The sequence below is a fragment of the Prionailurus bengalensis genome, chromosome A1 (genome assembly GCF_016509475.1).
Source record: "Prionailurus bengalensis isolate Pbe53 chromosome A1, Fcat_Pben_1.1_paternal_pri, whole genome shotgun sequence".
NCBI lineage: Eukaryota > Metazoa > Chordata > Mammalia > Carnivora > Felidae > Prionailurus > Prionailurus bengalensis.
In genome coordinates this window covers 93922824-94211181 of record NC_057343.1, presented here as the reverse complement: position 1 = coordinate 94211181, position 288358 = coordinate 93922824, and positions in this window count along the sequence as shown.

Sequence of the window (288358 nt, the reverse complement as noted above, 5' to 3'; positions counted from 1 at the left end):
TTTTTTTCAATGTTTGTTTATTTTTGAGAGAGAGAGAGTACGTGTGCGCACACAATCGGGGGAGGGACAGAGAGAGAAGGAGACTGAGAATCCAAAGCAGATGGTGTCAGTGCAAAGCCACATGTGGGGCTCGAACCCAGGAACCATGAGATCATGACCTGAGCCAAAGTTGGACGCTCAACTGACTGAGCCACCCAGGCGCCCATGGGCAGCTTCTTGTTTAAACTCACTCTTGAGAGTGATCACGTCCTGCCTCGTCCTTGTATGTACTGGTTATAAAAGGATGGGTCCCATATTCACACCCCTGGCTTGGACCTCTGCCTGAGCCTTAGACACGTAAGTTGTTGACTTACTCACTATCTTGCTTGGCTGTCTAATCAGCATCTCACAAAAAAATGACTACACTCACAGATAGAGGCTTCCAGTTACGGAATGAGTAAGCCACAGGGATAAAAGGCACATAGAGAATATATAGTCCGTGATATTGCTGTGTTGTATGGTGATAGAGGTGGGTACAACTGGTGGTGAGCACAACATAATGTATAGATCTTATAGGATCACTGTGTCAGACACCTGAAAGTAATGTAACGTTGTGTGTCAACGCAAATGAAAAAAATATATAAGAAAAAAAAATGTGCATAAAATGAAACACAATCCCAAACCTATCTTCCACATTTTGGCGAATGCCTCCACCGTTTACTCAGGAGGTCGGTCTCATATTGACTGAGGAGTCATTGTTGGATGTCTCTTTTTGCCCGTCCTACACATCAGTCCATTGCCAAGTGCTGTCAAGCCAACCTTCAAAATATATTCCGCCCCCCAACCACCCTAGGTCCAGACCATTGCTACTGCTGTCTGGGCATCTGTCACTGCTCCCCAGCTGGGTCCCTGTTCCTCCCTTGTCCCTGACAGACAGTTCTCTCTCATCCTTTGCTCAGAAGCCCCTGCTGGCTTCCTGCTGTGTTTAGACCATAATTCCGAGTCTTATCATGACTTTTAGGGCAACATGTCAGTGGTTCTCCAAGTGTGTTCCTGGGCTGTCAGTGTCAGCTGGAACTTGGTAGAAAGGTGCATTTTTAGACCCCACCGGTTGAAGCAGAGCTCTGGAGAGGGGCGGTCCTCACATGCCCCCTGGGTGATGGTGTGGCGGGCTCCGTGGGTCTACGTGGCCTGGCCCGGGGCTGGTCCTCTGCCCCCTTGCTTATCACCTTTCTTGCTAGCCCGGCTTCTCCTGGGACATGACGATTGGAATCTTCAGAGCTTTGGCCATTGTGGGTCCTCTGCCTCCACCCTCTTTCCCCAGCCGTGCGGATGGCTCCCTCCTTGCTGTGTAGGGCGCTGTGCAGAGGGCCTACCTGGCCACCCTTGCCGGAATCACTCACTCTTTCCCCTCTCCTTAGCCCTGCTCTGCCCAGTTGCTGGCTTTGCACAGGGGTTTGAGTCCTCAGAACACCCGTTTCCTCTTTAACGAAATAGAGCCAGTTACACCCACATTCCAACTGGAGGTAAATTGAGGATTATATGCGCATAAGTCTCCTTCCATGGTGCCTCACCATGGTGGGTGCTAAAGAATGTTCATTTTTGGGGCACCTGGGGGGCTCAGGTCATGATTTCATGGTTGACAAGTTCAAGCCCCGCATCAGGCTCTGTGGTGATAGCTCAGATGCTGGAGCCTGCGATTCTGTGTCTCCTTATCTTTTTGCCCTTACCCCACTTACAATCTGTCTGTCACTAAATAAACATTAAAAAAATTAAAATATTAAGGAAAAGGTGTATTCCTGGGACACCTGGAATGGTTGTGGTTCAGTCAGTTAAGCGTCCGACTTAGGCTCAGGTCATGATGTCATGGTTGGTGATTTCGAGCCCCACATCAGGCTCTCTGCTATCAGAGCAAAGCCCTGTTCAGATCCTCTGTCCCCCTCTCTCTCTGCCCCTCCCCAACTCATGCTCTCTCTCTCTCCCCCTCTGTCTCAAAAATCAATAAATATTTAAAAAAGGGTGTGGTCCTAGAATTCTAGGGAGGCCCCAGAGGCTGACAGGGTGACTAGGGGGAGGTCTGTTAAGACCCCGTGTGTCTGTTGGTGATAAGTCTCCCCAGGTGGACGTTAACCCCAGCCGGCAAGGCCTACTTCAGCAATCAGCTTACTCTGGAGTCTAGAGTTTTCTTCCCAGCTATATGCCTGTCAGATGTGAGTGTTGGTACCCAAGAGGAATGCTTACCGGCACCGCTAGAATGGCTAGAAATGTGTATTTGCCCTTGTGTGAGTCTCTCCTTCTCTGGTCTCGATCTTCTTGCCCTTGGGGCCTGACCCTAAGTTGGGAAAGGTGATAGTTAGCACTGGTTATACCGATAGCCTTGCTACTCTTGGCACAAGAAACCAAAGGCCTTGGGCATCTCAACGAATTAAATTGCAAAGGTTCCATTTCAGTGCAGGAAACTAGGGAAATTATCACCCCTGGAATCTTTCTAGGGTCCCTCCAACGACAGCCTTTACTGGGAATCTGCTTCTGTGTGGTTGTCAGTCTCTGAGGAGTACGAGAGCTTGCTTTCCTTCGTTCTGTGTGAAATCGTGCATTCTGTTGTTTTTATTTCTACTTCGAAAATTTAATTTAATTTAAATTTTGTTAACTGAAGAATCATTACCATACAGTGTTGCGTTAGGTTGAGGTGTATGACAGAGTGGCCTGCTATTTATACCCATTACAAAATGGTCGCCACAGTGTGTCTGGTTACCATCGGTGACCAGTGTTGTTTTTATCGAAAAAATGATCTCCCGTTTTATTTTGTGATTCTTTCCAAGCTTGTCAAAACCAACCAACCAACCAACCAACCTACAGAGTTTTCAAAACATTACCTTTATTAAAAATAAAGTTCTGGGTGGCTCCGTCGGTTAAGCATCCAACTCTTGATTTCGGTTCAGTCATGATCTCACGGTTGGTGGGACTGAGCCCCGCATGGGGCTCTGTGCTGAGCATGGAACCTGCTTGGGTTTTCTCTCCCTCTCTCTATCTCTCTCTGTCCCTCTCCCCTGTTCTCTCTCTCTCTAAAAGAAAAGAATTTAAAAAAATAAGTAAAGCTCTTATGGAATGATTTCCCTGTAATTTGTTTTCTCTAGATAGCTTGCCAGGATTTTGTTACCTTTGCGAAGTCCTGGGTCACAGAGTCTTACACTGTCCTGTAGTTGAAATATGCAACCTCAGCCCCAACATGACACTCCCTTTTCCTTATTTTGCTCAGTGTCAAACCATGGAAATAAGCCCCCACTTTTCCTGGATTTTTCCACAATTTCTAGCTATGCCACTGCTGTTGATACATTCTGAGTGATTTTTAACCAGTAAAACATTTACGTTTTTCTCTTCAATCAGTACAGTGTTCCAAGTATCTGCTGAGAGCTGACAACCTCTTTCAGGGCAACTATGTTGGTGAAGCTTTTGAATAAAGATTAATCACCATCTGTCTCCTGTTTTTTATTAAGGATATTAACCCTTCTGTATATGTTACAAGTGTTTTTTTTTTTTTTCCAGTTGATTGTTTAGCTTTTGACTTTTTAGGGTATGTTTTGTCCCCCAAATATTGTATTATTATTATTTTTACTTTTTAAAAAATATTTATTTATTTTTGAAGGAGAGAGGGAGAGAACATGAGCAGGGGAGGGGTCGAGAGAGAGGGAGACACAAAATCCGAAGCAGGCTCCAGGCTCCGAGCTGTCAGCACAGAGCCTGACGCAGGGCTCGAATCCACGAACTGTGAAATCATGACCTGAAGTTGGCTGCTTAACTGACTGAGTCACACAGGTGTCCCTATATTTTTTATGTAATAAATCTTTTCATCCTTTTCAGTTATAGTCTGGCCTATGACATATGCTCATCTGTTTTCTCCCAGTCACGAAGAGGAAATTTCCAATGACAGAGGTCACCTGAGGTCATTCCTTTGGCTTGGGCACCTGTAATGGCTTTGGGGAAAAAGCCTGGCAGCATGCAGGGTGGTAGTGATCGTGTCACTGACTTGGGATTTGTGATTGCTGAGAAATTAGCAACACTGTGCACATAAAACATCCGGGGTAAATGTCAGCCCTCGGCACTTGGACACTCTTGTTTTCCCTCCTTGAAAGACATTCTCTCAGCCCCAGAAAAGCAATGATCATATTTTATAAACATACACTCTCACTTGCTTGCAGTTGTGATCAGAATCAACAATTGTCTTCAAGTTAACATTGTAATACAGGTGTCTTTCCATATTCCCATATCCTTATTTTCATTGGTCACATATTATTCTAATTAGTTGACTGTATCAGAATTTCCTTTGAATTTTTTTTTTTTGGTCTTAGCCTGGGTTTCCCCTAAAAGTAGACCTTAGTCAAAAATTTTGGGGTAAGAAGTTGATTTGGGGGTAGCATGGGGTCAGATCATGCATCCTTTTGCTCTGGAAAATCATTTGTTGTCGACTTTATTTCAAAGCCTTTATTGTAAAGCTGTTGTAGCTTTGAGCGATAGCTTCCCCATTTCTTTCTTTAAAGAAATCTTTTTTAATTGTTTATTTCTAAGAGAGAGAAAGCACAAGTGGGGCAAGGGCAGAGAGAAAGGGAGACAGAGGATCCAAAGTGGGCTCTGTGCTGACAGCACAGCAGAGAACCTGATTCGGGCCTTGAACTCAAAAACTGTGAGATCATGACCTGAGGCAAAGTTGGGCACTTAACCGACTGAGTGACCCGGGCTCCTCAGCTTTCCCATTTCCAGGGCTTGTGATGTGTTTGAACTGCCTGGACCCCCATGTGTGGCCATTCACTGGCTTCTGCTTGGAATGCTCTGTAAACCACCGTTCAAAAGGTGTCTCCTCTGGAAAGTTTGCCCTGGTGCTTTGGGTAGAATTAAGTTTCTATAAGACTCGGCAGCCACCAATACTAGAGCGGTTATCTGTTTTTTGTTTTTGTTACTGTTTTTTTTTTAAATTAAAAAAAATTTAATGTTTATTCATTTTTGAGAGACAGAGAGAGACTGAGCATGAGCGGGGGAGGGGCAGAGAGAGAGGGAGACACAGAATCTGAAACAGGCTCCAGGCTCTGAGCTGTCAGCACAGAGCCCAGCACGGGGCTTGAACCCATGAACTGCGAGATCATGACCTGAGCCGAAGTCGAATGCTCACCCTACCAAGCCTCCTGGTACCCCTCTGTTTCCTGTTTTTATTTAGACAGACGAACACTCATGGGGTCGTTGCTGTAAGGCACCATCCAGGGGTGTCCTCATACTACACCTTAGATTCTTATATTCCAATTCTTGATATGCTTCTTGTCTCCGTTCCGCTCTAAACTCTTCCAGGCCAAACTTTATTCTGTTCTTCATTTTCAGTTCTGTACATATCCTGTCATTTGACAACTTTTGAGTGAAATCAACAGATGCCCTGGACCAACCAGCTAGAACCTGTGAGTTTATTGATAGAAGGAAAACCACTTTGCCTTGTCACATAAGGTCCATGGCAACTAATGGTTGACCGTTCAGTCCTCCCTGATGTAATGGCCAAATGCTATTTCAATTAAAATTTTTTTTATTGTGGTAAAACATCTAAAATATAAAATTAATCTTTAAAAACTTTTTTTTAAATGTTTATTTATTTTTTGAGAGACAGAGACAGAGCATAAGCAGGGGAGGGGCAGAGAGACAGGGAGTCACAGAATCCAAAGCAGGCTCCAGGCTCTGAGCTGTCAGCATAGAGCCTGATGTGAGGCTCAAACCCATGAACTATGAGATCATGACCTGAGCTGAAGTCAGACGCTTAACTGACTGAGCCACCCAGGCACCCCTAAAATTAATCTTTTTTAACCATTTTTAAGTGTACAGTTCAGCGGCATTAAGTACATTTGCACTCTTGGACAATGGTCACCTCTGTCCATCTCCAGAAATTTTTCAGGTTTCCAAAATGAAACTCCTCATCTATTTTATTTTTTTTAAATCCCCCCCCGACTCCTTGTCTATTTTAATTTAAAAAGTATTTATCAGAGTAACATGTGCACATAATTTAAGAATAATATAGTACAATAAGTCATATATATATATATATATATATATATATATATATATATATATATATTTTTTTTTTTTTAAGTTTATTTTTTTTGAAGAGCTCCTGGGTGGCTCAGTCTGTTAAGTATCCAACTTCGGCTCAGGTTATCATACGGTTCAGGAGATCGAGCTCAGTGTCGGGCTCTGTGCTCACCATGTGGACTCTCCCTGGGGTTCTCTGTCCCTCTTTCTGCCCCTTACCTGTGCACACTCGTGAGATCACCACCTGAGCTGAGATGAAGAGTCAGGCACTTCACCGACTGAGCCACCCAGGTGACCCAGTACTGCAAATGTTCTAAAGAAAAAGCTCAGTTTCCCATTCCTTCCCCATCTCCTTGTCTCAACCTACAGGCAGTTACATTCTCTTTTCGTAGTTGCTTTTGATAATTATCTCCATATTTACAAATACTGAGTTTTTCCTGCTATTTTGATTTTACTTTACTTTTTACATTTGTTTAAACTGAAGTAGAGTTGACACACATGTACTGCTATTTTTATTTATTTATTTTGTTTTCCTTCGAAGTTTTTGTTAACTAACCAGAATTAAAATACATAATGTGGTATTAGTTTCAGGGGTACCGCCATTTTTAAATGTATCAGGTTAACATTGTCTACAGACTTCCATAACTTTAGTGGAAGCTCTGGCTTTTTTCTCTCTACCACCTTTATTCTCAGTCCTTCCTACAGCGATTCTTTGAGTTTTGGTTCAATCAGTAATAATCGTGATGTCATTGTGGTTCAGTCAAAAACTAGGGTTTATACCATTTGAGCTCATAGTGACGTAAAAACCTTGCATTCAGGGTTCAGGTGGAAGAGAAAGACTGAGTCACTCTGAAGTTTTTTATTTAATTTTTTTTTGGGGGGTGTCTAGAGCCCCATCAGGGCTTTCTGATCCACTTGGTGTCCCAGAATTTTGAGATGCTAAGGCTTGATTTCTCTAGAGACAAACCCTCTGTATGCAGTGTGGGCGGGGTGGGGAAGCCAGGGTTGGGTGAGGACTGTAGTCCCCTGGCTCCGTGGGCTTGGCTCCCAACTGCTCACAACCCGTTCCTTTGTCTCTAGTCTTTGCTATCCCCCTGCCTTTGATTCTAGATGCTTCTCGACACATGGGCTCTGCAGAGTGAATTCCTGTGCTTCCCACAGCGTGGCTGTCTCTGGGCAGTTAGGTGGAAATGCCAGTGTGTGTAACATCTATGGTCCTCGATCATCCACACATGTGCTAATATCCCTTGTCTGTCACTGTTTCCTTTCCCTTTGTCCTATGGATGATAGCCTTTTAATTTGGTCTCTATGGTTCTGGTTGAGTGTAGGGAGGGAAAGGAAGCGTGTACGTGTGGTCAATCTGTCACAACTCACTTGAGATTCACATGCTCCTTAAATAGAGAAAAGGCCCCAACATTTAAAATTCAGTTAAAACCCATCGGGCATTTCTGCAAATTTGTGGCAAGTGGGAGCACTGGGGAGTGGGAAGGATGGGTCAGTCTTTCCTTCTTACTCTCTTTCCTCAAGATGTGGAGAAAATTAGGGTACAGAATGAAAGCTTGAAAAAGAAACTCATTTTTGGAAGGACCCACTGTTCATATGATGTTCATGATGTCTCGAGGGTGTGGGTGTGATGGTGAGAACACACTGAAATCCGATTTGCATGATATGTTTTTGATGTGTTTGATAGATTTAGAAACTTATTATTTTATACCACTTGGGTAAGGTTATTTTCATGTTTTAGAAAATCTTCCCATTTGAAGATCAAAGTTAGGATATAGTGTCGACTCTGGCATAGTATTGGCATGCTTTCGAGTTGGGGCTCGCAAGTTCACGTTCCTGGGATGAACCCGGGGGACAGTGGAGACTGCCCCACCACTGTGGACTCATGCATTTTTTTTAATGTTTGTTTATTCATTTTGAGAGAGAGTGTGTGATTTGGGGAAGGGTGGAGAGAAAGAATCCCAAGCAGCCTCCACATAGTGCAGAGCCCCGTATGGGGCTGGATGCCATGAACTGTGAGATCAAGACCTGGGCTTAAATCAAGAGGTAGGTGCTTAACAGGTGCCCCAGGATCAGGCATTCTTAATGCCATCTGCTGTAGACTCTGAATCCTGAAACTCCTCCTGGCCCGTCTTTAGAAGCCTCCCCTTGAACTTCAAACCTGCCCCTGCTCTCTGCTGCTTTGCTTTTTATGCACCGTTTCTCAATGGAAGGAAATTTGCTCCTGGGCACCGATGAGGTGGCCAGAGACCATTCACTTGCTCCAAATGTTTGTTCAGGGAGACACAGACATCGACAACAGCTGGGGGGGGTGGGTGAGAACCACCTCTGACTGTTCAGCTTTGCCCTGTTTGTCCAGTGGATCCAGGCTTTGGAAGGTCCGAGGGCACTGGTGTTTAGTGGAGGACAGCTGTCTTGTTTCAGTCCCTCTTTTTCCTGCGTCCTTGCTCCTGGATTCTTGCTCCTGCTTCTTGCCAGTAGGTGGCATGCTAGGCCTGGCAAAAACCAACAAGAACTGTGTTGTGAGCAGCTGGTTTGATCTTGCAGGGCCGGTTTTCCCCAGATGGGCGGTGCTGCGAAGAAATTCCCTGAAGGCAGCCCAAGGAGGATTGCCAGTAGGGATCCCCTCAGGCTGGACAGAGGGTCATCTTGTCTTCACTGTGTTTTAGAGTGTGTTTGCAGCTCTCTTCTCTCTCCCCCTTCCTCCCTACACACGCCTCAATCTTTAATATGAAAACCCCATTAGCTCCCACTTTCTGATCGTTGCTGGCATCCAGGTCAAGGGATGACGGTGTAACCGACAAAGGTCCTCTGAGGAGTTGATGAAACTCAGGTTAGAGGCAAGGCTTTGGGATAAAGCAGACCAGGATTGGGGCCGGAGGCAGAGAGTGGAATCGGTTCACCAAGTCAAAGCTGGGCCTCTGTCAAGGATGGCAGAGGGGAATGTGGCGGTGTGGGCTCACAAACTGTCCATGACTGCACAGGAGTGGCTGTGTCTGGGGGTGTCCTTGATACCTGTGAACCCTGGGCCTGCCAGTCAGCCTCTTGCCAGGCGTGTGGAGTGAGACTGTAAGAAGTTACGTACTGGGGTGAGGGAGCGATGGGTTCGAATTCAGCTCTGATAGCTCCTTGCACCGTGAGTCGGGACATGTTACACACCTTCCCTGAGCCTTTGACTTGTCCTCTTCCAGATGTGTTGATAATAGTCAAGGGGTGTTGTCCACGTCAGATGCAAAATTCTTCTTCCTGCCTCTGGGATCGAAGAGGTGCTTTGTAAACGGTATCTTGTGGTGTAATGAGTCATTTATGAAAGCATAATGCCAAGGAAAAAATAAAAGGCATGTCATAAATAAAATATTTGGTCACAAAGGGGAAGAAATCTGGGAAAATAGTGCTCAGTGCACCTGTCCTGCCCCGGGAGGGTGAGTTCCATCTTCCTGAAGGCAGTACGGTACTTCTGTGTGATGGGTGGGGAAGTTCTGTGCCTTAAAGATGGCAGTAAAAACACTGTTGAGCTCACATGGAGCTACATCCCTTGGTTCACTCTTAATTTGTGTCTTATTTCTAATTACATAGTGACGATACAATGTTTTTTGGTCCACACCTAGGTAGCCTCATTTAGGAAGGAAAAAGGAGTATATCCAGAGCATTTGCAAGTATACTTTTAAATACAATGAAGCTGTGGTACATAGATAAAATGGAGTATTACTCGGTGATCAAAAAGAATGAAGTCTTGCCATTTGCAACTACGTGGATGGAACCGGAGGGTATTATGCTAAGCGAAATTAGTCAGAGAAAGACAGATATCCTATGATTTCACTCAGATGTGGGATTTAAGAAACACACAGATGATCACAGGGGAAGAGAAGGAAAAATAAGATACAAACAGAGAGGGAGACAACCCATAAGAGAGTCTTAAATACAGAGAACAGACTGAGGGTGGGTGGAGGGAGGTGGGTGGGGGATGGGCTAGATGGGTGATGGGCATCAAGGAGGGCAATTTTTGGGATGAGCAGTGGGTGTCGTATGTAAGAGGCAAGTCCCTGGGCTCTACTCCTGAAGCCAAGACCACACTGCATGTTAACTTACTTGGATCTAATTAAAATAAATATAATGAAGCCACATAGTGGAGAGAAGACACCAGAAACAGGGACAATACTCCCTTCCTCCCTCCAGGCTTTCCTTCCACTTCCTCTCTTTTGGGGTGAACAGCATCACCCCTGAGACCCCACACCAGCCTAAGCTGTGGAAAGATTTGGATACCTCAGTGGATGGAATTTCTTCTGTGTGCAAGTGTGCTGAGCGTCACAGGCAGCTCTTAACTCATGGACGTGGGGTAGGGACTTTCTGGTTTTGAAATCTCACATTTTAATTTTCTTGTGCTCCAACTTGTGCTCTTTATTGGAAAGCTGATAATAACAGGGGCACCTGGATGGCTCAGTTGGTTAAGTGTCCGACTCTTGTTTTCGGCTCAGGTCATGATCTCACGGTTTGTGAGTTCGAGATCTGCATCGGGCTCTGTGCTGACAGAGTGGAGTCTGCTTGGGATTGTCTCTCTCCCTCTTTCTCTGCTCCTCCCCACACTTGCCCCACCCCCCGCCTCAAAATAAATAAATAAACATTTTAAAAACAGAAAAAAAAAGCTGATAATAATGGTCAACCTGTAAGCTTATATATTTGGGGGCACCTGTGGACTTCTATTTCCAAATCTTGTGCCAAGGCTCTGCTGATGATGACAGGAAGGCACAAATGAGTTGGAAGTGAGCTGGAGGTGAAGACTCCCACCCCCTGTGCCCATCAGTTACACCCCACAGAGGTCAACTCCACCCCACAGCTGCAGGGTCCTGTTGAATCCAGACAACGAAGGTGTGTGGTTTGATCATAAGGAGCCATAAGGATGAAAGCATAGGAGGTGAACCCAGGTCTCCCTGATAAGTCACTGTGCAAACCACCATTCCATTGTAGAATGTTCTCTATTTGTGCAAAGTTCGGCACCCTCTGCTAGAATACATTTTTACATTAATAATTTGCTTGCATTTATCCGTTCATTCATTGAACAGTTTTATTTACTTTTGAAAGAGTATATGAGCAGAGGAGGGGCAGAGAGAGGGGGACAGACAGAGGATCCCAAGCAGGCTTGAAGACAGCAGAGAGCCTGATGCGGGGCTTGAATTCACAAACTGTTAGATCATGACCTGAGCCGAAGTTGGACGCTCAACCAAACCAGGCGCCCCTCCGATTTGCTTTTACAATGTGGTTTTATTGAACCAGCTCTGTGAAAATGTCACTGTCTATTTATGGTCTGAAAAGAAGGCAATTGCTGATTTGATGTAAGAGGAGCTTGAAGAGGATTTATGAGACTGGCATTTGTTTTGTTCTTTGGATCAAAAACTTAGATGGCAAATTTCAGATAGGCCAGAACATTCTGAGGTAGCCACCTACCTAGCTTGGCTGTCTAGTCCCCTGAAGTCATAGAGGAACTTGATCTGAATGAAAGGATGGTTCTTAAGTTTTCTATCCCTAAACATCTTTTTTCAAGTTAAAAAAATTGTTTTAAAGTAAGCTCTATGCCCAGCATGGGGCTCGGACTCACTACCTGGAGATCACATGCTCTACGAACTGAGCCAGCCAGGTGCCTCAATAAACGTCTGTTTTATGGCTCTCTTTGCCACCAGGACCTCAGTGGCAAGCTGTATTTGTGAAATCATTTTTCATTTCCTTTTTCATTAAATCTTCAAATATGCTTGTCTATTATGCAAGTTATGGTGAAGCATCTTTGTGGCTACTACCTCGTTCAGTGCATCCTGTATTCTCCTAGTTTCCCCCTCTCCTCCCCTCCCTTTCCTTCCTTCCTCCCTCCCTCCCTCCCTCCCTCCCTTCCTTCCTAATAACCTTCCTTCCTCCCTCCCTCCCTCCCTTCCTAATAACCTGTGTTATCTATCAGTGAATACCCTAGTTACTAAAAACCAACACTTGGGATGTATGACCACAGGATAAGATAGCAGAAATTGAGATTTTCCTGGAAATTCGTACTACACCTGATCTTGTTAACCAACTTTGTAATTTTCATGACAACACCGAGGTTTATAACATCTAAATAGGAAGTCTTATAATCAATTTATTGTCAAAATAACAATAATTATTGCTAGTTTTATTGAGAATGTACTAAGTCCAGACACTGGGCTAGGCCCTTCACATGCATTACATCTTGTGTGCCTTAACAGTACTGTGAAGTAAATAACAGCCCAATTTATCTAAAGAGGAACCCGAGTCTTTAGTCCCACCACTAGGGAGGGGCAGAAGCAGAACCTAGTTCTGTCTGTCTGTGGAGATCATGCTGTTAGCCACTCCATGGTGTTGGTCCTCCGTCAATGGAATCTGAGAAAAATCTCAAGTTGTGATGGGGTACTTGGTTTCCTTCTGGGCTGATTTCTTTCTAGGCAGACGAAGGAGGAAAAGTGCATTTATAATAGATATTCTTTTCAATTTTTGGACCTGCTTTCTCCTCACAACTCCATCACGATCTGCAGAAACACGGTAGTGGGGACAACAGAAGCCTGTTGATGGGAAGTTGGGTTGTGGCAACCAATGTGATCTTCTTTGTGTGGCTGTTAGATTTTCCATCTGCTAATATTTGAGAAGAAAAATACTTCTCCGTAGAAACCTCTGGGAAGCGTCTTGGTATTATTTGGTTTGGCTTCAAGTGTTCTCCTCCTGATGATATTTGAGAAAGAAAATACTTTCCCTGAAAACTTCTAGGAAGCACCTGAATTTTATTTTCTTTTCTTTCTTTCTTTCTTTCTTTCTTTCTTTCTTTCTTTCTTTCTTTCTTTCTAGATCTGGCTTCATATGTTTCTCCTTTTTAAAATCATTTTTGAAATGTTGATTTATTTTTATTTATTAATTTTTTTTAACGCTTATTTTTTGAGAGACAAAGACAGAGTGTGAACAAGGGAGGGGCAGAGAGAGAGGGAGACACAGAATCTGAAGCAGGCTCCAGGCTCTGAGCTGTCAACATAGAACCTGACACAGGGCTTGAACTCACAATTGGCCAGATCATGACCTGAGCTAAAGTCAGATGCTCAACCGACTAAGCGACCCAGGCGCCCCCATTGTTGATTTATTTTTGAGAGAGTACGTGTGCACGCTCTAGAGTCAGAGAGAGGTGGGGGAGAGAGAGTCCCAAGCAGGCTCTGTGCTGACAGCCCAGAGCCCATTGTGTGGGCTCTATTTGACCAACTCGGAGACAATGACCTGAGCTGAAATCAAGAGTCAGATGTTTGATTGAGCAACCCAGGTGCCCCCATATGTTAGCAATAACTAACTAGCAGTAACTCTTTGTGAATTCTCCACTAATACCCTATGCATGATCTATATAGACAGATAGATCTCAGTCTATCACTCTATGTTTCTGTCATTCTTTCATTCTATCTACTTACTGACATACCGACCTTTGACAGAAGTCCTTCCTCACTGGAAATGTATTAACTCTCTGCTCCTGGGTGGGACTGACGTGATCTGGTTTCCCTTGACAGAATTTATTTGCTACTCAGAAAGGAGGGTCAGAAAAGCCATACTGAACCCTGGATGATGCTAAACAGTCATGAAATTACTCTTACGTGGATTACAATGGTTTCTTAATTTCCGTTATAGTCCTTCTTTGCCACCCATCTGTGTTTGTGAGGTAGGGAATGAAGTTGGGTCGTATTGCTGCCTGAAGAATTGAATTGTGGTTGTCATCTTTTCATGGCCCAATTTATTCTCCTTCTTCATAAACATCTGCTCTGTTCTAAGGAACACTCCGTCCTTTGTGTGTGAGAATGGCAGATCGAAGTGTCAGAGAGGAACTGGTGGGAGGGGAAAGAAGAGGGAGTAGATGTCATTGAAGAACAATAGAGAAATGAATTCTCTCTTTTTTTTTTTAAGTGGGGGAGGGGAAGAGAGACGGACAGAGACACAGAATCCGAGACAGGCTTCAGGCTCTGAGCTGTCAGCACAGAGCCCAACAGGGGTTCAGACCCACGAACTGTGAGATCATGACCTGAGCCGGTCAGATGCTTAACTGACTGAGCCACCCAGGTGCCCCAAATTATTATTATTATTATTTTTAATGTTTATTCATTTTGAGACAGCAAGCAAGGGAGGTGCAGACAGAGAGGGAGAGAGAGAATCCCGAGCAGGCTCTGCACTGTCAGAGCCCAACACAGGGCTCAATCTCACAAACAGATCATTATCTGAGCCAAAATCAAGAGTTGGACACTTAACCAACTGAGCCACCAGGTGCCCTGAGAAATGAATTCTTACTTCTTACAACACATCCCTTCTTTGCTCCCTGAGCCTGCTGGGCTTATTTATTTAGACAAGGAAGTGGAAGAGTTTCCAATGACTTTGACCTTCTGATGGCCACGTGTACTTTTTAACCAAATGGATGAAGTAATTATTGGTTCAGGGGGCTATCTGGGTTTTGGAAGAATGAATTTGTCTCATGGTACCTAAAAAGCCAGTCTGCCTAGCACCATTTCCAGCCAGACAGAACTGGAGAAAAGACCAGACTCTAGCTGTAGAGTAGGTTTATTTTATTTTATTTTTTATTTGTTTTTGTTGTTTTCCTTATTGTTTTTTTTTTAATTTTTTAAAAATGTTTTTATTTTTACTTTTGAGACAGAGACAGAGCATGAGCAGGGAAGGGGCAGAGAGAGGGGGGGACACAGAATTTGAAGCAGGCTCCAGGCTCTGAGCTGTCAGCACAGAGCCTGACGCGGGGCTTGAATTCACGGAGTGTGAGATCATGACCTGAGCTGAAGTCAGACACTTAACCGACTGAGCCACCCAGGTGTCCCTCCTTACTATTTTTTGTTTGTGGATCCCAGTTATTAAATTTAGGGACAGATGATAGATCTAGTGTATGGCATTAAAATCACATGACAAATTTCACTACCAGGCAGAACAAGAGCCAAGAGTCCAGTGATTGGGATGGAGTGGGAAGACTTAGCTACTCTTCTCTACCAGCATCAAGAGTTCATTTCTGTTGTGGAAAAATGACCCAGAGTCCTTTTTAGAGCCTCTGCATGGTTATTTCCATTAAGGGTGTTATAGGTTTTCTGATCAGCTCCACACCTACAATAAGGCTTTCAACCTGAGAGAAACAGAGAGAGGCTAGGAAGCAACAAGGTGTTTCCAAGATGGTGACTTTTGGGAATCAAATGCATCATTGATTGTTTAAGAACATCCCAGTGGTATCTTGGGAAGACAATGTTCTGTCCTTGGAGTCCAAAGATGCTTTTCACCCACCTCGAGCACAATCTGTACTTGGCTTTCTAGTCAGGTTGATGGTTTAGTGGCGATCTACCCACACTCTCTGCCTTGGGTCCGGCAGGTCTCAAGGACAGGTCTGTGTGCAGGGTAATAGGTACAGCATGCCCTCACAGAGCAGCCTGAACACCACTGGCCTTGGTCTTCAAGTAGGCTTCGCAGTTCAGGCAACTTTTATAGTAATTGAATCACCAACTTAAAACATCTTTGGACCTTATCTGTGAGTGAAGAAGGAAATAACATGAAATTTCTGCATTTGAAGAGTCTAGGAAAATTGATGGACGTATCCAAACATCAGATTCACACAGAATTTATGGTGTCAAATCTAGGTTAACAAATAATTTCTTAATGAAATTCTCATCATCCAAGGCCTGTGAACTGCTTTTGTAAAATTTTTATTTTATTTTTTTATGAGTTGCTTTTGAAGGACAAGAATATAAATAGAGTAAAAAAAATTGCATCTCTATGATGTCACATCATCTGGAGGGAAGTGAAACAGCTCCAATGGACAGAGAATTTTCAGTGTGTCTCAGGACAGACATTGAACGTCTTACCTTTGCGATTTTCTTATCTTTCGTAGCTGGCCAACTCCTAGTTCATTGTTCTTCAGGGAATGCAGACAGTGATGTTGACTAGCGTCCACTCCATCTTTAAAAAAATTTTTTTTAAATGTTTATTCATCTTAGTGAGCGAGTAAGGGGCAAAGAAAGAGGCAGACACAGAATCCGAAGCAGGCTCCAGGCTATGAGCTGTCAGCATAGAGCCCGACGCGGGGCTCGAACCCACGAACGGTGAGGTCATGAACTGAGCCGAAATCAAACGCTTAACCCAGGTGCCCCAAGAGTCAATTTTATCTTAATATGTTTTTATATGTCTTTTTCTTGGGGGAAGGGCAGGTTCAAAAGGGAGATAGGAGGTGGATCAGATTATCAGTAGAAGGTTTTTATTTTTTAATTAAAAAAAATTTAAAGGATATGTATATATGCATATATGCATATATATGTATATATACATATATGCATATATATGTATATATGTATATATACATACATACATATATATACATATATATATGTATATATATATATATAAATGTTTATTTTTGAGAGGGAGAGGCAGAGAGAGAGAGAAAGGGAGAGAGAGAATCCCAGCAGGCTCTGTGCTGTCAGTGCAGAGCCCGACATGGGGCTCGAACTCACGAACTGTGAGATCGTGACCTGATCCGAAATCAAGAGTTGGATGCCTAACCCACTGAGCCACCCAGGCTCCTGTTTTTAAATTTTAAAAGAAAACAAGACAATATGTGACTTTACTGGGAAAATGCAGAAACCATTCTATGAGTATATGCAGGTCTATCCCTTGGCTTTGCTCTAAGTTGGGATCCCTGGAGAGTGACTTTCCTTTCTGGAAATTTGGAGGCCCTGGGTGGAATAGCCAAGCTTTAGAAATACACAGAGGGGCGCCTGGGTGGCTCAGTTGGTTAAGCATCCAACTTTGGCTCAGGTCATGATCTCACCGTTTGTGAGTTCGAGTCCCTCCTTGGGCTCTGTGCTGATGGCTCAGAGCCTGGAGCCTGCTTTGGATTCTCTGTCTCCCTCTCTGTCTGCCCCTCCCCAATCATGCTCTGTCTCTCTCTCCCTCAAAAATAAACGTTAAAAAAATTTTAATAGAAATACACAGATTCCAGGTGCATCAAGGCTTAAAGCTTGAGGGGATCGCAGAGACAAAGTGACTTACTTAGGGTCCTACAACTAACTAGTAAGTCCAAGCAAGCTGCTTTAGCGACATATCTTCTTGATCTTGAGGGAGACTGCCCCACATGGTTAAGGAATCAGCACGATGGTCAACAAGAAAACTTTTAGAAGTCTGCTATGTGATGAGTACTTGCTGGGCACCAAGAATTTAGAGAAGAATTCAGCATGGTCTCTGATGGTGAGGGAGGTTCAAGTTAGTGTAGAGAGGAAATAATAATAATAAAAAAATAAACACAAGTGTCAGAAGATACAGGAAGAAGAAATGTTGGTGCCCAGCAGACAGTAAGTCCTTATTGAATGAATGAATGACTGAATGAATTTAGGTTATCAGAGAGGTGTGTTAGCTCCCCTGGGAAGAAAGCCTTCATATGGGAGGCTTTAAAGGAAAAGTAGGAGTTGGCTAAATGGAGAATGAAGGAAACCCATCCAGGAATATCAATACATCTGTGAAATCTGACCTTTCAGCATAAAGTAGAGGAAAATCCAGGCCATTTCCCTTAAGGGGCACTTACTCACGGGGCGACTTAGAACCACTTACCGCTTGGAAATAGATTTTTAGCTATAACCCCAGAGTGGATGCTGCTGCTTGCTCGGGGGGAAAATTCCAAAGTCAGGTTTACAGCAGGCAAATTTGGAAACCAGGAATAGAAAATGTTTCAGCAGTGGTGCCCAGGCAAGGCCAGTGCTAATTAAAAAGCCGAGCGATGTTAAGACTCCACAGTAAAAATACTAATGAACCTGGCTCATACTTGCAGAGCATTGACTCTGTGCCGATGCTGAGATCCCTACTTTTCCACATCGTGCTTAAAACAACCCTAAGATTTGGCTCCCATTCTTACCCTGTTTTATTGGGGGTGGAGTCGAGATTCGCAGAGTTTAAATTCCTTGCCCAAGGACACACAGTACTGGTAGCAGGACTTGAACTCATCCCAGGTTGGCCTGTTTCCAAAGCACAGGCTAGCCAGTAGGAACAGAGGGCCTGGATAGTGTCCCCTTCCCCAAGGTGGGCTGGGACTAAGACCTTTCTCAATGATGTGCTCAGAGGATTCACTTCCTTTTCCTCATTTCAGGACTGAAGTTCCTACAAGAGCACAGTCTTTAAAAATACAGCCAGGTCTTAAGTGACCTTATTCTTTTACCCTTATTGGAATTCCAAAGACGCCTTCTCTATTAGCGCATTTATGAGCATGCTTGATGTTTCGCAGGACGTTCTCTTCTGCTGTGCTGGCGGTTTTATTCAAAATCATCTGGCTTTTGAAAGTAATTGCTAAGTGGTTCGTTTTAATGGAATCCTTGTTCTCCTCTCAAATTTCCCATTGTATTTTCTCTTCTCTTCTCTTCTCTTCTCTTCTCTTCTCTTCTCTTCTCTTCTCTTCTCTTCTCTTCTCTTCTCTTCTCTTCTCTTCTCTTCTCTTCTCTTCTCTTCTCTTCTCTTCTCTTCTCTTCTCTTCTCTTCTCTTCTCTTCTCTTCTCTTCTCTTCTCTTCTCTTCTCTTCGACCTGGAACCACCAAGCATTCATTTGAGCTTGGAAATAGCTTGCAAAATTGTCAGGCCATTGTGTGTCTGGTGTCAGAGAGGCCATCTTGAGAAGGGCCCGGGCTATTGCTGTGATTCTCAGAACCCACAGGGAGCCTGGGTGGCTAAGTCGGTTGAGTGTCTGACTCTTGATTTCGGCTCAGGTTAGGATCTCTCGGTTTGTGAGTTTGAGCCCCACGTCGGGCTTTGTGCTGATGGCATGGAGCCTGCTTGGGATTCTTCCTCTCCCTCTCTCTCTCTGCCCCTCTCCTGTTCTCTCTCTCTTTCAAAATAAATACATAAACTTAAAAAAATTAAAAAAGACCCATAAGCCTTAACAAAATGCCCAGGCTCCTGGAGACTCAGATTCAGTAAACATTGACAGAGGCCCAGAAATCTGTATTTTTAAACCACATGCCCCAGTGACTCAGGGTTTAGGCAAGTGTGGACCCCCTGTAGGGTGGGAAGGTCATAGGGGACACATCTCACCGTGTTTCTCTCTACGATCTTTAGGAACTCAGGTGAGGCACTTCTGTTTTCCTAACTATCCCTGACTTTTCTGAAAATGCTGCCATTTTCTGGGCCCCATCCCATCTAGAAACCTGACTCTAAGTTTCTGCTGTAGCCACAAGCATTTCAGTGACCAACCTCATGAGCAGTGTTGAGGCAGACATATCCAGGCCTGAGGTCTTGTTTGTTCCTTGTTCACTTCTTCACCAAGCGTCTTGTTGAGCCCTTCCTAAGTCGGGGCCTCTGCTGCCCCCCGTGTGTCTCCCTCGGCTGTTCCAGGCCCCCTCTGTGCTATCAACCCTCAGCTTCTACCAGCAGCTCTGATGCTGTGTGGTGGCGGCCGCAGTCCTGGCCTCCTGCGGTCTGTCCCATGTTACTTCCATCGCCTTTGTGGGCTTAGCGGACATCCATCCTGTAGTGGAGGGTGTTAAGTGTCCTTGTAGAGGGATTCTCGTTTCTTCCTTCAGAGGGTCACAACTTCTGCCCTGCCCCCATGGTCGCTACACGGTGTGGATGTGACCCCTGGACACTGGCCCCATCCTCAGAGTCTTGTTTTCTGCTCCACTAAAGGGTCTGGGGGTTACTTGGCACAGGCAGAGCGGGTCTTGGGGGTTTTGTGTCCTTCCCTGCCCTGTTTATCCTCACGAGCCACAGCAGGTGGGAATTGTAAACTCACCCGGGGCTCTGGTGACATGAATCCAGCTTAAGTGCAGTATTGTTTTTTTATTATTTTGAGAGAGAGAGAGAGAGAGTGAGTGAGCTCGAGCACAAGCAGGGGAGGGACAGAGAGGGAGAGAGAGAATTACAAGCAGGCTCCAGTGCAGAGCCCGAAGCTGGGCTCAAACCCATGAACTGTGAGATCATGACTTGAGCCGAAATCCGGAGTTGGGCATGTAACCGACGGAGCCACCCAGACGCTCCAGCTGCCCAATTTCTCTTAGCACCCCCAACCTGTGGTACCATGTTTATCTTCACCGGTTCCCCCAGAATCCCACTCTCCAGTGTGATTCTGCGTTGTCAGGAGAGTGAATTAGTGATCCCAGCAGAGCCCTTGAAAACGGAGCTGTGTGGATTTTCCTGGACTAACTCTGCTGCATGGCTTGTGTAACCCCTTGCTGTGGATAAACAAAGGCTCAGTTAGGGGAGCCTGGGTGGCTCAGTCGGTCGAGCGCCCGACTCTTGATCTCCACTCAGGTCATGATCCCCTACTTGTGAGACTGAGCCTGTATTGGGCTCCTTGCTGACTGTGGCGCCTGCTTAAGATTCTCTCTCTCTCTTTCTCTCTCTCTACTTCTGCCCTCTTGCACTCTTTTTTTCTCAAAAACAAAAAAGGCTTGACTAAAACAGCTAAAACTTGAGTACATGAGTTGCCAAGGGGCCCGATGAGTCCCCCAGCAGGATGACCCTTCATTTGAAGACCTGCTGAGTGCGTGTCTCATCGTGGACACACCTCATGAAACTCAGGATGAGTTAGGAATATTTGTTCTCTCTCTTTATGAGCTTTTTTGTTTTTATGATGGAAAAACAACTTTGGTTCAAAATAAAAGTTAAGCCCTACAAACCTAAACCAAAGCTCTCCTCCCTTTTTATTTTTAATTTTTTTAAATGTTTGTTTATTTTTGAGAGAGCGAGAGAAAGCACGAGCAGGGACGGGGCAGGTAGAGAGAGAGGGAGACACAGAATCCGAAGCAGGCTCCAGGCTCTGAGCTGTCAACAGAGAGCCTGATGAGGGGCTCGAACCCATGAGCCACGAGATCATGACCTGAACTAAAGTCGGACACTTAACCGACTATGCCACCCGGGGTCTCCTCTCCTGTCTTTCTTTTGAGCAGTGAACAAGCCTCTGCTCTTCTCTTATTTTTTAAAAATGTTTTATTTATTTTTGAGAGAGTGCAAGTGGAGGAGGGACAGAGAGAGGGGGACAGAGGATCCAAAGCAGGCTCAGTGCTGACAGCAGGGACCCTGATGTGGGGCTTGAACTCAGGAACCAAGAGACCAAGACCTGAGCTGAAGTTGGATGCTCAACCGTCTGATCCACCCAAGCACCCCATGCCTTTCTTCTATTTCTGTTTGTGTTTTCACTTCTGATGGATTCCACAAAGCCATATCTACATAGGGTTTTTGTTTTGTCTCCTTTCCACGCACCTCTTGAGGAGGTATAGTATCTTTCAAAGTAGACTCTGTTGGTGACCTTGACGTTCACCTCTGGTGGTCCCGGTCCAGCTGCGTGTGCTGGTGGGATTCCAGCAGGAGAATGACCGCCCTGCCCGTCTGAGGTCTGCTTGGTGCAGCCCTGCTGGTGGGGGCGGAATCCTGGGACCTGACAAGGGGCTCCCTGGGTTACATTTTGCCTCGTTGGGTTCATTACCGTCACTGTCCCTGAATCGCAGTGTGAGGATTTTAAACGTCTAAAGTGAACGGATAATACTGCCTTTCATGTGCTGACTCTCAAGGCCTGCTCCTTTTCCAGATCGCCTTTCATCCCTGAAGGGCTGCAGGAGGCTGTCTGCCCTTGAACTTCCTTCCTCCTTGCAGACGTCATTCACTATAAAGACAGAGTCCTTCGCATTCATTTTGGTTATTGTTGGCAAAGCTGCTGCATTTTTTTTTTTTTTTAAGTGTTAATGCTGGATGCTGCTCGTGACCTTTTAAAAAAATCAGGTGTTCAGAGGTCTCTTGATAAGTGCTGTTCTGATCTGGTTTTACCAGCCACGTAGAAGACTGTTTGGGGAGCATTTGTGTTACTTACTCTAGGAAAGGCGGGGGAGGGGGGGCATGATCCACAGCCTCTCCCCATGGCCCCCTAATTGCTGCCCCTGGAAAATGGTTGTCTGTGACCAGACTACTACTTGTTATGCTAGACTACTCTGCCCTTGCTGATTACGATCTGCACTTGGATGTGCCACGAGTTTTGCTCTGTATCAGTTCGTAAGAAAATACAGTCTTGGGTAATAGGAGAAATTGGACGTTGCAGCTACTCAGAGGGCCTGGGTGGAGAGACTAGGTTTCAGGCAGGCCTGCTAGAGATAGGCGGGCCATGCATCCTAGAAATAGGGGGTCCTATTAGGAGGTGGTGACTGGGAAGGTGCTTGGTGGTCTGTGACTCTGTGAGACTAGGCTTCAATTGGCCTCTGAAGCGCCCCCTTCCCACCACCTTCACTTGACTTTGTGCTCTTTCTTCTAGTTCCACCAAAGTGCAGTTGTGTTTCTGCCTCAGGACCTTTGTGTGTGATCCCTTCAGTACTCCTTTACCTCCTTCTCTACCGCCCCCCTTCTCACAGCCTTCCCAGGAGTGCCTTCCTCAATTGTACTGTAGGTCAGCTCTTCTCTTACCCGCCTTCCTGGCTCTCTGTGCTTTTTCGCTCTTGGCTTTTACAGTCAGGTTAACAGTTACGTGTTGATTAGTTTGGTTATTCATTTTTGTCTTTAATGCCATCAGGGCAAAGCCTGTCAGTTGCACCTACTACTGCAGACAGCAGGGTGCTTGGTGCACAGGAAGTGTTCAGCAAGGATGTGTTGAATTTGAACAGACCAACAGGAGGAAAGAATGGTCCCCTCTGTGGTCATGGTGTCCTTGGCGGTCATGTTCTTCTGATGGTAAAGAACCTTGTGCTGTTTCATGGCATGAGTGGCTGCCTGCTTGAGCCAACCATGAGCTGGCCTGGCTTGTTGTGGCATGTTTGAGGATGGTGGGCTAAACGGCAGAAGGTGATGTTGTAGAGGGAAAATACACTGACGTAAAAATATTTTAAGATGTGATTACAGAGATCTCCATAAAGTCCTTGTGAAACTGGTTAATTTAACCATTTCACAGGTGGCTCAGTCGGTTAAGCGTCTGACATCAGCTCAGGTTGTGATCTCACGGTTCATGGGTTTGAGCCCCGTGTCAGGCTCTGTGCTGACAGCTCAGAGCCTGGAGCTTGCTTTGGGTTCTGTGTCTCCCTCTCACTCTGCTTCTTCCCTGCTCATGCTCTGTCTCTCTCTCTCAAAAATAAATTAACATTAAAAAAAAAGTTCCACAGATGAGGAGTACCTGGGTGGCTCAGTCTGTTAAGTGTCTGGCTTTTGATTTCAGCTCGGGTCAAGCCCTACATCAGGCTCTGTGCTGACAATGCAGAGCCTGCTAGGGATTCTTTCTCTCCTCCTCTCTCTACCCCTCACTGGCTCAAGCTCACACTCTCTCTTAAAATAAATAAATAAACTTAAAAAGGAAGTTTTGCAGATAAGTTGATGATCAGAAAAATAAGCTCAAGGGGTAAGAATGCCTGTTTTTCAAATTTCAAATGAGATCATTTCAAAAGGGAGTGCTTTGCTCCCATGTCCTTTTTATCCAGTGTGTTGGTAAAGATCAGCAGCCTGAACCTGGAGGGGCTGAACCCCAGGACCCTATGTCATCGAGCCCCACATACCCTACCTCTTCTGTGGGTTGAGTGCTGGACCTTTTTTTTCTTTTTAAAGTTTACTTATTTATTTTGAGAGAGAGAGAGAGAGAGAGAGAGAGAGAGAGAGAGAATGAATGAATGGGGGAGTAGAGAGAGAAGGAGAGAGAAAGAATCCCAAGCAGGCTCCACACTACCAGCACAGAGCCCAGTGCAGGGCTCAAACTCACAAACTGAGATCATGACCTGAGCCTAAATCAAGAGTCAGATGCTTAACTGACTGAGCCACCCAGGCGCCCCTAGTGCTGAACGTTTGAAAATCTTCCTCCTAAGTATCCAGGAGGACAGATCTTTCCTGGGCTGTGCCCCCCAGCATCAGACCCTGAGACAGGGGTCTGTGGGCAAGAGATTTATTGGGAACATGATCCCAGGAGAAGCCAGTGAGGAGGTGGACAGGGAAGGGGAAAGAGGCAAGAATGATGTTTCTGGCAAAGTGTCATTCTCAACTTGATCTCACCAAGTAACTCAGTTTGTCCCCACCCAACACAAGTGAGCTGGGCTTTCAGACTCCTGTATCTGTCACCTATCAGCTAAGGGATCTCCTTGACACTTCTGGCTGCACAGGTGTGAATGTCAGAGGCCAAAGAACAAAGGGACCAGAGGACAGGTGCTTAGAAAAGTAAAAGGAATCTGGGGATCTGGGAGGAACACTGGAAGTGTCCATTATAAGATTGTAACCAAAATAGGTAAGAATTTATGGTAAAATATTACAGACCCACCTGAAACATGTTTTCTCATTAAATTACCTCTCATATATATCTATTTTTATTTTGAGAGAGAGAGAGTGCACGCATGCATGCATTGGGGGAGGGGGCAGAGAGAGAGAATCCCAAGCAGACTCCACACTGTCAGCACAGAGCCTGACATGGGGCTTGAACTCACAAACCTGTGAGATCATGACCTGAGCCGCAGTCAAGAGCCGGACGCTCAACCGACTGAGCCACCCAGGCACCCCTAAATTATTTCTCATAATAGCTACTACTTATTTAATAACATTTTGTGCCGGGTGTTGTGTAAATGCTTTATACATATTATCTCATTTCTTTTTTTTTTTTAATTAAAAAAAATTTTTTTTATTTACTCTTTTTTGAGAGAGAGAGCATGAGCAAGCATGAGCGGAGGAGTGGCAGAGAGAGAGGGAGACACAGAATCCGAAGCAGGCTCCAGGCTCTGAGCTGTCAGCACAGAGCCAGATGCGGGGCTTGAACTCACGGACCACGAGATCATAACCTGAGCTAAAGTTGGTTGCTTAACTGACTGAGCCACCCAGGTGCCCCTAATTCTTTAAAAAATTTTTTTTTAATATTTATTTATTTTGAGAGAGAGAGTGTGAGCTGGGGAGGAGCAGAGAAAGGGAGAGACACAGAATCCGAAGCAGGCTCTGAGCTGTCAGCACAGAGCCGGACGCGGGGCTCGAACTCACGGATCGTGAGATCATGACCTGAGCCGAAGTCGGACTCTCAACCAACTGAGCCACCCAGGCGCCCCCTCATTTAATTCTTATGATGCCCCTATAATAATATTATTATAATTACTCTACTTTTTTTGGATGAGGAAACTGGTTTGGAAGAATTTACACCGCTCACCCAGATATCACAGACAGAGGTAGTAGAAGCAATCTTCAGACCCAGGCCTATGTGACTTTACGCTTCACGCTTTAAAGCAACACCTTACAGCAGTCATTACTTTCAGAAGGAAATTCAGAAGGACACGAATAATCCTAAGTGAACCTACAGAGGCTCAGCTTGAACACAGTATCTTAGTCCTTCAGTGGCTTTACTTGATCCTAAGGCTGCCTTTTCAGAATATTGTGGCCCCAACATGTAGCCACCTCCAGGGTGTGTGGGGGCGTCATGTATAAGGACAAGAGGAGAAAGAAAGGTGACTTAACAACAGGGACAGTTGTGCTTACCCTGATCTTAATGTTCTCCCAGAATCTAATATTTCTCTGCATACCAGAAAGAAAGAACCAGAATCCGTCTCCTTATTTATCAAGAGGAAAACTGAGGCTGAGGAAGGTGTAGTCCCTGGATCTTCAGAGACTGAGAAGAACAGTTGATGGGACAGTGGGGTCTTGTCCCTGGACTGGGGACCTCCTTGATAAAGAATTCATGGGAGAGAAAGTGGAAGTCACATACTCCGTGTTGGCAGATGTAAGCAAAACCAGATGCCATTGATATCCTCATGGAACCCATTGTCTCATTTGAGGGAGGAACATTAATCAAGCAATCACCAAAATACATGTAAGTTTGCATCTCTGGAAGGCACTGGAAGGAGGGTACATGGTGTTCTGAGAATCTGTAACAGGGTAGTCAGGGAAGACTTCTCTGAGGAAGTGATGGATGACTAGATATTTTCTAAGTGAAGAGAAAAGCAGGGAACTCCAGAGAGGAAAGGCATATGCAAAGGCCCTGCGGTAGGAGGGTGAACGGACAGAGTAAAGGGACATGACAGCATGAAAGGAGGCAGGTGTGCTTAGAATGAGCAGGAGCCTGATTTCACTCGAGGCTGGAGAGGGAGGCAAGGGCCAGGCCATGTCCTGCCTCGTAGGCCATGTTCAACAGGGAGGTGGTGGCTGGATGGGATTTGCTTTTCAAAAGGTTACTGTGGTTGTACTGGAGTGTGTGTGTGTGTGTGTGTATGTGTGTGTGTGTACGTATGTGTACGTGCGCGCATGCCCAGAATCCCAGGAAAAAGAAGTGGGAGTAGAATGAATGCAGGTAGAGCCATTAAGAGCACCCTCCAATTGTCCAGAGGACAGGTGGCTGGGACTAGCATACGAATGGAATTGTGGGTGGTAGTGGAGAAGAGGGACAGAAGAATGGATCCAAGAGCCATTTGGGAAGTGAAGTCAGGAGGGCTTAGTGTGGATTTAGTATAGCAGTTGAAGAAAAAAACAGGTGTCAAGGAGAATTCTTAGATGTTTGGCCTGAGCAGCTGAGTGGGTGGTAGGACCATTTGTAGGGACTGGAAATACGGGAAAAGGACTGGGATGGTGGGGACAGATCATGAGGCAGGTCTTAGACATGTTGAGTTTGAGGTGCCTTTGAGATATCTAGGAGAAGATGTTGAATAGATGCTTGCAGGTAGGGTTATAGATGAAGCAATGAAGGAGTTTAAGTTGCTAAGGTCTTAACTGAATTATATCCCTATCAATGGAAAATCCAACACAAGATTTCAGATCTCCCAATTCTTCCTGCAGTGCTCATTCCCTGACCGATGCTTGTTTCTCTTAAATAATTTCTTTTTTTTTTTAAGGTTTATTTATTTTTGAGAGTGAGAGAGAATGAGCATGGGAGGGGGAAAGAGAGAGAGGGACATAAGATCTGAAGGGCTGACAGCAGGGAGCCCGGTGCTGGGCTCGAACTCACGAACCCTGAGATCATGACCTGAGCTGAAGTCAGATGCTTTACCGACTGAGCCACCCAGGTGCCCCTCTCTTAAATGATTTCTAAGGATGAAGGATAGTGTGCACATTCCCCTGGGATTCTGGGCATTCAGTTCAAATCAGTCTGCTACAAATGCCACATTTATTTAAAGTTGTTTGGAAAACTCAGCTGATTTCTTATTCTACTGTATAACATTTGTTGTTTCTGTAGTATAGTAACGCTATTAAAAATCTTTACCTTGGAGTAGAATTGCTAATGCAGGAAGGTGCTAGGAGTGTATCTGGGGTGATGGAACCATGTGTCCAGCTCCTGTGCCTGGGCACATCCCATTCGAGTGGCATGGCAATCTGCTTGTCACAGGACAGGGGAAACAGTTTGTGGAATGACTCGGGAATGAGAGAGATTATAGGTTCACTTGTGAACACGTTGCTGTGATGTGCATTTGGCCCTAATGTGCAGCAAAAGAAATACACCAATGGGTCCGTGACCATGGGATCCAGGGTTATCATGTGCAACACCCTCGTCTTAACAAACCATGCCAACCTAGAAGCTGCAGCCAGAGAGAAAACAGCATGGTCTTTCAAGGACACAGCTGTGGCTCTAGCTTCTTGATAATACCCTGTGCGGATGGGCCTCATGTATTCTACATCAACAACCGACACATGGTGTTAAGTCTCAAGAAGGTAGAATATATGAGTCTGGAAATCAAAGGGGCACAAGTGGAAGGTTGCCTCTCTTGCTATTATTCCCAGTGGAATTTGTTTCTCATTTCTGTGACTCTGAGTTGCATGGGTTTAGAAGTCCTGGTTCCTAGAAGCTCATGTTTCCACTAGGAAACACAAGAAGAATCTCTAGGAGGGTCCAAGCTATGATTGTCTTCCCCTTAGTTACATCAGGCTCCTTGTGCTATGAGAGCACGAGGCAAGGAGAGAAGCCACCATCCTGGCAGGGACAGGTGCCTCTGATTATCAGGAGGAGGTAGAGCTGAGATGTACTCATTTCCTCAGCTACCTGGGAAGTCCATGGCCCTGGCTAAAAGCTAATGCCTTCTTGGAAATTGCCCTGGGCTGAAGAGAGCTGCCTCACTCAAGACTACGCCCTTATGTCCCTGAGGCAGCCTCCAGCCAATGGCTGGTGGGTCCGCGGATACAGTGTCTGAGCCTCCTTGCCCCAATTTGGAATAGATTTGAAAGATCATCCCAGTTGCTGTGGGATTGACTCAGCCTTTTGTTGTGGTTGCATCACCATTCAGTCTGTCCTTGTCCAGCCCTGCTGCCATGACTCCTTCGGTGGTGGTGGTCTCGAAGAGTGCCCCCAATACACCAGCCACATGGAAATCTCCATCTCAGATATGTTTCCCAGGGAAGCCGAGCTCAGCAGCATGGCTCAGAGATGTGTCCGATAAATAGCTGAAAATAGAGGCTGGCATTTAGAAGGGAGATCGGTGCTGAAGATATAGACTTGGGCACCGTCCATCTAAAGACAATAGTGAAACCACGGTTGGATAGGATGGCTCCGGGAGACTGATGGATTCTGATAAAGAGGAGGACATCTGTTGTATTAGAAGCAATAGTAGTATGTAGATATATAAATGTTACTGTTGATATTTAGTAAGAGGTCTTTTTTTTTTTTTTTTTACGTTTTTAATGTTTGTTTTTCAGAGAGAGAAAGAGAGAGAGAGAGAGATTGAGAGAGAGAGAGAGAGAGAGAGAGAGAGAAAACGTGAGCAGGGTCGGGGCAGAGAGAGAGGGAGACACAGAATTTAAGAAGGGCCCCATCCAGATTCTGAGCTGTCAGCACAGAGTCCGACCTGGGGCTTGAACTCACACCCTGCAAGATCATGACCTGAGCCGAAATTGGATGCTTAACTCGCTGAGCCACCCGGGTGCCCCTTATTTATTTTAGGGAGAGAGAAAATCCCAAGCAGGCTCTGCACTCTCAGTGCAGAACCCAATGTGGGGCTCAAACTCACAAACCGTGAGATCATGACCAGAGCCAGTGGGGTAATTTTCATACAACATCACACTCCAGTTATGTTCCTGCCCAGATGATTTCAGGAGGCTTTCCTCAAGTTGTTTATTTTCATGCTTGTTCCCTTTTCTGGTATATTTGGAGGGGTGGGGATACTACGTGCTTCTGATCATTCATATTTCCCTGCTACATTCTTTCTCCCAATTCCTCTAATTCTGGAGGCTTTTTCTCTGCTTGACTCTCTTCTTTTTTTTGTTACACAGGTGGTTTGGGCCTGTATAAATGAAGTCTGTCTGCCTGAATGTTGGCAGTGGCTTAATGTTGGAATGAAAGTGGTAACTTCTGGGACACACAGGGGTCAGGTTTCCAAGGGCAGTACCAAGGGCCATCATTGGAGCACACGCGAGCAAAGAGGAATCTCCGTGGCCATAAATTAGAACGCTTGCCCAACGCTGCAATCTAAAATTTGCTACCTCTAATGCTTTAAATAGCTCTCTCTCTCTTTGGCTTGAATATTTACTTGAAGGTCTGTAACAGTGCTCTTTGAGAACAGATCAATGCTATTATTCAAGTTGTATTTATCTTTTAGGTGAGTGAAACTTCCCATTGGCCATAATCAGATTGGATATTTTATAAATGTGAAGAGCTCATCCTTTTAGGCGGATACAAGGAAGAAATCCTTGTAGAGAAGGTGCAGGAACAAAATGATCTTATGTGTGACTTATAATTTTTTTTAATGTTTTTATTTATTTTTGAGACAGAGCATGCACAGAGGAGGGGCGGATAGAGGGGGAGACACAGAATCTGAAGTGGGCTCCAGGCTCTGAGCTGTCAGCACAGAGCCCAACGCAGGGCTTGAACCCACGGAGTGTGAGATCATGACCTGAGCTAAGTCGGACACTTAACTGACTGAACCACGCAGATGCCCCTCTTATGTATGACTTTAAAAAAAACTGTCAGAAAGATATAAAAGAATACATCCCTTTAAACCAAAAATTAAGACTGCCTAACATGGGGATGGGTCTCCTCATTTTGTTTGATTGCCTGTGAATTTTACATTTGAGGTGCTCAAATAATATTCTTCTAACAGCTTGAGCTTTTTTTTAAGTTGTGCAAAAAAGTAAAAATCTGCTCAGATATTTAAAGGAAAGGGTTCCCTCCCCCTACCCCGTTCCCTTCCTCTCCCCGCCCTCCTTGTTTTTCATGTTTGGTGAAGTAAGGAAAAGCTTAAATTTCAATCTTGGTAGAATCTAGTTTTTCCCAAGAATGGGTTTTTGGTGATTAAGATGATAACGGATGTGTACTAATTTCGAACCAGTAGGAAGACCCTGAGAGGAATTTTTCTGAAAGTTGGGTGAATTTGTAGCATTTCTACCACACTCTTTATTCTGAGTTTTTTTTGACCCCGAGTTACATTTTTATTAGATGTCCAGCTGGGGTTCGTGTATGGAGTGGTCTTTACTGGCTAGGCTCACCCTGAAGTGTCATTTGTTGTCAGACGTCACAAGGGTTCTTTCTCAAGCATGGTGTGTACCCAACAAAGGCAAAGGGAGAGGAAAACGCTGCTCTTTGTAGTTCTTCAGAGAATCGGGCTGATGGCAGCTCCGCCATCTTGGAGATTGAGCTGCTGGAACAGTCATAGGTTGCTGTATCTAGAAGGGCAGAGTTGAGTGTCATGCAAGATGTTTTTAAGAGCGGGGCTTGGAAGTGTCTTACTTTACATTTGCAAACATGCTTTTTGCTAGAACCCAGTCCTATTGCCCTAACCAACTCTAAGGGTTTCTGGGAAGTGTGGTCTTCCTGTGTGCACCAGAGTCTGTGAATCCATGGAAGTGTCCCTGCTCAGTCCCGTGATCTTTTTTGCAGTAGATCATACGGCACCTCAAAGGGAGATGAACAGGACACAGATCCAGTCACCTCACCTAGCTCAAAGTCTGGGATCTCCAGGTGGTGGAGTGGTAGTTCAAGTGGGCTCCCTCTTGGTCCTGTGAACCAAAGAAAGAAGATATTTGCCTCCCTTCCCCATATATAATTATGGAGCTACTTTATACTCCCATTTGGAAGGGGAAAGCACGGTAGACCTATAGCAATCACTGGTTCATGGCACTTAGGAAATCCCTCTAGGCAGATGTGGTGACGACCACCCCTCACTTTGGGGATGAGATAGACTTTAATTAGACCCTGCTATTCTTGGGATAATGCGTGCCTCTGGATGCATCTTGGCTGTCCTTACCTGATGGAGCCTTTTGAGCAGGTGAGTAATGTCATTGGGGCTGCACTTTGGGAATTGCATTTGGGTCCAAGAAACATGTTAGGAAATTGTTGCAGAAATTTGAACGTTACAGGGGCACCTGGGTGGCTCAGTTGATTGAGCATCCGACTTCATCTCAGGTCATGATATGGTTCGTGAGTTCGAACCCCTCATCAGACTCTGTGCTGACAGCTCAGAGCCTGGAGCCTGCTTCGGATTCTGTGTCTCCCTCTCTCTCTGCCCCTCATCCACTTGTGCATGTGTTCTCTCTCAAAAATAAACATTAAAAAAAATTTTAAAAAGACACTCAAAAGTTGGAGAATTAGCCTCTGAACCAGTGGGGGTGAGTCAGAATGGGAGAAAGTGATGAATGTTACAGACATGTAAAAAGCCACATTCCAAGGTCTTGCTAACTGGCTGGATACAGTTGAAGAAGGAGAGGAAAGGAGATCTGACTCAAAGGACTTGTTCCTGGGTGACCAGGTCAGTGGTGGTGATACAGGGAAATCAAGAGTCAGTCCTGACTTGGAGGAAGATGACTTTGGTTTTGCCCATCTTGCCTGATCTCACAGAGGAAATGAGCCCATATCCTCACTTCATTAATGGACAGGAGCCTCCTGGTTATCAATTTTAGTGAAAAACATTTTAAGGTTTAAGAAACTTTAAATAGGGGAACCTGGGTGGCTCAGTTGGTCAAGCCTCTGACTCTTGATTTTGGCTTGGGTCATGAGCTCGTGGTTTGTGGGACTGAGCCCTGTGCCTCCAGTTTGGAGCCTGCTTGGGATTCTCTGTCTCTTACTCTCACTCTATGCCCTTCCCTCGCTGGTGCTATCTCTTTCTCTCTTTCTCAAAATAAATAAATTAAAAATATTTTTAAGTAATCTCTGCACCCAACGTAGGGATTGAACTTAAAACCCTGAGATCAAGAGTTGCCTGCTCTATGGACTGAGCCAGCCAGCCAGCCAACCAGCCACCTCAGGGTAACCAGGTTTTAACTCCAGAAGTACACACGGCAAGTTACAGCCTTTTAGGGTCTGGAAGGCAGCATCTGTCCCCCTTTATCTTCTTTCTTTGAGCCAAACAACTTTTGTCTCCAGGCATTGTTTTTGTATGACTTAATCTGTAGGACTCTATAGACTGCTGCTTGAGGTGTCTGCGTGGGCTCACTCTTGCTGTCTAGGGGATGATGCCTCTGTAGTTGCCCCCTCTTTCATGTATGGTACAAATGATGAATGTCTCTAGCAGGTGCTGTTGGCAGCCCATCAGGTAGCCAGTCCCTTTCTTCTTGCTAACAGACCCTGTATCTGTTCAGGCCTCCAGCCCACCTTCCCATGTCCCCATGCTTCAGCCCTGAGGGTGGGTCCTAGCTGGTCTCTGAAAGCACTGGGAATCCCAGTCCCCCTGCGAGGGGCTGCTTTAGGTGTGGGATTGTAATCCAGGTCTGATTAATGAGATGTGAGGGGCGATTCCTTGAGGAGAGGAGCTTCTGGGACATGTGAGGGGCGATTCCTTGAGGAGAGGAGCTTCTGGGACATGTTTCCTTACTCCTAAGTAGGAGACACTGGAAGAAGTGACAACTTTCTGCCTGTGGACCTTACTGTGTCTGGATGGGAGCCTCCAGCTCTCAAGTCATCTGGAGGGTAAAGCCAACACATGGCAAAAAACAAAGCCAGGTCAGTCCTAGGAATTGGAAGGCCAGGTTTCTAAAATTCTTCTTATTTTTTTAAAGTAGGATTCATACCCTGTGAAGAGCTTGAACTCACAACCCTGAGGTCAAGACCTAAGCTGAGATCTGAAGTTGGATGCCTAGGGACACCTGGGTGACTCAGTCGGTTAAGCATCGGTCTTTAGCCTAGGTCATGATCTTATGGTTTGAGAGTTTGAGCCCCACTTCGAACTCTGTGCTGACAGCTCAGGGCCTGGAGCCTGTTTCAGATTCTGTGTCTCCCTCTCTCTCTGCCCCTCCCCCACTTACACTCTGTTTCTCTCTCTCTCTCATTAATAAATAAACATTTTAAAATATTTTCAAAGTTGGACACCCAGCCGACTGAGCTGCTGTACCCCACTGAACTTCTGGGTTTTAAAGTGAACCTATTTTTTGGGTGCCTGGGTGACTCAGTTGTTTAAGTGTCCAGGTCTTGATTTGGCTCAGGTCATGATCTCATGTTTTGTGAGATCGAGGCCCGTGCTGGGTTCCACACTGAGTGTGCATTCTGCTTGGGATTCTCTTTCTGTCCCTCTCTCTCTGCCCCTCCCCTTCTCACAATCCTTCTCAAAATAAATGAATAAACATTAAAAAAATAATCAAGTGAATACATTTCATTGTCATCTGTGGTAGTTTCTGTTCGAGTTTCCAAGTTACCAGCAGCTGAAGGCATCCTAACTGATAGGGGGAACTCTTTCCACGTGAGGCCCTTGGAAGAGAACACAGAACCAGAATGGTGGAAATCCCACCTCTGATATTTCATACAGTGTGCTTCTAAAAATGGGACTTCACTCTGAGATACCTTGTTTCCTTTCTTTTTTTCATAACCCCAGCACACATTTGGCACATACTGTTCTCGTGGACAACTAAGACCTTGAGGATCTTTTTCTCCACAAATTTCTTTCTGTGTGGTGATAAGATTCCTGAAAACCCTTTTTCCGTATGATGCTGTCATGCCAGGGACATGGTTGGAAGGAGCCAGACTTCCTGATCTGGTCAGAAAATCTTCTGGGGGCGCCTGGCTGGCTCAGTCAGAAGAGGGCAAGACTATTGATCTTGGGATCATGAGTTTGAGCCCCATGTTGGGTGTAGATATTACTTAAATAAATAAACTTAGAATAAACTGGAAGAGAACCTACTTTATGGCATTCTGCCTACAAGTCCACCAATGGAGATACAGTTCATGGATACTTGCAGAAGTTCCTCCAGCTAAATATGCACCTGTGGAGATGGCCCAGTGGCTGCCTCACACGTTACTTCTGGACATAGTAGCTCTCCATTCAGCCAACTGTGAACTTGTCAGAGAACCCCAAGTCTTTATCCTCACCCTACCTCCTTTCTCAACATATCCTGCACAGATTCCAGCCGTCTGACTCTTCCTAGGGTCCACCTCTACTTACGTTCCCAAACACACTGATGTGTGAGCATTTTCCTCTTTCCCATAAACTCTGTCGGTCTGAGCTCACTTGAGAGGTACATCCTTTTCTTTATTTTAATTAAAAATTTTAGAAATGTTTGTTGATTTTTGAGAGACAGAGGGGGAGTGGGGAAGGGGCAGAGAGAGAGGAAAAGACACAGAATCTGAAGAGGCTCCAGGCTCTGAGCCGTCAGTGCAGAGTCCGATGCAGGGCTCGAAATCACAAGCCGTGAGATCATGACCTGAGCCGAAGTCAGACGCTCAACCGACTGAGCCACCTGGGCGCCCCGGCAAGTCCTTTTCTAATCCGCTGGCGTCCCCTCTGAAACAAGCTTAGGTTCATCCAGGCTCAGGAGGGTAAATTCATTACCTGCACTGGTTTCTCCTTGCAGGCAGGTGTCCTGGGACTCTGACAGGAGGCTGCCAGTCACATCTGCTTGTGTGTGAAGTCAGTGAAGGGGGAACAAAAAAATGCCAGGTCCTTGACCCTTCGCCTTTCTTAGTACGTTGTCAGCTGTCAAAGACAGAAATGTCACCCCCTTCATCCCCTCCCTTCTCCCGAAGCAGGAATTGGCTTTGATGGTTTTGGAGGAAATTCAAACAATCACTTATTTGGGTGCTTGCTGTTAGGTAACCTCAGATGGCAGAGAGGACCATGGCAGAACCTTCCCGCAGAATCCTTCAGCTAAAGCGCTGGGGAAATCCAGTAGCTCCTGGGCTTGCGGCCAATTCTTACAAACCCGATCAGTCATCCCTTGTGCTTCAGAGCCGGTGTCCCCTCTGTGAGAGACAAAAAGGCCCCAGAATGTGAGAAGTGTCTGCAGGCACGGTGCACGTTCCCTGTGTCGTGTCACCGTGCAGTGGCTGTGGCTTGATGAGCAGAGAGACTTCTCATAGGGAAGCTATTTGGTGGAGTCGCTTTAGCGGTTGTCAAGAATCATTTCTGACTTTGCATATAGTGAATGTCAGGGCAGCTTCTGGCTGAGCCAAGCAGTACAGGGATGTAGGTGTCCTTCCGGGTGCTACCCCAGATAGTATAATGATAAAGCACTGAGAGGAAGAGGTGTGGAGCATGCAGAAGTCACTGGTCTCTGCTGGTGGCTTTGTGAAAACCGTACTTTTTAGTATGTTTTATCAGGAGGATCCCTTGAGTCTATGCATTTGGCCTTCTAGAAGAGTCCCAGCTAGCTCTTTCACATAAATTACATCCCATGTTATTTTATCTTCCCGCTAGGTAGCCAGAGTGTCGAGTTTGTTACTTGTTTGTTAGGAGCGATGGAGAAATTGGAACTATCTGATGGGATCCAAGAATGCCCATCATCAGTTACTGCTCCCTATTTAGGTTTGGAGAGAAATAGAATACACAAGGAGGCAATGATCTGTACATCAGGAGCAAAGGTAATTATAAGCAAAGGTAATAATAAGGTAGACCTTGCTGCCTTACTGTTGGCTCCAGTTCTGAACCCAAACCTTGGCTTCTGGGAAGCTGGATAAGACCACCTGGAGTTTGTTTTCAAAGCTAGTGAGCGTTTTTGGTTTTATCTCCTGGAACTCACACCTTAGTCTTCAATTTCACTACCAGAAGAAGGCCATCCAACACACACATTACCTGTCCATCTGGCATAGGGTGGAATTAGTGGAGGTGGCCTGATGACCCCAGCTCCTCTCTGGAGGGCTGGGTTGAGGTACTTTACAGGAAGCTTGAAAGTGTGCTTAGAACACCTGCAAAACTGAGGCATGGAGAGGAAAACTGAGTTTTGGGGGAAGATTTCTAGAAAAATCTAGAAACTTGTAAGCATATAGTTTTATTTTGAAAAAAAAAATTAAGTTTATTTTGAAAGAGAGAGAGAGCACAAGCAGGGGAGAGGCAGAGAGAGAGAGAGAAAGAGAATCCCAAGCAGGCTCTACACTGTTAGCACAGAGCCCAATGTGGGGCTCAAACTCATGAACCATGGGATTATGACCTGAGCCCAAATCAAGACCTGGATGCTTAACTGACTGAACCTGAAGTGCCCCCTCTTTCCTCTGTCTTCAAAACTAGCAGTATAGCATCTTCTGACGCCCCTCTCCGACTCTAAACCCCGTCTCCCTCTTACAAGCAACTTACAATTGGATGGACTCACCCAGATAATCCAGAATCATATCCCCATCTCAAATTCTTAATCTAATCACTTGTACAAAGTTCCTTATGCCATACAAGGTACATATATTCTAGAGATAAGGATGTGGACGTCTTTGGAGGGGGGAGATTATTTGGCCAGCCACAGTTCTTTGGTAAGTTACAATAGTTAAGGACAGAACAAAGTGGGGACAGTCAGAGGGAAAGGAAACAAAGGGATGAGAGGCAGAAGAGAACTCCCTTGTGCCTTTTTGTGGCTTTAGTCACCTTTTCTATTGGCGATTCCTCAACTCATCTTTTATTTATTATTTACTTATTTATTTTATATATATATATAGAGTGCAAGTGGGATAGAGGGGCAGTGGGAGAGAGAGAATCCCAAGCAGGCTCCACACTCCACTTGGAGCCCGATGTGGTGCTTGATCCCACAACCTTGTGATAACGACCTGAGCCAAAATCAAGAGTTTGATCCTCAAGTGACTGAGCCACCCAGGCTCCATCAACTCATCTTTAAACAGACCTTGCTACTCAGTTCCCGAGTGAGATTTCTAGTTGTCCACCGGATGCCTGTGCTCTGTTCCACAAAGTTTAAGTTCAGCCCAGACAAAAATGAACTTATTCTTCTTCCCTACCTCCCAAGTCCTCCTTGCTGTTCTCTTGTCTCCATGAATTACACTCATCCCCCTTTATCTATGGTGGGTACATTCAAAGATCTTCAGGGGATGCCAGAAACTGTGGATGGCACTGGACACTGTGTATACTATGTTTTTTCCCTGCACAAACATACCTTTCTAATTCTAATTTGTAAATCAGGCATCATAAGTTTTTTTTTTAAGATACACACATTCCTTTTTGTTTTATCATTTTTTAATGATTTTACTTAAATTCCAGTTAACATTCAATGTAATAGTAGTTTCTTGTGTACAAAATAGTGATTCAACACTTCCATGCAACATGAGGTACTCATCATGACATGTAGGCACCATAAGTTATTAACAGTAAATAATAGAGCAATTATAGCAATGTACTGTAATGAAACTTGTGTGAACTGTGCCTTCTCTCTCAAAATATCTTTTTAAATTTTTTATTTTTGAGAGAGAATGCATGCAAGTGGGGGGAGGGGCAACAGGGGAGGAGGACAGGGAATCTGAAGTGGGCTCTGTGCTGACAGCAGACTGTGAGATCATGACTTGGGCTGAAGTAGGATACTTAACTGACTGAGCCACCCAGGTGCCCCTCAAAATACCTTTTTAAAAAAATATTTAGTCTCTACACCCAATGGGGGACTCGAACTCATGACCCTGAGATGAAAGGTTGCATGCTTTTCCAGGCAGGTGCCCCTTTCTCAAAATATCTTATGTACTGTACTCATCCTGTTTAAAAAATGTTTATTCATTTATTTACTTAGAGTGCTTGAGTACAAACAAGGGAGGGGAAGAGAGAGAATCCCAAGCAGGCTCCAAGCTAAGCATGCAGACTTGGGACTCAAACTCACTAACCATGAGATCATGACCTGAGCTTAAAATCAAGAGTCAGCCACTTAAACGACTGAGCGACCTAGGTGCCCCCTCATCCTTCTTCTGATAAGCAGAGATGATGCAGCACCTACCTCCTGAGGTAAAGTGAGGTGAATGACATAGGGGTTGTAACAAAGCCTTAGGCTGCTACCTTCCCACAATGGGTTCATGTGCTTTTGAACTGTGGCTGACCTCGGGGAACTAAAAATTGCAGAAAGGGAGCCTGTGAATGATGGGGGCTGCTGTCCCTACGGTCCATCTGGGTGCCCAGGTTGCTTCACTGGAATCACCGTCTACCTTTGTCACTTCACACATCAAATTACTAAATTCTGTTAAGTTCTATTTTCCACTCCTAAAGTTTATAGTGATAGCCTGTAAGTAACCCTGCTCCAGATGTCTTTCTCTACTACTAGCCATACGAATATAGAGCTTTTTCTCAAAAACAAATCTTCCTCTCATGATTGTGGTTATTCAGTAACCCCTACCTGATTAAGAAATAAGAATCTCATGTTCTACGGACCGAACACATCCCCCTGAAAAGATCCCGAGGGGATCATTGAAACCCTAGGCTCAGCATCCAGGGCCCTCCCTGACCTGCCTCAACCTCCTTTCCTGCCATTCCCTCACTGTCCAGGGGTGATTCATGTTTTGGAGACAAAGATGTGTGAGTTCCAGTTCTGGCTCAGCCCCTTGAGAGCTGAATAATCATGGTCCAGTGTCTTAACCCAAATCTCTATCCATTACCATGTATGTAAAGTAAGTTCAGTGATTGTGCTTACATCGAAAAGAGCTGAGAGAGTGAATTGAGATAATGTATATGAAGATAATAGCAGGATGCTTGGCAAATGCTAAGGTCTCCATGAACACACACTCGTTACATGGATTTTTACATTCCTCGTCTTGGTGCACCATAATTACTTACATATTCCTCTCTCTCCTATGTATGACTCTATACTTCTTGACATCATTCAGTTCAGAATCCCCATCTCTCAGCCTGGCACAGAGTAAGGTATTTCATAAGTGTTTGAGTGTTGGTGAAAGCCTTGATTGGTAAAGCTCATTTTGTAAATCAGGTTTTTAACATAAAAACAACTACAAAAATATTTGAAGGTAATCAGTTGTGCATGTTATATTTTGTTAAGAGTGCTTTAGCTTTGAGGCGCCTGGGTGGCTCAGTCGGTTGAGTGTCTGACTCTTGATTTCGGCCTCAGGTCATGATCTCATGGTTGGTGAGATTGACCCCCAAGTCAGGCTCTGTACTGACAGCGTGGAGCCTGCTTGGGATTCTCTCTCTCTGCCCCTCCCCTGCTCACGTGCTCTTTTTCTCTCTCAAAATAAATACATAAGCATTAAAAAAAAAAGTGCTTTGGCTTTTATGTAAGTGACCCCTCTAACTTGCCTTCCTACAAGATAGTAGTGCCTCATTTAATTTTCTAAAGATGGGAGGATGACTTCAGAGAATAAAAAGCACAATTTTTGTCGTTTGAGGAGTGTCCTGCTGAAAGATTTTTAAAAGTCAGATATCATTTTTGCAACATGAGCGCAAACGTCTTCACCTCTCAGGATTTACCTTTATGTCCAGAGCAATTAAACTGAAAACCAGCAGTATCTGGAAACTGGAGCCTGCCTTATGCTCTAGGAAATCAGCAATCAAGATTTTATTTCACGTTTGAGAGAGAATTGGTCTTATCTTGCCTCTGCTTTTTAAGAATGACCGTGTCAGATGAATTTACTTAATGGAGTAATTTTGTTTGATGACAGTGGTAGGTATCAAAAGCCTGTGTCTCTTATTCTAGTCATTTGTTTTCTTGCTTATTTTCATGGAAATTGTCCTTAAAATAGAAGTACACATGTCCTTATACCCTTACCATGCATTTCAGGACTTACGTACTTTAAAATTATTACCCAGAAGTAGGTTTCATGGACTAGCTACACAGTATGTTATTTGACTAGCAATTATTAAAATTTGTGGGTCTTTTGGGGCACTTGGGTGGCTCAATCGCTTAAGCATCTGACTCTTGATTTCAGTTCAGGTCATGATTTCATGGTTTGTGGGATTGAGCCCCACATCGGGCTCTGTGTTGACAGCATGGAACCTGCTTAGGATTCTCTCTCCCTCTCTCTCTGCCCTTCCCCTATTTGCTCTCTATCTCTCTCTCAAAAATAAATGAAAAATAAACTGAAATAAATCTGTGTGTGTGTGTGTGTGTTTTGGGTTAGAATTGCCAGTCTTTTCTAGGTGCCTGGCATTATGTGTTCAGTGTCCTCACACATTCTTCTTGGGTCATTTGCTCATACCTTACGCATCAGCTCCTTGGGGTATCTAGCTGGATAACATAATTGAGCTGGGAAGAAATTCAGGTTGCTCTTTGTTGCTCGGCTGCAGTCATTTGCAGGGGATATTTTATGCAAACGGTTGCCTTTATGTAACACAGGTAGTTTGGCCTTGGCTGCGTATAACCAGAGTTCTGGATTCCATCAGGTAGAGGGAGGTGAGCTGCCCTGGCCCCCTTCCCTGCTAGACTCACTATTGTCCAGCATAGAAGTTTGGGTTAGGGATGCAGAGAACAGGGCAGAGGTGGTGGAGAGGAGACTGGGTGTTAGAGGAGAATGTCCATCCCCCGATTCTTCTGTGGCAGGTGTCGCAGTGCAGACTCAGTCTTCCGTGCTCATCGTGAAACCCTAAATATCCTGGACATCTGTACCGGGGAAAATGAAAGTTCCTTACAATACATCCCTCCCCCAAGAGTTTCCAGGTGAACTTGTTTGGTGAAGGAGCCACCCCCCCCCCCCCCCCCGCCACCACCCAACGTTTGGTTTTCTTTGCCAGTCCCCACAAGGGCTCCAGGACTGTGGTATGCAAAATACTAGTGGATGCACAAGAGATGATTTTAGATAGTATGGGGGTGAACACATTTTCTTTTAATGTTCCGTATATTTTGGGTAAACATACCTACTGAATTTAGGATTTCATGGTTATTATCACTTTTAACTTACACTCATTCGTATAAAAATATTGGTTGATTTAAAAGCATTTTTAAATGTTTATTTATTTTTGAAAGAGCATGAGCAGAGGAGGGGCAGAGAGGGAGGGAGATACAGAATCTGAAGCAGGTTCCAGGCTCTGAGCTATCAGCACAGAGCCTGACAGAGCTGGGTGCGGGATTCCAACCCACAAACTGTGAGATCGTGACCTGAGCTGAAGTCAGAGGCTTAAATGACTGAGCCACCCAGGTGCCCCTGAAAAATATTGGTTGATTTTTAAGAAACAAGTAGGTACTAGCACAAGTCGGATAGAATATGGCAATGATTTTGAAGGTTGTATTCTTTTTTTTGTTTAAAATTTTTAAACATTTATTCATTTTTGAGAGACAGAGACCGAGCGTAGTTGGGGGAGGGGCAGAGAGAGAGGGAGACAGAATCTGAAGCAGGCTTCAGGCTCCGAGCTGTCAGCACAGAGCCCGATGCGGAACTTGAACCCACAGATCGTGAGATCATGACCCGAGCTGAAGTCAGTTGCTTAACCGACTAAGCCACCCAGGTGCCCCTAGTAGTATTTTTTTTTTAAGTTTACTTATTTTGAGAGAGAGAATGAGTGAGGGAGAGGCAGAGAGAGAGGGGGACAGAGGATCCAAAGTGGGCCCTGTGCTGACAGCAGTGAGCCTAATGTGGGGCCCGAACTGAAGAACTGTGAGATCATGACCTGCGCCCAAGTCGGATGCTTAACCTACTGAGCCACCCAGGCGTCCCTCATAGTAGTATACTATAATAATCATTAATGGTATCATTCTGTAATTTGTCTTGACCTAACTGTACCGGGCATGTGTCTGTGTCAGAACATACTCATTTTGGTTGTTTTAATGGGTGTATACAATTCCGTTCATAGAAGCACCAAAAGGCACTTATCGAGCAGTGTGTGATGATCATGTGATTATGGCCAATGTTCTGTCTTCATAATCAGTGCTGCCGGGTGTATGTGAACATGTGTATGTGCATGTATTTTGTGCATTCATACAAGTGTTTCTACAGGAGTAATTCCTCGAAATGAGAATGATGAAGGTTCTAAACATTTATTCTTGTTTTGGATCGTGTTGGTTTCCCTCCAAAGTGCTCTAGGATTTACGTTCCTACCGTTAGTGCCTGAGAGTGCCTGTTTCTCTACCCTTGACTGACACCAGTCTTCTTAATCCTTGTCAGATTCCAATCCTTGGACTGCTTCCGTGGGCAATTCTCTTTCTTTTGTGAATTGCTGGTTTATATCCAATGCCCATTTTGCTTTTAGGTAGTTCACGTTTTCTTCAATGTCCCTCAGTAGACTTTTGTTATTTTCTTCATAAAAGCTCCATTGTATTACTAGAATTAGCTCCAGAGAAATTTAAATGTCCCTGAGCTCACAATAGATTATTATAATTCAGGTGTTCTATAGAAACCAGATGGTTCTCACTGGATGAATTTATCTTGACGGGGTTATCATATTTCAGGAGATTTGTTCTAGGAATTTCTGCAGTTTTTGAAGGCAGAATCATGATCTGATCAATGTATGAAAAGGTGTCTGTTCTTAGAACTTCTCTACCCAAATTTGGCTTGCAAAAGACTACTGAATAAACCAGACCATCAAATAAAAAAGCCTACCATAAGAAATAACAAGTACTAATAAATAAATAGTAAGATATAAATGCAAGCAAACACTTATCAAGCACCTACTGTATATTAGACACTTTGTATCTTATGTAGAAGATACAAAGGTGGCTAAGAAGTGGCTCTACTTTTTCTAATTTTTAATTTAATTAAATTCAAGTTAGTTCACATACAATGTAGTATTGGTTTCTGGAGTAGAACCCAGTGATTCATCTCTTCTATATGACACCCAGTGCTCATCCCAACAAGTGCCCTCCTTAATGTCCATCGTCCATTTTGCCTATCTCCAACCCCCTCCCCACCAACAACCCTCAGTCTGTTCTCTGTATTTAAAAGTCTCTTAAAGGGACACCTGGGTGGTTCAGTCAGTTGTGCGTCCGACTTCAGAGCAGGTTGTGATCTCACAGTTTATGAGTTTGAGCCCCTCGTCAGGCTCTGTGCTGACAGCTCAGAGCCTGGAGCCTGCTTCAGATTCTGTGTCTCCCTCTCTCTCTGCCCCTCCCCTGCTTGAGCTCTGTCTCTCTCATACATAAATAAACATTAAAAAAAATTTTAAAACAGAGTCGCTTATGGTTTGCCTCCCTCTCCGTTTTTCTTATTTTTCCTTCCCTTCTTCTACATTCATCTGTTGTGTTTCTTAAATTCCACATATGAGTGAAATTATATGATGTTTGTCTTTCTCTGACTGACTTATTTCTCTTAGCATAATATCCTCTAGTTTCATCCACGTTGTTACAAATGGCAAGAATTCATTCTTTTTGATTACTGAGTAATATACCTGTGTGTGTATGTGTGTGTGTGTGTGTGTGTGTGTGTGTGTGTGTACATCACATCTTCTGTAACCATTCATTAGTCGATGGACACCACTTGGGCTCTTTCCATACTTTGGCTATTGTTGATAGTGCTGCCATAAACATTGGGGTGCACATGCCCATTTGAGTCAGCATTATTGTATCCTTTGGATAAATACCTAGTAGTGCAATTGCTGGGTCGTAGGGTAGCTCTATTTTTAATTTTCTGAGGAACCTTCATACTGTTTTCCAGAGCAGCTGCACCAGTTTGCATTCCCACCAGCAGTGCAAGAGGGTTCCTGTTTTTCCCCATCCTCGCCAGCATCTGTTGTTTCTTGTGTTGTTAATTTTGAAGTGGCTGTACTTTCAAAGAGCTAATACTCCTGAAGGAACAAAGAGACACACATTTATACGTGTAATTGCAGTGAAATACTGTAGGTGTCAGGATATCATATGCTGGGCAGATTGGGGAGTTCTTTGTATGCGTGACAATGTGAAAGGATGGTTGCCAGGAAGGCTTTGGAGAAGAGTGTCTGAGGTGGAGTCCTGGAAACTGAGGCGGGAAGAAAACTCCTTGCCCAAGGCAGGGCTATGTGAAGGCCCCCTGTGAGGTTCCAGGGGGCCTCAAGGGCTTCTGTACGACTAGGGAATGGGTGGGTTCATTGGGGACAAGCTGCGGTCAGACTGTGCAGGATCTTTTATGCTATCAAAGAGTTGGAAATCTTTCCTGCAGCAATGTGGAGCCAGTGGAGGCGTTAAGCAGGGGGCTGGTGTGGGGGATGTTTGGGTTTTGAGGGGGTGCTCTGATTTCAGATGGAGCATGCGTGTTGCATGGATGGAATGTTGCATGGATGAGATGTGGTGGTTTGGGGGCGAAGGAGGGGGCAGAGAGCAGAGTCTTTGGCTGGCTGGGTGATAGTGGTATTAACCTGCCTAGGGAAGTGAGAAAGAGGGCAGATTTGGGGGAAAAGATAGGTCTGCCTTACTGATTGAATGTGGGGTGTCCATGGGAAGCCATGGTGGAGAGACCCAGCAGTTGGCTGTGTGTGCATGACTCAAATGTACTCATGCATTTGGTGAATATTGATTAAGTGTCGTGTGCCTTATATCTTAGATTAAATGAGGTTCTCCCCAAACCCCTGAGCCACTATAGATGATTCTTTTGTCACTTCTAACCATCCCTTAAGTAATGAATATCCTTTCTGTGTTTCATTTCTCCAAAGTTTATTCTCAACTTTGTGTGATCACCTTGCTGTTTCCATGAACCGACCCCATACAGTTACAGAGAGACAGAAGAGTAAACTTATTTGTTAAACTACATGTATTTACTTCAGAATTTTTTCTTCCTTTAAAAATTGTTTATTTATTTATTTTGACAGAGAGAGAGAGCACACATGAATGAGGGTGAGGCAGAGAGAGGGAGAGAGAATCCCAAGCAAGTTCCCTGTTATCAGCACAGAGCCTGACACGGGGCTCAATCTCATGACTGTGAGATCATGACCTGAACCCAAATCAAGAGTTGGATGCTTAACCGACCGAGCCACCCAGGTGCCCCAGAATTTTCATTTGTTTCAAATATATCCTCTAGAATAAATGCACATTGTTCAGTTCAAGGCTTGTATCCCAGACTATTATAAATTATATTTCCAGAGTTCATCTGTGTTGTTAAGATGTATTACAAAAAACAGATATTTACCTAAACACCTAAGGAAGACTCATGGGTTATTTTTATTATAAATTGTAACATTAATGCTGATGACAGCTACCATTTATTGTGTACCTTTTACATAACTGGTCTATCGGGGACATTCTGTTTGACTTACATGCATACATTACGTATGTATATACCTTCTGGGATATGTATTGTTATTTGCGCTTTATGGAGGAAATTCTGCCTCTTCATTCCTTTCCAGAAACTCTTCCATGAGATTTTTTTGTGGGCTTATCTTTATCTGGGCGTCTTTTGTGACTGATGATTCCAAGGTCATTCATCTCTCCATTTACACCTCCTCTGACCAGTTTCACCGGGTACCTGGCTTCCCTCACTGTCTGTGTCCCGATGATTCTCATCTCCACATGTTCTGCCTGGATCTCTGTTCTGAGCTCCAGACGAGTTAGTCCAGTGCCCACCAGTCCCCTGCACTTGGCCGTGTCGTTGGCACCTCAAATTGGTCACATCTGGCATTACACTCATTGTCTTTCCAAGGTGTGCCCAGGCTCCCAGAGTCCCTCTTTTAGAAAGCTCATTGCTGTGTGTGCCAGCAACCGGAAGTTATTCTTCCCTTCTTTCTTGCTCCTCACATTCGACCTGTCTCCAGGCTCTGTTGGTTCTGGTCCCTAACTCTCTCTCATGCACACTCTCTCTTCTGTTTCTCCTCTGCCAGGGCCTAACATTTATGTAATATTTTATACATTTTTAATGTTTATTTATTTTTGAGAGAGAGGGAGACAGAGCATGAGCAGGGGAGGGACAGAGAGAGAGAGAGAGAGAGAGAGAGAGAGAGAGAGAGAATCTGAAGCAGGCTCCAGGCTCTGAGCTGTCAGCCCAGAGAGCCCGACGCAGGGCTTGAACTCACGAGCTGCGAGATTATGACCTGAGCTGAAGTCAGAGGCTTAACCAACTGAGCCACCCAGGTGCCCACATTTACATAATTAAAAAAAAATTTTTTTAATGTTTACTTATTTTTAAGAGAGAGAGACAGAGCGGGAGCAGGGGAGGGGCAGAGAGAGAGAGGGAGACACAGAATCTGAAGCAGGCTCCAGGCTCTGAGATGTCAGCACAGAGCCCAATGCGGGGCTTGAACTCATGAACTGTGAGATCATGACCTGAGCCGAAGTCGGACGCTTAACCGACTGAGCCACCCAAGCACCCCACATTTATATAATTTTAAAAATATGCTTATTTATTTTTGAGATAAAGAAAGAGTGCGAGAGGGACAGAGAGAGAGGAAGACAAAGGATCTGAAGTGGGCTCTGCACTGACAGCAGGAAGTCCAGTGAGGGGATTGAATTTACAAACTGTGAGGTAGTGACCTGAGTCAAAGTTGGAAACTTAACTGACTGAGCCACCCAGCTGCCCCTGGGGCTCCTAACATTTATGACCGCCACTATGGTGACGGCTTCCAAAGTGACCTGTTTGGCTAGGTCTCTTTCCTCCGATTCTTTCTCTACAGACCTTGTGAGATTAAGCCTTCTAAACACAAAACTGAGATTCTGCCCTCTCCTCTTGCACTCAGTAGCTGCCCATGAATATCACGATGCCCTCTGGATGCTTGCGGGGAATAGGTAAGGTCTTGTTTCCACTTCATTTTCTGCCAGGCTCTTTCCTACCCGCCACTTTTCAACCACATCCTGCGTTTCCTTGTCCTGTTGTGTGCTCTCTCGTCCTTGGGGTCTCCGTACATGCTGCCCTCTATGCCAGGAACATTCGTCCATCCCCGATTGCTGATGAGCCCACGCTTATCCCTTTGCACTCAGGCCGGGCAGTACATCTGCTAGGAAGCCTCTCCCTCTTTATGGAGCACAGGTATTCCTCTGTCCTCCCAGGGCTTTCTCTGCTCCTCACCATCAGGTACCCACTGCACTCTTGAAATGATCATCTGTCCTGCCATGGTCTGAACTCCACAAAAGCAGGGAGGGCATCGATCCTGGCGTAGAGTAGGTGCTCAGTAAAGGTACTCATGAAGGAGTGTGTGAATCCAAAGCTCAGGTTAAACAAAAATTTTTAACGTTTATTTATTTATTTTGAGAGAGAGAGAGGTAGGGAGTGAACAGGGGAGAGGCAGAGAGAGAGGGAGACAGAATCCCAAGCAGGCCCCGCACTGTCAGCGCGGAGCCTGATATGGGGCTTGAACTCATGGACTGCGAGATCATGACTGGAGCTGAAATCAAAGGTTGGGTGCTCAACTGGTTGAGCCACCCAGGCGCCCCTCTAATATAGCTCGGGTGAAAACCAGGTCAGCCTGCCTTTGGAGTCCATAATCTTGGTACTGCGTGCTTACTTAGGATCTTCTGCTTTACAGTCTTGCTCTGGACACAGTAACAGCAGGGTGTGGATGGGGTGGGGTGGGAGTGGCATCACTATGTAGTGTTACCTTTGAGAATGAAGCAAGGCACTCTTGCCCCAATCTGAGAATGATGTTGTGTTCTACTTGCACAACAGGTGAAGAACTCACTGGATAGAGTCCTAGCCCCGGGTGCAAATCTTCCAGGGGAACCACCTCTGGATCTCCTGTCTGGGCTTGCCGGTGGCATGGGTGTGGAGCCATTTAAATACTTTCAACGCAATTATGGGAGGGCTTGGAATATCAAAGTCAATACCAGAAGCCCATTTCAAAAAGTAAAAGGGAATAATGCTTATTAGAAATTGAAAGTCACGTGAGCAGCCCTGGAAATGGACAGGGAGTTAGTGGTGCAGCTGTATTTTGAACCAGTTAAAAGCTAGAAATAGAAAGCAGAGGAAGAGCTGCTAAGAGACTATATCAGAATAATCCAAGCCTGCATTCCCGCAAGCACGGGACTCAGGTTTCAAAGGGGTGAGTAGCTGTTTCTGACTTGAGTACCCTGAATGATGCTCAGCTTCTGACATGTGCCTCGTTCTGGGAAGAACTGGCCCCAACCCATGATTACGGCCCTTCTCTACCGCCTTCAGGGACCCTTCAAAGTATTTGCTTTTTTCTTGCTCTCTTCTCTCTCCTCCAAGCCCCATGCACTCTATATGGAGAGCTTCTAGGCACCGGTACTTATTTATCTTCCCTGGCCATGCGAAGTGCTTCTGCATGTTCGTTAGCAGAGCTGGCTCTCGACAAATTCATTCAGTGACTGATAAGCCGTTTATAGGCAGGCACTCTTTTACTCATCTTTGTATCCTCAGTGCCTCACCTGATATTAAATGAAACTGAAGCAAAAGGTTAATCTACTGAGCTGGATTTAAAACAAAAGATTAAACGGACAAGCTGAAATGGAACATGTAATTATTGCGGTTGTAGTATTTGAATTTGTGCACATAGGCAAGCCCTAAAGATTCTTGAAGTAAGCCCAAGCATGGGGAGACACAAATTACATAATAAACAGTTTGGAGTTCTTGAAGGTGGTGTCTAAACATTGTCCCGGAATATAGGGAAATCAATGAGAGGCAACAAGTACATGAGTAAGCGTTAAGTGAATTAAGCAGATAGTGTTTATTCCAAGTTCAGAAGTGAGATCCTTCTGGAGTGCATTTAAGGAAAAGAAATTAAGTTGGGTCAGGAAGCTGGGGTAAGATTAGAATAATGAAGGTTGGGGGCAGAAAGGTATCTGAGATTAGGACCAAGAACAAATATTTTGTGCATCGTCATGACCTTAAACAATAGCCCAAGACCATAGCTAGAAACAGGCCAAGCAGTCTTTGAAAGGCTAGAGGGAAAAAAATAGAGAAAATGTAGTCAAATGTGGTAGATTTTATCTTTTTTAATTTTCCAAATACAGAACATGTTTGTTTGGATTTCTTTCCAATGTAATGTATCATATGTTCCTGGGTCTCTCCGTTTTCTCTGTTTGGTGGTCGACTTTTTGTAAGAGTCTTAAGTGTGTCAATACAGGTGACATGGGGCGCCTGGGTGGTTCAGCCGGTTAAGCATCCAACTTTGGCTCAGGTCATGATCTCGTGGTTAGTGTTTTTTTTTTTTTTTAAAGTTTGTTTATTTTGAGAGAGTGAGCAAGCAGGGGAGGGACAGAGAGAGGGAGAGAGAGAGAGAGGGCACGCGCATCCCAAGCAGGCTCCACGCTGTCGGCACAGAGCCTGATGAAGGGCTTGAACTCACTAACCGTGAGATCATGACCTGAGCTGAAACCAAGAGTTGGATGTTCACCTGACTGAGCCACCCAGGTATCCCAAATTTGGTATATTTTAAAAGAAGATTTAGTTTTCTGAATCAGCGTAAGGATTCAGATATTCCTCTGATGTTGGAATGAAGATTTATGCTGGCTTGTTCCAGGAGTAGCTTCCCAGGAAGGCAGTTCCCTCCTTCAGGGAGAGGCAGGACACCATGTCCCTGGTGACGTTGTGAAGAACTCTACTAGAGGCCAGATGTCTACCCACCGGGGACTGGGAATATGGGTTTGCCTTACCTCCTATTACTGAGAAACTAGTGTTAAAAACATCTAAGAGGGTACTTTACTTTGGCCGTGTCTTCTTGCCTTCTTCCTGTTTCAGTGGAACAAGTTATTTGCTTCTGTCACTCATCAGCCCGTTGACTGTGGTTCTGGATCTCATCGCTGCTCACCTCCATGGCCTTTGCTGCTTCTGGTGTCTTTCTAGTGGTCTGCCAGCTTGTTGCCCAATTTCTCTGCTTCCCTGCCATGCTGAACTTCTCAGAAGAAATGTCCACTTTGTGTTCTCATCATTCTTTCCCATCTTGATACATTTCCAACCTGTCTCCCACCCCATTACACCGTGTTGAGCTCTTTGCAACATACAATACCTCTCCTGCCTTCTTGTAGTATCTTTGTGTCTGTTACCTTCTTTTAAAAAAATTTTTTTTAAGTTTTATTTTATTTATTTTGAGACAGTGAGTGAGTGTGTGCAAGCAGGGGAAGGAGAGAGGGAGGGAGAGAGGGAGGGAGGGAGGGAGAGAGGGAGGGAGGGAGGGAGGGAGGGAGGGAGGGAGGGAGGGAGGGAGAGAGAAAATGAATCCCAAGCAGGCTCCACACTGTTAGCACAGAGGCTAACATGGGGCTCAAACCCATGAACTGTGAGATTGTGACTTGAGCCTAAATCAAGAGTCAGATGCTTAACTGACTGAGCCATCCAGGCAACCCTGTGTCTATTCTTAACCAATTATCCCAAATTAGTGGTTTGAATGAACATACATTTATTATCTCACAGTTGATGAGGGTCAGGTATCTAGGAGTTGGGTTTCTCATGAGGGCAGGGCTGCTGTCATCTGAGGGCTTGACTGGGGCAGGAGAATTCACTTCTGAGATGCCATACTCACATGATTGTGGACTGGAGGACTCAGATTTTTGCCACCTGGGAATCCCCATAGTACTGCATGGCTAAACTCAAGACATGGCAGCTAGCTTCTCTTGGAGTGAGTGACAGAGAGATAGAGAGAGGGACAGATCGAGAGAGAGAGAGAGAGAGAGAGAGAGAGAGAAGGAATGACTAAGACAGGAGCTGAAATGTCTTTTTATCACCTAGTCTCCCATGTCACATGTCCTTACTTCTGCTTTATTTTATTCATTAGAAGTGAGTCATTAAGTCCAGCCCATGCTTAAGGGTAAGGAAATTAAGCTCACCTGAAGAGAAGAATTTTGAAGAATTTGTAAACATATTTTTAAAACCTTTTGATTCTTATCTCTTGATTTTGCCAGGGTCCCTCTTTTTAAATTTCACCCCCCCCTCACTTTATTGGCTGCTCTTCTGTGATGCTAGACCACCCCCTTTCTGTCCTCATATAATGTGAAAAGCTTATCAAGACTCCATCCTGGGCTTTTCTCCCCTTCTGTCTTTCCCATCTCCCCTTGTGCTCTTTCCTTCTAGACACTTCAAATACTGTCAATTTAACAGTATTACCAAGTTTCTATCTTCAGTGCTGGCTTCTTGTTAGGTATTTAGATTTATATTTCTGTTCTTTTCACCTTCATAGTTGGAAAGATTTTTACATTTCTCAATGTTAACTCTTGGTCTTCAAAACCTGCTTCTCCTTTACTTTTTCCCCATCTCTATAAATAAAACAGCTCAAGCTGCTGTTGTTGAAGCCAGAAATGTGAGTGCCATTTTTTTTTTTTTTTTTTTTTTTTTTTTTTTTTTTTTTTTTTTTTTTTTTTTTTTTGCCCCCTTGCCTTACCACTTCCATTCTGGACCTTTTTATTGAATTATGTCTCCTATTTGTCCTCTTGCTCCTCCCCTCATCTTCCTCAAGCAAAAAAGGACATTTAAAAAATATCTCGTGAACCAAACAAAATGGTTTTTACATTTCTTTTTTAGTTTTTATTTTGTGTGTTTCACTCCACACATTATTTTAAAAATAAAAAAATTTTTAAAAATGTCAGCTCTGTACCCATCATGGGGCTTGAACTTCTGACCCTGAGATCAAGAGTTACATGCTTTACAACTGACCCAGTCAGGTGCTCCTAACTTTATAAATTACTTTTGTCATAGTTTAAACGTGTAATCCTAAGTTCTACATTCTCTCCTTTTGGTTTAAAAAAAAGATAGAATTTGTTGTCTCACATGATTAAAAACACCAAGGTAAATGTGTGGCCTTGGGGCTCTAGGATGAGTCTCTCTCCACCTCTTATCTCTGTGTTTCTCCTGTTAATTTCAATCTTTGGCAGGCTCTTTCCAAGTGAGAGTGGCATTCAGAAGCTTTTATTTTGATGTAGTCCCAATAGTGGTTTTTTTTTAATTTTTAATTTTTAATTTTTTTTTGCTTCTGTTCACTTGCCTGAGGGGACATATATAGAAAAGTGTTTCTACAGCCGATGGTTAAAACAAATCACTGGCTATGTTTTCTTCTAGAAGTTTTATGGTTTCGGTGTCACATTTGGGTCTTAAATCCACTTTGAGTTTATTTTTGTATATGGTGCAGAAAAGTGGTCCAGTTTCATTCTTATGCATGAAGCTGTCCAGTTTTTCCGGCACCATTTGTTGAAGAGACTGTCTTTTTTCCATGGTATATTCTTGCCTACTTCATCATGGATTAATTGACCATATAAGCTTGGGTTTATTTTTGGGTTCTCTATTCTGTTCCATTGATTTGTCTATTTTTTTTAAGTTTATTTATCTTGAAAGAGAGAAAGAGTGGGAGAGGGGCAGAGAGCGAGCCCGGGAGAGAATCCAAAGCAGTCTCCATGCTGTCAGTGTGTAGTCTGACATGTGGCTTGATCTCACTAGCTGTGAGATCATGACCTGAGTCCAAATCAAGAGTCAGGTGCTTAACTGACTGAGCTACCCAGGCTCAATGACTATTTTTTAAAATTCATGTTCTGTGTGTCTGTTTTTGTACCAGTATCATACTGTTTTGATACAGCTTTGTTGTATATCTTGAAATCTGGGATTGTGATACCTCCAGCTTTGTTTTTTTCTCAAGACTGCTTTGGCTATTTGGGGGTCTTTTGTGGTTCCATGCAAATTTTACTATTACTTGTTCTAGTTCTGTGAAAAATGTTGTTGGTATTTTAATAGAGATTGCATTCAATGTGTAGATTACTTTGGGTAGTATGGACATTTTAACAGTATTGGTTCTTACAATCTATGAGCATGGATATCTTTGTGTCATTTTTAATTTCTTTCATTAATGTTTTATAGGTTTTAGAATATAGGTCTTTCACCTCTTTTGTTTAGTTTATTCCTAGGTATTTTGTTATTTTGGATGTAATTGTAAGTGGCATAGTTTTCATTTTTTAAAAAAAGTTTATTTACTTAGTGTGTGCACATGTGCACGCAAGGGGCAGAGAGAGAGGGAGAGAGAGAATCCCAAGCAGGTTCCGCAGTGATAGTGCAGAGCCCAACTCTGGGCTCCAACTCATGAACTGTGAGATCATGACCTGAACTGAAATCAAGAGTTGGATACTTAACTGATCAGCCACCCCCACCCTGTAAATGGGATCGTTTTCTTGACTTCTCTCTCTGCTACATCATTATTAGTGTATAGAAATGCAACAGATTTCTGTACATTAATTTTGTGTACTGTGACTTTACTGAACTCACTTAACAGCCCTGATTGTTTTTTTGGTGAAGTTGTTAGGGTTTTCTATATATAGTATCATGTCATATGCAAATAGTGGCAGATTTACTTCTTCCTTCCCAATTTGGACCCCTTTTATTTTTTTTCATGTGTGAGTGCTGTGGCTAGGACTTCTAGTACTGTGTTGAATGGAAGTGATGAGAGCAGACATCCTTGTCATATTCTTGATCTTAGAGGAAAAGCTCTCAGTTTTCCACCATTGAGTATGATGTTAGCTGTGGCTTTTTCATATGTGATATTTATTTTGTTGAGGTACGTTCCCTCTAAACCTACTTTTTGAGGTTTGTTTTTTTTTTTTTACCATTAATGAATGTTGTGCTTTGCCATATACTTTTTTTTTTTGCATCTATTGAAATGATCATATGGTTTTTATCCTTTCTTTTGTTAGTGTCATGTATCAAAATGATTAATTTGTGAATGTTGAACTACTCTTGCATCCCTGGAATAATTTCCACTTCATCAAGGTGAATGATGTTTTTAATTTTTTGTTGGATTAGGTTTACTAACGTTTTGTTGAGGATATTTGCATCAATGTTCATCAGAGTAGTTTTCTTTGTGTAGTGTCTTTATCTGGTTTTAGTATGAGGGTAATGCTGACCTTATAGAATTTATTTTGAAGTTTTTCTTCCTCTGCTATTTTTTGTAATAGTTTGAGAAGAATAGGAGTTAACTCCTCCTTAAATGTTTGGTAGAATTCATCTATGAAGCCATCTGGTCCTGGACTTCTGTTGGAGTTTCTTTTTGTTTTTTTATTACTGATTCAATTTCATTGGTAGTAATTGGTCTGTTCAATTTTTTTTTTTCTTCTTGATTCACTTTTGGAAGATTATATGTTTCTAGGAATTTATCTATTTCCTGTAGGTTGTCCAATTTGTTGGTATGTAATTTTTCATAATATTCTTTTACAATCCTTTGCATTTTTGTTGTGTCTGTGTTATTTCTCCTCCTTAACTTCTGATTTTATTTATTTGAGTTTTCTCTTTTTTTGAGGTGTCTGGCTAAAGGGTTATCAGTTTTGTTGATCTTTTCAAAGAACTAGCTCCTGGTTTTACTGATATTTCTATTGTCATTTTAGTCTATTTCATTTGTTCCTACTTTTATCTTTATTATTTCCTTCCTCTTATTGGCTTCAGTCTTTGTTTTTTTATTTTTCTAGCTCCTTTAAACATAAGATTAACTTGTTTATTTGAGATTTTTCTTGTTTCTTGAGGTAGGCCTGTATTGCTATACACTTGCATCTTAGACCAGCTTTTGCTACATCTCAGATTTGGGACTGCTGTGTGTTCGTTTTCATTTGTCTCCAGTTGCTTTTTATTTTCTCTTTGATTTCTTGGTTGACCCATTCATTGTTGGGTACCATGCTATTTAGCATTCGTGTAGTTGTGTTTTTTCCATATTATTTTCTTGTGGTTGATTTCTCGTTTCATGCTGTTGTGGTTGGAAAAGATGCATGATAGAATACCAGTTTTTTTGAATTTATTGAGACTTATTCTGTGGCCAAACTTGTGACCTATTCTGGAGACTGTCCTGTATACACTTGAAAAGAATGTGTATTCCACTGTTTTTGATGGAATGTTGTAAGTATATGTGTTAGGTCCATCTGGTCTAATGTGTCATTCAAAGCCACTCTTTCCTTTTTGATTTTTTGGTGTACTTTTAAAAATCCTTGGGATCCTTATGTATAGACTCTGATGTGGAGGATACCCATGAGGTAGTAGTACTGAATTATTTGTCCTAAAAATACTTTACATTTCAGACATTGGACTTCTAGAGACCCACTTTATCTACTTTTCCCTAAGGTACAAGGCATCACTAAAGGATTACTTTCTTAAATGCATGTAAGAAAAATTATTCCTTTAATTTTCAATATATCACAGATCATACCAGCTCCCCTAATATCAAATTTAATTTTTTTCTGCTTCAGTATCATCTCTTAAACTCTTATCAGTAAAAATAATCATGTTCATGTCATTCTTATATTAGCCTTTAATCTATTCAAGGAAATTACTAAGTTTCCCTTGAGTCTTTTTTTTTTTTCTAGGTTAAATAAGCCCTGTTTCTTTACATTTTCCTCATGGGGAATACTTCCTAATCATTTTCATTGTTCTTTCTTGGGCCCCCTCCAAATACTCAGTATCAGACTTCAGTTGCTGAGCCCAAAACTGGTCAATTAATTAAAGCTTGACCAGTGCTGAGTGGGAAGGGAGGCTGATCCATGGTTATTTCTTACATGGCTAATTATAGATCCTGTGTTATCATGAAGGACTTATTCCCAGTGAGGAATAATCTAGTTCCAAGCATCCACAAAATTTCATTTATTTCTTTATAACCTTAAAAACACCTCCACTAGATCAACTCAACAACTGAACATTAAAACAATGACTGTTTCCTATAGAAAGTCTGAGATTTTGCCAGTGAAAGTGAGCATATTTTTCAAGGTTGATTTCCTGGTTCATCCTTGAAGCATTGCATTGCTTTAGCTGAATTTTTATATATATCTGGGATGCTTAGGTGTGTCTTTATTTTGGCGCCTGTGTGCTCCAGGGTATGGTTTTGTTACTATGCCTGTTTCTCCAGGCATCACCCTCATCTGAGTAATGCATCAGGCTATGAGGAGACTTGAAGAGCAGTTTCTCTCAATCTCTCTCTCTCTCTCTCCCTGTTTCCGTCCCTGTCTCCCTCCCTCCCTCCCTCCCTCCCTCCCTCCCTCCCTCCCTCCCTTCCTTCCTTCCTTCCTTCCTTCCTTCCTTCCTTCCTTCCTTCCTTCCTTCCTTCCTTCCTTCCATATTTCTCTCCTAAAAACTTGGGGATTTCCTTGAATATGGGGGTATTGGACAACTGGAGAATAGAACATTCTATATCACCCTTTCCTCGGAAGAGAGGTCTGAAAAGAGAGGGCTGAAGAAAGAGGGTTAATTCTGTTCCCTCTATGCTCAGCATATTCTCCACAGAGCATTAGTCACTTCAGCTCCTCAAGGGCACTGAGAACTGGACACAAATATAATTCCATTGGCCTTCACTAACTGATGCATTCTTTATATTGATGACTTTTAAACATAAAACCACTTGTTCATCAGAGTAGTATGCAAACACTGGTCACTAGATTTATTGCAGAAGAACCCCTGACTCTGTCAGCTCAGGTTCAAAACTGGTAAACACCCCTATGTCGAGCAATGGCACCGTCCTCTGTCTCCTCCAAGCGTTAAATTCCTTGCTGTAAACTATGCTCTGAGTTACTGCTGTTTTAGCATCTTTGTATTTCTGGAACTCCATGTCTGACACTGCTGGTGAGATTATCCACAAACAGCTGGTAAAGAACAGCTGCTTCATAATTTGAATGACTTTCTTTTTTTTGATGAGCTAAAGTTCCTCATTGCAGATAAAAGCATCGTTATTGATCTTTGGAATAATTCTTTTAGCAGAAGCTCATTGTTGTTGAGGGAGAAGTGGGTGACAGTAGGTATGTTTTATGATAGAATTTATTCATCCCTTTTTATTAAAAAATAGATGATTTTTTGGAGCAGTTTTAGGTTCACAGAAAATTGGTGGGAAGGTACAGACCTGTCCCACATACCCCCTGTTCCCACACATGCTGCAGCCTCCCACACTGTCAGCCCTCTGTACCACAGTGGTACATGAATTGTAATTGATAACCCTGCATTGACACATCATTACCACTCAAAGTCCATAGTTTACATTACAGTTTGATCTCAATGTTGTACATGATATGGGTTTTGACAAATGCATAATGACACGTATCTGCCATTATAGTATCACACAGAGTTTATTCACTGCCTTAAACATATTCTGTGTTCTGCCCACTTATCCGTCTTCCCTAACCCATGGTTTTTTTTGTACTGTCTCCGTAGTTTTACCTTTTCCAGAATACCATATACTTGGAATCCCGTCGCCTTTTCAGATTGACTTCTTTCACTTAGCAATGTGGATTAAAGTGTCCTCCGTGTATTTTCATGGCTTGATAGCTCGTGTGTATCCATTTACCCACTGGAGGATATCTTTGTTGCTTTCAAGCTTTGGAAATTATGAATAAAGCTGTGGTCAACATCTGCGTGCAGGCTTTTAGGTGGAGGTTTTCAAGTCCTTAGGGTAAATCCCAAGGCACATGACTACTGGACTGCTTCATCCATTTGTAAATCTCACATTCTCCCCTAGCAAAGAGCTAGCATATGTTGAAGTCCTCCTTAAGTGTCAGAATTTTCAGTAGATTTTGTCATTTCATCCTCAGTATTACTTTGCAACATAAGTTTATTTATTTTGAGAGAGAGCTAGAGCGTGTGAGCATGCGTATGAGTTAGGGAGGGGCAGAGAGAGAGGGAGAAAGAGAATGCTAACAGTGCAGAGCCAGATGTGGGGTTCCATCCTACAAACCCTGAGATCATGACCCGAGCTGAAGAGTTGGACGCCTAATCAACTGAGCCACCTAGGCGCCCCCACAACATGATTTTTTAATATGAGAAGAGACTGATACATAGGGAAGTTGAATAATTTGCTTAAGGAGTCATTTGAACAAATGGACGATTTTTTTTAAGTTTTTTTTTTTGTGTGTGTGTGTGTGTGTTTATGTACTTTTGAGAAAGAGAGAGAAAGAGTGAGACTGAGCGCGAGCAGGGTAGAGGCAGAGAGAGACACAGACACAGAATATGATGCAGGCTCCAGGCTCTGAGCTGTCAGTACAGAGCCTGACATGGGGCTTGAACTCGTGAACCACGAGATTATGACCTGAGGAGAAGTTGGACGCTTATTCGACTGAGCCACCCAGGCGCCCCAAACGGATGATTTAAGCAGAGAAACTTCTAGTCTCATTTAACCAGAGAAACTTCTAGTCTCAGTGTTCTTCAGTTTCCTCTGAAAGAAGTTAGAGCTGGAAGGGACCTTAGAGAGGTTTGCTCTGGCAGGCATACCACTAACCTTTGTGGGGCCTAGGGCAAGAAAAGACATGAAGACCCACACATAGCAATTGTCTAAATGTTTAAAGACAATAGATGAGGCCAACACACTGTAAGAAAGATGTTCTGTCCTCCTACCTGGACAAGACCACCTTCACAACAATCTAAAGGTCCCAGTTTGAATCTGGAATTTTCCAACTTCCCAGAGTTCAATACCAGAATGTGGCAGCATGGGGGAAACTACCATGGTACCTCCACACCCCTACCCTGTCTCTTCCCTCAGTCGTGCACAGCAAGGGGCCTTGCAAATTCTTTTTGCACCGTCTGCCAACAGCTGTCCCTTGGCAGTTGGATGTACATGATGGGGTGTGTCCTTCTGTTGGGAGGGTGGACCCAGAGAAGAGGTCTATACTGACCTTTGAGATAGGATTATTGCATTTGGGCAGAGTATTTGAGGGTCTCAGGAGTCGAAGGCAAGTGCCAAGTATCATCTTCAGGTAGATGGATTACCTTGACCCCATGGTCTCCCCACCTCACTGGAAGTGGGAGAAGAGAGCATTTGGCCAAACACATTGAGAACTGGGCCCAGAGCAAGGTCCGTCTTGCCCCAGTCTAAGGATGGAAGTGGATTTAGGAGCCCTGGTTCATAAATAAGTAAACAGGCCGGAGAGGTGGTGAATTTCTCCAGGACATGTGGCTAATTAGTGGCTACACTGAGATATCCTGATTCCCAGAGCTTTTCATAAGGTTGGCCTCATCTGGCCCTTTTCATAAAGGTTGTTCTTTATGTGTATTTATATAAACTCACCCCAGGAATTAAATCACAATGTTTTTCACCAAAGAGCTAAAAAACCCACCAAAAGGGATTCTTTCTACTCACACGACCGGTGCTCTTGAATGAACAACCGACCATTTAGGTGACATCGCGAAGCTATCAATACCTCCAGGAGATTTCTGAAAGCTAATTAGCAACTTGTGAGGGGTATCAATCACACCACAGTTCCCACATAATTTCCGAATCACTTCCTATAGAGGTCAGCTTTTATTGATGTGCTTGTATGAGTCAACTGGCTCACCAAGAAACCACAATTAGAAATGTGATCAACATAAATGGGGCTTGGAACAACTGGCAGATGTTTTCAGTGATTTGCATATAAATTAGGCACCAGCTTTAGAAATCCAGCTTATTAAGGGTTGAGATTCTTTCATACATTTTCCCTTTTGTTGGAATGTGGTGAAAGAAGCCTTCTGTTGATTAAAATGTCATAAGTGTCTTCTAGAATTTAGGGTTTTACTCTGCATATTTAATTCCTGACATCATTTGCTCGCACATTTATAAATATCTGTATAGATACCTTAACATTGGAATAGCACTTGATTTCTTATAATGGGTGTTGGATATGCCTTTTGCTTTGATTCTTATGAATGCCCTCTAGAATAAGTTGGGCACAGATGTTATCACAGCAGTAGTTTCCAGATGGAGACACGGAGGTGTTAAGAGGTGCTCACCCCTGGAACAGGAGTTTGACTCCAAATCCCATACATTTCCCATTATACCCTGAGCCTCTCTTAGGCCCCACAGTGGCTTTGATTTCTGGTCATTCTTGTGAATGTCCTCTGAATGAGTTAGATGCAGAGATTTATGTTATAGTCCCCAGCCCCCCTATGACACATACTCCTTCATGATGACAAAATGCAGAGGGATTCTGCAACCTTTTTAAAAAAACAAGTCATTTATGGGGCGCCTGGGTGGCTCAGTTGGTTAAGCGTCCGACTTCAACTCAGGTCATGATCTCGCGGTCCGTGAGTTCGAGCCCCGCGTCGGGCTCTGGGCTGATGGCTCAGAGCCTGGAGCCTCCTTCAGATTCTGTGTCTCCCTCTCTCTCTGCCCCTCCCCTGTTCATGCTCTGTCTCTCTCTGTCTCAAAAATAAATAAACGTTAAAAAAAAATTAAAAAAAAAACAAAAAAACAAGTCATTTAATAATAGAATAAAGCACCTAACATACACATAATATTTATGTTTAATTGAAATAAGTATTTATTATTATGCATTTTGTCCCTCGACTGTATAACCAATGACTCAAAGCCTTATCTGCTGTTTTTTTCCTTGCTAAAGTTAAAGCAGAACTTTCTCTGCACTTATCCACACCTGATGTGAAGCTGGCTCTTTTCAGTACTAACCTAATTAGCCTCACTAGTACTAACACTAGTGACACAAAACAGGGAGACAGGTAAGAAGAAGGCTAATTCTGTTGGGAGTGTTGCCGGACCACTTTTTCATCATTTGAGTTATTCAGTATTTCTCTCCTTGATACACATCACACTGTTAATACCACAAGGATATTACTACACCGTAAACATAATAAAGAGAATAAGGGACACAGTTTGCCTGTGTTGAAGGTGTGGTCTCTCTTCTTATAAGAAATGATTTCTGAGGCGCCTGGGTGGCTCTGTCAGTTAAGCGTCCCACCCTTGATCTCAGCTCAGGTCTTGATCTCAGGGTTGTGAGTTGAAGCCCCACATTGAACTGTTACATTTTTTAACAATTTAAAAACCATTAAACAATTTAATTGTTTATGAAGGGCTAGCAAATATTTTTCTGTATGGGGCCAGATAGTAAGTAAGTACTTTCTGTTGTAGTGCCAAAGCAGGCCTGGATAGTAGGTAATCAAATGAGCATGGCTGTGTTCCAATAAAACTTTATTTATAGGAACAGGGAGGCCACAGGCTAAATTTGCCTCATGGGGTATGGTTTGTCATCCCCTGGTTTATATATTTGGACATGCTTCTTTAGCCTGTTAGGCAACTGTCTAAGAAGACGCTGTTCCAATGGGGATCCTCTGTCCCTATTGGTTACCATTACTGTCCTAAGCACAAACCCTACTGATTTCATATATTCCTTCCTGTATTGCCCTCTTTATCTGCCCTCCTCCTCCCTTTTTCTCTTTGCATTTACAGTGTCAATTATCCAGTGCCCCAATCATGCTGTACAATAGACACTCACAACAACAACAACAACAACAACAACAACAACAACAACGTTATTTACTGGCACCCAGTAGGTTCGTGGCTCCTAAATCTGGGGTTAGATGGGGGCTGGCCAGGTCACTGTACTGATCTTGGCTGGGCTCACTTCCCTTAATTGGACTCTGCTGGCTGAGGTGATAGCTGGCTGGTTCCAGCGGACCAGCTGGGCTAGATGAAGGTACAGAGCACCAGCAGAATTGTGCAAGGCTTCTCCAAGGCTGGACTCAGACTGGCACACTCTTCCTTGTGCTTCCTTTCACTGGAAGAGTCCAGATTCAAGAGGCGAGGAAACACACCCCACCGTTTGAGTGGGAATCACTGCCATGGTGTGTGGTGAAGAGTCTGGATACCGAGAGGGGTAAAGAATTTGGGCTATTAGTGGGATCATTCCATCAGCCACTAAGTCCCCTCTCCCTCTGTTGTTGTTTTTCTAGTGTAGCTCTTACTGCCTGCGGTCAGCGGATAATGACTCTCCTCACCTGCATTCTCTCCTCACCTGCATTCTCTCCTCCCCCAAGCTACTGAGCACTTCTTCCTTATGGTTGAGTTATGGTCCTATCATTCCCCAAACTAAAAACATTTAGTGCCTCCCCGTCAAATTCACTTGCATTGATTTTCTAGGAATTGTGTCTTTTAGCTCCATATTCCCTTTCCTGCTTTGTATCACCCTTTGTTGGTCACCTATAGCCAAAGCAACCTACTCCTTCCTCTTTCTCCATTCCCTAATTAGTATTATTTTTTCATCTTGAGTCCTAATTGGTGCTCTGTGTCCCTTCAGTATGCTTTTTTACCCTGTCTCTTCTACCCTGTAGAAATTGTGTTCCTCCTTGAAGATGTGACTGGGGCAACTCTTCCTTTCAGAAACTGGCTCAGGTTTTCCTCCCTGGATGGCTGACGCTCTCCCCCTGAGAAGTCAGGATCCTTTCCTTCCTTATCAGCATTTGGCACATTTTACCTGGAGGGACAGGGCATTCATTCAGATCATGACTAAGCACTTCCGACACATGTAAGCTTCTTCAGGATGACCCGTGGCTGTTTGACGTCTCCATGTCCCTGTCCCCGTACCAGTCACTGAGTCAGCCTTCCAAAGAGGTCTGTTGATGGGGCTGATGCTTGAATGGATGTGGCTAAGGAAGAGGATGCCTCAGCCTCCAGGGCAATATTTTGAGGTTTCAGAATTGCTGCTTCCATCGCTCAGGTTCCAACAGAAAAAGAACACATCCCCTTCTGTGTATTTCCATTATAAAGAGCTAAGGTTCACAAACAGCTGAAGACAGCCCATCCTTCACATTATGTTGAAAGAGCTCTCTCGTTTCTTTTTCAACACAAACCCTTCCTTTTGTGGCCTGGTGAATGTCTTCTTTTTCTAACAGGACCCTACTGGGTGAGGAAAATGTGACTCCTACCGGCTGCCTGTTCTGTGATTTTCATCCCCCCTCTCCCCAGGTTTGAGGGTAGAATGATGGTTGGAACTCACCACAAACCTTCTCCTTTCCCTGTAACTCCCACGCCACAGAGACCTCTGAATATTAGATGATGTTCTTTGTGGATCCTTTTTCCCAGCGACCCCTCTGGCTGGCAGACAGTCTTCCTCTGTCTTGACGCTTCCTATCCCCTCAGTAGATACGGACTTCACCTTTTGGGGGGTATTCTTACTTTTATGGGCCTTCAGATTGAGTGCAGTGTCGCTTCTTGGCTTTTTTCTGAAAAAACTCCAGTGAAATCGGGGAAATAGGCCAGTGTTAACAGATTATTCACCTTGCCCTTGACTTCTGTGCTGTCTCCTTTCGTTGTTTGTGGATCATGCTTTTCAGCACGATTTTTCCATTTGTTTCATTTTTTCCCCCATAAGTCTAGATGACATGTGCTTACAGTTGATTGGTCTTGACCCATTTTTATTTCTTCTTGAGTTTGAACCATTGGGCTAATGTTTATTTTATGCTTAATTTGTCTTTTCATTGAAAATGTGAATGCTTTCCAAGACTTGCTATCTCTAATTCGAGCTTGTGGCCTATTTTACCATTTACTTTTTTTTTCAAGAGCTATGTTAATTGGAATCAGCTGGAAGTTATGGCCATGCTTTTTCTATTTGCTTTTCTAACTTTCTTCTTTGCAAGGAAGATACTACCAGAGAGGTTGTCATATTTATGCTTGGGAATATCTGAATTTACATCCTCCTTTTGAATTTCTTTTGTGTGCTGAAGTGGAAGAGCTTTTTATTTCTAAAGGTAAACCAGTGCTGTCAGTCAATAAACAGATTTCAAATGGCCACTGGGAATGGTGGTCTAGAATTAGAGCAAAGATTTGCCTTGATTCCTGGCAAAATTTCTCTTATGTTTTTTTTTCTTATGTTCTTAAGTGGAAAGACCTGTAAGAATATAAGAAATTTATTAATTTAGTTCTGTTTTAAAATTATTTTTAATGCTTATTTATTTTTGAGAGAGACAGAGACAGACTATGAGTGGGGGAGGGCAGAGAGAGAGGGAAAGACAGAATCTGAAGCAGGCTCCAGTCTCTGAGCTGTCAGCACAGAGCCCGACACAGGGCTTGAACCCACCAACCGTGAGATCATGACCTGAGCTGAAGTTGGACGCTTAACTGACTGAGCCACCCAGGCACCCCTATTCATTTAGGTTGTTTTAAAAGTAACCTCCACTCCCAGTGTGGGTCTTGAGCTCATGAGCCCAAGATCAAGAGTTGAATGCTCCACCAACTAAGTCAGCCAGGTGCCCCTGTAAGACATTTATTTTTCACGACATTTTCTCTCTTCTTTGTCTCACTAAAATTAGGAGGCTGTGTACTATAGAGTTAGAAGCATGGGTGGTGGGCTCAGTGTCCCCCAGTTCAATCCCCAGAGTCCCTGGTTCCCATGTGTAAGATCTTGGGAAATTCATCTAAACCAGTGACTCTATTTTCTCGTCTCTCAAGTAGGGGTTGGTATGTGGATCACGTGTGATAAGATATATGAAGTCATTGGCATAGTTCATGGACATATTCGAGTAATACCAATGCTATTATTCTTATTAGCACTAGTACCCTTTTGATCCTTGCTTCAATTACCCAAATTTTCCCATAAGCAAAAATTATAGTGAGAATCTCACTCATGTCACAAGATAGGCAATGGAAGGAAAGAGTAGAAATGCTATTAATAAAAGTAGGTGGAATGCTGCCCACATACAATTATCAATCCACTTGGAACACATCATATAGCAGTTGTACCTTTTTTTTTTTTTCACTGTGCAATTTAATTCACAAAATAATGAGCTGCACTGTGGCAGATTACTGTCTTCACAAAGCAGATAACCACTGAGTGCTAGGAAACTACCCTCCCGAATATGGCCTTTCCTCTCAAGGGCCGTCAAAAGCATGCTATGTTTAAACTGATGAATCTTTACAAGTTTTCTTGTGTGATTCACTGAGGGATGCCAAGCTTACTGTTCTTTAACCTTAAATTATAAAGCGAGAGTTCAATATTTTTATGATTCGCCATTTTATAAATGTTCCTATGAGTAGTTATTACTTTTAGCTCTCATCAATAATTCTTTGAAAATCTGATTGTTAAAAGGACCATATAATGTTCCATTTTAGGGAAGAAGCATTATTTTTTTCTATAGCTGACTAATACTTCAGCTTAGGTTCTTTCCTCAGACCCAGGGCTCTCTTCCCAGACATGACACTATTATCAGGCAGTAGTTAGTAAGCAATTAAGACTGTTCTGGACACGGTGAAGGAAAAGACAGGTCCTTGTTCTTGGTTGGATAGAGCATCCTGGAGAAAGTGAGAGCGCTCGTGTCCATTCTTTTTACGGTCAGAGAGAGAGAAAAAAAAGGACGACTTGAAATGATTCTGAGAAAGAAAGGAGAGTGAGAAATGGAAAGGAGTAGAGAAGAAGCCCTTGCGAGTCAGGAGTTGGGTCTTTGGGGGGATGTAAAGTGGTAGATGGGCTACTCTGATGAAAACTGTACAAACATTTGTGAGCCAAACCCCACTTCTTACCAAATTGTAAATTTTTAAAGGAGTCCTACTTAGAGTCTATTACTGAGACACACCTCCCCCGACTTCTACACTTGCAAATTGATCAAGTGGAAAAACCATCTGATTTGGTTTTCATCTCCAGAGGAGAGTGGATTTTCCAAAAATAACCATCGGCTGCGTGATGCCATTTTTCACTGGCAAGCAGCTGAAACGGGTTTTTAACCCACTGTCTTCTCTATTTTTGGTTAAGAGCTCAGGAAAGCACGTATGTAAGCACAATTTGGAAAGTTCTTGAAAGGTCTAGGGGCTTTGGGACTTCAAGCATTGAGTTCAGCAGGTGGTTGTCTTTTCATTAAGAGATTATAATCATATTAACTTGCTGCTTCTTTCTTTTAGATTCTCTGAGACATTTATTTGGTGTTCCAGCAGTTACCATGCCCCACCTCACAGCATGTAGAAAAGCCTACATTATTTTCAAATTCCCTTCCATAAGAATTCTCAGCTCTTTGTTAGTAACGTCATCTGTAGCTTGCAGAACTATAGTATTTTGGGCGAAAGCATGCAAAAAAAAAAAAAAAGTACTTATTGGATTTGCCATGACTGTAGAAAATAGACGCAAGGACGGGAAAAATGATGTAGCACATGCCTGTCCATCAAAACTTGGCTTCCCCTTCTTCCAAAGTAGGGGGGCCCTGCTGTTCCCCATCCTTACTGGCAGTTAGTCTTGGTCACATAACAAAGTCCTCTCTGGTGGCACGAGAGGAGAAATGATGGGTACACTCCCAGGCATGTCCCATGGAACCACCTGGGATGTTTGCTAGAACAGTTCTGCAACCAAATAAAATCTATATTACTGTCACAGCTCTCCGCTAATTGTAGGTTATGTGTCTGAAGTAGACAGGATAAACCTACCTCTTCCTCCATATGTCTCTTTAGGGCCCTTTCTAACTCCAGATAGTCTTGATTTCAAAACTGAGCTCAGAATGCTGCTTCAAAATGAGTCAGTGATTAGAATTAGGGGCCCTTAGGTTGATATGTATAGATAAGTGACTAGGTGTCTGTGTAAGGCAGGTCAGTATTAGGGGTTTAAGAGCTCAGGCTTTGGGGTCACACTCTCCAGGTATAATTCTTTCTTATTTTAAAATTTTAATTCAAGTTAGTTAGCATATAGTGTAGTCTTGGCTTCAAGAGTAGAACCTAGTGATCCTGAAAAGTGTCCTCCTTAATGCCCATCACCCATTTAACCCATCCCCCCCACTTCCCCTCCAGCAACCCTCAGTCTGTTCTCTTCATTTAAGAGTCTCTAAGGGTTTGCCTCCCTCTCTGTTTTTGTCTTCTATTTCCTTCCCTTCCCCTGTGTTCATCTGTTTAGTTTTTCAAAATTCCACATGTGAGTGAAATCATACGGTATGTCTTTCTCTGACTGACTGATTTCACTTAGCCTAATACCCTCCAGTTCCATCCACGTTGTTGCAAATGGCAAGATCTCATTTTTTTTCATCACCCAGTAACACTCCACTGTACGTATACACCACATCTTCAGAATTTTGCCAATTTCTGGTTGAGTGGTGACCTTGGGCAAATTCTTTTAACAATTTGGGTCTCCGTTTTCATAACAGTAAGGCAGGAATAATAATAGCATTTCCTATGATTGATGTGATGATTAAATAAGTTTGTACATATAAAAGATGTAAAGAGTACCTGCCACAAAAGTACCCAATAAATGTTCACTATCGCTGTTCGTAAATACACAAAACAGGCCAAAGAAGCAGGAACTCAAACTTTAAATCGTAACACTTCCCTACATACCTATGTTTAGTTTGCCATATCTAATAATCAGCAATGTCTCGTTCCCTTTCGGTCTGGAGCAAAGTCCCTGTCAGTTATGATGGTTTGACTTAATTCTTCGTTTGCTGGCTCTGATGTGAACGGACTGAAAAGATGAAGAACTGGCAAGTAACAAATGGTTCTGTAGACAGTAAAATATAGACCAAAGGGAATCTGCTTCAAACTAATTGTAATTCTAGCCTCATTAGTGCCTGTTAATTGCCAGGCTTCCTCTTTGTCTAGTTTGGGGCTGAGAGGTGCAGTTTGTAAGGAGCCCATCTGCCTCCCTGCCTCTTGGCCCCATGTGTTCTCTGTGGGGGGTATTCTGAAAAATGACCCAGTGAACACATTTCCGGGCTACAGGAGTGCAGCTGTCATCAGCCTATCATTTCCAAGCCTTCTGGAAAAGGAAAGAGTAACTCTAAAGACCTAATGATACACACATGAGAAAGTCCCTCAGGATTTTTGTGCCCTGTGAGTTATGGGGCTTGCATAACAATGAGTGAGGTAAATTGGGGGAAAAATAACTTTACTGTAGAAGATCCACTTTTGTTAATGGACAGGATAATTGCAAGATAGAAGGCTGGAGTCTGGGAGCCCATTGTATTTTTTTCTGCATTATCTCTTATTATCTGAACTGAAAAGAGACCTAAGTTCTGTCCCTACATGTGTCATGTCTTTGTCTCTGCAGGGCTGGGGAGGAAGACTAGCAGAAAGAGTAAGAATATGGCTTTACTACATAACCCGTCTGTGAACTTGGTCACATTTGCCAAGTCTTGAAGGCTTAGATTCCTCACCCCTGAAATGGGCATGAAGTGGGCGGATACTGGTCCCTCCCATTGGGCAATTGGAATGGCTATTTGTACTCTGCAAGGAAGGAGGCACTTCCGTGCCTGACAAATTATAAGAGTTCAGTAAACGATTGCTTCGGTCGTACCTGCTGTCGAACGTGCTTTCAGACTCTCAGTGCGCTAGACTCTGATTTGTTTCAGCAAGGGATCTTGTACACTCAGGAAATTCCTTTTACTTTAGAGTCTTGAGGGTGGATTCTGAATGTTCTAATCTACTTGTTTATGAGGAACAAAATGTTAATTGGGGTTTTCAGGCATGGTGCTCAATGCACAACAAAACTAAATTGAAAGCCCAGAATGCTGCATATTTACAGGCTGGGTGAAAAAAACTTTTATATCCCAAAGAACACAAAGCAACAGCTAGGATTGATTCGTAAATCATTATAAGGCTGCTGGTACATAATGATTTTGACAGTTATGAAAATGGTGTGTACACTCTTATGACCCTTGTACCTTATTTGCCCAATCTTTTGTTTTTATTTTGCAAATGTCTAATTTAATTCTTAGTTGGTATCAGGCATTGGAATAGATGCTGGAGATACCATGATGAACCAGGCAGACGCGTGCCTGCTTATATGCATTTAGCATTTGAATGGGAAATACAGGCAAATGCTGTTAAGAAAGAAACTGAATTAGGGTGCCTGGGTGGCTCAGTCGGTTAAGGGTCCAGCTCTTGGTTTCAGCTCAGGTCATGATCTCACAGTTTTGTGAGTTCAAGCTCCTCTTCAGGCTCTGGCCTGTCAGCACAGAGCCTGCTTGGGATTCTGTGCCTCTGTCTCTCTCTGCCCTCCCCCATGCATGGTGTCTCTGTCTCTCTCAAAATAAATAAACTTAAAAAATTTTTTTAAAGCAAAAAACTTCCTATATTAAAAAAAAGAAAGGGGCGTCTGGGTGGCTCAGTTGGTTAAGCAACTGACTTCGGCTCAGGTCATGATCTGGTTAAGCAACTGTCTTCGGCTCAGGTCTGTGGTTTCGAGCCCCGCATTGGGTTCTGTGCTGACAGCTCGGAGCCTGGAGCCTGCTTCGGATTCTGCGTCTTCCTCTCTCTGTTCCTCCCCTGCTCATTCTCTGTCTCTCTCTGTCTCTCAAAAATAAACGTTAAAAAAAATTAAAAAAAAAAAGACACTGAATTATTAGACATAATTGTAAATTGTGGTAAATACCATGAAAGAAACCAACAGGAATCTGAAATAAGAAGTAATAGCAATAGAGTGGGGCAGAGCAACTGTGTTATATTTGAGAAAGGGTGGAAGGAGCTAGCCATCTGGAGAGTGGAAAGTGAGGCCAATTTGGAAGGAAGGAATAGCATTACAAACACAGGTGATAAGGTTAGAGATGGGTTGAGCCAGATCATGCAGGATCTTGCAGCTATGATAAGGAGTTTAAATTTTATCCCACAGAAGGCAAGCCATTAAAGGATTTGTTTGAGGGGGAAAAAATCACTTATTTTTTAAGTTTGCCCTGGCCTTTGAGTGGAGAATCTGGGTAAAGGAAGGATCAAAATGGCAGCATGGAGACAGGAGACTACAGTCCTAGTTCAGGTGGCTTGGCCTTGGGATGGGGCTACTGGAGATGGAGAAGGGTAAACTGAGTCAATCAATCTGTATGTCCATCTATGTATTAGGATTGATGTCCATCTATGTATGTAAAGGTTAAGTCTCAGATATAACTCTGGGAGTGGCTGGTTTATGTACATTACGGTGTTTAAAGCCAAGTTAGGGAGAAAGTCTCCTAGGACATGCGTGGAGAGAGAAGAGAGCCCACAAAAACACACTGCTTTAGAACTCAGGTGAAGAATGGCAAAGGGGATTGAGAAGGAGTAATTGAAAAGACAAATCTTGGAGAGATTTCTTATAGAAACCAAGAGACAAGAGAGTGTTCAAAGGAGGGAATAACCAACTGAGTTGAATACTGGCAAAAGCCCCAGTGATATGATGCCACAGAGGTTGCTCATTTGGGTGACATGGAGATACAGCTGGTGACTGTGATAAGAGCCACTCTAGAGGAGCAGTGCTGTTGGACCGGGTTACGCAGCGTCGGGATCATAATGGGATGGGGATGAACAAATTGATCCTGTATATATAGTCATCTCTTTTGAGAAGTTTAGCTATAATTAGGTCAAGAAAAGAGGAGGGCTTTCCAAAGCTGGGTTTTTAGGAAGCATGTTTGCATGTGATGGGAATGTTCCTTCAGAGAGGTAATAACTGAAGAAGCCACAATCCTTGATCGAGAGCACGGGGGAAGGGATTGGTTTGGAGAGAAGCAGAAAAACTTCTTTTTGGTAACAGGAAGGTAGGCAGATGTATGAAGAGGTCAGGGTCTTGCCCATTTGTCTGTTTTTTTGTCAATAGAATAGAATAAACAGGCAAGACCATCAGGTAAGGATAGGGATAGATTTGAAAGAGCAAAAGGTATGAGATGATTAAATCAAACATTGGGAGCAGCCCTACAAGAAAAACAGCATAGGATTGTTGGTCTTTCTCTCCCTTCTCCTCCCCTCCTTCCCCTCCCTTTTCCCCTACCCTCTTCCCTCCCCTCCCTACCCCTCTCCTCTCCCCTCCCTTCTCCCCTTCCCTCCCCTTCTTTTCTTTTTCTTTTTTTCCCAGACAACAAAGAGATTGTCTTATTTAAAAAAATTTTTTTAACGTTTATTTATTTTTGAGACAGAGAGAGACAGAGCATGAACGGGGGAGGGTCAGAGAGAGGGAGACACAGAATCTGAAACAGGCTCCGGGCTCTGAGCTGTCAGCACAGAGCCCGACACGGGGCTCAAACTCACGGACCTCGAGATCATGACCTGAGCTGAAGTCGGCCGCTTAACTGGCTGAGCCACCCAGGTGCCCCGAGATTGTCTTATTTAATGATTTACAAGAATCACAGACATACACTATTGTGTTAATTTTAGGTGTACAGCAGTGATTTGATATTTGTATACATTATGAAATGGTTTCCACAATAAGTCTAGTTGCCATCTGTCACCATACAAAGTTGTTATAATATCATTGACTATATTCCTTCTGGTGAAATGGCTTCCCTGTGTCTTATCTATTTTATGACTGGACGTTTGTACATGTCAACCCCCTCACCTGTTTTGTCCGTCTTCCACTTCCCCTCCCTTCTGGCAACAATCACTTTGTCCTCTGTATCTGTGTGTCTGTTTCTGTTTTGTTTTTAGAATCCACATATAAGTGAAATCCTAGAGTATTTTCCTTTCTCTGTCTGACTTATTTCACTTAGCGTAATACCCTCTAGGTCCATCTATGTTGTTGCAAATGGTGCTATCTCATTACTCTTTAGGGTTGAGTAATATTCCATTGTATATATGTACCACATCTTCTTTATCCATTCATCTATCATTAGACTGTTAGGCTGCCTCTATATCTTGGCTACTGTCAATAATGCTGTCATGAATATAGGAATGCATAGGTCTTTTAAAATAGTGTTTCCATTTTCTTCACATAAATACCTAGAAGAAGAATTGATTGGTCATAGGGTAGTTCTATTTTTAATTTTTTGAGGAACTTCCATACTGTTTTCCACAGTGGCTATACCACTTTACTTTTCCATAAGCAATGCACAAGCCTTCTCTTTTCTCCACATCCTCACCAATGCTTATTATTTCTTGTCTTTTTGATACTAGCCATCCTGACAGTTGTGAGATGATATTGCATTGTGGTTTTGATTTGCATTTCCCTGAAAGTTAGTGTTGTTGAGCATCTTTTCATGTGTCTATTGGTCATCTGTATGTCTTCTTTGGAGAAATATCTTTCCTATGTGTACATTCAAATGAATCAATTTCAAGTGAGGCCTCTCCATCAGCATGTAGGCTCTAGAGAGCAAGCATCTTGTCTGTCTTCTTTGCCACTATCTCCAGTACACAACAGAGTTTCAAGCAATACTGATTAAATACATGAATGAGTGGATGAGCTTAGTTGTTAACTTTCTCTAGTAATACTCAGTTGCTCATTTAAAGGCACTGAGAAGGTATAAGGTGAGACTCACAGAGGACTGGTGTTTTCCCAGGGAAAGATGACAGAGAGCAACCAGGGAGTCGAGGGTGTTAGCAAGGAAGTGATTATAATGATGAGCCATAGAATCAAGGGTAGATAAGAACAAAAGGAAAGTGAATGGATAATTAACTAATAGGTAGTGGGGAAGTGATTTTGAGGTCATTAAGAGGTCAGAAAATTTGGCACTAGGGGTTGTTAAGAAAATCTTCTGGAAGAATAGGGTTATGATAAGAGAGTGGCAGGTTTGACATTGGGGGTTGCAAAGAAGGTTGGATGCCAATGATGGCCTAATTCAGGGTGTAAACATGTTGGGAGCCCAGGGAAAGCAGAAGAAAATGTTACTGATCATGTGGTGGTCAAAGAACTGACTTTCCCTCTTTTCTCTTTAGTATCATCTAACACATTATGCTTATGATCCTGGCCATGAAGAAAAGCAGGTGAACTTTAAGATGAATTTGAAATAATGTAAATGTATATTTTCTACTCTCTCTATCCCCAAACAAACACATGACTATCATGGATGTAAGGCTATTGACGTGGTCATTTGGGGAGTTAGAGTATATATACGCTGTAGGAATTTGGTCAACAGTCACACATAATTGAGTCATTTGAATATAAGATGGCTAGAAGAAAGGCTTCATTGGGCATAGGTACATAGTTGAACCCATTAATGGGGGTTGGTGAACTGTAGTTGTTGACAATCTGAATAGGCTATCATTTTGCCAAATATGGAGTAATGATATTAGGCCTCTATTAGGCTAAGGTGATTGTGATAGCAGTTATTAAATTCTTGTATATTTTTTAATGTTTATTTATTTTTGAGAGAGTGAGAGAGAGAGAGAGAGAGAGAGAGAGAGAGAGAGAGAGCGCCAGCGCGCGCATGAGTGGGGAAGGAGCAGATGGAGACACAGAATCCGAAGTGGGCTGCAGGCTCTGAGCCCACTCGACGTGGGGCTTGAACTCATGAACAGTGAGATCATGACCTGAGATGAAGTTGGAACTTAACTGACTGAGCCACCCAGGCACCCCTAAATTCTTAATCTTTTAAAATCTGACCTGTTAAGGATTGGTAGAGCAGGTGATGAGAGACTCACCAGAGAAGTATGTGGATTCAAGAACAGGGGGTGCTGTGCCCTGCTTCCTTTGTCATTGCCTTGGAAAGGTGCAATCTGTTCCATATTACCAGAATGTGGAAGAACAGAGATCAGACATCCATCCACACTGGGTGTCTAGGCAGAGGGGCCTAAGGCACAAGTCTGGATGAGGCACCCTGGATGGGGTGTGGGAACAGTGAGATGTCATTTTGCCATGTGTCTGTCAGTAGTATGGCTGTAGTGAGAAAAGGCCAGTATATCTGGAGGGGCCTCATGATTGGGGGGTGTGGACCTATCAGTAGATGTCACATGGGTCTGAAGACTGGAGGGATATAGATACCTAACTGGTTTACAACTTGAAAGAGGCCAGCATATCTTTATCATGGTCAGGTTCACAAGTCCTACCTCATATGGATACCAGAAATTCTCAGAGGACCAGAAAGTGGAGGAAACATTAATTAGTGGAGCAAGTTCTGATTGGCTGAGAAAACTTTGACTTGATTATGGTGATTTTTTTCATCATCAACTTAGATGGAGCTTGAAATAGAGATGACATCATGAAAAATGAACTCACATTTCTTGCACATTTCAGCATGTGGAGTGAGAAATTCATACCAATTACATAAAAGATACTGTTTGTTTTATTATTTTTAATTAAAATTGTTTTTAATGTTTATTTTTGAGAAAGAGAGACAGAGCTTGAGCAGGGGAGGGGCAGAGAGAGATGGAGACACAGAATCTGAAGCAAGCAAGCTCCAGGCTCTCAGCTGTCAGCACAGAACCTGATGTGGGGCTTGAACCCACAAACCATGAGATCATGACCTGAGCTGAAGAGTCAGATGCTTAACCGACTGAGCCACCTAAGTGCCCCAAGACACTGTTTTAGTTATGACATTGGTATGGCTGTTAGCAAAGGCCCAAAGAACAGTTCCTTAAAGAAGATACAGGGATACCTGACTGGCTCAGTAGGTAGAACATGTGACTCTTGATCTCGGGGTTGTAGGTTTGAGCCCCATGTTGGGTGTAGAGACTAGTTAAAATCTTTAAGGGGCACTCAGTTAAGTGTCCAACTCTTGGTTTCCGCTCAGGTCATGATCTCACGATTCGTGTGTTTGAGCCCAGTGTTGGGCATTGACTGGCAGCATGGAGCCTTTCTTGGGATTCTCTTTCTCTCTCTCTCCCTCTCCCCCCCCACTGCCCCTACCCCACTCACACTGTCTCTGTCTCTTTCAAAATAAATAAATAATGAAGTAAAATCTTTATAAATAAAAAGAAGATATAAATATAGTTTTCTCTCACCTAACAACCTGAACATAAGCATTACAAGACCAATATGGTGGCTTCACAATACTGAGGATCCTATCTTGTTCCCCTGGCATCCTTAGGGCATCCTTTCCATCTTAGAGTCTAGGACGGATGCTATGCTTGTTGGCATCACAGCCCCATTCTAACCAATGGGAAGGGTAGAAATGTGGAGACCACGGCCTGTGAGTTGCAAGTGTCACTCTCATCCCATGGACCAGAATACAGTCACGTGGCATAATGGCTTCAAGGGAGCCTGAGAAATGTCCACTTGAGCTGGTCCACCATGTGTCAAGCTAAAATGTGGGGGAGGTACTACCTAAAGGAAAAAAAGAGAGAATGCATTTTGGAAGATAGTTGGCAGTATCTGGCACTCAGTGCTCTCTGTGCCTTGGGGAACTGGATGAGGTATTGAGAAAGAAGCAGCATGGGGAGTGTGAGGTATCCCTGCCTTGAACAACGACTCTTTTGGCAATGGGGGCTCAGTTTCCGCTAAGAATCCATGGGTGGTTCCTCCACCCCCGGGACCATTGAATTCCTGACTTCCTGAGTGAGCTCATGTCTGGCCCTACCCTAATGGCTTCTTCACTTTAGTAGTAAGTTCTGGAAGTACAACAGAGGCTGCTCTTGAGTTTCTGTGCTGAAGCTAGTTTTTGGTAGCTTCTGGATAATGGATCTGTTTTATTCATATTTTTATTAATAAAAAATATTATATGACTATATATATAGTGTGTGTATGTATGTGTGTGTGTATATCTATATCTGTATATATATATATAGTGTGTATATATATATAGTGTATATATATATAGTGTGTGTATATATATATAGTGTGTGTGTGTATATATATATAGTGTGTGTGTATATATATATATATATATATATATATATATATATATATAGTGTATATTTGGTGGCCTGTTTACATCCATGATGTGGTTTGCTCTTCACAGACGTATTATAAATAAGTACTTAAATACTAAATATTTAAACTCTCCCTGTCTTCTCAGGTTTGAAGATCCATCAGCACATTCCAATTCTCCTGTTTCTTCACTTAATGACTTTTGGAGCTTCCTGTACATGCCTTGGTTCATTTCACCCGAAATCCTTTTTCCTTCATTTCATTTCATTTCATTTCATTTCATTTCATTTCATTTCATTTCATTTCTTTCTTTCTTTTTTTTTTTCCTGGTTCTAGGCTGTTTCCTATAGGTCCTTTATTGAGCTTCCTGAACATACTGAGTTTATTTTCTATGCTTTTTCCTTTCCTTTATTTCTCTGCTGTTCTCCTTTTCCCTCCTTTACACCTTGGTTTCTTTCAAATCACAGCCTCTTCTCTGGAGCAAGTCCTATACGGGTGCTTAGGTCTGTGGGGAAAACTCCTCTTTCATCCTATCCCTCTCGTTGACTTCAGTTTTTTTTTTTTCCATTTTTCTTGGCCTTTTCTCCTACTGTCCAAATAAGTCTATTCATTATTTTTACCCGTGTCTCCTTTCTGACGCACCCTTAACCGCTACCCTTTCTTTTACCATACTAGGAAGTGTTCCCGCATCTTTTGGGTATCCGTAACCAGAGGGGTTACTTGACCACATCTTATCCATTTTTTTCTTGCTTCTTGAAGATGACCCAGGAGACACGTGTTCCTTGACTGTAATCTGGGCCTGACTTGGGGCTTTGCTTATGGCATAGTTTTTCAACTTCTCCTGCTAGCAGCTGTTTATTTTTTGATTCCATGTGCCCGGTGATTTCTCTTGACTTCCCAGTGGCTCGCACATGTACAGCTGCCTTTCAGAGTCGCCGAAGCTAATATGATAGCTTCTCCTTTGACAGTGCTCCCTCCATGGCTGTTTCACTTCCAGCCTATAGGTCCACTCACTCACTTACTCACTTGCTCCTTTTGTCTCCCTGATGACACAGTAGCACTCTCCCTCTGAGCCACTGTTTTCTGGTCATCAGGACACGGGGCTGTCTTCCTTCTCTGGGATAGGTGATACTTTAAATCCTTGGATTGCAGTTCCAAGGAGCTGGAACCTGTATCACATCATGTCAAAACATTAACTGTCTTGTTCCTGCGGGCTGCCTGAACTTTTCTGGGCACCAGGACCGATGCTGCGAACTTGCCTTGGAAAGAGGGTCCACCATACTAAGTGGTGAGGTCCTCTGCACATGTAACTGGGCTATTCTTTTTTTTTTTTATTATTTATTTATTTATTTATTTATTTATTATTTATTTATTTATTTAATATGAAATTTATTGATAAATTGGTTTCCATACAACACCCAGTGCTCATCCCAAAAGGTTAACTGGGATATTCTTATGCAGTTGGGCCAGAGACACATTCTGATTTTTAAATTATTTTCTTCATGGCAGAAATGTGGATCCATAATTATCTTTAAAAAATTTTTTTAAATGTTTATTTTTGAGAGAGAGAGAGAGAGAGAGAGAGAGAGGAGAGGAGGGCCAGAGAGAGGGAGACAAAGAATCTGAAGCAGACTCCAGGCTGTAAGCTGTCAGCACAGAGCCCAACATGGGGCTTGAACTCACGAACTGAGAGATTATGACCTGAACTGAAGTCAGAGGCTCAACCGACTGAGCTACCCAGGTACTCCACACAGTTACCATTTTTTTAAAAATTTTTATTTACTTATTTGAAAGAGAGAGATAGAGTATGAGCAAGGGAGGGGCAGAGAGAAAGGGAGAGAGAATCCCAAGCAGGCTTTGCATTTGTCAGCACAGAGCCTGATGCAGGGCTCAAACTCATGAACCATGAGACCATGACCTGAGCTGAAACCAAGAGTTGGATGCTTTTTTTCCCCGATTTATTCAATAAACATTTTATTTTTATTTTTATTTTTTTAATATATGAAATTTATTGTGAAATTGGTTTCCATATAACACCCAGTGCTCATCCCAAAAGATGCCCTCTTCAATACCCATCACCTCCCCTCCCCTCCCTCCCACCCCCCATCAACCCTCAGTTCTCAGTTTTTAAGAGTCTCTTATGCTTTGGCTCTCTCCCACTCTAACCTCTTTTTTTTTTCCTTCCCCTCCCCCATGGGTTTCTGTTAAGTTTCTCAGGATCCACATAAGAGTGAAAACATATGGTGTCTGTCTTTCTCTGTTTGGCTTATTTTACTTAGCATCACACTCTCCAGTTCCATCCACGTTGCTACAAAGGGCCGTATTTCATTCTTTCTCATTGCCACGTAGTACTCCATTGTGTATATAAACCACAATTTCTTTATCCATTCGTCAGTTGATGGACATTTAGGCTCTTTCCACAATTTGGCTATTGCTGAGAGTGCTGCTATAAACATTGTGGTACAAGTGCCCCTATACATCAGTACTCCTGTAAATTCCTAGCAGTGCTACTGCTGGGTCATAGGGTAGGTCTATTTTTAATTTTTTGAGGAACCTCCACACTGTTTTCCAGAGAGGCTGCACCAGTTTGCATTCCCACCAACAGTGCAAGAGGGTTCCCGTTTCTCCACATCCTCCAGCATCTATAGTCTCCTGATTTGTTCATTTTGGCCAAGGAGTTGGATGCTTAATCAACTGAGCCACCCAGGCACCCCTGGATTCACAGTTCCCTTAAATCACTGTGGGCTTAGATGGTTTTAGATACTGTAGGACAGTTTTGTCTCTATTCTTTTATAGAAACATAAAAAGTATGCTTGAATTCATAAACAAAGAAAAACTTCAAGTGAGGGATATTTAGATCATACCATTTTCCTCCTCTTGTTGAATATACGTGGCCCACTTTCTGAAAGAAGTTTCTGTAATTTTAGTGACTATTTAGAGAATGGTAGTGAACGGTGAGTCTGTTAATTTTCTCTGTTTACTCTTGACAGAAAATCAGGATGGGTGGAAGTTCAGGTTCCAGTAGGGAAATTTCTAGAGAGTCTTCTACAATAGCTATCATCTTACTTGTTTACACATCTATTTGGTCAGTTATTTAACTGTATGATCATTATCTGTTTACAACTCTGCCTCTCTCACTAGATTGTGAATTGCACAAAGCAGTGATACTGTCCTCTTCTTGGTGAGTGGCAGTTGTTGGAATCCCACAAGTGTTTATTTCATGAATGAGCAGATGGAGAAGTCAATGACAATACTAGAATCAGAGGAAGTAGTAAGCTGTGTGGTCTTGGGCTGTGTGTTAACCTCCTTGGGTCTCACTTATTGCAGCTGTGAATTGAGGGTGCTGACAAAGCAGAGGAAATAAAGAGGGTTAGAAGGGGGGTGCCTGGGTGGCTCAGTCAGTTAAGCATCTGACTTCGGCTGAGGTCACGATCTCATGGTTTGTGAGTTCACAGCCTGCGTCAGGCTCTGTGCTGACAGTTTGGAGCCTGGAGCCTGCTTTGGATTCTCTGTCTCCTTCTCCCTCTCTGCCCCTCCTCTGCCTGTGCACGTGTGTGCTCTCTCTCTCAAAAACAAATAAATAAACGTTAAAAAAAAAAAGAACTAAAGAGGGTTAGAAGTAGTATAGGGTACCTCTGAGAAGGGACCTTTTTCCTGGTGAAGGGCACCAGAGTGAAAGCGTGTGATCCAGAGGCAGGGGAGACCTGTTCTTCACACTGAGTGATCAGGAAAGACAAGTCACTGAAAATTCAGCACCCTTCACTGTGTGGACAGAGCAGAATGGAAATAGGGGCATGCTGTGTCCAGATAGAGGTTCTATTAGGTTTCTTATAAATCTGATACTGACAGGGGAGAAACATACATACTTCCCACGTACCTGCTCATAGGGTAAGAGAAGTAGTTGAAGGAAGCCCCAGGACCTGAGGAAGCCTCTCATTGGAGGAGGGGTGCATCTGAGGGAGACTGCAACTGACCAGGCACCCACCACACAGTGTGCACGGGGCTCTGCACGGGGCTCTGCTCAGTGACTGGAGGGAACCAGGACACGCTAGCAGATGTCAGTGTAGACAGATGAAGTCATGTCTCAAGGCCATTTCCCATGCTCTGATGCTCAGTATTCAAGTCTGTGCCCCTTGTTTGTCCTTGGGACTTAGTTGCAAGCCTAGGGATAAGGGTCGAGAGAAGAAAACCCCGACTTGAGGGATTTTACCCGGAAGTGTCTGATTGATGTTTCTACCAAGAGAAGGAATGGAAAGTTTGAGATAGGAAGGAAGGTCATATATAGAAGACAAAGTTGAATTTTGGCATACTTGAGTTTTGTGGGTTGAGATTCTGTACCTCCTACGTATGTGCAATGTTAATGCAGCCAGGAGCACTGAGCAGTAACTGATGACAGAGAGTCCAGGTGGTGACTTTAGAAATGCAGGGGCGCGAGTGGGGATTTATCCTGGCTGCGGTTCTCCAAGCATAGATTTTGGGTTTCATTTCAGGATCCTGCTGATGTCCCTTCAGCCAACCAGTAATCAGGATTTTATGTTGTTCTCTCTCTCTCTCTTTCTTGTTCTCATTTATAATGTCCATAATTTACATACATTTGCATTTTAATGTTCCTAGTGGAAAGAATTGAATAAATATGCCATCTCTGCATCCCGCTGGAGCAAAACGCACCACAAATCCAGTGGTGTGAATAAAGGTCGTGGTTGACCCTTACTTTAGCCCCAACTGATTTCCTAAAGCTATTGGTGTACTTTGTTTTTTTGGCACCTGAATTGAGTAATTTTATTCTTTTTTCATTTTTCCGTCTGGTGCTGAAAGATTCTAGAGGAGGAGCTTAGACCAAGTCCTTCACTTTACAGATGAAGGAAGGGGGGTCACAGAAGCGACTTATCCAGGACCACTAGTAATGGTTAGAGAGGTAGTTTGATAAACCAGCTTCCACAATTACTGTGCTTTTCCTTTTATACCCTTACCTTAGCTGTCCCTCTAATTCTGGAGACAGCTTCCTACCTTATAGAAGCTAGCTTTTATAACAAATTTCTGATAAAAGCATTGAAGATTTGTGTTGTTGTTTAATTTTTTTGTAGTTCAAACATGTAAGAGTTAAACATTTTGATAATTTGAAAGTATGAGTGCAGCTAATGGTGGTCGGGGTATGTTGACAGTGAGGAAAGAGGGGCTTTGGAGATAGCTATATCTTCAGAGTGAGAATCAAGGGCTACTATCTAAAGTTAATGGAATAGAAAATAAGGTTTAAATGAAATATGCAAAGTAACAGTTTTAATAACTACCAAGACAATCTATGATTATAACAGTGGGCCATAGAATCAAGGATGGATAAGAACAAAAGGAAGTTAATGAAGTTGATAAATCAAGGAAAAGAGGTATAGCACATTGCCTAGAGTTACAGAAATAACAACTTTGGTCAGTAGAACTTAATTTTTCCCCTTAATCTGAAAGTCTTTTACTTTTAGTTAGTATGTTCACTATGTTTACACTTATTAGGATTATCGATCTAATTGGATTTACTTCTGCTATTTGATTTTTTCGTGGTTTATTTTGGTTTTTTATTTTTACTTTTTATTAAAAAAACCTTAAGCATAATAAAAAGTATGATAAACCCCTATACTCATCTCACACAGATGTGACAATGATCAATGTTTGCCGCATATACTTTATTTCGCTCTTCTCTCTCCTTTTTTGGCTGAAGGATTTTATTTTATTTACTTTTAAATAATTTTTATTTATTTTCTTGATTTTTAATACATTTATTTTTTAATAAAAAATTATCTTTTATTTTTAAAATTTACATCCAAATTAGCATATAGTGAAATAATGATTTCAGGAGTAGATTCCTTAATGCCCCTTACCCATTTAGACCACCCCCCCGCCACAACCCCTCCAGTAACCCTCAGTTTGTTCTGCATATATGAGTCTCTTTTGTTTTGTCCCCCTCCCTGTTTTTATATTATTTTTGTTTCCCTTCCCTTATGTTCATCTGTTTTGTCTCTTAAAGTCCTCATATGAGTGAAGTCATATGATTTTTGTCTTTCTCTAATTTCACTTAGCATAATACCCTCCAGTTCTATTCATGCAGTTGCACATGTCAAGATTTCATTCTTTTTTATTGCTGAGTAATACTCCATTGTGTGTATGTGTGTGTGTGTGTGTGTGTGTGTGTGTGTGTGTGTATGCGTGTATATATTACCACATCTTCTTTATCCATTCATCCATCGATGGACATTTGGGCTCTTTCCATACTTTGGCTATTGTTGATAGTGCTGCTATAATCATGGGGGTTCATGTGTCCCTTCGAAACAGCACACCTGTATCCTGTGGATAAATGCCTAGTAGCGCAATTGCTGGGTTGTAGGGTAGTTCTATTTTTAGTTTTTTGAGGAACCTCCATACTGTTTTCCAGAGTGGCTGCACCAGCTTGCATTCCCATTGGCTGAAGGATTTTAAAGGAAATTGCAGTATCATGCCATTTCCCCTTAAGTGTGAATGATTGAGTTTTGGTTTTTTTTTCATTTTCTCTCTAAATGTTTGAAATTACATTGACATTCTAATTGTTTTAAACACACATAGCTAGTCAAAAGAGCCACTGTTCTTCCAAACAAACACAGACTTTAGAACTGACTTTTCCCCTCACACGTTACTATCGTCTAATAGCTTAGTTCCATCTTGGTGTACTAGCTGGGGCTCATCTGTACTGTGGTAAATAAATCCTGAAATCTCAGTTGCTTTACATGAAGGTGTTTTCTTGCCTACATCCCAGACCCATATGGATTGAGAAACTCCTCTCCAAGCAGGACATCAGGGAACCAGCCTGCTTCTGCCTTGTAGTTACGGCATCCAAATATGTGACTTCTAAAGTTTCTGGGGAAGAGAAGAAAGAGCTAAGAATTTGGGGAGATCATTTTAAGGGCCAAGACCTTAGAATACACTCACCTTCCATTTCTTTGGTCTAACTCAGCCACACAGACTCCAAGGCTATCTGAGACAATGGCCGGGAAATGCAGTCTCACTATATTTTTGGAAAAAGGTCTGTATAGCGTATCAACTCTTACTTAAAATTAACTTTTTAAAAACTACTTGAGAAAAAGATTAAATTTGTTTTTCCTTTTGGCTGGATCCCCCGTTCTATATCTAGTATTAGTGAAGAAGCTTTTGGCTGCTAGACTCAGAGAATCCTGACTCAAAATGATTAATCAATAAGGAAATCTATCTCCTATGTTTGCGTCAGGTGTGGTACAAAGCAAGTGGCTCAGTAATGTCGTCAAGGACCCAGGCTTTTTCTGCCTCTCCATCTTTCTGGTATTGGTATTGGCTTAATCCCAAAACGACTTCTGACATTACTTCAGGGTGGCCTTCAGAGTAACTGGGGCTATCTACTTGTCTTCCATGTCTACCTGCCTACCTCTGGACCGATAACTGTGCTACTAAGGCCATTTCCTACAAGTAGTAGTACATCACCCTGATAGTTCCCATGGCAACATGAATTCAGGTGAGTCATCATTACTGGTAGTTGTCTGTAGCAGAGGAAGAACACAATGCCAATTATGCTGTTAGTTTGTTAGTGAATGTCTTAAGTCTCTAATCCTAATTTGAGGACCCATAATAGATTACACACCAGGGTGTAATGATGCTACATAAAAGGGAGCACTTAAGCCAGTCTTTGTTTGACTTTGGGAACATGAGGCAGCTTTGGGACTTACAGGATAATGAGGGAGGCATTGAAAGACACCTGGCTGGTTAGGCCTGGAGGTTATGGCGAAGATTTTAGTAAGTCACTTGAGATGGTATAGAAATTGAATAAACATTTTCTATATTAATTGCATGAGTAGAAAAAATATATCCGAAAAAGAAGTGCAGTGTTTACTGGCTACCTGAACTGCAATGTACTTCAAGTTGTGGGCATCCCTTCTCCCCAATTAGAGAAAGTGTTAGACTCATAATGAGTATGAAGCAGCTGTTCCATCAAGCTGTTTTCCAAATGGGCTTTCACCATTATTGTTGTTGTTAGAGAGGGAAGTGATTTGAGTGTGAATGTGAAAATGAATTAATGTTGCCTGTCAGGAAACAAAACCGGTGCCAGGAGATCAGCTTATGCACAGCTGAAAGATGGAAAAAGAAAACTCCAGGAAATCAGAGAGCTAAGAAGACAATGATCCCCAGTTCACTCTTGTCTTAGAGCATGGCACTCAATTTTCCACTCCAGAGGTGGAAACTGCTTCAGATGAGGCATTTTTGGTCACTGAATCCAGGCAAACTTGAAGAGTAATGGTAACACCAGCACTAAGATTGTCTCATTCCCAGCCTTGCCACCAGATGAAAACATTGCTTCCTTGACCATTTGAGTCAGTCTGGGATAGGGTTGCCAGAGTTAGCAAAAAACAAATAAAACAAAATAAAACAAAAAACAGGTTGCCTAGCTAAATCTGAATTTCAGGTAAACAATGAATAATTTTGGGAGGGATAAGTGTGTCCTAAGTGTTACATAGGTCATAGACTAAAAATTATTATTATTTTTTATTTAAATATTTCATGTGTCATTTTTTTATTTAAAAATTTTTTAGTTAACATCCAGTGTAGTATTGGTTTCTGGAGTAGAACCCAGTGATTTATCACTTACATATAACACCCAGTGCTCATCCCACCAAGTGCCCTCCTTAATACCCATCACCTGTTTAGCCCATCTTTCCACCCACCTCCCCTCCAACAACCCTCAGTTTTTTCTCTATATTTAAGAGTGGCTTACAGTTGGCCTCCCTCTCTGTTTTTATCTTATTTTTCCTTCCCTTCCCCTATATTCATCTGATTTGTTTCTTAAATTCCACATGTGAGTGAAATCATAATATATTTATCTTTCTCTGACTGACTTTTTGGCTTAGCATAATATTCCCCAGTTCTATCCATGTTGTTGCAAATGGCAAGATTTCATTCTTTCTGATCGCTGAGTTATATTCCATTGTATGTATGTATGTATGTGTGTGTATATGTATATATGTGTGTGCATGCGTGTGTGTGTGTATCACATCTTCTTTATCCATTCATCAGTCAATGGACATTATGGCTCTTTCTATAATTTGGTTGTTGTTGATAGCACAGCTATAAACATTGGGGTGCACGTGTTCCTTCGATTCAGTACTTTTGTATCCTTCAGATAAATACCTAGTAGTGCAATTGCTGGGTTATAGGGTCATTTTATTTTTAATTTTTTGAGGAACCTCCTTACTGTTTTCCAGAGTGGCTGTACCAGTTTGCATTCCCACCAACAGTACAAGAATGTTCCCCTTTCTCCATGTCCTTGTCAACATCTGTTGCCTCTTGAGTTGTTAATTTTAGCCACTCGGACAGGTGTGGGTTGGTATTTCATTGTGGTTTATATTTGTATTTCCCTGATGATGAGTGATGTTGAGCATCTTTTCATGTGTCTGTTGGCCATCTGGATGTCTTCTTTGGAAAAGAGTCTATTCATGTCTTTTGTCCATATCTTTACTGGATTATTTGTTTTTTGGATGTTGAGTCTGATTAGTTCTTTACAGATTTTGAATACTAACCCTTTATCTGACTTTATACTAAAAATTATTCATTGTTTATCTGAAGTTCAAATATAAGGGGGTGCCTCATGGCAACCCTAATCTGGGCTAATTGATAATATCCTAATACCCAGAATATTATGATACAGTTGCTTTTGAACTCTTAGCTGAATTGCCAACATTGGACTCTTACTAATTCTTCATGGCAGGTTATATAGATCATCCCATATTGTCTTCTGATAATGTGGCATTAACACTCCTCCACTGAGAGGTGGGGTCTAGGTAGGCTCTATAACTGCCTTGACTGAAAGAGTATGACAGAGTGATACTCTGTGAGCTCTGGGATTGGGTTGTTAAAGGTAGGACAACTTTCAGTAGTCTCTCTTTCTCTCAACACATGCACTTTGGGAGTTCTGAGCTGACTTATAAGAAGTCTGGCTACCCTGAAGCCACCAGGTTGGAGACCCACATGGCAAATCCACACAGAGACAGTGAGGATGCCTGAGGTGCCCAATTATTCCAGTCTCCAGCTATTCACGTCTCCTCCATTTCAATATTCCTAGCTTTGAGATGACCCTAGTTTCAGCTACTCTTTGATTGCAACCTCTTGAAAGACTGAACTAAACTTTCCCAGCCATCTCACTCCCACCTACCTTTCTGACCCATAGAAATGTGAGAGTTATTAAATGACTATTGTTTTCATCCACTGTGTTTTGGATTGATGAGTTGGAGGGAAGATGAGTAACACCATTTTTTTTTTTAGGTTACCTTCTCTAATAGTCTTTATGTAGTTGTGGTTTTAGAGATACGGATACCATAATATGCACAAATCTTTGTCAGGTTTTGAAGGTTTTACTCTTGTGTCTTCAGCTACTCTAAAAAAAAGTCTAAACAGAGGTCTAAACAAGTAGTACTATAGGAAAATGGAATTGTCTGTAAGAAAAAAAACACACAAAACTCTGTCCTAGTTTTGTATAATGGAATGAGTCCTGATACAGGAGATCTAGGTTGTCTTGGCTTTGACAGTAAATAGCTACTGGACTTGGAGCAAGTTACTTGTTCTGTAACACTCACTTGTATCTGCAAAAGGAGACCTTATCCCAGATAAGCCATGGCAAGCTACCATTTTCCCTAGCAGGCATCGCCAATGAATTGAAGCCTGCATTCCACAGGAAATGACCTCTGAGTCCTTCTCAAAGCAGAGCTCCCAGCAGTCAAGAGCAATCAATCATAGTTGGCCATGATGACAAAATCATTTGTTGTCTTCCCAGACCTTGAACATGTTCAGCATTACTTCTAGTGTTAAAATTTAACATCTCTATAATCTAAGTGATTTGCCCACGTTCTTGGAGAGTTGCTAAAGTCCTTGTGGAAGTCATGTTGGAAATACTTGAGGAATCCTAGAACAACGTAATTGTTCAACATAGCCATTTATATACTGTGATAGATACGGTGATGAGAAAGATGGTTTCTCAAAGGAAGAAAAAGATACACACAAGTAACTCCAAATGAGACTGTTTTCCTGTTTTGATTCGAATTAGGCCAAGTTTGCTCAGATTGTCAGCTGAGATCTCTTAACTGTGGTCTTGAGGGCAATGTATGAAAGGAGGTAGTGTCTCAGGTACTTTGCTCACGTTGGATGTAAGTGTATCCTAAGGATCCAGCTGCATAGCAGCTCCACAAACAACTCCAGTTCTGAAAGAAGTCCACATTCAGTTTCTCTCCGGTCTCCATGCCTGGGCTTATTCCCAGCAATCTGTACTCTTATGTAGCACTGTGGACAGCTCCTATCTTGCATCGTTTCCTTACACTGTCTTCTGTTATTTTAGACCTTCTTTCAGCTGTATTTCCATCTGTTTTTTTTCTCCACCCTAGGTTTGGAAACATCCCCTAAAGGCCATCGCCAATTCCCACCCCCAACCCCTTTTTTTTCATATGCCCTCTTGTTTGATGATTAGCCATTCGTTATCTTTCCCTATCCTGGAGCAATTTTTTGAAGATTTTTCTCCAGGCATGTAGTTAGATTTTTTTTTTCTAAATTAGATGCAGTTTTTATTTTTGTTTTTATATAACTAGTTTTCAGCCATTACACATAGTTGTAAGTTGTCACATTCAGGTGCACATTCTCAGCGTAATTTTTTGAACCCTTGAACTATATAGTGTAGGACTCCCATTTTAATATCATCCACATTGCCATATATTAAATACTGATCTCTGCTCATAGCCTATTCCACATTAAACCAAATAATAAAGTAGCTGATCTCAGCAGAAGAGAGAGGTTCATTTCTAGCTGCAAGAATTGCAGAAGAAACTCGAGGTGAGTGACCATCTGGCTTTGACCTTGAAGGACAAAGAGGAATCAGAAGGCAGAGTAGGGTGGGATAAAGATGGGGAGGGACATTACAAACTGAGGAAAAAGCAGGAGCAAGGCATGAATACAGAGAGGTAGGAGAGTGAAATATATTTTTGCCTACAGTGTAGTAGTCTTACAGTAGAAGAGAGATGGAAGAAAGAACATATGGTCAAAGCCCTTGATATCTTTGGATTGGTTGATTAAATAATTGAAGGCTAGTCCTGTGTCACTTGCTTTTTTGGAGTAGATGGTATATTTGCAAGTGGTTCTCTGGTACTTAGTTTCTGTTCTATTTTTGAAAATTAAGGTTTGGAAAGGATGGCTCCCTCGTCTATGTCTCCAGCCTTTTCTGTGGGAGAGAAATGTGGCAAAGGCAGATATTCAAAGTGGTGAAGATTCACTGTGCATTTAAATGACCATTTTAACAATCTGCTTGGAATTCTTCCTTTTCCCACTATAGACATTCCCTAAGCCTCTAACAGTTGATCCTTCTAGCATACACTTAAATGCAAATATATACAGTGGGTTTTCTAGGTGTCACCAGAGAAGTAACATAGATTTCTTCCACAAAGGGCTCTGTCTAATGGTCATTCTTCATTTATTCATCCATTCAGGAAGTGTTTGTTGAATATCTCCTAGGTATGAGGCAATGTACTTGATATTGCATATAGATTGACGTACAACATAGAATATCCTTTGCCTTCAGGGGATGAGCTCTTGAGAACAACATGTTAGACATAAGCCATCAGGAGAGTTTAACATCCAACACTACAGGTGATGACAAATGCCAAGAAAGAAACTAACTGGCTGTAAGAATACAGGGAGACAAAATTGGAAGATTGAATCGTGTTGCCATATTCTAGTCAACACCAATCTCAGTCTTTAGAAATAATAGAGAAGCCTGTTTAGTCAATGTATTACATAGACAACACTAGCTGGTATAACAGATAAACCTCAAACTCTCAGTGATTCCACATCGTAGAATTTTATTTCTTCTTCATGTGAAATTCAAAATGTGTGTTTGTGATGAACCCATGCCTCTCATGCAGGAGGTGATTTAGCGCCCTGATTCCTTTTATCTTCTGGCTTCAACAGGCAGCCTCCAAGGTCACTGTGTTCATCAGCTCAAGCCTTAAAGGAATCTGGTGGATCAAAGTTGAAGATTTTTATCGTCAAGACCTGGAAATAAACACTTTACTTCCTCCCTCATTTTTTTAGCCATACCTTTCTGGAGGGGAGGCTGGGAAATATTTTCTGTGTGTGTGTAGAAAGAAGAGGAAGCAGTTTTGCTGAACAGCGTATGTGTATGTGTGTGTGTGTGTGTGTGTGTGCGTGTGAGAAACATTACCAAACAGACCATGTGTTAGGTCATAAGGAAACCTAAATCAATATAAAAAGGAAAAAATCATACAGGCCGTTTTCACTGTACAACACAATCCAAGAAGTTATTCTCAATAAAATTCAGTTCCTACTCTAAAAAAGATTTACATAAACACCCTTTTAAGTAATTATTGGCTTGGTGAGATTATAAAAACAAAAGTGACAAAGTATTTACAAATGAACAACACTGAGAACACTATGTAAAAAAAAATCTGTGCTTTGGGATATGGCTGAAGTGGTAGTCAGAGGAAGATGTATGGCTTTAGAGGCACAAGTCAGCAAATGAAAAAAATAGAAATTAAATCAAACTGAACGTTCAATATAAGAACTAAGACAAAGAACAAAATAAATTAGAAACAACTAGAAGGAAAGACTAAGAAAGTTAAAGACATGAGCAAAATAGAAAATAAACAAACATAAACGTCCTTGAGTAGATCAATAACGGCAAAAACTTGGGGCACCTGGGTGGCTCAGTTGGTTAACCTTCTGACTTCAGTTCAGGTCATGATCTCGCAGTTCATGAGTTTGAGCCCTGCATTGGGCTCTGTGCTGACAGCTCAAAGCCTGGAGCCTGCTTTAGATTCTGTGTCTCCTTCTCTCTCTGCTCCTCCCTTGCTTGTGTTCTGTCTCTCAAAAATAAATAAAACGTTAAATAAGTAAGGTCAAAAACTTAAAAAAACAATACATACAAAATGGCAGGTTTATCTAGAAAGTAGAAGGCACATAAAGCATTAGTGAGAATGTTGAAAGAGAATATAATTGTAGATATAACACATTTTTAAACTTTCACATAAATATTACAAAAAAATTCTAAAACTGTTATGAAATATTTGAACAGTAAGTAAATTAGAATGTTTTAATAAAATATAAAATGTTAAAATTGGATAAAGAAATAGGAAACCTGAATAAGTCTAAAACCATTGGGGAAAAAAAAGAAAATGTGCAGTTTTCTTGAGGCTTAAGCAGTTTTGTGAATAAAGCCTTCCAAAACTTAAAGGAGAAGAGAGTCCTTATGTTCTAGAACCAAGAAAACATGGCCTAATACTCAACTTATTTCAAGAACCTAACACTTCCCTGATTGCCAAACTGAACAAAGGTATCAGACCTGTAAAAAAAAAAGTGTAGGAAATCTCATTCGTGGACATGGGTGCAAAAATTGGCAATGAAATATTTACAAATGTAATTTAGCAGTGAATTCAAAGACCAATAGATCTGGGGCACCTGGGTGGCTCAGTCAGTTGAGCGACCGACTTCGGCTCAGGTCATGATCTCACAGTTTGTGAGTTCCAGCCCCGTGTCGGGCTCTGTGCGGCCAGCTCAGAGCCTGGAGCCTGCTTCTGCTTCTGTGTCTCCCTCTCTCTCTGACCCTCCCCCACTCATGCTCTGTCTCTCTCTGCCTCAGAAATAAATAAACATTAAAAACAAAAAGACCAATAGATCCTCATCAACTTAGAGGGAATTACAGTGATGGAAAAAGGGCCAAGTTTTAAAACGCCATCAACATAATGACTGCATTAAAGAACTTAGAAGGAACTATCAGTTGATTATCTCATTTTACCATCTCACTAAATGCGGAAGAGCAGTTGGTGAAAATACTCATTTTAGGGAAAAATCCTAAGAAACTAGGATTGAATGGAATTGCTTTAAGTTGATGGAGGCATCAACATCAAACAGTATTCATGGGTTAGATGAAGACTTACGGCAGTGGCTTCAATACGTATCTCCATATCCTTCATAAAACAACACGAAGCAACAAGAATACATAAAATCAGACCAGCAGCATGAATAAAGGGCAGAGCAGATTGAACTTTAAATTACCTTTTATTTATTTATTTATTTTTTTTTAAATTTTTTTTTCAACGTTTATTTATTTTTGGGACAGAGAGAGACAGAGCATGAACGGGCGAGGGGCAGAGAGAGAGGGAGACACAGAATCGGAAACAGGCTCCAGGCTCCGAGCCATCAGCCCAGAGCCTGACGCGGGGCTCGAACTCACGGACCGCGAGATCGTGACCTGGCTGAAGTCGGACGCTTAACCGACTGCGCCACCCAGGCGCCCCTAAATTACCTTTTAATAAGAGATGAAAAAGCACCTATTTCCAGTGAGTGACTGCTCATGCTTCTGGAGGCAAGTAAAGGCAGCCCAAGTAAAAGCTGTGAGGAAAAGAGAAATGGAGAGCCAAAATGGACTTTGTACTGCTTCAGCACAACTACCAGAAAGAGAAAGTGCACTTGAAATATAAACAATTAAAAATGTCCCATTAGATAAGATCACTGATTACAGGAAGGAGTCTTAAAAAATATGCATGATGTGAGGGGCACCTGGGTGGCTCAGTCAGTAGAGTGACCAACTTCTGCTGAGGTCACGTTCATCATGGCTTGTCAGTTTGAGTCCCGTGTTGGGATCTGTGCTGACAGCTCAGAGCCTGGAGCCTGGTTCGGATTCTGTGTCTCCCTCTGTCTCTCTGCCCCTCTCCCGCTTGCTCTGTCTCTCTCTCTCTCAAAAATAAAAACATTAAAAAATATGCATGACATGAGGTTGCAGTCTTTAAAAAGCACAGTTTCTTGGGGAAGAAGCAAAAACGAAGGGAAAGAACGCTTAGTAACTGGGTGGTAAGGGAGAAGAAAAGGGGAAAATTTACAGTCCTTCAAGAGAAAAAAGGGAAAAACCAGGACCATAATTCCTCCTCCCCAAACAAAATAAAATAAGATACCCCCAAACAAACAAACAAACATAGTGCTCAGAAGTAAGGAGTTTCTAAAAAATAAAAGGATGGGAACATGTCAAAGAGACACAGGAATCAACTTGAAAAAATGATCAGTGGTCAAAGTTGAAGTATTTTGGGCACAAAAAATAAATGATGTGGCACTGGATTATAAACCATCCATAGTTATAGATGAGTTCATACCAATATAAACATAGATGACTATAGATGAATGTATACCAATATAAATAAATGATCAGATAAAAAACATAAACTGGGGGCAAGAGACCGCTTTTTGTATAGAAGAGTTCCACATAATAGACACCCCTTTCCAAGGGGTGCAGCTTACACCTTCCCTTTGGACTGTGGATTGGATTCTGTGACTTGCTTCCAAAGCATAGTGTATGGAAAAGGAAAAATAGTAACTTTACAGCAAAGAAATGTGGTGAACGTTACCTTAAGTAAGTGATCAAGTTTCACATCACTAATGATAGTGTGAGGATATCCTGTACTTTGTGATGTGATAAGCAAGTCACTTCACCTTTGTGGTATTCTTTCCAAACCCTGTCTTGGTTCTTTCTAAAGTTAAATTTAGTCTAATCTGAGAAAAACACTGGACAAACCCAAATTCAGGGACATTCTACAGTTTATCTGACCAGTCATTCTAAACACAGTCAAGATCATGAAAAATTAGCCAAGTTTGAGAAAATGCACAGACCACAGGAAAGACAAGTAGATGGCATGTGGTAACCTGAATTGGATCTTGGAACAGAAAAATATGTCATGGGAAAACTGGTGAAATCCAAATAAAGTCTAGTGTTGAGTTAAAAATAATGTACCTATGTTGTTTTCTTAGTTTTTACAATCATCACTCGGGGAAATGGACTGAGGTGTATACGGGAGCTCTCTCTGCTCTTTGCAACTTTGCTATAAACCTAAAATTATTTCAAAATTAAAAGAATATCTAAACAAACACCCCAACCTATCCAATAGAGAAAGTGGACTTTGCTTAGAGGATGGTGTCTTTGAATTAGGTATCTAGAAAACCACCTCAGATTCATAAAATGAGTAGGAAAAGCAATAGATCTGTATAAAATTACTATATCAGAAAATGAGAATAATTCTGCCTCAGCTAGTGAATATTTCCCCATCCAAAGAAACACAGAAGTATAAGAAAATCAACCAATAAGTATAAGAAAACTGTCAGGCAACACTCCAAACTGATGAAATATATTGAAATAAGCTTTGGGGGATATGATAGCCTATCTTGAATCAGAAAGACAAAAATTAAAAACAGAAATAGACAAAACTACATAAAGAAGAGAGTTGATTAAACTCACAAAAGAAAATAAAAAGACCGAATCATCTCACAAATAAAGACAAAATTACAAGTTGCCCAAAGGAGAATAAACTCAAAAGGAAATTTAATGAGGAACATTCAAGAAAGATGGAAAGCAACCAAGAGAATAAATATGGGATGAAGATAAAGTGAAAAGAGTTTGAGAGGAAGTGGTTGAAATGGAAGACAGAAGAAATAGAACAAACGTTTGATTAAAGGCCTTGAAAAGGAAACAAAACAACAAACCAAAACTGATATTTGAAACCGTAATTCAAAGAAAGTGTTTCACAGAAGACTATGGGGGAAAAGAAGAAGAAAAAATAGTTTCAAAGGGAGGCAAACCATAAAAGACTCTTAAATACAGAGAACAAACTGAGGATTGATGGGGGGTGGGGGAGAGGGGAAAATGGGTGATGGTCATTGAGGAGGGCATTTGATGGCATTGTATGTAAGCGATGAATCATGGGAATCAATGCCTGGAGCCAAGAGCACACTATATACACTATATGTTAGCTAAGTTGACAATAAATTATATTTAAAAAAAAAGTGTTTCAGAAATGAAAGATCTAGATTTATATATTAAAAGAGCCCACTAGATACATGTGGAAATTAATCTAGAAAAATTAACTTTAAGACATATCTGAGAAAAACAGATTTAAGAGATAAAAAGTCCTTGAGGCTTCCAGGCACAAATATCAAGGAACAAAACAGGAGTCAGACTGGTATCAGTCTTCTCAAAAATAATATAAAAACAAGGCAATAAGAGAACAACTTTTTCAACAAAGTAAAAAAAAAATTGTGAAGTAAAAATTTATATCTGGGAAAGCTATCCTTTAACTACCAAAGGTATCAGTAACCAACTTTAAACACAGAACAACTTAGGGAACTCCCATTATCTCCACTACTAGTTAATATTATATTGGAACTTTGGCCAATGCAATTAGACAAGCAAAATCCACTAAGGAATAAGAGTTGGTAAAGAAGCGGTAAAAAATTATTTCAATATGCAGATGATCTGATAGCATACTTGGAAAGCCTTAGAGAATCAAAGATAAAATTAACTCAAACAATAAAATTGTAATAAAGTACCAGGTTATAAAATTAACATACAAAAATAAATAGCTTTCTTATGCACACACACATACACAATGAGTTAGAAGTTACAAATGTGCAAACCTTATTTGAGGGAAATTTAACACCTTCCTGGAAGACTCAAAACTACACTTGACATGAAAAGACACACCCCTACACTTAAATGAATACTTAAATTCCTGCGTGAGTCTAATGCAGTCCCTATAAAAATACCAATAACTTTTTTTTCCCTGGAGATAGCTATGTTGCTTCTAATGTTATTGGGAAAGGAAAACATGCATGAATATTCAGGCAAGCAGCAAAAAAGTAAAAATTATAAGAGACTAATCTTTTTTTTATTGTCAAGTTAGCTAACATACAGTGTAGTCTTGGCTTCAGGAGTAGATTCCTGTGATTCATCACTTACCTGCAACACCCAGTGCTCATCCCAACAAATGCCCTCCTCAATGCCTGTCTCCCATTTTCTTCACCCCCATCAGCCCTCAGTTTGTTCCCTATATTTAAGAGTTGCTTATGGTTTGCCTCCCTCTCTGTTTTTATCTTATTTTACCTTCCCTTCCCCTACGGTCATCTGTTAAATTTCTCACATTCCACATATGAGTGAAAACATATGGTATCTGTCTTTCTCTGACTGACTTATTTCACTTAGCATAATATCTTCCAGTTCCATCCATGTTGTTGCAAATGGCCAGATTTCATTCTTTTTCATTGCCAAGTAGTATTCATTATATATATAAACCACATCTTCTCTAGCCATTGGTCAGTTGATAGACATTTAGGCTCTTTCCATAATTTGGCTATTGTTGAAAGTGCTGCTCTAAACATTGGGGTACATGTGCCCCTATGCATCAGCACTCCTGTATCCTTTGGATAAATTCTAGGAGACTAATCTGATCAGACATTCAACCATAATAGAAAGTCTCTTTAATTAAGTTACTGTAATAATGGTACATGAGTAAACGGACTAGTAAAATAAAAGTTTGAGTAAAAGACTCAAGTACATAAGGAAATGAAGCATGTGGCAAATATGACATCTCAGTTATAAAGTCAACTTCAAGCCAAAGGTGCACTTTTTTTTAAGTTTTTTCTTTTTTTATTTATTTAGAGAGAGAGAGCGAGTGAGCACACAATAGGGGAGGGGTGGAGAGAGAGTGAATCCCAAGCAGGCTCTGTACTCTCAGGGTGGAACCTGCTGTGGGGCTTGAATTCACAAAACTTGAGATCATGACCTAAGCTGAAACCAAAAGTTGGACACGTAACTGACTAGCCACCCAGATGCCTCCTCCCCAAGGTGCACTTTTAAGTAAATAGCTCTAGGGGCACCTGGGTGACTCAGTCGGTTAAGTGGCTGAATCTTGATCTCAGTTCAGGTCTTGATCTTAGAGCCATGAGTTCAAGCTCTGTGTTGGATTCCATGCTGGGTGTGGAGCCTACTTAAAAACAAGTTCTAAAACACCTGTTTATTCCTTTGGAAAAGATAAAATTAGGCCATTTCCTTACAGCACACACAAGAATAAACCCCAAATGCATATTAAAATGCCTTTTAAACATAAAAATGAAGCCAGCCAAGTAGTAGACCAAAAATGGGTGAGTATCTCTATAACTCAGGTAGAAGGAGAGGTTTCCTAACTATGATTCAAAATCCAGAGTCTATAAAGAAAAATATTGATCAATTCCTCTCTATAAAAATAAAAATGGGTATGTTGGAAAGCACCATAAACAAAGGATAAGTGACAATAAATTGGCAGAATATATTTCAACATATATTGTAGGTAAAGGGAAATGCCTCTATTAAATATAGAACTCTTAAACATTGAGAGAATAAAATCCAAAATCTCGATAGGAATGTGAGCCAATGATATGCATTGAGTAACAAAAAAAAGAAAGATTGCTCTTTATTTTCTTAGAGAATGAGTCAGTGGGAGAGAGGGGCAGAGAGAGAGGGAGAGAGAGAATCTTAGTGCAGAGCCTGATGGGGGGCTTGATCCCATGATCCTGGGTTCATGATCTGAGCCAAAATCAAGAGTCCGATCCTTAACTGACTGAGCCACCCAGGCACCCTCAAAATTGCTCTTAAATCTTTAATTTCACTCATAATTATGGAAATGCAAATTAAAAGTACACAGTGATACCATTTCTCACCTATTCTATTGGTAAGAATTAAAAAGAGTATGACTAAAAATGCTGTTGGTGAGACTGTGGATAAACAACCACTTTCATACATTTTTGGTGAAAATGTAAATTGGCCCATCCAGTTTGCAATGGAATTGGGTGAAATCTAACAAAACTATACATGTCTTTACCTTTTGATCGCCAATCCCACTTCTAGAAATTTACCCTGAAGATATAAATCCCCAAATCTTAAAATACACACAGCTAGTCATGACGGTGTTTTAAAAATTGCAAAATACGGAAAACAACTTAAATACGTATAGGAGAATACTTGAATTAGCTATGGTACAATTACACAATGGAGGGTCAGTGGGGAGGAGCACTATGAATAAAAGGATGGTATGACTCTGGAGGTATATTCTACATGAAGATAGAAAATGCAGAAGGGGCACTTGGCTAGCTCACTTGATTAAGCGTCTGACTCTTGATTCTGGCTTAAGTCACAAACTCACGGTCATGGGATTGAGCCTTGTGTCAGGCTCTGCACTGATAACACAAAGCCTGCTTGGGATTCTCTCTCTCCTCTCTCTCTCTGCCTCTGCCCTGCTCATGCTCTCTCTCAAAATAAACAGGTTTTAAAAAGTAGAAAATAAAATGTGGAAGAATATTAATAGTATGCTGCCTTTCATGGACAAGAGGAATAAGAAAATATATGTGTATCTCTGTTCATTTATATAAAAAAGGAAACTTAGGAACAGTGGGTGGGACAGAATGGGGCAGATGGAGGTTGGGAATGGGGTAGAGGGCATGGAGAGGACACCACATCTCTGAGTGTACCTGTTTGTTTATTTCTGACTTTTATTTTTTTAAGTTTATTTATTTATTTTGAGAGAGAGAAAGAGTATGAGCAGAGAAGTGACAGAGCTAGAATCCCAAGCGGGATCCACACCACCAGGACAGAGCCCAATGTGGGGCTTGATTGCATGAACTGTGGCATCATGACCTGAGTAGAAACCAAGAGTTGGACGCTCAACCGTTTGTGTCACCTGGGAACCCCTCTATTTCTGACTTTGAGAACGAACGTTTAATGTTTCCCCTTCTCTCTCTATAAAAGTATACACGTTAAAAATATATAATGTATTGCATGTTTCTTGTACTGCTTTTGCAGCTTTCTAAAGTCTGAAGTTCTTTCAAAATAAGTAGTTAACAATAATACAAAAAGCTTCTCTTTAGAGTCAGAAATCAATCATTGGTGCCAGTCCTCATTGGTTTCATTACTGCCAATTCTGATTGGTGCTAGAAGTCTTAATGTATGCGATCAGGAGAACAAAATACATAATATGCATTAATGTTGGGAGAAAAATAATATAATTGCAGATGTTGTTTGTCTAGTTGGAGATTAAAAACGGAATCTGGTCACATGAATTGTACTTCTAAGAGTAAATCTAAGTGAATGTACACAACTTCTCAGCTTTGCTCTGAGTGATCAACAGTCGCAACATATAAGGGAGATGGGAGAAGGTGCCAATTTGCAGGGGAGTGAGGAGTGAATGGGAAGTAGGTTTTAGAGGTTGTGTCTGCTGGCAATTCTTTGGAGAATTTTGCATATAAGGATCTTGTAGATGTGGTGGTATAAAGATGAGAAAATAGGGCGCCTGGGTGGCTTAGTTTGCTAAGCATCTGACTCTTGATCTTGGCTCAGGTTACAATCTCATAGTTCAAGCCCCACATCAGGCTCTGGGCTGACAGCACAGAGCCTGCTTGGGATTCTCTCTGTCCCTCTCCAGCTTTCTCTCTTTCTTTCTCTCTCTCAAAATAAATAAATAAACTTTAAAAAATAATCTTTAAGATGAGGAAATGTTGTGAGATATGAGAGTATGAGGCAAGGTCAACATCTGAGGCTGAGAGTGGGGTGGGTGATTTGAGACAGAAATGAGTACAATTGCCAGGTAGCTGAGATTCTATTTGTGATGTTAGGATATGAATTAAAAGCGAAACTGTTCTTCCTGGTTGTTTGTTAAAATTTCTCTAGCAATATTAAACTGCTTTAGGTGCAGGCACACAAGTGGTGAGTGGTTGCTTTGCTTACAGAGTGGGGGTTGTTCCAGGTAGGGAGGATGGAAGGAGAGAAGGGACAAGAGAATTGATGGTGTTTGCAAAGGTATGATTATTGTGATGGAACATGTCATCTAAGCTGAACGAGAAGGATGGTGAATGGAGAATGAGGGTCTGAATATAGAAAAAAATTACAGGACCAATGGGTTAGAAGTCATGATGAGTTTGGAACATTCTAAAACGGTGGTACTCAAGCTTAAGTGTGCTAGTGGAGGGATGGTCTAGAGAGTGAAATGTTTGCATTTGGGATGTCAAAATCGTACAGATTTTGGTAATAACAGGGTCCAATCATGGTGTGATCCTGAGATCAGGGGGCTGAAGTAAGTCAAGTCACAAAATAAGGAGGTCAAGAATTTGAATGTCCAGGAGTGTCTGAGAGGTCATCCCTTAGTAGGTTGACCTTAGTGAAAGTGATAAGAAGAGTTGGGGTGGAGAGGAAGGAAAGTTCTGAGCCAGGAGCAAGGTGGTGTAGCCAGATGGCATCGTCTCAGAGAAGAGGGGCTTGGTAAGAGGGTAGAGATGCAACAGAAAGGACATGGCAATGGGAAATAGGGTGGACAACCAGCCCACCATGACATGAGACTTGAGGCAAACCATAGCTTTGATTGGGAAGGCTATCCAGGGATGCTTTGTTCTCAAGAGACAGACTGATTTCAATTAAATGAGAAGGTACAGTCCACGAGGTTGAGTATGTAGGATTGTTGGTTGATCACCAACATGAGTTAGGAGAGGGAGATCAGAAGGGAATTTGTTCAGATTGGGGATTGGGCAGTGCAGGTACGAGAGTTTCAGTTGAAGTAACCATGGAGGTGCGACGCCTGGGTGGCTCAGTCTGTTAAGCATCAGACTTTGGCTCAGGTGGTAATCTTATGGCTCGTGAGGCAGAGCCCCGTGTTGTGCTCTGTGCTGACAGTTCAGAGCCTGGAGTCTGCTTCAGTTTCTGTGTCTCCCTCTCTCCCTATTCCTCCATCCTCCACTCATGCATGCTCTCTCTCTCTCTCAAAAATGAAGAAAACATTAAAAAAAAAAAAGTAACCAGGGAGGCTGGTGCTGCGATTTGAATTATTTTTCTCTGTGAAATCATACTTGGCTTCCTTTGAGTCTTTCTCTGCCTCTCTGATAAGAAATGAAATTTTAGGCATGTTTGGTGGTCCCCTTGTACTCTCTAGAGTTATACAAGAAGGGGAAGTTTCAGGAAGTTGGGGGAAAACTTTCTGAGTAATTTTTGTTGATAAACTGCTTATTGGTTCATTGCTTATTCAAATGGTGTTTCCTTTAAAGCCAGACAGTTATTCTGCATAAAATTCTACTTGTTTTATCCCTAGTCTTATCCTATGAAGGATTTTGTCTCCAGGTTAGTTCCCCGGGAATCTATTTACCAGCTTTATGAGAAGGTCCTGGTATCTCCTAGAGCACTGTGTCGAGGCAGGACAGGTCTCTGACCCTGGCAGGACTTTTCATTTTCTCTATCTTCCCCAAATCTTCCTTAGCTTGAATTTAGGAAAAACCCCATTTTAACTGTTTATTCCCATGAGCATAGGTTTTGAAACACATAGCTCATTTTTTCCCCATGAATTAGGTCTAGAAGATTAAACAAAAATACTTGTGGGGTGCCTGAGTGGCTCAGTCAGTTAAGTATCTGACTTCGGCTCAGGTCATGATCTCACAGTTCGTGAGTTCAAGCCCCACGTCAGGCTCTGTGCTGACGGCTCAGAGCCTGGAGCCCGCTTCAGGTTCTGTGTCTCCTTTTGTCTGCCCCTCCCCTGCTCACACACTGTCTCTCGCGTTGTCTCAAAAATAAACAAACATTAAAAAAAAAATTTAAAAAATGCTTGCAGGGTAGAAGGAAAGGAAAATGACTTTATATTCAGTCATGATGAGGCTGTAGGGATATTTTTCAATCAGATCATTCTTTCCTGCCTCTTAGAGTTGAGTGGGCACTCATATCTTGTCCTGCAGTCTGAATACATTCCCCATGACATGGAAACATTGTGCTCCCTCTGCTTTTAAGGGCTCATTTGACTAGATTGAGGTTGTATAGGGTGATGAAGGTGCTGTTCTCTCAGACAGGGTGGCGGGGGGGGGGGGTGACTGGCTTCAGTATCTGGCTCCCCCTCCCTTAGAAACTGGCACTGCATATGGAACAGCAGAAACAGGAAAGACTTCCCCAAAACAGGACTCTGGGAGTCCTCCACCATTATGCAAATCAGTTAGCAGCAAACACTTGCTTTCACAGTCACACAGTGATGGTGCCCAGAGTAATCATTTCCGTTGCTACCATCCGGTGGGTGTAAGAGCTGGGCTCATTTTAAAACATATGACTAATGAGCATGGATCCGGGTGGTCCATCTGGTTTTGATGGGGCTGATCTGAACTGATGGCAATAGAGTTGAGACCCAGGAGCACGATTATAGGCAGTGGACTGAGCCTTCATGGCCTTCAGCTTGTAGGGGTTGGTGATGGGAAGGGAAGGGTTTCAACGTCTCCTATTTTGGTCAGAACATCTTCCCCTTTGAGAACATTTCACTGCAAGATTTCTAGGCAAGTCAGTTACCACGTCAATCCGTCACCTTCTGTTCTCTGGAAAATACCGACAAGGTTTCACTCAAATGGTTTTATGTGGAACCAGCCTGGGGTGCCTCCAGTTCACATCACTTACCCTTTGTCTTGATTTCATGCAGGGAGTAGCACGTGAGCAGGAGGGACACTGAGTCTCAGGAGAGAATGACTTGAGGCCCCTGTTCATGGCAAGAACTTGAAAGAATAGGAGACAGGACCGATAAATACAACACGTAACAAAAATGTACTTCGATTTTCTATTATACATTAAGAAAGAGAGGATAAGTTAAGTAAGAGAGGATAGGAAGTATTACAAATAAAAGAACCATAGTGACCTAGAGAGGGGCGGCGGTGGGGGAAAGAGCGAGAAAAAGCATTAAATTATATTTGTTCTTAAATACTATCATGGAGTCTTATTTTATTTACACTTACCTTTCTGATTTTCAGCTCCTTTTTGACCTATCTCCTTTTTTCCTGGTTGGCTTGGAGACCTAGATTGAGACAAAATGAACTCTTGTAGTGTCGATGAAAATGATTATTACCTTCTCTCCTCCCATAGTATTTGTTGGATTTTGGATTTATGCATAGTCCTTATTTTGATTGCTAGTACTAGTGGGGAGCTTCTAGAAATGGGCTGTCACTTGCACCACACACCTCTGTTTTCTATTGCTGTTGTAAGAACTTGACACAGACAGAGTGTATGATCTTAGATTGAAGCCCAGAAGGTCAACACAGGTCTCAGGCTGAAATCAAGGTTTCAGCAGGACTCTGTTTCTTTCTGAAGCCTGTAAGAAAAAAAATCTGTTTCCTTGCCTATTCCAGCTTCTAGAGGCCACCCACATTCCTTAGCTTGTGCCTGTTTCTTCTGTCTTCAAAGACAGCAACATGGCATCTTTCTGACCATCCTTCCATCCTGACACTTCCTTGCTGTAGCCAGGAAGGGCCCTCTGCTTTTAAGGGCTCATGAGGTAAGGTTGGGCCAACTGGATACTCCAGGCTAATCTCCCCATCTCAAGGCCAGCTGATTAGCAATCTTAATACTTGTGCAAACTTCAGTCCCCCTCCATGTAGCCTAACACAGCCCAAGATTCCAGGAATTAGGCTGTGGGCATTTTGGGGGGTTATTCTTAAGGGCATTCCATTATTATGCTTACTCCAACTTCTCTTGTTTTACAATAATGAGATAATTTTGCCTTTAGCCCACTGGGACCTCTCCTAGTTTTGGATATTGGGCTCCTGAGTATAGGGTCATACTCCTGTTGGGAAGAAAACTGTCTTGAATAGTTTACTATCATCACTAGAATCTAAACCTATCTTTCCAAGTACAAATGTTAATATTGGTCATTTTGTTGACACTGTCTCTGGTTTACAATTGGAGTTTTTAATTCCTTTGACTTTGGTTTTGCCATATGTAATGAGGTCAATGGTAATTACCTGGCCATTTTTCTCCTTCTCTATTTTCTTTTACTGTGTTATATCCATTTTCACCCTCAGACAATCAGGGATGACTTCTATGGGGAAACCATATATATATATATATATATATATATATATATATATATATATACACACACACACACACACATATATATATACACACACACACACACACATATATATATATATACACACACACATATGTATACACACACACATATATATACACACAATTTTATATTTCAGGTATACAATATAATGACTCAACAATTCTATGCATTAGTCATTGCTCATCAAGATGAGGGTCCTCTTAATCCTCTTTATCACTTTCACTCCTTTGGCAACCACCAGTTTGTTCTCTAAGAGTCTGTTTTATTTTTGTTTGTCTCTTTTTTTCTTTGTTTTGTTTCTTAAATTCCACGAGTGAAATTGTATGGTATTTGTCTTTCTTTGACTGTCTTACTTCGCCTTACAACCTCCAGCTCCATCCATGTTGTTACGCATGGCAAGATTTTATTCTTTTTTTACGGCTGAGTAATATTACAGTGTGTGTGTATCACATCTTCTTTATCCATTCACCTGTCGGTGGACCCTTGCATTCATCTATTGCATTGCTTCCATATGTTGGCTACTGTAAATAATGCTGCAATAACCATAGGGGTGCATATATCTTTTCTAATTCATATTTTTGTTTTCTTTGGGTAAATACCCAAAACATATAAAGAACTTACACAACTCGATACCAAAAGCCCCAAATAATTTGATGAGAAAATGGGCAGAGGACTCGAATAGACATTTTTGCAAAGAAGACATCCAGATGGCTGACAGACACATGAAAAGATGTTCAACATCACTCTCATCAAGGAAATGCAAATCATAACCGCAGTGAGATGTCACTTCCCACCTGTCAAAATGGCTAAAATCAAAGACACAAGAAACAACAAGTATTGGTGAGGTTGTGGAGGAAAAAGAATCCTCCTGCACTATTGGTGGGAGTGCAAACTGTCACAGCCACTGTGGAAAACAGTATGGAGATTCTTCAAAACATTAAAAATAGAAATACCATATGAGCAAACTCTGGGATGCTGTTTGATTTCGCCCTCCTACCTCCACCTAAGCACCTGCTGAGAGTATCTTTTCCACATAGTGAAATTAGATGTCATGAAAGGTAATCAATCATGTCCAAGGACTGATGTCAATATTGGTCTGTAGTTTGGCCACTGTAAAGAGCGTAACTATCCTTCCCACATCATGCACACTGTTACCTGGTGTTGGTGGCATTGAGAAACCAGCTCCTCTCACCTGTCCTGCAGGAAATGGCTCATGTCAGAGGTACACTCAGTGTGCTACTTGGTTGGCCAAAGTGGGTGATCTTTTTAAATGCCAGAATTCTTACATGGCAACTTCTGAAGATCTTGATGCTTTGCAATCAGTTGTTTGAAAGGGTGGGGCACGGGGCGCCTGGGTGGCGCAGTCAGTTAAGCGTCCGACTTCAGCCAGGTCACGATCTCTCGGTCCCGGAGTTCGAGCCCCGCGTCAGGCTCTGGGCTGATGGCTCAGAGCCTGGAGCTTGTTTCCGATTCTGTGTCTCCCTCTCTCTCTGCCCCTCCCCCGTTCATGCTCTGTCTCTCTCTGTCCCAAAAATAAATAAACGTTGAAAGGGTGGGGCACAAATGAATATACCCTAGAAATGACTCAGTTTTTCTCTGGTTTATGCCTTTAAGCCCATCTCTCTCTTTCTGTTCCTAAATAATATCCTGGACGTATTCCATAGTTTTCCAATTACTCTTGAATTTTTGAAATATCCTCTATGAGATGAATGTCAGAGCTCCACCTCACATAATCAAAAGCTTCTTGTGTGTCTCCAGTGCAGTTCCTTATTCAGGCTTTTCCTGACCGGCCAGAGGGAAAGGGTCCACGTAGTATGTTCATGTACCGTTCTTATTCTGTTTTTTCTCCTACGTGTTGTTGGTAGGTGCAAAGGTAGAGCAGACTGGGGAGTGGGGGGAGGGAATATGAAGTCTTCGTTGTATTGTCCAAATGTTGGCTTTCTCTTATGGGCTCTTTGGTTGGCTCTTTCAACACCTTCCCACTTGGACTCCCACACTGGGCCTTTCCCTAGTAGCTGATCTCTTTCAACCCACCCCCGTTTGCCCAGCTCTCGCACCCTTAGAAACACTGTTGGCCAGACTGATATTCAGCCAGTATGGGTCTGTACTGGATATTTCATTGTTTGCTGGAATCTATCATTGTTGGGTGCTGCTGTCTTATTAGTAGTAAGTACTTTCAATATTATCCCTACCTCCAGCCTGCCGCCTTCTGGGGATGACAGTTCCCAGCATGTAGTCCTTGTGGGTAATGTCCTCTCAAGATGACTCAAGGCCAGTTACCTCCTGTGAGATACACTTAGTCTATGGGAACCCTACCGGCCTCCTATAGCTGCGGCAGGGCCAGGCTTTCCAGCAGACTTCTTTTGGGAATAGCCTGACTACCAGTCTCCATTGCACCCCCTTCCCCAAACCAGGGGACAGATCTCAAGTTTCCCTGGGATCATTTTGGCCTTATCCTTCTCTGACTGCATGGCAACATGCTGAAAGCAGCAGAGTTCTGCATTTGAAAGGAGGGAAAAATACATATCATTCTCTACTCTTTGGAATTCTCATGAGAATAATCACTTCTTGTCTTAAAGCATCTCTAGCCTTTTTCTGTGTGCAGTAAGGGGTGATGGCTGCTAGATCTGTTTAGTCACATCTCGGCAAGATCTAGAAGGACATGCAAGATAGTTCTGTTTAGAAATTGTGGTTACTTATCGATCCTTGTCCTCAGCTTTGGGGTCTCAGCCAAAACTTCGAAGAGACAACAGAAGAAGCCCCATGGAGTGTTGTTACCGCCAAAGGCAACCTCAGTAGTCAGTCTATGCAGACAGCTATATGCTTTAAATAGAATACCTCCACCTCCATTTGCTGACTCAACAATATCCACTGAAAGTTTATTACATCCCACACGGAGTGGCCACTGTGTGCTAAGTACTGTTAAAGAAAAAAAAAGGAAAGAGGATTTTGCTCTTAAGCCATGTGCTCAATGAGTTTGTAGCCTCGAGGGTGGCAAAGATAAAACCTTGATGTGAATGCCCAAATACAACATTCAGAGAAATTATCTCCAGCTCAGAGCATCAGTGAAGGTGTTACAGAAGAGGTAGCGTTCTTCATTCAAAAAGAGTAAGATTGGTTGAGCTGAAGTAGGTGTTCTTAATTGGAAAATCAGCAGCAAGTATTAGAGAATGTTAATTCTTTAATAAAATAGCTAACATGTTTTTGAGGGCTCACTGTGTGGTAGGCTTTGTGTTATTTATATGCATGACATTTAATTTTTACAATGAGCTTACAAACAACGTGCCATGATTATTTCCATTTAACTGTTAGGACATTGATTAAATTAACCAAGGTCACACAGTGGTAGGCGATGGAGCTGGGATCTGAGCCCAGGGTTTTTCTGAATTGAAAGCCTGTGGGATACAATCTCTCTGAAAGGCAGAAAGATCACATCCCAAGATGTGAGTTTATAAATGAAGGAAAACACCCGCTAATGAAGACCAGATGATATACACAAGCATTGCAGTGTTCAGTCCAACTGACCCCTTGATCTTTCCAGGGTGATGTTCATCCCTGCTTCTGGGCTGTTTTCACAGATGTTCTCAACAACCTCAGGTGTCCTTCTGGTCTTGTCTCTGCTCAAGTCAATCCTGTATCTCCTTGAAGTCTTATTGTCAGGCTTGCCAGTATGAAGGCAACTCCAGCATCAACATCTCCACAGGCTTGGACTTCTCCACCTCCCCATCACCTGTGGTAATGCCAGCTCACATGGCTGAGTACTGGATTGTATACTATCTTATTTCTCATTGATCTCTTCAGATAACTATACATTCTCAGAAGACGGGACTATATTTTAAGTTCCTTTTGTATTGCTCACGGCACGTGGTAGGTACGGGTTGATTAAAGGGTTTGGGGGGCTATTTTGAGAATGGAATTCATTACTGGTATATAAGGTTCTGCAGGGAAGATTTGACCTTGCATTTGGCAGGGTAAAACCACAGGGTTAAAAAACTTCTTGTGAGTTGCAAATGCACCAGAGTATAAGGAAGTGGAGAGGACTCTGGCAGGGCTGGAGAGGCTTTAAAGATGCCTCCCCAAGGGAGAATGTTGGGCTTGACGAGAGCCAAAGCGACAGCCGGAGAATCCAGAGATTCATGAGATCAGTCTGCACAGAGGAGTGTGAGAAACACGAAGCGCCGTTGTTTTTTTCTTTTTTTTTTTTTCCTAAAGTGTTTCCCTTCTCAGAGAATGAGCCAAGGGAATATGTGGTTTCAGAGCCTCCCTTCTGTTCTCCAGCTTTTGTGACACCCCAGCAAATGCAAAGCATTGTACATGCATGAATTTCTTAGTTTAACAGGAAGAGCCTGGGAGGCAATGACAAATACTTCACAGTACCCTCCCTGGCATCTGAGATGGTTTTCTGAGAGAACACGAGCTCCTGCTTCGTGGATCCTCAGGGCACATCTGTGGGAGGAGCTTTCCATAGCAAATATGTACCCTCTCACCATCCACACGGTGCAAATGCCACAAGAATGTGCGAAATCTGGTGCAAACCAAGAACAATGAAGGGAGAGAAAGGAGGTCTTCAGGAACGCTCATGCCCGCGTACCTTGTCCAGAACACTAAAGGGAGGTATCTAAGTCCCGTGTGTTATTTTCAAGCCATCATGGGGGAAGGAATGTGGCAGCAAGAAACTCAGGAAGGCAGCAGGTTGGGGCAGAGCAAAGACAGTATTACATGAATGAGGAAGTAAGAAGCAGCTTTTGGGAACTGCTCATCTGGAAAAATAGGACTGTGTCGGTCTTGAGGAAGAAATGGCAACCCAAAACACATCAATCCTCAAACAGCAGTAGAAACCTGGATACGTGGCTTGATTGAGTGCTTCCTCATCCCCAAATGAAATCTTAGCCACATGTCTTTCCTGCTAAAGAGCCATGACTGCTTATCTTCTTGGCTGATATATTTAGATTGTGTTCAGCACATGCTTGGGGAAGGAATACTTGCCAAATTAATTCAAGCTGGCTTCAATAAGAGCTTAGTCATGTGGATCTCAAACTGGATGAAACGGATTAATAATAAATGTCAGGATTTTAAAATAATGAGTGAGATGCAAGAAATGTAGAAGAGAAGGCAGCTTCCTGACACAGTTTCTTTCCTTTCAGAGCAGTAGCTATTTGCTCCACAACCCCCGACCCACCATGCCAAGGAGACAGGAAGGCTGCCAGGTGGGAGGTGGTTGGAGAACAGTAATTAGTTCATGAGCTCCCCTTGCTTCCTTGTATACGTGCACGTGTGTAGGAATCATCCTGTATTTTAGGAAATTTAGTTTCCTGAGTTCTGGGACTGGTTTTTGTTTTGTTTTGTTTTGGTTCCCTATTCCATACTGTCTAGTGTGCTATGAGTGTCTAGGAGGGGACCCTGCCAAGCTCCCCCTGCCCTGGAACTTGCCACAGACCCCTAGGATGCTCTGAAGGTGGTCCCTCCTTAGGGGCTAAAATGAGTCTATGTTCAGCCGGGTATGGTGGGGCCATACAATGAATAGCCTTCTCTCCTATCCATCGTGGCCATTCCTCAGCTCTTTCTTCTTTTTCCTTTTATGTTAGCTGTGCCCGCTCATTTCTTAAGCCTCTTGCTCCGTGCACAAGAGGTTCATCCATAATTTAATGAATGAATTCAACAAAGATATGTTTTTATGGCATCGAGGGGAGACGAAGACAAGTGAGACAAGAAGTTCAGAGTCTGGAGTAGCAACAGCACAGCTACAGCTCAGGGAGACACGTGCTATGTGCAAGATGTGTTTGGGATGCCACGAATATGCACAGTAGGGCTTCCTCTAGCCGGGAGACCACATCAAAGGACCAGGATGGCTTGGATCTAAGGGGATAATGCATGAAGTGGGCTCTAACGAAGGGTGAGAAAAGGGCATCCTCTTCATTCATTCGTCACATATCTATTTAGCATCTACTAAACACCTGGCAGTGTACTGGTTGCTGAAGAGATCTCAAGAAAGAAGTGTAGTTAGGGCCACCTTGAACATGCAGACAGACGGACAAAAAGGAATGTGCTTTAAATTCTAAAATTATTGCATTCTTTTTAAAAAATTTTTAAATGTTTATTTTATTTTTGAGAGAGCATGCGCGAATGGAGGAGGGGCAGAGAGAGACAGGGAGACACAGAATCCGAAGCAGGCTCCAGACTCTGTCAGCACAGAGCTCAATGCGGGGCTCAAACTCATGAACCACGAGATCATGACCAACTGAACTACCCAGGCACCCTTAAAATGATTCTATTCTTGGTCTGAAACACCCTGTTCTATGATGGCCAGGGGGAGGGTGGAGAATAAACTTGCCATATAAAGTTCGCCATTTCTTTCAGTTCAAAACAGCCTCGTGTAGATACACTGTCTCTTTTGGTACCTGATCAGCCTTTCAGAGCTTGCCTCCCCTTGCCGTGTCTTTCCTTTCTTGCCACGAAGTGTCTGGGCACAGGGGAAATTTATTGGACCTTCCTGGAGTGGAGGAGGGGGTGGGAAGTGAGTCTGGTCTAAGGAGTGTCCTTTCTCTGTTGATTCCTACTGACCGCAGCCCATTTCACCTGCTTTCTAGAGACTGCTGTCATCATTTCATCTACTGTGGATACAATGTGTAGAATTTGATCTTGGCCCAAAGTATGTGTGATGATCATGGGTGTTGTCTCCTACTCAGTGTCACCTCAGCTTTCACTGGGCATGTGCAACATCTGAGGTCTAATTATGAGCATTCCAAATCATAACTCCACTAGATTATGACTTCTCCAGCCTTTGCTATGGGAACATTTCAACCCTTCACCTTAGGAAGCTCTTAGTGTCTACTCTCAGCCATCTTCCTTGCTCTCTTCTACCCTTTCCTCTTGGAGTATTGATTGAACATTAGCTTCCTTCTACACAACATAGAAGCCAGGGGAGATGTGGTGGTGCCATTTCATCTCTGCTGCGCTGTCTTCCCATGATCCCTATGATAACTGGGGCTCAGAGATATTGATTTTGACTTTCAACCCACTTGAGATTCTTATCTTCTTGACCCACTGTCCAGGCATCATTGTAATCCTAATCCCTTCTAAAATGGCTCTTTCTTCCAAAGAAGAGCTCTCTACTTCTTCTGTGCACAAGTGGGAGCCTACTTTGTGTCCTATCTGGAATTCTCTCTCTCTCTCTGATTTGTGGGAAACTTCTGGGTTAGATCTTTAAGCTTTGTTCTTGGTATGTAAAATGACACTTCTGTAAATCAGAGGTCTTTTTACATGGAATAAAACCTAGCTTTTTAAGTTACTGTGTCACACTGGCCTCAGAAACTTATTTTCGAGGGAAAAATCTAAACATTTTTCTCTTTTCTCTGCGTTTCTACTGTATCAATTCTAAGGTTGCCCTTAAGTACTATATGACTCAGAATTAATACAGGGGGTTTGTGAATAAGGATGAAGCACAACAGAGAACACACACATCAACATATTTGCAAAACATTTCTCCCCAATCCAGGTAAGTTACTGTATTTACTTTCACTGAGATTATACTTAGTGTAGGTACACCAAACATATAAGAGGAGTCTTGATATTGGTAAAAGCAATTAAGATAATACAGGAAGTGGGGTGCTTGGGTGGCTTGGTTGAGCGTCATACTCTTGATTTCAGCTTAGATCATGATCCCAAGGTCATGGGATCTAGCCCTGTATCGGGCTTCACACTGACCGTGGAACCTGCTTGAGATTTATTCTCTCCCTCCCTCCCTCTCTCTCTCCTTCTCTCCCTCTCTCCCCACCTCTATCCCTCTCCCCTGCTTGTGCCCCCTCTCTCTCTAAAATTAAAAAAAAAAGAGACATAATACAGGAAGTAACAGAGCATGACTGTGTGTGTGTTTGGGATGGAACTTTCCTTGAGATTGCCTTTTGTACTTTGTTGTTAGACATTTTTTTGTCTACATATGTTTAATACCCCATAATTATTGTTTTTTAAACTTATCACACATTTGAATTTTTCCACATGTTACCTTTCCTTTGCTCTTTATTCATCACTGCATTTTAGTGTCTGGGGTTGTTTTCCTTAGGCCTAAAGAATTCCCTTTAATATTCCTTTGGGAGTGGGTCTGGTGGTGATAAATTCTTTTGGTTTTGTTTCTTGGAAAAGTTTCTAATGCCCATTTCCTCTGAGAGTTCCAGACGGTCAGGCATTTTCTTTCATCAGATTAGATATGTCACTCCACTGTCTTCTGGCCTCCACAATTTATGCTAAGAAGCCAGTTCTCTCTTCTTATGGTAACTGTAATTTACCTCATTCTTTTTTTGTGTTGATTTTAAAAAATTAAGATGACATTTTCAGAGAAGTTTTTGGGTTCATAGCAAAATTGAGGCACAGAGATTTCCTATATCCCCTGTCCCCATGCATACAGCCACCCCTACATTCAACAGCCCCCACCATAGTGGTACATTTGTTAAAGTTCGTGAACCCACATGGGCACACCATTATCACTCACGGTCCATAGTTTAATTATTTTACCTAAAAAAAATTTTTTTAATGTTTATTTATTTTTCAGAGAGACACAGAATGTGAGTGTGCGAGGGGCAGACAGAGAGGGAGACACAGGATCCAAAGCAGGCTCCAGGCTCTGAGCTGTCAGCACAAAGCCCAACACAGGGCTCGAACCCATGAACCGTGAGATCATGAACTAAGCCAAAGTGGGATACATAACCAGCTGAGCCACCCAGGCGCCCCCATAGTTTAATTATGATTCACTCTTGGTGTTGTCCATTTTTATAGGTTTGAACCAATTTATAATGTCATGTATCCACCATTATAGCGTTACACAGAGCATTTTCACTGACTTCAAAATCTTCTGTGCTCGATCTATTTACCTCTCCTTCCAAACCCCTGGAAGCTACTGATATTGTTATCGTCTCCATGGTTTTACTTTTTTTCAGAGTATCATACGATTGGAATTTTTCAGTCTATAGCCTTTTCAGATTCCTTCTTTTACTTAGTACTATGTATGTAAGGTTCCTTCATGTCCTTCTGTGGTTTGGTAGCTCACCTCTCTTCAGTGCTGAATAATCCCTCACTGGATATGCCTCCATTTATTAATCCATTCACCTACTGGTTGCTTCCAAGTTTTGGCAGTTATGAAGAAAACTGTGGTACATATCATTGTGTGGGTTTTTGCATGGATGTAAGTTTTTAAGTCCCTTGGGTAAATATCAAGAAGCATGATTGCTGTGTATATTTCATTTTATAGGAAATCTCCAAAATATCCTCCAAAGTGGCTGTACCGTTTTGCATTCCAGCAGGCAGTGAATGAGAGCTCCTTGTTCTACATCCTTACCAGCATTTGATGCTGACAGTGTTCTGGATTTTGACTGCTCTAATCGGTGGGTACTGGTATTCCATTGTCATTTCAATTTGTATTTTCCTGATGACATAGGATGTGGAGCATGTTTTCATATACTTATCTGCAGTCTGTATATCTTCTTTGGTGAGGTGTCTATTAAGATCTGTGCTCCATTTTGTAATCTGGTGGTTTGCTTTCTTACTGCTGAGTTTTAAGTGTTATTTGTCTATTTTGGATAGTAGTCCTGTATCAAATGTGTCTCTTACAGATATTTTTTTCCCAGTCTGTGGCTTGTCTTTTCATTTTCATGACAATGTCTTTTGCAGGGCAGAAGTTTTTAATTTTTTTTTAATGTTTTATTTATTTTTGAGACAGAGACAGAGCATGACGGGGGAGGGTCAGAGAGAGAAGGAGACACAGAATCTGAAGCAGGCTCCAAGCTCTGAGCTGTCAGCACAGAGCCAGACGTGGGGCTCGAACTCACAGACTGTGAGATCATGACCTGAGCCGAAGTCGGCCGCTTAACAGACTGAGCCACCCACGTGCCCCCAGAAGTTTTTAATTTTAATGAAGTCTAGCTTTTTATTTATTTCTCTCATGGATCACACCTTTCACATCACATCTAAAAAGTCATTGTCATGCCTTCTTTATCCATTCATCAATCGATGGACATTTGGGCTCTTTCCATAATTTGGCTATCACTGATAGTGCTGCTATCAACATTGGAGAAGATGTGATATATATAGAGAATGGAATACTACTTGGTGATTAAAAAGAATGAAATCTTGCCATTTACAACAACGTTGATGGAACTAGACAGTATTTTGCTGAGTGAAATCAGAGAAAGACAGATATATGATTTCAATCATGTGAAATTTCAGCAACACAACAGATGAACATAGGGGGAGAGAAGGAAAAATAGAATATACACACAGGGGATGTGGGTGGGGGCTGGGTTAAATGGGTGATGGGCATTAAGGAGGACACTTGTTAGGATGAGCACTGGTGTCATATGTAAGAGATGAATCACTGGGTTCTATCTTGAAACCAAGACTATACTGTATGTTAACTAACTTGTAATTTGAAATTTGTAATTCTGCATTTCACATTTAGGTGTGTGATCCATTTTGGACTCTATTGTTGTTTTCCATAGCAGCTGCAACATTTTACATTTCCAACAAGAGTGTACAAGTTTTTCAATTTCTCCACATCCTTGCCAACACTTGTTACATTTCTCTTCCCCCCTTCTTTATTCAGATATAATTGACCCATAACATTGTGTAAGTTTAACTTGTACAATAGCTTGACTTCATACACTTATAGGTTGCACAATGATTACCACTGTAGCATTAGCAAACACTTCCATCATGTCACACAAGTACTATTTCTTTTTTGTAGTGAAAACATTTAAGATCTAAACTCTTAACAGCTTTCCAGTGTATAATACATTATTGTTAACTGTAATCACAGTGCTCTGCATTAGATCCCAGGAACTTACTCATCTTCTAACTGGAAGACCAGACCTTTGACCAACATCTCCCCATTCCCCTTACCCACTCCCCAGGTTCCCAGCCCCTGGTTATTATCATTCTACTCTGTTTCTATGAGTTTGACTTTTTTTTTAGATTCCACATATTAGTGAGATCATACAGTATTTATCTTTCTCTATGTGACTTATTTCACTTAGCACTATGCCCTCAAACCCACCCATGTAAAAAATGGTAGGATTTTCTTCTTTCACATGGTTGAATAACATTCCATTTTTGGAGTGTGTGTCTATGTGTATGTATATGTATGCATGTATGTAGGTGTATATATAATATACACACATATATAATATATATCATGTATATATTAGGTATATATATAACATACACACATATGTAATATATGTTATGTATATAACATATATAACATATATAATATATGTTATGTATGTGTGTGTGTATGTATATATATATATATATATATATATATATATATATATAATATCTTCCTTATCCATTCATCCATTGATGAATACAGAGGTTGACTCCATGTCTTAGCTATTGTGAATAAGGTTGCAATAAACATGGGGGTATGGGAGTCTCTTTGATATCCTGTTTTTATTTCCTTTGAGTATATATCCAAAAGTTGGATTGCTGGATCATATTAACTTTTTGAGGAACCTCTGTATGTTTGCAATAGTGGCTGTAACAATTTATATTCTCACCAACAGTGTGTGTGGGGGGTCCCTTTATTCCACATCCTCACCACCAACACTTGTCACCTCTTGTCTTTTGGATGATAGCTTTTTTTTTTTAAAGAATTTTTTAAGGTTTACTTTTTTGAGAAAGAGAGGGAGGGTAGAGGAGCAGAGAAAGAGGGAGACACAGAATCCAAAGCAGGATCCCTGCTCCAAGGTGTCAGCACAGAGCCTGACGCGGGGATCAAACATACCAACCGCGAGATCATGACCTGAGCCGAAGTTGGATGTTTAACCAACTGAGCCACCCAGGCACCCCTGATGATAGCTATTCTAACAGGTGTGAAGTTCTATCCAATCGTGGTTTGATTTCCCTGATCATTGGTGATGTTAGGAGCAAATTTTTAGGTTCCTGTTGGCTATCTTTATATCTTATTTATAAACATGTCTATTTAGATCCACTGTTTATGTTTTAATTGGATTGTTTTTTTTTTTGTTATTGAGTTGTATGAGTACCTTATATATTTTAGATATTAATCGCTTATTAGATATATGGTTTGCAATTATTTTCTCCCATTTTGTAGGTTGCCTTTTCTTTTTGTTGATTGTTTTTTTTTAATGTGTAGAAGCTTTAAGTTTGATGTGGTGACACTTACTTAGTTTTGCATTTGTTGCTTGTGCTTTTGGGAAATGGCTACCAAGACTTATGTCAAAGAGCTTTATCTTTATGTTTTCTTACAAGAGTTTTACAGTTTCATGGCTGATGTTTAAGTCTTTAGTTCATATTTTTGTGATTTAAGTTTTGTGGTTATACAGTTTCCCCATGGCCATTTATTGAAGAGACTGTCCTTTATGTCCATTGAGTATTCTTGGCTCCCTTGTCAAATACTAATTATAAACAAGACTTGTTCCTTTCTGATTTGGAGGCCTTTTGTCTTTCTGTCCTGACACATTATTGTGGCTAGAACTTTCAATCTATATTGAATAGCCGTGGTTAGAGTTGGCTCTGTGTCCTTCCTGCTTAGAGGAAAAGCTTTCAATCTTTCACCATTGAGTATGATATCACCTGTGAGTTTATCATATATGGCCTTTTATTATGTTGGGGTATGTTCCTTCAATACCCAGTTTGTTGAGGGCTTTAATCATGAAAAGGTGTTGTATTTTGTCAAATGTGTTTCCTGTATTTATTGAGATAGTCACATAATGTTTATCTTTCATTTTACTGATGAGGTGCATCACATTTATTAGGGTGTATTTTGAACCATCCTCATATCCGAGGGTTAAATCTTGATTGTGGTGTATGATCCTTTTCATGTGCTGTCGAGTTGGTTTGCTCATATTTTATTGAGAGTTTTTGCATCTGTCTTCATCATTGACATTGGTCTGCAATTTTCTTATAGTGTTCTTGTCTGACTTTGGTAACAGGGTAATGCTGGCTTCATAAAATAAGCTTGGGAATATTACCTCCTCTTCAGATTTTTGGAAGAGGTTGAGAAGGAAGAAATCTCTTCTCATATGTATGTATATATGTAATATTTATGTACCATACAAGATTTTCCCCAATCCAATATCAACCCAACCAGCCAATATTCCCTGTGCTGTACTATTATTTTTAAGTTAACTAAAAAAAACCCTGATTTTAAATGGACTCACCAAATTCTGCTTAACGGTTCTGAAATCAATCATTTGTAACACATAAATCAAATAAATAAAAATTAGATTTCTGTCTGACCTAAAATGACCTTGTGTGCTTCCAGAGGACTGCGTATCAGACCTCCCTTGTCCATTTGCTTTCTCACATCTCCTAGTTGCTGTAAAGGTATCTCAATCTCAACGCAAAACTCAGGCCCTGCTGATTTCAACTATCCTCAAGTTCTCCCAGTGCGCCTTATCTTGGTGAACAGCACCGCCCTCCATTCAGCTGCTCCAGCTGGAAACCCAGAGACCATCTATGTCCCTACTTGTCCCCCAACATTCGCCTCTACTAGATTCAATTGATCATCAAGTCTTGTCAATTTTACGTCCTAAAAATCCACCTCTTGATACCATTCTAGTCTGAAATAACATCGTCTGAGGGCTAAGCTGCTGCAATTGACTCCTGATCAGTGTTCAGCGACTTGGTAGTGAACCTCCAAATGGCACCAACTACTGCAACCAGGGTGCTTATTTCAAAGAACAAAATTGTTAACAAGACCCTCCTGCATCTCTTGGCTAATGTCACACAGGGCTCTTCCTTCGTGTCCCCATTCATCCCTACTGGCCTCTCTCCATCCCCATTCTGCCTCACTGATCAGCCACACACTGATCAGCCACAGGGCATTTTCACATGCTGATTCATCTCCCTTCGAAAACTCTTCTCTCTTCTATGCTTGGTATAGCACGGTTACTTCCTGCTCCTTTTTTGGGTCTTAACTCACTTAGGACCTCCTCAGGTCCTAACTTTTTTACGAGTATAGTTTGACATATCATATTATTTAACTTGGAGTATAGTTTTTTTTTTAACTTGGAGTATAGTTGACATATCATATTAGTTTCATGTGTACAATATAGTGATTTGACAATTAGATACAGTATGAAATGCTCACCGCGATAGTTACCATCTGTCAACATACGAAGATATGACAACAACATGGACTACATTCCCTGTGCTGCACTTTTCATCTCCATGACTTATTTATTTCATAACTGGGAGCTTGTACCAGTTCACCTATTAATCTCCTTCACCTATTTCCCTCCTCTTTCTCCCCTCCGGCAACTAACTTCAACAACTAGGTTGAATTCACTTATTTTCAGTTCCCCTACTACCTCAATTCTGTCTCATCGCCCTTCCTGTTAGCATAGCACAATTTTACACATATTTGTGTCATCACTGGTTTGATGTTTGACTTCGTCACCAGACTCCAGGGCAGAAACAGTGGTGCTCTCTCTTGTAAAACCAGTGCCTCTCATGGTTCCTGGCACGTAGGATGGCCTCAGTGTTTTGTGAATACACGGAGGAGTTCATAATGGGTTGTAAGGCTGGAACACAAGGAGGAGACATAGGCTGCAGTATTTGCCAAGGGAAGAAATTCATTGGGAACCATTTTTTACATTTTTTCGAAGAATGGGTTACATGAAAGTGAGGAACGGGTTGGGAAGCTTTTCCGAGTACCTCTTTAAAGAAGGATTGAAACAGAACCAAACTGTGTTTGACAGATGTTTCAGAGGAAAGAGGAAGGGAGGCAGAAATAAAAAGATGGATATTGATCAACGAGAGCAACGTTGAGAAATGAGAGGAAGACTGGAAGGAGTGCCAAGAAATAGATTAGAGGTAGAGTCTGGTAGTAACACCGGGTTTGTTTAATCTGAGGTGTCATTTAGCCTTTGAGATCCCACTGTGTGGATCAGAGCAAGAAAACAGGGAGTTCTGTTCCATAAAGGCGGTTCTTCTTGTCTTTATGGATGATTGCATCAGGGAACTGATTAACAGGGAGGGTTGGTGACTTTTTGAGATCCTTTAGGAAAGGAAGAGACAGCCACTTCTCTAGAATGCAGGCAACTAATCGCACTCTTAAAAAAATTTTTTTTTTTTAACGTTTATTCATTTTTGAGAGACACAGTGTAAGTGGGGGAGGAGCAGAGAGAGAGGGAGACACAGAATCTGAAACAGGCTCCAAGTTCAGAGCTGTCAGCACAGAGCCTGACGCTGGGCTTGAATTCACAAACCTTGAGATCATGGCCTGAGCTGAAGTCGTTGGCTCGACTGACTGAGTCACTCAGGCGCCCATCTAATTCGCACTCTTTTTTTTTTTTAATTTTTTTTTTTAACGTTTTATTTATTTTTGAGACAGAGAGAGACAGAGCATGAACGGGGGAGGGGCAGAGAGAGGGGGGGAGACACAGAATGGAAGCAGGCTCCAGGCTCTGAGCCATCAGCCCAGAGCCCGACACGGGGCTCAAACTCACGGACCGCAAGATCGTGACCTGAGCTGAAGTCGGACGCTCAACCGACTGAGCCACCCAGGCGCCCCTAATTCGCACTCTTAACTTGTTTGTGCTTTTGTAATTCATGGCTTCCTCACTAAGGAATGTTTTCCTACCTTTTCTGCTCAAAGCTACTCAGAGAGGCAAGAGTTTTATCTAAGAATACAGGGTACGTAGGAAAGGACACGTTCAACTATTTCCATTTGAAAAGGGAAATAAAAGTTTTTCAACTGCAGTCTTTAGCTGCTATTCCATCTATCTTCTCCTCTTGCCGGGCAAAGTTCTTCAAAGATTTGTCTGCGTTTTTTGACCTCAGGTCTCCAATTACTCCTCTGACTCCTCTCATCCCCTCTTTGCAGCACCTACCAATGCTACCCAGGACATCCTCATTCATGTATTCAAAAGTGTTACTTTTTACTCCTTATTTTCCTAAAATTTTATTTTTTTTTATCGTACTTTCTTTTTTTTTTTTTTTTCAACGTTTATTTATTTTTGGGACAGAGAGAGACAGAGCATGAACGGGGGAGGGGCAGAGAGAGAGGGAGACACAGAATCGGAAACAGGCTCCAGGCTCTGAGCCATCAGCCCAGAGCCCGACGCGGGGCTCGAACTCACGGACCGCGAGATCGTGACCTGGCTGAAGTCGGACGCTTAACCGACTGCGCCACCCAGGCGCCCCTCGTACTTTCTTTTAAAAGGTTTTATTTTTAAGTAATCTCTACACCCAATATGGAACTCGAACCCACAACCCTGAGATCAATCCACATGCTCCAATGATGGAGTCAACCAGGCTCCCCATTATCTTAATTTTATTTATTTTTGAGAGAGAGAGACACAGAGTGTGAGCAGGAGAGGGTCAGAGAGAGAGGGAGACACAGAATCCGAAGCAGTTTCCAGGCTCTGACTGTCAGCACAGAGCCCCATGAGGGGCTCAAACCACGAGGTCATGACCTGAGCTGGAGTTGGATGCTTAACCTACTGAGCCACCCAGGCACCCCTAAGCTCCCCATTATCTTACTAAAACTTTAAAGAGCAAGCAGCCCTTGACCACACCCTCCTTCTGGAATGCTCTTTTCCTCAGATATTTTTGTTGCTACTTTTTGGTAGGAAAATATATATAACATGGAATTTGCCATTTTAACCATTCTGTATGTACGATTCCATTACATTGATTCTGTTCACACTGTTGTTCAAACATCACCACTATCTAATTGTTTTCATGATGTTAGCCAACCATTACTGCTGTCCCTTTCCAAAACACTCCAAACAGAAACTTTATACATACTAAGCAATAACTCCTCATTTTTTCTTGAATTTGGTAACATCGTACTCTTAGTTCTCTGGCCCCTCTCCCTTCTCTCTCTCCCTCCCTCCCTCCCTCCCTACCCTTCTCAGGCTTCTTTGTGAATGTCTTTTCCTTTGGCCATGAGTCAAAATCAGCACTCCCAGGATACTATCATAGGCCCTTGTCTCTTCTTACCATCTACATTGTCTTTAGGAAATTTCAGTCTGTCTTGTCGCTTTAAGAGGGAGCATCTGAAGCTCACATTTCTTTCCTGAACTCTTTCATATAATTCCTTACTTATCTCTTGACACCCACCAATGCTTTCGTCCTTTTCATCCCTATAAAGCTTTATGTTATTTTCATTTTGTTCATTCTCTGGAACCCCATAGTTTGCCTCATAATTAATGAGTAGCTAAGCAAATTGAAATAACCTAGATTTACGATGAGTCTTTATCATAAAACTGTAAGATCTTTTTTTTTTATGTTTATTTTTGAGAGGGAGAGAGAGTGAGAGTGGGGAGAGGCAGAGAGAGGGAGACACAGAATCCAAAGCAGGCTCCAGGCTCTGAGCTGCCAGCACAGACCTGGTTGCAGGGCTCAAACCCATGAACTGTGAGATCATGATCTGAGCAGAAGTTGACCGCTTAACCAACTGAGCCACCCAGGCACCCCAGGATGTCCTGGACATTCCTCAGTGAGTCCCAGGGAGACTTTTATTACATACCTGTGTAAGGAGGTATGAGAAACAAAATGGTATTTTCCTAGGGTGCTAGACCTTGCGTGTGTGGAACTGGAATTTTAAAAAAGTATATTTTTGAAGTATAACCGATATATAGTATTACATTAGTTTTGAGTGTACAGCATAGTGATTCCACAATTTTATGCATTATGCTGTGCTCACCAAGATAAGTGTAGTTACCATCTTTCATCAAACAGTGTAATTGCAATATTATCGACTGTATCCCCTATGCTGCACCTTTCCTCCCTGTGACTTTTTATTTTACTATTGGAAGTTTGTACCTCTCATTCCCCTTCACTTATTAAAAAAATTTTTTAAAAATGTTTATTTGTTTTTTAGAGAGACAGAGCACGAGTGGGGGAGGCACAGAGAGAGAGAGGGAGACACAGAATCCAAAGCAGGTTCCAGGCTCTGAACTGTCAGCACAGACCAGGTTGCAGGGCTCAAACCCATGAACTGTGAGAGCATGACCTGAGCTGAAGTCCGCGCTTAACCCACTGAGCCACCCAGGTGCCCCTCCCCTTCACTTATTTTGTTCACCCTCCCACCCTCTTGCCTCTGGCAACCACCAGTTTGTTTTCTGAATTTATGAATCTCTTTGTTCATTTGTTTTGGTTTTTAGATTCTGCATGTAAGTAAAATCATAATGGTATTAGTCTTTCTCTGACTTATTTCACTTAGCATAATACCCTTTAGGTCCATCCATGTTGTCACAAATGTCAAGATTTCATTCTTTTTTATGACTAACATTCCACTGTGTGTGTGTGTGTGTGTGTGTGTGTGTGTGTGTGTATACATATCACATCTTCTTTATCCATTCATCTATTGATGGACACTTAGACTGCTTCCATATCTTGTCTGTTGTAAATAATGCTGCAATACATATAGAAGTGCATATATCTTTTTGAATTAGTGTTTTTGTTTTCTTGGGGTAAATACCCAGTACTGGAATTACTGGATTGTATGGTAGTTCTATTTTTAACTTTTTGAGTAAACTCCATACTGTTTTCCATGGTGGATGGAACAGCTTACATTACCACCAACAGTGCAAGAGAGTTCCTTTTTCTTGATATCCTCTTCAGCACTTGTTATTTCTTTTCTTTTTGATACTAGCCATTCTGACAGGTATGAGGTGCTATCTCGTTGTGGTTTTTATTTGCATCTTCCTGATGTTTAGTGATGCTAAGCATCTTCATGTGTCTGTTGACCATCTATCTATCTTCTTTGGAAAACTGTCCAGATCTCCTGCACATTTTTAAATCAAATTAGCTTTTTTGGTGTTGAGTTGTATGAGTTTTTTTTCTATATTTTGGATATTAACTCTGTATCAGATATATCATTTGCAAATATCTTTTCTCATTCACTAGGTTGCCTTTTGTTTTGTTGATGGTTTCTTTTGCTGTGCAAAAGCTTTTTATTTTGGTGTAGTTCAACTTGTTTGTTTTTGGTTTTGTTTTCCTTTCCTGAGGAGATATATCCATTAATATATTGGTAAGGCTGATGTCCAAGAGATTACGGTCTATGTTTTCTTTTAGGAGTTTTATGGTTCACATCTCATATTTAGGTCTTTAATCCATTTTGAGTTTATTTTTGTTTATGGTGTAAGAAAATGGTCTAGTTTCATTCTTTTGTATGTAGCAGGAACATCTTAACAATATTAATTCTTCCAGTTCATGGGTATAGAATATTTTTGCATTTGTTTGTATCATCTTCAATTTCTTTCATCAGTACCTTAGAGTTTTCAGAGTTCAGGTCTTTCACCTCCTTGGTTACATTTATTTCCAGGTATTTTGTTATTTTTGGTGCAACTGTAAATGAGATTGTTTTCTTAATTTCTCTTTTTGCTACTTCATTATTAGTGTATCCTGTGACATTATGAGTGTATCCTGTGACTTGATTATTAGCGTATTCTGTTTGTCCATTAATTTTGTATCCTGTGACTTAATTGAACTCACTTATCAGTCCTGATAGTTTTTTGGTGGAGTCATTAGGATTTTCTATATATAATGTAATGTCATTCTATATATAATGTAAAGTGACTGTTTTACCTCTTCCTTCCCAGTATGGATACCTTTCATTTCTTTTTTTGTGTGTGATTGCTGTGGCTAGTACTTCCAGTATCAGGTTAAAAAAAGTGGCAATAGTGAGCATCCTTGTTTTGTTCCTGATTTTGGATGGAAAGCTTTCAGTTTGGCACTGTTGAATATGATGTTAGCTGTAGGTTTGTCATATGTAGCCTTTATTATGTTGGAGAATAATCCCTCTGAACCCTTTTGTTGACAGTTTTTGTCATGAACGTATGTTGCATTTTGTGAAATGTTTTTTCTGCATCTATTGAGATGATCATGCAGTTTTTATCCTTTGTTTTGTCAATGTGATATATTATGTTGATTGATTTGTGAATATTGATCATCTTTGCACTCCTGGAATAAATCTCACTTATTCAAATAATCCTTTAATTTATTATTGAATTTTGTTTACTAATATTTTCTTTTTTTATTGTTTAAAAAAATTTTAAAGTGACTTTTACACTCACTGTGGGGCTCAAATTCACAACACCAAGGTCAAGAGTCAGATGCTGTACTGACTGGGGCAGTCAGGTGCCCCTAGTTTTCAAATATTTTCTTGAGGATTCTTGCATCTACGTTCATCAAAAGAAAATTATTTTCTTGTACTTTTCTTTTTTTTTTTTTTATAGTGTCTTTGTCTGGCTTTGGTATCAGAATAATGCTGGCCTTGTGGAATGAATTTGGAAATTTTCTTGTCTCTTCTATTTTTTGGAATGGTTTGAGAATAGGTATTAACTCTTCATTAAATGTTTGATAGAATTGACATGTGAAGCCATCTTGTTCTGGCCTTTTGCTTATTGGGTTTTTTGATTACTGATTCAGTTTCATTGCTAATAATCAGTGCATGCAAAATTTTATATTTCTTCCTGATTCAGTTTTGGGAGATTATAGGAATTTATCCATTTCTGTAGGATGTTTAATTTATTGGCATATAATTTTTCATAATTCTTAACAGTCCTTTGTATTACTGTGGTGTCAGTTGTTACTTTTCCCCTTTCATTTCAATTTAATGTCTCTTTTTTCTTGATGAGTCTGGCTAAAAGTTTATTAATTTCATTTCTCTTTTTCAGAGAACCAGCTTTTGGTTCCTTGATCTTTTCTTTTGTATTTACTTGGTCTCTATTTGATTTTTTTCTGTACTCATCTTTATTATTTAATTCCTTCTACCAAGTTTGGGCTTTGTTCTTCTTTTTCTATTTCCTTTAGACATAAGGTTGGATTGTTTATTTCAGATTTTTCTTTATCTTGAGATAGACCTGTATTGCTATAATTTTCCCTCTTAGAACTGCTATTGCTCTGTCCCAAAGATTTTAGACCATTGGGTTTCCATTTTTATTTGTCTTCATGTATTTCCTCTTTGATTTCCATGTTGATGCATTTATTGTCTCATAGCATGTTGTTTAGCCTCCATATGTTTTTGTTTTTTCAGTTTGTTTTCTTATAATTGATTTCTATTTTCATATTGTGGTCTGAAAAGTTGCTTGCTATTATTTTAATCTTCTTAAGTTTATTGAGGCTTGTTTTGTGGCCTAACATGCGATCTATTGTGGAGAATGTTCCATGTGCCCTTGAAAAGGATGTATATTCTGCTTTTAAATGGAATGCTCTGTATATATCTGTTAGGTATATGTGTCCTAATGTGCCATTCAAAGCCACTGATCCCTATTGATTTTCTGTGTGGATATTCTATCCATTGAGGTAACTGGCATATTTTAAATTTTTTTTTTTTTAATTTTTTTTTCAACGTTTATTTATTTTTGGGACAGAGAGAGACAGAGCATGAACGGGGGAGGGGCAGAGAGAGAGGGAGACACAGAATCGGAAACAGGCTCCAGGCTCTGAGCCATCAGCCCAGAGCCTGATGCGGGGCTCGAACTCACGGACCGCGAGATCGTGACCTGGCTGAAGTCGGACGCTTAACCGACTGCGCCACCCAGGCGCCCCGTAACTGGCATATTAAATGACCCCAACTATTATTGTGTGACTGTTAATTTCTCCTTTTATGTCTTTTAATAGTTGCTTTATGTATTTAGGTGCTCACATGTTGGGCATATAGATGTTTACAATTATTATATTCTCATGTTGGATTTTTCCCTTTATCATTATGTAGTGCCCTTCTTTGTCTCTTATTAGAGTCTTTGTTTTCAGGTTTGTTTTGTCTTGTACAATAAGTTTTGTTATTCCTGTTCTTTTTGTGCTTCCATTTGCATAGAATATTTTTTCCATCCCTTTAGTTTCAGTGTGTATGTGTTTTTAAGCCTGAAGTGAGTCTCTTGTAGGCAGTGTATAGATGGGTCTTGTTTTTTTTTTTTTTTTTTCTCTCTATTTTTTAAACCATTCCCACTTCTGTGGTCATTCTTTTTTTTTTTTTTTAATTTATTTATTTTAAGGGAGAGAGAGAGAGAGAGAATGAATGAATGAATGAATGAGAGCAGGCACAAGCAGGGGAGGAACAGAGAGAGGGAGAGAGAGAATCCCAAGTAGGCTCCTCGATGTCAGTGCAGAGCCTGATGTGGAGCTCAAACTCACAAACCATAATGTCATGACCTAAGCTCAAATCAAGTTAGATGCTTAACTGACTGAGCCACCCAGGTGCCCCATGTCTTTTTTTTTTTTTTATCCATTCAGTAACCCTATGCCTTTTGATTCATCCATTTAGACGATTTGTATTTAAAATTTTTTTAATGTTTATTTATTTTTGAAGGAGAGAGATACAGAGTGTGAGTGGTGGAGGGGCAGAGAGAGAGGGAGACACAAAATCCAAAGCAGGTTCTAGGCTCTGAGCTGTCAGCACAGAGCCCAACGTGGGTCACCAACTCACAGACTGTGAGATCATGACCTGAGCCAAAGTTGGATGCTTAACAGATGGAGCCACCCAGATGCCCCTAGATGATTTGTATTTAAAGTAATTATTGATAGGTATGTATTTATTTCCATTTTTAACATTGTTTTCTGATTGTTTTTGTAGTTTTACTGTTTCTTTCTTCTCTTTCTCTCTTCCTTTGTGATTAATGAGTTTTTTAGTGTTATGCTTGGATTTCTTTCTCTTTATTTTGTGTGTACCTATTATAGGTTCTCGGTTTGTGGTTGCCATGAAGTTCACATATAACAGCCTAAATATATAGCAGTGCGTATTAAGTTGTTGGTCATTTAAGTTTGTACACATTCTGAAAATACTACATTTTTACTCTCCCCCTCCTCATTTTACATATATGATGTCATATTTACATCTTTTTATTTTGAGTTCCTAATTTTTTGGATAAAATTGGTTTTACTACTTTTGCCTTTTAACCTTCATACCAGCTTTATAAATGATGATCTACTACCTTTATTATGTATTTGCTTTTATCTGTAAAGTTTTTTCCTTTCGTATTTTTCTTCTAATTATGGTCTTTTCGTTTCCGCTTAAGGAAGTCTTTTTAACATTTCTTTTTTAAAATTTTTAAAAAATGTTTTTATTTATTTTTGAGAGACAGAGAACGTGAGTGGGGGAGGAGCAGAGAGAGAGAGAGAGAGAGAGAGAGAGAGAGAGAGAGACAGAATCCAAAGTAGGCTCCAGGCTCTGAGCTGTCAGCACAGATTCCAACATAGGGCTTGACCCACAAACTGGAGATCTTGATCTAAGCTGAAGTTGGATGCTCAACCGACTAGCCACCCAAGTATCCCTCTTTAACATTTCTTAATAGGCTGGTTTAGTTGTGATAAACTTCTTTAACTTTTTTTTTCTTGTCTTGGAAACTCTTTTTCAGTCCTGAATAATCTTGCTGGGTATTCTTGGTTGTAGGATTTTTTCTTTCAGCACTTTGAATATACCATGCCACTCCCCACTGGCCTGCCAAGATTCTGCTGAAAAATCACCTGTTAGACGTATGGGGTTTCCCTTGTACATAACTTTTCTTTTACTGCCTTTAAGATTGTCTTTTGTGGGCCTCTCTGGGTTCATGTTTTTTGGGCTACATTTGCAACCTGGATGGGATTTTCATTTCCTTTACCAGGTTAGGGAAGTTTTTGGCTATTCTGTGTTCAAATAGTTTTCTGCCCTTTGTCTCTCCCTTCTGGGATCCCTATAATGTATATCATATGCTTGATATACGAGAAATCCCTTAATCTATCCTCATTTTAAAAATTCTGTTTTCTTTTTGCTGCTCAGCTTTGGAGCTTTCTACTACCCTGCTTTCCAGATTGCTGATGTGTTCTGCATCGTCTAACCTGATGACTTCCTCTTATTTATTTCTCATTTCAGTTATTGTATTCTTCTATTCTGATTGGTTCTTTTTTATAGTTTCTATCTCTTTGTTAAAGTTCTTACTGTTTTGATCCCCTCTTCTCTCAAGTCTGGTGAGTATATCTATGACTGTTCCTTGGAACTCCTGATCAGGTAGATTGCTCATCTCTGTTTCATATAGTTATTTTCCAGAAGTTTTGTCTTTTTTGTCTTTTTTTTGTTTGTTTTACAGGATATTCCTGTCTCCTCATTTTGTTTGCCTTTCTGCATTTGTTTCTATGAATTAGATGGAACAGCCACTTTTCCTAGTCTTGAAGGAATGGCTTTGTGTAAGAACATTTCCTGTGTAAACTGTGTGTGCCTGGTGACTTTGGCTGGCTTGCTGGAGCTATAGGAGGCACAGGCTGGTGGTCCCGGGGTACTTTTGCTGAGGTTGCCTTGGTGAGATGGCTGGAACTAAAGTGGGCATGGGCTGGGAGGTTTCAGGATGCTCTGTGTGGCCAGCAGCTTTGCGGCACAGCCAAAGGTATAGCAGGCACAGGTTGAAATGGGGTGTCTTGGGGTGTTCTCTGCATGGCGCCTTTGGTTAGTCATCTGGAGCTGAAGTGGGTGTAGGTCTGATATGTCCCAGGGTGCTTTGTGCCTGTGTCTCCTCTGCAAGATTCTGGAGTTGTAATGGGCACTGTCTGGGAGCATTCTGGTGGGTGATGTACTGGGGCTGTCTTGGTGGGACTGCTTCAGCTCCAGCAGGTAGGGTGTGGAGGGCCTCCTCAGGGGGATGACTGAGGCTGAAGTGAGCTAGTGGCCTGGGGCTAAGGCAGCCAGATGGCCAGGGTACCTTTCCCTGGAGCAGAAATTTTAACTCCATTTCCAAAATTTCTGGTTTAACTTCACTGCAAATCAATTACAGTTGGGCCTTGAACAAGTTTGAGCTGCATGGGTCCACTTAAATGCAGATTTTCTTTTTTTCAGTAAATACCATACTCTAACTGTATTTTCTCTTTCTTATGATTTCCTTAATTAGATTTTCTTTTCTTTAGCTTACTTTATAATATGAATACAGTATATAATACGTATAACATACAAAATATGTGTTAATAAACTGTTGATGTTACCAGTAGGGCTTCTGGTCAATAGTGGGCTATTAGTAGTTGAATTTTTAGGATGTCAAAAGTTATTCATGGATTTTTGACTACTTAAGGGGGGGGGGGTTGTTCAAGAGTCAAGTACACTATTATTTTTTTTCATGTTTATTTTTGAGAGACACAGAGATAAAGTATAAGCAAGAGAAGGGCAGAGAGAGGGAAACCCAGAATCAGAAGCAAGCTCCAGGCTCTGAGCTGTTAGCACAGAGCCAAATGTGGGGCTCGAACTTGTGAACTGTGAGATCGTGACCTGAGCTGAAGTTGGATGCTTAACTAACTGAGCCACCCAGGTGCCCCAGGTCAAGTACATTATTAAGTAGTTTTTAATTTGAAATAATTTTAAATTTAAAACCAATGGAATATACACCATCCACAAAAAACCTTTGTTTTCTTAGCTTCATGTGGTTCATGATTTGTGATCGATTCACTTATTGATATAACTTGACTGCTTGTCTTTCTTTCCAAAGGGACTGTAAGTTCCTTAGGGGTAAGAGAGTGCTTTGTTCATTGCTTTCCCCTCCCCCTGCCAGTTTTATTGAGATATAATTGACAAACCTTTTTTTTTTTTTTTTTTGCTTCACCTTTGCAATGGCATTTCCCTATATTTGGAATTTGTTTCTCCTTTTGCTTAGTTTTATATTCATATTCTTTAATTTATTTAAGTAATCTCTACACCCAGTGTGGGGGCTTGAACTCATGACCCTGAGATCAAGAGCCACAAACCCTACTGACTGTGCCTGCCAGGTTCCCCAACTTTTATTCATATTCTTAAAGTCTCAGCTTGCAGATCACTTCCACCAGGAAGCTGGTCAGGAGGGCCTCCTGATTTCTTTCAGTGTGTTGTCATGGTCATTTTCCCCTACTAGTTGCTAAATTCCATGATTGATTGAGACAAGAACTATTATATCTATAGTGTATTGCCAGCCCCAGTACATAGCAGGCAATCATTAACTATTTGGCACAACGGCAGTGACTGTTAATGAATGGGGTTATAAACCAGTATTGAGGACATCTAAGTATCTTTATGCTGAAAGAAAGATGCATGCTAGAGGTTCGATTGATTCTGTCTGGCTCTTGTTTTTTGTGTGTGTGATGTCAAAACACTTTACATTTTATTGAGAAATAGTAAAAGTAATGACAAGACTTTTATGGACAATTAATTGGGAGCTTCAAAACCTGTTCGAGTCTCAGCCTGATGGGTATATTAGCTTAACTGGTATTTATCAATTGATGATAAAGTCCTGTGTAGCACTGTTTACCCTGAAGTTCTGCCTTTTTTTTTTAATTAAAAAAAAATAAAGAAAGAAATAGCTCCAACAGTTGCCTTGGCTCAGCTATTTAGAGAGCATGCAACTTGTCTGAGTCCTCTTGATCTGTGAGCTACCTACCGGAAGGAGGCTGTAACGGCGTGTTCTGGTGCTGTGTTCCAGGTACTTTGGATGATGTGTGTTCGCTTTGAAGTAGATAGCCTTGGTGCATTTCATACAGCCGAGTCTTGTTGAAGAAGAGCCAGCTGCACTCAGCAGGGTGCCAAAGGGCAGTGTGATGTTTTATATTTCTACAACATCCCAAACTTTATACAAATTCTATAAACAAGGGCTTGGAAGCATTTTCCAACAAAATGCCATGATGTGTGTGTGTGTGTGTGTGTGTGTGTGTGTGTGTGTGTGTATTTCAGATTTTATTTTATAGCCATAAGACCTTGGCCTTCAGTTTCTTCATATTAAATTGACCCTAAGATCTTGACCTCTGGAGATGCTTCAAATAGGTTTCATGTCTAAAAAATGTATTGTTTGAATTCCTTTTTATGAGACTGACTCTAAAGAAAATCTTAAAAACCAGATGTCAACCTTGAGAAAGTATCTACAAATCATTTAAAAAAAAAGGTGGGGGGGGTGGACAAGGTGTATAAATAATTTTCAATTTAAAAATAAAAATGCTAATGCATGTGGAAAAGTTCAATTATACTTACAAGGTCATTGTAGATTAAGATAATAGTAAAACTGAATGGGGAAAGATCAAAGAGATGTAAAGATAAAAAAGTTAAAGATAATTTCCGGAGTTGGCATGAATGGTGGCTAACAGTTATTGAGCTATTACTATGTTCTAGATACTGTATTTAGTCCTTTACTGTTACTAATACTCGGAGTCATTATGAGACACGTTTGTGGTAGATGTTATTGTGAACTCATATTTTGCAAACGAGGAAACTGTGGCAGAATGAGGGCATAGAATTGCCCAAGGACCTACAGCTAGCAAGAGACAAGGCCAGAGAATTTGAAACAATTATGTATCATTGTTTTGTGAACTATTTTTTTTTTAATTTTTTTTTCAACGTTTATTTATTTTTGGGACAGAGAGAGACAGAGCATGAACGGGGGAGGGGCAGAGAGAGAGGGAGACACAGAATCGGAAACAGGCTCCAGGCTCTGAGCCATCAGCCCAGAGCCTGACGCGGGGCTCGAACTCACGGACTGCGAGATCGTGACCTGGTTGAAGTCGGACGCTTAACCAACTGCGCCACCCAGGTGCCCCTGTTTTGTGAACTATTTAAAAAAATTTTTTTAACATTTATTTATTTTTGAGAGAGAAAGAGAGAAAGAAAGTGAGCAGGGGAGGGGCAGAGAGAGAGAGGCAGATACAGAATCCAAAGTATGTTCCAGGCTCTGAGCTGTCAGTACAGAGCCTGACGTGGGGCTCGAACTCATGAACCGTGAGATCATGACCTGAGCCGAAGTCAGACACATGACCAACTGAGCCACCCAGCTGCCCCTGTTTTGTGAACGATTATAGGTGACTGCATGGTGTCATAAATGTCTACTTGGGTTGAATACTAGGTGTAAATAGTGTGGAAATCAATATCCATCACATTTTGGGCTCTAGAACCTCTGGTTTAGCTCTGTAGCTGATGATCATACCTGCTTTTCTTGCAGAGGAAACTTCCTTATATCTTTTCCTGTCTATCAATCCTTTTAGTTACCCTAAATAGTCTTGCTATCATTCCATCTTACAATTTAATGTCTCGGGTCAACATACATGTGCCCAAGAATCCACTTACCTAGGTCTTCATCTTTGTTGACTGTCATGTTTCCAATCAATTTTGTCTTAGAATACTATTCTGTTGGGGCGCCTGGGTGGCTCAGTCGGCTGAGTGTCTGACCGGCTCAGATCATGATCTCACGGTTCCTGAGTTTGAGCCCTGCCTTGGGCTATGTGCTGACACCTCAGAGCCTGGAGCCTGCTTTGGATTCTGTGCCTCCCTCTCTCTGCCCCTCCCCCACTATACTCATTCTCTCTCTCTCTCTCAAAAATAATAAACATGAAAAAAATTTAAAAAAAAATTCTGTCTTCAGCTCAATTATGCAGGGGACACATAAGTCTAAAAGAAATTAATACTCTGCAGATACAAAACCATAAGCAATATTGTTGCATTTAGCTAAATCATTTAAATTTACTGTGAATCATCCTCTTGAGAGACACCAAGAAATGAGAGTCTCTGAGGAGAGTTTGTATCTCAGGGATGGAGAAGGAAGATGGACTCACAGGTGTGGTGGTGTCTTGGAAAAGACACCTGAGATGTGAGAGAGAGTCTGGCCGCCATTCAGGGGTATACTAGAGGAGTGCTGGGCCTCCAGCAATCAGAGCAGGAAGAGACAAGGCCCCCAGTGGGCTGAAATGACCATTCTCAGAAGAGACGGGATTGTACAAAAGCCATACTTCATAATTGTGCCCAGGGTCAGCTCTGGCCTAGAGGATCTCATGGGGCCGGTAACTCAGAAAAAGGAGCAGTCTTGGCTTGCGGGTGGTGAATACACCATATCTCCCTATGTAAATATCTACAGTAGATAATCCCAGCCCTCGAGAGCAGTATTCCTCAACTTGTTTTGTGGCTCTGCACGCAAGCTCCTTCTCAGACAGAATAGATCTTAAGTTGTGGGTCATCCCCAGCTTCTTGGCCCCCGTCTTTCCTACTTAAGAAGTTGTGTCATATACCTTTTCAAGCTACATATTCTCCCATCCCATCGTGCTGGTGTCCACCACCTCTCCCACCCCCCTGGAGAGTTACTCATCTAGATAAGGAGAAAGAGCTTAGGCAACATACGGCATGATGACATGATCTCTTTTGCCAAAGCAGGAACTTCCGAGACTTCAAATGAAACAAAACAGATTTATGTGGAGTGAGTGTGTGGTCCTCCATATCAAGAGCTCAAGGCCTGTGAGACAGATGCGTACTGGTCTGATCTCCTTTTCTCCAGCCTCCCACCCGGCGTCTGGCACTCTGATTCCTTTGAGTGCAGTTCTGGTGCAGAAATGACAATGGAGCCCCTCCTCCTTCACTTCTAGATCTATAAACAGTGCCCGAGACTATTCTCATGGGCTCTGCTTACTTGAATAAGGACATGCCTTAACTTAAAATGGTTATATGAGGGGTGCCTAGGTGGCTCTCGGTTAAGCGTCTGACTTTGGCTCAGGTCATGATCTCATGGTTCGTAGGTTTGAGCCCTGTGTCGGGCTCTGTGCTGACAACTCAGAGCCTGGAGCCTGTTTCGGATTCTGTCTCCCTCTCTTTCTGCCCCTCTCCTGCTCACTCTCTCTCTTTGAAAAATAAATAAACATTAAAAAATTTTTTAGAATGGTTATGTGAAGTGATTTAGCTTTGCCATAGAGATAATTCAAGGTAAGAAGCATTTTTGAGTTATTCACTAAGGCATTCTAGTTAGCTATAGCTCTGGAAAGACACACTAACCTTTGACTCTAAAGTCCATCGAGAGGCATCTATCTAGGGAGTGAGAAAGTAGACATGTGTTTGAGCATTCCAGAAAAAAGCCTCTGTCTCTGTCCATTGAAAGCAACACAACAAAAAAATTGTTTTGGGAAGTTAAGACAAAATCCGATTAAGTAAATTTAGGACTTTGTTAGAAAATGGAATAGCAATTAATTAGAAACAGCACTAGTAATTAATAAATACTCTCTGACTAAAATTCAAAATATGTTCACTTTGGCAAATTAAGATAGTTGAAATATGGACCCCCAAAGCAATTATTATAGTAGAATTAAGAAAAAGAATGTTTCTTATTTGTAGTTCTTATTAATTTGATAATTGAAATGATCTCATTATAGTTTTAATTTGTATCTCTGATCACTACTTGATCAGGGTTTTCATATGTTGATATTTTTTAGGCTATGGCCTCTTTTGGGAATTGTCTGTATCCTTTGCCTGTATATCTAGCGAAGCCGTGTTTTATTGTGTTTTGTTGTTTTCTTCTAATCAGTTAACCGTCCTTGTTACAAATATGTTTTGGTCTGTATTTTATCATCTAACACACTACCCAGCATAGTATAGGTGTTGAATAAATGTTGATTTACTAAAAAAAAAAACCAAAAACCAAAAAACAACAACAAAAAAAACGATGTTTGTGTATTTAGAACTTTTTCCTTCATACAGTTGACTTATTTTCTCTGGCACACGTGTTAACTGATACGTTTGTCCCTTTAAAGTAGATTCCAATTTCATTTGCATATCAGCAGAGCCTTTTCTTTGGGATTTTATTCTTCCCAATTTTAAAGCTTTCTGTGATTAGTATAAACGCAGGAGAGATTGAAAATATTCCCACGGTTGAGAAGGCAGACGTGTGAATTGGAAATGCTCCTCTTTTTGCTAATAATAGCTCTCTGCTTGTCATGAGATGCAGGTTGTTATGGTGAAGGGAAGGTACTTCAACTTGGAAAGGAATGGAATGGAATATGTTAATATCAGAAAAGGTTTTAAAAATGATACATACTTTGTCAAAGTATTCTTCTTTAAAATGGGTTTGATTCATTGAATTGCCTATTGGCTTTATGGAGGCAATAAAATTTCCTAAGTTATTGCAAGACGAATTAGTCCTTTGGCATCTTAATGCTTTCTTGGCAGTTTTAGGGACCGTGAATAATGAAGGGCATCTCGTTGTAGGAACATATTCTACCCCCTCCATGTTGAGCTCCTGTCTAGTACCTGGTCTAGTACTCCAAAGGATTGGTGTTTTGGCACTCAAACATAGCTGAACCAGTCTTCCTAGGACTAGACCATCATGCTTACTACTAGACTATCCCCAAAGTTGGCCTTTCCTGCTTTCAGACCATCTTCTCTACCACCTATCTTTTCTCCCACAAGCACATTTCCTGATTTTATTCTCATACCTCACTTTCCACCTCATGCTTCTGAATGTCTGATCAACTAGAGAAGCTGAGGTAGGAACCCATAAAAGCCTACTCTTCTTTCTTGCATGAGCCCTAGTGACTTACACACATACTTTTTAGATGAGCCTCAACTTCCCTGCCTTTCCTCTTGATCATTTGTCCATGTGCTGACAAATGAGTCAAGCCTGACCATGGTGATGTTGAGTGTAAGGGAGGCTGGCAGCCTCTGAGATTAATTGGCTTCATCCATTCCTACCTTCGTTTTTTTTTTTTTTTTTTTTTTTGCCCTTCTATTCAATGAGGTTTTGAGGACTGATCATGTTATAGGCACGGTGCTGTAAGATTAAGTCTTCATGGAATTTACAGGTCAGTGAAGAGTCAGTAATGAAACAATCATATCCTAATGAAACAAGCATACAAACACAGAAGAAATTGCACTGTTAATATATGCTGTGATGGCAGCAGTACAAAACATTGAGAGCCTCTACTAAGGACTTATTTTAGGGGAATCTTGACTGGAGATCTCACACTCGATCTGAACATGAAGGCTGAATCATATTAACTGAGCAACAGGGAGAGGGAGAAAGAATAAATGCCCGTTATTAGGTGAACAAGAGAAGCTGGTCCTTGTATTTCAGTTTTGTCTCAGAGATGCTGAAAAGTTTTCCCTCGTCTCTTTGGAAACTTCTAATACTCCCAGGAATGGGAGTACTGAGGTGATCTGTCATGCTCCGTCGGGTTTCTTCATGTTCATGTGCCATTACTGAAGGCTTTTGGCACCTATCTCTTCTGTGAGATGCTGTGCCATTGGGCAAATGTAAATAGTACTTGCAGAGTACAACCAACTCTTGTTTTTATTCCCATATTCTTATCCTGGGTCTTCCTGAGGCTGTGGGGCTGCCTAGATCCTTGTCCTTGTCTACTGTGAAGCCAGTGCCTGGAAGGACGTGGAGGGGCACGGATGTGGGGCAGGGCTGGGTGAACTGTTGACTGTAAACACAGTGGCTTAGGAGGGAAATGGGTGTGACTCATTCTCCCACCATGCCAGCCTTTACAGGCAACTCAAGTTTTGCCAAAAGGATCCAACACATTCGTGTAAGGTGTCAACTCTACTGAAATTTAAAAAATTGCTCAAAGAACATGAGAGACTTAGCAGCCTAAGAACTACCTGGGACATAAGAAGGTTGGGTAAATACTGAACTCAGTGTGTGAGCACATGGGCGTGCACACACACACACACACACACACACACACACAATAAAGGTTTTACACTAAGGCAGTCATAAGTATAGACAAAGGCAAAGACTGGAAAATGGTGGCATTCTTTGCAGATCGAATGTGGCTTGTAGTGGCTTTTGTCAGCACCAGGAGAACTGGGGCAGTGTTTTGGGCTTCCTCTGAGGAGCAGTGAGCTCGCTCAGCCCAGGACCTGCCTTTGCAGGATGGCTCTGCTACAGAAACATGGAAATGCTATTTAATTTATGCTCACTTTTAGTGAAAATTCTGCATCTTTTTAGAGGTCTCAGCCGACTTGACAAAAGCAATACCATAGTTATCCCAGACACTGTTTTCATGATGAGAGGAGAGTCCAAAGGACGCTGATATGCTGCATACTGTAGAATAACGTGCTTCTTGGCGGCTTCTTAATTTTATAACAGGCTTGGCTTCTGAGCTTGATTTCTGAACCTTGTTAGAAAAATGTGGAAGAAGAGGCAAACTTAAAATAAGTTTAAATACTTTTAACTTGATTAATACTAGAACTGTCAAGTTTTCTTCAATGCATAAGACCTTAAAAAGGGATAGTTTCTCTCCATTCTTTCTTACATTTACTCCCTTGAGTGTTATTGCTAATAATTTGTGATTGCTAGTAATTGCTAAGAATAAATGTGTTAGGTATTAGTATCTCTCTCTTTCTCTCTCTCTCTTTTTGAGATAGAAAGAGAGTGAAAGGGGCAAAGAGAGAGGGAAAGAGAGAATCCCAGGCAGGCTCCGCATTGTCAGTGCAGAGACTGATGTGGGGCTCGAACTCACGAACCATGAGATCATGACCTGAGCCCAAATTAGAAGTCAGATGCTTAACCTACCCAGGTACCCCAAGTATCTCTTTCTATGCAGTCATGTATATATACGTACATATATATACACACATGTACATGTTTACACATACTCTCACACAAATACATAGATATGTATTTCTTGAACGTATGAGACTACATTGTCGGTATTATTGAAACCTTACTTTTTAAATTCAACAATATACCATAGGTATCCTTTCATGTGAAGAAATAAGTGATTCAGTATAATGACTGCATGGCATTCCTAGTTTGAACATTACATGGTTTATTTAACCATCCTAAAATGCATAGACATTCAGGTTGATTTTAAATGGTTGTCTTTAATAAAATAATGCCATGGGTGTGGCTTGAGTTAACTTGTACAAGAATTTCTTTAGGATGTATTCCTAGAAGTAGGTTGCTGGGTCAAAGGTTGAGCACACTTAAAATAAGAAGCGCCTGGGTGGCTCAGTTGGTTGGGTATCTGACTTCGGCTCAGGTCATGATCTCACAGTTTGTGGGCTCAAGCCCCACGTCAGGCTCTGTGCTGACAGCTCAGAGCCGGGAGCCTGCTTTGGGTTCTGTGTCTCCCTTGCTCTGCCCCTCCCTGACTTGTGCTCTATCTCTCTCTCTCAAAAAAATGAATAAAACATTAAAAAAAGTTTTGATAGATACTAAGGACAGAATGTGAACGATAAGGAAGTTCTTCCTTGCCTCCTCTCCCTCTCTCCTCTCTCTCCCCTACCCCAAAAGGAATACATCCATAATCATGTGCCAGCGCCATGTCTGAGGATAGACTGTTGTATAAAGGGGAGTCAGCCAGCCAGTTTTCCTGCTTGGCACCAGCATTTGCATTTATAAATAGAGAGGGGAATATTGAATTTGTTATTACTCAAGCTGTTCTAAAATTGCTTCCCAAATATTAAAAAAGCAATTTGATTTGTTTTCCTAGTCCAATGTCAAATGGTGTAGTTTGTACATGACCTCGAGAAGATTGTCTCTGACTCTCATAGTCTTCCTGTTGGTCAGCTCTGGCTCTCTTTTTCTTGACCGAATGATTTTTCTCTTGTATTTCGTAAAACCTACTGACTTTACTGACTCCCTGCTGGAGGTCCTAGGCTACCATTTATAGTTCCACGCCTGCTACTGTTAATGATTTCTCAGAAACACCATGATGGTAAAGGTACAGACCTTTTTTAGAGAAAAAAGAAGTAAAAATTATGTCCCCCTTTTTGTATAGTCTGTCTTGAGTTTTCTTATCTGTAATAACGCAAGTGACCTTGGTTTAGTCCCTCCGCCCTTATTTTCATAGGGCTGGCATTCTTGTTAAAACCAGAATGATGTTTCTGCTTGCATTTGTATAGCTCAAGCCTCTAAACTGATTTTTAGTTACCTCATCCATTTCAAGTTAGGATCTGCATTGTTTTTCTCACTGATCTTTAACTCTCTGTGAGCATTACTGATTCCTTGGTTTCTGCCTTATACTGAATATGTGTTTCTGCTAAGTATATACTCTCTCAGTCACATTTTTCCCTTATTTTGTTTTACTATAAAAGTAATACACAGTTATTACAAACTCTTTCAAAACTCCATGCATGAACTCTTCAAAAAATAACCGTAACTCTAGTCCTCAAAATGATTGGATGCCAATATTTTATATAGTTTTCCTTAGGATTTTATTTTTTCTTATCATACATCATTCAAATCATTCTATGTATAATTTTTTTATCTTTATACATTTACTTCACATATTTGCTTGTATTTTTTTTATTGTGGTAAAATAGGCACAGCATGCCGTTTTTAAGTGTACTTTTTAATTTTATTAAATTTCATTAAATTTTTTTTAAGTTTATGTACTTATTTTGAGAGAGAGAGAGAAAGAGAGAGTATGAAAGGGGAGGGATAGGGGCAGATAAAGAAGGAGAGAAAATTCCAAGCAGGCTCTGTTCTGTCACAGAGCCTGACACAGGGCTTGAACTCATGAACAGTGAGATCATGACCAGAACCCAGATCACGAGTCAGACACTCAGCCGACTGAGCCACCCAGGTGTCCCTTTAAGTGTCCTTTTCAGTGATGTTACGTATATTCACATTTTGATGCTAGCACCACCGTCCATTCACAGAACTCTTTTCATCCTGCAAAACTGATTAAACCCATTAAACACTAATTACCCACTTTGCTCTCATCTCAGTTCCTGACAACCACCCTTCTACTGACTGTCTCTATGAGTCTGACTGGTCTAGATAACTCCTTTAAGTGGAATCATACAGTATTTTTTATTTTGTGATTGACTTACTTCACGTAGTGTAATATCTTCAGGGTTCATCCATGTTGTAGCCTGTGTCAGAATTTCCTCTCTTTGTAAGGTGGACTGATATTTCATTGTATCTACATGCTGGATTTTCTTACCTATTTACTGTGGATGGATACCTGGGTTTCTTCCCGTTTGGGGCTGTTAGAAATATGGATGCACAAATATTTCTCCTAATCCATCATTTCAGTTCTTTCGAGCATATACACAAAAGTGGAATTGGAGGATAATCTGGTAATTCTATATTTAATTTTTTAAGTTTATTTACTTATTTTGAGAGAGAGAGAGAGAGAGAGAGAGAATGAACAAGCAGAGGAGGGGCATGGAGGGAGGAGAGAAGGAACACAAGGGTTCCAGTTTCTCCACATCCTTGCCAACACTTGTTATTTTCTGTCTTCATGATAGTGGCCATCCTCTTGAGTCTGAGGTGGTATCTCATTTTGGTTTTCATTTGCATTTCCCTAATGATAAGTGACATTGAGTATCTTTTCAAGTCCTTTTTGGAGAAAAGTCTGTTCAAGTCCTCTGCCCATTTTTTAAATTGGGTTTTTATTGTTGTTGTTGAATTGTAGGAGTTCTTTATATATGTGGTTATGGATCCCTTGTCTTAGTCAGTTTGCACTGCAATAACAATTTTTTTTTGTCCTAGAAAATCTTTATTTTTTCTTAACTGTTGAAGGATAATTTCCCTGGATACAGAAATATAGATTACTGAGTTTTTTCTTTCAACACCTTAAATATTTCACTTCACTCTCTTCCTTCCAATAGTTTCTGAAAAGAAGTTGGATGTAATTCTTACCTTTGCTCCTCTATACATAAGGTTTTTAATCCTCTGAGTTCCTTCAAGATTTTTTTTTAATCTTTGATTTTATGAAGTTTGAATATGATATGTCAAGGTATAGTTTTCTTGGCATTTATCCTGCTTGATGTTCTCTGAGTTTCTGGGGTTGGTAGTTGGGTGTCTGACATTGATTCCCTCAGGCCATTCGACACTTTCTGACTCTACTCCATTCACATGGTCTTGCCCCTGTGTCTTAAGTGCACCAAGCTCCTTTCTAACCTTAAGATATTCATCCTATTGTTCCCTCTTCTTGGAATGCTTCTGCCCTAACTTTGCCTGCAACTTTATTTCACCCTTCAAGTCGGAGGTGAAATATTTACTTCTGGAGGAAGGGACAAAGGAGGAAGTTGACAGGTACTGGTTCTCTCACTCAAAATTCTGGTCTGCTTTCTGTTGTCTTCTGTAGACTCCCAGAAAGGCATGAGTTTTAGTAACTTGGCAAAGAAAAGTAATTATGGGCATAAAGTGGAGATTTTGACCATTTAAAATTTATATAGTTCACCCCCAAGGGTAAATAAAAGAGTGCTCTGAAAAGACTTGAAGGCCAGGGATTATATTATTTAATTATTTTATATTTATCACAACAATGGATATTTGTCACTTGAATAATTTATAGATATTTGCCATTAATATATGATCATTATAAGAGATACTTAGTGGTAGGATGATTTCTAAGTATTCCAGTTGCATTAAAAACATTTGCTGGTGAGGCACCTGAGTGGCTCTGTTGGTTAAGCATCCAACTCTTGATTTTGGCTCAGGTTATGATCTCACAGTTCACGAGGTCAAGCCCCACATAGGGCTTTGTGCTGTCAGTGCAGAGCCTGCTTAGGATTCTCTTTCTCTCTGTCCTTCCCCTGTGCTCTGTCTCTTTAAGTAAATAAAAAAGTGAAGTTAAAAAAAATTTGCTGGTGAATAGCCTGGTTTCTAGACTGGTCTACTGTGTTTCTGTATTTTTGGGACACAATGCACGCCTGACATTCATGTATTTATTTCATCACTCATTCATCAATATACATTTATCAAAGACTCTACATGGCACACGATATGGAATTAGAAAGAAGAATAAGAAGAATAAGGATTGGTTCTGTCCTGAAAGCTCAGAGTTTGGTGAGGGAAATAGATTTGTTAAGAAGCCTTCATATTATGGTATCCAACACGGGAACCAGGAAAGAATGTTCATCGGGCTCTGCTAATCAAGACACAGTCTGATCAAATTCTGAAGAGAGGAGTAGTCCTGGTAGAGTGAGTGGTGTGAAGCAGGGAGGGAACATACAGAGATATGGGGAGAGGAGGAAAACAGATAAATAAAGTGAGAGAGTCAGGGAGGGCTGGCCAGATGGCCATCAGGACCTGGAATACCATGCTGTTGTGTTTGAAGTTTGTCATGGATGGACTGATGGGCAGTGACAGTGCAAGTGACCTAATCCAACCAGTGTGCAGAGACAAACTTTGGGGATCAGTGAGGACAAGGGCCCGCATCAGTTGTTTGTTGTTGTTGTTGTTGATTTGTTTGTTTTTCAAAGTATTTTTATTTGATAAAATTTTTTAAAGCTTTATTTTATTTGAGAGTTTTATTTTATTTGGGAATGGGGGAGGGGCAGAGAGAGGGAGAGAGAGAATCCCAAACAGGCCCTTTGTAGCAAGATCCTCAGCTGAAACCAAGAGTTGGATTGTTCATGGACTGAGCCACCCAGGCACCCTGGGCCTGCATCAATTGTTAACACGTGGGTAGAATTAATGGTCTTGTTTACCTTCCCAGGCAGTGAATATATAAAATCCTTTGTTGCCACCTAAAAAATAATATAACTGCCCCCTTTTATGGGGAAAAAAACAGCTGAATGACAATAAAACAGTCAAAATAAAAAAAAAACATGAGAATAATACTTCTATGAAAAAAAAAGCCACATCAACTGAAATGCCTTATGTCTGTCACATTATTTTTCTTTATATCGTTCAGTTTTTTTTTTTCTTTTCCATTTAAGCATTTCCCCTAAAGTTTTTAAGATCTATGCCTTATAACACTGAATGACTGTATGTGTACCTTACAGATTTGAAACTTGTCGAGATTCAGGCCTTGATTTTGGCAGAGGAGAAATAAAGCTAGCACTTAGGTGTTTACAGCATAATGTGTCTGTCAAGAATAAAAACGCTAAAGCAGACAGACTTCTGCAAAGGCCTCTTATGTTCTTTCATTCACTCCTTGCATTTCTACATTCAGAACACTTACGAACAAATTCAGGAGATTCATGGTCAGCCCTGAAGCATCAGTGCATACCTTGACAGGTCTAAATGAAAAGAAAAAAAACTTTATGAGTGAAAATTGCCTTTCCCTAAGAACTGGAAGTTATATAGTGGTTTTGTCAGGGCTATTTTAATTTTAATTTTTAAATGTTTTTTTAATGTTTTATTTATTTTTGAGAGAGAGAGAGAGACAGAGACAGAGGATGAGCTGGGGAGGGGCAGAGAGAGAGGGAGACACAGAATCAGAAGCAGGCTCCATGCTCTGAGCTGTCAGCACATAGCCCGACACAGGGCTCAAACTCACGAACTGTGAGATCATGACCTGAGCTGAAGTCAGGAACTTAACTGATTGAGCCACCCAGGAGCCCTGTCAGGGGCATTTTATTTCTCTTTCTACATCATTGGATCTAAGCAGAAGCAGGGGGAAACATCCTTTTAGTGCTTGGAAGCGAAGCCAGTCTTGAGAGAATGAGGGACATCAGGACTGGTTTTGCTTTTTACAAAAGGTCACTCTCATCAAGTGATTTAGAGTGTATTTTGAAGAAGCATGTGGTTTCTGTGAAAGAGGATTTCCCAACTAAGTTGTTGGAAAATATTCTAGCAATCATCCTCATAGCCAAGCATAAAGACATCAAAGAGAAATGGCTGTTTCCCTTCTACCTTCTCCACAATCATTTTTGATTGAGAGAAATGCTAATACAATCTGAAAAAGAACTTATACTGGGGCACCTGGTGGCTCAGTCGATTGAGTGTCTGACTCTTGATTTTAGCTCAGGTCATGATCCAAGGGTCTTGGGATCGAGCCCCACATCAGGTTCTGTGCTAAGTGTGGAGCCTGCTTAAGATTCCCTCCCTCCCTCCCTCCCTCCCTCTCTCTCCCTACCAAACCTCTCCCTTGTTCTTTCTCTCTCAACATAACTAAAATTTAAAAAAATGAAAAGAACTCATACTGATGTCCCAGTGTGATCATATGTCTGTGTGTGATCCTAAGTGGTTTTTTTTCATGTTTTAGATTTTTCTCTGTTTATCTGTTCAATAATTACGTATTTTTTGTTTGTTTTGTTTTTGTTGTTGTTCTGTGATCCAGCTGCCATCTGGACAAGCTTTATGAATCCAGTAAGGTTTATCAGTGGATAATGGACCACAAAAGAGATTGTTTATTAGGACTGGCAGCTGATATGTTCTCTGTCTGCTTGGAAAAGTCCCAGAGTCCAGACTTCTTTTCAACTTACCCGACCAAGGGCCAGCCTCTCCCTGGGAAGTCTCACTGTGGTACATGTCAAGACAGTAGAGTCCCCTTCTCCCACTGGGATATGGGACTCTAAGCACTTCTTTGTCCTCTTAGGGGCAAAGTTTCCCTATTAAATTCAAAGATAAATTATCAGTTTTCTAGAAGGACTCTTTGTTATAATCACTCACCAGTAGATATTTAAAGAAAATCATGGGCAAAACCCTTAATGTTAGGGTCAACCCTCAGTGTTACAAAGGACTTTAAATTTTTTTTTTTTAATGTTTTATTTATTTTCGAGACAGGGAGATACAGAGCATGAACAGGGGAGGGTCAGAGAGAGGGAAACACAGAATCTGAAACAGGCTCCAGGCTCTGAGCTGTCAGCACAGAGGCCTACAAGGGGCTCGAACTCACGGACAGCGAGATCGTGACCTGAGCTGAAGTCGGCCGCTTAACCAACTGAGCCACCCAGGCGCCCCATTACAAAGGACTTTAAAGGTCATTTGCTGTTGAATCTCTTCCCCAACATTCTGAAAGCTCCCACTTGAATCCTTTCTCCAGTGGGGAGCTACCTGGTTCCCTGGGTTCTGACTGCACTTGTCATGACACTTAGACGTTGTCCTGATTTGTGTCCAAAATCTATTCTTTTAAACTTCAACCTGTTTGTTCCAGTCCTATGCTCTGGAGCCTGGGTTAGCATCTGATCGTTTAAACCTGGGCTTCTCAAACTTGGGCCTGCTTGAGAAATTGTTGACGCACAGCTTCCTGGGGCCCACCCCCAGACATTCTGACTCAGTAGGCCTGAGGTTCTGCCAGGATATTTGCATTTCTAATAAGTTCCCCTGTGTTGTGCATTACCGGATTACCACTGAGCATTCTGATTTAGACTGCCCAAGATCTTTCCCCCTTCTTTTGGGAACTGCACCTGGCTTTTTCTTCGGGGACTAACTTGTTTCTTACTGCAGGCAGACTGCCTGCCAAGTGTCTTCCACCATCTACCAGCCAAGAGGTGGGTGTGTGACGCAAGGTTGGTCAATGGGAGGCTGACTTTGGAGAATTTAAAACAAGGGGAGACTAAAGTAATAGTTCCTAATGACCACAGCTACTACCTAAGTCCGTGGGCCTGCCCTACTGCCATGGCTTCTTAGTCTAATTCCTAAGTTTTCCATTTATTCTTTGAACTACCTCCTATCCTTTCAGTAAGTGATGGTTTTTCTTCTGGATCCACTTCAGTTTTTTCTCCTTTGTCCTTCTTTTCTTACTTCTTTTTTTTAATTCTATTTAACATTTATTTATTTTCGAGAGAGAGAGAGAGACAGAGTGCAAGCAGAGGAGGGGTAGAGAGAGAGGGAGACACAGAATCAGAATCAGGCTCCAGGCTTCTAAAGGTGTCAGCACAGAGCCCGATGCGGGGCTCAAACCCATGAACTGTGAGATCATGTCCTGAGCCAAAGTCGGAAGCTCAACTGACTGAGCCACCCAGGTGCCCCCCTTCCTCCTCCTTTTTTTGCTAACCTGTTAGTTTCTACTTTTTGCCACTAAAAGCCTGAACACAGCTAAAACTACAAAGTATACACCTGTTCTCTTGACCGTAGTGCACATTTCCACATAAAGGCAATGCTGACTGGTTCGCCCAGATCCAGAGCCCCACTTCTTTTGCTGGTTCTTTGTAGAGCATGCTTTTTCTTTCTGTACTCTTGTGCTTTCTTTGGGACCACCTAATAATTACCTCCATCCCTTTCTAAGTGTGTTAAAGTGACGTCAATCCAATACTTTGCCAGCTCAACCTGGCATGATCCAGACTGCAGAGAGGAAGGAGATTTTTAATACTTCTGCTGTGGGCACTCTACTGTGGTTAACGCTGCCTAAAGCAGAATGAGAAAGGAAACATAGGTAGCTAGGAGTTTATCTGATCAGTGTCAACAAGGAATAGTGATCATCCAGGTTCCAAAGTGGATCTTCTGTCCTGAATGTTTAAGTTTGGATGTGATTTCCCCCCTTCCTTTTGTGCCATGTAGACCAGATAGAATATCATACATCTCTCACTTCTGTTGACAGGCAAGCAGGGACATTGGCCCAAGATGGCAGAAAAAGCCAGGGCTTTTTGGAGAGCAGGTGCTCAGGGCTGGCTAACAGAGAAAGGAGAGTAGAACATGAAGGACTCAGGGCCATCATCATGTTCTCGGAGAGTGTGCTCATGGTTTGAAAAGGTTCTCCTGGGATTTTCCTTAAATCCAGACTAGACATTTATTTGTGAACTCTTGGGCCCTCTTCATTCTGGGAGAGTCAGAGAAATCTGAGAAGGCAGGCATGCTCGGGAACATTAGGAGTTTAAGAACACGAATTAATATTGATATTCCATGTAAATACTCCAAAGTTGAACGCATCTACTTGATATGCATATTCATAGCTAAGTCATTTCTTGGGCGGGAACTTCTCCGGCAATAACAAATGGTCGTCTTTGTCCTCGATGGCACCTTTGAATTGAAAGCAGAATGACACAAAGCATTTGTTCACTTCCAAGAACAGTGGTTGAGAGGAGAGGGATAAAAGGATTTCGGATTTTGCCTCTACTTTACTTAAAATTATTGCTACGTGTTCCTGAGATTTAGGGACAAGCTACTTCTCTCTAGCAGAGTGGGTTGGACAGAGGGTGGGGTCCACGTGTGATGCTTTGACAACAAAGGCCTCCGCCAGTATATGGAGGTCCCCTATGAGGATGGCTTCACAGAGTTGCCCCATATGGATGCCATGGGGCTGAGCCTTTGGAACCCCTGAACAACTGGTCACTGGATCTGGGCTGCCCTTGGCAGGGGGTGCGACTTTGGGTGAGGTGGCCCTCTGTCTGATTTCATTTCCTGCAGAGGGCCTCAGCTGAGAGCTGTTGGCCACACGCCACTCTCCTTTGCTCCCCTCTCTGGATGGTTCTGGAACTCAGTTCACAACAATGAGCCATATGCAGCATGTGCTGTAAAGGTGTGGCCAGCTGACCACACACCCCCTTGTATATGCTCCCTGCCTTCTCTAACCTCATGTTTATTTCCCTTCTTTTTTCCCCTGGCAGTGTACCCTCGCACTAAAATGCTAGCATGGTATCTTTGCCTTAGCTTCTGGTACTAGGGGATCCAGGATAAAACCAAATGACCTTATTGAAATCTCTGGACTTACAGAACTGAAGCTTTCAGGGGGCCTTAAGGATCCCCTAGTGAAATCCATCCCATTTTACGGGGTCAAGAGACAGAGGCTTAGAATGGTTCAGTGATTCAAGTGCATCCCAGACCTGGAACCTAAGCCTCCTGACTCCTGGGCCCATGCTATTCCACCTGTCATGTCTTGTCTACTCTAACCCACTTGGAAAGCAATGTTACCCCCCAGGAAATGGCCTTGTCATGGAATCATACCTTTGCACATGTACTAGCTGGGGCCCATCCTGGCTTCACATGTGCTCAATCTTTTAGTGGCACCTCTTATGAGTGTTCCCTGCCCCTGCCAGGGATTTTTAGTAGAAGAGAGTCTCTAGACTGCTATTTATTTATTTATTTATTTATTTATTTATTTATTTATTTATTTATTTAAGTATTTGTTTATTTGGGGTACCTGGGTGGCTCAGATCAAGATCCCATGGTTCATGGGTTCGAGCCCTGTGTCAGGCTAGGCTCCATGCTGACAGCTCAGAGTCTGGAGTGTGTTTCAGATTCTGTGTCTGCCTCTCTCTCTGCCCCTCCCCTGCTCATGTTCTGTCTCTCTCTTTCTCAAAAATAAGTAAACATTTAAAACTTCTTTTAAAAATTAAAAAAAAGTATTTATTTATTTATTTATTTATTTAGAGCATGTGTGCACGTAGGGGAGGGGCAGAGAGAAAGGGAAAGAGAATCCTAAGCAGGTTCCGTACTGTTAGCACAGAGCCCAACGTGGGGCTTGATCTCAGGAACCGTGAGATCATGACCTGAGCTGTTACCAAGAGTCAGATGCTTAAATGACTGAGCCACCCAGGCACTGCTCCCTCCCCCCTTCCCCCCCCCCCCCCCCCCCGCCCCTTCTCCCCCTCCCCCCCCACCCCAGGCCAACTTTTGTTTGAGAGTCTCTACACTGTTAAAGCTGGTTGGAATCAGGGAGAATCACATAGTTTCCTACCTCTCTCAAGGATTTCTTCTGACTTCCCTTCATCTCTATTCCACATGTCTTTTTACAAAGATTTCTTTTGAATTGCTTTGTGAGAGATAAATATTTTCCATTTCTTTAATTGACTAAAACCATAAAACTTCCATCAGAGTTGTTGACATGAGCTTATTGTTTTACATGTTGCTCATATATATACATGTGGCTTCTCCGTAACCCTTGAAAAGGGAGAAGAGGGTGATTAGGCCAGCTTTATGGAATCCTTCCAGGAACCCCAGTGAACAGAGCCACTAATGTGATCTGCTCCCCACTTCTACCCTCCACCGGCCCAGTGGGGACCCCACAGATACCAGAGCCTGGACCGGAATCTGGGTCTCATGACTAGGTTCTTGCCAAGTTGTTGTGACATTTCTCCTTGAGCAGCTTCTTATCTCTCATTAGTTATTGTCAGGGGCCCTCCTGCAGATGATTATCCGCACTATCCAGATAGTCGTGCCTGTGGTTCCCCCAGGTTCTCTGCTCCCTGGTGATTCCTTGGGTATCAATCCTTCCTCCAGGAGGCTCATCCAGGAGGACATGACGTGCGGTCTTGTCAGTTAAACTCCATTTGGTATTTCCTTTTCCAGAAGCAGTTGTTGGCGAACTAGCCATACCAGACTGCTCATTGCCAAACTGCATGTATGAGAGGGAGGGGACACCTGTCAGGGCCCCCCTGCCTGTCACTTTCGGGTCTGTCTGTAATTGTACTTCCTTTAGAAGAGGACCCTTGAAGCTCAGAAGGAAGGGAGGCTGAGGAATGATTTTATGGGAGACATTTTGCCGGAAATGGTCTTTATTTGTTGTTAGGACTAATTAATTCAAAAGATGGATTTTTAACTAGCGTCCTATTAGGTGACCGGGAATCAAGAGAACTGAGTGCCAGTCCTTCCTCTGGCAGTCGTTTGCCATGCCGGTCTTGAGACCACACCAGCTTCTTTCTCTAGGGTTCTGTGTCTTACTTTGTAAACGGGGACGATGATACCCATTTTAGCTTTCTGACGGTTTTTCACTCTCTCGGCCCCTCTATCTTGGTTCTCCCTGGATGACTGTATGGCAGCCTCCTGATTGCACTGTTATTTCGCAAAAAGACCATTCTCCATAAAGAAGTCAGAGGAGTATTTAAAAATGTCAGTTACAGGCGCCTGGGTGGCTCTGTTTGTTATGCGTCCGACTCTTGGTTTCGGCTCATGGTTTGTGGGCTCATCCCCCACACTGGGCTCCATGCTGGCTGTGTGGAGCCTGCTTAGAATTCTCTCTCTCCTTTTATCACTGCCCTTCCCCTGCTCACGTTCTCTTACTCTCTCTCAAAATAAGTAAACATTTAAAAAATGAAGAAAAACTGAAAACGTCAATTAGACTGCCTCACTTACCTGCTTAAATCCCTCCACTGACTTCTGTGAGATTTACCATAAAATGTGAGTCTTTGTTCTTTTTTGTTTTTAATTTTTTTTAATGTTTATTTACTTTTGAGGGAGACAGAGAGAGAGCACCAGTTGGGGAGAGGCAGAGAGAGAGGGAGACACAGAATCCGAAGCAGGCTCCAGGCTCCGAGCTGTGCACACAGAGTTGGACGTGGGGCTCGAACTCACCTGAGCTGAAGTCGGGTGCTCCACTGACTGAACCACCCAGGCGCCCCTGTGAGTCTTGTTCTCACCCTCTGCTCATTTTAGTCCTCACCTCCTCCCAGGCTCAGTTGGAACATCAAGTTCTGTCTGTTCTTGCAACACCCCCACCTTTGTACCTGCCCCAGGGCCTTTGCATTAACATTTCCTCTGCCTAGAATGCTTTTGTACTCCAGGCTGCCTCCTTGACATTCAGGTCTCAGCTCAAAGTATTTCCCCATCATACCTACTGAAAGGGCGGGCCTACGCCAGCCGACTCCATCTTGTTCTGTGTCCTTCACCTTGACCACACCTCCTCCCCTCGACTCCATCTTGTTCTGTGTCCTCCACCTTGACCACACCTCCTCCCCTCGACTCCATCTTGTTCTGTGTCCTTCACCTTGACCACACCTCCTCCCCTCGACTCCATCTTGTTCTGTGTCCTTCACCTTGACCACACCTCCTCCCCTTGAGTAAACCCTCCCTCACCTGCCGGACCCTTCCCCGGGACCCCTCCCCAGCCAATTGGCTGAGGCCATAGCCATTACCTCACCAACTGCCCCCAGGCCCCAATAAAACCTTTGTCCTTTTGAAACTCGTGCTCTTTCCCTGGTATCTCACCACTGCGTTGGTGCAGGTAGGGGATTGAGCTCGAGCTAGCTCGAATAAAGGCTCTTTGCTTTTGCATCGGACTCGGCTCCCTGGTGGTCTTTGGGGATCACGAATTCTGGGCATAACACTACCCCTTAGCCTTTCTTTATCCTGTTATTCTTTATCACTACCTGAGATGATCTAACGTAAATAAGTCAATAAATAATCCATGCAGTAGGTTTTCTCCCAGTAATGGCAGCCATCAAGCAGAGCCCACGTTAGCTCTTTCACTACGCTATTTCAGCCACTAGCCTCACAAAGTAGATGTTCATTAATAACATATTGGGTGCTTTTGTTCATAGCATCATGTTCATTGAGCTCCTACTAGGTGCTGCTCTAGCCATGAGGATTAGCACAAAACAAACTGGAAAGAGCCTCTGCCCTCATGGACCTTACATACCCTGTGGGGTTGGTCTGGGGGAAGGAGTCAGAAAGTATAAACAAATAAACTAGTAAATACCTGTGTGTGTGTGGGGGGGGGTTAGCGTTGTAGCCTAATATCTTAAGATGGGATATAATAAGAAGGTCTGTAGTATCAAGGGCAGGATGGAGGTCAGGGGAATTCTCATTCACATTAAAAAAAGTGTTTACTTATTTATTTTGAAAGGGAGAGAGCTTGCCTGGAGGGAGGAGGGGCAGAGAGAGAGGGAGGGAGAGAGAAATCCCATTCACATTCATGAGGGGCTTGAAGAGGGAGGGTGTAAATCTTAAAGGTGGGGGCAGGGCGAAAGAATGTTCTGGTCCAAGGCCTTGAGGTGCATCTGGTGTGTCAGAGGAATAGCAGAGAGGCTGGTATGTATGTTCCAGAGAATACAAGAGGTGGGGGGTCAATTCGGAGCAAGTGGGCTCTCTGGGCCATGCAGGCAGGGTCTTGGGCTTAACCCTGAGAGAGAGGCAACCCTTTGCAGGGTCTGGATCACCAGTGACACAGGATCTTTCCTACTTTCTAAACTCTGCCATTGTGTTGCAGATAGACTTAGTGGGGAGACCAAGGGAGGGGTGTTCCCAGTCTGAGTATATTTCCAGATGAGGCAGACAGGATTTGTTGACAAGTGGAAAGGGGGAGGTAGGAGAGAAGAGTCAAAGCTGAATCTCAGGGTTTGGCATGAGCAATTAGGAGACCAGAATTGCTATTTATGGAGATGGAGAAAGTCTGTGGGTAGAGCTGGTTTTGGGGGAATAATCACACAGCATTTCTGGGGGTAAAGAATTACATAATCTTAAGGTAGTGTTGTCATTAAGATGGTCAAGTCTAGGGGTGCGTGGGTGGCTCAGTCGGTTGAGAGTCTGACTTTGGCTCAGGTCATGATCTCCCGGTTTGTGAGTTTGATCCCCGCGTGGGTTTCTGTAATGACAGCTCAGAGCCAACTTGGGATCTTCTGCCCCCCTCTCTCTGTCCCTCCCCCATTTGCGCTCACATGCACTCTCTCAAAAATCATTAAAACATTAAAAAAATTCACCCATCATAAAAAAAAGATGGTCAATTCTAAGCCTTCAGGAGGCCTTTGACAGTTTTAGTTTTTCTATCTACCATCCTCTGCCTTTATTTAAAAACTATTCTTAATTTTTAATTTCTTTAAAATATACTTACGTACACGTGCAGTGTGTGTGTGTGTGTGTGTGTGTGTGCGCGCGCGCGCGCGCGCACGCGCTCGCGCATGTGTGTCCCATACGTGTGCGTTATGGGACATACATAAATGGCTGGAGGATAAGTTGTGCCAATAACTGATAGGAGAAGCCTAGTTTGGTCATGTTGCTAGCCGGGACGGTCACCCTCTCTGCTTTCCGTTTCATTTTGGATTATAGACAATCAAAGCCCAGAGGGGTGGTGGGGGGGGGTGGTTGTTCGAGGCCAAACAGCTAATGAGAAGTAGAAGCAGCTCTGGGGAGAAGGTCTCTGCTCTCTCTGACCCCTGCCCCTTCCCCAGGATCACACTAATTCTCTGTGGCTCCATCTCATTGCAACTGGCGTGTCTTTGGTAGCAAGGTCACGTCGTTGAAGACCATTGTGTCCTCAGAAATACTCGAAATCTCCCAAAAGCCAGAGAGAAGGGGGAGAGAAGGCAGTGTGAATGTTTACAGTCACAAGATGCAGAGCACTAAGCATTTGCCTATAACTCCCCAGAAAACTTGAGTATTTATTTCCTCTTCTTTATGCTTGTAAAGCAGCAGGAAGAGACAAGCTGTTCCGTGCAGAAAGCACAGAAAACGCTTCCGTGATCCGAGGCTGCCTGTAGCATATGGGGAAAAATTCTTTGGATGGAAGATGCAAACATTCAACAGACCATCCCTCCCTCCCTGAGTCCCCGCCTGTGACAGCGGGCTTTGCGGAAGGACTGGCAGACTGTGTACGCGCCTCGCGGTGGGGAGGGAGGGCTGAGTCCCCTGGCCGCCTCCCCAACAGAGGGGGTTTTGCTTCCCAAAGCTGTGAAAGGTCAATAGAAAAATTGGCACGCTCAATCGCAGCCCCTGGATGTTTCTTAAGGTTGGACGGTGAATGGTATAAATGTCTAATTAGAGAAGAAAGCCAGTCGCACATTTAATCTTGGTGGGGGGTGGGGATCTCAGGGTCTCATTATCGCTTCTGCTACCTACCGTCTTCCCTGACACGTCTCCTATTACTTTCCAACAACCGTGCCAGTCACCGCACCCGGGCAGCTGAGCCGCAGTCTGCTGTGGCTTGTCATTGATATTGAGGTGACAGGAGGACCCGGGCCTGGGGTTCACGTTTCTTTTGTACTCCGTGGGGAAAAGCCACCCATGTAAATCCAGTCAAGGATCACCATGAGACTTTGGCTCTGCTACATTCCTCTGCAGGAAATTCGCTCTGTAAAATACAGGCTCAAGTGTTCATACAGGTTCCTTACAGAAATCTTCTGGGGTGTGATTTTTTTTTTTTTTTTTTTTTAAGCTTGGAAAAACCAAGAGCATGAGCAGGGGAGGGGCAGAGAGAGAGGGAGACAAAGAGAATCCTAACCAGGCTCTGCACCATCAGCCCTGAGCCTGATACAGGGCTCGAACTCACGAACTGTGAGATCATAAACTGAGCCAAAATCAAGAGTGAGACCCTTAACCCACTGAGCCCCCAGGTGCCTGGGGGGAGGCATGATTTTTAACACAGATGAGCCACCTGTGTTTTGATGCATTTCAGCTTCTTTGCTTTTCCTTTAATGTGTGGGAACTTGACTGAGTACTATTCTTGAGATTTTGAAAGCAAATATATGAATACTTAACAATTGTTCATTAATTCCCAGGCCTATAGGGGTAAAACATCGGGGAGAGAATATTAAAAAGGAAAAAAAAATCCCCAAAGCCCCAAGTGCAAAAGTCTATAGGACATTTTTTGTTGTTGCTGGGGAAATGTGGTGGAACTTGGCTAATCACCAACCATCCCGCTGATTCAAGAGAAGAAATCTCAGTTTTTTTTCTTATGGGGTGTCAGGGACCACGTGGCGAAGTAAAATGTGAACAATGAACAGTGCAGAGTTTACATTTGGTTAAGGGCTTTCCTGCCCACAGAGCAGAAATTACCCTTTGTATTCCAAAAACTTTGCTGGTAATTCAAAGGGAAAGAGATGCCAGCAGGCTTGATTGAAGATGCGCAGAATGTACCAGAATGGCTAACTTTAGGTATGGACAGTGGTGTTTTCTTCTTCTTCTTTTTAAAAAATTTTTAATGTTTATTTATTTTTGAGAGAGAGATAGAATGTTAGCTGCGGAGGGGCAGAGGGAGAGGGAGACACAGAATCCGAAGCAGGCTCCAGGCTCCGAGCTGTCAGCACAGAGCCTGATGCAGCCCTTCAGCTCACAGACTGCAAGATCATGACCTGAGCCAAAGTTGGAGCCTAACCAACCGAGCCACCCAGGCGCCGCCTCCTCCTCCTCTTCCTCCTCCTCCTCCTCTTCTTCCTCCTCCTCCTCCTCTTCTTCTTCCTCCTCCTCCTCTTCCTCCTCCTCCTCTTCCTCCTCCTCCTCTTCTTCTTCTTCTTCTTCTTCTTCTTCTTCTTTTAATGTTTATTTATTGCTGACAGAGAAGAAGCATGCACAGGGGCAGGGAGAGAGAGAGAGAGAGGAACTAAAGCAGGCTCTGTGCTGACAGCAGAGAGCCTGATGTGGGGCTCAAACTTACAAACCGTGAGATCATGACCCGACCTGGGTCAGATGCTTGGCTGACTGAGACACCCAGGCGCCCTGTCAATAGTATTTTCCATTCAGACCTCCAGCAATGCTCTCCTATAGAAGGTAGGTCCCAGTGCTGCTGTGGCCAGGCCTCAGCACCTTATTGTTTCACTCCCCTCCCTGCAGAATAGAATGAGAAACAAAACCCGACACCTGTTTCAAGGATAACAGCACCATATCATGCAAGTGAAGGGACATCACTGCCATGGACAGTGAGGCCCTGGTGTCCGAGATGCCGGTGCAAGGCCCACACAGAATGGCCCAGGCTCCCGTCCACGAGGCCCACAGGCCACTCGGCATCCACACTGAGGGCAACCTGGCCTGACACCCTCATGGATTAAGACCATGGACAGCTGGCTCCCCCACCCATCCTGTACCAGGGAAAGGACAGACCATAACAGGAGCTGGAAGGAGACAGATGGTGGCTGGGTCTGTCATGGCAAGGACAGAGCTCTCATTGGGAGCAAAGTGCCTGCTTCGTGATGGAGGTGACTGTGCTCCCGGGGACTGTGGGTTCCTCTCAGCTCTTGTGTCTGTTTTCCTCAGGGCCTCTTGACCTCACAAATAGAAGCTCCATTCCGTGCAGAGGATGACCCACCAGCCTCCAGTGAGAGGCGGGGCCTCCCTCCTACAGGGCCTCAGCCCACAAAGCTGGTCTCTCTCCCACCACCTCTTATTCTCAGTCTTTCATGGAGACTGTATCTTGATTTAAAAAGCCCAGGGGTGCCTGCGTGGCTCAGTTGTTCACCATCCAACTCTTGATTTCAGCTCAGGTCATGATCTCACAGTTCATGGGTTCAAGCCCTGCATTGGACTCTGTGCTGACACCGCGGAGCCTGCTTGGGGTCTCTCCCTCTCTCTCTGCTCCTCTCCTGATCACTCTCTCTCTCTTAAATAAATAAACATTAAAAAAAAATAAAGTAAAAAGCCCCAGAGAAGGGGCATCTGTGTGACTCAGTCAGTTTGGCGTCTGACCCTTGATTTCCGCTCAGGTCATGATCTCACGGTTTGTGGGTTTGAGCTCCGCATTGGACTCTGTGCTGATAGCAAGGAGGCTTCTTGGGATTCTCTTTCTCTCTTTCTCTATCAAATAAATAAATAAACTTTAAATAAAAACCACCAGAGAAGTAGCAAATGCTACCCAGACTGTAGAGAGCCAAGAGGGCACACCCTGTTAATACAGGATAGTATTGGAGTACAGAGAAGGATCAGAGCACGTCGATGGGCATCCAGGATGGGTGGCCAAGAATGTTGTCTGTATATGTCAGGCCCCTTAGGCGGAGGTTTTGACACTGGTTATACCCCTGGAATAAAGTCCAATATGCAAGAAATATTTCTGCTCAGGATCCTTGGGGCGCTTGGCATCCATCTGGGGCTTTCCACAAGGGCATTCTGTCTGAACTTCTTGACATCTCTGTACCTCTAGGCTCCTTTCACGGGGTGGAAAAGATCTTAAGCCACTCTGAGGCTAAGCCAGGAACAAGTGGTTTCTTTTCTAAAGCTCCAAATGCTGCCCCAAAGCCATGTAACAATTATCTTATTAATTGGGAGATTTCAGATTTTCTTAATTGGGCTTCTGGATTTCTCTGTGCCCTTCCCAATTAACCCAGTTTCATTTTGAGATGGGGGAAAATTCCCCAGTGGGAAGAGGCTAACCCCTTCCAGTGCAGGCTTCTCACAGTGGAGAGCTTTTTTTGTTTTCCTAACCCTGCAAACAGAGGGAGCACCCTACAGAGCTGGCCGCAGTCAATGAAGCCCATGAAAAGTAGCAGGAACAGAAGAGACACTCCTGTTTGCCGCAGGGGCCAGCAGCCCAGCGACAAGGACAAATGTCTCAGGGTGATGGGTCCCTCTACATCGGCTCTTCCAGAGGTGAATTCCCATTGCCCCTAAGAAGCAAGCAGAATTAAGAGGGAAGAAGAGAAGGGCGAATGAGGCCAAAACCATGGGAGGGCAGAGCCAATGAGTGTCCTCAATTATGAAAACGTCCCAAGATGATTTATATAGAACTATATTCCTTTTTTTTTAATCTCTGCTAACCATTTCTCTGTACAATTTTCATTTTTCCCACCCTTCTTCAGCTTCTCCTCACATGTATTATTTTTTAGATTTTTTCTGTTTTTTTTAAAAATATGTTTTTAAACTAAAAATATATATAATTTTAAAATATTTTTATTTTCTATATTTGATTCACATCCTCTCTCTGAGTGGTCGTCTATCTTTTATAGTTCTTTCCCGGTTGTTTTAGCTGTCATTTTCTTTTTCTTCCCATCTCTAATTGCCATTGAATATATACAGGATATAGGAAAATGATTTCCAAAGCCACAGGCTTCCCAACAATTGAAAAATAAAGTGTCTTTCTACAACTATTTTGGTCTTTTATCTTAGAGGCAAAGCTTCTTTGTATATTAAGAGACATGAGTTCACTCATTCAACAGTCATGGAGCACCTACTGGGTTCTAGTCACTGTTTAAGATGCTGGGAATACACAATGAATTCAGCAGTAAAAGCAACTAGGTCTTCCTGTGCATAGACTCGATCCCAGGCATAGTGTTTACCAGTTCTTTTTTTTTTCTCTGCTAATCCTCACAGCCAGTTTTATGAGGAAAGTCAATTTCCCCCCATTTTCTGACCATTGCCTTTTAAGTGTTGGGACCGCAATTGGGCTATAGAGCCCCAGCCTTTAACACCTTGCTTTAGTGTCTTCCTTAGTCTCTGCCATAGAGTAGCCTGCCATAGAGTAGTCTAGTGGAGGTGACTGACAGGTAAACTGAGGAGTACCTCAATAAAATGTGTGGGATGTTGTGTTGTGCTGTCATGTACAGTTGGGCAGGTTGCACACTATATAACTCAATTCACATATCCCTTAGAAATGTGCAATCCTCTGTCAGGAGATAAGAACCATAAAAATAATTTGAATAGGGAAAATTTTTTTAATGTTTATTTTTAGGAGAGAGAGAGAGAGAGAGAGAGAGAGAGAGAGAGAGAGAGAAAATGAGTGGGGGAGGGACAGAGAGAGAAGGAGACAGAGGATCTGAAGCAGGCTCTGCTCTGACAGCACAGAGCCTGATGCAGGTCTCAAACTCATGAACCATGAAATCATGACCTGAGCTCAAAGTTGGATGCTCAACCGACTGAGCCACCCAGGCTCCCCTGAATGGGGAATATTTAATAAGAGTCTTAAGCTAGTAATGAGGGTTAAGTACTAATGGCAAATAAAGAGAATTTTAGAGGACAGAATAGCAGGTATAGGACTCTAGCATTCTGATTCATTTCTGAAATCAGAAAGGCCTTAGGGCATGAAAACTTGTGTTTAGCAATTGTAAACAACGATTTCATTAGCATCTCAAGTGCAAATCAAGACCTTGACATCGCATACACAAATTAAGAGGTGTGAACAGGAAATGGTGTGTGGGAGAGATTTTATTTCCCACAAGCTAAATTCGGTGTGCCCACGTATGCTACACCCCCTGGCCAGAACTTCCCTCTGGTTGTAATCGGTATCCAAACAACTTACTGTAGATGAAAGGACGCAGAGACCAATCTCATTTAAAATTAGCCTGATAGGGACACCTGGGTGGCTCAGTCGGTTAAGCGTCTGACTTTGGCTCAGGTCATGATCTCACAGTCCGTGAGTTCGAGCCCCGCATCGGGCTCTGTGCTGACAGCTCAGAGCCTGGAGCCTGCTTCACATTCTGTGTCTCCGTCTCTCTCTGACTCTCCCCTGTTCATGCTCTGTCTCTCTCTGTCTCAAAAATAAATAAACATTAAAAAAAATTAAAAAAAAATTAGTCTGATGGAGGGGCGCCTGGCGGCCTCATTCAGTTAAGCTTCAGACTTAGTATCGGCTCTGGTCATGATCTCATGCTTGGTGGGATCGAGTTCCATGTCAGGCTCTGCGCTATCACTGTGAAGGAGCCTGCTTGGGATTCTCTCTCTCCTTCTCTTTCTGCCCCTCCCCCACTTGCACACACTCTCTTTCTCTCTCTTTCTCTCAAAATAAATAAATAAACATTAAAAAAAATTTTTTTTAAATTAGCCTGATGGTACCTGCAAGAGTTGCCAGATAGCTTGTGTTGCAATTATCGTTTGTCCTCCCCATTATATGGAACTAGGTGGCTTATTTAAGAACCAGTGGACTCTATTTGTGGTTATATTCTGTGTAATCCTTTCCCCTCCTCCCCCCCCCCCCCGGAAGACTTAAAGCTTATAGTTCAAGGATGCAAGTGACCAGAAGACATTGTGGAGGATAAGATGACTCCCTGGTTTTTGCAAGATGGGACTTCTAACCCTTATTCTGTCTTAGAGTAAATGCAATTACCACAGGGTAATGGCCTGACCACATCGTCCCCATGGGAACAGGACATGGGAAACACATAGGTCGAATGGATTGCTCAGGTAGATTTCAAGACTTGAGTCGTTCTACAAGCACATTTAATGCCTGCTGTATGTGCTTGTTTAAATGGCAATTTTACCCTCTGGGTTCTCCTCACTCATTTCCATATGTACACAGAGGTGTCGCTGGACCTCCGAGGCACCCCAGCCTCGCGGCTGGGAGAAACCTCAAGTGGCCTGTCTGAAAACAAAACGTACCACAACAGGAACCTCTCTTTTCTTGCTCATTTTCTCCTGGTCATGCAGGAGGATATCCAGTAACAGCACCATTGCCTCCTGCCTTCATGCCCTAGGAAACAGGGGTAGTGTGTACTATTAGAGGTTACTTGGCTGGTTGCTCGTTCGTTACTCTACTCAAGGTGGGGACGGTATACAGGGCGTTGAGTCGGGCAAGGGAGGCAGATCTCTTCCCCTACCTTCTTCCTCTTTCACTTGGTCCCGGTATCACATGAGAATAGATGGATTGCAGAAGGCTGGAGATTTGTTTTATCTCCAAAGACAAAGTGTACTCTGGTGTTTGTATTTATGAAATTACAAGCTATGACCCATGGGCATGTGGAGGGCTCAGTCAGTTGAGCATCCGACTCTGGATTTCAGCTCAAGTCATGTTCTCTGGGCTGTGGGACTGAGCCCCGTCTCAGGCTTCGCAAGGGCTCAGCGCTGAGCATGGAGCCTGCTTAGGATTCTCTCTCTCTTCCTCTCTTTCTCCTCTGCCCCTCCACACAACTCTCTCTCTCTCTCTCTCTCTCTCTCTCTCTCTCTCTCTCAAAAAACAAAACGAAAAATCCCAACTATGGCTCAAACTAACAAGAGAAGGTGAGAATTAGGAGTATATGCCCATGCGGGGCACCTGGGTGGTTCAGTCAGTTAATTGTCTGACTTGCCTCAGGTCATGATCTCGTGGTCTGTGGGTTTGAGCTCAGCATGGGGCTGTGTGATGACAGCTCAGAGCCTGGAGCTTGCTTTGGATTCTGTGTCTCCCTCTCTCTGCTCCTCCCCTGCTCTCACTCTGTCTCTCTCTCTGTCTCGCAGAAATAAATAAATAAATGTTAAAAAAAAATTTAAAAAAGAGTATATGACCATAACTTTGTATACATTAGTTTTCTAGGTCAGCAATAAATTTGTTCTTTATTATTTATTTATTTGAAAAGTTTTTTTAAAAGTTTTTACTTAGAGAGAGAGAGAGAGAGAGAGAGAGAGAGAACGTGCATGTACAAGTGAGGAAGGGGCAGAGAGAGAAGGAGAGAGAGAGAATCTTAAGGAGGCTCTGCGTTGTCAGCAAGGAGCTCCACGTGGAGCTAGAACTCACAAACTGAGATGATGATCTGAGCTGAAATCAAGAATCAGATGCTTAACTGACTGACCCACCCAGGGACCCCTTCTGTTCTTTAAAAAATAATAAATGTGATTTCATGTAGAAATTCTGAGAATGGTGGTATTATTATTATTATTATTGTAAAAGGGCAAAAGATGTATTTGATCTGAAAAGAAACCAGAGTAGAAACCAGACTACAGTGTTATTTTTTCAGGCTGGCAACGGGATGCTAATTTTTATAGGTCTTGAGGGGACTAAGCAGTTGTCTCATGAAGCCAAAAGGAGAAAACTCTCCTTATTGCATGTGTAGGTGAGTTTTCACTAGGGTAAACACTGCCCAAGTGAGGGGAAAGGCTTCTGGTGTGAGGCTGAAAATGGATGAGACATCACTCACAGAACAGGCTCTGGATCCAGGGAAGGAAAGGTTTGTGGAATGTTGTGATAGCCTCCAGCGTGAGCCAGTTGCTACTCTCAGATTTGTTTGGATGCTCCTGCCTGTTCTTCTTCCTTTTATAATAATAAACTGCACATATTTGCACTACATAATTTAATATATTATGTGTTATATATATATATATGTATATATCTGTATGTACACACACACACACATACACACACACACACACAAATTGTCCATGTTTACATGACTGAAATGAAGATGAGAGACCTGGCTGATCTGCGTCAGGGAGCCTCTGAAGATGAGGTAGCTCTACTCAAAGTAGGGCCTGGGTTTTGTAGGTTGAGCAGAAGAGAGGGACACATGTCCTTGTGCCGTGGTTCAGATAGAGTTTTAATTTAGGTTTTTTTTGTTTTTGTTTTCTTTGGTTGTTTGTTTTTTGAGAAAGAGAGGGAGAGTGGGGTAGAAGGGCAGAGGGAGAGAGATAGAGAATCTTAAGTAGGGTCCACGCTCAGTGTGGAGTTGGATGTGGGGCTCCATCCCATGACCCTGGGATCATGACGAGAGCCCACATCAAGAGTCAAGATGGTCAACAGGCTGAGCCACTCTGGTGCCCCTAGTTTTTTTTTTTTTAATTCAAGTATAGTTGACATACAATATTATGTTGGTTTCAGGTATATATCATAGTAATTTGAGTTTATATACCTTACAAAATTCTTCCCACGAAAGGACTCCTTTTTCTCCATAGTTACCATCTACTGCCATACAAAATTATTACAGTCTTATTCACTATATTGCCTATGTGTACTGTGGCTTATTTATTTTATAACTGGAAGTTTGTATCTCTTTATCCCCTTTACCTATTTTGCCCATCTCCTGACCACCTTCCCGTCTGGCAATCATCAGTCTGCTCTCTGTATTTATGAGTCTTTTTCTGTGTTCTTGTTGTTGTTGTTTCTTTGTTCATTTGTTCTGTTTTTTAGATATAAGTGAAATCATATGGTATTAGTCTTCCTTTGTCTAACTTACTTCCCTTAGCATAATACCCTCTAGGTCTACCCACATTGTCACAAATGGCAAAATTTCACTCTTGTATGGCTGAGGAATTCCATTGTATGTATATACACCACATCTTCCGTATCCATTCATCTGTGGATGAACACTTGGGTTGTTTCCATATCTTGACTGTTGTAAATAATGCTGCAATGAACATAGGGTGCCAATATCTTTTTGAATTAATGTTTTTATTTTCTTTAATATTCAGAAGTAGAATTACTGGATCATATGTTATTTCTACTTTTAATTTTTTTCAGGACCCTCCATACTGTTTTCCATGTTGGCCGCACCAATTTACAGTACCGCCAACAGCACATGAGGAATCCTTTTCCTCCATCCTCACCAACCCTTGTTATTTCTTGTCTCTTTGGTATTAGCCATTCTGACAGGTGAGGTGATAATCTTATTTTGATTTTGATTTGCATTTCCCTGATGATGAGTGATGTTAAGCATCTTTTCATGTGTCCATTGGCTATCTGTATGTCCTCTTTGGGAAAATGTCTATTCAAGTCCCCTACCCATTTTTAAATTGGATTATTTGTGTTTTTTTTGTGTGTATTTTGAGTTGTATAAGTTCTTTATATTTTGGATACTAACCCCTTATTGGATATGTCATTTGCAAATATCTTTTCCCTTTCAGTAGGTTACCTTTTTTGATTATTGATGGTTTCTCTTGCTGTGCAAAAGCTTTGTGCTTTAATGTAGTCCCAATTGTTTAATTTTGCTTTTGTTTCCATCGCCTGAGGAGACAGATCCAGAAAAATGTTGTGAAAACTGATGTCCCTGAGTTTACCACTTATTTTTTCTTTTAGGAATTTCGTGATTTCATTTCTTATATTTAGGTCCTACCTTGGTGTGTGGTTCAACAAATTGGTCTAGTTTCATTCTTTTGCATGCAGCTGTCCAGTTTTCCTAGTACCATTTATTTAAGAGACTGTCTTTCCCCCATTGTATCTCCTTCATCATAGATTAATTGGCCATATAAGCATGGGATTATTTCTGGCCTCAATTCTGTTCCATTGATCTATGTGTCTATTTTTGTGCTGTACCATAGTGTCTTGATTACTAGAGCTTTGTAGTATAGTTTGAAATTAGGGCTTATGATATCTCCAGCTTTGTTCTTTGGGTTCCATACAAGTTTTAGTATTATTGGTTCTAGTTCTGTGAAAAATGCCATTGGTATTTTAATAGGAATTACATTGAATCTTGCTTTGGGCAGTATATTGCTTTGGGTAGTATGGACATTTTAACAGTATTAATTCTGCCTATCCATGAGCATGGTATATCTTCTTATTTATTTGTGTTATCTTTAATTTCTTTCATCTATGTCTTACAATTTTCAGAGTCTAGGTCATTCACCTCCTTGGTTAAATTTATTCTTAGGTATTTTATTCTTTTTGGTGCTAATGCAAATGGGATTGCTTTCTTAATTTCTGTTTCTGTTACTTCATTATTAGTGTATAGAAACACAACAGATATTTGTGTATTAATTCTGTACCCTGCATCTTTTCAGAATTCATTTATTCTAATAGTTTTTTCGGTGGAGTCTTAAGGTTTTCTATATATAGTATCATGTCATCTGCAAATAGTGGCACTTTTTCTTCTAGAAAGTTCAACTGCTGTGAATCTCACAGCTGGAGTCATTAGAGGTTGTTTCCTTTTTGTGCTTCTTGCTTGGTGTAGCTGGTGCATTCCCATCCACATAACTGTCAGAACAGTTCTCCTGAGAGCTATTTTTCTAATATGTGTGGGTTTTGGGTTAGCCAATGTTTGGGGGAAAGAGGAATAGCAAATTAAAGAGAGGGCAGGAAAAGAGTAAGAGTCAAAGTCAAGGGAATCTGACGTCTTGCTGCCATGGTGTTTTAAATCCTTTTACAAAGACAGTATCCATCATCACGGAAATTCTTCTCATGCCCCATTGTGATTTCTCCTTCTGACCTCTCACCCCATAAGGTTGTCACTGATCTAATTCTGTCACTATATATAGTTGGATTTTTGAGACTTACATGCAAATGGAATGTAACAGTATGAACTGTATTTGTCTTCTTTTATTGGCATAATTATTTTGATATTTATGTTGCTGTACATCTTAATAATAGTTCATACCTTTTTATAGCTGAATGGCATTCCTTTGTATGGTTATATTGCAGTTTGCCCATTTATCTGTTGATAGACTTCTGGGTTGTTTCTGGTTTGGGTTGGTTTATATCATAAGTTTTGAAGTGTAGTGGTGAAAATCCTTCATTTTTGTTCTTTCTTAAAGTCCTTCTGCATATTGTAGTAAGTCCTTTGCATTTCCATATGAATTTTAGAATCATCTTGCCAATGTCAACAAAAAAGCCTGCTGGGGATTGTGTTGAATCTATAAATTAATTTGAGAAAAATTGACATCTTAATATTATGGAGTCTTTTGATCCATGGACGTATTATATTTCTCCATTTATTGAGGTCTCCTTTACTTTCCCTTAGCAATGTTTTTCAGTTTTCAATGTATAGGTCTTACACATACTTTGTCAGATTACATTCTAAGAATATTATGGGTTTTGATGCAATTTTAAATTCCATTAAATTTTTTTCAGTTTCCAAATATTCATTGGTAGTATAGTAAAATACAGTTGATTTTTAAATATTGAACTTGTATCTTTTCATCATGCATCATGCTAAACTCTCTTGCTAGTTCTCATAGAGTATTTTATAGATTCCACTGGAGTTTCTAGATAGACAATCATGTTGTCTGTGAATAATGACAGTTTTCCTTCTTCCAACCTCCAGTTTGTGTCTGAAACTTGCAAGTGAAAAAGCAATGGCAGTCACCTCAATTTCCTTGTAACCATATCGTTTTTATTTCCATACTTACCGCTTCAGGAGTAAACCAATCTAAAAGCAACCTGGAGACAAAATTCAACTGTCAGTCTCATCCATCCCCTGAAAGATTTTGTGGAAACTCTTAGTCTCGACCCTCTCCTGTATTTTCTCTCACTTTGTCTCTCTATGCTGCCTTGCAGGTAATTTCTTCAATGTAACTTCTAGTTTAATAATTCTCATTTCACCGGTGTCTAATCTGTAGTTTAACCCACCCACAGAATTTTTTTAAATTCTTCGTTTTTTCTCTGAAACGTTTTGATATTTATTCTTCCTTATTAATACTTTTGTTACATTTAAATTTATGTAAGCATTTTACTATATTTTGTATTGCATATATGATCATTCCTAGGGCTCTAATTTTGCTGGAAGTTGTTTCTGCTGATTCTCATCCATGACAGCTTGAGTAATTATGTATTTTTGGATTTTGAATCCGTGTTCTGTGGTGTTTTATCTTTGGGAATCTTTTGAGTTTGGGTTGATTACATTTCTCTGCAGAGTCGATCTGGTCTGCTTCTAATTGGTGCCCTGGATAGCTACCAGTCTTGGAGTTCTTTAAGTTAAAGTCTTCCATTTCCCTGAGCCACTTTAGTGGTACAAATTCAAATTATAAACCCATGTGAGGATATGCATGGGATTAAGAGTGCTTCACTCCTGAACTCAGACTAAAACAGACAAATTTTCTTATTATCTCCATTTTTCCAGCCAGCCAATTTTATTATTTTTTTTTTATTCCATTATTCCACTGAATGTGTAGCTCTAACACAACTTGGACTTTATTGAGGGGTCTCAGTACCAACTTATACTTTGCCTTCCTGGCTCCTAGTGTGGCTGTCAGAAGACAAGGCTCTTCATTACCACAATTGACAAAGATACACAGGTTGGCTCTAGCTAATACTTATCACCTACTTTACAATATCTTCTTCCCCTTTGCTCCCAAACTTTTCCTTATTTTCATTCAAGCTTAGCTCTGCATTTTAGTGGATGAAAACTATATTTTATTCAGAAGTTCTGTGTTTTATGATTTTATATTTGGAGGGATTTTACTTTTTATGCTACCTAGAAAGACTTTAGTTTGTTTTTGTTGTTGTTGTTGTTTCCTATTTGGCATTCAGCTTGACACTGGAATGCTCACCAGATCCATAAGACAGATGGCCAGATGTCATAATCATGAGGTACTGAAAGGTATGAGTGGGGATTCTATCTCATGGTGGGGTGGTGGTTGACAATGGTATTCTCATTTATTTTGTTGCTTCTGGTGTGCTGTGGAGTATGGAAGTTTATATGCATGTGGTTATATGAATTTATGATTTATATTATCTAGTTTAAATTAACACCCACTAAATGAACATATGGCTTTAAAAGATTCCTTTGAGTAAGTTGTAGACTGAGACAGTCTTACTGGGGCAAGCACATGGAAACAGCTAGAGAAAGGCAGGGTTGATGCTTTCGTTCCTAGGATAAGATTAGCCTCAGTTTTAATCAGTACCAGAAGTTAAGCTCACTTCTTTTTTTTTTTTTTAATTTTTTTTCAACGTTTATTTATTTTTGGGACAGAGAGAGACAGAGCATGAATGGGGGAGGGGCAGAGAGAGAGGGAGACACAGAATGGGAAACAGGCTCCAGGCTCTGAGCCATCAGCCCAGAGCCCGACGCGGGGCTCGAACTCCCGGACCGCGAGATCGTGACCTGGCTGAAGTCGGACGCTTAACCGACTGCGCCGCCCAGACGCCCCTAAGCTCACTTATTATTTCCTCCCTTTTTTTTTGTTTTTGTTTATTTTTTTAAATGTTTTTATTTTTATCTTTGAGAGAGAAGAGACAGAACACGAGTGGGGGAGGGGCAGAGACAGAGGAAGACACAGAAGCCAAAGCAGGCTCTAGGCTCGGAGCTGTCAGCACAGAGCTGGACGCAGGGCTCGAACCCACATGCCATGAGATCATTTCCTGAGCTGAAGTTGGACGCTTAACTGACTGAGCCACCCAGGCACCACTCCTCCCTTGTATTTTCTTTAAAAGTACAGTCTAGTATAATTACCAGGTCTCTGAATCTCTTTTTGGTATGGCTTTCTCATGTGCTCCTATCAGCAGTCATATAGTGTAATGTATGTGGAATATATGTGAGTCAGACTTCTCAGGTTTACATTTTGGCTCCATACCTTCCTTCCAAACTTTAAGACTGTAGCAAGTTCCTTAGCTCCAGTGCCTTGGTTTTAATCACCTATGTGTACCTCACAGCCTCCTGTGAGGATGAATGAATATGTATAGAATACTTATAATGCCTGGCACGTAGCAGGTTTAGAAAGACCAAACTCCTGCTCTGTCTTCCTGTCACTGGGCAGTTATGAAGTACAGATGAGAATTTGTGTGTAGAACTGTGTTGTAAAGGCAGAATTGGTATAACAAAATAAAGGATCATGTGGGTAATTCTCTCAACCAGGTGCCTTTCTCTAGAATCTTTTGGAGTGACAGAAGGGAGAGGAACTTGTTTAGCAGGCAAATGTTTAGGAAGGTTCTGGTCTAGTAGAACTAAGTGACAAGTAGAAATTGTGTTATTCTAATGTCACTATACTGAATAGTGCTACTGTTCAAGGCATTATAACAAATGTCTCATTTGCCAGGAAGCTTGGAAGGACTAGTTACTAGAAAATGTTATAAACTGTTAACTCCCAATTGAATATTTAAAACTTGAAAAGGTAGAAAGATGGAAACAAACATTTGAATGTAATTCCTGACCTTCATTCAGAATTAATACTTTCTTTCCATCAGCCATTTTTTTTCAAGTAGGTTCCATGCCCAAAATGGGGCTTGAACTAATGACCCCAAGATTACAAGATGCATGTTCTACTGGTGAGCCAGCCAGATGCCCCTCTGTCAGCCAGTTTTTAAAAAGATATAAATTGTGGTAGGATACACATGACATAAACTTTACATGCCTTGCTTAACCATTTTTAAGTGTACAATTCAGGATTATTGAGTATGTTCTCATTGTTGTGCAACCAATCTCCAGAACTTTCATCTTGGGAAACTGAAACTCTATGCCCATTAAACAATAGCTCCCCATTTCTTTCTTCCCCAGCCTCTGGCAACCACCATTCTCCTTTCCGTTTATGTGATCTTTTGGTCAGTTCTTTAAAACCTCAGGGTGTCTTTGGGTAGACTCCGTGCCAAAGAAGCAAAATGCCTTTCTGAAGCATGTGTTTCATGATTGTGTGGGATTACCTCATGGAACTTAGGACAATCATCAAGGATCACAAAGTTATGGCCAGGGCATTGATTACCAGTCAAGGAAAGGATGTATGTTTTCATTTAGGATTGAGTTAGCTCTTAGAGAATAGTTAAAAGCTGTTTAAAAAGCTGAAACTTTCCTCTTCTGTGTTTTGTTACTTGAGAACATGGACACCTGATCTCTCATTTCAAAGTTTGGTGACTACCAAACCATTGGAACTCAAAATTCAAGACCTGGACCAAGAGCCTTATTTAAGGGAATGCTTATGACTTTGGGATTCCTTTTTGTCTCAAAGCTGAACAACATCACTTTTGAGGGCTAGTGACTTGCCACTTGGGGTTCTTTAAGAATCATGGTGATTTTTAAATTCTTCCATTACAGAGCTATTTTTAAAAGATTTTTTAAATGCTTTTTTATTTCTGAGACAGAGAAAAAGAGAGAGAATGAATGAGCGAGCAGGGAAAGGGCAGAGAGAGAGAGAGAGAGAGGGAGAGAGAGAATCCCAAGCATTGATAGTGCAGAGCTCAAAACAGGGTTTGAATCCCTGAACTGTGAGATCATGACCTGAGCCAAAATCCAGAGTTGGACGCTTAACCGACTGAGCCACCCAGGCACCCCTGGAACTTGCCTCTTTTTAAAGAGGCAGACCTTCTGTGGGGTGTATTGCTGTGGAGTGATGAAGGCCTCTCTGTAGCATTTCCTCTGCCAAGGTTAGGCCCATTCAGCTCTGCTCTGATTTTGTTGCCCTTTCCACATGATTCTGGGCCTTCACCTCTTTCCCTGGTGGAGCTCCTCTGCCCGGGGGGCACATCAGAGAGGCAAGGTGTTCTCTTCATCACCCACCATATGCACCATCTGCAGCCAGGTTGCCAACAGAGACACAGCTGGCTTCTTCGGAGTGTCTTTCTGTTGTTGAAAAAGATCAGCATCCACGGTCTTTGATACAATACAAAAGAGAAAGAAAATAAAAGCAAGGGACTTTTAATTATGGAGGATTATTCCTAGAATGAGATTCTGCCCATAAACTCAAAGGAAGAGATTTGATTAAAGTAATGCCACGTTTTCTTTCAAAATTTATCTGAGTTTTGTTTTTCTTAGCAGTTACTATCTGTATCTCCTGAGAAGGTGGTAAGGCTGCTTTGTGAGGGGAAGGAGAGGAGAGAAGGATAGACCCTGAATAAAACAACAATGACAACAACTGGCTTGAGTTATTAGACTTTGGGCAAATTTCCTGGCTTGTCCCGCATGTGAAGGTGTGAGTTTGGGGCTAGGAAAGGAGGTACAGTGTTTCTTCTCTCTGCACAGGTAGCTATGGGCTCTTGGGACTTGGCCACTTCTATCTGGGTGACATTAAGTGACTGTGTTCTCGGGTCTTCAGTTTCCTCTTCTGTAGAATGGGAGTAGTAAGAGCATTTTCCTCTTTGATAGTTGATAGCAAGACTGGACAAGGCACTGGATAAAGGGTTTAGCTCTGTGATGGTCACAGAAGAAATGCTCAATTAATTATTCCTCTTAGTTTTATCCATTTTACCTTTTATTTTAGTTTTTAAAAAATATTTATTTTGAAAGAGGCCATGTTAGTGGGGGAGGGGGAGAGAGGGAGAGAGGGAAAGAGAGAGAGAGAGAGAGAGAGAGAGAGGGAGAGAGAATACCAAACAGGCTCCCTGCTGCCAGCGCAGAGGCCAGTGGAGGACTTGATCTCATGAACCGTGAGATCATGACATGAGCCAAATTGAGAGTCAGACACTCAACCAACTGAGCCACCCGGGCACCCCATATCCCATTATACTTTTTAACCAGCTTCAGAAAGCCTCAGCCTTGGCTCTTTCCTCTTTTTGATTTGGGTCTCCACTCTCCCAAGAAGACATTCAGTGAATCCTGGGCATGGAGCATGTAGATGATGATGATGTAAGGGAACCATTTGGGGGAACATCTCCACAATATGTCAGACAGGCCAGTGGAGCTCTTGGGAGAGCTCCAAAGAAGAAGGTGTGTGGCAGGCAGATGTTCAGCCTCATTCCCTCCTTCCATCAATGTCATGGGGAAGATATGGTTATTTTCCCACTTTAGAGAGGAGAACACAGGATTAGAAAGTGAATGTGCTCGAGGTCACCCAGTTAGAAGGGAGAGAGCCGTATAACTGCCGAGCCCACACAACTCTGCAAAGAGGGGAAGACATTCTGTTCCTCCCTTCCTCACTTGCATTCCAGCCAGGCCTGTGATTGCTTTGGATGACCTGGAGACACCAGAGTCACCTCATGGCATCTGGTTTCTCCAGTGGTGCTATGAGAATGGTGTTGAATGGAAAGGAGAATGACATAGAACATTTCTCAGGAGTCTGTGCAAAACCAGTGATCAAGGGGTGCCTGGGTGACTCAGTCAGTTGAGCGTCCGACTTCGGCTCAGGTCATGATCTCACAGTTTATGAGTTCGAGCCCTGTGTCGGGCTCTGTGCTGACAGCTTAGAGCCTGCTTCAGATTCTGTGTCTCCCTCTCACTCTGCCCCTCCCCCACTCACTCTGTCTCTTACCCTCTCAAAAATACATGAACAAAAAACATTAACATAAACATTAACATTAAAAAAATTTAAAAAATAAACAGTGGTCACTACTGATCTCTGTGAAGGCTAACCTATCCCTTGGAGAAAATGGCCTCTGGAGTTTATTTTCCTCAGTTCCTTTAATTCAGATTTTTGTTCTCAAGGTTCAGTGGGCTCATTGACTTTTTATTGTTTGGATTCTTAAAATAGTCAGGGAGGAGTTTTTGAAAAATGTTGCAAGTTTTTTTTGGAGATTCGAGATTGCCATTATAGTGTGGTTAAAACTCTTTGCAACCTCTTCAACGCCGGTAAGTTTGGGGTATGAATCTCAGTGAAACAGGTTCTTCTGAAAGATGTATGTTCTTTTATTTAGCTGTTTGTTTTAAATAAGCTCTATGCCCAACATGGAGTTTGAACTCATGACTCTGACATGAAGAGTCACATGCTCTACTGACAGAGCCAGCCAGGCCCCCCATGAGGTCTGTGTTTTTTGAAAAATAAAGAAAAAAAGTACGTGTTAAATTCTTGCTTTGGGCTGAGTCTGTGAGGTTTGTCACAAAGTTTGCTCTGTTTTATTTCTAAGATACTTCTCTAGTCACTATAAATGCATCTTCCGGGAAGGGCTAGGACTGCATGGGCCTGAATTTGGGGTCCTCCCTGCCTTGTCTGTGCCTAGCGTGTGAGAGCTCTCCATTAATGTGATGAACACCTAAATGACTCTTTCCATTTTTACACATTAGAAAACGTTGTGAGGACATTGTATCCAATGCCAGGGAACATCTCCATTAGTCAATCATCAACAGAAAACACTATTTTCTTAAAGGGGGTGGAAGCTCTGGAAAGTCTACATAGAAGCAATTTGAAGGAGGCATGCTGATTGGAAAGAAGGGCTTCGGGACAGGTCTTTAGACTCTTGGCACAGCAAGCCCAAGATTTTTGCTTTTGTTGTGTTTGTTTGGGGTGGCTTTGGAGGTGCTGATAGAGATAATATAGAGATGATAAAGCCCTTTGAATCACTTTTTGGTGCCATGGTTATATGTGAGCTTCTGAAGAAGGGTTCCCAGAGGCAGACAAAACAGATATGGAAATATCTTAATTTGACTTAATTTGACCATCCTGTGTGAGTCTGCAGCAAGTGGAGATGACCAACCATTAGCAGAAAACATGATAGCAGAGAAACTCCAAAAGGAATGAGCTGACCCTTGCAATTTGAGTCAGTTGTAATAGGCTAGTAAGGTTTTCAGCTTTGGTGGGTTTTTTTGTTTGCTTGTTTTGTTTTTGTTGTAAAGCAGTTAAAGGTTCTGGCTGACCCTTGGAGAAAAAGACTTTTGACCTAAAAGTTGAAAAAGGACTGTCAAACATGATAAGACTAGCTATCATCACTGAGCGCTAAGAGCTTTTTGGACAATGTCTCACTCCATCCAGTCAAGCAGGTGCTGTTATTAACTCCAAAATTTGGAGGAGCAAACAGAGGCTTGTACATTCTACATTGCTTGCCCAGAGTCGCACAAGGATTGAACCCTGGAACCCTAGGCCTATCTGGCTCTTGAGCTGCTCTGGGAGACTGCTCACATTTGGCAGGCCACATCACCAAGGAGCAGTCTCCTCAGTGGGTGGGGCTGGAGGCTGGATTGTGTGAGTGAGAGAGGGCTCTGGGCTAGTCCCAAGCACTTTGTTTTTCAGATTTTGATATGCTGTCTAGAACTGTTTTATTTTTCTGTCCTTTTAATCCCAAAATGGACCTTGAAGAGCACAATTAATGGGATACATAAGCTAACATCAGCCTCAGTTAGCCCCATCAGTGATGGGAAAAACCATTTGAATAAGTCGTTCCCCAACTTTGAGTTGGGGAAAAAAATCACATGGCAGGATGTTAAAAATTCGGATTCTCATTTTCTCTTTACAGAGAGTCTGATTGCATCGGTGCAGGGCCTGGGAATCTGGCTTCTTCATAAGATCATCCAGGTGGTTCTAATGCCTAGTCCCAGCACCACCTACTGGCAGTGCCCCTTAATTGCAGGCCAAGAGGAACCTACCAGGAAAAATGAAATGGCTTCTTCCTGGTTGGGATGGCAATCCTGACCTCTAGAGGGGTAATGCCATCTCAGTAGTACACTTTTGAGCTGTTGACAGTATGATGTAATGTGTCTCTTCTGAACTCCGGGTTCTACAAGCCATTTGCCAGAATGATTTAGGATTATTCATTTCTTGCTTAGGCAAAAAAACAAAAAAGAAAATGCTCAAAGACAAATAGATTTCCCTTTGTTTCCCAGCCAAAAATACAGCTCCAAATCAAAATCCTTCTAAATGTCTAGAGATTTCTTTGCTTAGTATCATGAGTACCGAGATGGGCTTGAGTGTTCTATCTCCAGCTATATAAGATTTGCATTAACTAAAGAGATTTTTCAGTCTGCTGGAAGGTACTATACCTCTTAAAACAAGAGGAGAAACCTTCCAAAGGCAGTCCAACCCCATGCAAGGGATTCTAAAAAATAGTCTCTGGTTCCAGGATGGCTTTTTGTTCTTCTTTTTGTAGTTTGTGTTGTGTTCAAAGCCTTCCTGCTAGGTAGGATGAACATGCTGGTTGCCACTTGACTGAGCTGATCATTTATTTAAATTTCATGTCTCAATGAGACGTGTCACTGGCTTCGCAATGCAGTCCCTTGGCAAAGAGCTGGCCAGGGAGCACTGTCAGCAGCCACTATTACTAATTGAGCCCAGTGTCCTGCATTATATTTAAAGATCACCACCACTCAGCCAAGTGCTGTGGTATTCTAAAATACTCAGGCGAGAGAAGAGCCACTCATAGGGCTCCCAAGGCAGTGGGAATTCTCAGTCATATTGTATTACAAGGATAGGAGAACCGCCTCTAGCATTTGAAAGTAGGATGTGACATTATTACATGCAATTAACTAAGGACTCCTTGGGCAGTAGCCCAACTTGCGACTTGATCCGACAGGGCTACAGAGAAGGGGAGAGGAGGAGGGAGAGTCCTTATTTTGGCCAGGTTAGGGGAAAAAAAAGTCAAGGGTCATTGCCCATTGAAGAGCATTCTGTATACTAAGAAATGAAAAGCAGTTCAAACAATACCACTTTCTCCATGTCCATCACTTGCACTGTCTATCTGAAACAATCATTTTTCAACTATTTCGTATAATACTGTTGTCTGCATGGTGTTCGTTCTCTCCTTGTGTATTCTTAGAGAGCTGGAAAGAATGGTAAAGAAAAGGCAGAGAATGAAGTGAGTTGGGGCAAGCTTCTACCGAGGTCACTCTGCAATTTTTAGGTGGGAATGTAATCTTCTCTACAGAACATTGCCTAAAAACACTCTTAGACAATGATTTGGTATACTCTTTGCATGATAAAAGCAGTTGCAAAACTTGGAAATAATTCCAAGACACGAGTGCACTTGTTAGTGGCATCCAAAACCGTTTTCTCTTTTTTGCTTTGTTCAGGATGAACATTAACTTTATGAAGAAACTGACATTTATATTTGCTTACATAAGGTGATTCCAGATAAATTGCAAGAATTCATCTAGAGAGCTAGAATTTATTTTTTTACATTTTTGCCTCGGCCTGATTCACCTGCTTTGCATGACAACAGAACTGTACTGTGTGGATGGGGGAAAGCATTTATTGAAAAGACAGAGTATGGATAGCCCTATAACTTGGAGGATTTAGATGTTTGTGTACTGAAAGCCTTCTATGAACTATGGTGGGAATCTTTCAGAAAAGAAATATCTTTCAAGCAAAGAATGAAGATAGAATTGTGAATAAAGGGTTATCTAGGCATGAGAACAAAATTACATGACCTCTTGGGAGAGTAGGGTGCCAGTTCTATGCAAAGGTTTATGGGGGTTCAATGAATCTACTTCGCAGAAGGATGCACTGAAGGAAACTTTGCTCTGAAAAGCTCTGGGAGAAACACAAAACACTAAGGGAGCATTCTAAAAACCCAAGACGTAAATAACTTTCCTGTGCTTTATAAGGTTTTAGCTATTATTTACTACTATATATTATTCAGCTATTATTATTATTTAAACCAGTATAGGCTGCCTCTGTCCATTACTCCTCCACTGGAAGGTTGTCTTTGGGTCACGTTCATCCCAGGCACAAAGTTCTTTTTCCTCTATCTCTCTTTTCTTTTTAATGTTCATTTATTTATTAAAAAAAAATTTTTTTTCAACGTTTATTTATTTTTGGGACAGAGAGAGACAGAGCATGAACGGGGGAGGGGCAGAGAGAGAGGGAGACACAGAATCGGAAACAGGCTCCAGGCTCTGAGCCATCAGCCCAGAGCCTGACGTGGGGCTCGAACTCACGGACCGCGAGATCGTGACCTGGCTGAAGTTGGACGCTTAACCGACTGCGCCACCCAGGCGCCCCAATGTTCATTTATTTTTAAGAAAAAGAGAGAGGGTGAGAACCAGCAGGGGAGGGGCAGAGGGAGAGGGAGACACAGAATCAGAGCAGGCTCCAAGTTCTAAGCTGTCAGCACAGAGCCCGATGTGGAGCTCGAACTCATGAACCGTGAGATCATGAGAGCTAAAGTCAGATGTTCAACTGACTGAGCCACCCAGACGCCGCTACTCTGTCTCTTTTTTTTTTTTTTTTTTTTTACCTGAAAGGACAGTGTTTTCGCTTTGCCTAATGGATCTTCAGGCTCTGGTCCTTGGCCCTGGTGCTGTGTGATTCTCCTTCTGCTCCTCATGATCTGAGCTCAAGTGGGCTCCAGTCATTAAGGTCACTAGGGCGGTCAACACCTACGTTCCGTGGGTCACAGGGCTTGCCCTCCAGCCCATTCTCTGTAGCTGAAAAGGTGCTGGCTGGAATCATTTAGGTATTAGGGCTTCTCTTTCTCTCCCTTCCTCCCTCCCTTCCTCTTTTCAAGTAGGAAGGAGCACTAATTGTCTTTTTTTTGTTTATGTATTTTAGGTCAAAATTTGTTATGGCAGCAAACTCCCTAGGTATGATTTTCTAGCCTAGCAGAAGGCCCCCCCCTTTTAAAAAAATAGTTATTTATTTTTGGGGAGAGCACAAATGGGGGAGGGGCAGAGAGAGGGAAACAGAGGATCTGAAGCAGGCTTTGCATTGACAGGCTGACAACAGTGAGCCCAACGTGGGGCTTGAACTCATGAACTGTGAGCCGAAGCCAAGAGTCAGACGCTTAACCTACCGAGCCACCCAGGTGCCTCAGAAGGACCCCTTTTTGAGGCAATGTTATTTGTGGTGGATACTGTTTGAAACCCATTCCAACACTGAGTTTTTGGTGTAATACAAGAGGAATGGTGTGGGAGAGGGCACGCGGGGTGGGAGGAAGGAGACATGGCTGTGCTTAGCTCTTCTGCACAGAATCACTTTGTGAGCCTGGGACAGTCACTCTGCCCTCTGGGTTTGAGCATCCTAGGGCAGTGACATGAGAGCTCTAGATTTAGGAATTCTGCCCCACTCTCCAGAGCCTATCATTCTCTGTATTTGACATGGAGTTACTTGGATTACTGAATTTTTGAGCTCTCTCCTTCTTCCCTTTCCCTCTCCCTCCTTCCCTTCAACCCTCCTCTCTGCTTCCCACTCTTCCTCCTTTCCTTCATTTTCCCCAAGCGTCCAACTCTACCTTCATTTTGCCTCTCTGCTTCTTAGGGTCCATCCTTTTATGGCCGGAGAAGGAGGGCCAGAAGCATGAAGTGATTTGTCTAGGGTTGCAGTTAGTGGCTTGGTAAGAACCCAAATGCATCTTCAGAATTGGGCTTCTCTTTCTGCTCTGTTGTTTGTCCATAGTTTCTCTCTTGCTCTGTGCTGGTCATTCTTCTTATAGATAATATTCAGCCCTCCCAAACTACAGGTAAGTATAGACGTTCAGATTGTAGTTTTATTCTAGACTATGGGAAGGGGCAGTAGAGGGATGGACAGTGAGAAGCGGGGCTCGAACTCACGGACCGCGAGATCATGACCTGAGCCGAAGTCGGCCGCTTAACCGACTGAGCCACCCAGGCGCCCAATAACATGTATTTAAAATTAAGGTATGAACAACGTTTACAGACATGATGCTACTGCGCACTTAAATAGAAGTGGAAACATCACTTTTACACGCACTCGGAAATCAAAGAATTCATTTTGACTTGCTTTATTGTGGGGCTCTGGAACTGAACCCATGGAATCTCCCAGGGATCCCGGCTGAGACTCTGTTCTTGGGCCAGACATCCTTGTGTGTTACAGATGACCGGCTTTCCTGGTCTCCTGGGCCTGCAGACTTTCCCGGCCTGAGGACTGACAGAGCTAAAACCAGGCCAGTCGCAGGCACACAGGTACACTTGGTCACCCTAATAGCTCCCTTAGCTGACATAACCTCCCCAGGGGTTTCTCAGAGGGCCAGCCGCTTAGCTGTGTCTGCACCCTAGCAGTCTATGTAGCTTTGACCCGAAATAGGACTGCTGTTTTCTGTTTACATTGATTTTAGCCCAGAATAAATCCGAATGTCTTCATTTTTTCTTATCCGGGAAGAACCACCCTATCTGGTGCACTGCCTAGAAGAGGTCACCTTCCTTGCCTGCGGCATCAGTCAGAAGTCACGGCAAAGTGCTAGGAAGTCAGCAATCTCAAAAAACACTTAATAAGCACTTAATAAAGACTGTGGCAAGGTCAATTAAGCATCTGACTCTTGGTTTGGGCTCAGATCATTACCTCATGGTTCGTGAGCCTGAGCCTCGGGTCAGGCTTTGCGCTGACAGCATGGAGCCTGCTTGAGAGTCTCTCTGGCTGCCCCTCCCCCACTCGTGCTTGCTCTCTCTCTCTCTCCCAATAAATAGATTAAAAAAAAACCCCAATTGTCAGGACCCTACAGGGACTGTGCCCCCCTAGGACACACTGAACCATCTTCTTCCTAACGGAGCAGAAAGATTATTCACCATTTCCATACATTTTCCTTGAAAGCGGTCCCCACACCCCACACAAAGGGGATTTTTTCCACTTCTTTTGTCATTAGATCAGCACGTGCAATATTGCTTTAATTCATACTACCTGGATATTTGGGCCAGTCTGGCAGCTTACACAGAGATCAATCAGTGTCTCTGTTTTTTTCTTTTAAACCGGGGGAAGGTACTTTAGCCTGCTGGGAAGCACAGTCTATTTAGTTACAATGTGTGCCGATGTAAAAGCAAGAATAAACACAGGTTGCAATTAAGGCATCGTGTCTAAGAGCAATTGAGGGGTCTGGGTTCGTAAGGGACTTCCCACCACGTTCACACTACATTTTTGTGTGCACCTCTCGTGATTCCTGCACCAGAGACAGGTAGAAAAGATTGACACTAGTGTTTATTCTTTGGCCACCAACTGCCAGACCTGATCTGGGGAGATGACCTAAATGGTTTCACTGTATCTGCCCAGTGGCCCCACAAGGCAGGTCCCTGACCCCTATGTGTAGGTGACTTAACAATGCCCGGAGAAACGAAATGATTTTTCCCCACTTGTCATGGCTTGTAGGTGCTATAGGGGTGAGCCGAACCCACATCAGCTTGGCGTGGATGCCCACGCTCTTGCCACCTCAAACGTCCATTGCTGTTCTCTGGGGGAAGAGGCTGAGGTCCATGGTGTGGCCTGGCCAAGGCTCAGTGACAGCATGTGAGGTCTGGAAAAGACCCTGGAGGTCTTGAAGCACAGCCTGCTCGTTTGATGGGGGAGGAGATAGAACTGGGGAGAAGCTGGGTTGAGGTTGCTGCCTGCTGACTGCGGGCCCATGGAGCTGGGTACCCCCAGCCCCAGGCCGTGGCCCTAGTGCAGGAGCTCAGACAACCTCTCTCCACCCTCCTGCACAGCTCACCTTGCAGAATCCACACTGAGGTGAGTAACCATGTGCCTGGAGCCTCTCTTCCCTCGAAGGAAGGTGGGGAGAAAGTGATGGAGAGTTAGGGTCGCCCTCTGCAAGAACCCTTCTGCTATTCTCCTGCTTAGGCATTTGCTTCCAAAATCTAGGCAAACTGTGGCCCTTCTGTAGCCACGGGGCAGAGCTGGGGTGACTTTGAAAGCTGTGGATGCATCCGCTCTAAGGAGGAACCTTGGGGTAGGTGAGCAGAGTTAGATGTTTTGCCAAATTGGACGTAATTCCGATTTTTCAAGAGTGGAGTTGTGTTGGTGAATAATGCGTTGCTAGCTGGTGTTTCTCAAGCATCAGCTCGTAACGAGAACCTGGAGGGGCTGTTAATTCTCAAATGCCGGGGCCCTGGCCTCGGAGATTCTGATCCAGGAGGTCGGGATGCACCTGGAGAATTCCCACGTCTCCTTAGCCCCTGGGAGGTGCAGGGGCAAAAGGCCTGATTGCCAGTCACACCCCAGGAGTGCTGTGTTAATGCACTTACGGAAAGCAACCCAGCCTCTGCGTGACCGCCAGGCCCGGGGCCGATGCACCTGAGCACTGAACGTGGCCATGCTTCTCTAAGGTTTTAGTTTTTAGCAAAACATACTGTGTGAAGCACGAGCCTAAGGATTTCTACCAGTGAGTCCTTCTGCTGACAGCTTATTTTGCAGTGTAGATGAATGTAGATGCTGTAACTTAGGCATACATTTGGTCATACGATGGGTGACACCCAGTCTTCTGAAATAGGACAATTCACAAGAACACCGCTCTTGTGCACAGTGGGTGCTGCTGGTGTTTTCGTTAATCCCTGTGCGAGAGTCTACAGCCTCTCCCTTGTTGTTATTGTTGTTTCTGTAAATGGAATCCCATGTCCTTCACACCAGGTTCATTTATAGACGTGACTCCTTACTAGAGGCCCCTGTCTTTCTGACCCCCAGTCCCACTTTGTTCCAGGAAGACTAAAAGTCCCAGGCACAATTACGTTTGCGTGAATTCTTTTTTTTTCGTGGCTATTCACTGATGAGAAAGGCGGATGGACCTGACAGAACAAGGGGGAAAAACCCTGTTAAAGAATGACTGTGATTGAAGGAGCCAAAGGCTGCAGTGAGGAATCACCTTTATTTATTTTTCATGTTTTATTTATTTTTAAGAGAGTGCAAGTGGGGGAGGGGGAGGGCAGAGCCAGAGAGAGAGAGAGAGAGAGAGAGAGAGAGAGAGAGAGAGAGATTGGGAGGGAGGGAGACAGAGAATCTGGAGCAGGCTCCGGGCTCTGAGCTGACAGCATAGAGACTGTCGTGGGGCTTGAACTCACGAATCGTGAGCCAAAGTCGGATGCTTAGTCAACTGAGCCACCCATCGCTTCTCGGCCTTTTGGCTAAGATCAAGTGCAGTTGAGCCACCCAGGCGGCCTGAGGAATCACCTCTAAGTGGCAACGTTTCAGAGTACCTGGGTGGCTCAGTTGGTTAAGCAACTTGATTTTGTCTCAGGTCACGATCTCGCCGTTTGTGAGTTTGAGTCCCGCATCAGGCTCTGTGCTGACAGCATGGAGCCTACTTGGAGATTGTCTCTCTGCCCCTTCCCTGGTTGCTCACTGTCTCTCAAAGAAAATAAATAAATAAATACAATGAAAAAAATGTAAGTGGCTACTTCTTGAATTCATTTGCAAAAGCACTGCCAAACACTGATGGCATAAAAACCATTGAGGGCAAAGCAGCAGAATGTTGTTTTCCCTGCACCTTCGGAGATGATTGCCCATGCTGATTCGTGATTTATTTCCTGTACTAAAAAGCTTAGAAGGAGGGAATCCATTCAGTCAAATAGAAAAAGGAGAATCCAGCACACGTCTTTTTAATTACTGGAATAAAATGCAGCCTCACAGAAAGCCCCCTTGACAGGTTTGCCATTACATTTGATGAACAATTTGGTGAATTTTTAGGACGTTGCCTTGCAAAAGACACCATCAAATGGCACACTCATGGGGGCACCTGGATGGCTCAGTTGGTTAAGCATCTGTCTCTTGATCTCAACTCAGGTCTTGATCTCAGCGTTGTGAGTTCAAGACTGTGTTGGGCTCCCTGCTGGGCATGAAGCCTACCTAAAAAAACAAAAAGCAACACACTTCTTTGAGAACTGAAAAGGTCTGATTCTTAAGCAGAAAATCACATGACGCTTCAGAATGAGAAAAGGCCCTTGCAGAATGTGGTTACTTGTGTTGATGCCATTTGGTCCCCTGCGCCGGCCCGAGCCCACCCCTCCACCTCCTTTCCCCCCCCCTTCCCCCCCCCCCTGCTCTCTTGGGTTCTCCCCCTCACTTTCTGTTTGAGTTTTTCTCATCCCAGAAATGGGGGAGAAACATAAAAGACTTCTTTTATAGTCTGCTATTTTGGGAGGTATCTGAGGCTGTCTTTGACCCTTATTTCATTTAAATTGTTTTTCCATGCAAATGTTTGTTCTCTACCTAATTTTGGTCACTTCTTTGCAATGCCCTTTTACAGAACAAAAATAAAAATAGGTGCTAGTGTCACTGAGTGGAAGTTTGCTTCCCAAATGTCCTTAATTGTCTTTAATCCAGTTCTCTCTCATCAGAGAACCGTGGCTGCTAGTGCTATTGGGAGAGAATATTTTCCTCTGCTCTGACAGATTCTTCCCTTAGTGCATTGACCCCAAGCCCTCTAATTATGGCTAAGTGTCCTGCAGTTATGACACTTGGGCATAGATGGTCCTTATACAGCTAGGTTTTCTTCGGGCAGTTTACTATTTTGACTTCTTTCTTATTGACAGTTATGTAAAAATACTTTCAAACTTTTAATGGCTATGATAAAGTCCGTTGGATTGATGTATCATGCTCCTTTTAACTGTTCCTCAGTGGTGATATTAAAAAATTTTTTTGTGTGTATATAATACCTGCTTTTGCTTTATTCAATCCCAGGATACTCCCAGGAGTGAGTGAGATAATTGGGTCAAAGGGCATTAATATTTTCATAGCTCTTGAAACAGTTCGTCAGACATATTCTTACGTGTGAGTGCAATTCCTCTACCATATTGGCAGCATTTGGTATTACTGTTACTTCGATGCATTTTGCAATCTTGACAGATGGAAAGTGGTACCTGTTATTTCAAAATTTTTGTTTCTTTCATAACTAGTAGGGTAGTACATTCCCTAATATATTCCTTTGGCATTTGTTTCTATCATTTACAAAATGCCACTTTATGTAGGTCAATATCAGTTACTGGATATATACTCAGTTCATTGAACACTGAGTTTATTGGACACATTCTAACTATGGGTAGGATAGGAGGGAGGGAGGGAGAGAAGAAGGAAGCAAGAGGGGGAAAACTTGTGTCCTAACAATAGCATTGGCAGAGCTCGACCTTGCTTAGAGAAGGGCCAATCTTATAAAACCTGTCCCAAATTAAAATTAGACTACCATAGGGGGCAGTCCAAATATACAGGTGTTAGGAACCAAAGGCTTGTGTTTATTCTTCGCTGCTTTGTTATGAATGTGTTTAGTGTTACCATATGCTCTTCTCCCTTTGAGATGGGCATTTTGCCATGTGTATAATGCTTTGAGACTATTAATTACTCTGTATGAAATAAGTTATTATTACTGCGATTTTCTTCTGTGATGCTTCCAGTTCTCCAGAAGAAGTGGGTTTTTGTTTTGTTGGTTTAGGAATAGACTACTTCTTACACTGAGACTTAGGTTCAGAGATAGGACCCGTGCTATGGGAAGGTTTCATGATAGCTCAGCTCTTGGGGGTCTGCATAATTTGGGGAAGACATTTGTCACTGGTGACACTGTTGGAAGACTCGAGCCTGCTACATGGCTTCTGATCTGCTTGGGGACATTCAGTATTTCCAACCTATTTTTTTTTTTTTTATGGCTAGTGCTAATGAGGATCTATAGACTCACAGAGATGAGCCGTCTATTTCTCTGCCTCTAAGTAGGACAGCCAGCAGGTGGGGCTTTTTTCAATCATTTGTTCAATCATTCATTAGTTCATGTATGAATCTAGCTCATGTTTATTGAAGACCTACAATGCCAGGCACTGCACTAGGAACTCTGATTAAGAATTGTTTAGGGAAGGAAACATAGCCATGCTTCCCCTTGGTCTCCTGTTGCTAATTCTCTGATGTCTTTCAGGTAGTGGTTCAGAAAGTAGCAAACTAACTTTGGCTAATCCAACACTCAACCTCATCCCACTCCCCCAGCACATGATAAGGCTGATAAGATCCTTGAGCCAAGAAAGGAGTTAAAGGAACATATGTGACTTCAAGATCAGAATGTGGAGAAAATGGATGCCTCATCAGAAATGGGATCAAGGATGTGTGGGTGGCTCAGTTGGTTAAGTGTATGACTTCAGCTCAGGTCATGATCTCACAGTTCACAAGTTCAAGCCCCGCATCAGGCTCTGTGCTGACAGCCCAGACCCTGGAGCCTGCTTCAGATTCTGTGTCTTCCTCTCTCTCTCTGTTCAGCACCCTCCCCCCATCGCCCCACTGCTTGTACTCTCTTTCTCTCTCAAAAATAAATATTAAAAAAAATAAAAGAAATGGGATCAGAGCAGGGATGGACAAGAAACAGTGATCAAAACGCTGGCACTTTATACTGTTGTGAAAATTCTAGAGGATGGCATACATAAAGCACCTGATGATCTGATTTGCATTTTCTGATGATTCATGACTACTAGGTTGATTGGATTGTAGGAGAACAAGAGAGGTTGAGAGACTAGGCAGAGGCAGTAGGAGTGTTCAGATTGATGATAGGAGCTTAGATTACACTATGGAGATGGAGAGAGGTGGACAGAGCACAGATATATTCTAGAAGTTGAAATGACTGTAGTTGATGAATTATTAGATGTGTAAGACAGGGCAAAGGAAAGAATAAAGGTTGAGTTCTGGGCTCTGGCTTGAGCACAGGAGTACTGCCATTTATTGCATCATGAAGGACAGGAATGGGGCGTTATGCTGGGTGGGGGAAGTAAGAGTCTGTGTATGTGGGGAAAGGGGAAATTCTGAGACCGCCATTTTGAGAAATCTTGTCTATAGTTTTCTCCAGACACGTATGAGGAAACAAATTGATTACTTACATGTGGGTCATCTTCCACAAAGCTGTCCTAGTTGAATATATGGTTTCAATTTGCAGAGATTTCATCTCCTTTAAAAAGATATGATTCCATTCAGGCTTAAAAGAAAAGCTTTGACAAGAAAGAGGTATATTATAAACTTTCCTGGCCCCTGGAATTTTCTGTTCAATTTTTGTAGTGAGAAGACTGTGCCTGGGTGGCTCAGTTGGTTAAGCATCCAACTCTTGATTTTGGCTCAGGTCATGATCTCGTGGTTCGTGAGTTGAAGCCCCACGTGGGGCTTTGCACTGGCAGTGTGGAGGCTGCTTGGGATTCTCTCTCTTCCTCTCTCTACCCCTCCCCCCTTTCTGTCTCTCTCTGTCTCAAAGTAAATAAATTTTAAAAAAGCATATTGGACATTCACTCAGCCTATCACCCTATGGCAAGTACTGTTCAAAGAACTTCACACCTACTATTTCATTTAATCTGCACTGTAACCATATTAAGTTAGGTTCTCTTACTCTTCTTATTTTACAAGTGGGGAATCTGTGCTATGAGTAGGCCAAACACTTGTCTAAAGTCATAGAGATAGTAAATGGCATGGTTGAACTTTAAACCTTGGCAGTGGTGTCAGAACTGGTGCTTTCAATTCCTAACTAGACGCCACAGAAGAAAATACCATAGAAACTGAGATTGTTTTCTCATGTTGGATGCTTAACTTTAATAAAAGTGTGCTCAATTTCTTGGGTTTTTTTTGAGCTCAGGTTAATCTGTTTCTCTAGGGACTGACATTGATGGATGTTTTGCAGATTCACCAGAGAGGGAAAGATGGTAAACAAATGAGGAAGGAAATACATCCTTTTTTTGGTGTGTGTGTGTGGGGGGGGGAGGGGGTAGGTGTGTGTATACATATGATACAAACATGCAAGATCACTCACATAGGCATCCAAAACTATGGTGTCTGGATGTCATAAGGGAGCTCATGGATTGTCTTTTTACCAGAAACCGTTTCTGAGGATTAGAGGATCACACATAACTTGCTAGAGGTTGAGATAGCAGTGGAACCGAGTTTCACAATTCGGGGGTCACACAGACTTTTCTCTTGCTCTCTTGTGTATGCTGTGTTATCTCCCGTCCACCTCCAAAGGATGTGCCCTTCCTGATAATTCTGTGTGAGAAGTCTGGAGAAGAAGTAATAATGGTAGACAGTGATTCATTTAAAAATAATCACAGATGGGAGCGCCTGGGAGGCTCAGTTGGGTCATTGTCTGACTCTTGATTTCACTTCAGGTCATGATCTCAAGGTTCGTGAGTTTGAGCCCTGAGTTGGGCTCTGCGCTGACAGTGCAGAGCCTACTTGGGGTTCTCTCTCCTTTTCTGCCCCTCTCCCACTTGCGTATTCTCCCTCTCAATATAAATAAGTACAAATAAAAAAAGCAAAAACATTAAAATATAACACAGAGGGCATGAGGGAGGGGTGCCTGACTGGCTTAGTCAGAAGAGCATGTGACTCTTGATCTTGGCATTATGAGTTAGAGCCCCACATTGGGTGTAGAGATTACTAAAAAATAAATAAATAAAAATAATCGTGGATACTGCAGTGGAGATTACAGAGGAGTTCTGAGGCACCCTAACTATTATCTTCTAAGATTGGTCATCTTCCTGAAGATCTTCAGTTAATTGTTTCTGCCACTGTCTCTAGGTGGCACTGTTTCCCCTTTATCGCTACTCTGAGAAAACACACCATATTTTCCTTACAACACCTCATAGCACCACGAGGTAAGGCTGAAGGTTGCTTGTACATCTTCACTCCAAGGTAGGGGAATAACTAAATGTCTGCACTTCACAGAGGCAATCCACCCTTCTTCTTGTCCAGTTGCCACAACTGGAGAAACGGCTCCAGAACCCAGGACTTGGTGAACTAGAGAAACAGAGATTGTAGAACTTGTTCCTCTGGGGGAAAGTAGGAGAGGTATGATTCGGTTGAAGGGATCCAGAAGAATCACATTCAGAGTTTGGAGAGTGTGGGGAAAAGTAAAAGCCAATGAAGCACTTTTATGATTTCAAACCCAAACCTCAGGGAACTAAGGAAAGGGCACCATGAGGGTAGGTGTCTAAATGGAAGCCTCTTGCAAGAGAAACAAGAAATAACCAGGACCAGAAGGGTGTGGTTGTGAAGATGTGGAGGACAGAAAGATCTTGGGATAGAGAAGAGAGCTGGGGTTTCGGGGAGAATCTGATCATGCAGAGTAAATGGATACGGATGGTTTTGAGTCTTTCTGTAAATAGAGGAGGATATGGTGGATGGATCCATTCACTGTCGTAGATGTGAATGTCCTTTGGCAGTCGGAGACTTTTTGAAGAAGGATCCCCAAAGGAAGAGTTGTCAAAGGTGCATCCTGGAAATTAGGAAAACCCACAGGACCAGGTGGACAGAAGACTGTATTGACTAATGATGCGATTTTCAAGAAGAAGGAAAAACAGGCCTCGGATTTCATTACTGCCCACAGAAAACTTGATCATTTTTTCTCCAACTTTAACTACAGAACGATGCACATTCTTTCCCTCAGGCTCTGCTTCTCGAGGTGTGTTTATGCAAAATAGGAAGGAAATACTGAGATGTATTTGTTTTTTTGTTTCTATTTTTTTCAAGCAGGAAATGATTCTTTTTACTAAGAGGGACTTTGGGTGGACATCCTTCACTGAAGGATGCTTGTCTGTCTCTGCTCGTGCGTGGGGAGGGCTTCGAGGAAAGAAACAGGGAGCTGCAGTGTCCCTGGCAGAGCGTGCATTTGCAAACAGTGTTGAATAGGCAAAACTTCCAGCAGGAATCGGAGATTCAATGACTCTGTACTGGGAAAAGAGAAACAGAGACCAAGACATCACTTCAAAGGATAGGAAATAATAGGGATTTCTCTAGAAAAGTTGCGCTTCTCAGAAGAGAGGCAGACAGAACAGCATGGAGACTGTTCCCTTAGGTCAAGGGGGCAGGCCTAGCAGCAATTCTACAGGGAGGAGGGGTTGAACCCTGTAACGTGAATTGCAACTGTATTCTTTTCTACATAGACTTACGGAAATTTTCAGTGATCCATAAATATAGACACACTACTATACTCATAGTTCAATTTCAGTAATGATCAACTCATGGCCAATTTTGTTTCATCTGTATCCTCTGTTGCCCTCGTATATTTTTAAATGTTTTATTTATTTTAGAGAGAGAGTGAGTGAATGAGTGTGAGCATGAGTGGGGGATGGGAAGAGAGACAGGGAGAGAGAGAGAAACCCAAGCAGGCTCTGCACTGTCAGCACAGAGCCCAAGACAGTGCTTGAACCCACAAACTGTGAGATCATGACCTGAGCCAAAATCAAGAGTCAGACGCTTAACCAACTGAGCCACCCAGGCGTACCTTCCCTCTTACTATTTTTGAAGCACAGCCCAGATATTGTAGTTTATCTGTGAATATTTCAATATGGGCGCATCAAATATACCAGCATTCAAACTTTTAATTGTCTCATAAATGTCATATATATTTTTTTTAAGGCCAGATCTAAATAAGATGCATCCACTCTGATTGGTTTTTATGTCTTTTGGTCTTTTCAAAGCCAGAGGCTCCCTTCACTCTAGTTTATATTTATTCCTTGCAATGAATATGTGGAAGACAGCTCTATTCTTTTTTTTTTTAAGAGAGAGAGCGAGCGAGCAGGGGAGGGGCAGAGAGAGAGAGAGGGGGAGACACAGAATCTGAAGCAGGCTGCAGGCTCCGAGTCTGTGCTGACAAGCACAGAGCCCGACATGGAGCTCGAACTCACAGGCTGTGAGATCATTACCTGAGCTGAAGGTGGACACTTAACTGAGCCAGCCAGATGCCCCTAGACAGCTCTATTCTTGAAGTTGCTTGGATAGAAGCATCTGTGGCAGAAACTGGCTAGACATTCACCAACCCACCTTCCTTTTTCCTTGCTGTATGCCAACAAAACTATAATTCCCAGCATTCTTTGCCATTAGAAGGGATCAAGTGATTGAGTTGTGGTCAATAGAATGTTGGTGGAAGGGATGGGTGCTCCTTACACCTGGCCCATTAAGACCTCCCATGTGCCCTCACCATGCTCTTTCCCCTTTCCTGGTGAAACCAAATCCATGCATTAAAGATGGTGGAACCACAAACAAAGTGCTTGCATCTGAGTCACCCCTTGGAGGGTAACACCTGGCTGTCCAGGAGCAGCCTATTTTGCTGGGTTTGTGACATCAGCTATCATTTCCTCAACAGATAAAGTTTTATATGAGTCTCATTATAGAGCAGTTCTCAACCCTGGGTACATATTACAAATGCAGTAGGATCTTTTCAAAAAGACTAATGCCTGGGCCCTGACCCAGGGCAGTTAAATCTAAATCACTGGGAAGAAAGGGTTCAGGGCATTCAAACAAGGTATTTAAACAGAGTACAATGTGTAATGGTAACATATTTCTGGGGCTGAGGACTACTGTTAGCGATTGTGGTTTCTGTTATTCTTATAGTTTCTTTTTCTCATTTCCTCAAGGTGCTGAGCTGAAAAACCCCTCTACATATTGTTCAACTTGTTACTCACAGATACTAGGCAGGATACACACTGGCTATAGTCAAGATTGTGGAATGTCTTGTGGTAAAATCAGTTATAGAGCTTCTCACCCCCAGTTGCCTACCTCTTTAATGGGACTTACTCTTTCTGGGGCGCACAGTCCTGAAACTCTCCATTGTAATCCTCTGTTTATATGTATGTTTCTGCCAGGAGATGAAGAACCCGCCCCCCCCCTTTTTTAGTGTTTTCTTTATTTTGAAAGAGCGAGCAGAGGAGGGACAGAGAGGGCAGAGAGGGAGAGAGAATCCCAAGAAGGCCCCTGGATGTCAGCATGGAGTCCAATGTGGGGCTTCAACCCATGAACTGTGAGATCCTGACTTGAGCTGAATCCAAGAGTCGGATGCTTAATGGACTGAGCTACCACTGAGCTTTTCTTGAGAAGAAGAGCACTGTGTCCTATCCCTGTGATCTTTGGACAAGAACAGGGGCAGTCCTATAGTAGGCTTTCATTACGTCCCATTGACTGATGAATGAATGAATGAATTTATCACAGGGAGATTATGGAAGCGAGTCCAGAGAGGAGTCATTCTTCCAGAAAGGAGAACTACGTATAAAGGGAAATGAGTTGCCTCATTTGAGTTGACTCAAAGCAAATAAAGCAAGAAGGCTTCTAGTAAATTAGGTTTGAAGAAGTATGTATAGGAGAGAGGGAGTGAGATCCATACCACCCTTAGAATCATGAATTATACATAGAAGCCGATAAAAAGCATATGTCCACAGCATAAAATGGTAGACTTGGTGGGGCATCTGGGTGGCTCAGTCAGTTAAGCATCTCACTCAATCTCAGCCCAGGTCTTGCTCTCAGGGTCTTGGGTTCAAGCCCCATATTGGGCTCTGCACTGGTTGTGAAGCCTACTTAAAAAAAAGTAGTGGACTTGGAAGAGATTGATGTAGTCCAGTATTTCCCAGATGGTAGTCTGTGGACCCCTGGGAGTCCCCAAGACGCTTTGGGGTGTCTTCATGGTCAAACTATTTTCATAATACTACACATGATTTTTTTTTCTTTGGGTTGACATTGCGTCCAGGTCACAAAAGCACTCATGGGTAAAACCGAAGATGCTTTAGCACTGATCAAGGAGGTGGCACGAAAGTGTACCAGTAGTCATTATATTTTTCACCATTGCACACCCACCATGAAAATAACTTGTAAAAATGCCCATTTTAAGAATGTTCTCGATGAGGCAGCGCAAATTATTTTATTACATCTTGACCCTTGAGTCAGTGACTTTTTACTCTTCTGTATGACAAAACAGGAAGTAATCAAGAAAGCATTTGTGCTGCATGCTGAAGTATGAAGTTTGCCTCTAGGAAAAGCACTTATGTGGTTGAGTTGCATCTTGAACTAGCCACTGTTCTCATGCTATACCGTTTTTATTTGAAAGAATGATGGACGAACTATGGTTATACAGACCTGGGAAGCTAACAGACATTTTCTCGAAAATAAGAGAAGTAAGCCTACTAGCTCAAGAAAAACCCCTGAAAGTAATTGTTTCCAATGATAAAACTTGAGCTTTCAACCAAAATTAGAATTTTGGAAAAGAAGTGTCTATCATTGTACTCAATAGCATGCTACCATGTAAAGATATTCTTCTTTTTAAAATTTTTTTTTCAAATTTCATTTTTGAGAGAGAGTGAGAGAGAGAGAGAGAGAGAGAGAGAGGAAGCATGAGTGGGGGAGGAGCAGAGAGAGAGGGAGACAAAGAGTCCGAGGCAGGCTCCAGGCTCTGGGCTGTCAGCACAGAGCCTGATTTGGGGCTCAAACTCACAAAGTGTAAGATCATGACCTGAGCTGAAGTTGGTCGCTCAACTGACTGAGCCACCCAGGTGCCCCAAATGTAATGATTTTCTGATGAGGTTGGTGGTGATAATCATGAACATGCTTTTTTTGGTGTTCAGAGTAATAAGTCCACATTTGTAGGATCTGAAATATGCCAGTGAACCAATATATTGCCAAGTGACCAATGCATGCTTTTATAAAGTCATACAGCAGTCAAAGCAACATCTAAAGTGCAAGATGGGCCCATGGATGTTCATGTAATAGGATCTGAAAAGTTTATTATAGGGCTTCTGCATTGCAATGTCAAGGCACTACCCAGTAGGAAGCTTGGTATAGCGTCATGGATGACTATCCGGCAATTCTCTGGGAAGGCTATTAAAATATCCTTCCCTTTTCCAACTATGGATCTCTGTGAGGCTGAGTCTTCTTCATAAACTCCAATCCAAACAACATATCATGGTAGATTGAATATAGAAGTGGATGTGAGACTCTGGTTGTCTCCCATCCAGCCAGACATTAAAGAGATTTGTACAATTAAAATTTTCTTTTTCTTCTCACTGATTTTTAAATTTGTTTTGGAAAATAGTTATTTTCCAAAAGAAGATGTTTTGTGGGTTAACATGTCATAGGATTTACGAGCGCTCACGTAAAAAACTTCCCTGTGTTAAATCCTTGTATGTTAAATATTGATGGATGTCATCTGCCAAAACAAAGATTTTGGGTTCCCCTCTAATTCTTTTGAGTTTAATGGGGTGCTGAGACCAAAAAGAGCTGGGAGCTACTCTAGCCCTTTTCTTTGTGGTTCTGATGGGGAAATGGAGGTGAGAACCACAGAGAGACCCACAGTTGCTGGCCTAAGAGAGATGGAACAGTCACAGTGCTGGCCTAAGTTGCCAAGATAGAAAAGACAGTGCAGAAGAAAGCGCTTTCAGACAAGAAAACGACCACACAAACAGTTCCTTGCTGGGAGTGTTTCTCTTGAATGTTTTTATGACCTGGAAATGTGGTTGTCATCAAGGGAGATTCTCAGCTTGAATAATGTATGGCGTGGCGCAACTTACCAGAAACAAGTGCTTCACTTTATGATTCTAAACTTAAAAACCCTTCCATATGCATCTCCATCACTTGTCTTTTTGGGAACATCCAAATGAAAACAGCAGCAACAAAAAAGGGGCAGTAGCCATAGGAAAATGGGTGACTTATGGTAATTAGGGTTGGTTGGTGGTTGGGGGGGTAGAGGGCAAAAGTCCCGTGTCCTGGTTCTCAGCCCAAGTGACTGCAGGAAACAAGCCTGAAATGAGACCCTCCATAGCAATGTTCTGCTGAAACAGATGTGATGGGGGAGCACAGAGTGCTGTAAAACACGTTTCTCGTGGGCTATGTGACTGTCAGACACAAGAAGGCTCAGCTAATCCAAGCCTTCCAAGGACCAGCAGTGTTGAACTTCAAGTCATGTACCACTGTTGGAAGCTATTGGGGAAGAGAAGAAGAGGGTTCCAGGTCTGGGAAGTGGCAGAGAAGAAGGTGATGTGGGGTTGGGGTAGAAAGTGTGGTCATACAGTATACTGTTCACCCAGAGCTGAGCATTTTAAAGATTTTATGTTATTTTAATTTTTAAAAAATGTTTGTTTATTGTTGAGAGAGAGAGACTGAGCCTGAGCAGGGGAGGGGCAGAGAGAGAGGGAGACACAGAATCCGAAGCCAGCTCCAGGCTCTGAGCTGTCAGCACAGAGCCTGATGCGGGGCTCAAACTCACGAACCAAGAGATCATGACCTGAGCCGAAGTCGGACGCTTAACTGACTGAACCACCCAGGTGCCCCTTAAAGATTTTATTTTTAAGTAATCTCTACATGCAACATGGGGCTTGAACTTACAACCCTGAGATCAAGAGTCGCATGCTCTACTGAGTGAGCCAGCTAGTCTCCCTGTCACTGAATATTTTATTTGTATTTATTTTTATTATTTTTAAAGTTTATTTATTTATTTATTGAGAGTACAAAAGCATGTGAGCAAGGGAGAGGCAGAGAGGGAGGGAGAGAGAATCCCAAGCATGCTCCACACTGTCAGCACGGAGCCCCAGGCAGGGCTCGAACCCATGAACTATGAGATCATGACCTGAGCCGAAACTAAGAGTTGGTTGCTTAACCACCTGAGCCACCCAGGCGCCCCACTGAATATTAAAAAAAAATTTTTTTTAACGTTTATTTATTTTTGAGAGAGACAGAGCATGAGCGGGGGAGGGGCAGAGAGAGAAGGAGACACAGAATCCAAAGCAGGCTCCAGGCTCTGAGCTGTCAGCACAGAGCCCGACACGAGGCTCAAACCCACGTGGCCATGAGATCATGACCCGAGCCGAAGTTGGACACTCCACTGACTAAGCCACCCAGGCACCCCTTATTTTAAATGAGAGAGATCAAGTTCTCAGAATCTGAACCTGGGTGAGAGAGGTCCCCAATCTGGCCTCCCCTAGCCACGTACCTGCCCACAGGGCAAAGAATCTGCATGGGCAGTGGGACTCTCCCTCACTCAGCCCACTCTGCTCACTTGTAGGACATGCTTTGGGTTCTAAGTTACTGGAATTCTCTACACAAACAGTCCCCATTCTATATCTGGGCTGGACGTGTCCTGCGGGGGTGATGCTCTGTATGACAGGTGGCAATTTGAAAGGAGGGCGGGTGGAGTTTGGACATGTGGTCTGTGGTGCCCCCACTGAAGCACATGAGGTCCTTTGTGATACAGATGGAGCCAAGAGCCATGGGTGGCTGTCCTCCTCTGATATTATTCCTGCACAAAACTCTGATGAGTCTCAGAATTTTAAGTGAATCTGACCTTCTCTAGTTCATCAGCTTGTTGTTGTCAAGGTAGGGAGACAGAACGTAGTTTTTTAACAGTGGGACACTATTTGTACTCTTGCCTGGGGCCCCACGGATGTTGTTAGGTCAGGTGTGTCCAAAACTGTGTTTGCAGACATGCTGGCTGACCTTTAGTCCTGGAATGTTCTCGGTGAGCCGTGGTCTCTGTCTTCAGTCATTTCTTTTCCAAAAACTCAAAGTGCAGGATCATGACCTTTGCTCACATGGTGAATTCTTAGCCAAATAAACATGTTTGTATCTGGGCATGAGATCAGAGAATTTGACTAGTCATTAGAGTTATCAATGGGTCAAAGAACCCATCCCTGAGGGCAAATCAACTGGGCCCGTGGGCAGTGTTCCAAGCTAGTGGGCAAGGAATGGATGTCCTCTCAGGAGTATCCAGGATGCGTTCCTGTGTTGTTGCTAGAATCTTCTGCACACATCAGGCCAGACAGATGGCTGCCCCAGCGCAGGGTCACTGACTTATCTGCAGCTCATGGGGAAGCAAGGCCTGCTGACTCAGAGACCATCAGACCCAGAGGAGCAGCGCATGGAACCAGAGCTCCTCAATCATGACACCGTCTGGGTGCCCGCCATACATTTGGAGGAGTGCCTGTTGACTCACCATCTAACAGCAGATGGCTCAATTAACAATCAGAACTGTGGCTACTGCAGGGAGTTAAAGATAGGACGTTCTAAATCTTTGCAAGTTGCTCATCAATATAGCCACAATTGTGGAGTGCCTCCTATGTGCCACTAAGTTCTTGGTGGTCATTGTTTACTTAATTTAAATTCACAGAACACTACTCTGAGCCACAGCCATTCTGAACATTTCCCAACATTAATTCATACAGTCCTCATAACAACTTTCTATTGGAGGCACGGTGCTTAATTACTTTTCATAATTCTTTTTTTTCTTTTTCTTTTTTTTACTTATTTTTAAGAGAGAGAGAGAGAGAGAGAGAGAGAGAGCGAGCATGAGTGGGGAAGGGCAGAGAGAGAGGGAGATGCAGAATCTGAAGCAGGCTCCAGGCTCTGAGCCGTCAGCACAGAGCCCGACATGGGGCTCGAACTCACGAACTGTGAGATGATGACCTGAGCCAAAGTCAGACCCTTAACTGACTGAGCCACCCAGGTGCCCCCTTTTTTTCTTTTTAAAGTAGGCTTTATGCCCAGTGTGGCACCCAACATGGGGCTTGAACTCAGGACCCTGAGATAAAGACCTGAGCACAAATCAAGAGTTGGATGCTAAACCAGTGGAGCCACCCAGGCTCTTGTAAATACAGTAGGTTCTTTTCTCAACTTATTTACATCCCTATTTTATTATTTATGTAGTTATTTGAAAAAACTTTTTTTGAATTTTTAAAAATTATTATTTTAAAGCACGAGTGGGGTAAAGGGCAGAGGGAGAGAGAGGGAATCTTAAGCAGGCTCCAAATTCATTGCAGAGCCCAATATGGTCAATCCTTTGACCCTGGGATCATGACCTAAGCCAAAATTGAGAGTTGGATGTTCAACCAACTGAACCACCCAGGCACCCCTATTTATTCTTTTAAGTAAGCTCTATGACTATCCTGGGGCTTGAACTCAGAACTTTGAGATCAGGAGTCACCTGCTGTATTGACTGAGCCAGCCAGGTGCCCACCATTTCATAACTGACAAAACTGAGGCCCAGAGTGGTCATGCCCAAGATTGTAAACTAGTCGGTGGTGAGTTGGGGGCATGAACGGAGGGCAGCCTGCTTCCAGGGATTAATATATTTAATTCTCCAGAGAGCCCTGCAGGGTAGACACTATAATCATCGCATTTCAGGAGGAGGAACATGAGGCTTAACCCACTAGGTTCCCCATCTGCCCTGGGCACGTGAGTTGGCTGTAGTAAGAGGTATTGGGTTCAAATCCTGTGTACCAAAGTGGTAGGACTGTGAGCATCCCCTACCCCTTTGCTGAGCATTCTCAACAAACAGGAGTTGGCCTCGTATTGAAAGACTTTGGCACTTGTTGAGGTCATGCCCGTATGCCATTTCCATTTTGGAAAAGGGGTCTACAGACAAACTGGGAGAGGCCTTGTGATCACCTTCAAAACACTTGAGATCTAGGAGGAGGACAGATGGACATTAGAGGGAACTGCATCAGCCTTGCTGCCTAATGACTCAGAGACTTTTGGTTCCTGAGCGCTTGGTTGACCTCTGTCTTGACTGTAACCAGGAGGTATGACGTGAAATGCTTCATCGTCCAGTGGAAAGAGCACTGGTTTTGGAGGCTGGCAGGCCTCGGGTTTGCTTGAAACCTGGAGTCTCCCAGTTTCCTCCTGTGTAAAATGGGGATGTGGACCAGGCTGGATGGAGGTGAGGACAGGGCACTGAGCAGGTAGCCCATACAAAGGCTGGTGTCTTTTCATTCAGAGCCTCACATGAGCTCCGAAAGGACCTGTCGCAAGCTCCCTGTAAAGGGGATCTGGCAAGCAAGGGGAGTATCATGCCAGCTTCTCCATCCCCTGGACTCCGGAAAGCAAAGCGAAGACCTCCCTGGCCAGCAGCGCAGCCCGCTGAGTCCACTGACGCAATGGCTCGGGCGGAAGGCCCAGCTCTGCCTGGCCCTGTGCCTGGGATCCTTGAGCCAAAATGCAGGAGCCAGGAGGCCTGGCTGGGAGGTCCGGCCTTCCTTTCTCTTCAGGCCAGGGACTGCCTCTCCATGCCCCCAGGGCTGCTGGCAGGGGGTGGGGGGGCGTGTTGGACCTTTGCAGAAGGGGAATGGGGTATCTCAGTGCAAGATTTCCCTTTTTCCTTCTCTCATTGGTGGTGTTTTGTGTTGTCGGATGAAGACAAGTGAGCGGGAGAGCCATTCCTGAGGAGCGATCACAGTTGGCACTTTGCCTTCTGGGCCAGGGCCGCAGAGGGCCAGGCGGCCGTAACATCACCGTTTTTGTATTCTTCAGGGGCCCTTAAGGAGCCCAGGTCTAGAAAGGTTTCGGAAGCATTGCCTTTGCTCTGCAGCCTGGCTCGGAGGTAAGGGCGGGAGCTGGAGCATATGTTCCATATTGATTTGCATTTGCACACTTCCCTGCATCCATTATCCCACCTCATTAGGGCTTGGAAGGGGAAGCAGAGCCAGCGTGGAAGCAGCATGCGCTTTCCTGAGCCCTGCGGAGAATTGTCCCAAACAGTAAATGAAACAGTTGCGAGGGCCGGCCAGGAGCCTGTGGGTGGCGGGGCACCTCCGGGCCCAGTCCCAGCTTCCAAGGGTCCAGCTGCGTCCATGTTACGTGGCCCAGCAAGGGCGCAGGCCAGGCCCGGTGGCTCCGTGATGGATGACCGCTCTGCAGCTTGCAGTCTCCCCAGAGCCCCGTGGATCCCCACCCGTCTGCACTCCTGGTTTCGCCTTCCTTGATCAGTAGAGCAAATGGTTAAAAACAAAGCCACGCCTTCCCTCTCCCGCTGCTGGGAAAGGCTAAAATTGACCACCTGTCAAAAGTGGGGGTGGACAGGGGTGCCCGGGTGGCTCAGTCAGTGAAGCGTCTGACTTTGGCTCAGGTCATGATCTCAAGGTTTGTGGGTTTGAGCCCCGCGTCCGGCTCTGTGCTGACAGCTCAGAGCCTGGAGCCTGCTTTGATTCTGTCTCTCCCTCTCTCTCTGCCCCTCCCCTGCTTGCTCTCTGTCTTTCAAAAATAAATAAACGTTAAAAAAAAATTAAAAAGAAAAGTGGGGGTGGACAAAAAACTATCATTTGGTTCTTAATGAAAATGACTTAAGGAAAATCCCAAGGTGAGGGCTGATCAAGAAGCAGGAGTGTGATAATAGGATAGGCCATAGGGGGGGAAGCTTGCCTGGATCGCTTTCAGGCACACTCCATACTTAAAGCCGAATGGACTTCAGTTGTATTTTGTGTCATTGTATCAAGAATGTACATGTGTATGTATATGTGTGTGTGTATATGTAATCGACTAAATCATTAAAATACAGGTATGGAAGTGGCCCAGGCTTCGCTAGACCTCCCAACAGCCCTGCCCAGAACTATATTCAAACGCCTACATAAGCCTTGCTTTTCATTCTTTGATCTCTGTGTTATGGTTTACTCCTGAGACTTTTCTCTCTCTTTCTTTAGTGGAGATCGGGTAGACCTGGCTCTGTCACTCAACAGCTGTGTGAGCATGAGTAAACCCATTGGACTCCCCTGGGCCCCCATTTCCTCACCTGTTGAGTAGATGGCACCATATTGATTGGCCTAGTTATGGTTGTTGAGGGTCTGTGACAATAAAATGACCCAACAATACCCACCAACGTGCTTTCATGGTGAGGTGCTGTATAAAAGTATCATTTGGGAATGAACAGAGACATTTTTCTGCCTTGCCTGTGAGACATTGTCTTTATTGATCATCTATTGAGTCTTTTCCTTAAGGCAATCTGTACTAGCTCTGGGCCTGTCATAAAGAAAGCAACACTGGCCAGAAGCTCGTCTTTGCAAATGAAAGGAATCCTTTATAATCTTCCCCCCAGGGTAGGAATCAAGCACATTCCGGGCTTCCTGTGGAAGGGCTGTGCCACAGGGAAGTATTTGGTGATTGCTCTTGCTTTCATCCAGGATGGGAAGTGGCCAGAGGAGCATTTGCAGACCTGCATGGTGGTCCCCAGGAGATAAGGGTCCAGGCTGGAGGAACGTCAGCAAGATTGTGGAGGATCAGTAGCAAGAGGTAAGGTCCAGCCAGCCCTGGGGCTTTGGCATGACCCAGGCCCAGGGTGAGAACATCATTTTATAGATGCTAATTTCCCCTGAGCAGACCCAAGAGCTGTCAGAACTTGTTTTCACTGCGTGTCCTCCGCGAAAAGTTTTCTCATGGGTCCGTGTTTTCTCAGCCCTAAATTAAGTGGTTCACAGTGCCATTTGCTTTCAGGTAACTTGAAAAGAAATCATTAGGCCCTAGAACACACAGTACAGAAGAGTGAGGTGGATTAGAAAGTAAAATCAGGCATGAGGACGACACCAGTTTACCCTCATGGAAGGGACTATTCCGCCAACTGTTCCTGTCTACTTTCCTTTCAAACATCCCCTCATTACCATTTTAAAACATGTGCTTATTCAGCTGCTCTCTAATTCTGCAGTTTGGCAAAGTAAAGTTGGTAGTATTAGCCCTTCTGTGGTAGCTCAGGTGTGAGGCATGTGGGTCCCTGGCAACTTAAGGCGTATGGGGGCTTAGAGGGGGTGAGTCCAGTTACAGAGCCCCAGACTACCATAACCCCACATGCACAATGGGGGATGGGATACCAGAGGAGGTGCAGGAGTGGTTGTAAACCAGGATACCAGGCCAGCTGTGGGGTGCTCTGCCTGCAGCTTGGAGGGTGGCATCCTATCCGGAGAGAAGGTTCCAAAAGATCACACCGAGGCAGTGTCCAGATCCACCCAGATGAACTGTGACCCAGATTGGGTTCAGGCTCTAGAAAGGGCAGCAGGCTGCCCAGAGGAGGCAGCAGTGCCTGTGACCCTAAGACTAAGCAGACCTTGGCTGATGGGGCATAGAAAGGATTGACCTTCCTGCTGTGCCTAGGCTGAGGGGGTCCACTTGACAGGATGAAGGAAGAAAAGCACAGCCATCTCAATGTGACTACTGGTAATGGATCAAACCCCTATGGGTTGGCCCTGGTGACTGGATCCAGGATTGGGGCTGCCTGAATCTGAAGGATGGATCCTTCAAGACCTGCCCCTTCAAGGACTTGGAGAAGATAGAGGCTGAGCTTTGGCAAATAAATATTTGGCAAATAAATTTTATCTGCTGATATCCAGGGATAGGATTGCAGAACAGAGGAAGTTTCCTCTTGGAAAGAGGGTCCTTTAAACTTTTAACACTGCCTTAGATGAAGATAGGACACAGATTGGCTCCTCGGGTACTTTACTCTTTCTCTGCCCACTTCACCCTTGATCATTTTCATGAGTTGACTAGCTGGGGACTGGAGGCAAGAGCAGTCACTTAGCATGGCAGGTAGTAGATCAAACTGGTTCAAACAGGACTCTTGGCTTTGGCTTCATTCACCCCAGGCTTTAATTAGTTGGGGCAAACTCTCCACAGAGTGGGAGGTAGTGTTGAGAACTGTCAGTGTTTCCAGGAGGCAGAAACTGTGCAGAGAGGTTCTGTCATAACTGGGAAAGGGGCTGGAGTGGGAGGGGGGGTGGCTACTCATGAAGGGTGTTGGGCTTACAGAAGGGTGGGTCATGGGTCAGTGGTTGTATAAATAGCAGGACTTGACTTGGAAAGGGGGTGGGATGGGAATCTAGTCTTGTTTGAAAAGGGTTTTGAATTCCGAACAGCATCCTGTTCTTGAGAATGACAAATGTCCCTAGCTCAACTGAATTCAGTAGGCATTTTCTGGGGCACCTAGGTGGCTCAGTCGGTTAAGCATCCAACTTCCGCTCAGGTCATGATCTCACAGTTTGTGAGTTTGAGCCCTGCGTTGGGCTCTGTATTGACAGCTCAGAGCCTGGAGCCTGCTTCAGATCGTGTGTCTCCCTCTCTCTCTGCCCCTCCCCTGCTTGCACTCTGTCTGTCTCTCTCTTAAAAATAAATAAACATAAAAAATTAAAAAGAACCAGGCATTTCCTAAGTCCCATGATTCTTAGGCCAGTATTAGCTGAGTAAGGCCCATGTGGGCACCTGAATAGTGTATGTGTCCTGTAAAACTCCCCCACATGCTTAATATGACCTATGAATAATATATAAGGGTGATCAGGATGATGGCGTGAGCATTTTCTGCACGTAAGCTAATATGTCGTTATCCTGCTGAGGGAGCAGCTTCCTGTTGGATTGCTAAATTATTCTTTTTATTATGTTTAAGGCACAATGTTGAGTGATTTACTCCTCTTTGTAATTAGGCCAGGCAATTAGAGAAATCTTTGAGTGGCTCTGTTCTTCCCCTTAAAAAACACCCTCTTGGGGAGTCTGAAGGGGCCACACCGCTTACCGAACTGAGGAACATTTCATGTTCGGTCTTAATATTTTTGCAAAGTGAAAAGAAAATGAAATCTTCTCCAGACATCACCACCAATAAGGTCTGTGTAAAGATGCAGCAAAATTCCAATGGCTGGTCCACCTGCACCCAAGGATAAGATGTTCTGCATGGAAAATAACAGTTCTTCAAAATGCAACTACGTCAGCTTCTGTCAGCTCAAATTTTTGAAGGCTTGCTCTAATAGAAGCTTCTGGAAGGCCATTCTGATGCTAGAGTAGTCCCATCTTGGCCTCACATGTGCAGATTTAATTTTAAAGAAGGGATATATATATATATATATATATATATATATATATATATATATATATATTTGTCTCTACTCTTCCAACTCACCCACAGAATTCCCTTCAGAGGCAGACCTGCACACAGAGGCCGTTTTTGCCTGGCACAGTGGCATCCCGAATGCTGTGGTTTGGGCATGGTCAAGGTTCTGATGGAAACTTTTAGGAGCCTCCTCTATCTGCAGCCCTTCTGCCCTGTAGGCAGTTTGGGAGAGGAGGAGAATCAGGCAAAAACTACTTCCTTCAATCACCATCTGATTATCTCCAGGATCATGCTGTCTTATTTGGTGTGTGTGTTAGCATGCATGTCTGTGTGTGTATGTGTGTGTGTGTGTGTGTGTGTGTGTGTGTATTTGGGGAGGGCACTGGCAAGGAAAATGGAGAGCAGAGAGGTACCCCACGATAGATATGTTTGCTCCGGTTCCCGACTCCCAGTTGGGACAAAGTTAGAGCCAATTAATTTTACTCACAAACTAGTTAGGACTTTTTCAGTGATGGAGCTTCTTAAAATTTTTTCTCTATGCCCCTTTGGTTTGAAATATGTCATCTGCCAACCTGATGTATGGAGTGCTGCATTCATCATATCGTGACATTATCACTGTTCCTTCTTTGGTTTGACATTCTAGCCAATAACAAAAGCAACGACAAGAAAAGAAAGCCAAATTGGTTGGTGTCATTTCACCACAGTTGTATGTATGACATCCACCGGAATTTTTGAAATACTAAAACTAATTTGAGAAGCTTATATGATTTCCTTTGTAGTTGATAGAATTCCAAGCAGGTGATCTAGGAAACCATTCTCTGATCTTCTATGGGTCCTTCAGACCTCTTGCTCATAGACTGCTTCCATAGGACTAGAATTTCAGTCTTCATGGGATTCGGAACAGCATCTTCCATACACAGGTGCCTAAGTCTTAGGTCTTTAAGTGTTGGTTGGCTTTATATTAAGCATTGTATGACCCTCCAGGTCCCCATCATCTTCCCTAAACCAAGGATATTGTGGTTCTAATGCCAGAACTGGAGTTAATGTGCCATGGGGTTTAGTTAGATATGGAGTTTTAAAATGTTTCTTGCAATTCATTGTGTGGTATATCATGACAGCATCTCAGCATACAATATACTTATCATACATCAGCTTTGGGGAAGTCTGTTTTCTTTAAATTTAATTATTCAAATTCAAGTTAGTTAACATGGAGTGTAGTATTGGTTTCTAGAGTAAAACCCAGTGATTCATCACTTACATACAATACCCAGTGCTCATCCCAACAAGTGCCCTCCTTAAGGGCCATCACCCGTTTAACCCATATGGTGTTTATATACAATGGAATACCACTTGGCGATCAAAAGGAATGAAATCTTGCCTTTTGCAACAATGTGGATGGAACTAGAGGGTGTTTTGCTAAGTGAAATAAGTCAATCAGATAGGCATTTATCTGTGTTTCACTCATATGTGAAATTTAATAAACAATACAGATGAACATAGGGAAAGTCTCTTTTCTTAGCAGTGATATGTAGCAACTTTGAGATCCTGGCTATTTCAGTCTCGAGGATGTACTTCTGTATTATTGGGGTAGTTCTACTCCTAGGATTAGCAAAAAGAGTACTTTCTTGTGCATTGATGGAAATGCATGAGTTACTGGATCTGAGGGTTCTTGGGAAGTTTGATGGGCATTGGCACCACGTTTTTTTCATGAAAAAGATGGGAAACACAATACGGTGAACCAAAATGACATGATAGTTTCCATTTTAACATTCCCAGAGGCATAGCTCCAATAATTTCTCCTTTATGCTTTTCACAGATCTGACTTTCCCCTGGTGTAATTCGAGCATTCTAGGAAAAATCGCTTATGTTAAAGGTGACATTGCTTTCTCTTTTGGAGCATGCACTTGGCAAGGAATTCATTAGCCAGACAGGTGTTTATGTCACTGTCAAATTGCAATTGCTTTTTTTGTTTGTTTGTTTCTGCCTATGGGAATAACACAAGCTATTAGATGTTAATAAGCAGCAACTAACTTTCTATGACCTTTTCAGAGTTTAGGTATCTGAGAGAAACAGCAGCCGTTATTTCAAGGTTGCTTATCATTATTTGTTTCTGTCTACAAATTTAAAATGGTAGGAGCCTGGAGGTAACCTGAGAGCCGTGTACTTAGGGGGCCGGTTGAGAACCCTTTATTGAGCGTATGAAATCAATGCAGGAGGCAAAGGGGTTCTCTCATGAGAACGAAAAACATCAAATAACACATGAGAGAGTATTTGTTGCTGTGTAATTATATATTGAGGATTGGGAAGGAAGAAAAGTAAAAGTCCACAAGAACACTGGCGGAGTTTGATGCGGAAGTAAAAATGACGTTGGTGGAGGTGGAAACAAAGGGGACAGAGGGACACATTTAAGTCTTATTATTTAGCAGAACTTGGACTTTTTAGGCTAGCTACGTAGGCCAATAAATAAATAAATAAATATATAATGTCCCTAGAGTTAATACACACGGGGAACAAACTAGCAATGCCAGCCAATGGGGGAAGATAAGGAAAGGGACAGAGAGGGAGCACACCGTTCCTTCCTTCCTTTTAATGGCAGTGAAACATTGGAGTGGAAAATCTGGAAGGTTAGAGCTGTTAAGGAAACTTAACAAGACTCAGACTGCTCATCCTAGAGGTGAGACTGTGGCACAACAATGTTCAGGGTGTTGGCTAATTAGTGACATGTGGGGGGCGCCTGCGTGGCTCATTTGGTTAAGCATCTGACTCTTGATTTCAGCTCAGGTCACGATTTTACAGTTCGTGAGTTCGAGCCCCACATCAGGCTTTGCATTGCTGGTGTGAAGCCTGCTTGAGATTCTCTTTTGCCTCTCTCTCTCTCTCTCTCACTGCCCCTTCCCTGCTTGCTCTCTTTCAAAATAAATAAATAAACTTAAAAAAAATTAGTGATCTACTTGGGACTACTGCCCATATTTCTTGGTTTGTGCCTTGTCAAGCCCTCATGGAAAATAAATGTGGGAGAAGAACATTCTAGTATGTGGGGCATCCATGAAGCAGGCCAAACCAGAAGTCAGGATTGCATTTGTAGGGTGGCCACCAAAGGTTTGGGTTTAGGAACGGCTCCTTTTGAAGCAGGTGTGTAAGATGGATAATGGAAAAGACATTCGGGTTAGAACATTCAGCCAAAAACTCCAACAGTAGGACTGTGCATCTGCTGGTATCTTCCATGTGTGTGGGCTCTGGGGGAGCTCAAGCCTGGGTGGAGTCAGGGTTTGGGGGATGCAGGTTCTGGGGCTCCTACTGAGGGTGTTCCGTGGAGCTGTAGCATACTAAGAGTTTTAATGGGATCCTGTAGGAGGTCCCCACCCCCCAAAGCTGGCCGATATGTTACAGCGTTAGGTCACATGTATCAGTTGCCTTGGTTACTCTGACTCGAGATTAAGCAATTAGCATGGCAAACCTGGGGACTCCCACTAAACTGTCAAGTAACACCAGAGAAGACTCTGGAGCCTTAGTTAATTCAGTGAGCTGGTCAGAAGCCAAGATTGGGTATTTTGAGAGCTTGAGGGCTTCTCAGGAGGAGGTAGGGATGAAGACTGTAGTTAATAGGTAGTGATTCCAAGGGTTGACCTTGACTTTGGGGACCTCATTGGGCAACCTGTGTCTACTCTGAGTGGCAAGGTAGCACATAGGGCCTCAGTTAAATCTTTCCCTGGGAGCTGTTTCTGAGGGGAGCTTCCAGCTCTGCTTAGCCCTTTTTGACGAGCTTCTGCGGCCTGGGCCGCCATGTTTCATCTGCTGGCCTCTTGCCTGGGGAACTGCCTGGGACTGGCTTATAAGTGCATGGCTCAATTATGTGTAGGAAGCTCAGGGAACAAATGCGGGCCAGTTTCAGAGTGCTTGTTAAGCTAATGATGTCACTGGCAGTACAGCCTAGTGATGGATAGTATTCAGACTTGACTTGGATACCTTAGTTCTGTGATCTTGGGCACATTGTCTAACCTCTCTGCACCTCAGTTTCTTCATCTGTAAAATGGACATAATGAAAATAGCTATAGCATTGGGCTTTAAAGGATACTTAAATGAGACCATGTAAATGGGGTGCTTAACCCTATGCCTCGCTCATGAGAAGCATTCCTTAAAATGTCAGGTATTGGCATTATTATTGGGCCTTCTGGTGGGTGAGAGTCTGGACTGTAGTTTGAAGAGTGCTTTGGAATTCTCAGCCCTGGTGTGCTGAGCAGTAGTCTTATCTCTCAGAATACAGTAGAAAAAGCTCTCCCAGGCCTAAAGGAAACCCATGGATTCGAGGCTCCATGAATTCAGAAGGAAGAAAGGATGTGGACATAACAGATGACAACAGCACCACCTTTCTTCACCCTTTGGGAAATGAGGTCTGTGTGTACTTTATACGGTTCCGAACCCTGGAATTAACTGGTCTCCAACATGGAGTTACCACTAGCTCGAAGGGTAGGGCTCCCTGGGTTTGGGCACCAATAGAAGCACAGGTATTTGAATGTTTAGGGGAGACAGAGATTGAGAAGATGGCCCAGCTTCAGTGGCCCAGAGGCAAGAGGCAGAGACCACATGGCATGTTGGTGGGCACTTGAGATAGTGGGTTTCAGAAATGGCGGCGAGGAAGAGGTCTTCACTTCTAGGGGGGAGCCGGGGCCAGGGTCCTGACATAAATCACTAGGAGTGAATTCCTGCTACTTCTGGGCAGCGTGTCTCCAGAGACTCAGACTCTTTCAGGATGAAAGGTAAGCCTCCCCTGCCTGGTGGGGCAGGTGTACGGGCAGAGGGGAGCCCTGCAGGATCCAGGGAATCCTGAAGAGAAGGAGAGTTCCCACTGGCTGTGGAGGTGTGAAGAGTCACTAACTGTGCCTTCTACTGGCTGGCTCTTTGTAAAGTGCTTCATGTTGAGTAAAACATAGGACCATTTCCTTAGAGGGGACCAGTGTCATTTACAAAATGAATTGTATTTATGTATTAAATGCTTTGCTAAGGCCTTGGGGGCAGAAGGCAAAGCCCCAGGGTATGAGTTTGAAAGAGACAAGAAACAACCGAACTGTTTTACATCAATGAACATGAACTTCTGGATGGGAAGAGAGAAGAAAGTTGAGATGGGACCAGGGAAAAAGGATGGACATAGGGATTGGAAACACATTGCAGGAACCTCATGAGCGCCTTGGTAAATGGAGCCCAGTGAACTCTAGAAACTGCGATGTCTCCTGTTTTAATCTTAAACTGTTTCTCCCCCTCTGTTCTGATCCCCTCCTTTTCTCGAAGCTTGCGATAATATCTGCTGCTCACCCTCAGGCATTAGTGAGCTTGTCCAAGAATGTGTGCAAGTCAAGGGTATGATCCAGTCGCTGATTGGGTGGATATGGTGAGCAGTCTCATCAGCTAAGAATCTTCCATGGGCCAGCTCTGTGTACTGTGTGGTTGACAATTAGGAGAAGAAATAAAGCAGGAGCTCAGAATGGTCCCAGGTTCTTAGATGTCTCATTTGTTCACAAGGTAATGTGCAGAAAGAGACATTGTAAGCGCTGACATGAAAATAATTTCTTTGACAAAGTTCTTTACCACTTCCAGGTTTCTTAGGCACTTAAGAATTGTTTCCTTTCTGGGGGGCACCTGCGTGGCTCAGTCAGCTAAGTGTGCAACGCTTGATTTTGGTTCAGGTCATGATCTCACGAGTTTGTGAGATGGAACCCTGCATCAGTCTCCATGCTCAGCAGGGAGCTGGCTTAAGATGGTCTCTCCCACTCTGTCTGCCCCTCCCCCACTCATACACGTGTGTGTGTGTGTGTGTGTGTGTGTGCTTGCGTGCTCGCTCTCTCAAAATAAGTAAATAAATAAGAAATGAAATAAAGAATTGTTTTCTTTCATAAGACAGAAACTCAGTTGAGGGAAATGTTCAGCAATCACTGTCAATAGATGGGACAGGGTGACATTGTGTCACTGTTCTTGAGATGTCTGGTGACATCTTCTGAATCACCATGTCTGGTGGGATCTCAGAGCCCCATCAGCCACTTCCCACAGATCACAGTTCTCCGCATTCAATTATCATTTGTATAGTCCAGAAACAAATGATGTTGTATCTTGGCTTTCTCAGAGATTTTTGTACAAAGTGATACCAGGTTCAGTAGAATGGTTCCAGATCTTTATAGTTTAGTTTATTTTTCTTTGCAGGGGGGCAGGGGAACTTGGTACTCCACGCTAGTCATTTCTTTCTATCTTCCAGTACATAGTGGCTTAACCATCCTTGGTTTTCAAATGCCACGTCCAAATGTCAGTCTTTGCAAATCTTCATGTGGTCAGAGATTTCTAGTGCATGTATGATCTGGTCTCCATTTCCAAGAGATCTCTAGTGATGTGTAAGCTCTGCTGTTATGAAAAATAATGAGAATTTCCACCTTAGCTCATGCATCCTTATGGATATTTTTCTAGTAAAACAAGTTTTTCATGCTAGTGTACAAATGGAAATGCCTTTTAAAATGTAAACTGTGTAAGGTTTTAATATATAAATTCCCTTTTAATCTCCTTTAATTTCTAGATAAACACATTTCTTTTTTATTTACTATTTACTCTTCTGTTTCTTAAACATCAAATTCTACATACAAAGCTTAAAAAGCTGTGCGCCCTAAATTATCAGCTTCCCCTTTTTTTGGTCCCTTGGTTCTAATTTTCTTTCCTTTAGAATCCTACCTGACAATTTCCAGTGGCAACAGAATGTTCAGACTTCACTATGAATGATCTTTTTTTTTTCTTTAATCTTGAGAAAGAGAGAGCACATGCACATGTGTGCACGCAAGTGGGAGCTGGGGGAGGAGGGGTGGGCAGAGAGAGAGGGAAAATCCCAAGCAGGTTATACACTATCAGCATGGAGCCTGACATGGGGCTTGATGCCACAACCCATGAGATCATGACCTGGGCCCAAATCAAGAGTTGGTTGCCTGACTGAGCCACCCAGATGCCTCCATTATGAATGATCTTTGCATGCAAGAGGCATGCCAAGTAACCCCCATGGATACATTTAAAGAGTTTAACATTCCTTAAAAGTGTTTTGAGGGGCACCTGGGTGGCTCAGTCGGTTAAGCATCTGACTTCAGTTCAGGTTGTGATCTCACAGTTCATGGGTTTGAGCCCCACGCCGGGGTCTGTGCTGACAGTTCAGAGCCTGGAGCCTGCTTTGGATTTTGTGTCTCCCTCTCTCTCCCACCCCTCTTCTCAAAAATAAACAAACATTAAAAAAAAGTGTTTTGAAATTTGCTTTTTATGTACTACCTTAATATCATTTTGAAAAAGACATTAAAATCTTATAAACACACAGTTGACTTTTCTACACTTAAGAATGTACTTCGGTAAACTATACATAAGTCACTGTTGTTTCTGTCATCAGAGGACCAGAGGACTAGATGGCTGTTTGTTTGTTTGTTTGTTTGCTTCCTGGTTTTGCTTTTTCAAATACAATAGCTCCCAGCATATTCTTACACAGAAAAACATGTTGGCTCTGTTTGAACCCAGAGCCTTAAGGCTCTGGGTGGATGTCTCCCTTGGCTGCAGCTCTTCAGTGAGTGTGATGGGCAAGTCCAGAGAAGGACCATAGCAGGGTTCTCTGAGCAAGGGGCCCAAGGCAAGTGTCTGACTTGTCCAGAGTTTAAGGGCTGTGCTGCATCAGAGGTGGAGGATGGATAGGAGATCCAATAAGAAATGGGGACGAGGCTATCACCTTTATCAACTGTATCTTTGGCTAGATTTTAATCTATCAGGATCACTGGTCCTGAAGGATATCAAGTTCTATTTTACTGCTAAGTCCTGCCTCCTCCCCAAATAATTAACTGTAACCAGTAATGATGGGATGAGGTGGTCACACCATCCAGGTTCTGGAGTGAATCCCAAGAGGGTCCTCAAAGAGAAAACCTGTTTTAAAAAATTTTATTTGTTTTTGTAAAGCGTTATGTGATCTCACTACAAAATTAAAAGGATACAAAGGATAGTACATGGAAAAATAACTCTTCCTTATATTCCTACTCCAGCCACCCAGTTCTCCTTTCCAAAAATAGATGTGATTACCAGTTTCGAGTGTATCTTTATAGCAGTAGTTCTATGCATTTGCTACTTTAAAAATATATAGATAATGTTATGCACCTTTTATTTTTTTCACTTAATAGAACTTGGAGAGTCCATGCCATATCAACATTCACGGTTGCCACAAAAAGTGGTTTTTTCTTTTTTTTGCCTCTGTCCTCAGTTTTTCCTGTTAGTTGAATAGTGTCCTGTATTTAAAGATTTAAGGCATGCCTCGGTGGCTCAGCCAGTTAAGGGGCTGACTTTGGCTCAGGTCATGATCTCATAGTTTATGGGTTCGAGCCCCACATCGGACTCTGTGCTGACAGCTCAGAGCCTGGAGCCTGCTTTGGCATCTGTGTCCCCCCTCCTCTCCCCCCCCCCGCCCCTTTCTCTGCTCCTCCCCTGCTTGTGCTCTGTCTCTCTCAACAATGAATAAACATTAAAAAAAAATTAAATATTTAAGAAAGAGGATTATAATCTGAAAATCAGTAAAACTTTTGGATTGTATTTTCCACATTTCTTCTTCAAGCACGACCTTCTGATAATTTAATATAAAAACCAAGAGTTAAAAATAAAAAAAGCATCTCATCCAGAACCATATTTAGATTGAGTTTCTAATTCAGTTTTAGTTTTCACTTAGTGGATGAAACACACAATCAAAGATAAAAACCAAGTAGATTATCCTATTGAGAGACATGAAGTGTGAAGATATGCCATTAAAATTTCCCTAATATCCCCGATAAGACACATCTGGGGCACTGTGTAAATTAACAGTTTCCCAAGCTTCTCCCTGCCTAGGAGCACTGATTCAGTGGGTACGAGTAGGGGATGGAGGTTTGTAGCTGTAACAAGTATATTTCAGGTCATGGTATTAGTTATCTATTATTACCTCAAATTACCTCAAAACTACATAGCTTAAAACAACCATCATTAAGTGTGGTCTTTTATGATTTTTTAGGTCATTTGTTCAGGCAAGGCACATTGCATGTGTCTAGTCTCTTCTTCTTGATGTCTGGGGCCTCTCAGCTAGAAGACTCAAGTCAGGTCAGGAAGCACTTGAAGGCTGTTCACTCACATGTCTGGTAGTTGATTCTGATTGTCAGGTGAGGGCCTAGATGTGGCTGCTAGTCAGAATACCCACAGAGGAGGGGCACCTGGGTGGCTCAGTCAGTTGAGTGTCTGACTTCAGCTTAAGTCATGATCTCATGATTCATGAGTTCGAGCCCCACATCAGGCTTGCTGTTGTCAGTGCAGAGCCCTCTTTGGATCCTCTGTCCCCCTCTCTTTCTGCCTCTCCCCTGCTCACACTCTTTCTTATTCAAAAAGTAAACATTTATTTAAAAAAGAAAAAGAATACCCACAGAAGACCTCTGTATGTGGCTGGGGCTTCCTGACAATATGGTGGCTATGTCTCAAGGGCAGTTGTTCTCAAAGAGGAATGGGGACACCACTAGGCAGAAGCTGTATCCTTATTATGTCCTAGCCTCAGAAATGTAATAGCATCACTTTGGCCAGACCTCCTACTCCATTGGGCGGTCAACCTCTCCCAGCACCAAGTCAAAGGAAGAAAACCTAGATCTTGTGTCTTGAGGTGGGGGGAGGGAGGAGTACTAGTCATATCATAAGAAGAGCATAAGGGATGGGATAGATATACAGATAGGGCCATTTTTGGAGAATACTCTGTCTCAGGCCACCCCATGGCCACAACAACTCATACTGCCTTGTGTATAGAACACACCCATCTCTTCTTTTTGGACTCCCAATTCTCCTCACACTACATCATCTGGATCATGATTGGGAGCTAGGACTGTGGTGGTCAGTCTCTAAGATTGCCTTTCCCCAGGAGCCTCATCTGACCTGTTAATCATGGCTTTGTGTGGTCTCCCACATTGGGTCAGGCTGACCCATATGACCAAAAGAATATAGCACAACTGAAGTGGGGGGACTTCTAAGGGTGGGTTGTAAAAGGCATTGCAACTTCTGTGTGGTCTGTTCTCTCTCTGGGGGAGGCTAGCCCCATTGCTGAGCTCATGCCCAGTAGCCATGTGGAGAGGAACTCAGGCTTGCTAACAACACGAGTATTAACTTAACTTGCCAGCCATGTGTGTGTGCCACCTTTGAAATTGATCTTCTGTCACCAGTGTCGCCTTCCAATGGCTGCAGCCCCTGTGGGAGTCTGGCTACAACACCCGAGAGAGTCCCAGCTAGGACTGTTGGCCGTGCTTCTTCTGAATTCTTGTCCCATAAGTCACTAAGTCACTAAGTTTTGTGGTGATGTGGTTCACAGCATTAGATAATGCAGCTCCTCAGGTATATTGCATTGTCACCAGAAATTGAGAACCCTGGCTTTAGATTGTACTGGTCATGCAGATGGAGTTCTAACTAGAGTCATGAAGGAACACTTTTCATCACCATAAATACCACCATAAACCTCATTGGGAGTAACTGTGCCTACTTGGAGTGGAATGTGATGGTTCTGTTTCTGAGTTTTAAGATACAGCATGGAACAGGATGGGGCTTTACCCCAGAAAGAAGTAGGGAGTTTTAGTTACATTTTCAAGTATTTCAAGAAAAGCAGGTCTGGGCCAAAGTTCCTTCAGGAGGAAGATTCCACCATGGACAATCTTATCCTCAGATTTCGATTTGAGTTTGTAAATGTCTTGGCAGATATTAGCCCTGAATTCCTTCCAGAATAGAGCTACAGAACACCATGTTTAACTCTGTTACTTCTGAGATGAGGTCCCCATGCAAATAATAATTTCTACCCTAGTTGTTTTTCCTGAAGGCTACATGCCAGTTGGTAATTATTCTCCCAGGGAAAGTCTCCCAGACAGTGGGGCTGTCAGTGTGTTTTTGAAGAAATGGAAACAGTCTTCCAGGAAGAGAGTTTGTGATGATACCAGCCACAGACTATATTTTCAGTATGGTAGGCTAACAATGTTTTAAAATAGCAAACAATCCTTAACCATTCCATGAGTTTTTCCTTTGGAAAGAGAGAATGGAAATGTCGGACATGATATTTTTTATGGGAGGAATAATATAAAAAAAGTTTAAAAGGTAGGATAGATTAAAATTTGAGAGGTAGAATAAATGTGAAAAGTTTTCCCAGAGGGAGTGGGAATTGAGATTGAAAACCCAAGTATAAACTGAATATAACACTTGCATCAACCATTGGCCGTTGTCTTTTTTTATTTGCAGCCTTTGTGTCCCTCACTATGCCTTAACATTCACTCAGTTAGAGATCATTTGTGAGCATCTAGTCTGGGTGATGCTGGGGGATCATGACTCTTTAGATGTATTCTCTGCCCTCAAGTAGCTGAAGCTTGTATAGAAAAAATAGAGACACATAGATGTTTATGATATAATATCCTAGGTGATATAAGTGATAAATGAGTGCTTGGATGTACAGAAAGGAGATAGCTCATTCTTAAATAATAGCTACTAATTTTGCAAGTTGTAAAAATAATATGTGTGTATTAGAGAAAATCAAGCCAATACAAATAAGCAAGAACAACTGTTATTCAAGCACATAGAAACAATACTATTGAGAGTTTAGTTATGTTCTTTTTATTCTATCTTTCTGTCTAGTTACCTATATATTATCAATCTATTCATTACATTTTAAAAACAAAATTGTATATTTAAAAAAAAGTGAGGGGACACCTGGGTGGCTCAGTTGGTTAAGCATTTGACTTTGGCTCAGGTCATGATCTTATGGTTCATGGGTTTGAGCCCTGCATCAGGCTCTGTGCTGACAGCTCAGAGCCTGGAGCCTGCTTCAGATTCTGTGTCTCCATTTCTCGCTGCCTTTCCCCTGCTCATGTTCTGTCTCTCTCTCTCAAAAATAAATTAAAAAAATTTTTAAAATAAAATAAAGTTGGGATTACATTATATCCATTCTGTTATTCTTTAATATATAGAAAGTATATTTCTACATTGACAAATCTCTACATTTGAAAAAAGTCTTTTTTTATTATTTTTTTTAATTTTTATTTTTGGGAGAGAGAGACAGAGCATGAACAGGGGAGGAGCAGATAGAGGAAGACACAGATTCTGAAGCAGGCTCCAGGCTCCCAGCTGTCAGCACAGAGCCCAATGCAGGGCTTGAACCCATGAACCATGAGATCATGACCTGAGCCGAAGTCGGATGCTTAATCAACTGAGCCACCCAGGCACCCCCAAATCTCTACATTTTTAAATGAGCTGCACATTTTATTGTTAAATGCCCTTTTATTGAATATTTAGGTTGTTTCCAATTTTTCCCATTATAGATGGTGGTAATAGAAACATTCTTCTTGCTAACTCTTCATGTATCCATCAGTCCTAAATGTGAATTAAAGTGTATACAAAACTTTAGAGCTTATTGACATTTTCTTCCCGGATAGGTGGTACAGTCACACTTCCATTCAGGATATGTACAGTTTGATAGCAGCGGTGGAAAGGGGAGACATTCCAGGCACAGACAGTGGGATTGACAGAAAGTGTCTAGGAAGTTTGGCTGAAGCACAGATTCTGTGCAGGATAGTGCCAGAGTATATGCATGGGAAGGTTGCTAGACAATAGAGGGTTTGAGTGCCACAGTTGGGATTTTTTTATTTTTTATTTTTTTTTACCTTTTTATAGTGGGAAATTGAGAACTACTGAAGTTTTGAAAAAGGAGAGTGACATGGTTAAAATAAAACTTTTAGGACATTATGCTTTAAAAATGTGCAAAGCGAGGGGTGCCTGGGTGGCTCAGTCAGTTGGGCACCTGACTTCAGTTCGGGTCATGATCTCATGGTTTGTGAGTTCAAGCCCCCCATCAGGCTATATGCTGGCAGCTCAGAGCCTGGGGTCTGCTTCAGATTCTATGTCTCCCTCTCTCTCTGTTCCTCCCCCTCTCACATATTCTCTCTCTCTCTCAAAAATAAATAAACATTAAACAATTTTTAAAATTAATAAAAATAAAAAAATGTGCAAGGTGGTATTGTCAGAAAGACCATTTAGGAAGTCAAACTTCAGTGATGACAGAGAATAGAACATTCTGTAAGAACAAAAAATAAATGAAGGATATGTGAGATATTTGGAATGTGAGAAATAAGGCAGTTGTCGAAGTTCACTATAGGGCTTGGGGTGCCCTTGAAATGATATGAAATGTCAAAGGTCATGAGTTAGTGGTAGGCCCTGGATTGTGAAACTTAGAATAAGAGCTGCTGGGGGCACTCTTAGGCTGAGTGTCTGACTCTTGATTTTGGCTAAGGTCATGATCTCATAGTTTGGGAGTTTCAGCCCTGTGTCAGGCTCTTCACTGACAGTACAGAGCCTGCTTGGAATTCTCTCTCCTTCCTTCTCTCTCTCTCTCTCTCTCTCTCTCTCTCTCTCTCTCTCTCTCTGTCCCTTCCCTAGTCACACTCATGTGTTCTCTCTCAAAAATAAATAAATAAACTTTGCTAGAAAAAAAAAAGGAAATAAGACCTACTGGAGTAGTAGGAGGAGATTAAGTTCTGTTTTGGATATACTGTATTTAAAGTGTTAACTCAGGTAAAGTCCTCTGGAAAATATGTGACTTTAATTGGAGAGAGAGAGAGAGAGAAATCAGCCTTGGAGAAAGGAAAGGTTTGGGTGTGATTTTAGAGATTTTGTTGTTGTTGAGGCTCTGTGATTGATGAGATCTGGGGAAAAGAAGATAACAGTATTCAGCTGAGATTTAGTGATCATTGATTGTGATTATTGCATGCATGTATCACCAGAGTTTGGTAAAACAAAAAAAGCATTAGAGATATCATTTCCTAGTGCCTTCACAGGGACAGGGATAGTGACTGTTCTCGGCACCCAGACCTGAAAACCTTATAATTCAAGGATGGTGGGTAAAGTACATAGATGGATCTTGCCTCGTTATGGAGAATGATTTGCCCCAGAGTTAGCACTGATCTGGTTCTGAGTAATAGATCTTAAAAGCCTGAAAAGAACAAATACTCCATGAGGCCCAACTCCTTTGCAGAATGGTGCTCAAGCACATTAATAAGAATACAGAAATATCTAGCACCTAATAAGGTACAATTTACAATGGCTAGAATACAATAAAAAAATTATGTGGCATGCAAAGAAGCAAGAAAATACAGCCCATAAAGAGGAAATAAACCAACCCACTGAAATTGATCCCAAACTGACACAGATACTAGAATTAACAGACAAGGACATTAAAATAGTTATTGTTCAAAGCATTAGAGAGGCATGGAAAATATAAAAAAAGACCCAAATGGAATTTCTAAAGATGGAAACTACAGTGTAAGATAAAAATTGTTTGTTTGGGATTAACGGCAGATTAGACGTTTCAGAAGAAAAGGTTAACATAGAAGGCATAGAAATAGGGACTGTGCAAAATGGAGTACAGAGGGAGAAAAAATAACATGAACAGAACATTAGTGAATGGTAGAGTAATGACTTCAAGCTGCTTAACATACATATAATCGAAGTCCTCAAAGGAAAGAAAAAGGAGGTGGGGATATGAAAAATATTTGAAGAAGTAATGGCCACAATGTTTCCATATTTGACAATAATTATAAATTCACAGAGCTCAGAAGCTTGATAAAACTCAAACACAGCTGGGGCACCTGGGCAGCTCAGTCAGTTAAGCATCCAGGTCTTGGTTTTGGCTCAGGTCATGATCTTATGTTCATGAGATCAAGCCCCATGTCAGGCTCCAAGCTGACAGCACAGAACCTGCTTGGGATCCTCTCTCTCCCCTTCCCTGAGTGTGCACACTGTCTCTCTCTTTCTCAAAATAAATAAGTAAACTTTAAAAATTCAAGCGAAATAAACATGATCAAAAACACACCAATGTAGTCAAATTGCTCAAAACCAGTGATGACAAGAGCATCTTAATGGCAGCCTGAAGAAAACAACATGTTACATAGGGAGACAAAGATAAGATTACAGCAGATTTCTCTTAAGAAACAATGCAAGCAAAAGGACAGTGGAGCACCTGGGGGGAGAAAGCTGTCAACCAACAATTCAATGTCCAGTGAAAATATCTTGAAAAAATAAAGGCAAAATTAAGAATTTTAAAGATTTACAAAAACTGATGGAATTCAGCAGACCTTCACTTTCAGAAATGTTAGAGCTGTCTCAGGTAGAAGGTAAATAAAACCCTTTAGAAATGTGAAACTACTGAAAGGAGTAAGAGCATCAACAATGATGAAAACATGCTAAATATGTAAGATATTTTCTTAGTAAACCTCTTAAAATGATAATTGACTGTTTATAAGACTTCTTTCTTATTAATCTTTTAAAATAACAATTCACTGTTTAAACAAAATAGTGCCAACACAGTGTGGAATTGGCAACAAATGTAAAATAAAATGTGTAACAAAAATAGCACAAAAGTGGTGAGAGGAGAAACAGAAGTCTACTATTACAAGGTTTATGTACTATATACGATCACTTGAAGATATATTCTATAAACCCAAAAACAACCACTAGAATTAGCCAAGAAAAGAGCTATTACAGAACCAAAACATAATCAATTCAAGAGAAGCAGAAAAAGAAAGCAAAGATGAGAGAAATGAAAAATGTAAGATGATAGATTTAAACTTAACACTTAAATTTATACTTAATGTCATCATTAAGTGTAAATGGCCTAAATACTCTGATGAAAAGGCAGGTAGCACCAGATTGGATTAAAAAGCAAGACCCAATCATATTCTGCCTACAAGAAACACACTTGAAATATAAGGACACAGACAGGTTAAACGTAAAGGATGGAAAAATATTTCTGTGCTGACACCAAAAGAAAGCTAAAGTGGCTTTATTAATATCAGACAAAGTACATATTAGAGCAAAAAGTACTACCAGGTAAAAGAAGTTCATGTCTTTTTAAAAAAATTTTTTTAATGTTTTATTTTATTTTTTTGAGAGAGAGGGTGTGCAAGCAGGGGAGGGGTGGAGAGAGAGGGAGACACAGAATCTGAAGCAGGCTCCAGGCTCTGAGCTGTCAGCACAGATCCTGACGCAGGGCTGGAACCCACCAACCGTGACATCATGACCTGAGCCAAAGTTGAATGCTTAACCTACTGAGCCACCCAGGCACCCTGATGGTTGGGTACGTAAAATTAGTGTTGTCAAAGCAAGGAAATTGCAAGGAATGGATAAGTGATTAACATATCTATCACATGCTGTATCCCCATGACCTCTGAAATACCTGGCAGTTATTAAGATGCTCAAGAAGGTTACTAACCTTCAAACTGATATGGTAAATTAGCACGTCTGCAGACAGACCTCAGCTTTGATAGTCTGAGTCTAATTGTTTTTGCAGTCTCCTCTCCTTGCATTAGGTTCCTTGAAGACCCTTGAGGTAATATTCTTCTCCTTTAAAATTCTTACATGATACAACTGGAGTATGCCCGAGAGAAACCAGGTGAGGGAGAGAGATCATGGTTACAGAAGCCCCATCCCTGCTTCCCCAAGATGACATCCTTGCCTTCCTTGGGTTCCTTACATCAAAGTTTTCCAGTGGCAGCAGCACAAATAATAAATTAAAAGGGAAAAGATCAAGCATGGCAGCACATGGCTGAAAGGCTAAATTATGATGTTACAAAGAAAAAGAAAGGGAGCCTCCTCTCCCCCTGCTTTTAAACCTAGGGTTATATTTTCTTGGTTAGTGAACGCAGTTCTGTTTTTTTCTGCCAATGCATTTTTTTCTGAACTGTGAAAATTTGTGGGTGCCTGCTCAGATGATTCATTTCCCCCAAACACCCAGCAGTTGGGGGGAGTCATGTCACCCCTTCTAATTGCAGGTTTGGGGCACCCTTCCTGCCGCTAGCCAGGAGTGATCATATTCATGAGCCACTTGTTCATCCAGCCATAATCCTAAGGAATTCTGAGCCAGGAAGATACTTTTCTTGAGAAATGACAAATCCATAGTTGGATTTTAAATGATTTCATTACTGGAATGAATTCCAGGAAGGGAAACCTTGGGTTTGTTTTTAAAAAGTGTCTGTACAAGTGAGAACTTTCAGGAGTGTTGCCTTTAGTTGAACAGAATCAGAAAAGTCTCTGATATGCTGAAGGTGCTGATTCCAGTTCCGTGCTCCTTACCTTCAGGGCAAGGACATTGAAGTAAGATGCAGGACAGACACAGGGAACAGAGCGGCCTCTGGGCCCAAACTTCTGGGTTTGAACCTCAGCTCTGTTATTCACTCGCCTTACAACTTTGGCCAAGTTGATCAAACTTTCCAAGCCTCTACTTACTTTTAAAATGGGTATGATAACAGTGGAGCATGGGGGAAATGAAGGGGGAAAATAGTTTCAAACAGAGAGGGAGGCAAACCCTAAGAAACTCTTAGATAAAGAGAACAAACTGAGGGTTGATGAAGGGGTGCGAGGGAGGGGAACGTGGGTGATGGGCATTGAGGAGGGCACTTGTTGGGATGAGCACTGGGGGTTGTACGTAAGTGGTAAATCATGGGAATCTACTCCTCAAGCCAAGAACACACTGGATACACTGTTAGCTAACTTGACAATAAATTACATTTAAAAATTTTTTTAAAAATTAAAAAATGGGTATGATAGTAGCATCTATGGTCAGACGGAAAGACTCCCTTATTTGTCAAGTGCAAAGGAGGGGAAAATGGTGGAAATGATCCACAGGTATAGAGACCATATTGTTGCAATAAACAGAATGGGGAATAAGGGGCATTGGGAGCTGGTAATTGTGCTGTGGTGGTTATACCTTCTTATTCTTGTTTTGAACAGAGAAAAAACAAATGGTATTTCCTGGGCTGTATGGCTCAGCAAGAACACAGAGGTGTGAGCAGTTTGCCTCCATATGGCCTACCCATTTGGCTGGGTTTCTGGAGCGGGGGGGGCAAAATGAGATCCCATTCCTGGCCATCTCCCCTGAGACCTTCTGTGTTCGCCTTTTCAGGATTTGTTTTGTTTTTCCTTTTTCTCTTCTCAAAGTTGAGCCAGCGCTGAAAAAAAAAAACAAAAAACAAAAAACAAATTCTTGAATCTGTGTTTTAGCCTAACGTAAACATTGGTTTTCTTAAACAATAATAAGAAATATGAGCCAATCTGGGGGAAGTTTTGAGAATAACATAAGCGTTATTATGAAGCATTCTACAGAATGCTAAGTTCTCTGGAAGAATAAATAATAATGTTCCTCTTTTATTCGAGTCTTTTAATTTCAACTCTTTACTTAAATCGCTTTAATTTACATAAATATGAGTTAGGTTCCTGAATACATGACTTTCTTCAATCCAGAGTGACTATTTTGGCTACCTTTTCCATATTCTATTGATATATTTATCATTGCCCATGCTTTCAGGTTTCCTTTTTAAAATCTTGTTCTTGGCTTTTGAATTAGTATTGCTTCAGATCACAGTGGCCAAGGTAGGTAGAGTCACTGTCTCCACAATTGTTGAGATACTGTCATTCTCTGTCTTTTGCACAAAGACTCTTAACTAAGGAGTTCAAGGTGGTTCCTGGGGACAGTAGTTGTTCTCTGTATCATATTCCATGAGTTACCTTCAGTCCCTTCTTTCCGTTTACTGATGTTTACTGATTGAAGATTGAAGTACATTTCATGTATGAGTTTCTATCATTTAAAACATTTTTTATGTTTATTTTTGAGAGCAAGAGAGCAAGAGCTAGAGTGAGTGGGGGAGGGACAGAGAGAGAGGGAGACACAGAATTGAAAACAGGCTCCAGGCTCTAAGCTGTCACCACAGAGCCTGATGCAGGGCTCAAACCCATGAACCATGAGATCATGACTTGAGCCAAAGTTGGATGCTTAACTAACTGAGCCACCCAGGCACCCTGAGTTTCTCTCATTTTAAATCAAAGGCCTGGACACGTAGGACACATGACAGAGAGGAGGTTGAATCCTTAGGGTGGAATGCCTGTGTGCAAAGCCAAGTTCCACTGTCTATTGATGGCCTTGAGAAAGTCACTTTGTGTCTCACTTGTATCTGTAAAATGAAAATAATTAAACACCCATATTTCAGATTAATAGCATATCAAATTAAAACCTTTATGTAAAACTGCTCATTAGTACTTGTCTAGTTCTGTCAGGCTCAGTTTCATAGGCATCTTTGCTCATGATCTGTATAGTGACCCAGAGGGCCCATTGCTTAACTCAATACACCCCTTCAACAGAAGAAAAACCATTTCCCCCCCAAAAAAGTTGGTCTCCTGCCCCCAAGGCTATGGCTTCTCTTGCTTCTGTGTCAGCTCAGATGTCACTTTAAACTGTAGGAATTCTACTTAGATTCTTTCTCTCTACCCTCTTCTTTCCCTTGGTTTTACAATTATGATTTTTTTTTCTTTTGGCTGTCCTCTAGCAACTTCAGAATGGCTTTTGCAATATCATTAAATATCAGAATTAAAATAGCAATACCTCTTCCTTGTGGAGTCTTTTCCTTGAGGGAAGCCTTTAGATAGGGGTTGATCAAATCCAGGATAAGGCTTTATTTTTATCAATTTCCGCCCCACTTTGTTCCTGATGTAACAGTGACATCTTGTTCAATCTGCATAAGCGGCTGCAGAGAAGAGGAAATTGCAAAAGGAACACTAATCTCTATCATGTCTTTCACTAATTTATGCATGTGGGGTTCATTTCCTCCAGCAGAGCCCAGGATTAGAAGTGATGGATGCCTCCCGGGGGCCCCGATCCATCATGAATTCGATGTTCTACCACATCCTCAAGGAATAGCCCTGTTCTTGATAGACGCCGCTTTCTCTCTTTATTTGCTTTATTGTTTCCTGCTTATAGGCATTATCTTTCTTCAGTAACCTGGGCTTTGCTGTGACCCTGAGTAACAGAATCGTTCATTCATGAAGGCATTTATCGTGTCTTTAATGTTCTCATTAAAAATGCATGGAGGATCTACTTTGTGCTAGACCCTCTACTAAACAGGGAAAAAAAGAAATGTGGTGCTCAATTAGTTCCAGCCCTCAGGGTTTCCAGGCCTGGAGAGGCAGCAGATGGATAACCCAGGCAGTGCTTGTCATGGTCTGTGCTGGAAGAGATGGTCTCTATACTATTGCTAGGGGAGAATAGTAATGGCTACTCTGTTAAGGTTTTCACTATATACCAGGCACTCTTCTAAGTTCTTGGTATGCATGAAGTCATTTCATCCACACAACATTATGAGGCAGATATGATTTTTTTTGGTAATTTTTTTTTATTTTTGAGACACACACACACACACACACACACACACACACACATTAGTGTGAGCGGGGGAGGGGCAGAGAGAGAGGGAGACACAGAATCCAAAGCAGGCTTCCGGCTCTGAGCTGTCAGCCCAGAACCCGAAGTGGGGCTTGAACTCACAGACCTCGAGATCTTAACCTGAGTCAAAGTCTGACACTTAGCCGACTGAGCCACCCAGGTACCCCAAGGCAGATACAATTTTATCTACTTCTGTAGCTGAGAAAATGAGGCACAGAGCATTGAAGCAACTTGCCCAGGGTCACAGAGCTAAAGACTGGTTTTTTTTTCCCCCAAAGAAAAAGGAACTGAAAGAAGGGAATCCCTGCTACTGGTGTTGGGTGGTGTGCGTGAGTTAGTGATTAGATAGATAACACTATTGTGGTTGGGACACAAGGGCTGCCTTTAAAGGGGACAGATATTGGATGTCTACCCTGGTGCTCATGAGAAGAGGAGTCAGGGCCCAGGAAAGTAGGCAGATCTTACATCCAGACAAGGGGTCATTCCTGCCTTTCTGTGGCCTTGCTGTTTTGGGCTTGGACTCCTACACGCCCACATATAACTCGGGGTGCTCCTGTATGGGGGGGCTGCTGTTTGCCTTACCATGAGAAGTCAGCCCTAAGGGGGAGCCTGGGACCAGGGGCCGGGGCCTGTGGGTTCTCAGAATAGCAGCTCTCAAGAACAATTATAACAAGCTTTGCCACCATTGGGTAAGTAGTCATCATCATCATGATCATTATAGCTACTGTCTCTCGAGTTCTTCTCCAGCACACAGGGCTGCTCAATGCTTTGAATATATTAGCACCAGCCTTCTAACCATGCAGTAAGTTCGGTATTATTTGCATTTTACAGATGAAAATACTGAGGAGCAGAGAGGTTGAGCCATTTGCTCAGGATTACATTAATAAGCAAAGAAGTTGCCCCAAGGAATCGAGGAAAATGTTAGTGGTTGTGTTTGGGCCAGAAGCGTTAGTGGAGGGCAGTCTTAATGCTGGGCTGGCACTGGTGGCCATGGCCCAGGTGTGCAGAAACAGGTGGACATCAGACCAAAAGGGGCCTGGAGAGCAGGAGCATGGAGGTGGGAGCTGCAGCACAGCCTGTGACCCACTTGGTGATGATGGAGGAGCTGGAGCAAAGCAGGGGAGACAGGGCAGCAGTGACAGGGGCGTCCTCATGTCAGATACCAGCTGGGACTACCGGAGATGGGAGAGTAAATGTGAGGTCCCGAAAGAAGGCAGGAGAGGGCTACAAGTTCACAAAACCTGCTTACATATCAGCATATTCCGTTTCCCAGATATTTGTTGAGCACCTGTTATATGTCTGGTATTGTTCTAGATGCTGGGAATTCAATAATGGAACAAAGCATGTGGCAATTTCTACCTTCCCAGAGCTTATATAGGGAATATAAGGGAAGAAATAGGGAAGAAATCCAATAAAAAAAGAAATAAGTAAAGACAATACGTGGTGTGGTAAGTAGTGATATTGCTGCAGATAAAGAAAGATTATGCAAGAGTGGAATATAGGAGTTGAGTGTGTGTGTGTGTGTGTCTGTGTGTGTGTTGGAGGAGATACTTTAGTTTTAGATTGGAATTCCAGAGAAGGTCTTACTAAAAATGTGACATATTTGGTACAACTCTAAGGTGAAGGAGGGGAGAGATCAACTATCCATCTGGGGAAGAAAATCAACAAGTGTAAAGTCCCAAGGCAGGAGATTTCCTGGCTGGTTTGAGGAAGGTCAACGAGGCCATGGCAGTGTCTGAGGCAGAGTGAACTGGGAGCAGGATAGCAAGGGAGGAGGTCTGAAAAGGAGGGGCAGGAGGCTGAGACACTGTACTTTTGTTCTTTGTGATCTGGGAAGTTAATGTAAGGCTTTGAGGGAACATCATCTGATGTACATTTTTAACAAGAGTACTCTGGGTGCTGCGTTGGAAATGGAGGGTGAAAGGAGGAAGCAGACAGAGTGCTTAGGTGATACAGTAATCAGGTGAAACAAGATGGTGGCTTGGACCAAAGTGGTAGCATGGGAGATGGTGAGTAGTGATCAGATTCTGTGTATCGTTTGAAGGTAGTGACAAAATTTTTTTCTGCTGGATTAAATGTAGGGTATGAAATAGAGAGGAGTGTGGGGTTCTTTCTATATTGCCATATTCCATACTGGGGAAGTTTGAGAAGGACAGGCTTGAGGAGTATAGGACAAGGGGCTTTGACTTGACTATATCAACTTGGGAAGCCCATTACATATCTAAGTTTGGGTCTGTGCTCATATGTTCCCAAGACCCATGGAGACTGGGGATATCCTGAATTGAATCGAATCAAAGAAAATAAAACATGTATTCATGATTCTTAGAGGTGACAGATAATGCAGTCTCATGATTTCATGTCACTGATGTTGCTCACAAGTTCTGGTTAGATAAATTCATGCTGGGGAATGCCTTTTGCAGGATAAGTCCCTCAGTAGAATGGCGAGGAAGGTGTATCCCCAGAAACATGCTATTCAGAAACAACATCTTGGAGTCACAGCTCTAAAAAGGAAGTATCAATGTTATGTATGTGGATGGTCTCTTCTTTCCTTTCTTTATGATACCAGTAATGTTTCTGGAGCTTGCAACCAGGTAATATGCTTTAGAGAACCCCCTGGATTTTCACCATTTGAAAGTCCACGTTCAGACATGGTCTATCATTCATATAATAGAGGTTGAGAAGGTCTCTGGGTCAAGACTTCTGATCTGGTTTTACAGCTAACTTTTTTCTTTTAAATTGCTTTATTTATTTTGAGAGAGAGACAGAGCGAGCAGAGGAAGGGCAGAGAGAGAGGGAGAGAAAGAATCTCAACCAGGCTCTGCAGTGTCAGTGTGGAACCTGATGTGGGGCTTGAACTCACGAACTGTGAGATCATAACCTGAGCCAAAACAGAGTCAGACACTCAAGTGACTGAGCCAACCCAAGTGCCTCGACTGCTAACTTTTGTTTCCCCTTTTACATGGGTTGTCAACAACTTCTGAAAATGTGAACTGGATGATTTGGCACTATGCTTTTTGTAACATTTTGAGGCCACTGAATCTATGTTAATGGTAAAAGGATGCAGTCTAGAATAAGACAAAGATATGGAAATGCCTTACCTAAAACAAGGACCATGCTTCTGACTTGGATCAGAATAATTTTTTTTTTTAAATTTTTTTTCAACGTTTATTTATTTTTGGGACAGAGAGAGACAGAGCATGAACGGGGGAGGGGCAGAGAGAGAGGGAGACACAGAGTCGGAAACAGGCTCCAGGCTCTGAGCCATCAGCCCAGAGCCCGACGCGGGGCTCGAACTCACAGACCGCGAGATCGTGACCTGGCTGAAGTCGGACGCTTAACCGACTGCGCCACCCAGGCGCCCCATGGATCAGAATAATTTAACTACACTTTGGAAACCTAGACGAGTTCATGCACCTTCACTCAGAATGGTCACAATTTACTTTATAGCAGAGAGGTATCAATTAAGTGGATTCTTGGGTCAGTTAGTTTTGATTTATTACTGATATTGCTGTAGCTATCGGTGGAGGAAGTCTTTTTATATATGACTGAAGAGTTCCAAACTATTTGTAAGTCTAAATATATCTTCTAGACCTGCTGTGAGGCCTGCAATTTTAACCCTAAAATGAGTCAAGGCATTATTTCTGTAAGGTCATCGAATCTCAGTGCACACTTATTTTTATCAGATTCACACCTTGGGCATGCTGCTTTTTTAGATTACTTTATGTAGAAAGGCTCTTTTTACTCATTGCATCTGCAGTAGGTAAGTTTGAGAACGATAGATTGGTGAGAGTTTCTAAATAGTGAACCACCCATTTAAAGTAGGGTGCTGTGTCTGGGATGTCATGTCTTCCATTGAGACCCTGGGCAGTAGGAAGTGACTAGGAACCTAAGGCACCACCATTGATGGGACTGGGTGGAGGAGGGGAGTGACAGCAGAAGAGATTAATGTAGTGGAAGGTGAGCCTCATTACTTAATAACTGCTTTAAACCAGCTTTGGTCAGCACACATGGTTTGCTTTACAGTAAAATCAAATCATGTCTAGTCTTTTTGGATTTTGGCTCCCAATGAAAACCTAGGGAATAGGAGAGGTTGGGACATTCAAGAGAAAAGCATGGTTCCTGGACTTCGACATGAATTGTTAATGCTGTGCTGACTAGCAGAAGGTTGAGTCATGGTGTAGACATGCCTGGCCACCTTGAAACCAAGACTCCAGGTGTGGAAGCCCATTTATAAAAGCTGACACCAGATTACGTGTGACTATTAAGAGATCAAAGGGAAATTTCCCTGGTAGACATTCCAGGGAAGACATGTCTCTGTTTAACAGTACCATTCTCCAGGTTGGGTCTACTGTTTACCAGTTTGCTAAAAGATGCAAACAAGGTGAATGGTAATGCTTGTGGATCCGTCTTGATGGCAAGCCTGTGTGTGTCCTTGGTTTCTTGGGTTTCTTGTAGGGAGGAAGAACACAGAGACACGTTAAGTGTCCCAGGACAGTCACCTACTGCAGGGGTGAGGGAGAGCAAGAGGACCCCGTTGGGCTGGGATAGACACCTACCAGAGAGGCAAGACCTTCCCATGGTTTAGCTGAATCTCACTGAATAGAGTAAATTGGTAGAGGAAGTGTGTCCTTTGATCTTGGAAGAAATCTCTACAATCCCTGCCTACTTGTGCAGTCCTAAATTGAATGAATTGAATGCATTGAATGAATTTCAATCTTAGGGGAACAATTTCAGGTTCCTGACAGGGCAGAAAGTTCAATATTGATTTGTCTGGCAAAAATCTCTGCTACAGAGATATGGCAAGTATTTTGAGAAGAATTTGGATCTGCTCTGTCCACTGTGGTAGCCACTAGACTCAAAAATGTCTATGAACTCTAAATTAAATTAGGTAAAATAAATTCAAGTTCTCAGTCACGCACTAGCCAAATTGTAAGTGATCAACAGTCACACGAGGCTAATGGCTATGGTATTGGACAGAATAGATATGGAACATTTTTATTCTCACAGAAAGTTCTATTAGTCTGATGAGCTGGATCATGAAAAGCCACAGCTTTTTTGTTTCCACTAAGGAAAGGACAGACACAAGTGGAAATTATACACCTGACACAGGTTAGGTACTTTTTTAAAAAATGTTTATTTATTTATTTAAGACAGCATGCAAGAGAGTGAACATGAGCAGGGGAGGGGGAGGGAAACAGGGAGAGAAAGAGAGAATCCCAAGCAGGTTCCACACACTGTCAACCCAGAGCCTGACTCAGAGCTTGATCTAATGAATCATGAGATCATGGCCTGAGCAGAACTCAAGAGTCAGATGATTAACTACCTTTGGCCCTCAAGCCAATGGCAAGCAGCAGGTAAATGCTAAGAAGCTCATTTATTTGTACCAATGACCTCTTATTAGGTCCTGCTTGAAAGCCTTGGGTACAAGCAAAAGGCAGCAGGGCTCTTTGCTTCCCTAGAATATCTTTAAGGCAATCCTGTAGTGGGCTGTGGGGATGGGATAGGTGGGGTGGCATAATCCCTGCTTTCTAATGTCCTTTAATGCTTAATAGCCAGTGCGTTCTGGAAGAAGGAATCTTGCAGATGTGAGGTAGGTATGTGGTATTCAATTACATTTAGTACTTCATTCCCATTTTGTTTGAAGCGGTTTTAGCTTTCGTTACTTGTCTCATTTCCACAGCTTCTGCTGAGTCAGGTGGTCCATGTTTGTAGTTTGTATATATCATTTCATTGTATTGATTTTCCTTGAGTATCCCTAGGCCTTGAGTAGGAGAGGCAGGGAGAGTTCCATTTTCTTTTCTTTTCTTTTGTTTCCTTTTCTTTTGTTTCCTTTTCTTTTCTTTTCTTTTCTTTCCTTTTTTCTTTTCTTTTTTTAGTGTTTGTTTATTTTTGAGAAAGAGAGACACAGAGAGAGAGAGAGAGAGAGAGAGCAAGCATGAGTGGGGGAGGGACAGAGAGGGAGACACAGAAGCCAAAGCAGGCTCCAGCCTCTGAGCTGTCAGCACAGAGCTTGATGTGGGGCTTGAACTCACGGACAGTGAGATCATGACCTGAGCTGAAGTCGGACACTCAACCGACTGAGCCACCCAGGCACCCCTAGAGTTCCATTTTCTGATGCAAAAAGACCTATTTTTCCCTGCTGCTTCTAAAGTATAGCAGAGTGCTTCTCAGAACTGTAAATGGGAGGAATATTCTTCTTTTTTCTCTGACTCCTGAGTTTTCTGCCTGGGGTTGGTCTTTATGCCTAGTTTGAGAAGGGACTGGGTAACACATAACATGTAGTTTGATTCATCTGGCTGGCTCAGACCCTGCTACAATGACCAGCGGAAAAGGACACAGCTGGAGAATAGGTCTCAGTAATCTCTATTTGGATACACCAGTTCCCAGCCCCAGAGAATTTCTGTGAGGATGTAACACTTAGCACTGCCAGAAAATTCTTCTTGCTTGGTTATTTGCTTATTATCATATATCTGTACATTTGTGGATGAGAATATAAGCTCCATGAGAGCAGAGACCTTGGCTGTCTTGTTGACTGCCATCTTCATGGACCTAGGACATTCTGGGCACCTAACGGTTACCCAATATAATCATTTCCTGGAGTGATTCTCCAAGTGTGGTCCCCAAATCAGGCACATAAGCTTCACTGGGGATGTGGTAGGGGTGCACATCCAAGTCTGCAACCTGACCTACTACATTGGAAACGCTGGAGGGGGAGCCCACCTGTGTTTGTTTTCACAAGTGATTCTGACAGACGCTGATTTTGACAGTCTTGGGTTTCATGAGTACTTACAAGTTGAATTGGAGGCATTTGGGGGAGTTTTGTATGTTCTTTTCACATGTAGGTGTTCTTACTTAGGTTTTCACCTAAGGTCTTCCAGAGTGGATTAAAAAAAAAAAGAGAAGAGACCCCAATTTTATTTTAAAGTAAGCTACAAACTAACCATTCTAGCTAACTACACTTTAGCCAGTGAGCTCATCTCTTGAAACCTTCATCTGTCAGCCTTTGAAGACTGGGTTTGAAATGATCTTACCCTGTTGTAACTGGGGGAAAAAGGAATTCCAAAGGCAATTATTGATTTTTGAGGTACCTGGCTGATGTTGATCATGGAAACCAATTCTTATACATAAGGAGGTAGGAAATTTTTTAAATTTGAACTAGTAATTCTCCTTTCAAACATCTCTCCTAGAGGGAAGAAAAAAAAATATATATATCCATCCTAAGTAAATGGCCAGAAATACTCTAACTGCTCTTAAAGCAATTGTCTTAAATATTTTCTCTTTTAACCTCTAAATGTATAATTATAGTTGAATAAGTAAATAGAATTAGGATATAGCCTTTGGATTATTGCATAGCCAATAAAATAATATTAAATAACTCTAAGTGACCTGGAATGCTTAATATCTGAAGGTAAACTAACAAAACAGTTCACAGAACCCCATGTTTTATGAAAAGTGTATGTAAATAAAATGGTATAGTAGAAAGAAAGGGAATATACCATAATATGGATACCTTTCTGGTATTATATAAAAGACTATTGATTTCCTTCACTTTTCTTTCAATTTTTGATTTGCTTACGATGAATATATCTTAAAAGTATAACACAACATTCATATTCTTGCTACACAATACTAAAAAATTATAAGAAAAACTTCATCATTGTTCTGTGCTGGTGTAACAAGTATGTTTGTATGTTCGTATTTTGTTGTAGTTTTAGTCCATACACATGTGTTTTAGGATTGTGTTGATTGATCACATTTTCTCATTTTATAAAGAGCCCTAAACATGGAGACTTGAAATTTTGTGTCAGTTCTTAGTGTATTCTTTCTCAAACTGATATTTTAGGATTGCAAATTTCTTGATGTAGTTTGAACAGTTCCAGAACAGTTAGTGCCTGCAATGTATTTGAAAAAAGAACACATTGCATAGAACACTGTTAGATAAAGAGGTGCTTCTGGAGGGGGTGTTTCTGGAATAGAAGAAAAGGGATCTGAATCAGTAAAGCCAGAAAGAGAAGACAATGAGAAGTTCATGGGAAATAAGAATGGAAGGGCAGAAGGATGGGCAGAGGTCTAGAGAGGGTCCTGAAGCATGACCTTCCCTTCCATGAGGGTGGGATTGGGGTTCGGACACACAAGCACTACATGTCAGTTATGTTCCAAAAGCCAAGCAAGTCACTGTCTCTGCTTTTAAGGAAATGTACTTTGTTGTTGATTTCTTCCCTCCCTCCCTCCCTTCCTATCTTCCTATCTTCCTGTCTTCCAGATATTATTTTTAAGTAATCTCTACACCCATTGCCAGGCTCCAACTTCCAACCCTAAGATCAAGAGTTGCATGACTCTACCAACTGAGACAGCCAGGGACCCCTCTCTATTTTTTTTTTTTTAGCAAACTATAACTCAGAAAAAATAAGAATGAAAGGAGTGTTCGAAACCAGAGTCTAAGTAGTGGAAGAAGCAGATTTAGACATTTGAAATTAACCAGGACACGTGCCTAGGGGGGCAATCACAGGGAGGTTTTGGACAGTGTCTGAGAACTTGCCCTCTACCTTGGAAAGTATACACATTTCTGGCTACCACATAACATACTTACAGTTTTACTGTAAAGCTACAGATGTAAATCTTCAGTCCATTTGGGAATTTTCACTAATTCAGGAAGTCACATAGTCTTTCCACCCCCTCCTCCCAGATTAGTGGATAGTTACCCTAATATTAATAGATTCGAAATGCCAAATGCCATATGAAGTCCCTTATATATTTAGGCTTATTTCTAAACTCTACTCTGCTGTACTAGTCTCTTTATGCAGTTACCAGTACCAATCATTCCATTTGTAATCTGTTTGTAATGTTTTTCAGCTAATTCCCTCTCAGAATCTTCCTGGGTTTTTTTTTTTTTTATGGCAAATTTTGATCATTTTTTTATTGTCTCTTAAGAGTCAACCTGTCCAACTTCAAACTGGCGAGAACATAGCTATCTTTACTCTTTTGAGTCTTAGCCAAGAATAAAGTGTGTCTTTCTACTTATTCACCATGCTCTGTATTTTTCTTTAGCATTGCAAAATTTTCTTTATCTATAATGGGGATACCTTTTGGAAACTTCACATCCACGCATTTTACCCTTCTGTGGATATTACAAATGACTTTTTCCTTATGTTTTTATAGAATAGACCCATTGATAATGATATATTAATATAATCACCAGATAGATTACCAGATCCGATTACCATTTCTATTACTTTATGCTTGATTTTCTTGGGCTTTAGGTGTGAAGCCCTATATTCTCAAATGGTGTTCTGCCTCCCCCCGCCCCCAAATTTTGTCTTTTGTTGAAATATATTTAACATACAGTGCTGTATTAGTTTCAGGTGTACAACATAGTAATCTGATAACTCCATACAGTATTCACTGCTTGTATATTAGTTTCAGGTGTACAACATAGTAATCTGATAACTCCATACAGTATTCGCTGCTTGTATATTAGTTTCAGGCGTACAACATAGTAATCTGATAATTCCATACAGCACTCGGTGCTCGCCATGGTAGATGTAGTCACCATCTGTCACCATGAAACATCGTTACTATATTATTGGCTGTGTTTTCTATGCTGTATTTCTCATCTCTGTGACTTACTTATTCTGTACCTGCAAGTTTGTACCTCTTAATCCCCTTCACTCTTTCATCCATCCCCTCTTATCCTCCCTCTGGCCACCACCAGTTTATTCTATGTATTTAAGAGTCTGGGGTATTTTATTTGTTGTTTTGTTTTGTTTTTAGATCCCACATACAAGTGAAATCATATGACATTCATCTTTCTCTGTGTGACTTGTTTTACTTAGCATACTGTCTGTCCATGTCATTGTAGACAGGAAGATCTCATTCTTCTTTGTGGCTGAGTACTACCACTGTATACGTATTTACACCACATCTTCTTTATCCATCCATTAATGGACACCTGGGCTGCTTACGTATCTTGGTTCTTAGAACTAATGCTGCAATAAACATAGGGGCACCTATATCTTTTTGAATTCATGTTTTTGTTTTCTTTGAGTAAATGCCCAGTAGTGAAATTACTGGATTGTATGGTATTTGTATTTTTTATTTTTTATCTTTTAAGTAGGCTCCATGTCCAGCGTGGGGCCCAACTCGGGCTTGAACTCACCACCCTGAGATCAAGACCTGAGCTGAGATCAAGAATCAGACAGTCAACTCACTGAGTCACCCAGGCACCCCTGGTATTTCTTTCTTTGTTTCTTTCTTTGCTTCCTTCTTTCTTTTTCTTTCTTTCTTTCTTTCTTTCTTTCTTTCTTTCTCTCTCTCTCTCTCTCTCTCTCTCTCTCTTTCTGTCTTTCTATCTGTCTTTCTTTCTTTCTTTCTTTCTTTCTTTCTTTCTTTCTTGTCTTTTCTTTTTCTTTTCTTTTTCTTTTCTTTTCTTTTCTTTTCTTTTCTTGTCCTTTCCTTTCCTTTCCTTTCCTTTCCTTTCCTTTCCTTTCCTTTCCTTTCCTTTCCTTTCCTTTTCTTGGAACCTCTATTCTGTTTTCCAGAGTGGCACCAGTTTGCACTGCCACCAATAGTGCCTGAGGGTTCCTTTTCTCCACATTCTCACTAGCACTTGTTATTTCCCAAGCTTTACATCTTTTATTTCTCTTGGCTAATTTAATGGAGAACATCCACAACTGTGTTAAAATGGATGATGTGTTTCTTTTTTTTTTAAATGTCAGATATAATAGAAATGTTTATAATTTTACGATGATTACAAAAGTGAACTTGTGTGGAACTATGTTCCCAAAAGCTCTTCTAAGTTTTTCATATACATTAACGTTCAGAATGGCTAGCATATGACTTGAGAGTATGTATTTTATCATGCAGTCGAGTTTCCAAATACTTAGATTTTGTTAAAAATTAATATTCTTCATCTCTTCTAGATTTTTAAAGTGCAATGCCATTTTAGCATCTGTATGGCTGATAGTACAGGGTGCTTTTTGCTTTTGACATGCTGATACAGTGAATTTTATTAATGCATCTTAATATCAAATTGTTTTGGCATATTTAGTGATACGTCATTCTTTTAGTGTGATTCTGCTTCTATTTGCTTCTGTCTTTATATAGGATTGTTTTGCATTAATATTCATGAATCAGATTAAAGTCTTTTTTTTTTGCTATATTTATCAGATTTCTCTATCCATATCATGCAGGCTTTTGAAAAAAAATTGGCAGTGTGTGTTCTTTTCATCTTTGTTGGAAAAATTTTGACAAATGAGCTTGTTCCTTGAAGGTTTTAGAATTCACCTATGAGATGATCTGCACACGTACTTTTTGTGAAGTAGTTGGTTTTTTGTTTTATTATTTTTTTAACATTCTGATTTTTTCCTATGGATTTTCATTTCTAATATCAGTTTTAGTACCGTACGTTTTCCTCCCCATTTCTTTTCGGTTTTCGTTTTTCTTTGCATAGCATAGGCTTTGACAAAGTGTTCTCATAATTAAAAAAAATTCTCTATTTATTATTTGTTTATATATAATCTCGGCTCCTTATCTTCCCTCACCCCCTTGGTTCTAAATAAAGTTGTTTAATGGTTTATTTATTCTATTTCCCTTCCCTGTTTCCAAACCAATTTTACCCTTAGAGGGAACTTTGAAGTTCTACTTATCTGAGAGACATTACAGCTTTTCATTAGCACATTTTGAAAAAAAAAAGTCTTTGCACAACATCGATTTTGTTCTTGTCAAGGATTCAGGACCTTTAAAATTGGTTTTTCGATGAAAAAAGGTAATAGAAGAGTGAGGTAAGATGGTCAGCCTCACTGCATTGCAGGGGAGAGTTAGGAAGGCATGAGAGCACTTAACAGGGAAAATGGATTTGGCCTTAATGAGATCCCACAGTTCTTGGGAGTAGAGGCTTTTAGGCTGGAGTGGTGAGTTGAACCTTCCCAGCCAGCCCACTTCATAGATAGAAAAGAACATATAGCACTATTGACTCCATGTTGATCTTGAGCAATTTTCACTTTTATTTCCCCCTTTACCTCTTCACCCCATTAAAATCAATAAAATTTGGTGGAGGGAAAGGGAAGGAAGGGGAACATTGGAATTCTCTCTTGTTTCTAGATGGGTTGTTCCAACTGGATGGATGAAAGAGCCACCATTAAGCAGGATAAGAAAACATGAGAAGCAATAGATTCAGTTGGAAAGGGAATGAGTTTTGTTCTGGATGTGCAGTGCTTGCGAAACCTACAAGATGTCAAGGGTGAGATATTTGACCTGTGTTTTGACATCTGAAGACTTAAAGCAGAAGTTTGCATGGAAATATTTGAGACTTATTTCAGAGTATTTAAATTTCTTTTTAGTTTTAAAATGTTTATTTATTTTGAGAGAGACAGATGGGGGGGGGGAAGGGCAGAGAGAGAGAGAGAGAAAAAAAAAAAAAAAGAGCGAATCCTAGGCAGGCTCTGCACTGTCAACACAGAGCCCAACATGGGGCTCAAACTCACAAACCGTGAGATCATGACCTGAGCTGAAATCAAGAGCTGGACGCTCAACTGACTGAGCCCCCCAGGTACCCTTATTTCAGATTCTTTTAATTTCACACATAATTATTGGAATGGCTCTGGTTTTCCTTGCTGGTAGTCTTGATCTTCTATGATCTGATTGAGATTAAGATCCTTTAAACTCCCTAAGAGTGTCTGGGTTCTTGATACTTTAGTCTCCCGACTCTCTCCTTTGGCCCTTATTTCCATGACATTGCCCTAGGGCTAGTCGCACTGAACTATTTTATTTCTGAGCACTTTATCTCATGGCTCAAACAAATTGCACATATTTGCTCTGGCAAATTGCCCCTCTGCTTGGAAGACAGCACCCCCCCAAACTTGTACAATCTTGTATCTTGCAGAACACTCTAAATACTGCCTCCTCTATGAGATGCTGCACACCTCCCCCTAAGGGGTTTACAGTTCCTTTCTCTGTTGGCTCAGTGTGTTCACTGAAGACCTCAAAATGATCTCTGTTTTGCCATCAAACTTATTAAAGAACAGACTCTTGAGAGTAGAGATTCACTTGTGAGTCCCCAGTGCCTGGCCTGGTTCTGGCATATACTGAGTGCTCTGGATTGTTGGCTAAATGAATGGGTGACCTTTTAATCAGATTGATATATAGTGAAAATTTTATTTTATTTAGGAAAATTTTTTAATGTTTATTTTTTGAGACAGAGAAAGAGAGAGAGAGAGAGAGAAAGAGAGAGAGAGAGAGAGAGAGAGAGAGAGAGAGACAACGCTAGCATGAGCAGGTGAGGGGCAGAGAGAGAGGGAGACACAGAATCCAAAGCAGGCTCCAGGCTTAGAGCAGTCAGCACAGAGCCCAATGCGGGGCTTGAACTCACGCATCCTGAGATCACGACCTGAACCGAAGTTGAGTGCTTAACTGACTGAGCCACCCAGGTGCCCCTATAGGGAAAATTTCAGATGGAATGATCAGTGGTGGTGAACACTGAAACAAGCAGCTGAGATGTACTGGGCCATAATGGGTATACCCAACGCTGGCACCTAGATCCACCCCTCTGCTGGGATAAAGTAGGCCTTAAACTCATCAGACCACAGAAGCCACTCTGAATCGATCTGCTCACTTGTCTCTGCACTCTGTGCTTCAATTCAGTCTTCATTGAATTTAAACTCTTGCCACCACATCCCAGACCACAATCCCACCTCCCACCCCTGGGACACAGAAGTTGCTCTTACTTCCACTTAATTTGAATCTTTTCATTTCCCGACTGGCCTTGCAGTACCTTATAATACTTGTTCTCACTCTCCTTTCTTTGTCTGAAGCAGGAACTCCTGCCCCTCCCAAACCTGAAGAACCCACCTGGCAGTTTAGGAATGAGATACCTGGTAGAGCCAGGTCTGGTCTACTGTGAAGGGGAAATTGACATGAGCAGCCCTTTAAACAATTGTGTTTTATCTCACATTCCCATTGTCATCATGATTAGCCCTAGACATACACAAAGCTAAAATATGGATAATGATTTTAAGGTTTTGAGGGAATAATCAGTTGGTTTGGGATATCTCAAAGGCAAATGTTTATTTTCTGTAAGAGGGTAAATGGTGAAGTGTCATTTACAGCTGGGTGGTTCCAGAATCTTCTGAGATCATGGCGATTACCCAGGCAGCATCAGCCACCATTTGTCCTGTTGTGAACTCTTCAGAGAGTGTCCTGAGGGTATGGCTTGGGAACCAGTTCAAGACCTGTTGCTATGTAATGGGTCCCAAGAGGCTCTTGGCTTTCCCCAATATTTAACAGCATATGAGTAATGTTAATGGCCATAATTACTAATGGCTCAACACAGAAAATCAAAAGCCCCTGTAAAGAGCAAGGGAATGACTGTACTTTGCACCGTGAATGTCCTCTGAGAGGAAGGGAGACCAAGAGTTCTGTGCGAAGAGGTAAAGAATTAGTTTCTCAAATGGTTTTGTTGGATCTTATTTCATGGGATTAAATGTTTTTCCTCTTTTTCCCTGTGCTTTGGTTTTGCCATTAAGGAAAACCATAAAGCAAAATCACTGAGTGGGAGTAATAAACTCACATTTACTGAGAATTTATCCTATAACGATACCATACGGATGAACTTAATGATGTCTACCTACAGCAATATTGTGACATTATTACCTCCATTTCATAGACAAATAAACTGAGGCTTACAGAGGATTAGTGGCTTGTGTAAGTGATGTAATCAGTAGGTGACAAAGCCCCAAACTCTAGAATCTGTGCTTGGTGCTATATTCACATTGCAACTTGAATCCATGTTCTCTGCTGGCCTGCCTGGTCCCACAGGGAGGTGACCAGAAATAAGCTCTTGGGCTGGACTTTACTCAGATAAAGAAGCCATTGTGACGAGAAAAGGAGGGGCAGTGATAGAAATCCATGCCTTTGGCTATTGGGGGAGAAATGAAGAGTGGGGTGGGTGTGGGCAGCTAGCCAACATGGATTTACACACAGCAGAACTGATCCTGGAACAAGCATCTCACCAGTGGCTTGTATCCAGGAGCACGACAAGGTGAACTGTGGCTGTAGATTGCACTAGTGATGGGGAAGGGATAAGAAACCCAGACCAGCCGGAAGGCAATGAGACAGGTGTAAAGAGCACATTGCTCAGCTGAGTGGTACAGAAATGAGTCAAGGCTGTGGCTTTCTGGACCCATTTTGATCGAATCCAAGGAAACTGAGAAAAATTCCCGCAAATGAGGCTGGCAGGAGCTCCTGTGGTGACCGTACAGTGACACGGTTGGTTTGTCCCAGCAGATGGGAGGGAGACACCAAGAAAGGAGAACCTAGAAGAGACTTCCGTATATTTTGTTACAGAATTTCTATTTCTTTGGCTTGTAAAGTCAGTCTTGCAAAAACATTTTGAAGTAGAATCATAGTCCTAAACTTCTTTCTCTCCCAGAAGTTCTCAGTAATACTTTGGGGGCTCTCATTTCCTCTGATGTCAAGACCCTGTGGTTTTACAAGTAAAGATTGGCACTAGATACGTGGGGACTTATCTAGGTCATGTTTCATGATTAATGTATTCTACCCTCAGGACATTAATAGCTTCTTTTCACTTATAACCAGATTTTTTTTTAACTTTTAATGACCTTTTAACCTATTTTCATATAAAGTAAGACTTCTCCTCTGGGAATGGCAATTCATTAATAGGCTTGGGCATTAAAGCTCTTTGTACAGAAAAATATTTTTTTGTGGGGGCTTGAGGGAGAACATCTTACACAAAGTTTCCCCGTGTTTGGAAAAATGTGTAGTTTGGCCCATTTTCAAGTAATGAGAACTCTAAATAGAACCGTACTGTTAAAAAAAAAAAAAAAAACCTTACTGGTTCAAAAAAAATTAGAAAGCTTGCTCAGATTAAAAAAAAGTAAATGGAAATAAAAATAGGAACGCAAATGAGTCCCAGATTTAGCAAAGATGACAGCCCTCTTTAATGCCGCCACCCTAAGCCACCCTTTGCAAACTCTTTTCTGTTATATGTTTTTAATGGAAAGCAGCTGCCTTGGAAGGCATTGTTTACGATGGATCTCTGTCACAGCTCTGCATTGTAGCTATAAATAATGTCAACATGTTCTCCTATCCAGCCGCCTGGATGCCGATGCCCCTCGTCCATACCAGATGAGATTATATTATTCTTCCCAAAACATATTCATTATCATCTCGTGCTGTCCCCATCCCTGAGGATAATGATGACCCTTTGTAACACCATTCATCCTCGCCTGTAATTGTCTGCAGCTGAGGCTGATGGCCCTTGGGTTCTCTCCCACCTAGCTTCTTTGGTGCCCAGTGATACCATGTCTGCTCTGCCGCCTTCTGGATCTCTTTCTTCAAAATGTCTTCATTTTTTTTTTTCTGGGTAGACCTGTGGTTGTAAAAGCAAAGCAAATGCAAAGTATGTTTATATCAGCATCTAACATAGTCATGAAGCGGTCTGGCCGGTTTGACTGGTAAGGGACAAGTTGCCAGTGGAAAGTCTAGAAAGGATCTTAAAAGGTGAGTAGTAGAAGTTCAGTATAAGTCTGTGATATGGAGACTTCAAATGTGCCTTTAGATAGAACCTGGCCAGTCACTCAGGTGGTGTTACCTTGTGTCCATTCTCCCCAGCAGGTCAGGGAGAGTCAGGGTGGCTGGCAATCCTTGAGCCTCAATGCATTTGCATTTTTCAGGGCAGGAGGTGACTTCTTTTTGTTGGATTCTTGGGTTATGGATCACGTAGGTAAAAGGTAAAGGATAAGTACATACCAACACATTAAGAAATGGAAGGATTATCAGTGGAACTGATTTTGAAGAATACTTGAGCAAAAGAGGACGGGTGAAATTGAATTGGTGGGGAACTAAAACTCAAGCACGTCTAAGAGAAGATGCCTGGTGCCTATAGAGGCAGATTTGGAGGTTCTTCAAAGTTAGTTTGGGGCATTAGGTGCAGAACATGGTTTTGAGAGAATCTCAGAGGATAGGTTTTAGGATCAGCAGGTGAACTAGTGTCCACCTCCAATCTTGGCCAGTGGGAGGAGTGACAGGCTCTCTGACCAAGAAGAATGGTCACTTGTACACCACACATCTTATTCCCCATAACTGGAAAAAGCCTATGATAAAAATACAGGTAATATCCACAAACAGGCTAATGGAGATTCAAACACAAAGAAAAACCAGCAGCCCGGATCTCCAAATGTTTGAAAAACAAACACCACCAGTTCAACAGAGGACCCTGAGGACTCTGAGGTTATAGTGGATTTTTAAAAATCTGTATTTGTTGTCTGCTATAGATGAGAGGGTATCCTGTTTACAAAAGAACAATCAGTTATATATTATAGCAAAATCCTTAGAGACGTTGGGACTAAGAAATAAGATAATCAGTTTTGAAAATCTAAAACTCTATTAATCTGGATCGCAAAGAGAACACAATGTATGCACCAAGACAAAGACCAAAAATAATGAGAATTTTCCCAGAGCCAGGACAAAAAGGGCACAGTAGCAAAAAGTATGGAAGAAGCATGAAACCAAAAGATATACCCAGCACTTCAGGATCTATCAAATAGGAGCTTGTGAGAAGGAAAATGGGAGATGGCAATTCCTTGAAAGAGAAGAAAGTAATTCTCACAACTTACAGGTGGAGACTCTGAGTTTGAGCACATGAGGTCTGGCAGAATGGAAAAGATAGAGAACTTCCCTAGACACAGCAGGGAGGACTTGCAAAGCACCAGGCATAAATGGACATTTCCAAAAAGAACAAAGAATAGAAATTACAGATCTGGTTATATCTAAATAATTGTTCATTGATAGAAAAAAAAGTCTGCATTATCTTACTGAGAAATTAGAAGAAAACGAAAGGAAGCATGAATTTAATGAGATAATGTGATATTAATGAATTAACATGATAGGAAAATAAGTATAAATGTTGGTATACAAATATATATTTGAATTCCAAACCATTAGAATGGGGGGAGGGAATCCAAATTTGATTACTCTAGCTAAATACAAAGGAGGAAAAAGAAACAAGAAAACCTAGTAAATAGAAAAATAAGGTAGCTAATGTAAGTCCAAACATAGTTATCTTGTTAAATGTGAGCAGATTAAATTCTGTTCTGAAAACAGAAATTGAGATTGGATTTAAAAAATCAAGCTCCAGAGTATTTTAGGAAACTTCTAAAGCAAAATGAAACCAGAAGGTTGGAAATTAAGTCATGAAAAGAGATACCCAACTTACGCCTTGAAATGGAGAGGGTGTAGAGGAAAATAACAAGCGAAAATGGAATTCAAGGGAAGCACTACCAGGGGCATACTAATCCAATAAGTCAGTCAGAAAACACAAATGGCAAATCTTTATAAACGTAGTAGCATGGATTTATGATGTGCATGGCAGAACATTAAAAAGTGAGTGAGGCTTAATGGACAAATTCATAATCAGAGTGGAAGACTTCTTAAAAAAAAACAGTCAGAGAAAACCTCACTCAGAAATTGACAGACTGAGTAGACAATATGAGTTACAATATAAAGGGATGCCATCTACAAATTTCACCTAATGATTATATATACAAATTTGTGTATATACAGTCTTCTCATGTACATGCTCTGTTCACAGAAAAAATGGAAAGGAAAAAAAAAACTAAAGAAGCTATCAATGACCTACAGTGGGAAAACTCTGATGAAAATGTATACTCTCAGTGATTTAATTAGACAAATAGAAAACGTCTAAAAAAAGGAATAGTATTTTTAAAAGAACTATAAAGATATAAGCATAAATTAGTAAAAAATACAGACTTGATTAAAGTATAAGACTTTTCTCCTTTAACTGATATATATATAATTTCTGAACCAACTTGATTAGAAATATGACAAAGAACCAAAATTTTTTCACCAATGAAAAAGGAAATAGAAGTATAACATTTTACAATAAACTTGAGAATCTTGAAGAAATGAATTTAAAACAGCACTAATGCTGAGTCAAAAGCAATATATAATAATAGAACATAAATGGGAAGCATAAATGGGAAATTAGGGTAAAAAAAATCCCTCTAACGGGCGCCTGGGTGACTCAGTTGGGTAAGTGTCTGACTTCAGCTCAGGTCATGATCTCACAGTTCACGAGTTCGAGCCCATATTGGGCTCTGTGCTGACAGCTCAGAGCCTGGAGCCTGCTTCAGATTCTGTGTCTCCCTCTCTCTCTGCCCCTCCCCAGCTCATACTGTCTCTATCAATAACAAATAAAACATTTAAAAAAATTCTTAAAAAAAATCCCTCCAAAAGATGCTCCTGTTTCTGTGGATCAAAAATAAAATGAGGGAAATCTTATAATCATCAGTAATTATAAGTAGATGTACAAAAGGAAAAGTAAAAATACTCTTTTTTTGCTAGAAATTCCTGAGAAACAGTGAAAATGGGCTTTTTTTAAAAAGTCATTTTCAGAAAGCTCTTGAAGTTCTTAGAGAATTTGACAATGAAGTTGTTTTTCACTTGGCAACTCCAAAATATCTGCTGTTCTTTCATGGGAAGCAACTAAATCATTCAAAAACACTCAGGAGGGAAAAAGAGGCCCCTTCTTTCTTTGGTAATATTTGAACCTTGAAGATACAAAGGTTAAAGTGGCAGCAATCATATGAAAAAGATCCCATGTCATCTTGACACACAAAAAATGGAAATCAAGTGTTTCCAATTTTGTTTCTCGCATACATCACAGAATGGAGAACATAGGATAACATTTAATGGATGAATGAATTTTTTGCTGTGCTCAGTTGATAAAAACAGTGTTGGAACACTAAGGAAAGTTGGTGATAGTAGACGGTTCTCCAAGCATAAGTGATGAAGTGTCAGGTGGAAGTTCCATTAAGTTTGGCACACATCATTAAACGGTGTCTGATAGGAGCAGATGTTCAATTTTTCACATTGACGAGGTAGCTCAGGAGATTCTATTATAACATAATGTGATGTAATGGCATAATTTTCCATGGAAGTAAAATAAGCCATCCATCTTCAGTGTGGCAGTGGGTATCTGTTTGTCAAGTCTGTCAGTAATTTGTTTTTTATTTTATTTTTTAAATCTTAAAAAAAAATGTTTATTTTTGAGAGAGAGAGACAATATGAGAATATCCCAAGCAGGCTCCACACTGTCAGCACAGAGCCTGAGTTGGGGCTCAAACCCATGAACTATGAGATCATGACCTGAACTGAAATAAAAAGTCAGACGTTTAACTGACAGAGCCACCCAGGCACCCCACGATCATATCCTTTTATACCCCTTCCTTCTGTCTCCTTCCTGTGTCCTGGAAGTCATGGGAAAGTCACTAAAACATGAGCATGGTCAATTCCATTGAGGCATGGCTCCCTGAAAGATCTCTTCTTTATGCTTACTTTGTATTCACAGGCTGGGTTCTCTAGTGAGCTATTTTGGATAGGGATTTTTATCATCCTATCAGTTCTTCAGTTTTGTGTCTGTATCTCAAAAAGTGAACAGATAGCTCAAGCAAGGGTGGATATGTCAACATAACTCTACCAACTTTTGAGGAAAAAAAAGAGACAGAGAACAAGAAGAAGAAAATTGCACAAACTCTATTCCTTCAGCATAACTGTGCAAACTTTGAATTAGTAGGAAATTGAAAAATAAATGCCGAATCCCAGCATGCTGTCTTCCATGTTCTTCACAGCAAGCCTTTGGGGACTGTGTGGACATATCAGCCAAAAATTACATGGAGGACCTCAAACAAGGAGGTGGCTGTGAGGAAAATAGTCTAACAGAAACCATCAACAGAAAGCAAAAGACTATGAGAACATACAGAGAAGTCTAGTGGTAGGCCAGAACACTGACTACAGGGGAAGGGACTTCAAAGGACAAGGAACATGAGTAGAGTTTTTAGGCCTTATACCCTGACATAGAAGAGGCTTAAGGCACTAGAGAGCCACACTTGAATACTGTCTAGTGCAAGGAAAAAGAAAAGTGGGTAAGTTTAAATTTATTTTTAATGTTTATTTATGTTTGAGAGAGAGAGAGAGACAGACAGACAGACAGACAGAGCATGAGCAAGGGAGGGGCAGAGACAGAGGGAGACACAGAATCCGAAGCAGGTCCAGGCTCTGATCTGTCAGCACAGAGTCCGACGCAGGGCTCAAACTCATGAACTGTGAGATCATGACCTAAGCCAAAGTCAGATGCTTAACCGACTGAGCCACCCAGGTGCCCCAGAAAATTGGGTAATTTTAGACAGAAAAGTATCAAAATATCAAAGGACATAACCTTCTCCCCTGTCTCTCACTTTCCCTGAAAAAAACCCCAAGACACCTGGTAAAGAAATTACTTCTTACTATACTGATAGAAGAGAGTGTTCTTGAACTAGAAATCTCATGAATTACTGAAACTGTTGGCTCTGTCCACAGAAATGCAGAAGCATAGTTTCCATCTTTATTTTTAACAAGGCTACTATAAAATGAAACAGAAAATTAGAATACTCCGAATATTTAGCCGGCAAAAATTTGTCCTCACCAAAGCAATAAAACTAAAATGTAACATGCCATACTGAATTCAATAGCTTCACCCAAGCATTTGGACTTATTGGAGAATACCTCGAATCAAAAGTTGAGGAACTATGAACAAAATGGACAAAAAACTTGACCAAATGAAATAATCTGATGAAACTCAGGGAAGAAATAGAAGAAAAAGTTAAATTGTACCAGAAATGTAAATGAACTAATAAGCTGGCCAACAGCTTCGCTATGAAAAACATAATAAAGGACATTAGAATAGAGTAATAAACAACTAGTAGAATTAAAATGAGCTAAAAGAAGAAATCAAAAGAACCAAAGATAAAATGATTGATTTGGAAGATAGCCAAAGAAGGAATAACATTTATATAATTGAAGTCCCCAAAAGCAAAAGCAGAACAGAATTAATAGTTGTTAATTATAAAAAAAACTTTCTGGATGCAAAAAGACATGGATATACCTATTAAATGGTGCTCACTGGCACCATTTCAAATTTGCCCTTAATCATCAACTCAATGTCATTGTCTCATAAAGGTACTAAACAAAGATAATCTTTAGGCCCATCAGGGGAAGTCATAAAATAACTTAAGGGAAGATAGGTAGACTGTCATGAGACATCTCAAAAACAAAAGAAAGCAAGGCAACGTGGAGGACCCTTTTCAAGATACTCCAAAGAAAGTGTAAACCAAAAATTTCCTCCAGCCAAGCTGCCCTTTATCCAGATTGCATGAGAAAGAGAGAGAGAGAGAGAGAGAGAGAGAGAGAGAGAGAGAGAGAGAACAAGTGGGCGAGGGACAGAGAGAGACAGAGAGAGAGAAAGAATACCAAGCAGGCTCTACACTGTCAGCACAGAGCCCAAGGTGGGACTCCCAACTCACGAATCACAAGATCATGACCTGAGCTGAAGTTGGATGCTTAACTGACTGAGCCACCCAGGTGACCCTAGGAAAACAATTTCAAACACATAAAGAGCTCAGAGAATTCTGTATCCATAAGCCCTTTCTGAAGAATCTACTGGCAGATGAATTCCATTCAACCAAGAGATGGCCAAGGAAATTTTAGCAGAAGGAGTAATGGACAACATTTAGTAATTATAGATGGAAGACTGGAACAAAGAGGAAATGACACAATTGTATTTCTATTGTATATAGAAAACTTTAAAGTTTCCATCAATAATATTGTTAGGACTAATAAATGAATTCATAAAGTTGCAGGATACAAAATCAATATACAAAAATCTTTTGCATTTGTTTATACTTACAATGAATTATTAGAAAGAGAAATTTGAGAAAACAATCCCATCAAAAATAATAAAATACCAAGGAATATATTTAACCAAAGAGGTGAAATACTTGTATGTTGACAATGAGACATTAATGAAAGAAATTGAAGATGTAACTTAAGTGTAAAGGTATTCCATGCTCTTGAATTGGAAAAATTATTATTAAAATGTACTATGCAAAACAGTATATAGATTCACTGCAATCCCTATCAAAACTTTGAAGCAATATATACGTCCATCTTCTATGTGGAATCTGAAAACAAAAAAAAACTCAACTCATAAAGAGAACAGATTGTTGAAGAAGTGGAGAAATAGGTTTTTTAATAGAATAATAATTATTCATAATAACATGTTAGGATACATGTTAATCTTGTACATTCTACATTTTGATAATGTAGAAACAATATGACTAGAAAAACACAGAATAAGTTCTCTAATTATTGTATAGGCATTAGATGGGGGTTAAGAATACCATTAAGATGAATAAATGATATAATGACTTCAGAAAACATGGCAATAAAGACATTTAAGACAGTACAAGTATGAAAGTAACCATCAGAACAAAAACCTTCATATATGCCAAAACAAAAATTGAAAATAAAGTGAAACTTCATAAAGAGAAATTTTAATTTAAGTAGCCTAATTGAGATCAAATGTTGTAGTCTCACCAATAAATGTTAATGAGTATAATAGATCTATTAAAAGAAAAAGATGTTCAGTTGGGCTCCTAAAGGAAAGCCCACCTATATTCTGTGTACAAGGCATACACCTAAGACAAAATAATTCAAATAGGTAAACAAGAAAGAGGTAGACAAAAGTATACCAGGGAAATGGAAACAATAAGAAGGTAGGATTAATAAATGAATATCACACAAAGTATAATTCAAAGAACATAAAGGATTGGATTTTTTTTTAAGTAGTCTTCATGCCCAGTGCAGGGCTCAATGCTGGGCTTGAACTCACCATCCTGAGAGCAAGACCTGAGTTGAGATCAAGAGTCAGACGCTTAACACACTGAGTCACCCAGGTGTCCCAATATAAAGAATTTTTTATTGTTAAAATACAGATTCACAATTTGTAACAATTATGAATATCTATACACCTAAAATAATAGCAGTCATCTCTATGAGGCTTATGAAATGTTCACGAAATGCAAGGAGACATTAAAAAAAAAAAAAGCATGGTAGGGGCACCTGGGTGGCTCAGTCAGTTAAGTGTTGGACTTGATCTCAGCTCAGGTCATGATCTCAAGTTTTGTGAGTTCAAGCCCCACTTTGGGCTCTTTGCTGACAGTATGGAGCCTTTTTGGGGTTCTCTCTCCCCTCTCACTTTGCCCCTACCCCTCTTGCATTCTCTCTCTCTCAAACTAAATAAACTTAAAAAAATGGTAATAAAATGACACCCGAGGACACAAAAAGATCAAGTTGACAAAAAAAGTAAAGATATGGAAAATCAAAATGTCATGACCAAAAGGTATTTTATGGCATATTGAACTTTACACCCTGATATTGATGATGTTTATCTCAAGGTGGAAATAACAGTAAAAAAATGTGGTAACAAAGAAAATGTCAATAGACATAGTAAATAATACAAATAATACTATTGGCTTACATTGAAATAAAAGTAGAAATTATTAAATCTTAAAAATGAGGCACCTGGATGCCTCAGTCAAATGTCCAAAATTCTTGATTTTGGCTCAGGTCGTGATCTCCAGGTGTCCCTACAGAGTCTACTTAGTATTCTCTCTCTCCTTTCTCTCTGCCAGCCTGCCCTCCCCCCCTCCCTCTCCCCCCCTCTCTTCTCTCTCTCTCATAAATAAATAAGTAAATAAATAAGTTTATTTTGAAAGAGAGAGAGTGTGAGCAGAGGAGAGGCAGAGAGAGGGAGACATAGAATCCGAAGCAGGCTCTAGGCTCTGAGCTGTCAGCACAGAGCCCAATGCAGGGCTTGAGCTCATGAACTACGAGACCATGACCTGAGCTGAAGTCAGATGCTTAACAACAGAGCCACCCAGGTGCCCCTAAATAAACATCTTTAAAAAAATTTTTTAGGGGCGCCTGGGTGGCACAGTCGGTTAAGCGTCCGACTTCAGCCAGGTCACGATCTCGCGGTCCGGGAGTTCGAGCCCCGCGTCAGGCTCTGGGCTGATGGCTCAGAGCCTGGAGCCTGTTTCCGATTCTGTGTCTCCCTCTCTCTCTGCCCCTCCCCCATTCATGCTCTGTCTCTCTCTGTCCCAAAAATAAATAAATGTTGAAAAAAAAATTTTTTTTTTTCAAAATCCAAAAGGCTCTGGGACCTGTATACTTTAACTTTGTATTATAAGTAGGCATACAATATGAAATGACAATTTCTAAAAAAACTGTATTATTATAAAATTATATAAAACAGAAGAAAGTACAAGGGAAGAAATAATGATAAAAATAATGATAAGGGCAGAAATTCATGAGAAGGATGATAGGGAAATGGTAGATCAAACTAATCAATAAACACCAGGTAATTTCAAAACATTAACAAAATAAACCTATGGGATAACCAAGAAAGAGAGAACTCACAAATAGGTAAAATAAGAAATGGAGAGAAAGGAATGTTCAAAATGTTAAAATATCTTCAGACTATTTTGCAGACCTCTCAGCAAATAAATATGAAAATGTGCACGAAGTAGTGAATTTCCTAGGGAGATACAGTTTATGAGATTGACCCAATTAAATAAATTAAACTTTGACAAATTGTGCTAGAATAAACTGAGAAAGTTCTCATAGAATTAATACATTAAAAAGTACTATGTCTAGGTAGGAATTACAGGGAAATCCTAGCAAACTTCAAAGAGCAGATGGTCCCAATGCTCTATGAATTATTCCAGAGCATTGAAAATTAAAGGAAAACTTGATAATGTGTTTTATGAGGCAGATATAACGTTGATATGTAAACTTGATAATGACAGTTAAAAAGATACTTAGAAACCATTATCACCAATGAAGATATTTTTAAAAAGTTTTTATTTACTTATTTTTGAGACAGAGATTGTGAGCAGGAGAGGGGGGCAGAGAGAGGGGAACAGAGGATCTGAAGTGGGCTCTGTGCTAACAGCAGAGAGCCCGATGTGGGGCTCGAACTGATGAACTGTGAGATCATGACCTGAGCCTAAGGCAGATGTGTAACCAACTGAGCCACCCAGGTGCCCCATCACCAATGAATATTGATGTAAAAGTTCATGGTAAAATATAGTGAACAGAAGAATCCAGTGATCTCAGAAGAAAATGATACATTTTATTTTAGGAATGTGAGGCTCAAAATTTGAAAATCTGTTAATATCTAAATAATATGGCTTAGGGAAAAAATCAAAGGATTGATTCTACAGATACTGAAAAAGTATATTTAAAAATTCAACACCTATTCCTGACAAAATTCACTCAAGCAAATAGGAATTGATGGACACGTTTTCTTTAACGTGGTGAAATCTACCCTATTCCTGAGGGTAGCATCTATCTTAATGGGGAAACACTAGTGGTATTTCCAATAATATGAGAAACTAGTAGCAAAAGTATCTGGGAACTCTTTTTAGTGGTCTTATGAATTTTTTCTAAGTCTGAAATCATGTCAAAATACAAATATGGAGAATGAAGTTACTAATGCTTATTTTCTTTATCAGTACCTGGGACACATATTTTTAGCTATCTACCTGTCTTTCTTCCAAAAGTATATTTTTTAAGTGAAGTCTGAGGTAAAATACCTGTCTTTTTACCAATTCTTTTCCTTAAGATAAAGTGGAAGTCTAGGTAGGCCTTCTAGGAAAATTTCCAAAAAGGAGCAGGCTTGGCTGACATTACCTGCAGGCATTTTGCCCTTCTGGGATCTTCCTGGGGTGAGGTGACAGCCACATTGTATCCACAAGGAGGAAAGTCTCAGGCCGAAGATAAAGGAACAGAGATCTGGAAGGAGCTTGAGTCCCTGGTGAAGTCACTGGGTCCTTATATTAGCCACTGATGGCCAATTTCTGGATGTTTTGCATAATAGAAACAGTCCTCTTCCTTACCTGGGCCCTGTGAGTTGGGTTCAGTCTTTCTTGAAGTTGTGTGAATTTTATAGATTTTTTTTTCATATAGGTATGACTTGTACTTAAATTTCACAAGATTCTTCAAATGAATGGGAAAATGAAAATAATTGAGAACCTCCACTCAAGACCCACAGATCCAGGATTAAATTCCAGACTACATCTCAAAGTATTGGTTCTAGAGAGTTCACACTGTTGAGAGCTGTTCCAATGCCTGGAGGAAAGCATAATGCATTCAGCTTAGATAAGGCTTTGATTTTCTGTTGTTTAATCAATTCAGCAGTTTGCTGAGAAGCTGCTTTGTGAAAAATACTGGAATATAAAAATGTGTCTCAGTTTATAAGGACCTTCTCATCCTCCTTTAAGAAAGAAAAGCCACTCGAGACGTTAGGCTAAACATGTCCTTGAGCAATATAGACAGTATGAGCCCTATATGAATTCAAACACATGAATTTGGTTAAGTGGAGAAGAAATCATGGAGGAGGTGTGGTATCTGAGCAAGTCTTGGCAGAAAGCTAAAACTTGGATCATTGAAAGGGATGGGTGGGAAGGCATTCTTGGCAAAATACATGCCATATACCAATGGGTAGAAAGTTATAAAAAAGTGACATTTAGGGACAGTAAGGCAGCCAGTTCTTTTGGAGTTGAATGTTTTTGACATTATACATTTTTCAACAGGATATAATCTGATCAAAGCAGAATTTTAGAGTTACCTAGTACGTAGGATGAAACGCAGGAAGCTTAGAATCAAACAGGATGATAAGTTTAGTACTCTTGATCATAGATGTGGGGGGGGGCATAAGAATGGGAAAGCCACATTCAAGAGCTATTTCTGGGGGAACAGTGTACATACTTTGGTAGCTTATCAGATTTAGGGTTGAATCATAAACTATCTCAAGGTTTCTCCTATAACTGCTTATAAACAACAGCAATGCCATTGACAGAAACTGGTAATTGCAAATGGAGCTCTTTTCTTGGAGAGAGAGAAGGGAGAAGTGTAAGAGGATGGAGGTGAGGTTAATTTTGCAATGTTGCGATGTTGAGGGGCTGTGGAAACATTCAACACTCACTTGGAGATACTGGTCTGGAGCTTGGCAGAAAGGTCAGGCCTGCTGATACAGACTTGGGTGTCATTTGAATGGGAGTCATAGTTAAAATGGTGTGGATGGCTAATCCATAACATGAAGTGGATGGATCTAGAACATGAAAAGGTTGGAGTGTGGATAGTGGACGTTTGAGAGCTAACTTTTGGGCAACACTATTTACAGAAAGAAAAGTAGGAGTAGCCAGTAAGAAAGACAGAAGTAGGAAAAGCCTCCTGTAATTGGGTGGTATGTTTCCTCCAGTCTTGGAAGATGGGTACCTCACTAATTGGGGCATCTGCTAGGACCCCTGAAGTGAAAGTTTACATGTCCCTAAATCTGTATTTTATTATTTTAAAAAGTTCATTTATTTATTTTGAGAGACACAGAGAGAGAGAGAGAGAGAGAGCGAGAGAGAGCGAGCGAGTGAGCAGGGAAGGCCAGAGACAGGGATAGAGAGAACCCCAAGCAGGCTCTGCACTGTCAGCGCAGAGCTTGATGCAGGGCTTGAGCTCATTGAACTGTGAGATCATCACCTGAGCTGAGATCAAGAGTTGGGCGTTTCACCCACTGAGCCACCCAGGCGCCCCGTCTCTATTTTAGAATAATGCCGAACATAAACTTCAAGCTTCTCAAAAATCTCTTCAATCTTTTTTCTAGATGGGGTGAGAAGCACAGAAGCTGGAGTTTATGTTTGTAGGTTTTATTTTGCTTAGTGTTCATTAAAATCAGTATTCTTATATCAAATTTATTAGAATAAAGAGGATTTTGTGCCACGTATACTTTGAGACGTCTCTTTGGAATAACATGTATATCATGTTCATGTAAACATTACATGATGAGAGCAAAATTTTAAGAGTGACGCTATAGTAAGCTTACAGGTGAGTTAATTTAGCTTCTGTAACATAGCACTGGTCATTTCTGATGTATTTTCTGCCTTGTCCTTGCTCAGATACCAACCCTGAAACCATCATGATTCCTTTGGATAAAAATCAACAGCGTAAAATGCTTCACTGTGTAGATTCATGGTGAAGGTAACACAGAAGTAGGGATTTTGGCATTTCAATGTACCCTTCTCCAACCAGTAGAACACATTCGGGAGATTTAGGGAATCAAAATGTGTGATATATTTTTTTCATTTAAGGCATAAAGGAATAGCAGTTATTATTTGCTTTATTTTTTATTTTTATTTTATAGAGAGAGTGCCAGCAGAGATGGGGGGAGGGGAGAGATGGGGAGAGAGAATCCCAAGCAGGCTCCATTCTCATTATAGAGCCTAGCACAGGGCTTGATCCCATAACCCTGAGATCGTGACCTGAGCTGAAATCAAGACCCTGATGCTTAACTGACTGAGCCACCCTGGTGTCCCAGGAATGGTTCTTTGTTACAAGCTTGACCTAAGTAAGTGTTTTTAACTTGCCAGCCTGTTGTTTTTTAATAAAATGTTTTTTAATGTTTACTTATTTTTGAGAGATAGAGACAGAGCGTGACCAGGGGAAGGGGCAGAGAGAGAGAGGGAGACAGAATCCGAGGCAGGCTCCAGGCTCTGAGCTGTCAGCACAGATCCTGACTCGGCTTGAAGTCACCAACAGTGAGAGTGTGACCTGAGCTGAAGTTGGATGCTTAACTGATGAAACATTCAGGCGCCCCTGCCAGCATTTTGTTTTTAAAGAAACTGTTCTTAGTAGTTATTTAAGAAAGGTTAATAGAATAATGTTATGTGTCAGTTTCTATAATTGCATTTTGGTCAGTGGTCGCAACTTGAATAATTCTGCCTTTTGGAATCTGAAGTTTTGTTTTGGCCTAGTGATAACCAACTTCAACATGCATTTCATGGATGCTTAAACTGTTTATTTTCTGGCAGAATACAGATACTACTTACACTTACATATATACATATATATATATATATATATATATAATCAAACTTAATATTATTCATATCCTCTCTCTATATTTTGTTTACTTGTTGTCTGAATGTTGAAGGGGGAGATCTTTAAATCGTATGCTACAAATGACCAGCAACATGCAAAGTCTCTTTTTTTGCTCATGCAATGTTATCTTAAGGATTAAACTAATCATGGGGGTGCCTGAGTGGCTCAGTTGGTTAAGTGTCCCACTTTGGCTCAGGTCATGATCTGTGGCTCATGGGTTCTAGCCTTGTGTCAGACTCTGTGCTGGCTTGGAGCCTGGAGCCTGCTGCAGATTCTGTGTCTCCCTCTCTCTCTGTCCCTCTCCTGCTCACACTTTGTCTGTCTCTCTCTAAAAAATAAGTAAACATTAAAAAAAGTTTTAAATAAACTAATCGCGATCATTTAAAAGCCAGGGGATTTCATACCATGTACAGATTTTTTACTTCCTTTGAAAAACTAGAAAATCTGCCAAGCCTGCATCCTCATTGCTGTGCAGAAATTTTGACTTAAGCTGAGAATTATCTGCTTTTTTAAGATGGTGCATGCACTTGCCATTTCACAAGGACCTTCCGTGGCATGTGAGGCCTCTGATTGTGAAAACAAGTTGCTCTTTATCTTTGTTCTTGCTCTATCATATTGTGACGGAGAGAGGAAACTGGGGGGAAAAATCAGCCACCAGAAGTGGTACATCCAAGAACAGACTGAGAAGGCGTTGTATTTCAGGAAAAAAAAAAAGTCTGGGAGCATCTGTGGCTCAGGTCATGGTGCCAGGGTGGTGGGATAGGGCTTGTGTCGTGCTCTGCACTGAGTGTGGAGCCTGCCTGAGATTATCTCTCTCTCCCCCTCTCTGTCCCTCTCCCCTTAAAAGTTTATTTGGAGAGAGAGAGAGCACGTGTGCATGTGTGCACTTTGGAGAGAGAGGGAGAGAGAATCCCAAGCAGGCTCTCTGTGGAGCCCACACAGGGCTCAGACTCATGAACTTTGAGATCATCACCTGAGCTGAAATTAAGAGTCCGATGCTTAACCTACTGGGCCACCTAGGCGACTCTCACATACAAATCTTTCTATAACATCCGCTTTCCTTTCTCTTGCAAGGGTAGATACCAAGGCATGAATGACTGGGTTGTATTGTAGGTGTAGATTTAACTGTTGAAGAAACTGTCAGGTTTCCAAAGTGGTTGTACAATTTTGCATTCTCATTAACAGTCTGAGTTCTATTTTCTCCATAGTCTTGCCAATATTCTTTATAATTTTAGCCAGTCTCTGATTATGTAGTGTTATCACTTTGTGGTCTTTCCTTCATTGACGACAATTGTTGTTGAGCATTCTTTTTGTTTTGTTTTGTTTTTAAGTTTTTTAATGTTTGTTTATTTTTGAGAGTGAGACAGAGTGTCACTCAGAGCTGGGGAGGGGCAGAGAAAGAGGGAGCTACAGAATCCAAAGTAGGCTGCAGGCTCTTAGCTGTCAGCCCAGAGCCTGACGCAGGGTTCAAACTTACAAACCATGAGATCATGATCTGAGCTTAAGTTGGAAGTGCAACCAACTGAACCACCCAGGTGCCCCTTGAGTATCCTTTTCATGTGTATACTGGGAAATGTCTGTTGAAATCTTTTGCCCATTTTTGTTTTGCTTCCTACAAATGAGTTGCAAGACTTTGTATAGAGAGACTGCAAGATTGTAAATAATGCTGCAATAAACATAAGGTTGCATATATCTTTTTGAATTAATGTTTTTGTTTTCTTTGGGTAGATACCCAGTAGTAGAATTATTGGGTATTGTGGTATTTCAATTTTTAATATTTTGAGGAACCTCCATACTATTTTTCATAGTGGTGGTACCACTTTTTATTCTCACCAACAGTGCATGGGAATTCCTTTTCCTCCACCTCCTTGTCAACACCTGCTATTTCTTATCTTTTTTGTTTTGGCCATTCTGGCAGGTATAAGGCAATCTGTCATGGTGGTTTTGATTTGCATTTCTCTGATAATTTTTGGTCTTGAATATATTTTCATGTGTCTTTTGTTCCATCTGTATGTCATCTTTGGAAACATGTCTACTTAGGTTGTCTACCCATTTTTTTAATTGGACTGTTTTTTGTTTTGTTTTGTTTCTGGTGTTGAATTGTAGAAGTTCTTTATGTATTTTGAATATTAACCCCTTATTGGTTTTATCACTTATAAATCTTTTCTCTCATTCAGTAGGTTGCCTTTTAGTTGTTTTGATGGTATTTGTTGTGAAAAAGCTCATTTTGGTACAGTTCCAATAGTTTATTTTTGCGTTTGTTTCCCTTGTCTCAGGAGACCTATATAGAAAAATGTTGCTATGGCTTATGTCAAAGAAATTACTGCATATGTTCTCTTCTAGGAATTTTTGGCTTCAGGTCTCCTAATTAGGTCTCTGATCCATTGGAGTTTATTTTTGTGTATGGTGTAAGAAAGTGGTCCAGTTTCATTTTTTTTTTTTGCATGTAGAGCTGTCCAGTTTTTCCAGTACCATTTATTGAAAAGATTGTCTTTTTCTCAGTGTGTATGCTTGTTTCCTTTCATAGATTAACTGGCCACATAAGTATGGGTTTTTTTTCTGGGCTCTAGTCTAGTCCATTGATCTGTGTCTATTTTTGTGTCCATATGATAATGTTTTGATTACTACAGCTTTATACTATAACATGAAATTTGGGATGATGATAACTCCAGCTTTGTTCTTCTTTCTCAAGATTACTTTGGTTATTCAGGGTCTCTTGTGGTTCCATAAAAATTTTAGGCATATTTGTTCCAGTTCCATGAAAAATGGTGCTGGTATTTTGATAGGAATTGCATTAAATCTGTCGATTGCTTTGGGTAGTGTGGACATTTTAACAGTATTCTTCTAGTCTATGAGTGTGTAACATCTTTCCATTTGTTTGTTTGTGTCATCGTCACTTTCTTGCATCTGTGTTTTATAGCTTTTGGAGTACAGGTTTCTCACCTCCTTGTTTAAATTTATTCCTAGGTATTTTATTCTTTTGGGCTCAATAATAAGTGGAATTGTTTTCTTAATTTCTTTCTGCTATTTTGTTATTAGTATATAGAAACAGTGCTGATTTCTGGACATTAATTTTGTGTTCTGTAACTTTCATGATGCCATTTATTACTTCTAGTAGTAATAGAATCTTCACGGTTGGGGAGTGGTTGACGGATCTTCATGGTTTTGTATGTATAGTATCCTGTCATACATAAATAGTGACAGTTTAACTTTCTCCTGACCAATATGGATGCCTCATTTCTTTTTGTTGTCTGATTGCTGTGGCTAGGACTTCCAGTACTATGTTGAATAAAAGTGGTGAGATTGGACATCCTTGTCCTGTTCCTGATCCTAGAGGAAAAGTTCTCAGTTTTTTGCTACTGCGTATGTTACCTATGGGTTTTCATATAAAGCCTTATTATATTGACATATGTTCTTGCATCCCAAAATAAATCCCACTTAAATGTGGTGAATGATCCTTTTAAATTATTGTTGAATTCTGTTTTATACTACTTGGTTGAGGGTTTTTGCATCTACGCTCACCAGAGATATTTGCCTGTAACTTTCTTTGTGGTGTCTTTGTCTGGTTTTGGTAATATGGGTCATTGAATAAATCAAAGAAGAGATTAAGAAATATTTGGAAACAAATGAAAATGAAAACATAGTGGTGCAAAATCTTTGCAATGCAGAGAAGGCAGTTTTTAGAGGGAAATATATAGCAATACAAGCCTATCCCCAAGAAACAAGAAAAAGCTTAAATAATCTAACCTCACACCCAAAGGATCTAGAAAAAGAAGAACAAAGCCCAAGCTGAGTGAAGGAAGGAAATAACAAAGATCAGAGCAGAAATAAATGACATGGAGACAAACAAAAAAATAGAAAAGATCAACAAAATCAAGGGCTGATTCTTTGAAAAGAAACAAAATTGATAAGCATTTAGCTAGCCTCAACAAGAAAAAAGAGAAAAGATTCAGATAAATTAAATTGGAAATGAAAGAGGAGGAATAACAAATGACACCACAGAAATACAAAGAGAATAAGAGAACACTATGAAAAATTATATGCCAACAAATTGGACAACCTAAAAAAATGCATAAATTCCTAGAAACATACAATTTTCTAAAATGGAGCCTGTTCCCGATTCTGTGTCTCCCTCTCTCTCTGCCCCTCCCCCGTTCATGCTCTGTCTCTCTCTGTCCCAAAAATAAATAAACATTGAAAAAAAAATTAAAAAAAATAAATAAAAAAATAAAATGGAATCAGGAAGAAATAGAAAATCTGAACAGACTGATTACTAGTAATTAAATTGAATTGGTAATAAAAAAAAAATGACAAAAAAAAAAGTCCAGGACCAGATGGGTTCACAAGTGAATTCTACCAAACATTTAAAGAAAAGCTAATACCTGTTCTTAAACTATTCCAAAAAATTAGAAGAGGAAAGAAAGCTTCCAAATACACCCCATTTAACTCCTTTTTTCCTTAATATAATCTGTACTTGAGGACATAGATTATTATTTTCCAATTATTTTACTATATGTTTCAATTATTTTATGCAGATTTTGCTAATCTAACCATCTAAATAACTGTGTTCAATGCTGTTTATAATGTCACCTCCTCATATTTTCATTAAAAATTTTTCTCACTTCATGTAATTGGATATCTTGGTGTGTGTGTGTGTGTGTGTGTGTGTGTATAAATTAGTGTAAGGTTTTGGGTATTTGATTATATGAGAAATATTTTAAAACTTTTCTTAACATTTATTAATTTTTGAGAGACAGAGAGATACAGAGCATGAGTAGGGGAGGAGCAGAGAGAGAAGGATGCATAGAATCCGAAGCAGGCTCCAGACTCTGAGCTGTCAGCACAGAGCCTGACATGGGGCTCAAACCCATGAACTTTGAGATCATGATTGAGCCACAGTTGGACGCTTAACTGACTGGGCCACCCAGGTGCCCCTGAGAAAGACTTTTTTATTGCTTTCTCATATTTACTATAGCTAAAGATACATAGAATTGTTAGGTTTCACACTTCTCTTTAGATAATATTTATTGTCTTCTGTCTCTCATAGTGCATAAAAAACCAATTTCTTGAGAAATGTTTTTCCATCAAAATACTTTTTTTCATGCTTTCCTGCATTTGTTTCTTGGTGCTTGGCATTTAGATATTATGTGTAGGTATATGTTTATTAATTTTAATAAACAATATTATTTGGTTATTAAAATTACTAAAATTATTAAATGATAGAACTCTTCAAAATTACTGTTGTTCTTTTAGCTCAAACAAGTGTTCTAGCCTTTGATTCTTTGTTTTATTTCAGTTTTTTTTCCTGCTAATGTCACTTTTTTTGGAAATTCCAACATAACTCCCCAAACTTTAAGAAACCTATTAGAGTTGGGGCACCTGCCTGGCTCAGTCGGTTCAGCATCCAACTCTTGGTTTTGGCTCAGGTTATGATCTCATGGTTTCGTGAATTTGAGCCCTGAGTCAGTCTCTTTGCTGGCAGTGTGGAGCCCACTTGGGATTCTCTCTCTCCCTCTCTCTCTGCACCTCCCCCACACATTACTTCCCTGTCTCTCTCGAAATAAATAAACTTAAAAAAAAAAGAAATCTATCAGAGTTGGTACATTTTATTGTCTTTCCTTTAATACCTTCCTAAATTACACTTGAAATAGCAGAGTTGCTAATTTTATTACCTAGACAGAGCATATTGGTAAATATTATGATCAGTCATAATTACAGACATTTTAGAGGTTCAGAGTAGTAGCTCCCTCTCAAGATAGCAATTATAACAGAATTCTAGATGTTACCTAAGACTTTTTTTTTTTTTTGCAAGGAGAGGTTACAAGGTGGAATGATTTTTTTCTGCAGCAAAAGAAGAGGATATATTTTCTTATCTGCAGATACCTTGTTTAATAATAGAAGAATGCATGGTCTTAGAGTAAGTGTTGAAATTCCATTGGCACTGGAGGAAAAGAGACCTCTGTGAGGAACTAAAAACTAACACGAAGCAAGAGAAGTTAAAATTAGAGTATTAACAAATGGAATAGGAGGCATGCAATGTCTTGCACCTGCACATTTAAAAAAATGCCAATAATTTCTAAGCTGATTTTTATCTCTCTTCATTTGTATCTGCTATTTTTCTCTCATAATTTCAACTGTTATTTGGTCTACATGCTGAGAGGTTTGATGTTTGTCTTCCATATAACTGATGACATTTTCAGCAACCTAAAATATACTTTTTAATGCTTCCCCTGCTGATCTTTTAAAAAAAATTATTTAAGTTCAAGTTAGTTAACATACAGTGCAGTAGTGGCTTCAGGAGTGGAATTTAGTGATCCCTCACTTACATATAACACCCAGTGCTCATCCCACCAAGTGTCCTCCTTAATGCCCATCACCCATCTAGCCCATCCCCTGCCCACCACCCCTCCAGCAGCCCTGAGTTTGTTTAAGAGTCTCTCATGGTTTGCCTCCCTCTCTGTTTTTATCTTATTTTTCTTTCCCTTCCCCTGTGTTCATCTGTTGTGTTTCTTAAATGCCACGTAGAAGTGAAATCATAGGATATTTGTCTTTGTCTGACTAACTTATTTTGCTTAGCATAATACCCACCAGTTCCATCCACTTTGTTGTACAGGGCAAGATTTCATTCTTTTTGATTCCCTACTGATATTTTTTTTCTAAGTTTATTTATTTTCTAGAGAGAGAAAATGTGAGCAGGGGAGGAGCAGAGAGAGAGGGAAAGAGAGAATCCCAAGCAGGCCTCATGCTCTCAGCTCAAAGCCTGGCATGGGGGTCAAGCCCATGAACCAGGAGATTATAACCTGAGCCAAAATCAGGAGTCAGATGCTTACCCAGCTGAGCCACTCAGGCACCCCTATCCCCTGATGATCTTAATTCTAATGTTGTATTTAAATTTTACAGTCCTTTGTAATCCTAGCCAACTTCCTTTTTCATTTTTCCTCTATGTTGGTTCTAGTGAGCTTTTTTGTAATGTTAAGTTCTCCCAAAATGTGTTTATCTTCTTCTCTGGTGTATATTTTCTGAAAAAAAATTTTTTTCCCTCTCTTTGAGTGTTGTGTCCTCATCTGTCCTTAACCTCATGTTGATTGTTTCCAAAAAGGGATAGGCCTATACAGAGGTAGTGTTTGTTAAGAGACTAAATGCTTAGTTTTCCCTTATCCCTTGTGCCTTGTCCTGTGAAGAAACAAAGTCCATCTAACATGTTACCCGAAGGCACAGATAGATGTTCCAAGCTCCAAGCCAAATGCTTGGTAATTTTCTGCATGTGATTTGGCTGGACTGAGAGGGATCCTCTTTTCTTCCTGTTTCCTAATTGTCTTCTGCTACCAGAGTATTCACAAAAGAACATGGTTGATTGTTCTCTACTTGTCCACACCAGTACCCTCCAGTCTGCCAGAAAACAATGCTCTTGGATCTTTTATTTCTGCCCCTTCTTATTACCAAGCTCTTACTCAAGGTATGGGGTTTTGCCTGCTTTCCTCCACAGCCAGTATTCATTCTATATATTCATCCAGTAGGTGCATTAAAAGAGGTACTGATGAAGTTAGTAGGGACAAGACCTGCCTTTGACTCAAGCTGATGTGAGTAGTTGTTAGGAAACACCTTATTTTAGTTCAGAGAAATGCTCTGTCTCTGCAACAAGGATTGCCAGTGCTGTTGGGTGGAAAATTTCCATGGTGTCTTTTTCAGGCTCTTCTGTTTCAGACGTGTTTTCTCCCTTTGCTGAGAATTCCTCCAGGTGTATTGCAAGCAGGTGTTCACTATTACCTGTGTTGCTTTACTCTGCATCTCTTAGGCTTCTCTGAAGTTAAATATAGGGATGAAGAAAGGAAAAACAGATTCCTTTTCTTGCCCTTTCAGTCAAGAAGTCTCACATTTCCCGAATTTTCAGGCATGGTGTCAGGAAGTTATTGGTTCACCGGTAACTGTGTTCCTCTGCTTTGGGTTGAAGCCACAGCACAGGTCCATGCATTGAACCAGAACCAAGTAAAGCCTGCAGAAAACAGATGAAGGCTGCAGGCATCTTTTTCCGGACTTGGTCCCATGACACAGCATGACACATGTCACACGTGGGAGATCTAACAAAAATTCATCAAACTCTCCTGTAGGTGGTGGTTCAAAGCAATTAGATTTAGATTGTTTTTTAGAGAAATAGGCATTAAAGGGAGAGTTTTCGTTTCTTGCTGAAAGTAATAAGGGGGAATAAAAGGGTGGGACAATTGTCTTGGAATCAGAAATGGACCTTAATGATATACAAAGTATTAAAGTATAGCATGTTAAAAAAAATAAAACAAAAAACAAAACAAACAACAAAAAAACCCTTGACTGCTAGGATTTGAAGAAATAACTGCTATTAACTCTTGTTAATCCACACAAGATGTATTCTAAAGGTGCCAGAATGCTGGAAACTGTTAGCATTGCCAGATGCTATGTGGCACCATTTAGAATGTATAACAGGAGTCACATTTAGCCGCCTTGCAAATGTCTCCAGTGAGTCTGATCTTTCTGTCCACACCAACACCCCTCGTTATCTGGTTCCATGATGTTGTGGGTCTCTTCTCTAGCCTTCATTTGTCCAGAATCAGGATCAAAAGTAGTTGGTGGAAAAGAAGGAAAAGAGTTGAGCAAAAGTGAAAAGTGTCTCCTTTTAGTAAGGCAGTGATAATACTGAGACTACTTAATGCCACAAGAGCAGTTTATCCAGTGTCATGCACGTACATGCAAATAGTAACCTGACCTCTGTAGCGGCCCTCAGGAGAGTTGTGGCAAATCCCAGGGAAAGGCGACATTTTTTGTGACTACACTTAGCAAACACATGCTGTAGTTCTCCAGAAAAGAATAGGGTTAGCTGGGGCTGTAAAGGATCTGTCAGGTCACTGGGTCCCATTATTTTACAATCGAGGAAACAGAAGCCATGGCAGGTGGAGTGACTTCTCCAAATCAAATGTGAGTTTGAGGACCTATTTGGGGCCTGAATCCAAGTCAACTGGGTTCTAGTCCAGCACCCCCCCCCCCCCCCATTTTTCCATGCTTTGCTTCTGCCAGGAAAAGTCCCATCAGGAAAGGCAACAAAAATTTACCTTGAGCATTGAAAAGTCCTACATTGTGTGGGAAAGTTAAATACGCAGTCAAGGGAAAGACCATTCCTTCTTTGGGTTTAGAAACAGAAATGGAGAGGAGACAAAAGGGAGAAATTTTGTTCTTATCTTACTTTTCAAATCTCTTTTCTTTAATAGAAAAGTCCAGGAAATTTTTTTAGGCAGAGAGCTTCACTCTACACCTACTGTAGTGTCCTATATCCCCCACTTTTTTTTTTTATTTTTGAAAGGTTTTGTTTTTAGGTAATCTGCACACCCAGTGTGAGATTTGAACTCACACCTCCAAGATCAAGAGTTGTAAGCTCTACCGTCTGAGCCAGCGAGGTGCCCTACCCCCCCCCCCCTTTTTAAAGAGCAACATTCCAGGGTGCCTGGGTGGCTCAGTCAGTTATGTGTGGTGTCTGACTTCAGCTCAGGTCATGATCTCATGGTTCCTGCATTTGAGCCCTGCATCTGTGCTGACAGCTCGGATCCTGGCACTTGCTTCGGATTCTGTGTCTTCCTCTCTCTCTGCACCTCCCTGGTTTGTGCTCTGTCTCTCAAAAATGAATAAACATTAAAAAAAAATTAAAGGCCAATGTCAATTTCTGTTTTAAATTCTTCAGCAATTGCAACTTTTGAGTACATCTCCTATCTCTTACCTTATCATATGTAGTTTTGTAACACTGATTAAAATCACTTTGGGAATGTGACAGGAATAAATGCACTGATTTAAAATCCCTATTTCCATATTTGCATTTCATTAATATTGTTGTTGTTCTCTTCTCTCGATTACATCACTAGTTAGCATCATGAGTGAGTTTGAAATGTTCCCATAAACTCTTGGTTTCATCAAGCCGCTAACCTTGGTATAAATATCTTAACTTATTATTTTCCTAATTAAAAACGAAGCAGCATATACAGAGGTAAGTTCTGGGGTGTCTGGGTGGCTCAGTTGGTTAAACATCCAACTTTGGCTCAGGTCATGATCTCACAGTTCGTGGGTTTGAGACCCTGGTCCGGCTGTATTCTATTCATCTGTGTGCTGACAGCTCAGAGCCTGGAGCCTGCTTTCGATTCTGTGTTTCCTTCTCTCTCTGCCCTCCCCTGCTCACACTCTCTCTCAAAAATGAATCAACATTTAAAAAAAATAAGGAGGTGAGTTCTGCCTTAGTTTAATTGATGAGAAAACAAAATATATCTTCTACTTCTCAAGGAAGGAGAGAGACCTACTCCAGACACTGTAATTTGCCTTTGAATTCATTATTTGCATAATTGAGAAGAATTCCAAATGTAGATGGTCTATCCCAGGACCTTTCTCCTCTTCCCGAATGGACTTTGGAGTCTAAGACTCAGCCACATGGGCTAAAATGCCAGAGTCTCACGGGAAGTGCTAAGCTTGAAGCATGTGTTGAGATGAAATTCAAGTTCAAAATGGGAGGAATCCCAATCTGTTGGGCTTTAGTGTGTCAGGAGAATTTACTTGAAGGGAGAAAGGTATTTTAGCTTACTTAGGTTATTGTCCTGTAAGCTAAGAGACCCTGGGTTCCGGTTGTGTGAGCTCTGGCAAGTTGATGAACCTCTCCTGCTATGATTTTTATCTGACAAATGAGTTAGCAGTGCTGTTCTATCTCCTTTATGAGGAAAAATGAGGTATTTGGGAAAGTGCTTTAAAAAAATAAAATGGCTTCATGGAATGGTATTCATTAATTTGTGTTCTTGGAGTCATTCCCTTTGTCAAAGAGAGTTGACTCCTCTTCTCATGAGAACAATTCCTGATAGGTTTTCTTTCACCATCATATTTCTGACCCCTTTATTCCTTGAGATGTGGGTTTTATAGTATTGGCTAATTGGACATGGTTGATAGAACTGAGGTGCAGATGTTCTGAGCTTACCATCACGTGACTTCTCAAACTGTTCCAACACTTGGAGGGAAAAGAACCTGGATCATTCTGTTTGCAAACTCAACATCCAAGAAGGCTTGAATATAATCTGTGAATTTTTGCTCTTAATGAAATTAGACACAAGCTCTCAGCCAATGGAATACATAACTGGGTTCCAGATGCTTTTCCACATAGGGATTCTCAGAAGTATTCCCTACTGTTCCGATGTGTGTGTAGGAGTACCTTATTTAGCATTGTTGTGAAAGCCTGTGGTGAGAGGTGGATACAGGGCAACTTTGATAAATGGAGATACCCCCTTCTCCTTGAGAGGAATGGAATATTGAGAGTACAGATAGGGAGGGGATGTAGGGAGAAGAGAGCTTATTGATGTCTAGTTGGAGAGTGGGCAGAAGGAACACATACTCATCAGTCAAGGCAAGAATAAAGAAAGTGACTTTGTCCTTAGTGTAGGGGGGAAGGTAGGTGGCATTCTTTCAAAGCTAAATATTTTAGGGTGCTGGATTTTTCTTTATGGAACTTGACCCATGAAAGCCAAATGAGATGGTGTGAAGCCTCTAACCCACCCTCAAAGGAAATGCCATGAGAGAAATGAATTGCATGTTATATGCGTCTGCTATGACTTCTCTTATACCTCGAAGGGCATTAGAACTCCAAATGACAGGTTGAGTTTTTTTGGAAAGGCTGATAGAAACAGAGGAAATTAAAATGCAAGTTAAAGGCTCATATTTTTTCAAGTTCTTGAATATCTGGAGCCAAAATTAATTGGCGGGGGCCGGGGGTGGGGGAGGAGGTAAGATTTAATTATTCCAGTGGTGGTGAATGTATCCAATCACATCATGCTCTCAGGTGACATAGCATCCTGGGAAGGCTCAGCATGAAGCTTCAACAAATTGAAGAGAAGCCTCTTCTGCTTTCCAGGGAAAACAGTACACTTAAATTAACTTCTGATTCTTTCCTTTTTTAAAAAAATCAGCTTTTGAGGACCAGCCCTACCTCACTCAGCCTTCATTTCAGTGGCTGGTAATCACCAATCTCTTTTTTCCCCTCTGACTTGCCATCTAGTAGGGTCTCCAATCATCCTTAGACAAAGTCTCTGTGAGCTGAGTGCCGGATCTTCCCACATAAGCATGGGGATTACAATTGCCAGGTTTGGGTTTGCCAACTTAAGTGGTGACTGGTGTTGCCTCCTTTTATTTTGTCAGCAACGTGAACTCCTGCAGACTGCAAATACAGTATGTCTTCAGGAAATCTGTATGTTGTAATGGGAAAGAACACTGAACTAACAGTGAGGGACCAGACTGTTGCCCTCCGTTCTTACATATGCATTCTTACCTACAAAATCTCTTTGAGAAATGATAATGTTAATAGATGGGAATGATAAGGATAATAATAGATGATCTTAGCACCTATATGGATTACTGTGCTTAATCCTCACAACTCCGTGATGTAGGTACTATCATTATCTCTGTGTTACAGATGAGGAAACTAAGGCACAGATCATAATGACTTATCCTCAGGTTCACTCAGCTGGGACATGGCTGAGTGGGGTCAAGCTGAAGGAGACATTGAGACTGTCTCAGTCACCAAGATCTATCTAGACCAGTCACTGGGAGGGTATCATGAAGGAGTTCTTCTCTCATATATGCAATGAGTGGTATTTGTTGTCATGGGTTGCCTTGTGTCTGATTTAGCCTCCCCTTGACTTTTGGGTTTGTAGGGATGATCCCTTCTTCAAACAAAGTCTGCCCATTATACCTGATGGAGAGTGCTATTGTGTTTTCTTCCCAAATTTAACGTTTAACATAGGTTAAGCCACCAAAGTTACCTTCGCTGAATTCCCTTTAGTGTGACATTCATAACATCTTTGCTTTGAGGTCTAGCCCTGTAGTTTTTATTTATACCAAACTGCTTATACTTAAATTATACAATCTGATACATTTAGATATATGCATATACCCATGGAACTATCACTGTAATCCTAGATAATGAAAATACCGTATCCCCACAGAATTGTCACATACCCTTGAAACCCAGTATCTAACTCCATCCCTGAGCAACATTGATCTGCTTTCTGTCTCTAAATTGGATCCTGGATTCTGGAATATTTTACAAATGGAATGGTACTATATGAATTCTTTTCTCTGGCTTCTTTTGCCCATACCCAACAGGATTATTTGAGATTCACCCATGCTGTTTTGTGTAATAGTTCTTTTCTGTTGTATGAATATATCACAGTTGGTGTATCCATTCACTTGCTAATGGACATAGGCATTGTTCACTGGTGTGTGTGTGTGTGTGTGTGTGTGTGTGTGTTTTGCTATTAGAAATAAAACTGCTGTGAGTACTCATGAACAAGACTTTTCAGTTTTACTGAGGCAAAATAGACAAAATTGTAATATATTTAAAGTATACAATGTGATGATATGATATATGCAACCTTTTGAAAGGATTCCAATAATCAAGTTACTAACATATCCATCACCTCTCAGAGTTACCTTTTTGTTTTCTTTGTAAAAACACTTAAGATCTACTTAGGAAATTTAAAGTATACAATACAGTATTACCACTCTAGTCATCATGCTATACATTAGGTCCTCAGACCTTTGTTCATTTTATAACTGAAAGTTTAAACCATTTTATCAACCTCTCCCCATTTCCCCCACCCCCAGCCCCTGCCAACCACCATTCTCCTCTGTTTATATAAGTTCAACTTTTTTTTAATTCCATACATAAGAGATATCATGCAGTATTTGTCTTTCTCTGTCTGATTTCTTTCATTTAGCATAATGCCTTCCAGTTTCATCCATGTTGTCACAAATGACAGGAATTCCTTCTCTTTTAAGGCTGAACAATATTTCATCATACACATAGACTACATTTCCCTTCTCCATTCATCTGTTGATAGCCCCTTTGTTGCTTCCATATCTTGGCTACTGCAACTAACATTGCAATGAACAGGGGAGTATAGATATTTCTTTGAGATGGTGATTTCATTTCCTTTGGTTATATGTGCAGAAGTGGGACTGCTAGATCATATGGTAGTTATATTTTTAAATTTTTGATGAACCTACATCCTGTTTTCCATGGTAGCTGAATCAGTTTATATTCCCACCCACAGTATACATGGGTTCTCTTTCCTCCATTACCTTACCAGCATTTGGTATTCCTTGTCTTGTTGTTAATAGACATCTTAACTGGTGTGAGGTTAATGGTTTTACATTTCCCTGATGATTTGTGCTATTAAACACATTTTTATATACCTATTAGTCATATATATATATATATATATATATATATATATATATATATATTTTAAATACCTAGTGAGTTCCTTTGCTCATTTTTAATTGGGTTGTTTGTGGGGTTTTGTTTTGTTTTGTTTTGCTGTTGAGTTGTAGGAGTTCCTTATCTATTTTGGATACTAACCCCTTACCAGATATATAGCTTGAAAATATTTCTCCCATTCTGTAGGTTACATTTTTATTTTGTTGATTGTTTCCTTTACTATGCAGAAACTTTTTAGTTTGATGTAATCCCTCTTGGTTTTGCTTTTATTGCCTTTGCTTTTGTGTCAAATCCAAAAAACTATTGCCAAGTTCAATGTCAAGGAGCTTCCTTCCTGTGTTTTCTTCTGGGAGTTTTAGGTTCCAGGCTTTACATTTATTCTTGTCTATTGTGAGTTGAGTTTTGTCTTTAGTGTGAGATAGGTGTCTAATTTTGTTCTTTTGAATATGTGGCTGTCCAGTGTGCCTAGCACTGTTTATTGAAGAGACTATCTTTTCTTCATTGTGTATTCTTGGGTACCTTTGTCATTAATTAATTGACCATATATGTATGAATTTATTTCTGGGCTCTCCTGTTGATCTCTGTGTCTGCTTTTATGCCACTAACATATTGTTTTGATTATTATTGCTTTGTAATGTAGTTTGAAATTAGGCAGTGTGATGCTTCCAGTTCTGCTCTTTGTACTTATGCTTCCTTAAGCTATTCATAGTCTTATGTGGTCTATAAGAATTTTAGCGTTGTTTTTTCTCTTTCTGTGAAAAATTCTAATTGAATTTTGATAGAGATTGCATTGAATTTTTATTTTATTTTATTATTTTTTTGAATTTTTAAAAATGTTTATTTATTATTGAGAGAGAGAGAAAGAGAGAGAGCATGAGCAGGGGAGGGGCAGAGAGAGGGAGACACAGAATCCAAAGCAGTCTCCAGGCCTGAGCTGTCAGCACAGAGTCGGACGCAGGGCTTGATCTCACAAACCGTGAGATCATGACCTGAGCTGAAGTTGGACACCCAACCAACTGAGCCACTCAGGTGCCCCTGCATTGAAGTTTTAGATTGCTTTGGGTAGTATGGACATTTTCCCAGTGTCATTCTAATCCACAGATATAATATCTTTTCATTTATTGGTGTTTTCTTCCATTTCTTCCATTAGTATCTTTAAAAAAATTTTTTTTAATGTTTATTTATTTTTGAGAAAGAGAGAGCATGTGAGAGAGAGTGGAGGAAGCACAGAGAGAGAGGGAGACACAGAATCAGAAGCAGCCTCCAGGCTCTGAGCTGTTAGCACAGAGCCCAACATGGGGTTCGAACCCATGAACTGTGAGATCATGACCTGAGCTGAATTTGGATGCTTAGCCAAGGGAGCCACCCAAGCACCCCTCTTTCATCAGTATCTTATAGGATCAGTGTACAGATATTTCACTTCCTTGGTTAAATTGATTCCTAAATATTTTCTTTTTGATGCTATTATAAGTGGTTTTGTTAATTTCTTTTTCAGATAGTTATTAGTGTATAAAAAGACAATTGATTTTTGCATGTTGATTTTATATCCTGAAACTTTACTGAATTAATTTATCAGTTCTAACCATTTTTGGTGGAGAATTTAGTTTTTCTCTCCATAGATGATTCATCTGCAAATGGAGACAGTTTTACTTCTTGATTTCTGATTTCAATGCCTACATTTTCTTTTTCTTGCCTAATTGCTTTGGATAGGACTTCCAGTGCTGTGTTGAAAACAAGAGGCAAGAGTGGGAACTCTGGTAATTTTGCTGATCTTAATGGAAAAGGTTTCAGCTTTTCACCATTAAGTATGATGTTAGTTATGGGCATGTGTGACTTTGATTATGTTGAGGTATATCCCTTCTATACCTAACACGTTGTAAGTTTTTATCATGAAATGATGTTACATTTGGTCACATGCTTTCTCTGCCTCTTTTGAGATAATCATACAGTTTTATATCCTTCATTCTGTTAGAGTGGTGTATCACAGTTACTGATTTGTGTATGTTGAACCATCCCTGCATTCAAGGAATAAATTTCAGTTGATCATGTTATATTATCTTTTTACTGTCCCATTTAATGATCCATTTATGGTCCCACTTTTCTTGGAGTCTCTGAACAAAGATAATTCATAGAAATATTTCCAGGCACAGACTGTTTTATTTCTTTCATTATCCTTTGGGCTTATAATAATTTCAGAGAGGTTTTTTTTCCAAGAGGTTTCACTATATAGGGACATCACCTATATTGTTTTCTCTAATCTACAGACCACATGTGATCTCAATGTCTAAAATCAATGAAATTGAAAGAAATTCTAAAACTTCTTTAGGTCTTACAGTTAGAACAAGAGTAATGGAAAGGGGGAGGGGAGGAGACATGCTTATTGAACAGAAGAAAGTAATTTCTCAGAAACCCTGCTGTTTTATCATGGTTTGCTTTCAAAAAGAATGCATAAGTATGTAGAGGTAGAGCCAATGAGAAGGAGCTGAGCAGGGGTGGCTAGGGAGATAGGGCAGGAGCCAGGAGAGTGTGTCTTCATGGATGCCCAGAGAAGATGATTCATGGAGGAAAGAATGGGGAAAGGTAAAAGACTGTAGAGATTTGAGTGAACAGAAGACAGAAATGATTGTGGGGTTTGCTACATAGACGCAATTAGTGGTGTTGTGATGTCTCAGGTGCCATGGTGAAGGGAAGAAGCATGACTGGGAAGAACTGGATAAAGAATGAGGGAGGAGGGGGTGAAGACATAACTACTGGCCGTTCTTTGAAGAAACTTCACAGCAAATGAGAGCACTGAGTGCCTACAATAGCCAGTAGTTGCCCTGTTCCCTAGTTACCTTGCTCTACTAGGGGTCACATCAACTATAGTCTCAAAAATTAGATTAGTGTCCCTGTCTCCAATGGAATGGAAGAAATGAGAAGAGGTTTGAAAGATTTTCTAGTTCTACTGACTCCTAAAGATAATAGGAAATATTAAAGTTTGTAAATACACCTTGCCCAATTAAATCCAATTTCTTGCAGATAGCACCTAATAGTATAGTTGTAGCACGTGAGAAAAAATATAACAGTTTTCTTTTTTCTTTTTGATCTTTTTAATGTTTATTTATCTTTGAGAGAGAGGGAGACACAGAACTTGAGCAGGGAGGAAGGGGCAGAGAGAGAGAGGGAGACACTGAATTTGAGCTGTTAGAACAGAGCCCAAAGTGGGACTTAAACTTGTGAATTGCAAGATCATGATCTGAGCCAAAGTTGGATGCTTAACTGACTGAGCCACCCAGGCACCCCCATAACAGAGTTTTCTTATTCTAATGCTTAACTTTACTAAATAATTATTTTGATTTTGTTTTAAAATAAAAGCAGGTGTTTTTTTTGTTTGTTTGTTTTTAAGAAACACATTATCCACTGGAACAAAATTATCATGCTGTAGGCTTATGGAATAATTTGTCATTTTCATTATGTAAGCAGTTTGTTGCCAAACGAAAATCCCTCTTTTTGTCAAAAGAGAGCATTTCAGAGCCAAATGGTAGAATCATTTGCATTTTCTTTAATTTCTACCCTGAACATCGGTTTTTTTTTCTTAATTTTCTACCAGTGATAGGATTCTGGCCATATTTATTTCTCGTTAGTTTTGGTGTCCTGTAATGCAATATTGCTTGAAACCTTCTTAAGTAGTTATCTTCTACCTCACAGATGAGAGGATTTTAAGAAGCCTTTTGATTTCTCTGGGAGTTGGACAGTTGCGTATGTGATTCCAGATGATCCAAGAAGAAGTTACAGAAAGGCAGTAACAGGGGTTGCCCACAGGGTTTCAGATCACTCTGACCTATAAGCACATCTTGGAGGAGAAGGTCATTTACTTTTTCTTTTTTCAAGAAGAGAGCAGGGTTATACTTTAATTGTAAATTTCAATGTACGTACCATTGTAGGCAAAAAAATTCTTCCTTTTGGCTAAATAATATCTGCTTATGATTTTCAAATTTTATTTCAAGAAAAAATGGTGGGAAAAATCTCCTGGATTTTCTTTTTATAGCTACAATGTTGTTGACTCCAGTGTTTATTTTAGGTTCTGTTGGAATCTCTACATCTCTTATTTCAAATCTAATGTGGTTTCAGGGCATCTGGGTGGCTCAGTAGATTAATCATCTGCTTCTTGATTTCAGCTCAAGTCATGATCTCCTGGTCACAGGATTGAGCCCCTCAGTCGGGCTCCATGCTGAGCATGAAGACTGCTTGAGATTCTCTCTCTCTCCCTCTGCCCCTCTCCCCTGGTTGCACATGTGCGCTCTCTCTCTCTCTCTCTCTCTCTTAAAAAAACAAAACAAAACCCAAAAACCTAGTAGGGTTTGTAGGGGAAGATCATGGTTTTTTTCTTTTCTTTTTTCTTTTCTTCTCTTTTCTTTTTTTTCCTTTTCTCCCTCCTTTTTCTTTCTTTCTTTCTTTCTTTCTTTCTTTCTTTCTTTCTTTCTTTCTTTCTTTCTTTCTTTCTTTCATTCTTTCATTCTGTCGTTCTCTCATTTTCTCTCTTGTTCTCTCTCTTGTTCTCTTTCTCTCATTCTCTCATTCTTTCTCTCTGTCTTTTTGTCTTCCTCTTTCTCTCTCTCTCCCCCTTCCTTCCTTCCTTCCTTCCTTCCTTCCTTCCTGTTTTGCAGGCTTCATGCCCAGCACATAGCCCATTGCAGGGCTTGAACTCAAGACCCTGAGATCAAGACCTGAGCCAAGATCAAGTGTGGGATGTTCAACTAACTGAGCGACCCAGGCACCCCTCTAAATAATTCTTTTATTATTTTTCCATTACTAACGAGTTTCTTTTTTTTCCTGGCTAAAATTTTAAAAACTGGTAACCATCAGCCAGTACAGTATCTTGTAATGTTCTGCTCTTAAACACGTTTTGTTATTGAGTAAGATATTTGTGAAAGCTGGCTTCTATTGTTTTCTTTTGACTGACTTTTCAGTTATAATTGCAAGATGTGTTTGGTCTCACAGTGATTCTCAGTAGCATGCACGCTCTTTTAAAAAAGAGCTACTTTTTCTTTGCAAAGAGCAGAACTTGAAAATATGCATTTGGAAATGTTCAAATGTATGTGAACTAGAAAGAATAGAACAATGAATCTCCATTGGCTTCACCTAACCAAGATTTTGCCCCATTTGCATTATTTACCCATCCTTTGTTTTCCTTTGCTGAAGTATTTAAAAGCAAACCTTACACATTATGTTGTTTCCCTCCTACACACATCAGTATCCTTCTCTAAAGAACATGAGCCACAATATGACTGTAGTCTCATTATCATGCCTGTCACAATTTCTTATTACCATGGGATATCTATTTCATAATCAGATTTCTCCCCTTGGCCCCTAAAGATCATTTTATAGTTAGTTTGGTTGGCTCAGGACCCAAACAAGATGCACATAGTCACTTGGTTGTTGCTTTTCCTAAATTTCTTTTCATCTGGAGTATTTCTCCTTTTCCTTTTGCTTTTTTTAGGTGACTCTTTGCAAAAAACCAAGTTTGCTTCTCATAATGTTGTCTGTTTGCTTCTTTGGGGTGATGTTTAACTTGCTCTTCTGTTCATCTCTTTCCAGCAAATGAGGGATGGGTTCAGGCTTGAGTTCACTGTGGTTCACCCATTTTGGCAAGAACACTTAACAGGCAGGGCCATGGCTTCATGTCGCATCCCATTGTGAGGCACACAGTGTCTGTTTTTCTCACGTCTCAGGATGCTAAGGTTGATCATCAGTCCCTCCATTGTAGTGCTCTCTGTCATCCTCTGCTATACATGCTTTTATCCATTGGAGACTATTGCATGGGACTGCAAAATGGTTATTTCCTAGTACTGCTTTTCCTTCCAAGTCAATTAGCTTGAATTCTTGGGAAAAGAATAGCTTTTCTCTTGTTAAGCACTCCATAGGATTACCCTAACATGTATTTATTCCACAACAGTGGAATAAATATTTAATTCTTTTTTTAAAAATGCATATCAATTAACTGCTCCTTTAACCTGAAGGCCAGTTTGCTATTAACAGTTTCCCTGCAGAACCTGCAGCTGGCTGTCAAGCAAAGTAACCGACCCATCTCGCTTTGTCTGCTAGACCCAGCCAGTGAGCACTTGATTAGGACCTTGCCATGGGGTTCCTGAGCCTAACAGATTGAGACCAGCCCTCTATGAAAAGGTTTCTGGGACACCTGGGTGGTTCAGTTGGTTAAGCATTCTACTCTTGATTTGGGCTCAGGTCATGATCTCATGGTTCGTGAGTGTGAGCCCTGCACTGGGGGCTCTGCACTATATGTTCTTGGGATCTTCTATCTCCCTCACTCTCTGCCCCTTCCCCCACTCATGCTCTCTCTCTTTCTCCAAAATAAAATAAAAACTTAAAAAAAGAGGCTTCTGAAATGATACTCCAGGTCAGATTGCAAAGCTGAAAATGTTTGCAGATTGGTAAACCTCTGATTTAAGGTGTTTTCATAGCATGATGACCATATCACATGAAGTGTTATATCCTTCCTACATCCACAGTTCAAAACCATAGATTTACTTCTCATTTGATTGATGTTCCTTACCATCAAATCTAATGTCAGAAGGCAGACTGAGTCTTCCTGGCCTCCGAGTTTAACCAGAACTTGTCTGGTTTCAAGAGACAGAAATTCACCTCAAACTACCTATGACACAAAGAAAATTTGTTGGAAAGCTGTCGGGGTAGCTCATAGGACTGAAAGCAAGTTACAGAATGTTTAGCTGTTTGAGGGATTTCAAGGACTTCAGTTGGACTGGAATGTCTCTAATACAGTCTTTTCTTCTTACCTGTAATTGACAGTTTTGTTCTCTTTAACACTTCCTTGTGTTGGTGGCCTTAGTAACCAGCCACACAAAGAGTGCTTTTTGTCGGTTTGTTTTTAACATTAAGACTCTGATTGGCCTGAGATGTGTGTTCACCTCTAGGCCAATTACTGTCTCCCTGGGAAGTGGGTGCCCTGGTTAGCCTATTTTGGGTCAAGCATCCACTTCTGTATATATTAGAGGAGAGAACAGTGAGGGATCTACCTTTCTAGATGAGAAGAGTAAATCCACAGCATCCAAAGGAAAGAGCCTAGATGTCTATCAACTGCTGAATGGATAAAGAAGATGTGGTTTATATATACAATGGAATACTACTTGGCAATGAAATCCTGCCATTTGCAACAATGTGGAGGGAACTGGATGGTATTATGCTAAGTGAAATAAGTCAGTCAGAGAAGGACAGATATCATATGTTTTCACTCATATGTGGACTTTGAGAAACTTAACAGAAGACCATGGGTGAAGGGAAGGGGAAAAATAGTTATAAACAGACAGGGAGGGAGGCAAACCATAAAAGACTCTTAAACACAGAGAATGAACTGAGGGTTGATGGCGGGGGGAGTGGAGGGGGAAAATGGGTGATGGGCATTGAGGAGAGCACTTGTTGGGATGAACATTGGGTGTTGTACGTAAGCAATGAATCATGGGAATCTACCCCAAAACCAAGAGCGCACTGGATATACTCTGTTAACCAACATGACAAAAAAATTATATTAAAAAAAAGTACATAATAGCAGATGCTTAACAAAATGTTGTAGAAGAACCAGTGGACTCAAGGAAGACTGATTGCCTTGATGTAATTCATTAGGTTTGTAGAAAGAATCTATTTTGACAAAATATATTCCATAAAGTCATGCTGACTTTTACTTGCTCTCTGGGCTCTTGGATCCTCCAAACATAATACTTAAAATAGCTGTGTTTTTATTTGTCTTTGAAAAGCACTCTGCTCCAGCCCTCACAAATTCTCAAAGGCAATGTTAAATTGTCAAGTTTAAACCTCTATAATGACTTAATTAATTTGTCCAGTATTAAAAACAGTGGGCTCTTAGGACCTATAAATCTCAACGTATCTCAATGTGTATTCAAGTGCTAGATCCTTTCCTGTAGGTCATGGTACCTGGATGCTTTCCTGTGCTTCAATGTGAGAGACTGTACACATGAAGACTAAGCCAAATAAAACTTTTTTCTTTTCGGCTTTGTTCATCAAGTGATTGGTTTTTTTTTTATTCAAACAAATAGGTATTTTTTTTTTCTGTTCTAAAACAGACCACAGAGTTGTCATCATCAGTGCTTTCTGACCTTGTATGTCACTTACCCTAGACTGATAATTATAACTCTCTGCTGCCTGATGCTGTAGACCTTACCTCAGTTTGATCTGATGAGATATTGTGACCCTAAATTCATTCCTTACACGTGGATTCATTCAGATAACTTAAAATCATGGGAAGAAACAGTGCTTTTCATCAGTAGCAGAAATGTATAATGTTTTTTTTCCCATTTCCTAAGCTAATGAAATCTTGATACAACTGAATGCAATATTTTTTTATTAATAAATATAAAAATATTTCATCTAATATTTGGGACCCCTTTGCCTTGAATAATTATTCTTCACTTTTTCGAGTTCTTCCATTTTCCTTGGATTTCCTTACCATTGAGGTAAAAAAAAGATTTTGGAGTCATTTTAAAAATTTCAGGGAATAGTTGAATGTCTTCAACAGTTGATTTCCTTAGCTCTTTTTGGTGTGCAATGTCAAAGGGAATTTCACATTTACAAGGTACCAAAGCATGGAATCTATTGTCCTCTCTCTCTCGTCATGGTAAGTGTTCATCAAGTTGATAATGAAATCTGTAGCAACATCATGTTGTTTTGATGGCTTTAGATGCAGGAGAATTTGGAAGCCAATATGCAGTTCATTTAACTTGTGCCCACGCCATCTGCTTATCTGCAGCACTCAGCCAGCCCGCCTGCTTCTTTTCTCCTAGAGTCTACAGAGATGATTAACCTGGATGAAGATTCCTGGCAGCCTCAATTGACTTCCTGAATCTTCCACACCATCCAGAATTCCCTGGTGGAGGCTGGCAGGAAATTTGGAAAAGCGGAGAGTCTTTTTTGGCCTGGGAGAGGGTAGACATAAATGTCAGCTGGTGAACCATCACTGGGGAGAATGACTTCAGGACTCAAGGCTTGTTCAAAATAAATTTCAAGTCACCAGCTAACTCTAATGTAATATCACCAAGAAGGGAAATGTTCTGGGCTTCATCATCTCCTATGTTTATTCTGTAGCAACAGGAATAGTGTAGTCCAACTAAGTGTAATGTGCCAACAAATTGTTTTCAAAGTCACTAGGAGGGTAAGACAGGTAATTATTTTCTTCCTTCCTGACTTACATCAGAGACAGGTTGGCACTAGAGGTCTGATTCCACTGGATGATAGAGTCTATGCTTTTTAATATGTCTTGGGATATCATTGAATTAAGATCCATTACATGGGGTTAGCCAGGGCAATGGTGGTAATTTGGCCTGAGTGACTGTGAATCTTCTCTGAGTGAACCACAGAGTGTCTGGCCTTCAATTTGTACCACAAATATGAGTCAGGGGCCTGCCCTGCCATTATCCCCCATGTATGTGGTTTCAGTCATCCTGTTCATTGACCTTGGACTGCCAGGAAGTGCCCATTTGTGCAAGTCTGAAGCAAGGAAGAGTGTGAAAACTGATTATGGAATGCAGGCCTGTAAGTCAGAGGTGAAAAGCCCCTTATTTCCAACCGCCCTTTGGCAACAGAACCTTCTCTTACCTTGTTGTCAGGCTGGTGCTGAGCATTCTACCACAGTGCACACCGACCCATCACTGGGGCATCAATCAGAATAATTCATGGTGGTCATATGTTGCCTTGTGTATAGTCCAACAGCATCTTTTTACACTGGGCATCCGCCTGTCTCTTTTATCAGCAAGTGTAGAGAAAATATTTTTGTGAAGAAAGTTCCCAGTATAAACAACAAAGAAAGAAGGAAAAAAGGAAAATAAAAAAGGCAGGTCTGAGATTACTGTGTATCAAGACACGGGTGTGGTTTGATGATAAAAGCCCGAACACTTTGGATGAAGGCATCCCATCGGACATGATGAGTTCTCTCCTTCGGACTCAGTTGTGGAGAGTTAATTGACATTCCTTGGCGCTGCTGCCTTGGGCTGACTTCTCTCAAAATTGTGGAGTCAGTCATGCATGCTTTCTGTGCCTTCCAGCTTCCCTTTCTGAGCACAGTGTCTGTCTTTCTGACCCTCTCACCACACCACCCCTCAGAACATTAGTCTCTGGGGCTGCTTCTTTCACTGCCTGACCAACCCCCCTCAGTCCTCTACCTCATTCTAAAAGCACCACTTCAATTATAAGACTACATAATATTTGCTGAAATGTTAAAGATAAAGGGGCATTGATTTATTTACTTTTTTTTCCCCAGAGGATTCTAGGATGTCAGTGGTATTGACACCAAGAAAGGGCACATAGATGTTAGGATATCACAGTCCAAGATATTTAACCCCAAATTTTGGTGTCAGTTGAAGTAATTAACTACAGTCTGTAGCTCCTTAAATGGTGGTCCACTGAGCAGTGGTTGACATCACCTTGGAGGTTACTAGAAATGAAGACTTGTAGGCCCTACCTCACATCCACTGAAGGAGAATGTGCCTTTTAACAAGGGCCCCAAGTAATGATTCTTCACATTCATGTTTGAGAAAAATAGACCTATTCTGTATGAAGTTTCAGTAAAAATAAATACAGTCTGATGTCAGGCTTCTAGTCAAAAGAGAGGCAAATGGTCCTTAGGAGAAGCCTCTGAGGGAGCAGTGGCTTTCCAAACTTAGTGCACATGAGAATCATCTGGAAGGCTTATTAAAACAGAAATAGCTGGGCCCCAACCTCAGAATTAAAACAAATTTTTTTAATGTTTATTTATTTCAGAGAGAGAGAGAGAGAGAGACAGAGTATGAGCAGGGGAGGGGCAGAGAGAGAGAGAGAGAGAGAGAGAGAGAGAGAGAGAGAGAGACAGAATCTGAAGCAGGCTCCAGGCTGTGAGCTATCAGCACAGAGCCCAACGTGGGGTTTGAACCCATGGACTGTGAGATCACGACCTGAGTTGAAGTCTGACGTCTAACTGACTGAGCCACCCAGGTGCCCCCAACCTCAGAATTTCTAATTTAGGTCTGGGGGAGCCTGAGAATATGCATTTCTAACAAGTTTCCAGGTGATGTTGATCCTATGGTTCTGGGGACACACTTTGAGAAGTACGGACATATAGTGGTGTGATTAATGGGAACAATCCATGTTGGTTGAGGCCCCAGACAGAAACTCTGTGGCAGGAACTCTGTTAGGTGCTTGTATACACAGAAAGAACACTCTACCTGGAAGCCTTAGATCATGGTTTAAGGGCAATCTTTACCACATTCTGTGCTGTGTCATTTTTCCGTGATATCTTGAGACTTAACTCAAAAAAAGGTGATCCTAATTAGAGGATCTCAGACTTAGGAGATGAGAAGGGATATGTGTGATGATTAGTTAGTTGGGACTTTTTTTGGGGGGGGGCAATCAAAGCCAACATTGTGCCTGCAGGTAGACCCAGGCACACTTCTCCTATCAACTGAATATCTCTGATATTCTTAATTTACTAGGTATTGGCATAGAGAGATCCCCATATTTTTGGAACCCAAACGTGTAGTTTTGGTCTTTTGGATTTCTACCAAATGGGACAAATTTCTCAGTCAACATGCAACTCTAATTAACAAATGATGGCACTGTTTGTATAGATTAGCTGTTAACGTCTAGGAATAAGTACACTCAGGCATTTAGTGTTTCTGTAGTTACGTTTGGCAGTGTTAAAAGCTGAATCTGTGTTCTAATGAAATTTTATGTCTGTTGTGTAAATGATGGATCAGGTATCAGGCATGACTGTAGAATCTGATCATTGGTGTCAAAGCTCATACATATTTAAGGTCCTTCACCATGTCAACCTGAAATGCTACCAGTTCTCTTGTTAAGGAGATACCCCTTCAAGGAAAGGAGACCCGAGGGGTCAGGTTAAGCCTTCTAGACACACAGGTGAGGGTACAAGGGGGTAGGGGTATGTCAGAACATGCTGAGAAGTGAAGGGAGATAGCTAGGGGTTGGTCGGTGATGAAAATTAAGAGTCACTATGGATGATGTCCCAAGTACAGGAATGACTATAAGAAAAAAACCTGAATGTAGAGTCTATGGTTGTTGAAGTTTATCAGGACCTTCTGTTGCTTGTTTCTGAGAACTGTGCACCCCCCTGCCAGCCTCTGGTGTATATGCCTAGAATTCTCTTCCTTTTCTCTTTCCTCTTGGTGTCATTTCCTATGTGAAAGGATTTCCCTGAAGGTTTTTTTTTTAATCAAAGTATTCTAGAACATGGGAAAATCCTTCAGGTTTCTGGGATTTCTTTTTCTATTTTAAAACCTAAATTAAAAAACAGCAAGGCCCTGGTCTAACCCCTAGGTGAGATGTGAGGGCTGGCACTTGCCACCACCTTGTGAAGCATGTAGGAGAGTAGGAGCCTGTAATCAAATAGAATAAGTAGCTGGGATGATTCCACACAGCCCTGGGGAGTTAACGGCATTGCTTTCTTTCTTGGCCTTCTTGCCAACACCCTGCTGCTTTACTTCTCAACTAAAAATAACGATCTTCTGTCCTACTTTTTTGTTATTAACATTTCTTAATTTGTAAGGACTTTTCTCATTTCACGGTGTCTCCTAAAAGCTCTGTTTCCCTGGGTTTTAGCTCCTGTGTATCTAAGTGAATTATAGTGAAAGCTGCCTTGTCTAATACCTAGCAATCCTACCAAAATCAACATTTTGAATGTTCATCTTTAATAATGCCAGTTATGTTGGAGAAAAGGATCTAGACCACGGTGGAGTTGGTGCTGTGAAGAAACAGGATGTTTTATTCTGTCACAAAAATTCTATAGGTAATGTTAGTGTCATTGTTGGGTTTTTTTTTTGTTTGTTTGTTTTTCAGTTTAATGTTGAGGAATGAAAAGGTGACAGTCTGGCACAATGTAACATGACTTTTAGTTATCTGTATTTTTACTAATTGGACAAGCGTGCAAATACATAAAGATCTTGCAAAAGTAATGCATGTCCATTTTTGAAAACTCGGAACATGTGGAGTATGTGAAATATGAAAGCAATTAATCACGACCCCACAGCACAGAGGGCACCATTAATTTGTTCAACGGGAAGCATTTAAAATATATGAGAAACTGTTGTAACCCTGTTTGGGTATTTCTCCATGCATGTATTTAGTTACTTAGTACAGGGAGGTTTAACAATATGGCAGCTATCTTGCCCCTGCTGACTTTGAGTAGCATTGGATAGGGCCAGTGCTTTATTCAAAGGAAAGGCAAGGAGGTAGCAGGTCTTAGAGCAGAGGTCTATATGTTCTTCTCTACAAACAAAGAAACTGTGCTCACTAGAGATGATATTTGAGTTGGTAAAACGAATGACTTTTCCTGATCCCAATATTTAGTGTTGCCATAGGTAACGTGCATCAGTGTCATCTGTTCCCTTGACCCCTGGGACACTACCCTGGACCTTGTTTTCTTTTTTTAATTTTTTAAAGTTTATTTATTTATTTTGAGAGAAAGAGAGGCAGAGGAAGAGAGAGAGAGAATCCCAAGCAGGCTCCACGCTCTCAGTGCAGAGCCCAATGTGGGACTTGAACTCACAAACTGTGAGATTGTGACCTGAGCTAAAATCAAGAATTGGATGCTTAACCAAATGAGTCACTCCGATGCCCCTGGACTTTGTTCTTTCTCTCCATTCCCTCTGACTCCTCTTCCTCCACTTTGTGCTGCTTATCAAGGCTCCTTCCTAGGCTCAGTTTTTAGCTCTCTCCTTCCTGCATGCTTCACCTAAATGACAACCATCCATTCTTCTGGCTTCAACCATCACCTCTGTGGGTTGAATTCTAAATGTATGTAGCCAGCCAAGACCCACTTATGTATCTTTGCCTCATGTGAGGTCCTAGATCAGGTGCTGTGTGTGGTATGGCAAGGAGAAAGGCAGAGTCGCTTCTTGTCCTGGAGGTCATGTGCTGGAAGGAATAGACAGGCCATAGCCAAGTGAACAAATAATCCTCTAATTTAAGAAGGTGGAAAATGTTTGTGAAGATTAATAAAGCACAGTGATCTGAGGAAGAATGATAGGGGTAGCAAATACTGTTTTGATAAGGTGGTCATGAAAATCTTGCTCAAAAGGTGACATTATTGAGTCTTATTGAGAAGTGGCTGGCCATGTGAATATCTTGGAAACACTCATTTTGACAAATAGAAAATAGGCAAGTGCATTGGTCCTGAGAGATGAAGGCCATTGGATGTTCCTTTCAGCCAAGAGGAGATGCATTACAAAGTCCAGAGCAAAAATAGTTAATTGCAATTACAGTAATTCCTAGGACAGAGAAGTATGGCATATGATGAGAACATCCAACAGGGGAATCTCATATTAATAACAAGCTATAAAGCTTTTACGATATCAGTATGTACTATTTTATAGCATTATTTTTAAGGTTTATAACTGTATTCTATTTTATGATTATGCCATATTATGTTTAACCAATAGTCTTTTTATAAATTGAATTCCACACAATCATTCTTGTTAATTACAAGAATTCCCAGTGTCTCAAAAGAAAATTATAACCAGCAGGCAAGCTTGTATAAGAAAGCAGCAAAAAGACGCTGGCAGTGAGCTAATGTGGGTGGGAACTCACCAGCCTGGGGAACTCTGCTCCTCCTCTTGGGGTTCTCTGATTATGCCAGGGGTGCTATTCTTGTGCCAACCATACTGTAAGTTCATTTTTTTAAATAATTTTTTTATTTTGGAATAATTTTTGAATTATAGAAAAGTTACAAAAATAGTCCAGAGTTCCCGTTTACCCACACCCACCTTCCCCTATTGTTGACATCTTACATAACCAGGGTATATTTGGCAAAACTCAGACACGATCATTGGTACTTTCCTATTGACCGAAGTCCAGACTTCATTAGGATTTCAGTAGCATTTCCACTAACATCCTTTTTCTATTTGAGGGTCCAGTCCCAGAGGCCACAATGTGTTGGGTCATCTTGATAGTAGTATCTCCCTTGGTTTTTCATGAGCTTGAGAATTTGGGGAAGTACAGATCAGATGTCTTGTAGAATGTGTCTTAACTTGGGCTTATCTGAGTTTTTGTTTCTTATGGATAGACTGGGATGATGGGTTTGGGGAAGAATGCCATCAAAGTACAGGGCCCTTCCTGTCATTCTATATTGAGAAATCACAGTATCTACATGCTTTGTCATCAGCAGTGTTAATCTTGATAGTCTAGCCAAGGTAGAGCTTGTCAGATTTTCCACTGCAAAGTGACTCTTCCTCCCTCTTTCCATTCTCTGTTTGTCACAAGCTAGTCACTAAGTCCAAAACACATTCAGTCAGGGTGTGGGGGGTAATGGTGGGATGGAGTAGATAGATCAGTAACAGTAAGGTCCGTCTCCTTGAGGGGGCTGTCTGCATACATTTCTTGAATTTCTTCTGTAAGGTAGATTTCTCTCTTCTCCACTGTAATGATTCAATCATGTATTTATCAGTGGGGACTCGGGCTTATTTATTTTATACTTTGGCTTATAATCTGTCAATATATCATTTATTTTTAGTCAAAATGTTCCTGTTTTGGCCATGGGGAGATCTTTGGGGTTGGCTCTGGTCCCTTTCATATTTCATCATCCTTGTGTTTTTTTGAGTACTTTCTTACTTTGTGCTCCATGTTCCACTTGTATTTTCTCTGCCCTCGACCCAGAATCAGCCATTTTCCCAAGGTTCTCTATTTCCTCTTAGAAGAAAATCATATTTAGAAACCAAGATCTGGGCAACCAACGGTCTTGTGACAATTTCTAAGCTCAGTTATAACATTGTTGCTTGAAATATCTCTTGAGTTAACTCTTGGCACATATTCATCATGATTCCTTGTAATCAATGCCCTAGAGATGGAATTGCTGGATTAAAGGGAGTAACGTCACGTTACAAGTTTTCAACATATTGCCAGGTTATCTTCTAGAAGGAAAATTTTCATTTATATTAATGAGTGATATAAACACTTTTGGTCTTGGGTTTTGAACACCCAATGAACTTCTCTTTGCTACCAAATGTATACCTTAACTCATGTTCACTGCCGATACTAGTCTGGGCTACACTTGGTGGATTACTGCAGCAGACTTTTAATTAGTCTTCCCTTCTTATATTCTCCTTATCTACATTCTTTAGAGAAAAGTCGGAGCCGTGTTTTTACAATATAAATGAGACAACATTGTGATTCTGCTTTGAAATCTTTTAAGAGTTCTCGATGCAGAGATAATATAAAATGTTTAATATGGATATAAGGCCGGGGTGCCTGGATGGCTCAGTCGGTTGAGCGACCGACTTAAACTCAGGTCACAATCTCACGGTTTGTGAGTTTGAGCCCCGTGTTGGGCTCTGTGCTGGCAGCTCAGAGCCTGGATGGAGCCTGCTTCTGATTCTGTGTCTCCCTCTCTCTCTGCCCCTCCCCCACTCATGCTCTGTCTCTCTCTGTCTCAGAAATAAACATTAAACAAAATATATGGATATAAGGCCACGGGTCTGTCTGGGTCCTCTTTACCTCTCTGGTATCCTCTTAGGCCCTTGTCCGCCTTACAAGAGTACATCAAGGAAGCATTGGCTTTCCTCATGTTTCTCCACTGTGCCAACCTATTTCCTGCTTCATGGCTTTTTATGAATTCTCCCCCTTGCCTACAATCTCTCTCCAGCACTCACGTAGTAAATTTCTAGTAATAATTCTGGTGTCAATGTAAGTGTTAATTCCTTAATTCTATCTGAAAAAAGCAATTTTCACAGATTATAATTATTTAGTTATTTAATATCTAACCCTCCAATCTATTTTAAATCCATAAAAGCAAAGATGGTATCCAGTTTGATCAACACCTAGAAGAGCTCCTGGCACATAGTAGGAAGTCAGTGGTTATTTGTGGAATGAATGTATATAGCTTGAGTCTTGAATTCATTCGGTTAAATGTATTCCAGGAAAAAAAAACTGCATTAAATGAGGTGTTATAAAACCTCACTTAAAAAAAATTTTTTTTTAATGTTTATTTATGAGAGACAAGGAGAGAGAGACAGAGAGACAGAGATAGAGCATGAGCAGGGGAGGGGCAGAGAGAGAGGGAGCCACAGAATCTGAAGCGGGCTCCAGGCTCCGAGCTGTCAGCACAGAGCCCGATGTGGGGCTTGAACTCGTGAACCTCGAGATCGTGACTGGAGCTGAAGTCGGATGCCTAACTGATCAAGCCACCCAGGCACCCCTCAAATATCACTTTCTTATACTTGCAAGATCATTAATTGATGCATCTGAGAAGTGAAATAGACCTATTTTTTATTTAGAATATGATCTAGAGGCGAAAAGTTTATTTTAGCAGGTAACGGCCAAAACAGGAACATTGATGACACCACTGGTTCACATTGCCAGTTTTACCTTCAGAAAGATACCAGTTTACATTTGGCATTCTTTGAGAGCACACATCTTTTTTCTATGATTTCTCTGTGGCGAATTATATTTTCTAAGGATGGCCATAATAGAACCTTCCTTCTCACCTGGGCTTTATACAATGACACTTTGACACTCCTCCCAGAGTGATGGCCTCTCTTCCTTCCCCGTGAATCTGGGCAGGTTTGTGACTTCACTTGATTTGATAGGTGACTCCCAAGGCTGGGTCATAAAAGGTGGTCAGTGTCTACCTGCTTCCATTGGGACCTCTGTGTTTGGAGGCCTCCACGCCAAGCATCATGGGTATGACACATGTGGTATTCGGGCCCACAGCCCCAGATCGTTTTTTTCACAGCCATGTGAGAGAAGACCACTCCAAGAGATTCCTGGCCCCAGCTTCCAGTCACCTCTAGCCCCACATACCAAGCTGCTCTGCTGTCCCCTTTCTGAATTTCCTGGCCCACAGACTCTGGGAACAGAATTAAATGGTGGTTTTAAGTGGCCAAAGTTTGGAGGAATTGGTTATGCAGCAGTAGGAACAGAAAGAAATTTCAATATTGTGATTTTCCATTTTTCTTAGTCTGAAAATAGAAGCCTATCATTTACATTTTTATCCCTTTGGTTACTAGTAAGATTGAATGTGTCTTTATACAAGTATTAACCAGCTATATCTTTTCACCTCATAATTACCTTTCCCATTTTTCATGGATATTTCTCTTTTTGGATTTGAAAGAGTTCATTATTTATCAAGGATAAACTTCTTTTCTGTTACGTGCTCTGAATATTTTGCTGTTATCTTGTGTTAGGTTGTTTTCACTTGTGTTCATTCTTTATATATATATATTTTTTTTTCAATGTTTTTTTAATTTATTTTTGGGACAGAGAGAGACAGAGCATGAATGGGGGAGGGGCAGAGAGAGAGGGAGACACAGAATCGGAAACAGGCTCCAGGCTCCGAGCCATCAGCCCAGAGCCTGACGCGGGGCTCGAACTCACGGACCGCGAGATCGTGACCTGGCTGAAGTCGGACGCTTAACTGACTGCGCCACCCAGGCGCCCCTGTGTTCATTCTTTAAAGTCAGACTTGAATATTTTCTAGTTGTTCTTTCTTGTGAACTCATGGCCTTTCAGTCACTGTCTCTCTCATCCCAAATCAGTTATATTTAATCTTCACTTGTGTGTTAAGAGCACCGCTTTTCCTCAGCTAAGAAGATGATCTCCCTACCACTTCTTATTTTTCTTACAACTTTAGTTAAGTGTATTTTCAAAGTTATATTTTAGTAAAGCTTATATTTATTTATAATAGTGAGACCCTCTTTGAGAAGAGTGACTTAATATAATCTTACAGTAAAAAAAAGCCTCAGTTGTAAATCGACGGAAGCCAGATATTAGTTAAGAGTGTTGTGGGAATGCAGAAACTTATAAATGGAGTTGGTAAAGGGCACCTTGGTGGCTCAGTCGGTTAAGCACCCGACTTCGTCTCAGGTCATGATCTCACGGCTTGTAAGCTCGAGCCCCACATCGAGCTCTGTGCTGACAGCTTGGAGCCTGGAGCCTGCTTCAGATTCTGTGTCTCCCTCTCTCTCTGCTCCTCCCCCACTTGCACTGTCTCTCTGTCAAAAATAAACAAACATTTAAAATTTTTTTAAATAAATGGAGTTGGTAATATGCTTCTAAATTTAAAAAATGATCTATGAGGAAATTATTGGTAAGAAAGCAAAAATCCAGAGGAGGTGTGACTGATCTCTTCTTATAAATGATGAAATGGTGGGGGAAATCTAGGTGCAAGGTGGGCAGAGCAAGCATAGCATAAATTTGGAGGATGATAAAATCCAAATATAAAAGTCTGTTCCATTAGTAACGTTTTTGGAGTCACTGGATAATTGGTGAAAGCCATAGGCAGATATGAAAGGTAACTCCTTTTGATACCAAAGTATCTCTATCCCTGAATTGTAGAGTTAAAGCCATGGGTGAACTCTGGAGATGTATCCAACATAGGATATTTGACTGCAGGAAGAATGATCAGAGTTGGTAGAAAGACACATACAGTTCAATTCTGGCTCTGAAATTTGGGCATATATTCTACCATGAGTATTGGTAGTTGGAGATTAACAGCAAGACATATTAACTACCTGTAAGTTTATATTTCTTTTTTTAAATGTTTATTCATTTTGAGAGAGAGAGAGAGAGAGAGAGAGCGAGCAAGTGAGCAGGGGAGTGGCAGGAAAATCCCAAGCAGGCTCTGCGCTGTCAGTGCAGAGTCTGACGTGGGGCTTTATCCCATGAGCCAAACTGTGAGATCATGACCTAAGCCCAAACCAAGAGTTGGATGCTTAACTGACTGAACTACCCAGGGATCCTGAGTTTATGTTTCTTTAAAATCATGTTCAAATGAATCTTTGCAAGAGTGGTATTTTCTGGGTCTTGGCTGATTGCTTTCAGTTATAGAGAAAAACCAATGTAATCGAGACAAAAGACAGCATTTATTTTGCCTTCAGATAATGTTACAGGAAATCTAGGTCTTTAGACCTTCAGGTTTTAACAGCTAAGGATCCCTGCTATTTCCCTACGTCAGTTTATCCTAACTGCAAACTGGATTCTTGGAGGAACTAGCTATGTCAATGAACACACTAAGAATCAGCAAGTAACACACTCTTGAGACAAGCATTAGCAGTAGCATCAACTGCTACTCAGGAGAAATCCATCCAGAGTGAAAGGGTGATCCATTAGCACATCGAATTCATTTGCAAAATTAGAAAGAAATATAACTGACAGTAAGCATGTATGTAATTTTAAAATCCATTTCTACATGATTCAACATTTGTTGATTTAAGGGTGTTTTTGAAGACACTCAAATAGTGTAATTTCTGTTTCATTTAAGGACTTTAACCATGTAGTATTCTTAGGAACAATGGACAAAGAATTCTCTGTGCTTCCCATTATATTAAAGGAGCTTCATCTATCAGCCATGATTCCTTTTAAATAAAAATGTTTTCCCAACAGTGGCTAGTTCCCAGCAGGTGTGAAGTGGTATCTTGTGTGTGTTGCTTTGCATTTCCCTGATGGCTAATGATGTGGAACATCTTTTTATGTGGCTTTTGACCAGTTGTATATCTTTTTTGGAGATGTACCTATTCAGATCACTTACCTATGTAAAATTTTTAGTTTTTATGTCTTTTTATTATTGTGTTGTGAGCATTCTTTATCCGAGATAAAAGTCCCTAATCAGATAGGTGATGTGCAAGCATTTCTCTTATTTTGTGGGTTAGCTTTCCACTTTCTTGATGGCATCCTTGGAAGCACAAAATTTTTAAGTAGTGATAATGTCCAGTTTATCTTTTTTCCTTTTTAAAATATTTTTTTCTTCTTGTTGCTTATATTTGGTTTCCTATCTAAGGAGGCTTTGACCATGCTCAGATCGTGAAGATGTGGTTCCATATTTTCCTTATAACTGTTAGCAAAGTTGTTGGGGAATAGCTAACTCTCACCCATCTCAAACTTTTGGGAGACTACCACTATCTTCCAAAAATAATCTAAAAGTTATGCTTGATCAAATTGCCTAACGTGAGTTTGGAACACCTCTTTGAGCCATAGAATGGAAACTTAATGAATAGTTTAAATCAAAACTCAAGGTCCAGATGTGACCAGTAACATGGTTTTGGGAAGAAATGGAAACTTATAATTTGCTGCTCACTCAGGTTGCCATCAAGTTACTAAGTAATACCCGTCATACTTGCGTGGACCATCTTGTTATATTCCCCACACAAACTCCCATGGTCCCTTTCTATATATTTAGGTGAACAAAAACTGATAAAAAAAAAAAAAAAGGAAAATGTCAATGGCTACCTAGGGCTTAGGTTGAAAAGGTCCTAAATAGCCAGCACTCTTGTTAATCAAAATTATCATGGCTTTAACAATTCACAACAGGGATTTTCAAATGAGTCCAATGAGTCGAAGTCTTTTTTTTTTTTTCTATGTGAGCATAAGGGAGTTTTGAGATGAGGTTACTTCCCTGCATAACTGATTAAAATCCAGGCCTTACTGCGGTGACAGTCTAATTTCCTTGATCTTAACCCTTCCCCAGGCATCCTACATGGGAGAGTTGCTATGAATATCTGCAATTATCAGATATGTTAAGCCTCTGAGCACCATAGAGGGAACACAGGTGAGGCCACACTGGTAGTCTTGGTGAGTATGAACACTAGAGCAATCTCTTCCCATGACCTAGCTGCCATATATGAAGCCCATGGGTTTCCTATCAAGTTAGACTGAGCTCAAAGTCACCCACTCACTTATACATTAGAGACCAGTTAGTTGGATCCTCCGACTCTACAGATGAGGAGATTAAGAATCTGAGGAAGTGAGGAAGTACAAAAAAGACAAATACTTTTAGTTGACTCTTGAGCAGCATGGGTTTGGACTGAGTGGATCCCCTTATGTGGATTTTTTCCAGTAAACTTTGTATGGTACTGTAAGTGTATTTTATCTTATGATTTTGTCAACATTTTCTTTTCTCTAGCTTTATTACAAAAATACCGTATGTGAGGGGCGCCGGGGTGGCTCAGTTAAGCGTCCGACTTCGGCTCAGGTCATGATCTTGTGGTTTGTGAGTTTGAGCCCTGCATCAGGCTCTGTGCTGACAGCTCAGAGCCTGAAGCCCACTTCGAATTCTGTGTCTCCCTCTCTCTGCCCCTCCCCTGCTCATACTCTGTTTCTCTTTGTCTCTCAAAAATAAATGTTAAAAAAAATAAAAAGAATACTGTATGTGATGCATATAGGCATACAAAATATGTGTTAATCAACTCTTCAGGTTATCACTAAGGCTTCTGGTCAGCTGTAGGCTATTAGTAATTCAGTTTTGGGGGGAGTCAAAAGTTATGTGTCGATTTTCCCACAGTACAGAGGACATTCCTCTTAATCCTGTATTGTTCAATGAGTAACTGCGTGTACATGTATATTATGTATACAACATAACCGACTTATTTGAACTCCATCTTATTTACACAGTTTATACATTTCAAATCCCATGAAATCTCCCTCTCAAAAAGGATGTGAGACAATAGAAGAAAATTAGGTAGCAATATTCAGTCATCAAATAGTCCAATATTTTGAGATACATACAGTATTTTATAGATATGTAATATATATCCAATGTCAATATAATTTATGGTTAATGATGCCCTACCAATTTACTTTTCTTTATGCTTCTGGAAAGTGATGAACTTAGTGGGGTACCTGGGAGGCTCATACAGTTAAGCATCTGATTTTGATTTCAGCTCACATCATGATCTTCTTGGTTCATGGATTGAAGCCCCATGTTGGGCTCTGTGCTGACAGCGTGGAGCCTGCTTGGGATTTTCTTTCTCTGACTCTCCCCCACTCATGCTCTCATGCTCTCTCTGAATGAATGAATGAATGAATGAGTGAATGAACGAATGAAGTAGCTTGGAAAAACTTTTTAGAGATTTAGGATCTTCACAAACGTGGATGTCTAAATCTCTCCCCAGATTTGGGAAGTTCTCAGCCATCAATTCTTTAATTAACTTTTCTGTACTGCCCCCCCCCCCTTTTTTTCTTCTCCTTCTTAGACTCCAGTAATACATGCAAATTGTTTCTCTTAATGGTACCTCGTACTTCACGTAGTCTTGACTCTTTTTCATTTGTTATTATCTGACTGGACAATTTCTTTTTTTTAAAAATATAATTTATTGTCAAATTGACTAATATACAGCGTGTACAGTTTGCTCTTGGTTTTGGGAGTAGATTCCTATGATTCATCACTTACATTGAACACCCAGTGCTCATCCCAACAGGTGCCCTCCTCAATGCCCATCACCCACCCACCTCTCCCTCCCACCCCCCATCAGCCCTCAGTTTATTCTCAGTTCTTAAGAGTCTCTTATGGTTTGTCTCCCTCCCTCTCTAACTTTTTTTTCCCTTCCCCTCCCCCATGGTCTTCTGTTAAGTTTCTCAGGATCTACATATGAGTGAAAACATATGGTATCTGTCCTTCTCTGACTGATTTATTTCACTTAGCATAATACCTTCCAGTTCTATTCATGTAATTTCAACTCACCTGTCCTCTACTTCACAGATTCTTTATTCTGCTTGATGCAGTCTGCTGAGAGATTCTCTACTGCATTTTTCATTTCATTCATTGTATTTTTCAGCCCAGAATTTATTTGGTTCTTTCTTTATGATTTCTGTTTCTCTGTTTAACTTGTTTTATGTGTGTATTGTTTTACAAATTTTGTTAAATTATCTTTGTGTTTTCTTGTAGCTCACTTACCTTCCTTAAAACAACTCTTCTGAATTCTCCATCAGGCAAATCACAGACCTTTGAAGTAAGAGACTCGGAAATTATATTCATTTTGCTGGTGTCATATTTCCTTGATTTTTCCTGTTCCTCAAAGCCTTGCTTCGCTGTCTTACATTTAAAAAGCTGTCACCTCCTCCAGTCTTTACTGATGGGCTTTGAGAGACAAATACCCTCCATCTACTGTGTTAGGGATTCTGAGGTTTTCTCAGACCTTTCTTTGTATATTCCTGCTCTACACTTCTTATTCCCCCTTGGCAGGGAATTCTTAAGATTGTATGCCTTCTCTTGATCCAGTAAAGTCAGGCCAGTTGCTGACAGCCTCCTGTTTGCTTTCCCTGTGGTGGTAATGAATGCACCCTGTGTGCTTTCTCCCAAACTGACAGAATCAGGCCACCTTTCTTTCCTCACATGCTCACCAGTCGCCTGCAAAGACTTACTCTCGTTGCCATTGGGGTGTGCTTAGGGAGCTGGCCACAAGATCAGGGTGTGTGTCGGTCAGTTGTGCAGACTGTTGGGTGCCTGCAATGCAGGTGGTGGGATCTGTAGGAGAGGCATCCCCAGTGGTTTGTGGATGGGCCTCCTGATGGAGTTCATGAAAAGGTTACTAGGATTTGTGTCTCTTTGATCTCCCAGCCAGTCTGTGTCTCCCGGTCACTTGGCACACCTTAGAATTCTGGATGGGGTGAGAAAGAAATGGGACTCTTTGGCAGCATCCTGCACAGCTGGGGAAGCTGGGTGCTCACTTACACACCCTCGCTTCCCCTATGGGAGAAATCATGAGACGGAAAGGTGTCTCTCAGCACTGCAGTGCCTTGGGGGAGGAATGGCAGAAGTAAAATGAAACGGTTGTCTTTATCCTCTTCAGTACATGCAATCTTGAATATTTTTTTGCTCCAATGCTGTGCTGGAACTTCTCCACTAGCCTCCCTGCCTTCCACAGAGGCACTCTCTGGGTAACTGTTAAAAGCGACATTCTTTGTAGGAGATGGTAGAAAACTCCTATTCTGCCATTTTGATGACATTAGCTCACAAGTCTTAATATCACTCTTTTCACAGTAAAAATGTAATATTGAAATTGCTTGTACTCGTGCAGAAAGCCTCTGGGATTGGCCAAGATAGGGATGCAAAGCTGATTCTCAGATAAAACATAGCTGTCCTCTGGAGAGTGTATCAGCAGTGAGGGCAGTCAGGTGTTTTTTGGAGTGTTGATTTAACTCTCATGTTCCTTATGTAACACTGTAGTGATTTAAAAGTGATTTACAAACACTGTAACTAGGTGGTTGGAAGTTGCACAAGATTGAAAATGTTGTTCTTTCTCAAACAGCTTATGAAATTAGAAGAAAATACATGAAATTGACATTTAAAAAATTTTTAATTTTATTGTTGAAGTTACAGATAAGGGAGATCTAACAGATTCCTCTAAATCTAATAAAGAGTAGAATTATGCCTCAAACTGAGGCATATCTGCACAACTCTGTAAGCAAGTGAGACTTCGGGGTCAATGGACTAATACAGAAGCCTGATTATAGCTTACATTGTGTTTTCTCATAACAGTTAAATTTCATCTTCATACAGTAAGATGCCAAATTATAAATGCTCTGATTCTCCAAACTTTGATCAGGATGCAATTATTAAGATTCTTGGGTTTTAAAACATCTCCATTTACAGAAATATATTTTTGAAATTTTTTAAAGTTTAAAGTTTTTTTTTTTATTTAAAAAAAATTTTTTTTCAACATTTATTTATTTTTGGGACAGAGAGAGACAGAGCATGAACGGGGGAGGGGCAGAGACAGAGAGGGAGACACAGAATCGGAAACAGGCTCCAGACTCTGAGCCATCAGCCCAGAGCCTGACGCGGGGCTCGAACTCACGGACCGCGAGATCGTGACCTGGCTGAAGTCGGACGCTTAACCGACTGCACCACCCAGGCGCCCCTAAAGTTTATTTTTAAAGTTTATTTATTTAGAGTATAAGCAGGATAGGGATAGAGAGAGAGGGAGGGGGGAGAGAGAGAGTCCCAAGCAGGCTCCACACTGTCAGCACAGAGCCCGATATGGGGCTTAAACCCTTGAGCCATGAGTTCATGACCTGAGCTGAAACCAAGATTCTGACACCCAACCAACCAAGTCACTCAGGTGCCCCTAGAGAATAGTTCTAAAGAGTATTTAAGTGTTGCATCAGATTAAGTCTTTCAAACATTTTTAAAAATTCTGGTGTAGTTAACGTATGGTGTTATATTAGTTTCAGGTGTACAATATAGTGATTCAACACTTTCATACAACAACGGGGTGCTTGTGACAACAAATATCTTCCTTAATCCCCATCCCCCCCTCATTACTCCCCTGTGGTAACCATGAGTTTGTTCTCTATTGTTAAGAGTGTATTTCTTGGTTTACCTCTTTCTCTCTCTTTTTATCTTTCCTTTGATCATTTTTGTTTCTTAAATTCCACATATGAGTGAAATCATATTTTTTTTTATCTTTCTCTGATTTATTTTGCCTAGCATTATGCTCTGTAGCTCTATCCATGTTGTTGCAAATAGCAAGATTTCATTCTTTTTTTATGGCTGAAAGATATTCCATGGCACATATGTATATATGTGTATGTGTATGTGTGTGTGTGTGTGTGTGTATATATATATATATATATATATATATATATATTACACATTATATATATATATATATATATATATATATATATATATATAAAAGTTGAAGTTGCAGATAAGGGAGATCTAACAGATTCCTCTAAATCTAATAAAGAGTAGAATTATGATTCAAACTTAGGCACATCTGCACAACTCTGTAAGCACAACTCTTATATATACAATGTGTCATTTACACACACACACACACACACACACACACACCCCACATCTTTATCCATTCATCTATTGATGGACACTCAGGCTGCTTCCATACTTTGCCTATTGTAAAT